Raw genomic sequence first — 231,087 nt, 5'->3', positions numbered from 1 at the left:
AAACAAAAGATTTTGATGCACGTCATTCATATTAAGGCCTAGCCTATATTCCACCCTATACCCGCTACAATTGAGAATCACTTTAAACATGCAGACGCAAGACAATTTGATGTGTTCCACTTCATATTTAATAAAACAATACAAAATATGATTCGTTAACAACGGTCTCCTGGTGTTCTTCTAAAATGAGGGCGAGCCACAAATCCGTGAGTACAGTTTACAAACGGAACGGACTGCGAAAGCGTGGGCACGGTTTATGAATTTGTGGGTACAGATTGCAAAAATTGAAGGCACGGTTTACAAATCTGAGAGCGCGGATTAGAAACTCGTGGGTACGGTTTATTAACCCGTGAGCACGATTTGTTAAACCGAGGGAAGTTTGAGAATTCGTGAGTAGGCTACGGTTAATAAACTGAGCGGACGGATTGCCGTCGCCACGGATTTTTTTTTTTTTTTTCAATGATCAGAAAAACAAAACTGAAAAAGACAAAAATATCCAATGTCCGTAAGGACACACAAGGGTTAAAATTGTTAATCTTAAGTCTGTTTGTTTTTTAAAGAAAAAAAAAAAAGTAACATTGTTTTCTTAAGTTCTCCAGATGCAGAATTTGTCTGGCCTCTGTTTGAAGAATACACGGTAAACAAAAACTGTTTTTGAATTTCTGACACTTGATGAATTGTTTGCTGACGCTGCACAATGTAGTAAAAACTGCATATGAAGATATGATTTTTCTTCAGAGCAAAAACAAAAGAAAAATGCATTAATTAAATGTAATTATTTAAATAAAACAATGCTGTTTTGTACAAACTATATGTTATAATTTATGTTATGTTCCAGTTAAGATCCACTGTTCCATAGTATGGATATTTTGTTGTAATGATGCAATATAATGCAGCATTTTCGACAGAAAATAGGTAATAAAACTGATAAAAGAAATTGTACTCGTTTATGTATACTCAATGCCCAATTTCACCACAAATTAAGTAAATTTTTCTTGTGAAGATTGATACATTCATACATTTGAAACTCCTAAAAGTTGAATGAATCATTATTTATTCTTCACTATTGTTCTATAAAGAAGAATCACTCTTCTTTATGTCCTTTCCATTAAGTTTAACAGCAATAATATAACTGATGCTATTGTAATTGATATAAATTGCCAGTGAAATTCCATTACTGTAATTCCAATGTAGTGTAAATATTGTATATAGCGTAGTATGTTTTCTCAATTTTCTTTAAAACTACTGTAGTTTAGACAAAATTGATCTTTCAATGTCTAAGAAGTATGGGGTAGATCAGATGCAGAAGAAATGTACAGAAATCTTTGAATTTCTAAATCAGCACGTATTTTTTCTATGTAAGTGAGACCCAGGAAACAGAAATGACTTCGCAATTCTAACCATACAATGTGTTATATATTTGTTTCTGAATAGCAAGAAAGGGAAGAAAGATCAAGGTTACAAAGCCAACATTGTACCATAGAGAGTTAAAATTACACTGAACATGAATTGTTTTTTATATTAGCTCTTATATTAGTTCAAAGCTGAGAATAAAAATAACTCTTGAAATTGTGCTGCGTCTGCTCTGTAATGCATGAGTGAAACTAAAATATGTCATCTTATGATGAAGTAGATTGTTGTGTTCATGAAAGCAGAACAAGCTTTTGTTGCCCTTGGAAAAGACTGCCCATATTGCCGACTTAAATTAAGATCTGTTTTTATAGGTCTAAGATTCTGTTTTTATGAATTTGAACAATGAAGTAAAGGACCAGTTCTATTTCGAGGTAACAAATCTATTCTTTGTCTAGAGGGATCATCAGATGTGTTTTAATAATCACAAATGGGCATACATATGTCTCTAAAACAATAAACCCAATCTGAATATGCTGGTAGTCACTATTAAGAATGCAAACATGACAAAAAGCTCTCTAAAATGAGTTGGCACAGTCCACATATAAAGTATTTCCAATTTCTTCCAAACACTAAAGTAGTAACAGTAGCAGCACACATTTGTGTCTGGACAAGGTTGTGAATGTAAAATAATGTCCTTTGAACTTCTCAGTTAGGTGGCAAGTAGTACATGAGATCTTCAAGGTTCTTGACATAATCACAGATCATAGAGGGCCTCCAGAACAGTGGCGATAGACCAGGCCTGTGTTTCACAACTGAATGGGCAGTACTGTCCGTTTTCATTGGTCAGCTCAGGTAAACCCTTCCAAGGTGATCTAGAACAAAGACAACATATAGATATGAGCTGCTGTATACTGTGCAAATGACTCAAATACTTAATTATTTAACTCAATCTCCTGTAGATTCCAACAATTCCACAAGAAATACAACCATTTTTGTTTGTGTGTGAGATCTGCAATACCTTTCTAAATGGGTATAAAGTCTAGACAGAACATTCTTCACCAGGTACACACTTTCGATGTACTTCTCTTGGCCCATTTTCTTAGCGAAATAAAGTTTGGCTCGTAAGAAGTATCCGACTGGCCACAGCCATTCCTGAAAACGAATGATTAAATGTGCATGGTTAAACAAAACAAAACAAAAGAAATCTCTCACATCTGAGATAATTCAAAAATATACTTACAGGTCCTTGGTGATAATTGAATCCTTTCGCACAGTTGTAGTTGTCATTATCCAGGGCGTTGTCATAAACGCCACAGTACACCAGATCGCTGTTAGACAAATACAGAAATGCTAACATCAAAGATATCTACATGCAAATGACTTCACTGATGCACATACACTAGTTCTGGAAAAAAAACATGGTAACACTTTCTATGAAGACCAATGAATTATAGCCCCATTTATACTTATTTATAAGTAAGTATTGCTATTCTTTAAATATATTTATAAAGACTCATTAAGACTTATACGGCATTATAAGAACAGTTATACATTTATATTATTTTTTATAATTACTTATAAGTCATGCATTTGCTTTCTCAATGTGCATACTCATAATCCATTATACACTGATTTATAAATGATCAAATATCAAATAGATCCAGAGACACTTGTTTGCTGTACCTATTAGTTATCTATTATGTCTTTAATGGCTAATGTTTGCATTATGGTCATGAATGGTAAATTTGATTTGTTGAAATCTATATCTCCTCAGCTATATACATGGTATTGCTTATAGCAATTTGGAATTATACTTAAAAAAATATTGTTGCAGTGTTTTGCTAATACGTAACTTTAAAAAAAAAAAAAAGTCAACTGTTTGTATTAATGATTTCTGTTGAACATTTTCATTATTTTATTACAGGAATTATTGCTAATTAACTACATTTACAAATAAACAACTTAAATGTATAATGAGAACATCTTCATGATTTCTTAACATTTGCTTTAGGAAAATTGCATCCTATGTTTTCATTTTACTTAAAGCCATCAACGATGCATTTACAGAGGTTAGTAACTGTATTATCACTCACAATAAGTATTTATAAGAACACAACACGGCTATTAATAATGATATATTCACTTATTTGATAGAAATAAATCTGAATGACTAAAAAAAGTAATTGTAACTATAATATAATAACATTATAGCAATCCAGGCTGCATCTTTATAAATACATTCATGGAACCATAGGACTGACTAATTCATACTTATTAATTAGTGTATAATGGATTATGAAATGGATTATTGAAAAAGCAAATGCTTGACATAAGTAATTATAAAAATAATATAAATGTAACTATAACTGTTCTTATTATGCACTATAGGTCTTAATGAGTCTTTATAAATATATTTATAACATAGTAATACTTACTTATAAATAAGTATAAATGGAGCTATACTTCAGTCTAAGCATGGTCTTCAAAGAAAGTGTTACCAAAAACACTTATCAAAGAATGTCCAGTCAGCACGCCAGAAGAGCACACTCTTAACACAAGTAGCTGCTTAGGCAATAGGCAGACAGCAGGTGTTGTTTTCTACTTACTCTGGGTCCAGTGTTTTCATTCCCAGAGGACCGAGCAGCTTCTTTTCTACCATCTCTAAAGCCTTCCAGGCTCTTTGCACTGTAAACAACTCTGGTGCCTGGTGAAACAAAGTGGTGTATATAAGAGAACAGCCTCTAAAACACTTGAAAAGATTTTTACCAGCACTAAGACTCACCACAACCATGGCGATGGTGAAATTAGGCCTGAGCTGGTAGTCACACCAGGCGCTAGAGGACCCATAACTGTCTTTGTAAATGCATTTCTTGTGGACCAGGTCGGGATGTTGCTCATTTGGGTCCGCAGGGTCATCTGACACGTAGAATAACCTTTCAAAATTCTCTTGGATCAGTTGATTCCACTCCTTATATGACATTGACTGTTCTGCACCTGGATGAACCACATTGTAATGGTCATGATCGATCGTTAAAATATATGAAAAGTGATTTTCATGCTGTCAGCTGAATAGGCTGTAAATATATGTTAGTCCATAACAGTGAATTGTGATACAATTGAAGGTGTGGCTTTTCAACAGTGCAGGATAGGAAAGTGTCACTTTATTTTGAAATATAAATAATAAATAAAAATGAATAATAAAAATAAATAAATAAAATAAATAAATAAATAAATAAATAAATAAATAAATAAATAAAAATAATATTGAATTACTGGCAACTTATTGTGCAATAAATTAAAATGAAAATTATAAATAAATAAATAAATATATATATATATATATATATATATATATATATATACATACTTACTTACAAATAAAATATTATTATAAAATATTTTATTTTATTTTATTATTTTATTATTTTAAAATGTTATTACTGGCACTTTATTTTGTAATAAAATTATAAATACTGACATTTTCATTGAGAATGAGAATGTGTTATAAAGAACGTACCATCTCTGTGTATTGTGACAGAGGAGTATGGATAATTTCCACTCGCATTCATCATCATCAGCCAACGCACCGCTGACTTACTAAGACCTACAATCTCCACCGCAGAGCCATCCCTGAACATAAACACAATGCCATCATTCACTTGACATATGGAGGACTGGTTTATCCAGGCTCAAAACCACTCAGTCTCAGTGTTTCACATTAAAAGCATTATTGTGTACTAGATATAATGGAGCTTTATTATACAGTAGAGGTTTAGCATGACAGGTATGTTAGCAGGTAATTATAGTACCTGGGTGTGGCTGGAACACCTCTATTATGGGCTTTGTCGCTCTCTCCCATTTTATCCATCCACGTCCCACAGTTGAAGCGATTTCCACCGTAAACAAAGCCTGTCTCGGGATTTACTTTGGCCTCAACGTTAAAGCCTATGAAGCAAGGCAATTGCAAAAGCAAGGTATGGTTAGAGACAAACATGGAAAAACAGAGTCCTCTGTACATTCATAGACAATGACTCACCTTCATCTCGCATGTTACGGTCGATCTGTGGACCCGCGTTTCTCTCTCTGAACACTATTCCCTGTAAATGACGCTGCATAGCCTCTTGAATGACCACATATAGTGGCTGGTCGTGATCCTGATTCAAGTCATGAACAAAAATATTAACAGCATTCAGTCAATCTGAAACCATGGATTTTACATTTTTGAAGAATATTCTGGCTACACTTTTCATTCTGAGAACTGGGGTTGTTAAACTACAAAAAGACAAAAAAGCACCATAAAAGTATGGTATCATAAAAATGAAATGTTTATTAATTCCAGAGGCTAATAATTTAAATATTAAATGGAAGTTAAAGGGATAGTTCACCCAAAAATGAAAATTCTGTCATCATTTACTCATCCTCAAGTTGTTCCAGACCTGTATGCATTCATATTTTGAAGAATATGGGTAACTTAATCAGTTGATGGGCCCCATTGACTTCCATTATATGGAAAGAAAATACTATGGAAGTCAATGGGGTCCATCAGCTGTTTGGTTACTGACACTCTTCAAAATATCTTCTTTTGTGTTCAGCAGGATAATGAAATTCATACAGGTTTGGAACAACTTGAGGGTGAGCAATATTGGAGCAATATCTAAAACTTACAATATCTAAAGTGTGAACCTATTATAAAGTGTATGATGTTACACTTATAAGCAAAATGTCACATTTTTATAATTTTATTTAAAAAAGGCCTTGAAAGTTGCTTACCAATGCTAATGTACAGTAATAGGTAATGCTAATGTAATAGGTAATTGTGAAACAAAATAATAAAAATGAAAGGCTTTTTTATTTTATTTCAGTGGCTAATATTTTGGATGTTAAATGGAAGTGCAGTAGATTAAGTAGCAAAATATTAAAAAACTCCCCTTATTGAGGCATACAGGCCAGGGCATAGGGGCTTACGAACTGGATAGTTCTAGGAACTAACAAGCAGGGTGGTTCCCAAGAACTAATGGTTCCCATGGGAACATTTTGAAAGGGCATTTAAGGAGAAGTCTTTTCATAGTTCCTAGAACTATCAGCAGAAGTACCCGGATTTTGCCATGTTCGCACCGCAGGAACTAGGAACGATTTTAGTCCTAGGAACTTCTTTTGGAGAAACTAATTTAGCTCCTACTTCAGAGTAGGGTCTGATGGTGCGTTCAAGTCATCTCGTATAGATCGTTTTTACGAGTTGAACGCACATGAAAGCCACCACAGTGTCGTAAATACCAGTGTGAAGCTCGGAATTTTCTTTAAGTCCCGATCTTTACGAGTTGTGGGCGTGTCACTGAGAAACATGGCGGAATACACAATACTTAAAGGTATTTAGCTGTGATATTGTCAGGCTTTTCGAGTTACAGCGAAGTAAGCTAATTCCCTGCACAGAATATTATGGCATTATAATATAACAATGTAATATGTAACGATAAAGTTTACAGTGGCTTCATAAATTAATTAAAAACATAAAAAACCAAAGGACACCTGATGCACATTTCTTTGTTCTTTATTATCTAGAACTAGAGTAGAACCTTGCTGTATTTTTGTGTAATTAATTAAGAGAAAGTACACCGCCATCTTACTCCGACGAAAATGACTTGAACGCACCTGTCGTCGTAAATACAACTTCCCACCTCGTAAGTATGTACTTCCCAGGAGGACTTGAACGCACCATAAACCAACACCAGTGGAACTGTCACAGGAACTACCAGTGACGTAAGTGTACGCTGATTGGCCGAACGCACGCGAAACACCAGCACCTGCCATTTTTTAAAAAGCTGTGTAAACACAGATTATAACCTATATATTTACTCCAGAAACTAACTCTATGAACATGGGAACAGTGAAAGATTGGCCTCTTAACCTTTACGCTAAGGAGAAAATCCAACGTAATTTTGAGGGGACCAAGCCAAACATAATTATGTATTTCTGCTCAGCTAGCAACTGGCTATCAACCACATGAATGGCATATACTAATACCTTTTTCATATACTGTCTTTCTATGAATAACATTTCTATCTAATAACATATTAGACAGGACTGTTAGACAGATCGTAAACTAAACATAGAGAATGCGAGCACTGATGTCTCAGGTTCTGGCGTTCTCAGCGCCGTCAAAATAAAGGTCCTCCACTCCGTCAAATTAAAATTCACAACAACAAGCGTGGCTTACATCACTTCATAGTTCCTACTGGCAGTGCGAATGCAACCAGGCAAATTACCAGGAACCATTTCTAGGTGAACCATCCTGGTTGCTAGTATCCGGTGCAAAAGCCCCTTTAGTCAGGTTACTGCTTGCCATATTGAATTTAATGTGGATGAAAACGAGGCTCTGAATGATAAACTTAGTCTTTACAATGCCACAGATTCTATAAAGGTTCTAGATCACGTAACTTTCACAACTTAACTTTTTACTGAGTTTTACTGAATTTTTTTTTCAGCTGAACAATTGGTATGTTGTTAAACAGTTCACTGTAATTCTATACCTTACATCTAGTGTTCATTCCTGTCAAAAATTAAATATGGCACTACCCTGACTAAGGTCTATTGTACTGTATCGAGTATCATAACGTTAGCCTCATAGCATAATTGCCCAAGTCATTTTTTTTTAAATAGCACGTAGGCAATTATGCTATGAGGCTAACGATAAGCAGTCAGAGATTGTTTCCTTTCTTCTTACCACTGTCCCCAGGGGCTGTGCCTCAGAATCATCAGTGGGATACATACGTGACACAGGGCATGTTATAATATCTGTGCCGTTGGGCACAATGCTACAGTAGTCCTGGATACACTGAAGCCACCACCACACTGCATCACGGCAGTTATAACGGGCTGCGACACCCTGACCCAGCAGATTAGGGATCAGACCGTGGCGCATCGTGCCAGCAAAGGCTAAGATTATATTTCTGTCGAAAGCACACCAGATTAGAAGATGATTTCGGCAGGATTGTTTAGTTTGCATTCTAAAATGAGATGCTCACCTGGCCTCCAGGTACCGCCCTGTCAAAAGCATGAGACCGCGCAGAGCTATGAATGTGTCTCGCCCCCAGCAGCGGAAGATTCCAGTGGAGAAATGCGGCAGACCTGCACAGATGAAAGTTACTGGAACCACAGGCATCTTCAACTTTATCAGGCCAGGAGACGAAGTATGAACCCCTGTGACATGCTGTATAAAATTGACTTGCATTTTAAACCAGGCAAAAAATAATAGGTATATTGTGCCATAATGATGTATTTACACACATTTTTGTACTCATTATAGTAATGTACTGTAAAATGTATTTATTTATGTTTTTGTTTTATTGTAATCTCATTTCTATTTATATTAATCAAAAATTATTTTATTTATTTTAATCTAGCTTAGGGATGTTAACCGATGACCGTTTGACCGATGGTTGACCGTATCAACGTTGACCGGTCAAAGTTGTCGGTAGTCGGTAAAAAAAAAAAAAAAAAGTGATCTCTAAATTAGGCTATTATAGACAGTGGACTTTACTCTACTACAGTTAGCCATCTCATTCCAAGATGTTTTTGTGTGAAGTGAACAAATCCCTCACACTCAATTTTTCATAACTCACCTGTTTGTATTTAATAAACCAATAAAAACATTTGGCGCGAGGTCACAGCGTTTGGGTTCGCGCGCTCACAGGGTTTGCGAAAAGTAAAGGCTACAGGCTAAAACACTCGAGGTTAGAGCCAGGGCAGACGACAGGATGAAGCGTGTAAAGAAGTGTGTGGGACCATTTCACCAAAAAGAATGACACAGATGTAAGTTGCAACTTGTGTGATACAGTGCTTAAATACAGTAGTAACACATCAACTATGATCACCTTAAAACGCGACACCCGCAAGCCTCTTCGGGTGAGAAAGGTAGCCAAAGCGGGAGGCAGAGCGGCAGAGAGATGCGACAGAGTTGCGAAATTGCAGGCACGATATTGTACAATATTGGGAAAATATTAGATATTGGGAAAAAATTAGCCTACATTTCGATAGTTTTTTCCCAACGATATATATTGCGAGTCATGATCAATCCAGGCTAAAGTCAATAATTACCATTCCATGATATTAATAATTTCACTAATAAGCAAGCTTCATTACAAGTGACAAAAAGGTCACTTAATATTTTATTACAAAATTAGAACATATTTCTGTCAGAATTCGGTGAACGTCATTGGCAACTGCTATCAGATCTGATGGGAGGATTAAGAGTATATCCAGGGGTGAAACTAAACATAAAATTTTGCTTTATGCTGATGATCTCCTTTTGCAGATATCAGACCCAATTGAGAGTATGCCCCATCTTCTTTACTGGCTACAAAAGTTTAGTAACATATCGGGGTATAAAGTTAATATGTCAAAATCTTTATTGTTTCCATTAAATAATCTGGCAAAACAGATCACTTATGAAAATTTGCCTTTTAAAATTGAAAATGAAAAATTTACTTATTTGGGAATAGAAATAGCTGGCTCAATTAAGGCTATTTTCCAGTATAATTACAGGTCTCTTTTAGATCGTACCAAAAATGATCTGGATAGGTGGTCAAAAACTCCACTATCCCTGGCAGGACGGATAAATGCGGTGAAGATGACTGTAATGCCAAGGTTTCTTTATTTATTTCAAATGATTCCCATTTTTCTCCCCAAATCTTATTTTGCTCAGCTAGACCGCTGTATCTCTTTGTTCATATGGAACAAAAAACCTGCACGTATAAAGAAAGCAAGCCTGGAGAGAGCTAAATCTGATGGGGGTTTGGGTTTACCTAATTTCTTGTTTTATTATTGGGCAGCCAATATTGTTAAGCTGACATACTGGATAACCATGTTCGCAGATAAGGAGGGTCCAGTCTGGACTGATATGGAACTGAGATCTACACTCCCAGTTTCTCCGATTTCGATCTTAACTGCCCCTCTCCCACTAAATATTAAATTAACGGAGCTGAACTCAAACTTGGTGGTTCAGAATTCGATTAAGATCTGGGGTCAATTCAGGAAACATTTTAATTTGACAAATGCATGTAGCTTTTCTCCAATAATGTTTAATCATCTCTTTGTACCATCTCAAATAGACCATTCATTTGCAGCTTGGCACAGAAGTGGCTTGGCCTTCTTTCGAGATCTCTTCACTGAGGATGGCTTTGTTTCATTTAAATCTTTATGTGACAACCATAATTTACCTAAGTCTCACTACTTTAGATACCTTCAGGTTCGGAGTTTTGCCTCTAAATTTTTCTCAGGGTACCCATCTCCACCTTCTAAAGACCTACTGTATTTAGTTCTCAATGTGAGTCAACCAACTAAAAGAGCAATATCAAAGATTTATACATTAATTCTTGATGGCTGCCCTCATACATGGGACAAAATCAGGGCAGCGTGGGAAGGAGAGTTCGGAGAAATGATACCGGAAGACATATGGAAAAATACCATACAGCGTATACACACATCTTCTCTCTGTATTAGACATGGCTTGATTCAATTTAAGGTTGTCCACAGGTTGCATTACTCAAATGACAGACTGTCTAAATTATACCCCAATGTTGCACCAAATTGTCCTAGATGTCATTATTCTCCTGTTTCTTTGGGGCACATGTTTTGGTCTTGTCCATCTTTGTATGATTTTTGGTCATCAATTTTTCAATCACTATCAGCTATATCTGGTGAAACACTGCAGCCTGACCCTATGATAGCTATCTTCGGTGTAGCACGTGATGAGCTAAAGCTCTCCCACCTCCATAAAAATGCAATAGCCTATGCTTCATTGCATGCCCGCCGTCTGATACTGTTGAACTGGAAGGTGAAAAACCCTCCTTCCTATGTCCATTGGATTAGAGAGGTGATGTTGGGATTAGCTCTGGAAAAGATTAGATATACAGTGCACGGCTCGGAGGGTAAATATGACAGAACCTGGTCACAGTTCATAATGCATATCAAGAGTTTGCCTTTTGCTTGACTCATCATTTTTCTTATTTGTTGGTAATTTAGTTTCTTGCTCTGTTTTCTGTCTCTAGTCTCCTCAATGCCCGTATTCTGAATGTTACGTTTTTTTTATTTATTTTTTTTTTATTTTTTTTTTTTATTGTTATTTATTTTTTGTATGCTTGTTTTCCTTTCTGTGGGGATACCACCTGGATGGGGATGGGGAATGGGGGATGGGGGGGTGGAGTTCACACAACTTTTGTAATAAATGCTGAACTTATGTCAATGTTTTGTTGAAAATCATAAATAAAGTTGTAAAAAAAAAAAAAAAAAAAAGAATTCGGTGAACGTTCTACGCAGTCCAACGTGGCGGCGCTCTTAACAGATGTTTGTTTGTTCATTCCTCAAAATAAGTACAAAAAAATCTCTCTCTCTCTCTCTCTCTCTCTCTCTCTCTCTCTCTCTCTCTCTCTCTCTCTCTCTCTCTCTCTCTCTCTCTCTCTCTCTCTCTCTCTCTCTCTCTCTCTCTCTCTCTCTCTCTCTCTCTCTCTCTCTCTCTCTCTCTCTCTCTCTCTCTCTGTTTTCGGTGCTGGTGCAGTGACGCGTTCATGTAAACGGCACCTAAAAGCTGTCACAAAGAACCAGCAAAAGTAATGATTATGAATATGTAAAATATTGCGATGAGACATTTTAATTATCTATTAATAAACAAGTGTTTTCTGTGTCGGCTGCAAAGATGAAATCTGACTCGCGATCTTCGCAGTAGTGAACGCGCCGGAGAGAAATACACATTTCACGGATTAAATCGTTTTATTTTGTTTTGAATGGTTCTGTTTAAAAGTAGAGATTTCTGTAGATAATAGATATATTTCTGTTTTTTTTAGGTGTGTGAGACGAGTAAGCTACCTTATACGTTGAGTTTCGGTTTATGGATGATAGCTTAATGTTAGCTCCAGTTCAGGCGCTGGCGCCTCCGTGTCGTGATATCTATCTGCTATATTTACTTTTTATTATTAAATCGAGAAAATTGGATAATGAAACGCTGATTAAAATTAAGATACAATTAATACAAAACGAAATTCGTTTTAAAGAAAGGCTTTGTGCTTTCTGTTTGAGGTCTCTGTGAAAGTTTTAAAGCAGTCTTTTAGTGCCGCTTTGAGCGGTCGCGTCCGTAATGGAGAACTGTCACGTAAAATTGTTTTTTCCTCATAAATGCGAACACGAAAAATAAAAGACAAAAGACTTTTTAAAAAAGACAACCATCCACAACTTTATAACACTCCAGTCAACATCCTCCTTTTTGTAGACGAAATAGTCCCAAATAGCTGATTTTGACTTTCTTTTTAGTACGAAATATCATTCTCTTAATACACCATGGGTGCTGCTACTACCCTTCACATCGCATTATTCCGGCGATGTGACTATTGCTCATGCGCACAGCCCTATATTTTAAACTAACTTCAACCGGCTAATGAGGCTCGGTGGTCGGTCAAGAAAATTTTTAGTTTTCGCCATCCCTAATTATAATACTATATACTACAATAATATAATAGTCCTTCTCACACAATTTAAGCACAATAAAAAAATTTGGAAGTGTATGAATTTGTACACTCATACAATCTATATTTAATTATGTAAATATGTTACTATTTGCATGATATTATACAGTAGGCCCGGCATCTCAATTTTAGACAATATTCAATGGGAGTTTCTTGGCCTGAAAAAGGCCTTGTTTTAGGAAATTTAAAGCAGGAATTAATCTAAATATCCCAGGCAATCTAATTATTTATAGTCGATGAAAATGTGTATGAATCCAACCTGCAGCAAGAGAAACGCAACACTGCTCCTCTTGTTTGGTTACATTGTTGAGTCGGACCGGGACATCCTCCAGTTCGGGGGAGAGGGGGGGCAGGGCAGGGACATGACCTACCCCACACATCTGAACCGAGCCCAGTGCCAGCTGCTTCACCAGGGTCGACCCGTTCTGAACAAAGCTGTCAGTTCAATAGAACCCATTACACACTTCATTACACACATTACTCACAAAATATTAAACTTATACAGAGAACAAATCAAACCTGGACATTTGGTTGAAGATTTCATCTACAGCCGTGGCATACGCCCCAACAATAATGGCATCAAAATAAGACGGCACTAAGTAGCGTGGAATATGCTTGAGGTATGTGAATACAGCATTGAACCACTTTCCGACCTAGGATAAATCAGAAATATTTAGACAGAAATATGCCACATCAAAGTGTGAAAAACATTTCTACAATTTTACATTGTAGAAGTTGCACACCAAACTTTATTACTTTTTACTATTTATTACTTTATTACTAAAAAACATATTTCCTTTCCTACCTCCCGCAGAGCTCCGCCTTTATTCATCAGGCGAGTGCTCACGTAATTGATCATCCAATCACCTTGCCTGAGATTGTCACAAAACGGATGTCCGAGGTCATTTTTGGGACGAATCTCAGACAACACTGACACAAAACCTGCGAGTATTGAAAGCATGATGTTTATTCAGAGTCACATGACTACAGTGACCGATCATGTTATTTGGGTTTTGTGGTACCTTGTAGGCCTCCGTACTTCAGCGGCATCCAGGATGGTATACTGTAGCAGCCACCACCATCTTCCCGTTCCTCCGCATCACAGCGGAATAATAACACGTTCAGCTCGGCCAGAGTCAGTTTGGATATTAAACTGCCACATAATTTAAAACAACAGTGAAAGAATTGAGTTGAAAGAAACTGAACTGATTTATATCATATGAACTGTTAAACAGCACAGTTAATATTTCGCTTTCTAAGCAAATGAATTAATGAGAATTGAGTTTGTAAAAGGTAAACATAAATATGACTTACAATTCTAGAGCTACTTTCAGGATGCCAGGAACATTGCTGTCAGTCAGACTGCCGGATTTATACAGCCGGTTGAACTGTGAGAGTTGAGTTCGCAAGTAGCCGACCATTTTCTGAGAGTTTGGATCAAGACTCACCCTGTGAAATCAGTTACATGTTGAAATGAATTCATTAATATTCATTTAAAGGAACAGTTCACCTAAAAATGATTCACGCTCATGTGGATTTAAACAATCAAATGCTGTTGTTAATTTTTTCCTTTTTCCTTTTTCTTTAAAAGCACTATAAAATTGGTCTATATGATTTGTGGTCTATAATCCAAATGCTTTTTGGAGATGGTGTGGAGAAGTTTCACTTAAAAAAAAAAAAAAGTATGTGTGTTCCATGGAAAAAAATGACAGCATTTCTCCTTTTATGCAGCCCATGGTCACCATGATTATATTATCATGACATTATATTTGTGTGGGTTTGTTTGTGGTTAACACCTTCAGATTATGTGGCTATTTTCATTTTCATCTGAAGAAGGGATGCAAATTATTTATATGAAGATTGTTTAAAAAAAAGAAATTGTTTGGGTGTGTTTCAGATACACACAAATTATTATAATTATTATTAAAAAAAAAAAAAAAAAAATATATATATATATATATATATATATATATATATTCTTTCAGTTTAAGCAACAAATGATATAATAAGTGACATAATTATAGTGAAACACCTTAAATAAGACTATTAATAGGATTTATTTAATTTGGTGTGTGTTTGATTACCTGAATGCAATTACACTACCGGGAGTGAGCTTTTCAAACAAAATCTCCTCAACAAACTCACTGCGGCCCTTTGTGGTAGCATCTCCCTGTTTTACAATTTCACTGTCCTTTAACTGAAAACAAAAACACGTGTTATATGCAAGCCTACATCAGTAGGGACAAGCTCTGCACACATACTCTACACTAAGAAGCTATAAAAAGAGCATACAGTACTAAAAGCCAACAAATACCCAAAATTCCCACAGAACAGGATAATTGTCTGTTAGTCTTTTCTCTGCCTGATGACAGCATACAGACACTTCATGACACAGCACAGCTGAACCCAGCACTATTGTCATGTTACCTGGACGTGTTCACGGATCACAACAGTGTAGTTCGGCAAGCCGTTTATGTACGTCTCATCTTTCGCATATGACTCAGCGTTTCTCTCTATTGTACGTGCCTCTAAAATCACCTCCTCAATTTTACCTGCGTAACATGATGACAGATTAGACAGAACATGTCTAACTGGTTTATAAGGATGACTGATTCACAGTTAGTTGCACTTCAGTGACATTTGAAGAGAAAATGAATTGTCAAACTACTTGATGTGCTCGACATAAAATTAGATGACTTTGATTTCAACAGTGTAATCTGAAAGCAAAGAGCGCTTAGCACTATGAGTGTTCGCGTCTGTACCTGGGATGTACATGGGGGCCAGATGCTCTTTGTATTGGTGTGTTTCAGGGTTTTTAAACGCTGTTCGAGACACAGTCACAACAGACTGATGTGTGCTGGGGCAATGCCTGGTCACAGCCACGGTGTCTTCATCCAGCTGATCTACATAAACCTGTGATGTGCATGATGAACAAAAACAAAGAAACAGACAGCAATGTGCACATAAGACTGAGAGGTGTAGGTTACAGGTATAAATATGACAACAAGTCCCACCACCCTAGTGACTACTTTACTCCTCAAATAACATTTTAATACATAAATAATTAATTTATAGGGGTTCGAAAAAAGTATTTGGACAGCTAAATATGTCTGAATGTCTTTGGATTAGAGTAAAACTTAGTGGTATTTAAAGCAATATTTTCAAGTAGGGCTGAACGATATTCTGTTTTAACATCGACATCGCGATGTGCGAATGAGCGATAGTCACATCGCCGGAACATGCGATGTGAAGGGTAGTAGCACCCATGGTGTATTAAGAAAACGGTAGCACCAGGGTAGCACACAGTAAACACGAGTTTGTTGTATGGCTTTTTGCTGGGGTGACTTGCATGTTCCGCGTGTTTGCACAGTGATTGGTTCGCTGTGCCGCAGCTCACCGCGCTCACAGCCAACATTCACTGGCATCCTATAGCTAAAAATGGGCGACGAAGAGGATCCGCCGCAAAAAACAAACAAAAAAAAGATTTCGTACCAAAAAGAAAGTCAAAATCAGCTATTTGGGACTATTTCGTCTACAAAAAGGAGGATGTTGACCAAAAAGAGGTACTTTGCTGGAGTGTTATAAAGTTGTGGATGGTTGTCTTTTTTAAAAAGTATTTTATTTTTCGTGTTCGCATTTATGAGAAAAAAACTATGTTACGTGACAGTTCTCCATTACGGACGCGACTGTTATGAAAGCGACACTAAAAGACTGCTTTAAAACTTTCACAGAGACCTCAAACAGAAAGCACAAAGCCTTTCTTTAAAGCGAATTTCGTTTTGTATTAATTGTATCTTAATTTTAATCAGTGTTTCATTATCCAGTTTCCTGGATTTAATAAATAAAAAGTAAATATAGCAGACATAATCAGGACACGGAGGCGCCAGCGCCTGAATCCATGAACCGAAACTCAGCGTATAAGGTAGCCTACTCGCCTCACACACCTAAAAAAAATATATAAATATATCTATTATCTACAGAAATCTCTACTTTTAAACAGAACCATTCAAAACAAAATAAAACTATGTAATCTGTATGAAAAGTGCATTTCTCTCCTACGCGATCACTACTGCGAAGATGAAGATTGTCAACTTCATATTTACAGAAAACACTTGTTTATTAATAAACAATTAAAATGTCTCATTGTAATATTTTACATATTCATAATCATTACTTTTGCTGGTTCTTTGTGACAGCTTTTAAGTGCTGTTTACATGAACGCGTCACTGCATCAGCACCGAAAACATAGAGACACAGAGAGAGAGAGAGAGAGAGAGAGAGAGAGAATAATAAATATTTTTTTCGAATTCTGACAGAAATATGTTCTAATTTTGGAATAAAATATTAAGTGGCCTTTTTTGTCACTTGTAATGAAGCTTGCTTACTGAAATTATTAATATCATGGAATGGTATAGGCTAATTATTGACTTTAGCCTGGATTGATGGCACGCAATATATATCGTTGGGAAAAAAATATCGCAATGTAATTTTTTTTCCAATATCGTGCAGCCCTATTTTCAAGCAAATAATAAAATAAAAAGGTTTTTACATGATCAAAACAATATTTGGATAATTTTGGATACTTTATAACAAATGTTAAACAGCAAAAGGGGCTCAGAAAAGTGAAGTTTGTTCTGAGAAAATGTCTGAAAACCAACTCTTTAAGTGTTTTGGTAAAACCTGAGCTTCACGTTTCTGCTTTTAAAATGAACTTCCAATGTACAGTAAGTTCTTCTCTTTATAAACAAGTTTGGTATGAGGTATGAACTGTTGTAACAGATTCCTTAATTTCAGTTTAATCCAGAGGATTAAGGTGTCTGCTACAGTAAGTAACAAATCAGTGAAATCAGTAGTTCATAAAAACTTTGCAATAAGTATCAAAGTCTCCTCTTGCTGTTAATGATTGTGACTCCTAATAAATTTATTTGACGTCTGATATGAGTAAACATTAACCTGGGTGAAGCCCTTCTCTGCCAGTTCTTGGTGGAGTTTGTTGAGGGCCAGCTTTCCTGCCATTATACCAGTCTGGAGGTTCACCTCCCCAACAGAAGAGTGCAGTGCATCAGGATTCCATTTAGGGTACAGACGCTCCTCCTTTACTACTGAAATCTGAGGAAAAAAAGCGGATTGATACTACACCAACACCATTATGTAGGCAAAAAGCATATGTACATATATATTTGCAGTGTTGGTAAAGAGTGTTATGTAATCAGATTACTTTTTTCAAGTAACTTCAACTTAAATTGACATTAAAATGACATTCAAACAAGTAAGCAAAGTTACTTTGTTTTCCCATTTATTGACTGACAGGTTGTGTATTTGCAGTGTTGCATTCAGAATTAGAGTTTCTTCCATTTAGATGAATGTAAATGCTAACAGATAGCTTTCTCCAGGTATATTAGAAACCCCATGGAAATATTTTGACGTGGAAGGGAGATAAAAAATAATATCAGAAAAGGCTTTTGTTTAGGTATGAATACCGACCCAGATACAAAGGACTCTTTGTTAGTGAGAAGTAAAGAAATAATTCATTATGGGAGTTTTATAATCAAGGTGCTGACAGAACAAATGATCCTTGTTACATAATTGGCATGGACATAAACAATATTTTTTAATCTGCTTTGTTATATAAAAATACATAAAAACTTGGCGGAGAAAGAGTAAGTTATGTAACTTTTTTATGTGACAAAACAAAATCTCAATATACAGCTACCGTTGTTTTTAACAGTCTGTTATGTTCACCAAGGTTGAACTGATTTGATAAAAAAATACAGTAAAAACAGTAATATAGTGAAATATTATTACAATTTAACATAACTGTTTTCTATTTGAATATGCTTTAAAATTTAATTTATTCCTGTGATTGCAAAGCTGAATTTTCAGCATTACTCCAGTCTTTAGTGTCACATGATCCTTCATAAATCATTCTAATATGCTGATTTGCAGCACAAGAAGCATTTCTTATTATTATCAATGTTAAGCTTCCTTGAATAAGTTTTAGATCAGAGATCAGTGAGTTGAAAGCCTTTCTGCAACCAGTTACCTTAGGAGGTGCCTTTATACTAAAATACTGTCCATTTAGTCATTGATTGATTGGACGGCAAGACCTTTAGGTTTAAGTTTAGGACACAGCCAAAGTCACTGAACACATTTTTACCTGGTGAGGTACGAGCTCATCGTATCCTCTAGTGCTGCCTGAGGCGCAGCAGGCCATAGAGACGATAGCAGAGCTGGGTAAAGCATCATACGCCGAACGAACCTACAAGACAAGAATAAGAAAAACAGATCTTTCATATTAAAAATGTATATTAAACGGTATTAAAATAAACCTCATGATACATAAAATACATTTTATGTGTTGCTGACCTGAATGGGACATTCGTTGTCATGTGTAACATCCAGAAACATGGCATGAGCGATCGACGGCACTAAAGGCCTGAGGTTTGGCTGTACAAATGACCCTACAGGCTCCCCTCCAAAACGATACACCAGTCGACCCTCCTCATGGCTGTCCCCGGCACTCATGGCCTCTGATGATGAGCGAACAAATCTTATCAGTAAATGGGACATTTGATAAAAAGGTCAAACTTTACACAACAGGGTTCATGTTGCGGTTTAATTTGGATGTTTTTTCAACTATTGCCACTTTTCATACTCTCAAGAGTTTATTTGATTTGTGTACTAACTATATACAGAATATATACAGTACTGTACATACATCACAGAGGAAATCTGTAATTTTTTTTATGGAAGTCATTAACATTACCGTCACAGCTTCATTGTTTCGTCATTGGACAAAAAAACCTGTAAAATATAATAAATTTATAAATATATAAATTATTTTTTACACAAATATATTGGAATGGTTTTCATTTCACTTTTTGCTGAGATAATAATTTTATTTTATTATAGTGCTGTCAGTCGATTCAAAAATGAACTCGATTAATCACAATTTTTTTCTGTCATTAATCACGATTAATCGCAATTTAAAACACTTACATTTGTATAGGTTTATATTTAGTTTACATATTTTATAATGTAAGAATTTCACAGTTAATCTCCAAATTAATATAGAGACTGAATGAAGGTCAGTATCACTGATACTAATACAGCTACTGATGTCTCGATGAAAATGATTTTTTCCCTCAATTTTAAACATTAATTATAGCCATTCAACATTACAGTGTAATTGAAAGCTATACATTTTTTAACATTTATTAGGCTTCAAAAAAATATAACAACTTTTAATTCAAGTGAACTTCAAACAATCCTCACATAAACCCATAATAAATGTCATATTTACCTCTGCCCTTCCTTCATGACTAACAGAAATTGAATAAAGTTATCAAACAGTCTGTATTGCATTAGATTAAATATAGACTAATCCTTATTAAAGCTATAAAAGTGCATTAGTCAAGAGCAGTGAGTCATTTTCTTTGCTACTTTGTTCTTTGATTAATATTACTGACAGAAAGCTTTATTGACTGCTGTCCCTTTAAAACCAGCCGCTGCTGCATGACACATCACACCCGCCTCATTCTCTCACAACTCTTTACATTTATTTAAGACTTTATTTAACTAATTTAAGACTGCTCTGTTATGAAGATACTCGACAAAATGGACATTTTAGCATAGTTGTGTGTGTTATTGTATTGTTCGTTCAAGCGCGAAAGAGAACGTATTTTGGCGCGCTGTCTGTGCGCACGATACTGGCGCGCGTCTTTCTGTGCGTGGTGTGCGTGTGTCACATAGACAGAACATTCACAGGCAGCGCGTTCTTGTTGCGCTTGAATGGTTTAAAAGCATTTGCATTAATAAGAGCGTGATCATATAATGTAACGCTAGCAAAAGGATGACGGAAAAATCGGATGCTGCGTTAAATATTTTAACGCGTTAAACTGGACAAAAATGTATCGCATGCGTTAACGCTGACAGACCTGACCTGTCCATTTTAAATTTTAAAATGGGACAAAAGTAAAACAATACAATGTAAACATAAATGGCTTTTTAAAAGTATAAAAAATAAATGAAAAAAATAATGTGGCCTTCATCAAAGAAATTAATACGTAAAAATGAACCCCTGTGACATAAAAGTGCCAGTAGTTCAAGAACCAGTCCATATCCATCTATTATCTAAAATCTAAGGATATTCTGTGTGAAATACAACTCAAACTCTATCAACAGCAGCTGTGGTGTTTTAGCTCATTTTGAGGATGATTTACATCTGCTGTAAATTTGTATTTCACATGGCATTCACATTTATTTCTGAGTGTCACTGCAACTGCATTTCCCAATCTCTTTGAGTCTTACCTCGGATAATGGAGGTAATGCCAAGCCTAGTCATAAAGACATTGTCCAGCTCTTCGCTGCCAGTAAAGAGCTCAGCCACCACATACAGATCAGGCCTGTGATGACGAGCGAAAGCTAACATATACTGCAGCCCATCCAGCACACAGTAGCAGGGTTAGAAAAGAGGATGGATGGATGAATGGATAGAATGGATAGATGAATGGATATGGGTGTAGGTAAACTAAGCAAGACAGACAATGTGTGACGTGCATGACAATGAGTGGGAACATGCTCAGGTTACATGGTAAAGCATAAAGGATATAATGCAGGTATATTAGTAATGAAGTATGGCATTAATATAGTATTATTTGTGTGCACATGAAATGCATCAGGTCAAATTAGGTTATGGAGAGAAAAAGTATGTTATTAACGGTAAGGTATTAATGTTTTGAGAAAGCAAAAAGGAGGGGGAAAAAAACACAAAGAGCAAATTGAGCATCAAACGTGTATTTTGCAGTCTGCAGTACCTCTGACGAGACTGGTTATCCCCAGCCGATTTACAAACAAATTGTCAAGCTGTTCACTTCCTGTAAAGAGTTCAGCTATCACATAAAGATTGGGCCTGACCACTCTGGCTGCAGCTAACATGGCCTATAGACACAACATACAAGATGCCACATTTAATAGTACACGTGAAAAACCTGCAGTACAAACTCAGAAGGAATGAAACAACATATTTCCAAAATTAGAATGAAAGAAAAGTGATAACATTCTTCAGATATAATCTATGAATCTACAGTGACACTGCAAAACGTTCTGAGTTCCTGTCAGTAGCATATGGTGTCATTTGTATAAATATATCATGAAATATGCCTGCAGATCAAAAATAAAGTGGAAATCTGAGCACGTACCTCAGCCACATGAAGGGGTGTGGAGTGGCAGTTATCCAGACGCACACCGGAGAAATGTTTGGCTGTGATCTCTGTGTACTTCTTCATGTGAGCCCATAAGTATGGACAGTCTTCTGGCTTATCGCCATAGCGAAGTTTAACGCTGTCACCCCAGCAAACAAGCTCTCTTCTGAGGTAAACATTAGACCCTAACAGACAGATAAATCAACCATTAAAAACTGGCTGAAAATTTTTTTAATGGCTTTGCTGGCCCAACCAGCAACAAACCAGTGTGGAGCAGCATGCAGGTATTTTCATTACCGTTCAGAAGAAACCAACATACACACATATTTTGACTCACCTGCCTCTGCAAAGTTTCTGAGCGGGTCATCACCCATGACCCATCCATTATGGGCGAGCAGATGACAAGCCTCATTTGGATTCAGCATCAGCTGGTTTTCCTGCTCCATTGGCATGTCCTCAAATGGGTAGGTAAAATATCTGAATCATTAAAACAACAAAACAAGGATGAAAACTGTAAATCTGCCGTTCTCATCAGCGTATTACACAATAAAATGCTAAGCTTACAAGATATCATGCGGCTTCTGAGGGGAAAAAAATGTGTTATTTGGATATATTTGTGGCATTAAAAAGTTTTGTTTGAGGCCCTTGACTAGAATACATAAGCATTTTCACGGCACTCAGAATATTTTGTTGTATGCATATCTGGACGTGCAATAGGCTATGTCAAAAGAAAGAACAGAGCATCTGCTTTTAAACAAAAAACCTGTTTTATTCTAGCTTAATGCATTCTTTTTTTATCAACACTTGAATGTGGGTAAGTTTTAATAAAAAAGCAACATTTTGAGAAAAAGCTGAGAAAATCGCGTTTTTGTAAGACTACATCCAGATCGGATTCAGAATGATGATCAAAACATAGATGGAGTAAATCGAGTTCATCAACCCCTTATGCTTGCACAGTCCTATAGCTCGTCCTGGGTCGATATTTTATTCGGTAACGTTTGGCAGTTTGGATATGCTGTTTAATGTTGATGATCACGTTATTTTACATACGCATCTGCTTATCTATGCTATCGGTCATATCTGCTTCTTTTTCGCCTGTTTTGATCAGATTCAGTACTCTTTTAGAAGATGCCTAATAATAGCGCCCACTACTGTTTAACAGTGAAAACACGTAAAGCAAGAAATTTCCGTCAATGGCGGGGAAAGAGTTAATGGGTATAGCTACAGTAAAGTCTTCAGCTAGTCAACTTGAGATCCTTTCCATCTAAGCTGGTTTTATCTCGTAAGCCTATTAGTTAATGTTTTATGAGCAGTGGGATAATCTCTCTTTCCTTTTTATTTATGAGAAATAACCATATTTATCCACACAGTCACGCAGAGCCAAAGCACAACCAAAAAATTATTACGCAAAATGTAGGCAGTTTTGTTTTTAACTGCTAGTGTCAAAAGTAACAGTGGGCCTTTAACGACTGCATAACCCAGAAAAAAAAAAACATGTTTAAAACATTCAGAATTAGCATTTTCATAACCTAATGGGAACATTGGCAAAACGTTGTTTGAACATATTTTTGTTAGCTGTGTTTCTGTCTGTCTGATGATTTCTTCCTAAGTGGGCAGTTCTTGTCCAGAATAAGTTTCAAAGTAGACCAGACTTTCAGACTGCCACCAAATCTAGCTCTGTGAGATTTCTTGATATTTACCTAGTCACCAAAGGGTTTGTCCGAGTGACAGGTCCAAGTAGAGGACCGTGGGTGGCGAGTCTTTCATAACAAACCGTTTCAACTATGCAGTTTATAGCCTGCAGGTGAGAAATGACGTAAATAAATCACACAGACAACAAAGATATAAACAGTAAGATAATCTGTGAATCATACACACACCTAAAGCTAACAGAAACCAACCTTCTCATGATGACTTTGCATTTCTTTATAGCATTCCACATTCAGTTCCTCAAGACTCTTCTTAAACCAATCACAGGACTCTTGAATGGATTTGGGACCGTTACTGTTGTTTTGATAAGTACAGGGAAATAAAGTTTATTTGTTCACAAAGTGCAGTACACTGGCATAATAAGAAAAAAACAGGTCTAATTCTAATGTAAAAATGGATTAAAACATATATATAGGCCTATATATATATATATATATATTAGTATAAGTGACAGATATATATATATTAGGGCTGTCAAACGATTATGTGTGTGTGTGTATAATTATTTTCGATATATAAATACACACACATGCATGTATATATTTAAGAAATATTTGCATGTATATACTGTGTATATATATTTATATTATATATATAATTTATATTATATATAAATATTTTATATATAAATAACACATTTTTCTTAAATATATATGCATGTGTGTGTATTTATATATAGAAAATAATTATACTCCATACACACACATATATTATGTAAACACAAACTTTTATTTTGGATGCGATTAATCGCGATTAATCGTTTGACAGCCCTAATATATATATATATATATATATATATATATATATATATATATATATATATATATATATATATATATATACTGTGATCATATATCATATAAGTGATGTAGGGACTTCCTTGTTGATAATTAAATGACCATTAGAATATTATTGCTTTATTAGGGTGACCAAGTTATGTATAATCACAATAAAATGATCTTGGTTACCCTGACCTTTTCATTTGAGATCATTAAAAATTAACATAGATATTTGATAACAGAAAACACATAGTCTATCCAAAAAAACAATCATTAAACAGAACTTGAACAGGAAGTGGACTCACGTGTGTCTGCCAAACATCTCCAGGGCCAGTTGCATGTCTACGGTGTTGCTGAGGCGTCCATACTGTGAATCCTGGATGACTTTTAATTTCGGCTTTCCCATCAGCTCGGGGCCCTCAGGTTTGTTACCTACAGACGCCAAATACATCCAACTTACCTCCGACCCTACAAAATACAAGTGACAGAGCATCCAAGAACATGCTAGCAGACTTCAAACGCTCACCAGCCTGAAGAACCTTCCTAAACTGCTCCACGGCTTTCTCAACGTTCACCTGCAGAAACTCCCATAGTTTCATCTGGGAGAAAACTTCCGTCCATAGAAGCCCTCGTAGGATCTGAAACATCAAACCAAACACCATCGCTTGTTGGCCTGTCACCACAAACTTTAAAGGATTTTTGGCATATTAAAAAGCTGTGACAGCCTCCAGACTCACAGTAATGCGTTTCTCACTCTCAATAAGAGGTGGAAGGCCACTGTCACTGTATTTCCCATCAGCTATGGCACAGCTGAAGTGCCACAGGGCTCTATCCAGCACCCAGGCTGGCTTCAGATGAGGAGAGTTTACCAGGTTATAGCCACACTCTGGATGGAGTCTGATCCACTTACTGTTGGCAGCTAACCAAGGGAACAATCATAAAATCATAGTTTTATAAATAAATAAAATAAAATCTGTTTTTCTAAGCTATAGACAGAAGATATTTAAACTGCGGCACAGACTTCATCATCACTATGACCTTCGGCTCAATTTACTTCAGTCAGTTGATTTCCTTTCAAAAACCAAACGTATGGAAATACAATCTGCTGTACCTGTTAGTATAAGATTATATTACACATGCTGGGTCAAAAGTGGGAGGGAAATGAAAAGGTGACATGCAAACATAGTTAATTGGTTGGAAAGTAAATGGCGAATAATTGTATGTGAGTTCCTGATAAGGATTGGCATGTTTGCACATAATAAATGGTAAGTAAAATCAATTTCAAAATGCTCATTAAGAGTGATAAACTTCAGTCTGGTGTCTAAAGAGCTGCTCTGATTCCAAATTTACACTATCACAGCCGTTCTGTTTCTAGGCAAAGATGAGAGCTGTGTTCAAAGGTTCAAAGAGCAGGAAACCGTTTCTGTGGCACTTGAAAAAAATGCTCCAACCTATCCGGAATAATTCATCTACGATTTAGTGAATAAGCTCTGTTGTGTGCATAACAATAAAAACAATAATGACCACTAGGATTTATACAACTGTTTTGGGAGATACATCCATTTTCTAGTTCCATCACTAATCAACATGCATGGAAAAAAATAATAAGACAAATCAAATTACTTGTTCGGAAAATTGCTAAATTAGTCACATCATATTGTGTGAATATTGCTTGCTGGGAGAACTGTTTTTTATTTCCCTGCCAAAATTGTTGCTATAATATATTTCAGAGTGTGAGCTGCAGGTTTATGTAGTTTTAACCCATATTTATTGAAAAGTTGATTTGATGTAATTTTGTATCAGACTGTGAGTCTCTGAGGGTTACAGTAATTGAGCTGTTTATAGTCGGTAAATTCCGATGGCTCATAGTTAAAGCATGTTAACCACAGCAAAAGCAAAAGATCGAAAGGAAAAATACTAAAAACTTCTGGCACCCTGTAGAGCTACTTTTACACCCTGCTGGAGCACATTTTACAGACTAACCAAAACAAAGCTAGTTGGCAAGAAACAGTTCTTAGTCTGACACCCAATTAAACTATATGGTGTTCATAAGGGCAGACATGAAAATTTGTTCCTATGACACACATGCAGCAGAGGGCAACATGAAACATTAGAATGTCACAAAGAACGAGGCGGCCAACATTAATCTTCCTACAGTGTGACTGAAAGGTCAAAAATCTTAAACATTTTGCCACGGATGTGACCAGCTTTCATCTACCCTCTGATTGCTGCAATTGATATATAAATAGCCTAACCACTTCTTTCCTAATCTGCTGTGTCGTTCTTCAGAGGTGGCATTGCCATTCCAATGAGATAAATAGCCAAAGATGCAGTATTGGAAGTTTCTCCAATACTCCAAAACATTATTCACTATGTGCTAAAGACACAGCTGAAATTACCTGTGTGGTTGTACACCACATCTGTGATGCAAATCACATTCCACTCTTTCTTAAGTTTCTCCGTCAGGTTGCCCACATCCATCCAGGTGTAGTTCTTTCCAGGTGGGGAGAAATCGGGGTTCAGCTCTAGCTGATCAGCTATGGAGTAGCATGACCGTGATAAGCCTAGTTTCTGCAGAGGCGTGAAGTGGATCATATTGTAACCTGAACATAAAAAAAACATGTACAAAAAGTTGGTGGTTCATCTACTTCAGATGTGGTTTTTGTATCTTAAATGGCTAAACTGTTAGTTGTTAGTCGTGCAAAAGTGCCAGGGTGTTTTTATATGATTACTATGGTGTTTTGGCCGGTTGATATGGCGTTAGCATGGTGTTCAGGGTGTTTGCTATGGTTACTTACTGGAATAAAAAAAGTCTACCCACAGATGGCATGCATTCTAATCTAGGGGTGTAACAATATATTGTGTCACAATACAAAAATGCAACAAGATGTATCGTGGATAGTGACAATCTGTATTGTGTATAGTTCATAGTACTCAGTACTACATTACACTACTATATAATGTTGAATAATGTATAATATTGCAATGGGGGAATATTTGTGGGTCCTGATCATGCCAAATGTCATATGTTACCAGTAAAAAGTGGCCTACATTATTTTAAATATATCTGCAAGCATATTCGTCTAAAATAATTCTGTATTTTCAGCTTCAGAATCATGAATATTTTTTATTCTGGTGTCACCATTGTCCTGTGCATTGGGTTACCAGCACCAAGGCCAAGCCTATTCATTTACACTGCCAGTGTAATACCAAATTTTGCATTTTATTCAACAGTAAATTTTTTTGTTTTTCTTTTCATATGTATTGGAGTATCGCAATAATATCGTATTGTGAGTTCAGTATTGTGATATGTATCGAATCGTGACATAAGGAGGGTATTGTTACACCCCTACTTTTTGATGATTCTGGTAAAGTGCAATAACCCATAGATTGCTGCAATCAGTGGGGAGCAAAAATATCCTTTTTTATACACATTAGTACATATTTTTCTATATGAGGGGGCTTCAGATGGTCTTTTGTTGGGGTCACAAGTACTACAGCAATACCAAACTCATAAATGAGTTTCAACAAACACTGATAAATGATACATACCACTTTCCTTGGCCACTCTTAGTCTGTCTAGCCATTCATCCAGAGGGCCCAGACATTTTGCCAGGTAAGTCTGAATTGTAATGCAATCCAGAGGCAGGATCTTCCTCTCATGGCCGACGCGCAACACTGGATCCACAACAATGTAGCCACCTCCGGTTCGTTCCTCATTCCTGTATACACAATATGGTAACATCTTTCTTTTTCATGGTAACAATTAGAAACTGCCACAATTCCAAGAATTTTCACTCACCCACACCCAAAGTAATACTGATAAGACCCTGCTATCTCCAGGTCCAGTTTGCAGTACTTGTCTGAGTCATCCTCTCTGCCACTGGGGTTCACCCACTCCAGCCGACGGAAGCTGGAGCCAACGAACCTCTTGCCATGTGCTGGGTAGTCGGTGTGAACATGCACACTCTTGCCCTGCAGGGTCGGGCCCAGGCGGAACTGAAGCTCAAAGCCTAAGTGAGATTAAATGTGAGTCACATGAGAAAACATCAGGGTAATATCCAATAACCCCGCAAGTCTTCCTTTAAATAGTGCATTTATCAAAGAAGATCCTTGAATCATAAATTATTGTTCAGAGCAATGAAACAATACATATTAGATACTGTGTAATTTATGTTTTAGAACAAAACATGAAAATCCCTTCAAGTAGACTTCAAGAAGATCTTATTTTCTTCATAAATCTTTGATTTAATTCTCCTTGAAGCCACTGGTTGTTTATTCATATATTGTTTTGGTGTGCAATTTGATAAACTTAGCTGTTGCATTGTATTTTAGACATACAGTTCAGAAAGCTTTCCCGTTCGCCTTAAGCTAAAAGGCAAGTATGTGTTTATCAGTATGTTAAAATTTCATTAGGCTATTTAAAGGGTTAGTTCACCCAAAAATGAAAATTCTGTCAGTAATTACTCACCCTCATGTTGTTCCAACCGCGTAAGACCTTCGTTCATCTTCGGAACACAAATTAAGATATTTTTGATGAAATCTGAGAGCTGGATCACTCCTCCATAGGCTGCTAGGTGACCGAAACTTGCTGGCCCAGAAAAGTTATTAAAGAGATCGTTAATATAGTCCAAGTGACTCCAGTGGCTCAATCTTAAGTATATCAAGAGACGAGAATACTTTTTGTGCGCAAAAACAAACAAAAATAACGACTTTATTCCACTATTCATTTCCTTCTCTCTGAGCCTCGAGTTAGTTTACGTAGTGTTTTTGCGCTGCGCGTCTGTGTTACACGTCACCACGTAGGCTCACAATTGGCCGAAGCTGGTCATGTGTGTGATGCGTGATGACGTGCAACACAGACGTGCAGCGCAAAAACACTACGAGGCCCAGAGAGAAGGAAATGAATAGTGGAATAAAGTCGTTATTTTTGTTTGTTTTTGCGCACAAAAAGTATTCTCGTCGCTTGATATACTTAAGATTAAGCCACTGTAGTCACTTGGACTATATTAACGATCTCTTTAATAACTTTTCTGGGCCAGCAAGTTTCGGTCACCTAGCAGCCTATGGAGGAGTGATCCAGTCTCAGATTTCATCAAAAATATCTTAATTTGTGTTCCGAAGATGAACGAAGGTCTTACGCGGTTGGAACAACATGAGGGTGAGTAATTACTGACAGAATTTTCATTTTTGGGTGAACTAACCCTTTAAAATTATATATTTTTAAATAAATTATATTTGGAATATTTTATCTACAATTTGCAGAATATGTGCCGTTTTGTGTTTAAAAAACAAAGCTGACCACTGATTTATACAACAGTATATAAACAATTAGATTAAAAAGTTTGTCGAGACAAACTTTAAGTTGGCTTGAGAAAGCCGGACCAGATAGTTTGAAGAAGTTTCTTGCCATAAAGTGTGATGAAGTGTTAAAAGCTTGAAGTTTGAAGGTCTTTAGTTTTAATTAGTTTAAGTTTTAGTTTAGTAGTTTTAAAAGTTTGAATGTTTTCAGTTTGAAATAGTTTAAGTTTTAGTTTAGCAGTTTTAAACGTTTGATGATGGGCAAAGAGCCTCCTGTGCCCTTGCTCTTGCCTCCTCCGGCTGAGAAAGTGGAGCATTTTTAAAATTTTGCTGACGTGGGTCCCAGGAAAATATACTTATGCCCATATTAAAAAGACAGAGTTTAATTTATTATTACATATGTAATCCCTTACTCAAATTCGGCCTCTTCTCCGCTTTTGAGAGCTAAATATACTTGTTTTCCCACTGCTGAGTGCACTAGTAAATGTGTTTTTGAAAGCCGTTATCTTAACTTCACCACCTTCTTGAAGAAATGCTGTACCCCTATGCCACTATAATTTATCTATTAATAATAAATCTTGTTTTTTTTCCCTAACAGATCGGAGGTCTTTTCCATCTTTGTAAGTAACACTGTCAAACATTTCAGATTTAAAGATGCAATACATAAATCGGTTCTCTCCATCAGAATCTGTTTTTGAGACATAAATATTACATATTATTTGTGTGGTTAATTATCTGCTTATTACACGGCATAGAAAAATTGGCAAAACATAAAATATTGATTTGAGTTTAAAGTTATTTTGTCTTTTTTCTTCATTTATGTTTTCCAGTAGATTGGACGTCTCGTCTATCTATGCAAGTAACATTGTCAAACATTACACATTTAACTTTTTTTTATTATTGAATGAAATTTTTGCATCTGTATATACATATTTGTGCACACAAAATCCAAACTTCTTAAAACTCTGTAACATATAGATCAGTGGTTCTCATCCACGTTCCTGAAGTCCCACACAGTTTGAATGTCTCAATCAAACACTCCTGATTTATGTCATCAGCTCATTATTGGATGACATAATATATCGTGAAGGACATTATAACAATGTAAACTTTTTGGTAAATGTGATCATACAGGCTTTGTTCGAGCTGTGAACAAATCTATTTTGTCTTTTTTTGTCGTCTACAGTAGATTGGACATCTTGTCCATCTTGGTAAGTTACATTGTTAAACATTTCAGATTTAATACATGGTGGTTTTTGCAATATCTTTATAGGGAAAGTAGGGAATGGTGATTACTAAGATTAAAAAAAAAACGAATTTCCTCCTTTGTCCTGTTTTCAACAATTAACCCTTAAGGCTGGACTACATTACCCAACTTTAAAATATTGTTACGTCCTGAGTTATGTTTATTTGTGTGTACTATTTCTTTGGTTGATTTGGTTCTCTCTCTTTATGAATAGGCTCCGCCCCTGCGCACCTGCAGCCTGTTCATTGATGTTCTGGGCTGGATATATAAGATGGGAGTGGAGAGAGAAGGGCGGAGGTTGAAAACTACGATTTGTTTCCACAGTGGCGTGATCGCTTTGATCACTGTTTCAGCTCTGTAAAGAGCTTGGCGTGCACTGAGGGAGAAGGGCTTGAGAGGAGTGACGAGAGAGCCCTGTGTGCATCATGTTTCCGCCAGCCGCTGATAAGCTGTGTTTAAATGTTGTTCGTATCAGTGTTGTGTTGGTCTATGTTTGTTTATTTCTGTCAACATTATCGGTTGCCTGCTGATACACTTTAATAGCACTTTAATAGTGGGGTTCGTAACAATATAAACATATTATAGAAACACTAGACAGCGCTTACTTAAACACAATTCAAGATTAATATGACGGCAATGTAGTACAGTTTTTATTTACATTTAATGATTCAATTATTATTGTACTAGGCATGTTTGTTTGTGTTAAGAATGTAACTAACTTGTTTTTTTCTTCTTGTGTGTGTGTGTGTGTGTGTGTGTGTGTGTGTGTGTGTGTGTGTGTGTGTGTGTGTGTGTGTGTGTGTGTGTGTTAACCAACTCAATAACCCAATAGCCAAACCCAAACTTTGAACCCAATATCCAAACCCAATTACCAAACACAAACTTTGAACCCAATAACCAAACCCAATTACCAAACACAAACTTTGAACCCAATAACCAGACCCAAACTTTGAACCCAATAACCAAACCCAAAAAACAAAACAAATTGATTTGCAGTGCCAGAAAGCCAGAAAGATGGACCTGCTACAGCTCCAATCTGCCTGGCTGCCTTCTTGATCATCACTGATCTGAGGACTACATTGAAAAATCAACAACATTAACACACACAGTCATTTGTTTGATAACAAACTGTTTGGCTTTAGATTACATAGGGCCCTATCTTGCACCCAGCGCAATTGACTTTGTCCAACGACGCATGTATCAATCCTATTTTGCATCCGCGCACAGCGGACTTTTCCCTCCACAGACGCACATCGGTAAATTAGGAAATTAACTTGCGCTCCCGGGGGTGGTGCAGCAAAAAGAGGCGGCGTATTCTGGCACAAACGTTCCCTGGTGCTATTTTGCAGGTTTAGAAAACAATTCCGCCACTGACCAGGAAAAACCTAGTCTAAAATCAGTGGCGCGTTGCGCATGTTATTCATATGCTATTTTAAGGGCGCATGCTTGGCCATAATCAATGTAGCGTGTGCACAACGCACATACACTTTTCTTATCTCATTTACACACAGACGCAGCAGTTCTCATTATTAGAAAACCATACATTATTACAAGGAACAATATTAACACATGAGGGAAATCATTGTTGTGTCCATGAAGATGTGAAAAAATAGGCATAAATCTAACTTACACATTTACCCAAATTTGTATACGCCTGTATAACCAAAGCTAATTTGGGTGGGTTTCTCCCATCCCCAATGTAACTTCTCTGTCTTTTACGACCCTGACGAGAACGTCGGTCTCCTCGGCTGTGAACCGCTGCTGCCTGGCAAATCCGCCGTTATAATAGCAATCCGCCATGGAACAAGCGCGCCTGCTCTTAAAGGGAATGTGAGATGACGCTCTGATTGGTTTATTTACGCCCAAACCACATCTATGAATAATGAAGCTACTTCAGACCAACCCATTTTAAATTTGCGTCGGGCGCAAGAGTCATTTATCCCGCCGGTATAATAGCAACAGCGCCCAAGATCCACCCACAAAGTTACACGCATTTCGCGCTTGATACTTGCGTTTCAGATCGTTAAAATAGGGCCCATAGTGTCTTATTTATCAGATATTTACCTTTTGTAAAATTGACTGCTTAATTGGCTCTTAACATTAAGTCCTTTTCCTGTTCAGTAAGTTCGGTCTTGTAACATTGATCTATGTTGTATAATTGATTTCACAAGTGACATTATATTTTGGGTGACATCTTATACACCAGTCAAATCTTTTTTGATGATATCTGTGTTTAGCATTTTAGTACTATCTCTCGGTTTTTGTAGTCTTGTATCGCATATTTAACTTGAGCAAAATCATCTGTTTTAGCATTGCATTAGTTCAGTTTCTGTATTCGTCTATATCACATACTGTAGGACTATTTAACTTTACTGTTTTTTCATTACAACTTTTTTAAAAATTATATTTATAGTCTAATTTAATATTAGTTCTGTTTCAATTAAATATTTTGTGTTAAATCTAGAATTTAGTTGACTTTATATCCTTCCACTGAAGTATCTGTTAAAACTAATAGCTTAAATAAATGCTGGGATTGTTTCTTGTTTGACTGTGATAGTTGATGTCCAACTGATATTGTTTTCATTAACAAGAAGAACTAACAATGGTTGAGTAAGTGTTTTTATCTGGTGTTTCACAAACGGTTACCATTTGCTTTCATAACCCAGTTGTTTAACGATATTAAAACAAACTTCAGTTGCTACAACATCCTTAAACATCCCCAGAGATTTGGATTTTTACGAGACACACCAGTTATCGGCGAGTTTCATAACCTTGTTGAGAACACACTGCGAAGTCTACGGGCTGACGTAAGTGACGCGCTGCTTCTGTGTGGAAACTCGTGTGTCGCTGTGTTCAGAGATCGCTCAGGGAGGTTTGGCTATTTTGATTTGCATAGCAGAACACCTGCTGTAATGTACTGCTGTAATGTTGACATTTTTCCAGTTGGAAGACATGGTAGAGAGACTTCTTATAATGTTTAAAGGGTGTTTCTTACTGACTGATCAGGAACAATTTAATCTACTGCCTGTGTCATTCATAAACATTACACCTGAAATGTGTCAAAGCAATGAAGTGTCCCATGAGTGTCTTGCTCTTAATAATTTAAAGCCATTTCATCCACCCATCTCTTCTGATAACACTATTCTCAACAATGACCAGAGTAGGCCTACTGTAGCTTCTCAAGAGTGTGTTCAAGCCAGAGATCCAATTCAATACAATAATGTAGCAGCATCAAGTGATCATCTTTTTGATGAACAGAACCACACAGATGATCAAGATAAAATGGTTACAACTAACACCACTGATCATTTAGAAACAGGTACAAATGTCCCTTTCAGTGGAATTTCTCATGACACATTCTCGCATGGTCAATTTATCCAAACGGCTCAAAATCTGCAGGGTGCACCTACTGGCTTAAAGCAAGTGAAAAAACTGAACAAGTCTCAAAGACAAAGGGCTTTCTGTAAAAAAGGCACACAAAAACAAGATGACAACAAAAGCAAACAGATAAAAAGTTATAGGCATCACTATTGTTCTCTTGCATACTTGCATGGCTCGAGGGAGCCAACTTACTGATATTGTACTTAAACTTATTATTATTATGCAAGAGAACATTAGTGATGCCTTGCCTTTGGTAAGCACCACTTATAATAATAATGATAATCTTAAGTACAGTATCAGTAGTTGGCTTTTCCAAGCCAACTTAATAAAAGATACAATAAAAATTGTCTAATCTTTAATCTTACATTTTTATTTTAGGGTGATATTGCGACTTTTTTTTTTTATCACTAAACAGCATGCTTGTAAAATCTAATTAAGAAAAAAAAACAGTTCACATAATTCTTTGGAAGATTGCTAAATTTGATCTGAAAAGGCCTGTTTTAATCCATATTTATTGAAAATGGTGATATCATTTAATTGTTTTAAAAAGACTTGCTGTAGAACCTTTATGTTGTAGAACAAAACATGAAAATCAAATAGACTAAGATTTTATTTTTCTCATAAAAAGATATTTATTCAAGCTATTTTACAAACCCCCAGAGGGAACCCATGGCTCAAAAATGATAATGCTATAAAGATTTTCAGGTTTATGGTTGCATAATAGTATTGCTTCATAGTATGTGCAGTATGTAGTAAGCAGTTTGATTCTATTAGTAGTATTCTATTCTGTAATCAGCGACAATCTAACAGTTGCATAGTAAACTATATTTACATTATCTACACTGCAAAGCATATGAGCACCACAGCAAACAGGATAGAACACCAGCACATTCCTCCGCTATATATAGCGGACAGATTTTTGAATGTGATATTCGGTGCTCATGCACCACGAGTAAAGCATAAATCTATCCAAAGCTCCTTGGGTTCCAAAGTCTTGAGTTGCAGAGAGAAATAAAGTAAGACAAATAAAAGGGATAGAATAATGTATGCATCAACAACAGCATTAAAAATGATAAATGATACAAAAAATCTATAAAAGAATAAAATAAACATAATGATAGCACAACTGATGATGACAACTGATCAATTAAAATATTTGCATTTGCAATGCACAGTTTTTGAGAAGAAGACCTACCTTGCTCCAAGCGAAATAGAGTGCGCTCCAGTCTCTCCATGTCATTCAGGAGAAGCACTCGGATCTGTTGGCCACGGAACATGTTGGCGGTGCTTTTTTAGGATGCCCTTTAAACACAGGAGAGGTAACCTCTGAATTTGCAAGAGTGTGGGCTATCATACGATAACAACGATCAACATGTGAACAATCTGTTGCAATCGATATAGGCAAGTGGGGGATTTGTAAATGCTTGCCAGTTTCTCAACAATGTTTGAAGAAAAAAAATCTGACCTAGTGACCTAACCTGAAACAACAGCATATGGACACAATGATGACATAGATAGATAGATAGATAGATAGATAGATAGATAGATAGATAGATAGATAGATAGATAGATAGAAATAGTCAGATGATAGATAGACAAAAAGTCAGATGATAGATAGATAGATAGATAGATAGATAGATAGATAGATAGATAGATAAAGCAAATATATACTGTACTTTTTTAAAATGTTGCATAAATACAGACATGCATAGTTTAAAATAAATAAAAGATTAAAGAATTAGGCCCTATTTGTTGATCACTTTATATTGCACAAATTTGGAAAACTTTAAAAGATACATTTTAAGCGCTGTTACATTTCATAAACATTAAATCCAGCTTATAATGTATTTACATGTAAGATACGCTGAAAGAAATATTAAAACAACCAAAAAAATATATACTTATCTTGACAAGAGGCCTTTTATTTTTCCCATTTGATAGTAGCATGCATTTCATGCAATAAGTAAATATTAAAATGAGGAGCCATAATTGAAATGAACTAATAAAAGTTTAATTACCAGCAACATCCGACAGACTCCTCACTGGAGTGTCACCCGGTGTTAGTCAAGCAGACCTTATGCATCTAATAAGGTCATGCATCTGAGGTGACATGACCTTTCAGTGACCCTAAATATAGCCAGCACCTTTAGTTACATCTCACTGCTTACATCAGGCAAAGCCTGTGCAGTACATGCGTTGTCCATGCAGCACATAGGTGTGATAAAATTTGATGAACTATTGTAATTCCTCCAGTAACAATTATAGTGAATTATTTATTATCATTTATTATTATAGTGTATTTCAGTAATATCACACAAGCACGAGCTGACAATAGCCTAAATATTAATTCGACTTGGATTACCTGAGCCTGAGGCGGCAGGCCCAAAGCCTCAGGTAACGTTAATCACGGCCATGCTGATATTCAGTATTACAGACGTTGAACTCTTGTTCGTGTGATTTTGCCAAATTCAAATTACTACTACTTGGCTTGCGTTCATGAAAAAAACAGATGCTACGACCTTTAAAAGGTCCTCGCTTGGGAATGGGAACACATCTATCGTTTGTCATTCATTTTTAAGCCTCACCCACATGTCTTTGAGATAATTTTTGAGCACGGCATTCAACCAATCAAACGATTCCTAGCAAAAGACCGCCCATACCTCAGCGCGTGCGCGTGCACATCAACCTCATACACAGTTGTGTGTTTTTTTACGTGACGTGATAGTATGATGGTAATTTGTTTTAAATTAATGGAGGTAAGCATATGCACTTATTTTATCGTTCCGTCAGCAGTTTATTGTACTTGTCTGTCTGCTTGGCTGCTTATTTTCTTCATACACATGCGCAGACGTCTTGTCAACTAGGAAGTAGCTGTTGTTACAGTGTAAAGGTGAATGTGGCTGCTATTTTGTGTATATTTTACCCTAGTTTTTATGGAAGAGGTCGAATTTCCCCACTTTGCTTTCACTAACGCGTTTATTCTTATCTGTCTGTATCAGTAGATGTCATTAGCCTAACGGAAGAGACAGAAACCTAACCTTAACCTGGCCAATATCATTTTCACACTTGTATTACACACACACACACACACATATTTACAGATATTACAGACCAGTGTCCAGTGTTGAAACGCTGCAGTCTTTTAGCGCTGTTCTGTAATCAGTTACAGTCACAGTCCTCCTTATCTTTTTTTCCAGGTTTCTCAGCAAAAACTGATTAGACAACAGGCATTTAAAAAAAAAAAAAACTTTTGTAATGCGCAGCTGACTATATTTATTTGTATCATTGAATCATGGACTAGAAGTTAAAGGGATAATTCTCCCAAAAATGCAAATTCTGTCATATTTTCTCACCCTCAAGTTGTTTCAAACCTGTATGAATTTCTTTCTTCTGCTGAACACAAAAGAAGATATTTTGAAGAATATGGGTAACCAAACAGTTGATGGACCCCATTGACTTCCATAATTTTATTTTTATTTTTTTAAATACCATGGAAGTCAACTGGGCCCATCAACTGATTGGTTTCCGACATTCTTCAAAATGTTGTCTTTTGTGCTCGGCAGAAGAAAGAAATTTGGTCACACTTTAGATTAGGGTCCGATTCTCACTATTAACTTTTGTGTCAATAAACTCCTAATTGTTGCTAGCTAATAGTTAGTAAGGTATACTAGTTGTTAAGTTTAGGTATTGGGTAGGATTAAGGGATGTAGAATAATTCATTAATATGTGCTTTATAAGTACTAATAAACAGCCAATATCCTAGTAATATGCATGCTAATAAGCAACTAGTTAATAGTGAGAATTGGACCCTAAACTAAAGTGTAAAGTTTGGGTTTCACAGTAATTATCCATTTATTTCAGGTTCTCACAAAGATGAGGATTGTATTGCTGCTGCTCCCATTATGTTTAGAGACAGTCATTTGCTACAGTAATGGAAAGGTTGAAATGGCTTGTAGGGACATGACACCCCAGCATGGCCATGATCCCAGAACCAAAGATCCACCATTCATCATCACAGCAGACAAATCCCAATTCAGCCCTGAAGATGAAATCAAAGGTATTAATACTGTCTTGGTGTACTTGTCAAATGTTACAATTTTTCAAATCTTGCTCTGACATAAAAGTACAATATAATCTGTTTTTCATATTCACAGTGACATTATCAATGGCGTCTTCAGGGACCAAACGGTACTTCAAAGGATTCCTCATAGAAGCAAGGAATGCTGGGAATCTCAGAGAAATAGTCGGATCATTCAAGTTAATAAATTCTGACATTTCTCAGCTTCTTCAGTGTGACAATAAAGTGGTCAGTGACATTTATTGAGAACAAAATATTTACAAAAATATTTTCTTACTATCTATAAAAAGATTAAATACTTAAGAAATGATGGTACTTTGTTTCTCTCAAATGAATATAATTCATTTAATTTACTGTATTTTCAATATTCACAGAACTCTGCTGTGAGTCATACCAGCGAATCTCATAAGACAGAGGTCCAGGTGATCTGGGTAGCACCACTTGACTCTCCTTCCAGCGTGCAGTTTATGTAAGTATTCAAATGCTGTTTTTATCCACCTTCTAGTTACGAAACTTAAAGTTGGCATGAAACAGAAGTTGTGATGGTCTTTTCTTCCCTATTGTGATGTTTATCCAAGTGAAACACCTTCTCGGAACAAGAAAAAATGTAGGGTGGGACTTTTTGTCCATCGGGAATTGATTGGATGGTTGTGGTTTGCTATTGGTCGATCTCGTGTGAGTGACAGGTTGTCCTGCCCTCACGCCAGTAAACACGTCATCAGAGAAGAGATGTCGCTGCAAGAGGGAGGGGAAGTTATTTTGATGAAATATTACGAGGGGACACATGAATTGAAAAAAATAATGTATAATAATTTATAGATACTGCAATATTGCATAAAAAATAAGAATCGTCAATCTGGATTTCATGGTGACTTTAATGTGGGTTGTTTTTTCTTTCTTTTTTCTTTCAGGTTAACAGTTGCCCAAGGCTTTAAGGAATATTGGGTGAAGATTGCAGGTCCAGTGGTGTCCCAAAGTGGTGTCGTTCCTCCACCACAAACTACATTTGGAGGTTCCACTGGTGCCAAAACCACAGCGTCCTCAACACTGTCACGTTCAGTGAGTCAAAACACTGCTTAAGTTACTGGAGTGATAGTTTACACACTGTCATGAGTTTGTGATCATTTCAGGCTCAGCATCGTTGGAATATGTAAATAATACTAATGAATAATAATAATATTCTCTTCTCCTCTTCAGTTCACCTCTGAGGGCTGTGGAATCAGGAAGTCCTGTCTGAGAGATCCACAGGGCTGTGACCCACAAAACGACACAGCGTGTCACTTCCTGTCCTTTAGGACAGAGGGCAATGGCGTGATGTTTGAGCTCAGTGGACCTGCAGATGGTTATGTGTCCTTTGCCTTATCACTGGACAAATGGATGGTAATATAGATAGACACTTTGAATAATTTCATATTTTACATCCTATTGTACAACATGTATTACTTTGACCTTTTGTAGTATGACACACTCTATGATTTCTGATAAATAGTCTGAAAGTGTGAAAACATGGTTATAATCATTAACTAAAACTAAAATGTATAAAAAACACATTTCCATAGTATTTTATTTTATTTAAAAATAATTATTTTCTTTATTTTCTTCTTTTTTAGTTTAATTTTAAGCACTAAAATAATTTTAATAAAATATATATAGGCATATTTTTCAAGAAAAACAAATGACAAAAATTGCTAAAACTTAAACTAAATATAGTATAATAGTATATCATGGATATAATAGTGATGTAATAGTATATCATTGATACTAAAATAAAATATTATTATCATTATGCCTTTGAATGACTAGCATGTCTTAGCATAAATAATAACAAATGTGTTGTGAATTTCAGGGGAACGATGATGTCTATCTGTGTATCAAAGACACAGACAGAGTTGACATCAAGGCTGCATTTGTTTCAGGACGGACTCACCCAGAAATCTCCTCAGAGGTATACTTGCATTGATTGAACAGTGGAAATATCTAACAAACAACACACCCTGGTTTAAGTGAGATATAATCTATGACGGGCCATTGATTTATTAGAAAAACAATGCACAGCCAAGGTGGAGTTCAACGGCCTGGTTTCAATTATTCAGCATATATTACTGTTTCCACACCTCAAAATATTGTTCAAATGTTTTATTTTTAAAGACATTTGTCTGTTTTTTGCCCTTGAAACGCTTATCGCATATCATCCCAAGCCACTGTTTCTAATTCTATTAGTCATCTTTGAGCTGGAAATGGAGGCTTGACTAATGCAGTTATGTTTGATTGAAACAGCTTCTGAAACAAGAAAAAATGAGGGTGTCCATCGAGAAAAAATTATTCTCCATCGAGAATTGATTGGATGGTTGTGGTTTGCTATTGCTGCAAATAAAATAAAAAAAAATAGAAATATGCATGGATAAATCATTTATAATAATACTGAAATATTCCATAAAATAATTGAGAATTGTCAATTTTGATTTCATGGTGACTTTAAGCTTGACAGCGCTGCTTACCTTTTACCTTTGCACATTTTTGTTCCATGGAAGAAGGAAAGAATGGATTTGAATATGACATGGAGGTGAATAAATGATAACAGGAATTAGATTTTTGTTTTTAAATTATTACCTCAAAAACATACTAAAATATTTAAAGTCAACCCCCCCCCCCCCAGTATTTTATTAATATGAATTTACTCTCTAGTCTATGTGCTCATATTCATTCCTAGAACATTCTGAAAGACACAGCTTGGAGACTATCAGACGGAGTGATTCAGTGTAGCTTCCGCAGAGACATTTATCTCCAACCTGACAATGTGAACCGGTTCATCCTGGACCAGATGTACTACCTCTTCATGGCACATGGTCGAGCTGAAAACGGTGAGACATTGTCTTTTTCTTTCTTTGATTATTTTCTGTGGCCAGTAGTGTCAAAGACTCTGTTTTCTCTTTCTCTAGGGCTAACTCATCGACATGACCGCCAACCTCTGATTTCGACCTATCAGACAGTCATAACGGGACCTCCTGAGGATCTAACTGGTTCTCGATCGCCCTTGCTCATCAAATATCATGGTGATGTTAAATAACAAAACTCTGCATACTGAATGTGATTTATACAAAGCATTTGAATGCTTTTCAATGGGCAGATTGTTTGTTTGAATCGTTATAAGAATTGTTAATTGAAATAAAGCTGAAATAAAATAAAACATTAATATTAGAAGAAAATATTTAACTTTAAAAAAAACGTAAATGATCTCAGATTAAATTTCTATCTCCGATCAATTTCTATCTAATTTCTCACACCGATAAATGAAAATTCTATCTCCGTCTGATAGAAAATTATTGGCAACTAATGGAAATAATAAATAAAAATTCTAAAATTACTAAAAAATTAAAATAAATTAAAGCTATGTAATATAAAAAACACAAAAACTAATAGAAGTGACAAAAGCACATAACTAAATTACAAAAAACATATATATATATAACGGTAATACAAAACATTACTAAGTACTGTAGTAGAAAATAATGCTAAAATAACATTGTCTTGGGGCAATAAACATCAACCTAGCAAACACCCAAAATACCATAGTAATTGTGTAGTAACATCCTTGTGGCAACATTTACAAACATCTGGTTTCTGCTGACTGTTCTAAAACTCAGTATCTGTTTGTATCTGTAGGGGCTTTCATGCTGATCGCCTGGATGTCAACAGTAAGTGCTGGTGTCATCATGGCACGATACTTCAAACCCGATTGGCCTGAAAGGAATATTTTGGGGCAGAAGGTCTGGTTTCAGGTAGGAACTTGTTTGCTAAAATGTAGATTTCTGAACATTTTCAAATGTGAATCATCTTCAAGGCTTTCTGTTTCCACAGTTACACCGAATGCTTATGACCCTCACAGTTCTGCTCACCACGGTCGGCTTTGTTTTGCCTTTTATGTACAGAGGAGGCTGGAGCAAGGTAACACACACACAGACACAAACGTCTGCCTATGAGTAAGACTCATGATTTAACAGCGTGTCATATTTTCGCCCCCTTTATCACACACCTCTGACTGTTCAACAGCGCTGTCAATGTGTCAGACCCACATGCTGTCTGCTCAGAATAAAAAAGAGCCAATAAATGTCCCGTGTTCATCAGCTGTGACCCATCTTTTTGGCTCGTTTATGAAAACCATAGCCGCTTTTCTTCAGTGATTTATCAAGCACAGTGTTGATCAAGTGTCTTAATAATTCTGCAAGTGCTGGCTTATTTGAGCCCCAAGCTGACACGTGTACCCATCCGTAAGGCTGGGCATGAGGGACACATTTGTGACTCACCAGGGGCATCTGTGACATCCCTCTTGCCAATTATCTGTCACAGCTTCTGTCATTTCCTGTGTATGACCAGCTGAGGGCGCCCTGTTCCAATTGTCAAACCTGCCCCCACACAAAATAATACCCATCAAACTTGTACAAAGCTGTTCCCTGTCATTACTAATTTCTTTATGAAGTTTGTTGACAAAATTAGCTTCATGAATACAGTTCTAATCTGTAATATATTGTCCACAGAGGGCTGGCATACACCCCTATTTGGGCTGTGTTGTCATGGCACTCGCTGTCATCCAACCTGTCATGGCGCTTTTCAGACCAGCACCAGATGCCTCCAGGTAAATCCTGGAAACAGGTGCACTGCATAATACAGCCAGAAAAGAAATGCCCAGTATGAACTATTAGCATACACTGCAGTTTGTACTGTGCACTGCATACTATTTTTTTTTAAAGTAGAGTTGGCTAAAAAAAAAAAAAAAAAATTGTACATTGCATGCGGGATAAAGAGTCTCTCACAATCTGGTCTGATTGTGTGCTGCACATATACTGGCAAATGTAGTGGGTCATCTGGGTTTTCTATTCATACACAGTATATACTGTATGTTGTGCAAGTAATAGTGTGAGAATTAAGGTAGTATACCATTCTGAACATACACTGTTTTCATACGGGTTTATTACATTTTAGAATCCTGTTAAACACCCAGTATACACTACCATTCCAAAGCTTGGGGTTAGTAAGAGGCTTAATTCATAATTTTATTCAGCACATTAAGGACATTTTAAATCTAAAGTGAGAGTAAAGACATTTATAATGTTACAAAAGAATTATATTTCAAATAAACGTCATTATTAAGCAGCAGAACTGTTTTCAACATTCAAAATTAGAAATGTGTTTTGAGTACCAAATCAGCAGATTAAAATGATTTCTGAAAGATCATGTGACTGAAGACTGGAGCTGCTAAAAAATCAGCTTTGCCACATTACATTTTATAATATCTTAAAAAAGAAAATAGTTATTTTAAATTGAAATAATATTTCAAAATATTTATATTTTCATTAAATAAATGCAGCCTTGGTGAGTAGAAGAAAACATTCTTATAGTGTAGGTTGCTTGTGAATTACAGTTTTAATATTAATTGTGAAATGAAATGGTCTTGTTTGAAATGTCTGTGTTTTTTCTGTAAAACCTGCTCTCAGGAGATACATCTTCAACTGGATGCATTTTGGAACAGGAACAATAGTTCAAATCATAGCTGGTAAGACACAATGCTGTCAAATAGTCTCGGATGGGTAATTGTGTGGCTCAGATCTGTAGTAACAACAATATTGACAGCAGAAAGCGGCTTTGTAAGCTCAGTAAAATTGCGCAGTGAACAGTTTTGTCAGAATAAAATTGTCTAGATAACTGACTGCATGTCATATAGTGTATAATATGTTGTATTGTAGATTTATAGAGGCTAGTCATATTATGATGCATAATATTAGTTCAGAGTGCCTGAAACACTAGCAGTATGTGTTAAGCGAGCTGTGTGTGTTTCCTGATTTAGTTGTCACCATCTTCCTCGGGATTCATCAGCAAGCTCTGTTCCTGCCGGCTCCATGGTCCACAGTGGTCCTGGCGTTCATTGTGATCTGGTTTGTGCTGGCAGATTTGATTCTGGAAGTCCATCGAAGGGGGATTTTACCAATAGGTCAGTGAACCGCCTCCAACCATGTGGGTTTTGTACCTGGATTCCTCAATTTACTGTTTATGAATAGTGTTTCTTAGCGTCTCGCCTGGAAATCAATTTTGCCGTATGAATCCATTAAATTGTAAAAGTTTTATTACACTGCATTAGTAATTGACATATTGGGTTGAATGCTAATCAGCTTCAGTTTTTGCATATGTGTCCCTTTCAGGTAAATATTTTAAAAACGTCAAAATCTACACAGAACATATTAATTCTGATGACAAAGAGGAGATTATGTTTGTTCCTGATGAGAATGAGACTTCTGGCATGGTGAGTTGAGTTTGTATTTATTTCCTCATGACAAACATGTGCATTACATTAACATTACACCCATTGCATTTTTTTTTTTTTCTAGGAATCTTGTTTTAAAAACATAGTTTTGGCTGTTTATCTCTGTGGAAATCTGGGATTTCTGACTGTTCTCCTTTGGACCATCAGTTCAGTATGACACTCTCAGCAGTCATTTCCACATTTAGTCTCTGGGACTTTCACCAGTTGTGCCTATGTTAAAACAAGCCAAAGAAATATGGAGAGTAGGCTACCTGTCAATTTACAGTGATTATTTCAAATGATTTTTTTTAACTTCACTGCTGAGGTACAAATCAATTTAGTTGTATAACTTCCTAGAAGTTTTTGTAATTTATTTTTATTATAAATGTTATGGTATATATATAAAATTATTTGTTGTAAAGAACAAATTATGCTTTTATTTAAATGTCTCCTGATTATCTGCTTTTTTTATCGAATCTGAAGAACGTATTCCCTTTGTGTGTTATTTGGTGAAAGCATTATTGATCATGTTTACTGATCAAGTAAATATGCAATTATGTTTTTGAACACTGTGTTCTGGATGAGGATTTCTGAAAGTGAATTGTGGATTTAAAGACTGTTACTTTTGCCTGAGATGTAAACATTCACAACCGCATTAAAGACTAATGTGTTCATTCTGTACAAAGACTGAATGTAGTTTTAATGAAGGTTTTTGCACAAAAGACAATCTGTGACAGATCTATTGCCTTTTTAAATAAAGCTTTTTTAAATTAAACTGTGTTACTTTATCTTCTAGAATTTGTGCATATATTTTGTATTAATACATCTCTTTGCATTGTAATTTCAGCCGTTTAAGAATATGTGCTGCTGGCTCTCTCTTTAAAATCATCTTTTGGTGAGTTATTTCATATAGATTGAAAATCATGCCATTTATTTGTGTGTTTGTGTGTGTGTGTGATTATCACATTTTTGTGTGAGGAAATGTGTTTTCTCCTGTGAAGTGTTAATTCAAAAACATCTTGTGCGTTTGCTCGTCAGAGTTAACTGTTTAGTATAAAAAGACAATTGATTTTAATTGACATTTATTTTTTAATTCTTGTTTTGAACATGTGATTGTTCAAATGGTACGCAAAGCAAGTATTTTCTTGAGATTGACATGGTAAGCAAGGTTAGCAAGCAATACTCTTTTAAAAGCATGGCGGTTTGACAAATATGCACATTTTCTGTGGACAACAAAGCAACAGGTAATTTTTAGATAGTAGATGATTTTCTGAATAGATTTAAGCTTTTCATACTGAGTGTAACTGAAGTATTGAAATGTTATCTGGATGCAGATTAGTATCTTCAAAAAATGTCCTCTATTCCTAGCAATCAAATTCATATTCATTCTTTAAAAAAAAGAAATCTCTCAATGATTTCCTTTTGACAAAAGATACCAAATTGATGTTTTCTGCGATATTTAACAAAATGCATCCATTTTGTGTATATTTTGACTTAAATTTGATCCTAAAACCCTTTAATACTGTTTCATATTTTCATATCATTTAGGGATATACAAACATTTCCATACAAGAAAATACGAATATACAGTACATATTCTCCTCAACTTCATAGACAAAACACTAAAAAATATGGTTTATAAGTCTCTCTAGATACCTCATCAAAGAGGAATCACAAATATGCGTGAAACAGTACATTCAAATAACATTTAGGCATCTTGGCTTATGCAGATTTGTTTCAGGATCAACAACAAAGTCACACAAGCAGCAGTAGCAAGTGTATATGCTGTCACAATAAACAAACAAGTTTGAGCATTGAAAATTCTCTTACGTAAAACAGCTGCAAATTGACGATCAGTGTCCATCTTGGTTTTATTTTACTCATTGTTCGCAAACTCCCCTGCCTCCCAGCGCAAAGCCATGGCACTTTTACGTCGGCCTCCAGCATAGGTTTCAAGAAACTATTGAGAGGACAATAAAAGTGATTTTCATTTACATTCATACATATATACATATATATACATACATATACTTACTCGATGATCACAAGCCAAAGCTGAACGATCCATTCTGCATGTTTTCATTGGAGATGAAGGGGATGATTTACATTTAATTGGCACATCATCTGAAATTATATTGAAAACCAATAATGAACAGATCTTTTCTGACAACTTTTTCTGACATGCATGTGTTTTGCAGTCTCAGTGATATAGTCATTACCATGATCAATGGAATAAAAACTTCTGTCTGTATTTTTCTGTTGGCATGCAGTACCTGTAAACGATGAGCTGTCCAAACGATTTGGAGACATCAGGAAGTGATCCTTTGAGTAAACACTGGCCCTTTGACGCTTCAGTTCCTCTTCTCGCTGCTTCACCATCTTAATCTCCTCATCAACGAGAGATATCGTACTCCTGGACCGCAGCTTAAAAAACGGGTTGTTGAGAAACATCTTCTCCTGGGTTTCCTCAGAAGCAGAATTCAAGTTGAACTCAGATGCACTTCGAATGATGAGGTTTGATGTCTCCAGAATGATGAGATTAGGGGTATCTTCAGGTCTCCAGTCAGCAGATTTGGAGGACACCATCTTTCCATGTCGTGGACTTGGAGGGAAAGGCTCTGGCTCGAGGACGATAACGCTGTTGGTGGCCAAGTCTAGTTTCTGTGAGCTTTTGGATGGTGAGGATGTAATGGTGAAAGAAGGCATCATGCTGATGAGAGATTTGGATATACTACTATCGTCATCCTGGTCATCAAACATCTTCCTTTTCTCATCGACTTCTTGGCATAGTTTTCCAGGGTTCAAGCTGGCAGATCTCACCCTCATCTGTACGCAGTCACTGGAGTACGATTTTGACATTCCCCTCTCACGCCTCAGGTTGTCCTCACGCTCCATGGTCAGGCGAATCTCTTTCTCAATTGGAGTCTCTGGGTCTTCAAACTGCGATCTATAACTAGAGTCGTCCAGACCTGAATCCTCAGAGCAAGGGCTAAACTGGGTGTGCGCATAGTCCTCTGCAAGCGACAAGCTCTCAAGGTCCCTCTTGGGCCGGTCGATGTTGCGGACAGGCGTATACATGAAACTGTGACTACCTTGGCAGGTGCCAGATCGAGTTGTTGGTGTGCTTGGATGGTGTGTCAAGTTTTTCGTTTGCTCTTCGATCTCTAGCCACTGTTGGCGAGCAACTTTGAAATCCACATGTTCAGTACTGACGTTCTCGCTTTTCATTTCCTGAATCACACAATAATCTTTCGGCACCTTTTTGCCGGAGTCGGATTTGACGGAATCGAATGAATTGCTCTTGTGGGTTGCAGAGCCTCGTCCAAGATCCTCATCATCTTCGGAAATCTTGGACAAGCCGTGGAAAAGTGTGGATGAATTGTAAGATATATCTTGCGGTTGCTGATCTGGGTCATTCCCTGGTTGTTCTAGCACTTCTTCTTCCACAGGAACCTCCTGCTCTTCAGTTTCCTTTGAAACTTCCTCAGTATTCAGAACTTCTGTTTTTTGAATAAAGAGTTCTTGTGCGCTCAGCTCAAGGCTGTCAAGGTAGGAATCATCATCTTCCTTATTGATGGAGGAAGAGAAGAAGCACCTCCATTTATCATCGGTTTCGCTGTCTGACGACGCTGCAGCTATTTCGACACGAAGACACTCGTCTATTTCGTCTGGGTCGTGACAGGACTCTGTGGAGACGTCTGACAGAACTTCTTCTCGGATGTAGTGCTCAAGGATGGTTTCTTCTGGCTCCTCACATCCAAAACTTTCTAAGATGGCTTCATGTGAGTCTATACCCAATGGGTCTAACATATCTGCATCGTCAACATCATCTGTTTGAGGTGCGATGTTCTCCAACGGTTCCTGTCTCAGCGAATCTTGCCTCTTATGTGTGACGTCATTTTCATACATGCTCTCAGCACTTGATGGAGTGTCGGATATCGAAGAGGTAATTGACTCATTGCGATAAAGTTCTTCTTGAGTGTCCTCCAAGACAAGCGCCTCTTTTGGACTGCAAACGTCTTCCAGATCATCAGCCTTGGTCTCCGTAGGAGGTAAGCCTGCTAAAATGTCGGCCACAACTTTTGTACTAATGGACTCTAAAACATCAGCATCATGACAAACTTGTTCATCTATGATTCCTGCGTCCTTGCTCTCAGGTAACTCAGTCTCCAGGACTTCCATTTCACAGTCAATTATGTTTGCTGTGCCGGAGTTTTCACTTGTCTCCATGGTTACAGGCTCAGACAGGGACTTCAGCTCTGTATGCTCTGGATTCTCAGGATGAGAAGAACCTGCAATCTCTTCCAGTCTGTCCACCTCTTCAAGCTCACTCGTAGCTCCCTGCAAGAGAAAAATACGACAAATAAATTCAAAAGCAGCAAGAGGAATCTCATTTCCCTAATCACCAAGACATTCACAGCATATCAAAGCTAAATTTGCACCCACTCATGTTTAGTACCGATCTTATGTAATACTAAATTTGTACGTTTTTCAGGGCTGATTCTTATATAGGAAACTTCCCGAGCTTGAGCTGACGTAGCTAAAAGTAATATTCCTGGCAGGAGGTTGAAAAACTTGCTTCACTTAACAACTTTTACAAATAAAGTAAAACCACTAAAATACATCAGGAATGGTGGTATATGAATGTATTCTATACTGAGTAATTGAATTCCGGTTCTTTAATGGTTCCATTAACGATTTATTTGAATTTGAGGGAAAAATCCAATTCTGTTGTTAACGGAATAGTTCACCCAAAAATGAAATTTCTGTCATCTTTTACTCCCCCTCAAGTTGTTCGAATCCTGTATGAGTTTCTTTATTCTGTTGAACACAAAAGAAGATATTTTGAAGAATGTTGGTAACCAGACAGTTGACGGTAGCCATTGACTTACGTAGTATTTATTTTTTTCCTACAATGGAAGTCAATGGGGCCCATCAACTATTTGGTTACCAGCATTCTTCAAATGATCTTCTTTTGTGTTCAACAGAAGAAATAAACTCATACAGGAACAACTTGAGGGTGAAGGGTGAACTATATCAACCTTCATTTTTGGGTGAACTAGCCCTTTAATAAATTGTAAATAAGGAAAAAAAAGAGGTGTCAGATTGAATTATTCTTTTATTTTATAAAATACCACTGAAAAATAATGTGTATCTTTAACTACACATTGTCTTAAACATAATGTTGTTCTTAGACATGATTAAATTAATGACTTGCTGTTCAGTAAATGAATGAGAATAATTGTGAAACTGCTTCAACTGATTTATAAGTTTTTCTCATGGTTTTTCTGTATCTTAACCCTTAAGAACTGCTAATAAGAGTAATTTGCTGAGTGATTTGACTTCACTGACCGCGTTGTATACGTATTGATTCACCAAAATGTTCCGGCTCATATGAATCATTAGCTCGGGACTTCACATATCGTGCTGTATGTGATTCACTAAAAAGACTCATTCGTTTTGCACTGAAATGTCGGACACTTCCGAGTATTCTGAATTGGCAAAACATACGCTATAACCGTTAATGGAACCGAACGTTATCAATATCATTCCGTCCTGGTCTTAAAGGGATATTTCACCTCAAAATAAAAATTCTATCATTTTACTCACCTCAAGTTATTCCAAACCTGTATGAAATGAATTTCATTATTCTGACGAATACAAAGGTAGATATTTTGCCGAATGTAAACGACTTGAGGGTGAGTAAATGATGACAGAATTGTCATTTTTGGGTCAACTATCTCTTCAATAGGACCTTCTGAAAGAGAACAGATGCGAATCTAGTGTGAGAAAGCTTAGCGGCCTATTTAATGTAAAGAACGACTGGTAAGAAATAGTATTCAGAGTGAATAACCTCAGATAGTTTACTGCAGCCGCTTTTTCAGGTAAGAATTGAGATCAAATAATGACAGATTTTTATTTCTTTTTTTAGGCTGAGATGAAAAATTGCGACAGAAGCACTGCTTAACGTCCAGCAACGCCTGATTATGAAAGGCACCATGTTGTTGTTGTAATTGCACAGCACTTAAAAAACCAGGTTAGTCACAAGCATTAGTTTCACTCTGCACAGAAATTCTTACCTTTTGAACTGACTCTCCCAAATTGCACCTTGTTACATCTGTTTAACACATTTTATAGTGTGAACGTTATTTTTAAAATGTTTGAAATTCACCCGGGCTTCCTTATGTAAAATATGCAACATTTATTCCCTATAGGCTATTAGATTATTCCAGGGTTTAAGAAGAAAGTGAAATCACTTGTTTAATTACAGTGAATTATTTCACAAAAATGGGTTATAGTAGGCAGAAATAAGTAGACTCATTATATAAGACTGCAGAACTGGCTCTTATTCATGTCCTGTATTTAATCAGCAGCATAGGCTCTGGATCAGACAGGAAAAGAAAGAAATCTTCTGAAAGATTACACCCTCATAGACTGCCACTGCACTGACCACAGGGTTTCTTATATTGTATACTGAGAGAGCATTTTATATGAGAATTAACAATCAATCACACATTGCATGTCCTTATTTGTCTTGTCTTGTCTTGTTGATGCGCCACTGCAGAGCGTTTGATCACGGCAGCGTGGTTTGTTTACATGGATTTTTCTGATCTCATTCGTACCAAGTGCCAAAGTGATGTGTGATCTAACGCTCAAACACTTTCTGACAGACTAAATCAGCTGCCATGGGGATTAGAAAAGGGATTTTTTCTCTCTCACAACATCAAAACCACAATTACACACTTGAATGTTGAACATAACACAATATCAGTACAATATGGGGGTTGTGTTGAAATCAAAATCTATAAATTGACAGCACCATTCATAGATTATATAAGTTCACTTTGGCTTGAAATACTTTAGTCGTCTAGCTGTTCCTTGATGTCTGTTTGGTACAATTACCAGCACTGCACGAAAGTCTCCCACAATCATTCAAAACTCAAGCGGCATGCTAATGCGACCACTAAAAACAGTCAAAATTATGTGAAATTACCATCCACTTCAGCGCCTGCCCATTTCACCCCAATCAAGCTACACAAAAGGCACAAAGCCTCATGAAAATGACAAGCGGTAAAGTGTTGACTACCATAGCAACACCCCCCTACCCAGCTCCTCCTCTAGCAGCTCAGCTTGTGAGAAAACTTCAACGCTCTCGCACCCTCTCCGTCTCAGCATTTGTGTCATGACAATCTGTAATCCATAAATTATTCAGTGACAATAACATTTGCATTGAAGGCAGACGGAGGTACCAGCGTGTCCCAATACCTACCGTGAGCTTTAGAAACAGGAGCCAGAAGGAGATCATCCTCACTTTGCCAAGAAAATCTTCCTGGTGAAACCTGCATGCACTCAGGGCTTGAGTAAATAGTTTGTGGATGCATGGATAGGAAGTGAACTTGCTCTGATATGGGAGTTATTGGCAGAAATGCCATTGCGAGTTGGTCTGATGTTACTGATGTTGGCATGAGTGGTCACCTCAGGGCATCTCAACTCTGATTTGCCGCTCCAGTGTTTTTGCATTAACAGCTGCAGTTTTGGCTGACTGATCAATGGCTTGTCAATGAGGTCGATGGGTTTCCTTAAATTAAAGTTATGTCATAGGGGATTGTGGCATAGTTTGTGCAGAGATTTCACTAATAAATATAATCAAGGTATATATTTTGTAGGTAACTGGTAACAAGGTAACTGTTTCGGTATCTATAGGCTGTGTGCAGCATTGTGTGAGCAAAGGCCATTAAAGAAGAACATTTCATGCTCAAGGTTGTTCTATTCAGAATGAAATAATAACCTGTGTGGAGCATCACAGTAACAGGTGCTGGGGGGCCAGAGCGTAGGTGGCCATTCAGATGCATGTGACTGAGCACTGAGCCTTTGGAAATGGGAAGGCGATGTTCTCGGGTGATAAAAATCACTATGCGGCATGAGAGCATTGCAGAATAAGACACAAACGTCTCGAAGGGAGAATTTTGTAGAGATTCATCAGTTTGAATGAAATTATTTAGAGAAGCTGCTTGTACAAATAGTTTTTAATACAACAAGAGAATAAATATATATTAAAAAATATACAAATATAAATATACAAAAATGAAGTTCAGATATTACTTCAGACCTTTACCAAATAGTAACAATATATATACACACACACATGTATATATGTATGTATGTATATATAATATGTAAATACACACCGGTCAAAAGTTTGGAGACATTTTGAAAGAAGTCTCTTATGCTCATCAAGCCTGCATTTACTTGATCAAAAATACAGAAAAAAACAGTAATATTGTGAAATATTATTACAATTTAAAATAATGATTTTCTATTTTAATATACTTTAAAATATAATTTATTTATGTGATGCAAAGCTGATGCAATGTCACATGATCATTCTAATATGCAGATTTATTATCGATGTTGAAAACAGTTGTGCTGCTTAATGTTTTTATAACCTGTGATACTTTTTTTCAGGATTCTTTGATGAATAAAAAGTTTAAAAATAACTTTTTATTCTATTTCTATTTAAAATAGAAATCTTGTATAACAATATTACATTACCATTCAAAAGTTTGGGATCAGTCATTTTGTTTTCTTTCATTTTTTGAAAGAAATTAATACTTTTATTCAGCAAGAATGTGTTAAATTGATAAAATGTGAGTTATGATTTATATTGTTAGAAAAGATTGTTTTATATATACAGTATATATATATATATATATATATATATATATATATATATATATATATATATATATATATATATATATATATATTAATACTAAAGAAATTAATAAAAGAAATTAATACTTTTATTCAGCAAGAATGTTAAAAAGTGTTACTTAAGATTTATATTGTTTGAAAAGATTGTTATATATATATATATATATATATATACACACACATTTAGACTTCAAAAATGATTATATGATAATATATTTAGAAAATATATGAACGCAAACTATATCTGTTATCATTTAAATATTTTTTAGAAATACAATTATATGATTTTATATACATGTTGTATATACATTTTTATATTTATTTACTTGGTCAAGGTGTTTATTATTATTATTATTATTATTAATACAATATAATCAAGAGAATAATCCATTATAATATGTGAAATTTGGTGATTATGCATTCTTGAATTTTCAAGTATTATAACTGGTTTCAATCAATTAAAAGAACATACCTGATTTGAAATTCTAAACCAAGCCATTATGAAAACTGTATATTATGAGTACATACAGGCTGCATAGAAAGTGTTACCCATATTTTTGCTGACATATTAATAGCAGTTCATGTGTCAGCTCTCTGCTCTTCTCTGCATTAATGGGAGGGTGAAATGGACCAGGAGACATTCTCATCTGTAATCAGTTCCAAAGAGGATCCATCTCTGTCTCACATTCACCCTAGGCACACACACACACACACACGCCTCCACTCACCCACGCAGACTCTTTAATTCACTCTAAAACACACTCACACACCCACACACACATTCAGCTGAGAAGCCCAGTGCTGATGCTGTCTGACAACATCTCAGATCTCGTATTCCACGTTTTCTGAAGTGCTCGAGGTTTGTACAAGCAGCCTGGGATTAATTAAACTTTCACAGCTTCTGTTCTTCATGTTGTTCCATCTTCACGCTTCAGGTTTAAATTAGAGAGGACGTTGATGAATTTTGAAGCCCAAAATAATGAGTTTTATTGATATGACTGACATTTTTAATTCATAATGCTTTAAAGATGCACATCATGGATGTCATTAAAGCCAGATTACAAAAATGTAACAATATACATATTATCAAGTATCAATGCAATCTCACTTCTCACATTTATGATGCAACAATATTAAGTTTGACATAAAATACAGTAAATGTTTCAGTCGGAAAAGCAGACAGAAACCTATCACCCCATGCAAGCGCACACACTCTCACACTCTTGTTTGCAGCAAATCAAGTCTCTTTAGACCACGTTAGCACAAACCCAATGAGTTCAGCATCTGTTTGTCAGAGCATCTCAACAATATCACATTCTTTACAGCACCACTGAAAAATGCATAACAGCAATCCAGCACAAACTACATGTAAAACCAACAGCATGACACCTAAACAAGTTCATTCACCCCATATATTTTCATTAAGTAGAAGTCTGACCATTTATAAAGTTCTCTGTGTCCTACCTTGTTGTGATATGAGCAGACGGAGGACAGGGAACGTGCTCAGCGATTCTGTCTTGGCTGAAGCTCTGCTTCTCTGTAACCACAGAGACTGTGACTTACTCTGAATGTGCCAGAAACAGCCAATAGCTGAGCAGCCTCAGCCGTTCCGACACGCGCACTCAGTTTCACAAGGAATTTCTTAAAAGCTTTCTGTCAATCAAGCATATTCTCAAGGTTTCATGTAATTGGTTTCTCATCTTTAGAGAATATGACGTAATATGGTTCATTACAATCCTCTCAAAAACCTGCCCTTTGCTCTGATGCAGTGATAAAGTTTAAGATCAAGTGACTTAGTTTAATGTGTTTAAACACTTGTCACTTCTTTTCATTTTGATGTGTGTCATGTAAACATACATTAGACTGGCAAAAATAATATTCTTAATCAGTATTTTTGTCTTGTTTATTGTAAAAAATATCAAAGCAGGATAAATTTACAAATTCACTAAATGCGTAACATTAAAACTTGTTTTGAGAGAATATATCGAATTTAATTCGGGGTTTTTTTTAACCCACACTAGTTCTTTTTCTTGTTCTACAACTCAATAATTCATTTTGTTAGATTGATGTTTTTTTGCCAGAAAGTGCCTTAATATATTTAGCAATTGTGGTAAATAAAAAAATTAAAGTAAATGTATAATATTTTAAGATTTTTTTTTTTTTTTTTTTTTTTGCTGGAAAATATGACAGCAATGCTGATTATGAAAATAACATTTGGAGTGTGAATGTTGGCAAGATAGGCTAAAACTCAGTTTGTTTAATGTAATATTATTTATAATACATCAATTAAGTCACCTTACATAAAACTTTGCCCGTGCAAAGGGAGGTTTTGGGAGGGGACAGAAACAATGGTAACACTTTACAATAAGGTTTCATAACATTAGTTATAAATAACATTAGCATTTTCAGCATTTATTAATCTTAGTTAATGTCCATTTCAACATTTACTAATACATGATTGAAATCTAAAGTTGTATTTGTTAAAATTAGTTAATGCACGGTGAACAAACAATAACTGATGTATTTTTTATTAACTAACATTAACAAATATTAATAAATACGGTAACAAATGAATTGCTCACTGTTAGTTCATGTTAGTTAATACATTAACTAATGTTAACAAATGAGACCTTATTGTAAAGTGTTACCAAAAAAATCACTTTGATAAAAAAAAAAAATAAAAAAAAAACTTTACCAAAAAGCTAAATAAATTACATAACAGTCAACTGAAAAACATTATGTACAACATGATGGCACTCAAATATGATTCATGTCATAAGCAGGTTTTTTTTTTTTTTTTTTTTTTTTTTTCAGATCAGTCTCTCAGTCCTTTCCATCCTCATCAGCAAGTACAAGCTGCCGACATTGTAATCTTGCTTTGAAGAGCTTACATGTATTTCTCAGCTGAGACATTTCATTGGCAGTGCTGTGGAGAAGACAGTAAGAATATTAATATTAATATTATTCTGCATGCAGTTGCTTAGATAGATTAGTTAGTTTCAACCCCAATCAAAATCCAGTTCAATCCAATCAATCAATGAAATCAATGGATTTGTCTGCGATCTGTCAATAGAGAGGATGATGGGATTGCAGTTAGCACATTTACCCTGCACTGGCGCGCCAAAATGAGGGGATGACAAAACAGAGAAAACAATGAATATGCCGAACATCGCAGGTTTTAGCATTCATTTTGCACCTTACGTAACGCAAGCCAAGGATTATTACATAACTGTCTTTTTGGCTGATGTTATGAAAGACCTTTTGAACAGACACAATGTCTTAAAAGCAACCAAGGGCAAAGTGCTCAATTATAGCTGATGGACGGGAACGGTGCATTACTCTGGAGGAGAGAAAAAAATACTATGCTAATTCACACATTAGCTGTCGGAAACGGCTGAACCTATAATGAAACAAAATAAAGAAATGAATAGCATGTCCTAAAGATATCTAAAAGCCATTATGTTTTATCAGCCATTGCACACATTCACCATGGTAACCACAGTCTCCGCCACAGAAATTGTTACTACGATAAAGGAATATGGGATTTCCTTTCTGATTCCTTCTGTAATTTTATTGTATTTTAATTATTTTTGACAGTGTCAGTGATGTCTTAAAAGTACCAGATTTTTGAACTAGCTCATATGTTTGCTTGTGTTTTTTTTTTGTCATTAACTGTTTACCGTGGTACATATTTTGTAAGGAAAGTTTTGCCACTAAAGTTTGATTAGCAATCTTGTTATATTACTCCAAAATGTCCCAAAAAAAGTATGACAACAGCAAGTTAATGTCAAAGCAGAATTGATTTTATTATTCATATAAAAACAAGACAGTTGTTATAAGACAAACAATAAGTTTAATTTCATGCACGCCATGCATTTGTGTTATTTAATATTATTATTAGTAGTAGTATATAATATTATTACTACATGTGTGGATGCTCCAAACACATTGCAGCATATTTCAGTTGATTATAAACATTCAAGTCTATTATTTTTAGTAGTCTTGCTGCCGGATATTTCTTTGCATTCTTAAAGTTACAGTAAGGTTCGACATCAGTTAAAACATTACGTATCATGAACTAAACTAAACTGTTTTAAAGAAATTATTAATCTAGGTTAATGTGAATGTATACATATTTTATTGATAGCTTCTGTTTATTCTTTAAACATTTACTAACGTTAATTTATATTTATATACTTAAAATGTGGAAAGTAACATTAACCAAGATTAATAAATGCTATAAAAGTGGATGTTCATGATAACTGATGCATTAAAAGGAATAGTTCACTCAAAACTGAATATTCTGTCATCCTTTTACTCAACCTTATGTCGTTCTAAACCTGTATGACTTTCTTTCTTCTGTCGAACACAATAGAAGATATTTAAAAGAACAAAACAACATTGGAGTCCACTGACTTCCATTGTCAAGACATTTTCTAAAATATCTTCAAGTAAACAAAGGCCCGTTCACACCAAGGACGATAACTATAATAATAACTATGAGAATAGAGTCCAATCACTTTTTAGAAAGATTTTTTTTCCCAGCTGATAAACAAAGACATTAACAGCCAATCAAAATCCTTTCTGCTTTAAAGAGCTTGAGCAATTAAAGTGGCAGCTATGAAATAAGTGCACAACAATATTGTGCGTTGCTGTGGATGCTATTATTATCGTTATTGGTGTGAACGGGCCTTAAATGATGACAGAATTTTCATTGTTGGGTGAACTCTCCCTTATATGAAACCTCATTGTAAAGTACATTTACATATCAAACACATGTAAGGAACTAAGAAATGTTATTGGAAACCAAAGTGTCTCCTCAATCTTCGAATGGTACCTGTGGCTATCGGGTCTTCAGTTTCATTTCCAAACGTGTGTCTTCCAGAGCCGGAGGTTCTGATGGCAGCAGGCCTGATCTCAGAGCGGTACACTACACTGTTGGGTTTGAAGATCTTGCTGTGGTAGCCCAGAGGGTGGTACGACAAAGGAGCTTCATCATCATCATCATCATCACCAATAACTACCAGTTCAGCCTGGATTCCTTCATCTTCCTCATCGGATTCAGCATTCTGATAACCCATGAAGATCATGGTAACAGGCTCACCAGATTCCACCTCGGGTGGGAGTAAGCTCACAAAGTTGAGACTAGAGTCTTCCTTCGGATTCAGAGGGGAATACCGTCCGAATCCCAGCCCGGAGTCTGCCGTTGGAGTTATCCGAAGCTGTTCCTCACACTCCTGTATGGGAGAAGATCCCGGGCTGATCCTGGTTATGTCGCTGTATTCATTGTTAGCATATGGTCCATTTTGAGCTGGTTGGTTGGTTTCCAAATACTGGTTGGTTTTAGTGGTTGGAATGTAAAGAGCTTCTTGTTTGGTAAACTTCTCAGCCTGAAAAGGACTCTGGTTCTTGTTGGGCATCTGAAGGCCAAGAAGACTGATGTAACCTCTTTCTGTCTTCTGAGGGGTTGTAGGTCGACTGAATGGGCTTGAAAACACAGGTTCATGGTATTCCACATCTGATGGGACTTTCTTCTCCGAGGCTTTCATCAGAAGTTCCTCTACTTCAAGAGGGCTCATCTCGTTCATGTCATTCTGGGAGTCCTGGCCATCAGGTGGCAAGGCGTAGACAGATTTCCGCCCATCTTCAAAGAGTTTGATGCCTTGCTGTTGGAGATCCAGAGGTGCGATGGAGGTCGTGGAGAGGATGTGACTCTCACCGGTGCGGAGATCTTTTTCCACACTGATCTTCATGGTGTATGTAGCTGAAAGGAAAGAAAAGCGTTAAACACAAACCACTGCGAATCAAATCATGAGATTCAAAAAAACAAACAAGAATTGAACCATCATTTAAATAAATGTATATAAAAAAAAATATTAGCAAAAAACAAAGACTTAAATATATCTAAAACACAAAAGATTTAAAATACATTACCATTCAAAAGTTTGTGATCGGTAAGATTTTTTATGTTTTTGTAAGATTTTTTAAAATGTTTTTGAAAGAAGTCTCTCATGTTCACCAAGGCTGCATTTATTTGAAAAAAAAATATAGTAAAAACAGTAATATTGTGATGACAATTTAAAATAATATAATATAGAATATTTTATAATGTAATATTTTAAAATAAAATTGAATCCTGTGATGGCAAAGCTGAATTTTCAGCATCATTACTCCAGTCTTCAGTGTCACATGATCTTTCTGATTATCGTAAATGTTGAAAACAGTTGTGCTGATTAACATTTTTGTGAAAACCGTGATAAATTGTTTCAGGATTCTTTGATGAATGCATCCTTACTGACACCAAACCTTTGAACGGTAGTGTATTTGGTGGAAGAAGTATTCTATTTATTATAATTAATATGCTTGAAAATACCCCTTACCTGTGGTAAAAACACAGTAACACATGGCCTCTTGAGGCTTATTGCTTTAATAAAAAAAATCGTGATCTTGCAATCTGTATCTATATACAATATCCTGTTCAGTGTTCAGATGGTGATAACTTGATTTTATAATTCTATGTCATGCCCATAATTACAGTCATGGAAACCATCTTTTTCATGTTTGAAAATGAAAAATGAAAGACAGCATTTACCTTGAATTGCTATAATTACAGAAGTGGACAGTTTGATGACATGTTTGCACTGTCTAAACAAAATATTCAGGAAATCCTGAATTATATCAGCAAATAGTTGCCTTGCGTTGTACCTTTTTTCTCCTGCTCTTCATCAGTTTTGTGTTTCCCTGGTGTGACCCTTCTCCTCCTAGTTGTGGGAGTATAGCTCTTCGGGACATCAGGTATAGCAGTGTAGATGTATTGGACTGGCTCTGTAGGAAGCAACATAAATGTCTGTTGAGGAAGTGTCAAGGGAAAACTGCATTACAAATAGCAATATAGGAAAAAGAAGAAATTTATTTACCTGGGAGGATATTTGCGTTTACTTCCTGTGGGGAAATACAGTAGTTTGCGCAGTACCAAAACCAGATTTGATTGAAGATATAAAACAAAACCAAGTTTCACACAAATCACATGAGGTCACATATCACGCAAACAGATCCTTTTCTCACAGCACCAACTGGCATCAAACAATTTTATCTTGACGTCAATTTGAAACCGAGGGGAATCTTCACAGCATGTTGCATTGTAGTGATTTCCCTAGTTCCCAACTCAAAAGCGGATCCAATTTAGCGGCTCGGTGTTGTAATAAGCGGTAAGGAGTCTCCAGGCCTTTTAAAGTGATTATACAAGCAATACCTTTATGATGTCCTCTGGAGTTTTCTCCACCTCCTTCAGTTGTTTCAGAAGAATCTCCTCTTTTGCAGAAATCTCCAGCTCTTGAGTCTCCAGAGCCGCAATCTCCAGCTCTATTCTGCAAAGACGCAGGGAATGTTGCTACGTTTCTTTCACTAAAAGCCAGTAATCAGGTCAAAAACACAGCTAAAAATGGGTGAGTCAGCCTTTAGTCATTTCAGTCCCAAGTTATGGAACTCTCTTCTTGACAAACTACAAGCAATCGACTCACTATGCAAGTCTCTCAAAACACATTTGATCACTAGGGTCTTTCTTTGATTTATTTTATTGTTGTCTGTTGTTTTAAAATCTTATCTCTATTATGTGTGTGTATGTCTTTCTTTTCTGTGAATGCACACATGTATTTATGATCTGTAAAGCACTTTAAAAGGTGCTATATAAATAAAGGTGCTTTACTTATATAATTTAGCTTATTTTTCAATTAAGTTATATGTAGATGAAATAATGCAACATAATATTTTTACTTAAATGCGAGGTTCACCCAAAAATGAAAATTGTGTCATGATTTCATCACCTTCATATCGATCCAAATCGGACTTTATTTATTCTGTAGAACACAAAAGAAGATACTTTGAAAATGTTTTAAATGGTTTTGTCCACACAATGAAACTCAAAGAGGTCCAAAACACTGAATACAACCTACTTTCATAGTATGGACAAAAAAAAAAAACTAAAAAAAACATTGTTCTTCTTTTGTGTTTCACAGAAAAAATAAAAGTCATATAAATAAAGTCATAAAAGTTTTGTTCTACATGAGGATGAGGAAATGATGACAGAATTAATTTTTTGGGGTAAACTATGCCTTTAATTTTTGTAGTACAAACCACTTCAATTTGTATATATATATATATATATATATATATATATATATATATATATATATATATATATATGTGTGTGTGTGTGTGTGTGTGTGTGTGTGTGTGTGTGTGTTATATTTATATATTGCATAGGGATTGTACAAAAGCATTTCAGAATAACACTAAAAAAGATGCATTGTACATAAATATAATATAATAGAATAAAAAAGATTTAAACAAAACAAGTAGCTCCGTTTTCTTTTGAACGAGAGCTTCACCATTATTGCACATCATCCATATATGTAATCTAATTCAGTAGTTTATTTTATTTTTTATTTTATTTCATATATATATATATATATATATATATATATATAGTAACAAATGTATAAAAAATTGTTTTAGCCCTTTTTGAAGTAACCTGATTTCATGAAAATCACTCTATATAATGGCACCTCCTTGTGTAATGTTTCGGTATTGTTCAACCTTTAACATTCCCTAGGCCTATGGCATGTGCAGAGAGCTGATGATATCAAAAAATGAGTTTTTAGTTTCAGAATCCTCATTTATGTTTTGAGCGGGGCCATGAACCTATACGCCAAGATAACTTACATGACATGACCAGCCACCTCTGTCCTGTGATTGTGGAGATTTTCATCTGATTGCTTTTTTTGCTCTTAATCCAACTGGTTTAAACTGCAGCCATCATATTGAAGAGTCTATTTGAGAACGCTCTTTGGAGATTTGAGTCCTTTAAATCAACCTTAACAACTTCTTGAAAGCAAACTTCCATTCCATCTAAATAAAGCTCCACATGGAGAAACCAGGCAGAGAGTGTTTCACGGATATACTGTATTGCAGCTTATGGTAACTTAAAGGAGAACTCCGGTCATTTTTAACATTGAGCTCATTTTTTTGTAAATTTGGAGTGCTGTCAGTACAGAGAACAACGTCAAAAATCGGTGTTGCCTACACCGTGTTATCCTCTTTAAAATTTGCACCCTGTTGACTTCAATGGGGCAAGTTTTAAACCTGCTTTTAGCCTCTTAACATCCTTGATGTGTCATTACAAGTGCACAGCTAATGTGAGTGATTCCTTCAGAGTGAACACGGTGAATCTGACTGCAGTAGATGTGAAAGATATGAATAAAAATGATGTTTATTCAGCCAGCGCACATACCTGTATTTACATCCTGTTTTCGGCTGAAGTCCACAGTAGTCAATTGTCGAGTTCACGCGCATAGGTTTAGTTACCTATGATCACACGCGTGAACTCGACAATCGACTACTGTGGACTTCGACCGAAAACAGGATGTAAATACAGGTATGTGCGCTGGCTGAATAAACATCATTTTTATTCATATCTTTCACATCTACTGCAGTCAGATTCACCGTGTTCACTCTGAAGGAATCACTCAACATGGCTGGGCACTTGTAATGACACATCAAGGATGTTAAGAGGCTAAAAGCAGGTTTAAAACTTGCCCCATTTAAGTCAATAACAGAGGATAACACGGTGTAGGCAACACCGATTTTTGTCATTGTTCTCTGTACTGACAGCACTCCAAATTTACAAAAAAATTAGCAAAAACAATTATCAATGTTAAAAATGACCGGAGTTCTCCTTTAAGAGCGGTTCATTTTCTATCTCTGAAAAAGATTTTTCCTCAGTTATTTTGTCCTTTTGTTGTGTTAGTCATGCGCCAGGTATGACCTCCTGCATAATGATTGTTGTTTTTTTTCCAGACAAAGCTTGTCGTAAGTCAGCAGGCTCTCACTGCCAAGACGGGTTGTGTAAGTAGACAGTTTATGTAATACTGTGAGTGAGGTCTATCTGTCTGAACCTTGGCTAACACTGAAAGCCCATCACAGTGGTTAAACAGGAATAATCCAATTGCTTAGTTCTCACAATCAGGAAGTTGAGAACCTTGCAAACCATTAGTGATAGAGTACAAACTTTTTTTCACTTTTTATTTGTAGAGAGTACCTGTCGATATTGCTCTGCAGGAGTTTAGTCTTTTGATGAAAATCTTCAGTCTGGGCCTTCACAGATTCTTGCTCCTCTTCGCTCAGGGTGCTCAATCCATCCATCAGCCATTGTTCTCGTAGAGTTTTTTTCTGTTTGTGCAAAGAAAGCAACACAGCATGTTGTATCAAGATAATTGACTTTTTTTCTTTACATTACAGTGTTGTAAATTAATATAATAAAATCACAAAATGCAAACACAATCTGTTGCAAATTATAATATAATGATCATTAGACTATTTGAATTCTTACTGGAATATGTTTTAATAATAATAAATTCTGTATTCTTAAATATTTAATATATATATATTTAATTACATAACACATACCTTTAGATATTGTAGCTTTAATTTCTCTTCTTCAGTGTTCCTTCGTTTCTTTTCTATCTCCTCTCGAATTTTTCTTTTGTCCTAATGAGAAAACAGAGTCATACTATGTAAAGTAAAATAAGATCCTAAACCTTTTTAAGTTTCACCTTGACCCCATACTCTTTTGTTGTTTCACGTCTTGCTATTAACACAAGCATGCATAGGGAGAGAACTAATATAGTCTTTTTGAGAGGGAGGCTTTGCAGCATTATTTTTAACTCTCTAATAAACTATGACTTCATATATAAAATGAACAGCTCAAAGGCTGTGTGTGGACAGAAATAACACATGGACAGATATCTCCATATATGCTCTGAATGTTCTTTGATGGAGTTCACATACTGACAGAAACTGATATACATGGATTAATCTCTCTGATTTGTTGTCTGGCCATTAACTCTTTCGCCGCCATTGACGGAATTTTCTAGCTTTTCTAGTTATACGGTAGGGGGCGCTATAACACATCTTCTTAAAGAGTTCTGAATCTCCAGATCAAAACACATGCAAAAAAGAAGCACAAAACACGTGATAAAAGCATTGCTTTGTAGTCTTAAAAAAAAGAATGAGATTTTCTCAGTTTTAAGTTCAAAATGTTGCTTTTTTAAATGAAACTTACTCGCATTCAAGTGTTCAAAAAGCTCGAATAAAACGTAATGTTTGTTTGTTTAAAAGTAGAGACTCTGTTCTTTATTTTGATATATTGCATGTTCAGATATTCATACAAAAATTCTGGGGGCCATCAAAATTGAGAAAATTATCAAAAATGCTGCCGGTGGCTGGCAAGTTGGGAAAAAAAATCCTGGCAGGGAAAAAGTTAATGGTTGTGTGGTTCATATCATCAAGGCCACAAAAAGTATTAAGACTATAATGCTGGGATTAAGTGCTTTTATTTAAATGACACACTAAAAACTCTCACCTTATCAAGGTTACCAGACACAACGGAGAAAAATTAATCTGTTATATACATGTTTCAAACACCCTGAAAGTTTTTGTGATTACCAACTTGACACCAAAGCCAAATAACAATACATAATGTGATAATATTTCCCTTGCCAATATAAAACCTCGATTCTCTGTTCCACAAAACCAAAAAGAACAGCCTGATACTCACTGTTATAGCCTGCAGTCTCTCTCGCAGCAGGGTTTCCTCCTCCATTATGCTCCTGACACAGAAAGAGAGAGAGAGCGAGAGAGAGAGAGAGAGAGAGAGAGAGAGAGAGAGAGAGAGATAAACAACCTATTCTCACTAACAACCCTCCGTCAATGTCTGTCTAGAAGACTAAGAACAGGTTGGTAACAAGCTTTGATTGGCACATGTGGGTTGGCATGAGAGAAGTTTGGGTAGGGGGAGACTTGATGGTGGGCGTCAAACCTGGAGGAAAGGAAGGAAGAGTTGTTGGGGGCTCTTTCACCCACTATCTCTCTGCCTGAAGGATGAATGAGCAGATAAAAGATGAAAGATGTACAAAAGGGTGTGTGTGTGTGTGTGTGTGTGTGTCGGTTGTTGCTATCCATGATGTGCTACCTAAGCATAACTTCCATAGCTAGCATGTCACTCTTTGACACTTCATGCGTCAGATATCTCCACGTGGAGTGCTTTGCCCATGGGACAGAGTAACATAATGTCTCATGTCAATAAATAATAGATAAATAGCCTGACATTACAACCTGGGGTCATTTAGCTTCCACTTAACAGAAGAGGTTGCGTTAAGTGCGACTTCTGATGACGTAGTATGTAAAAATATATATTAAAGGTAGACTGTGTAATTGCTGCACCAAATAATAATAAAAAATAGTGCCATCAAAAGAAATTGCAAAAGAAATTTTACATTTCCTGAAGAAAATGGTACTTGTGTGTGCAGATGTAGCCGCTATGATGCTAAAGTGTTGTAGGTGGTTGCCAGGGAGTTGCTACGACATTGCTATGATGTCTTGGAGTCTTTTAGAACATGGATATTCTTGTATTTGCTAGATGATTAAAAGAGCCCTCCTAAAATAGCATTACTTTTTATTATTCTAATAATAATATTATTATTTAAATTAGCAAACACAACTATGGTTTCCGAACAGGTTTCCCTATTGCCAAATCTTTCTCTGCACAATAAAATGTAAAAGGACAAAGTAATTTCAGCTTTATATAATCTCTGGTGCATGATATCAATTTATCAAGTTTATTTATCAAGAGATGGAGCTGAGCACATTGAGACAAACCATTTCTGTAAATATCTGCTTTGTATTTGTTCAGTCCAGTATTGATGTCATGTATCTTGAATTTCATTCAAGGCCATTTCTCAGATGTTTGGACTTGCAAAGCAAAAGTTGTTGGGTTAAGAATAGCCCACTGAAGACAGACCTCATCCCCTTTGTACAGAAATAAACACATGGTCAGCAAGATATACACTCTGTTGTCACAGGTGGACTGCAAGGTTAAATGGCATTCAGATAACGACATGTGGTTATGAAACACACGTGAATGACCGAACCCTCTGAGGCCCTGTGATCTGCTCAGAAACACAGGTGTGATATAAAATGTCACCCCCAAAAGTTTTTTTTTTCCTATGTTAACATATTTCCTATTGATACAGGACGTTTTGGTGAGGAATATTGAAATATTTATTACTAGGCGAGTAATTTCCATTTTGCATTTTTTTCAAAATACAATTTAAGTAATCAAAGCTAATTTATAGGAAGAAGTACTATAATAACAATAACAATAAAAAAAATCTATAGTAGATACTGGATATTTTTTATTTTTCTAAAATTGAAAAGTTGATGGTCAACTTTTAGGAGTACATTAGCATATATGGCTGGCTTCAAAGCTAACACATGTGGGCTAAAAGTCACACTTTTAGATTTCATGGGGCCAAATCCTTCACAAACTTGAAAAAACGCTATATTTCCTGGTTGTGCCCCTCTCTCCCTGGTTGAAATGTGACCTATGCTCCATCTGACAGGTGAAGAGTTCAAACAGTAGAAAGCCCATTGCGACATGGACGGAGTGTGCTAAGCGTTGTCACATGTGGCCTTTGGTTTAAAATGTCAGGCTTGTCTCTTTCTTAAAAACAAACAGTCCTGAAAATGTGTGTTGTCTCAGATGAGGATCCATCTGACATCAATGTGACTAACATCCTGCACTAAGTGTATGATTGCACCCATCCTCTCTGCCTGGTGACTGTCCACATTACTGACACCCTTGACGCTATCTAACAAATAGATCTACAACAAAGCAAACAAGCACTATTTTGTTTTTAAATCGAAATGCAGTTAGTGACCTTAACACATGAAGTCAGTTTCCCTGTAGATTCTCAAATGAACCGAGAACTCACAAACAAAACTGACATTTCCCCTGATGACCCATCATGCCTTTAAATGTCTCACCGCTTAACAAGATGCCTCACTAATTTAAGATGCAGATTAAGTAGTATGGCAGAGAGAGATGCATTTACAGATATTAGTGCATCAGGTTTTGTTAGAATGTGCAATCAGAGACGTCCCTGTCCTCACATACCCTTTCAGAACTTAGAAAAGAAATTAGCATTAGAATGAATTGGTATACTTAGAACCAAATAAATATTTTGGATTAAAGCTTAGCCAAACAGACAGTCAATTAATGCACTTAATAAAAGAGATTATTTTTTTAAACAAACATTAAATAAAGTATATACAGCAACTGCTTTCTGCTTTTTAACAAATACTCTACATGGTATTTTGGACATAGTACCATGGTAAATAGTGTGTTTTTCTGGACAAGGACAAGAATTACGCTACTAATTAAAAGTTAGGACACACCAACTAATTTAACTTTATTATTAGGCTAAGTAATCAAAGCTCTAAATAACAAATTGAAGAATGGGAAGTAAAATAAATTTCATGAATATTTTAAATTAGTCTAAAATTGAAAAGTTGATTGCCGACGTTCAGGAGTACACAATCATGGCATCAAAGCTAACAGATTCAGTATATGGCTAAAAGTCACAATTTTTTAAATAAAATAAAAGGCATACTGTCTTCTTTTTTACTCTCTTTGTCTAGGCAGGTGGTGCTGGGGAGGAGGAGGGCTAAAATAAAAATTTGCATAGCAGGCAGACTTAAGGCCTGTTCACACCGGGACGAATTTCGCGCGCGATATTCGCCGACGTTTAACGCCTCGTGACTAAACAAAGGGCGCCAATGTGAGTGTGCACACCGGCGCGAAAAACGGCATTTTTTAAAAAACGCCTCGGGTTCGTTTTTTTGGTTTGACGCACACGTCAAAAACTATCCGACCAATGAGATTGACTCTTTTGTTCACGTGTCTGGAGCTTCTGAAGTTACAGTAAAACACAACTTGGGGGCGCTCAAACACAAAACGGTCTTGCCGAGCACACATACGTAACGGCGAAGAAGATATACACCAAGTAACGTCTACACTGCCGGGAAGAAATAAGACGAGGAAGATGCAAGGCAAGATGAATGTAGAGCTGCTGGTCTCGTTGGTGTCGGAACATAAAGAACTATATGACAAACGCGACAGCGACTACAAAAATCTTGATAAAAGAGAACTGTTATGGAGTGGTTTCTGTTTTACATTAAGCACCATCTAATGTCAGGGAATGAATTTGCATGTTCACTCGGCTCATCGTCAGCGAAAATCGCTTGGGTGTGAACACAAAAAACGCGTTGAAAAACGCTGGCGAATAACGCGCGCCGATATTCGTCCCGGTGTGTAGGGCCCTTTAATGTATTCATTTTGGATGCATCGTGGTTATAAATGCTAGTAGGAATGAATACGTGAAATCGATTGGCTGTGGAAGTTACGTTGAAACAACCAATCAGAATGTAAATAGAGTTTCAAGGCTGAACTATTCATTATTAAGATCAATGTAAGATCCATTATAAGCTGGGTTTCCATCCAAACATAAAAGGAATCTTTTCAAAGTTAGCAAAAAAACAAAATTCAAACAAATGTGAATAGGTGCGTTTCCATCAAGTTGTTTGAGTGGATGACAAATAAAACACCATCAGCGGAAACAGCCGATTAGTCACGAGGGTTTAATGTTCGCTACGTCAAAATGTATTCGGTAAATGCATTTTCATCTCCCATGATTCGCATTAACTCTTTTTCGCACAAGTCAAAAACCACATCAAGTGAGCATAAAAACTTTTTTGCAAATTTTTTTTTCAGAAGTTTGGGGTTTCCATCACTTGTTTCTGATGCGATACTTCAAAATGAGCATAAAAACAGGGTGATGGAAACATACTGTCAAATAAGAGCTACAGCTCGCTTAATTGACATGATGAAAGCCTTAGTTTCATTCATGGTAAAATAATGAGCTCACAGTCAGGTTAGTTGTAGTATTGTAGTTATACAGGGCGGGTCAGGAAACTGATGTTCACCTGTGTTTAATCTGACCTCTTTCTCTGTCCTCGCTCTAAAAATACCTCACCCGCCAAGCACAATAACAGCATGAAATACTTTCTGGTTTATAATGACTCTTTTCCCCCTGGATTTTAAAGCTACAACATTGCTTTTGCACTTCTTCAATTTTGTAAATGCAGTGTTTGAAAGATGCTCACACAATAGAGCTAATTTATGCAACAAATCAGAATAAATTATGCCCCAGCTAAAAATGATCCTGAGAGAGAGGGAGGATATTATACACAGACTCACATACACCCACACAAGCTGCTGCATATAAATGTCTCCCAGTTTAATGTTCCGAAGCACTTCAGATCCACAGAACTGGAATTCTTATTCCTGCATCCAGAATTCCGATGCATTATCATTCCTCTTTGCATCAGTCAGCTCAGATTACAGCTGCCTGGCAGGGTTCAGTGAGGGAATTAAGACACCCAGTGTGGCGACAAACAGGAGAAGGTCATGCTAGTTAGTTCTGCCCACGCTGGTTCTCACTGCCAGGCTTGAGACGGGCGCTGCAGCAGAAAATAGTGTTCGTCTCACGGCTGGACTGACAGTGCTGGATAGTCAGGCAAACGCTGACCCACGACCTCTCTTGAGTTCTGAGATCCATCAGCTGTTAAGACATACACCCCTCTCCTCCTCCAAACCATGCCAACTGCTCTCTTTCTTCCTCTCATCTTCTATTTCCATCTCTCTGATTGCATGACTCACAAGCAGGTACCTAAAAAATACTGTGGTGGCAGCATGGTACAGTGATAGTATCAGATAGCAACACTTATGCGTTGATGATATGATATATATGGAGTTCCCACCTTTTAATTTTCTATGATTTTTTCAGTTGTTCATAATGATAGGATTAGGATTTTTAACAAGTTGATTGTACTATTATTTCTACAATTTCTAGCCAATGAAATATTTTCGAGCTGAGCATAACTGAAATTATTATTATTATTTTTTTTACTATTTTATTGCGTAGATATAAACGTTTTTATGGCTTTTCTGTTTTTGTTTTTCAGATATTAATTTATTTCTAGGAAGATATTGTTATTTTTGTAATAGTACCATTGAGTATCATCAATAGATTTATTAATATTTTGAATCAGATTTTATTTTTTTATATTAAATGTGTCTATATAGTTTTATTACTTTTTTATTTTACTTTTAGTTATTTTAGTACATCAAGTTACACATAATGGAAATAAGAAATTATGCCTTGGCAATTATAGCTGAAATAAAATAAGTTTAATGTTTATTTTATTTAAATAAAATGTATATTTATAGTTTTAGTTAAATTAAATTAATTAGGCTAATTAAGATATTACAAAATATATTCACTGTGATATACAATATAAATTGTATAAATAAATTGTATGTATAAATTAATGGATATGATTTTATTAACATTTTCAAATCATGAAAACTAATATCTTAAAAAGTCATAGAAATGTCTATAGTGGATATAATTTTATTACGTATATTACATTTATAATTTTAGAAGAAAAATATATTCACTAATCACTACAGAAATTTCTTTGACTTAATATTTTAAATTTAATGACTTGATTTTTAAAACTTGATAATATAACGGGTTTTGCCATGGGATCTCTGTATATACCATGAATCTGAATGAATTGAATTCATGGCAATAATTAGATGTAAATCCTTTATTTTCACTGTACTGTTTTGTGCATGTCCAAAAAAACATAGTAAATTCAAGGTACTCTTCAAGGTATTACCATAAAATATATATTCTGATATACACCACAGTACCATTTAAATAACAGAGTAAATGAATATAGTAAACAGGCAGTACCATGGTACAGTACAAAGTACCCTGGTAATACCATCTGATACCATAGTGTCGCACCTCAACTTCAAAATCTGTAACGCAATAACTAGAAAATGTCCTAATCCTACTGCGATCACAGCAAACAGCCTCTCAGACACAGTCACAGCTCAGAGATCAAAGATTCAGTCTAGAGACAGACACCTGTAATCTCCAGTCTCTAATCTAATCTCTAATGGTTTAAAAGTCAAATTATTTGGGGTCTGCAGCCTTTAGTGTGTGGAAAACTAATTCCTTACACCACCAATTTCCCTTATCACTGCTGTTCTTATTTCAAAACTTGTAACAGTATTATATTATCTATATTATAAAAAAGTATTACACAGATCTCTGGAATACTTCATTCTGACTGGTCAATTGCAACATTCTGCTGTCAAATATTTCAGTATAATAACCCTTAAACATTAAAATTGATCATTACTGGCAACTGATTTCCTCTCACAAACTCAACAATCAACTCCTGGCAACATCCTGGCAAAAGTAGTAGACTATTAAAAAAGTGTTGTGAATTAGATTTATTCAAATAGATAGTTGCATTACCATTCACTAATCTGTATTGTTTCAAACTTAATTTTAATACATAATTTTAAGATATTAATTTTCATGTTTTTTTTTTTTTTTTTTAAATGTAAAATCTATGACTTGTCTATGAAAAAACAGACTACTTTCATCTCTCTAGTATCACACTGTGGTCTCTTTCCTCTAATACAATATTGTAATTTCAACTCAAACATGATTTATTCTAAATATTTTTAACAAAAACTGGTCAGTAGCCCTATAATGAAGATGATAGTGTACAATCAACCAGTCATTATCACAAAATAAACCGCAAGTCTATGTGCCTTCATGATGGGGTCCTGATCACCCTGTCAGAATTTATTTTGCAATAACAACCAGCTGACTGAACATTATAATTACTTAAACACTTTTAGTAACCAATCAGACAGTGCTGTGAATCAAGTGAACTACACAGGTTTTATAACTAACCTTCATCATGAAATACCGACAGACTAAATCATATGTGTATGGACGTGGTGTGCTAGAATATTCGCATGCAGTCTGATTCATATATGTGGGTGTAAGAGAGAAGCAAAGCCTCTCTCTCCCCCCTTGTGGTTTTCCATGTGTGTGTACCGTTCGCAGGTACGAGACTATACAAGACTTCCTGTCACTCTGTGGTGAGTTGAGAGAGAAGAGGGTGTCCCCGGCTAGGGTGATGCCAACACAATGACGCCATAAGCCTCCTGATGCTTTGACACACAACAGCAAACTGGCAGTCTAAAAGTCAGACCCCATTAAATCAGTTCACAAAGGCTTTACGGACCTACCGGCGTCCAGCCAGGACAGCGGGCAAAAAAAGGCAAGCTTAGGGGAATTAAAAGCTTACGAATCAATGGACCCCCCAGCTCTTTTTCACACTGAACACAACAAAAACATACAGAGCAAGTACCTGAACACAACTGAGCTAACCAGTTAACCAAGCATAAGTACTAACAGATTGTTAAGTGACAGGCAGCAAATAACATTTAGAAGGAAAATAGCAAGCTGAATCAGACTATATTTAGACACAATCACAAACAAAAGGAAGAGAGCAATGCTCACCAGTTATCTTCTGCTGATGGTTTTAGTTGGGAAGCGCTGACCGGAATTCAGTCTGTTCCTTCCAGCATGGTTGCATGAGTGTGTAATGAGTGTGTGTGTGAGTGTGTGTGTTCAAGTGCAGGTACTGTAGGCTGAGGGTTGATCCTGTGTTACCATTCACTGGCAGGCTGCCCCCTCTCGCTGTCTCTCTCTCTCTTTAACTCTCTGATTCCCTCGCTTTCTGTCATGCTATCACTCGCTCTCTCTCTATCTCCCTCCCTCTTCTTCATCCTCTCTCTCTCTCTCTCCGCTCTCGAGCTGTCAGAGCCGGGCTGCTCTACCATGTGTTAGCCCACGTACAACTGCAACACACTGTGCCTACACACACACACACAGAGAGAGAGAGATCAGCTGTTGTTTCTATTACATGAACATGCTGACACACAATTTGTTAAATTACTCCTCTCCAAAATTAGTTTTTAAAAGAACAGCTCAAAGGTTTTGCAAACACTCTAGTTTTATCTAGGGCTTTATCGAGTGTGTATTGTGTGTGTTGTGGTGAACTACCCCCGCTAAGATGGTAATATTTCATCTGTTTATCTCCATTTCCCTCTCAGTTTCATGTCACAGTGGTGATATTCAAAAAACAGAGTTTCCCCTCACGGCAGATGTTCAAACTAGGCAGATTTTGTGAACAAGGCCTTTAAAAAGCATTGTAATAACATATTTTGAACAGTTTAGGTATTAAACATTTGCGCATCCTGGACATTTCACACTAAAAATATCACCCTAGCAACCACCAGAACAACATAGCATCTACATGAACATTTTTCAAAGCACTTAAGCAACCACATACTGTAGCAACACACTAGTAACCACTTAAATCATCTTAATAATAACCAGGACTGCCAACTTTTGAGTTCAGCTTTGAGTGAGATTTTGGGGGTTCGCCATTTGATTCATAAGCTTGCAATTTGATTTTGAAAAAAATCCATTCACTCCTTTGTTTTATCCTTAAAAAGCCTAAACACTCTCAATTATCAAGCCATTTGGATTTTCTTGCTCCGCCCATGACTACTGACGGAGTGTCCCATATTAGCATATTTCCGCCCTCAGCCATTTGTATACTGTCTGCCAAGGCAGCACTTTATTTTTTCTTGTCTCGACACCCCCCACAGAAGAGAGGGGTGGGGTGAGCAGTTGCTCATTATCATTTAAAGGAACACGCTGACTTTTTGGGACTTTAGCTTATTCACCGTATCCCCCAGAGTTAGATAACGTTAAGTCCATACATACCCTTCTCATCTCTGTGCATGCCGTAACTCTGTCTGACACACCCACCGCTAGCCTAGCTTAGCACAAATACTGGAGGTAAATGGCTCCAGCTAGCATACTGCTCCCAATAAGTGACAAAATAACGCCAGCATTTTCCTATTTTCCTATTTACATGTTGTGATTTGTATAGTCACAGTATGTACACATAACAAGGTCACATGAGACACAGCCATTTTCTAACCATATACATACTGGGAACTATATTCTCAGAAGGCGAAGCACTGCTACTTCTGTGGAGTGATTTACTCCAACTCTGAGCGAACTTCAGGTGCCGTGAGCAAATCACTCCACCCAAGTAGCAGTGCTTCGCCTTCTGAGAATATAATTCCCAGTATGTATACGGTTAGAAGATGGCTGTGTTTCATGTGACCTGGTTATTTGTACATGCTGTGACGATACAATTTTAACCAAAGTATGTTACAAACTTTACATGAAGACCCTAAAGAATCATACCAGCATGTGGAAAATAGGCATACGATGACCCCTTTAAGCATTTGTATCAGTAATGGGGGCCTTTTGCCCCATTCTGGTGAGCCTTTTATTGTGCACCGTTTGTCCATGTTAACAAACAACTTCAAAAAACTTGTAATACATTTTTTGTTTGTCTTGATGTAAGTAATCAACTCAACAATTTTCATGGTGATATCTAAAGGTTAACATTTTTACCCAATTCACGTAAGGAAAAGAATGAATAGGCTATATTTGGGTCTTTTTCGAAACTTTCCCCTAATGGGATTCTTCAGGACTTTTTTTTTCCTTACTCAGGACATTTTGAGGATACAAAATCAGTTGAGTTTGCTTCTGTTGCAATTTGTTCAACCTTTTTTTCATAAAATGACAGGACTAATATCCAGGGACCAAAATGTCATAGATCTCCCTAGCAACCACTTAGAATATCCTAGCAACTGCATTGTAATGTACAATAGTTGTGGGTGGTTGCCATAGAGTATCTATGAGGTTGCTAAGGTTATTCATTTAGCAGATGCTTGTACCCAACACAACTACAAATGATGAAATACAACAAAGCAAGAAACAATTCTAGTTGTGTTCTTGTTTTAAGTGTTTGCCAAGGTGAAATGTGATATTCTTTTCCCAAGATATCGCCATTCTAGGAGTGTTGTGTATTTGCTTCAGGTAGCCTACTTAAATCCCCATCACAAAATCTAGCACCCTAGCAACTACCAGAACAACATACTAACTAGCTGGGCCTGGGCGATATATCGCATGACATTGTTAGGCGCATCTCGTCAGTAAAGCCGGTTCCTTGATTAGTAGTAAATCGCCATCACCTGCTTTCAGATGCAGCGGCATTCACTAAAGAGCCGTAATTAACTGACAAGCTGAGCCATATCGCATTAATTATCGCAGGCGATACGTCCGCGATATTAATGCGATATGGCTCAGCTTGTCAGTTAACTACGGCTCTTTGTAGTGAATGCCGCTCCATCTGAAAGCAGGTGATGGCGATTTACTACTAATCAAGGAACCTGCTTTACTGACGAGATGCGCCTAACAATGTCATGCGATATATCGCCCAGCCTAACAACATTGAAACATTTTAAAAACACTCAGCAATCACATAGCAAGATAGTAGTTTGTGGTTGCCAGGATGTTGCTATTGTGTTCAGCACATTGCTCATCAGTTGCTAGGATGTTCTGAGTGGTTTTTAGGGTGACCCAGGATATTCTGGTCCCTAGATACAGTTTGTCTCTCTCCGTAAAATCCACTTTTTTTTCTAGTTTAATATCGCTGTTCTAGAAGTGTTGCCTATTTTCTCCAGGTAGACTAATCAAATCCCCATCACAAAATCAAGCACCATAGCAACCACCAGAACAACATAGTAACAAAATAGAAGCATTCTAAAAACACTCAGAACACTGCATAGCAACATGGATGGATGCCAGGGCGTTGCTATGTGGTGGTGTTCTGAATGTTTCAGCACATTGCTAAATAGTTGCTATGATGTTCTAAGTGAGTGCTGATACATGTATATGATATCCCGGTTCCTAGATACCACTTTGCTCCCTCCTTTAATGTAAGTCCAGTTTTTCTAGTTTAATATCACTGTTCTGGAAGTGTTGCCTTTTTGCTCCAAGACTACACAAATCCCCATGACCATTCTTATTGTAATTAACTTGATGAGCTCCGAGCTCATTATTTCTATATTGCTCTGTCCCCCAGCAGGAATCACATTCTCATTATTGCCCAGATTAATCAAATTGCACACTGTATGTGTGTTCAATCATGCCACACTTGTGAAATTAAACTAAATAATGCTTCGGATGATCGGATGTAATTCCTAATGTATATAGCTAGGCAAATGTGTGCTAGATTTTGAGATCTGCTGTGTCGTGTGGCACGTGCTTTCACTCTACATTCACGAATCAGCAGCCTGGAGCTTGTACAAAAGTGTCCATGGCAACGGGCTGATCCCATGCCAAGTTATTTGGTCCTAGCACACTAAAGATAGACCCACGCAGCACACGCGGGAAAGACTGCACTGCATGAGATTTCCAAACCATCAGCACCTGTACCTCATACTGTAAAAAAAACACAAACAAGACGCTTACGCTGAAGGAAACAGGAGACAGGCTGCTACTTATAACATAAAATACCATGGTATGACAATATCTGATTGTATAACCATGATACTTTGATAAGTAGCATGATTACCACAGTCATATACCATTGTATTTAAAATGGTACTCTTACTTGATGTTAGCCATGCTTACAAAATAGTACAGTGGATGTACCATGGTAAAGTGATGGTATCAGATGGTATATGGTACTCTTAAATAAACCATGGTACTATGTAATATGGTATTTATTTACATATTTCCAAGAATATTCATAATAAACCATGGTAGTCCCACAGTACTAGTACCATGCACTTTTTGTGAGGGACTAAAATATTACTATATTATTTATATACCAGAAATTACCAGGTTCTAAAAGCCATGGTACTATCATGATACCATGAACAAAAAGAACATGGAAATGCTATGGTACTTGCTGTAAGTGATATTTCAAGCACTGTACAATTGTAATAATTATATACCATGGCATTTAAATATGGTCTCTAAAGTACCTCAAATACTACCAAAGAAACAAGATATTACCATGGGGCCATGTTTAAAAACCATAATACTATGGTAAATACAGATGTTGTGTTGTGTTTTCATGTTTTGGGACTTTCCATATAGAGATAATGATTTTTACACTGTACAAACTGAATAGCCTATCCTTGTACACTAACTCTACCCCTAAACCTACCCATCACTGAAAACTTAGGATGATTTATAAGCTGTTATCCTCATGGGGACCAAAAAATGTCCCCACAAGGACAAGTATTTCAGATTTTGTCCCCATAATGTAGGGTTTACCAGGACACACACACACACACACACACACACACTAAGGGGACAGCTTGCAGAGTGAACAGAAATGTGGGACATTGCTGCTGGCTACGCATCGTACAACACCATCGCAGCCTGCCACATTCCCGCTGGCTCTCTAATGAACGGAAACCCAGGGCGAATCTGTCACCAGAACGCTGTCCTGTAAAATATGGAGCCAAGCTGCCTACACACAGTCTGTCATATAAGAGAGGAATTAATCCATGTAAAAGAAAACTGTACATCCATTTGAACATCTGAGAAATGCAGACCTTTTATGAATCTGTCAGTTCCAGATGCAGTTGTGATGTTAAGGATTCAATTCTGCTGAACCCCCGAATGACAGCTTGACATCTTTGAAGCACCGGTCAATGTTTGTTTGTTGGAGATAGTGATAGTCTCTCTTTCACAACCCTGCAGGAGAGCAATAGAGAGGAGGGGGGGGGGGGGGGGGGGGGGGGGGGGGGGGAGGAAGAGAGATCATAAACTCTTTTGTGAATGACATAACAACAGGATGCTATAGACAGAAAGATAGATAGACAGATAGATAGACAGACAGATAGATAGACAGATAGATAGATAGACAGATAGATAGATAGACAGATAGACAGACAGATAGATAGATAGATAGATAGATAGATAGATAGATAGATAGATAGATAGATAGATAGATAGATAGATAGATAGATAGATAGATAGATAGATAGATGCAGCGAGTGGTAAAACTGAAGTGTCTTCCTCTGATCCATTAGAGCGTCTTTCCCTCATCAGCAACACAAAGAGTCTGTCAGAGCGCTGGAGTGACTCTGATCTCCCACAAACACCCACAATGCTCTCCTGATCTCACTGAACTGTCAGTCACAAAGGGAACACAATTCAATGGTACTTTTGCTTGATTATAGAAGTGTAGTTATTTATGTTCACACTAACTGTTAAAAATTTTCAGTCTGTAAGATTTTTGGAAGAAGTCTTATATTCTTACTCACCAAGGCTGCATTTATTTGATCAAAAATACAGTAAAAGCAGTAACATTGTGAAACATTATTATAATTCTTTCATTTAAATAAATGTTTTCTATTTGAATATCTGAAATCTGATTAATTCCTGTGATGCAAAGCTGAATTTTCAGCATCATTACTCCGGTCTTCGGTGTCACATGATCCTTCAGAAATCATTCTAATATGCTGATTTTCTGCTAAACATTTTTTTTTATTATTATTATTATCAATATTGAAAATGGAAACTGCTACTTTTTCAGGATTATTTGATAAAAAGAAAATTAAAAAGAAAAGGATTTATTTGAAATACAAATATTTTGTAACAATAAATGTATTTACTGTCACTTTTGATCAATAATGCATCATTACTACTGAATAAAATATTAATAATTTCTTTCAGAAAAAGTAATACACATACCTTAGATTTCACTGTGCAACAGCACTTCTTTCGGCCTGCAGGGAGATCTGTCTGCTTTAGTGTGTTCATAACTTCAATATTATGATATTGTAGAGCAAGAACTCTTGAATCCGTGTGTGTGGATGTGAAAAAGAGTTTGAATGAGAAGACAGAGTTAACCTTTACTGTGAGCTTTGCGTGAATAAACGACAAAACAGCTGCTGATGATGATGAGAACTTAACCTTGCTGTAGATTTCAATACACGCCATATCCTATAAATCCACTTATCTGTGCCTTATTTTAAATGCTTTTGGCTGGAAGTCACCTGATATGTAACAGACTCATTAAGTACCTTTGTGTATAGAGCAGTTTCCCCATGTTTCCAGTGCACAAATTGTGTAAAACTTCCTGAAAAAGACACAGGAACATATGAATCGCATTAGGAGTCACAATGGCACATACATATGCCACATGTTCTTTATAGAGTTAGTATGTTTTATGATCATGAAATCCTACAACGACCCAGCTGTCAGCTGTAGCCCAATTCTCCATTCTGGTTCTGTTTTTGTTGCCATGGCAGCCAGAAAGCCCATAGTGAGAGGAGGAGCAGAACATGAACCTTTCATTTCTATGTTCTAACAAAAATAACTAGAGTTTGTTTTACTGAGCAAAATGTGAGTCATGAATGGTGCCACAATAATGCTGTGGATGGTTGCAAGGTGAGATTCGATTCCAAAAATAATTGATTCATCGATTTCGAGGCATTGGAGTTCGATGGAATCGCCTAAACTGAAGGGCCTGACATGTCCGAGCATAACTGTCCATTACCTCAATTACCAAACTGTTACACATCCCAGAAGAACAGTAGTGGAATTTGATCCAGGGACTTGAATCTTTGACTGTTTACCTAAAGACTTCCACAGTTAAAGTGATAGTTCACGCAAAAAGGAAAATTCTGTGATCATTTACTCACCCTCAAATTGTTCCAAACTTGTATGGATTTCTTTCTTCTGCTGAACACAAGAGAAGATATTTTGAAGAATGTTTGTACCCAAACAGTTGTGGGGCAACATTGACATTGACTTCCATAGTTTTGTTGTTGTTGTTGTTTCATACTATGGAAGTCAATGGTACCCCTACACCATTTGGTTACAAACATTCTTCAAAATATCTTCGTGTTTAGCAAAACAAAGAAACTTATACCGGCCTAGAACAACCTGAGGGTAAGTAAATGATGATAGAAATTAAATTTTTGAGTGAACTATCCCTTTAAGCCAGCAGGTGGCGACGAGTGAACGTCTTAAAAAAGTTGATTTCCTCAAAAGAATCGTTCAAAAACTCCAAGCTGTTCACAACCACAAGCTTATTTTAACAAGTTTTATCCATTATAATTATTCACGAATTTGAATCAATCTAAATCAACTCAATGTATCTATCTGAAAACCCTCAATGCTCACAATCTTGCCCTCCCAGTGCAACGGTCGGTGACAATTCTGTGAAATAACCTTTCTGTCGATATCTACAAAGTAGGCTATACGTTTTTAAGAGGTGTATGTTGCCTAATATGAATTGCATTAAAAAATTATGTTAATATTGCTTATATAGTAGGCTAGGCCTAGATATCCACGCAGAAACTATAATTTACTTAAACCATTTCATAGCATGCTTAAATATGTTCCAACCCGTATCTCGTCGTAAATAACCAAAACAATCTCCCACCTGTGCTGGATTTACTGACTTGGCTTTACTGGTGCCAGATCTGGTGTGTGGTGGGATTTGGAGCTAAAGGCCTGAATGTAATGGCTGGAATCAATGGTTTATAGAGGGAAGTGAATCTCTGGCAAGGGTGCTAGCATTCTCCAGCCTGATATGAGGGTAGCATTCCTCCTGTGTGAAATCACTTTGCACTGAATCAATAGGCTATGTATTTTTACTGTAATCATCTCTGATATGTTTGATCAAGAGCCATGTTTCTGTTATGGAAAGTTTATTGAAAGGTTCTCTATCAATCAATAACTTATGTGCACATCAAGGTCTAAGTCTTTGATTAGTCAGTGAAGGAGGCTGAAGATGCTTTATACACTCATGTTACATACACATCCATCTCATTAATGAAATCCAAAATTATTATTATTAATTTTGCAAGATTATAGTGTTGGTGCACCAAATAAAAACATTTAAAATATCAACTCCCCATAAGGCTAAATGGTTAATCTTACTTTAAGTGTGAGGCATTTCACTATGAGAAATTTACAAACTGTTTTAGAAATACATTTTAAAGGGATATTTTACCCAAAAATGAAAATTGCCATTCGCTCGCCCTCATGTGAGGGTGCTTTCAGAACTTTCTTCTGTGGAACACAAAAAAATAATTTGAAAAAAGTCTGTTTTTGTCCATTCAATGGAAGTCACTGGTCACCAAACCAGTTTGGTTATCAACATTTAACAGATTTAGAACAGGTTTTTTTAGTGGATCATCCCCTTAATTTCACTGGTTAAAAGCAGTTTAACTAGCCAATCAATTGCTAATCTGTCAAATAACTAACTCTACACATACAAAAACACTCAAAGAGACATTCCCACTAAAGGAACATAAGTGCTTAGCTCAAGTGCAAAATGGAAGTAATTCATGGCCTGTAAGAATCAAACCAACAACTTTTCCAGCCCAGGGGTGCATTTCCCAAAATGAACGTTAGTCAAATTTGTTTGCAATTTCCATTGAGCTCTGTTGGTAACGACAGAAATTGTGACCATAGTTGGCTTTGGGAAATGCACCCCTGATCTTAAAATCTAATAGATCCCCTTCAAGCTGTCTGAATCTTTGTATAAAACTCTTTTGTTGACAATGTTGGCTAATGTTAAGTTCTAAAGAGTTTTAAAGTAGTAACAAAATTATTTATAGGTTTCTGTATACATTCTTTAACCAATTCGGTTCCCAAATCTTTTTAGATTCTGTTTAATAAAATAAAGCTTAATGAAGAAATCTGAAGAGAAGAAATAAAATGGATGAGAATGGCACCCAGTATATTTGATAAAAATACACTGAACTTAAGCAAGGCAGTGGACAGGGCTTCATTTTTAAAAGATACTTCTGTGAAGAACTGGCCTGCAGTATTATAAATTCAGTTCTCTTTAGAAAAGACTAAACAAACCACCTAAAAAAACTTACATTTTGCTCATTTAACAGAGGAAGGTAGCATCATACATTTTGAACCAGCTCCATATGCAGATGTGTGTTGTTTTATGGTGCGTAATTTTAAACACCTTTAACCTTATTTTAATTATTCTCAGGTAAGGTAAAGTAAGTCAAATCTGTCCTAAATAATAAGCATTTGAATTTCCATACTTACAATATTTAGATCACAGAAGACTTCTCCGTGGTCAGTTCAGCTCAATCTTTTGTAAAACAGAGACTTATGGCAGGCGAGCTTCTTAATTTCAATTATTTATATTTTTTATTAAATACAGATTAACTAGTTTACATCAAATGTATTAATATATAAAATAAAAATAAAAGTAAATCAAAACCAAATAATTTACAAGCTTCTAACTTCATGAGGCACAATGGCAAGGCATCTATGGAGAGGCCATCCTTGGTGAATCAGCCTCTGACTGGACATGTCATTCCAGCTCTTTTTAAAGTCCATCAACTTTTTGACATCTTCAGAAATCTCCTCCTGGAAACTCCCTAAAACTTTTTCATTGGTAATACCCTAGGACCTGGTTATTTAAAGCCTTTGCCTCTCCGTCCTCCTTCTTCTGGACCTTCTCTTCATCGCTACATCCTCTGTGTCTCGTCCGCAACACATAGACCAGAGATGGGCAACTTCGGTCCTGGAGGGCCACTGTCCTGCAGAGTTTATCTCCAACCCTACTCAAACACACCTGAACAAGCTAATCAGCTTGTTAGGATAATTAGAAAGCTACAGGCAGGTGAGTTTTATCAGGGTTGGAGCTAAACCCTGCAGGACAGTGGCCCTCCAGGACTGAAGTTGCCCATCCCTGACATAGACGGTAATGCTTTGTCACAGTGTTGTGTTATGTTCCCTGGTGTCCACTAGAGGTCCCCTTCCCCCACGGTGTCATTCTCATTAGGAACTGCATTTCCCACAATCCTTGTCTGCACTCATCACTGTTCATTGTACCCAGCTGTTCCCCATCATGATTGTTAGTTCTGTGTGTATTTATACCCTGTCTGTTTTAGTGTTTGTTACGGAGTCCTTGTTTCGTCACACCACTTTGAGGTCTGTTTTCCGCTCTGTCTTGCCTGGATTGCTTTATGGATTTTGACCCCTGCCTGGACTGTTTATGAATTACGGATTTCCCTATTAAATTACATACTGCACTATTGGATCTTCCTGTGTTTCCTTGAGTGTGGATCGTGACATGCTTGCATTTTTCTTCTTTCTTTGGCAAAGCTCTTTCTAATACATTTTCAATTTCTCTCTACTCTGCCATATGCTTAATAAATGCTTACAACATTCAGTGTGGTATGTTTTTCTTTATAAACCATTTTCTCAAATAATTTTACAACAATTTCAGTGTTTTTCTTTATAAACCATTTTCTCAATAAATGACAATGATTATTATTACAAGTGTTTTACAGTATATAACACTTTCTTAATAAATTGTTTAACAACAACTTATGGTACCTTTCATTATAAAACCACTTTTTAATACAGTTACAATTGTGGTTTACTATGACCCATAAGTACTTCATATACCAAAAGGCATAATTGGAATAGAATAATTGCATATTTCACAACAGTGTGCTGTAAAGAATGTAATCTTTAGCCAAGGTCTGAAGAATGATGCGATTACTCATCTTTATCAGGCTTGTAGATGGACAGGGTTCTGGCTGAGGGGTCGGTGGCCTTGATCCAGCGGGGCATCCAGTAATGTGGCGTCCAGTCGCTGCGGCCGGGGTACTTCTTCTCAAAGACCTGCCTTATGTAGAAGCCTTCTTTGGTTTTAGGGGGGTTGAAAGGGAACAGCTTATCAGCCTTCTCCAACTGAGAGTCGTTCACCTGAAGGAGAAAAGATAGATTAAAGGATACACACCGTGTACTGTGCACATCCATGACATCATAGTCTGTGTGTTCATGTGTAGTACCTCAGACTCGATGTGCTCCTGCAGGCTTGCATACCAGGATTTCTTCAAGGATGTCATACCATCACTGAAGGCCTCTTTCCTTCTCCGGAGAATCTTATCTGGGATAAGATTCATCCCTTTAAACGATTCCCTCAGGAGATGCTTCTCCACACCATTCTGCTCCAATCAAACAAGTTATTCAGTCAGATTACAAAAAACACTAATATAATATTTGAAAAGCAAAAGCAATACCAATAAATTAAGCATCACTAACATTATTGCTCATATTTGGGGTTTTGGTTTTTGCATTACACTTCAGACCAGGCACCGTAACTGATGTGGGAACAGACACATTTTAGACTGACATGAGGAAGGATAAATCACTGAATTGTGAGGTGTCAGGACTCACCTTCGGTGCTCTCATCTCTGCAGGCAGAGAGAGGTAGTATGCGGTGAATCTGTGGTCCAGGAAAGGCACTCTCAGCTCCAGTCTAGTGGAAAAGGTTTGACGTCACAAACAGTGGAAATCACCAAGTTACAGTGGGAAGGGAAGAGAAGGAAGGGGTATTTTGTCTTACCCGTGTGCAGCCGTGGTTCTGTACATTTACATTTACATTTACATTTATTCATTTAGCAGACGCTTTTATCCAAAGCGACTTACAAATGAGAACAATAGAAGCAGTTAAACTAGCAGTAGGACAACAAAATGCAAGTGCTATGACCCTTCTCAGTTTAAATAAACGCTTTTTTTTTTTTTTTTTTTTTTTTTTTTTTTTTTAGTAGAACAGAATAGAGTAGTAGAGAGAAAGTGTTAGTATTACTGGATCAAGTGCTGTCGAAAAAGAAGTGTCTTCAGCCGTTTCTTAAAAGTGGCTATGGACTCAGCCGCTCTGGTTGAGTTCGGCAGATCATTCCACCAGCAGGGAACAGTCATGGTAAAGGTCCGAGAAAGAGATTTTGTGCCTCTTTGAGATGGCACCACAAGACGCCGTTCACTTGCAGAGCGCAAGTTCCTGGAAGGCACATAAGTCTGAAGTAAAGAGTTAAAGTAAAAGGGAGCAGAACCAGTGGTTGTTCTGTAGGCAAACGTCAGTGACTTGAATTTGATGCGAGCGGCAACTGGCAACCAGTGCAGTTTTGTGAGGAGAGGAGTGACATGTGCCCTTTTCGGCTCGTTAAAGACCACTCTAGCTGCGGCGTTCTGGATCAGTTGCAGAGGTTTGACTGTGCAAGCTGGAAGACCAGCCAGGAGAGCGTTGCAATAGTCAAGTCTGGATAAAACAAGCGCTTGGACAAGGAGTTGAGTAGCATGTTCTGATAGGAAGGGTCTGATCCTCCTAATGTTGTACAAGGCAAATCTACATGACCGGGCAGTTCTTGCAATGTGGTCTGTGAAGTTCAATTGATCATCAATTACCACACCAAGGTTCCTGGCTGATCTAGATGGAGTTATGGATGACGAGTCTAGCTGAATGGTGAAGTTGTGGTGAAGTGTTGGGTTGGCCGGGACCACGAGTAGCTCTGTCTTCGCAAGGTTTAGTTGAAGGTGGTGGTCCTTCATCCAGCCAGAAATGTCTGTCAGGCAGGCTGAGATACGATCAGCTACCGTCGGATCGTCGGGCTGGAATGAGAGGTAGAGTTGTGTGTCATCAGCGTAGCAGTGATAGGAAAAACCATGTTTCTGAATCACAGATCCTAGTGATGTCATGTAGATGGAGAAGAGAAGTGGTCCAAGCACTGAGCCCTGAGGCACTCCAGTAGCTAGATGTTGTGTCTTAGACACCTCACCCCTCCACGAAACCCTAAAGGACCTACCTGAGAGGTATGACTTGAACCATTGGAGTGCGGTTCCCGAGATGCCCTTCGTCTTTAGGATTGACAGGAGGATCTGGTGGTTAACTGTGTCAAAGGCAGCAGACAGATCCAGCAGGATGAGAACTGAGGATTTGGAGGCTGCTCTTGCCAGTCTCAGAGCTTCAATTACTGAGAGCAGGGCCGTCTCAGTTGAGTGTCCGCTTTTGAAACCAGATTGATTGTTGTCCAAGAGGTTGTTCTGTGTAAGGAAGGAAGAGATCTGGTTGAAAACAACTCGCTCAAGTGTTTTCGCGACGAATGGAAGGAGAGATACTGGTCTGTAATTCTCCAGATGTGCTGGATTTAGAGTGGGTTTCTTAAGCAGTGGGGTTACACGAGCCTGCTTAAATGCTGTGGGAAAGGTACCAGTGTGAAGAGAGGTGTTTATGATGTGTGTGAGTGTGGGTACAACTGAGGATGAAATGGCTTGAAGTAGGTTAGTGGGAATAGGATCAAGCGGACAGGTGGTAGGGCGATTGGAAAGGAGGAGATTGGAGACTTCTGTCTCTGAGAGTAGAGAGAAGGAGGGTAGAGAGTGCGTGTTAGCTGGAAAAGTGTGTGTGTCAATTTGTGGATTGCTAAATTGGCCGCTGATGGAGGTTGTTTTATTTATAAAGAATGTAGCAAAATCGTCAGCATTTAGTGTTGATGAAGGAGGAGGAGGAGGAGGGTTGAGAAGAGAGGAGAAGGTTTTGAAAAGCATGCGAGAGTCTGAAGAATTGTTAATTTTGTTGTGATAGTAAGTCATTTTAGCAGTAGAGATATTATCAGAGAAGGAAGAGAGGAGGGACTGATAAAGACCAAGATCAGTAGGATCTTTTGATTTGCGCCACTTCCTCTCTGCACCCCTAAGTTTCGAACGATGTTCCCGGAGAACATCAGATAACCAGGGGGCAGAGGGTGTGGCGCGGGCTGGCCTGGAGGAAAGGGGGCAGAAGGTGTCCAAGCAGGATGTTAAAGTGGAGAAAAGATTATCAGTTGCACTGTTAGTATCTAGTGTTGAAAGCTGATCAGGTGGAGGAAGTGTGGATGAGACCAGAGAGGATAGACGAGAGGGTGAGAGTGAGCGTAGGTTTCGCCGAAAAGTGACCTGTGGAGGAGTGTGTGTTGTGTTCCGTGGCAGGTTGATGTTGAGAGTGAGGAGGAAGTGATCTGAGGTGTGCAGTGGAGTGACCAGTGTATGGTCAGTGGAGCAGTAGCGTGTGTAGATAAGGTCCAATATATTACCTGATCTGTGAGTAGTCGCAGTAGATACTCGCTTGAGGTCAAATGAGGCAAGCATAGTGTGGAAATCAGCAGCCTGAGGTTTTTCTAGGTGGATGTTGAAGTCTCCAAGAACAACGAGAGGAGTACCATCCTCAGGGAAGGACGAGAGTAGCACATCAAGCTCTTCCAAGAAACTGCCGAGCTGCCCTGGGGGACGATATACAACTACAAAATGGATATTAATAGGGCTAGTGATAGTAATTGAATGTGATTCAAAAGAGCTGTTGTCACACAGAGTTAGTAAATGATCAAATTTCCAATCTTTTGAGATGAGCAGACCAGTACCACCACCCCTTCCAGTCAGGCGAGGGGTGTGTGAGAAAGTGAATTTAGTGGAGAGGGCAGCTGGTGTGGCAGTGTCCTCTGGTCTGATCCAGGTCTCAGTCAGGGCCAGTAGACTGAGACCCAAATGACTAGAAATAGATGTAATGAAATCAGCTTTGTTTACAGCGGACTGGCAATTCCAGAGACCAATAGGAAAAGAGAATATAGTACTAGAAGACACCGGAAAAGTACGCAGGTTGTTAGGATTGGACTGCCTCTGACGTGTGACATTTGATTTACGTGTGTTAGTAATAGTAGGGATTTGAAAACACATAGTGTAAGGTCACAAACAAATAGATCAGATGAAAAAGTTGTGTAGACGAGAAAGTAAAGGAATAAATAGGGAAAATTAATACTCAAGTGCCTTGTTGGTGTCCTTGCTCGGTGGAGTCGCACAGGTAGAGTCGTTGGTCTTTACACTCTTCGGTCTTAACACGATGAGGGCTTCACACGAGGGCTGCCGCGACCGCTGCCGCGGTGCACTAACCAATTTTATACACACCTAATACCTCTTTATTGAATACAGCAGGTCCCGCCCTCCTGTTTAGTCAAGCGAAACTAACCAGTCACGACGCACAAACAAAGTCACACGTGCGTTTTTACCATAGTAAAAACACGGTAAAACACACTTCCTAGCAACACAGCCGCGCTAAAATCTACTGGGAAAAGTAAACACTCACAGACTGCTGATCTCTCCTGTTGTTCGACTGCTTCTTCTGATAAGTACTAGCAGTTTCTTAGAATACTGCTAGTACTTCTGTCCGCTCTCAGCACATCAAACAGATAAAGCTCTTTCAGCAGACGTACACTCTCCTCAGCGCCCGCTTTAGGGGACGGCGCCTAATTCAAAGTCACAAATTCAGCAGAATCCAAGTCTGAAGATACAGCTAACAATGCATGACAAGACACTAATGTCCCCCATGACCACAGTGAAGTCCCTCTTAACATGTCTGAATGTCATTGAATTACATTATAAAACTACACAAATGTTATTACACCTTTTCTCAGAACCAGTTTTATTTGAGCATTTTTAAGCGTAGCTTTTTTTATACATTTGGAGTTGACAGTAAAAACCTAGAACATAAATGACATGTACCTTATGAAAGTAGATATATCCTTGTGTCAGCTCATCAGAACCATCACCTGAGAAAATCACAACGCTGTCTGTCTTCTCACGGATGTACTTTGATATCAGGTACATCCCTGCATAGAAAAAACAAAAACAAATCACTGAATACAAATCTTTTTCTGAAAAGCACTGTTGCCACCTAGTGGCTATATGCTGAGTTAGGAAATTCATATTGCTGAAGCAAATTATGCAAAAATATAAAAATATTTTTGGTCATACAGATAATACATTATTCAAAAAAATAATGCATCATTTGAAATTGTAATTGTGCACTTGCAATAACAATAAAATGTCAAACTTTTGTAAAATAAAGAAAACAAACAGGATGCTCTTTCTGCCATTTCGGTCTCAGCTTGTCGAAATAAACCGAAACTCAGTGTATACTTGCCTCACAGACATGAGAAATGCATCTATAGAAAGCTTGAAATGTCTACTTTTAAATGAATCAATTCAAATGGAAAGCAAATATTCTCAGATTATGTGATCCATATGAAAAATGCATATAGACAACCACTACTGAGATGAGTCAGCATCATTGACTTAAATCTCTACATCCGAAAACACAATTTTATCAATAAATTATTAAAATGTTCAGACAGTCTCCTTGCTGTTTTTTATAACACATTCATAATCAGTGTGCTACAGCAAGCATGAGCATGTGTGCACAATTGCTGATACACTATTTTATATATAGGCAATTAAAGGATCATTATTGATTTATACCATATAAATCATCATTACGGTTTAATTCATGTAACTTTTGGCACTCTAGCGGAAAATAAACAAAACGGCATCTTGTGGAAGAACATAGTCAGAGCGACTTCTCTCCGTTTATGTCTATGATGAGTCACGCAGATACTGGGCTACAATAGTCCAAATATAAACATTTGTTATTCAGGATAAGACAAAAACATGGTTTGGAAAATGGATTCATGATGTACTCACTAAATATATACATTTTGTACATTTTTGAACACAAATGTTACATATTGCAGCTTTAAACATGCGATCAGTCAACTAATTAAACAAACTACTAGTCGACTATATATATAATTACTCGCGAGTAGCCCTAGTTCCTTCTACTCCTATAATTAGTCTGAGCTCCTGTACTCACCAACAGAGGCACGCACAGTGGTGATGTCAAAACTCTCCAAGTGAAAGATGACTTCATCCAACGCGCGAATACCCTCCTCAGGCGTGAACTTCACCTCATGGTGTTCGCTGCCAATGTAGGCTGCCACCTGCCACACAACACCAGTTAAAACCAACTTGATCTGCTACTAAATACTCAAAACCACATATGGCATGTGATTCAACTGATTTTTAAACTGGAAGAACAAAACGATCCAAAAAACGATGATCCTCTTTTGCCTCTATAATAAAAATTAGACCATTGATGTGCAAGCGGTTCATATCTGTTACTGGAAGCATCTCAAAAATGTGTTTTAGACTCTCATGGCCCTTTAAACCACAGAACTTTTATTTTGGTGGTTTTATCCAAACATAAACCAGTACTGTATATGCACACATATTTCATCGTGTCTTCTTCAAATGAAATGTCCAAATAAGCTCACTGATACAGCGGTACATCTAATGATGAACAATGACACAGTGAATTATAACACAAAAGACAATGACGTTGACCAAAAATTTGAAGAATGGTCAAAAAAAATTATGCCTTTAAAATGACGTTGAGACTGTAGTGCACATAAATGTATTAGACATTTTAAATGTTCTTCCTCATTTTTCATTTAGACCAATAGCTCTAGAAAGTTATAATGCTGATTTGTTGATATTTCTAAAACCCTATTTTAAAGTCCCCATGAAATCAAAATTGACCCTATTTACTTTGTTAGCGCATATTGCTAGTCTTGTGGTGAACAATTAATCCGTGCAAGTAAATATAATTTTTTTTTTTTTTTACCATGGTAATCTTTAATCAAAATGTGAAAAGTTACTTCCGGTCTGGAATGGCGTCTTTTTCTGATGACGTAGGTTTGACGGCTTGGTTTGAAAACGCTTAACCACTCCCCTCAAACCGTTAGTCTGCTATGAGCGAGCGATTGAGAGGAGGAGCGCTAAGTAAAACCCTGCCCTCTGTTCAATATTCCGTTTCACTTGGAAGTACGTCATCACACTGGAGAAAAGTCGTTTGCAACTTCCGGTTCACGGGGACTTTAATTTGTTAATAATAGTTGATAGTAGTCTCTAATGATACAATACAAACCCTATGAGTTTGTTGTCATAGGGTTATATTTTTAAAATACATAATGATGCCCCCTACTCTTTTTTTTCTCTGCTCATTAATATTCATTTGTTTGTATAATGAGCATCTTGTAGATCTGTGTATTATTGGTTGTTTTTTCCCCTCTTCTCACCCGCTACACTCCCACTTTTCCACAGCTTTACAAACCATTTCTTGAGCTTTTTTTCAAATCTGAGGTGTGAACCATCAGTAATAAAACAGGGGGGTTTGAGTCCACGTTAAAGTACAGGCAGAAAGCCATTGCAAAGTTTAAAAAGGTAAAAGTAAAAGGTTAATGCTTTTACTTTTGCTCTTAAAATGCATCAGATTGAAAAATGTACACAATTTTCTTCAGAAACTAAATTTTTCCCTGTAGAATCCAAGAATTGTATTAAACCTTCGATATTTCTAAGGTATTTTATCGAGGTTAGAAATTCCACAATCATGACAACACTAGCATATAATGCTTTTAAGTCAACACAAAATGCATAGAAATGCACTATCCAAAGAGAGTGCAGCACATGTTCAGGCTATAGAAGCATAAAGTGCATATGATATGCTGAATGTACAGTGTCACTTACCTTGCGGGCAGCAAGAAGATCTGGGCTGTCATCTGCACCAATGGCAAAAGTTTGAATGGGATACTGAAGCTCTTCTTTGGCCAGTTTCACGAGTGTCGCGGCAACCAGACTGGAATCGAGACCACCTGGAAATAAAACCATCATGGATAGGGTGAATGTAATAAAAAAGTCAGAGTAACAAACCCACTTAAAGCAAATAACAGAAAGAGCAGCACAGGCACCTGAGAGGAGGCAGCCGATTCTTCTTTGACCCATCAAGCGTTTCTTTACAGCATTTTCAAACAGGATCCTAATGTTGCTCTTGACCGTCTCCAATTCAAAGCCTGATGACAAGGGAGAGATTCAGTTCTCTATAGTTTTGATTGATGGTACAGTAAATGGTGGTGTAAGCAGATGTATATTACAGGGAGGTTCTAGAAGTAACTCTTACATTCATCTGTTCCATAGATATTTAACTCTATTAAACTGGTTGTGTTGGCGGCGACACAAACCAAGCTGTATTCACGTTACCGTAACTCTTCAACTGTTAGCACCATCAAAATCATTCAAATTGCTCCTGACAGTAGACAACATGCGCTTTTAGGCAACATATGGCTCATTACAGTCATTTCCATCAGCAAATTACAGCAGCTTTCTGGGAAAGCGAGAAGAAAGGATTTGAACGGAGAGACAGGTTAGGGAGTTTTGGATTGCAGAAGAAAATAAAAGAAAAACAAAAACATGGCAAAGGAGGAGTATAAAGAACAAGAGGCGATTGGGATGATTTTTGATGATACTTGGAAAGAGGGTCACACAAAAACTCAGTTTCAGTGTCACACAAAGCTATCAAATGGCTTCAGAACATGTGAAATAGAAATGCACAAATAATCTGGACTACTTTTACGTCACTATATGACATCTACCTGTGCCAAGGCCCTGAAGGTTGTTATAGGAGGCATGTTTAGGTTCCTCTGTGCAGCAGTGGAAGCGCTCCATCTGAACAGACTTGACTTTTCCATTCGGCTTCAAGTAAAACTCCTCAAAGTGTCCTGGGGGGAAGGGGGTGATCTCTGCAGGGGTGGACATGGAGTGTGTGATCTCTGTCAAACCTGTTTGGATTAAATCACAGTGAACCATGAATATTTTATTTTGGCAGAAAACCTCAGCTTCTCTTTTGGATTAGAAGCACTTCTCATCACAAGTTTGGGAAGATGGTTGCCACATGTTGTGTTCCTAAATGTAACCCAAACTCAGAGCAGATGTAGAGATGTGTTTGAGTGGAGCAGCATTTACTGTGAACCAAGCCACTCTGAAACACTGAAAACACCAGATGATGAGCTCGAGGTACGTAAAAGAACAGTGCCGTGCTTCACCCTGAAACGTGCAGCACAAACATTAGGGCTGCTCTCGACTAAAGGTTTTTCTGATCGACCTGTAGTCGTTCATTTTAAGCAATTAGAAAAATAAACTTTCCTCCATTTCTTGGGATCAAATAGACGGAGGAGCCTTTGCTTGCTGATATTCTGGTCTATAACTCCTCCTAAAACTTCCCGCTCCCCTGTATCCTGCTCTTCTATTGGCTGTAGGTCATCGCCAATGTAATTTCCAGTCAGAACACATTCACACAGCAGGATTTTGAATTACAAACAGGTCCAAATATTTAGCACGCCAAATATCTCACAGGCGTCAGCGATGCGTCTGTGATTCTCTCAGATCACCTCTTTGATAATGCACACTGCGTGATTGTCACTCGCATGAACGAATAACAATTTCCCTCCGATTTCAGGCATTTGTTGGCGATTTCGCAAAATATGTCAGCGAGTGAAAATCGGGAATAAAATCGTGTAGTGTGAACTCGGCATTAGTGGGATTTTATTTTTGTTTTTAATTATTCGTGCAGCCCTACCAGAGAAAGTCCTTTACATTATTCATTATACCTTTGGCCTCAGAACTGACTGCTAGAAAGCCATCGTCGGTGAGCAGTCTGAACAGTGGTCTCACACCGTACGTGTCCCTCCCCAAGAAAACCTTTTTGTTAGCAGTGTCCAACAGGATGAATGCGAACACTCCATCTAGTAGAGATGCCATCTCCTTGATTCCAAAGCGATCGTACAGGTGCAGAAGGATCTCTCCATCCACTTTGGTCTGATAATCAAACTTAAAGTGCTCCTTCAGCTATAATGAAAAAGACAGATCATTAGATGCATGTTAAACCATGAAGGAATTGGGGAGATGATGTGAGGTGGAGAGTCATACTGGCACAATAAATGTGGCAGATGCCACGGTTGCATACTAGGGTTGTACCGATATACTAGTATGGCGGTGTGAACGTGTACGATTATATCTTGCACATCAAAGGTATTTGAAAAAAAACTGCTTTCCACTTGACTGCTCACTCTCTAACTCTCGACTTGCTCCACCCACACATATCCAGCAGAGAAATTGTTAGAGACAGAGGCTGTTATCGCTAACCTCTATCCCCCACTGAAAAAAATAGGGGAACACTTTAGATATCGAAGACATAAATGCATTGTTGTCCTTGAAGATAGATAGCCAATTTGCAAAAAAAAAAAAAAAAAAAAAAGACGCAACGTGGCTGTAAAAGGAGGAAACAATCGAACATGATCACCCATATTCGAGAATACAATCTCTCCATACAAATAAAGTCATGTTGAAGTAAAAATATTATTACAGTCAGAAATATATCACTTTTGTATATTATGTATGTACTTCTCATAATAATAATAATTTATTTAAATGTTATTTAAGGTATTTGTCCATGTTTTCATTTATTATTATAACGAAACTCAGTATGGGTCATCGGCACGGTGCCCTGAAGGAGTCTGAGAAGTTTCGGATATTTACATGATCATAACTTTGGTTGTTGATGACTTATTTTCATGAGCATCCTCTCTTTAGATCCCTGAATCCTTGCTGAGTCCAGCGATACCAAACATGATGGGCTTTGCTTTTTTAACGCATGTAATTTAGTGTTAAAACAACTTTTGCGAATAAATTTGAAACCCTTAGTACGATTGAGACGAAACCACTGTAAGAAATTTGGAAACATAGCAAGTTGAAAATTGTGCTTATAAGTGTGAAAAAAAAATGCAATCAAAGTTCGATGGGGGTCATTTTTCATGTGCTCATATATATATAAATGTCTTTAACTCCAAAACGAATTGAGATATTTTCACCAAATTTGAGACACCTATGTATGGGCACAATCTGAGGAAAAACTGATAGGATTGCACCTCTTGGTGGCGCTATAACTGAACAAAACATGAAATTGCCACTAACTACTAGCCTGGGAAAACCCAGACAACTTCTGGCAAATTTAGATTTGCTCTGCAAGTAGTCTGGCAAAGAGCTCATTCAAGTCCATTTCTAATCCGTCGAAATCGCAGCACCAATCAGAAACGTTGGGGCGGGCTTTACACAATGACGATCGCTCTGATTGGTTTTAGGTCTATCCAATTGCGCCCAGAGGCATTTGAGTGACGTCCATTGGTGAAGCGCACCAACTTTTAAATGCATTATTATATTCAAATTGCAAACACATGAGGACAGTCTCCATGAAAGACCCACTGGCAGATGAACGTGCTACTACATTTCTCTCCATAACGGTAGGAAATTAAATTAGATTTAATAGAGGATTTTAACTGTGACAAGATGATTGACAGGGCAGTTTAAGTGACAGGATGCACGCGACAGATCCGTCCGATAAAGATGACGAAGTAGTATGTCCCAAAGCTTGCCTACTTTTTTGCTACACATTTAAAAGTAAATACCTTTTCTTCACAAAAAGAGTACATACTTTTATGGCGTAGTGTAACTTAGGCGAATTGGGACGCAGCATATGGCTTTACACAATGAAGATCGCTCTGATTGGTTTTAGGTCTATCCAATTGCGCTCAGAGGCATTTGAGCGACATCCTTTGGTGACGCCCCTTTGGAAATGAGTTATTAATGAAGCTTTGCCAGACCATAACTCAGTTACTACTGAGAATGGTCTGGTTTTAACCAGGCTAACTAACTAAAATAAAGTATATAAAATGCTATATTTTACTGATGGTCTGATGCTAACTTCTTGTTTGCTTCTTGCTTGGCCCTGATAATTGCTGCTTGCAGCTTTATTTATTATTATTATAGAAAATGTATATGTTATTATTATTATTATTATATTGTTTAATACTGTATACCGTAAAACTCTTACTTATCATACCGTGAAAATCCTACAACGCTATTGCACACACACACACACACACGCACGTGCGTGCACACACACAGACGGTTGTGTCTCAGACTAGCCAGTGTCCGCAGAATAATAGGGGCACTTCATCTTATAACTTTACAATGCTTCGATTAAAAAAAAAAAAAGAAAGAAATGAGGAAAAATCTATTTTGTTTCTAGTCCTTAGGGTTCTAAAGTTATGATTCAAAACTCAAATTGCCTTATAGCGCCACCTACTGTAGAACAGGTGTGCCTGAGTAGCGGTACACAAATTTGGGTTCATCCTGCCAATTTGGGGGTCTCTATGATTTATTCTCTATGAAACCCTACACTTTTATTGCAGAAAAAGTAGGAGGGGGAGAAGGAGGAAGAGGAAGAAGACAGAGAAAATCAGTACAAAGTAAAAAATAACTTTTGTTAGTGGAGAAAAGTTTTTAATGACAATCATAATATATATTATATAATATATATAATAATATCATTTGAAATTGTGCTTTTTTTGTGAAATAAAGTGAAAGTGAAATAGGCCAAGAATGTTACTTACCGTGATGTGGTTGTAGATCTCACCGTTGTAACACAACCAGAGGTAGGGAAACTTCTTGACACGCAGAGGCTGCATGCCATACAGCTGGTCCACAATAGCAAGGCGGTGAAACCCAAAGCAGCAGTTGGGGAATCCATTGACATTCTCGAAGCGGAAAGCATCTGGACCACGATGGGCGATCTTCATGGCATTGGTGCACTGAGCCGAGAGGCACTCATCACTACCAAACAAGGCCCATATACCACACATTCTGATGGGAAAAAATTGCATTAAAACTAGAAGGAAGTCAAATTAGTAATGCTATCTGAACATTTTAACACAAGAATTCAAAACTGTTGAATACACAAACACACAAAATTACCATTGAATTTGTCAAAGTGACACTTGCACTCTGATGTAAACAACCCCAACACAAAAGTGGACAAGACAGACTGAATTAAAATGCAAATTCAGAAGGTGGCACTTATGGAAGAGCAGTAATACAGTGGTTTCAACAGAAACACAAAGGACAAAGAAGGTTGCACTATTTTCTGTTTCTGACAGCGCTTATGACAGAAAAGAAGGGAATTACAATCTTCCTTTTAGTTTGCATTTAGTTTTACGTTTTCTGTCATATTTGATACATCAGGCTTTTATGGCTCATATAGTATGATACAGTGAGAATATGAGGCTCACTTACAATTTTATCCAGAGCTTTATTCTCCTGAGAAGTTTTGTGATTTTTTTTCTCCCTTTTTTTATTGTCATAACATTGTTTGGAGCACAAGAACAAATGAGAAAAAAAGCATTTGGAAATAATATTTTATTTATATGTTATACTATGTCCACTGTAGTGATCAGGACTCAGTTGTTCCAAAAATAAAATGACATGAAAAGACATTTATAGGCAAAACCATTGGATTTTTTTCCATTCACCAATCAATTAGTAGGTTTCAGTATTTTCTTTAACCAAACATTGTATGAAGATGATTCTTAACTATGTTATTAAAGATACAACAGAATGATTTGATATTTTACTTTACGCAATATATGTGTAAAACGGCCTTAAATGGGTACGCAATGTATCTAATTTGCATAATAATGTCTTCTTGGAGCAACATGCAACGAAAAAAGAAGTGTAATAACGGGAGTAGTAAATCGTTTTCATTAGAATATCTAATATGTCATAAAAATATTGATATATAATATCTTTCCCTATTAACTTGACTGATTTACATGTTGTAAGTCCTGATGTCCACAGTGGACATTTGAAATAGATGTCCTGTTTCGTAACAATTTCCTGAGATATTGATTAAAATTTGTGCAAAATTAGATCATTCATTCAGTGCCAGTCATATTTTAAAGGAGACGGAGTGGTCATGTTGAAACCTCCAAACATTTGGCATCTCTGAAAAACTTGAAACTGTGACACATACGGTTTCAGAGAAATTCACTGAAACATAATGTCCACTATAGACAAAATGCTATGACTGGGTCTCGGGAGGATATTACAGTGTTAAGAAGTGTTTGCAACTAATACTATAACAATAATACCTCTTCATTCGCCTTCTAATAACTCTCATAGTGTGGTGGAAGTATGAAAAGAAGTCGGAATTGCGTGATTTAATCTCGCAATACAGGCTTTTTTTCTGACAATTGCATCGTTTTCTCAGCCTCGCAATTCTGATATTATTTCTCGCAATTGAGTTTAGAACTGGCAATTGTGATAAAACTTGCAGTTGTGGAAACAATACGTCTGAATTGTGATATATATAGGCTATTCTCAATTATCATTCATTTATTTAGGCCTATTTAATTTATAATTCCGTGGCAGAAAAAAAATCTTTTACAGGTATGACAGGAAAAGCTGTGGTTTAACATTACAAAAATGTACCAAGCTGGAGAATGGCAACATGTTATAATCACATTTTAGCATAAACCGTGTAATCAATTCTTAATAAAACAATCAGTTAGATAAAACGTGTAGCTACCTGTAAATATGGTTGATTTGTTGTATCTCGGAAGTCTGTGAGAAGAACCAGCTCTCCTTCAGTGCAGTCCTGCTGATGAAATAAAACACTTGTTGCTGCATTTCAGCATAGGTATTGACCTCAGTAAGTCAGTGCCGCCCAAGAACCAGGCGCTGCTGATTGGTCGATTTTGCAACGTTGCCATAACGTAATGACTGAATAGTTTTGGTTCCTGGCAGCATTTAGACTTGCTTCAATTGCTTGCGATTGTTTTGATTTTGTTGTTGTTGTTTTTTTGAGGATATTAAAATGTGCGCAGACACCGGTGATCACTGCGAGATGCATGCCGGTGTGGTGACAAATCGAGGCCCCCCTTGAACAGGTGTCTGTTAGGACCCCATTGGCTCAAATTACTTTTAATAGGTATAGTCCAGTTGGGTAGTGCACATATTAAATAATACCATTACCAAGGTGATAAAAGCACCAAATTTTACATGAAGCTTCTTTAGGACCTCCTAAATGATTTCAGTCTAGGAGCCCAGCTGAAATTTTTTATTTTTTTTTCTCTCAAGTAAAACTTTCAGGTTAATGGCCTTTTAAGACCACTGAATAAGCTTCCTTTTGTTAATTTGTGCTCAGACCAGTAGATCTTCCAAATTATAAGTGTAAAACAGAGTGCCAAGACACCTTATACCTAAAAAAAAAAACTCAAAAAGCCCTGAATTATTAAAAAATTATTTTTAAGCAAAAATGCTTAAATGTTAAGATATCTTGGTTTTCTCTTTTATTTTTCAATTCAACTAGGTCATTCATATAGCTATCTACTGAGTTCATAGTTTGGTCATTAGTTTTATGTGGCTGCATCACATCACATTAAATCCTATTTGTGTGTGACAGTACATAGCTAGATGTACTTTCAGTTATTTTGGTTGCTTATTGTAGATGTGTTGCAGGTCAGAATTCAGCCGTTCTTTTATGCTTCTTAATGTCCAACTAAGGAATACACTTGGTGACCTCTTAGAGTGCTCCGGTTGGACGACAGCACTCACTGAAGTAGAAGTAGCATCTTCTGGAAAGGCTGACTCATTTCTGAAAGCAGCACACCTAACTCGCACCAAGTCAAGCCAAGTCATTTATATAGCGCTTTTAACAATGTAGATTGTTTCAAAGCGGCTTTACAGTTAGAGTAACCAGGCATGGTGCGAGTCATGGAGACCAAGTCACTCTACTGTCACTTCACAATCTACAGCAGGAAGCTTTTAGGCTTATTGCTGGCCCCAAAGATGAAGATACCTTTGTCACTTGGAGAAATGACATGCTGAAGAATGGTGAAGATGGTGGCAGAGAGGATTGCAGCTTTAAATATTCTAACCCTAAATTACTTTCATAGTTATCAAGCACATCAAACAGTGCACACGTCTACCCTTATTAAAGTAGAAACACTAAAGCAAAAATGACAGGTTGCATGCCAATAAAAGGCCTCTGGGCCTTTGTCTGAAGACCTTTCCTCCTGATGGATGGGGGACGCAGAGTTGGCAGGACCTTCAAAGCTGTCTCCCCTTTAGCAGCTAAACAATTTTACCATAATACATAAAGTTACATTAACATTTAAATAGTATGCTGTATATAACAATACATATTTCTAAAGTAGCATTCTAAAGAGCTTTTAGAGATGCATTATGTAATATGATAATCAAAAAAGATTATTTGGCCTCAAAAATCTACTTTCTTTGTATATTTATGTAGTTATAGCTTATTTATATATTATTTTATTTACTGACATTAATTAAAACACATCAGAATATATTGAAGAAAAGTTTTATTAACACCATGACCAGATATTTCAAATCAATAACTTATGCGCGCATCAAGGTCTAGAAAGTAACTGAAAAGTCTTTGATTAGTCAGTGAAGGAGGCTGAAGATGCTTTATACACTCATGTTACATACACATCCATCTCATTAATGAAATCCAAAATTATTATTAATTTTGACAGATTATAGTGTTGGTGCAAAAAAAAAACATTTAAAAAATGAACTCCCCATAAGGCTAAATGGTTAATCTTACTGTTGGAGCCAAATGTAATTTAATTATTCCACCACTAGATGGCGGTGTGGTTCAGTGGTGTGGGTAAAGCCGCACTTGTTCCATCACATGGTATTTAAGCTACTTTGGGTTGAATCACAGACACAGGTGGCGGGAATATATGGTTCTTACCATAGAACCGATGCATTGTAAACTCTGAGCCAGCAGACATAGCATTAAATGGACAAACACTGTTCAAACGGATATCGCTGTGTGCATTGTTTTTATTATGCGTGAAGAACATCTTACCACCTTTCTTGGGCTTATAGGAAAGCCACTACAAAAAGTAAGAACCCTCTCGGACTAAGAAGATACCGTTTGAAATTGAGTTTCTTGTGCATTGGAATGGACGGAGGAATTCTGTGAATGGAAAAAAGGTTGACTTGCGCACATGGCAGAGTGAGTGACTACTACTGGAGTGTGGATCGCTTACTTGATGGGTTGCAGAGTCTTATCGTCTTGAACTGAACAGAGTATGTATGTTTTAAGCTGGCACATGTGGAGAAATCTCAGAAGCTCTACGAAACGCCGGTGAGTGAACTTCTTTGATCGATATTTATCACATTATGAGATACTGATTCAGGAAGAAGTTTGAATCGCGGCTTGAGCTTGACTGTTTACGTTCTTCTACAATCAACAATACTCTCAGCTTGTTGTATGTTGTGTTGGAGTGGATTTTGCTTTGTTCAGTATCATTATCATCGCTTTATGGCTCATTGAACGTGCTTTAAAAGGAAACGCTTACGAGTGCAAATGCAATGAGTATCATTAGAGAAATGAATGATGATGAAATCACGAGTGAAACGGATGATGCCGATGTTGTTGAAATTAATTCAGTGCATGGTCATGCTGTTACTGAGAGAAACAGTGCTGTTGGAACAGAGAAAAGAGTCAGGAAAATGACTGATAAAGGTGTTTCATTGTCTATTGAGAATTTACAAAAGCAATGTAAATCAAAGTTTACTCAAACAAATCAACTTAAACAAAGGATCAATGATCTTATTTCTGGAAAAGTGACCAAAGAAACTGTTTCTGTTGTGCAAAAATATTTCCAGAATTATGAAACACTGTGTAAAGATGCTGTTGAAACTCATAATTCATTGCTGAAAATGCCAATGCTTAAAACTGAGTGGGAACAGCAACAAAAGTGGCTTGCTGGCAAATTGAAAGAAAATAATGAGTTTATCACTGATGTCAAACAATGGTTATCCGATGCTGGAGTTTTATATGAGGATGGAATGTCTTTAATAGACACAAATGTAGATCCTGATGACAGTGTATCTAATGCTTCAAAGCAAGGATCTCGCTTTAAAACCCATTCCTCGTCAGGTTCTTCAAAGGCTTCAAGCACTGCATCTGCTCGTCTCAAAGCTAAAGCTGAAAAGGCAGCCCTTTTGCAATCTGTTGCTGCTTTGAAAAAAATGCATGTTCTTGAGGCCAAAGAGGAAGATCTCCAAAGACAAAAGGAGAAAGTGCGGAGAGAAAAGGAACAATTAGAAATGGAAACACAATTAGCAATTGCCACTGCAAAATTGTCTGTACTGCAAATGAGTGAAGGAAGTGTTGAACGAATGAGTAAAGAAGAGGATCCAATGAATGCGTATTACGCGAAACATGTAAAATCATGCTCCTCAAGTAAATGCTCTAACTCAAAGACGTCTTTACAGCCAAGAAATGGAAATACTCAACAAGACAATTTGGTTGTACGTCCAAAGGAGAAATCAATCATGCAAACTCAAGCACCAGCCTCAATGAATTGTAAATCTTCATCTTCATCTGCAAAGCAGCAAAATTTAAGTTCCTACAGGCCTAAAGATAACATTCAGACGCCACATTTGTTGCCTCCACAAGTTACTACTCCGGTTTCTACTCAAAATTCTACCTTGTACGATGTTGTACAACAGCAAACTAACATTGCCGCTCAATTGGTGCAACAGCAAGCTTTGGTTTCTCTTCCACCTCGAAGGATATTGGAGTTTGATGGAGATCCATTGCAGTATGGCTCCTTTGTTAAAGCTTTTGAACAAGCCATTGAAAAGAAAACTGGGGACAAGCAAGAATGCCTTTACTATCTAGAACAATATACAAGAGGACGGCCAAGAGAGTTAGTCCGTAGTTGTTACAATATGAGAGCTGATCAAGGATACGATCGAGCAAAGAATCTGCTTAAAGAACATTTTGGCAGTGAAATTAAAGTAACAGCAGCATATATGGAGAAGGTTATGCGCTGGCCTGTAATAAAGGGTGAAGATGTTGATGCTTTGGAGTCTTTTTCCATTTTTCTGCGAAGTTGTTGTAACGTAATGGAAGACTTGCAGCAAATGGAGGAAATTAATGTTCCATCTAACCTTCGACTCATTTTGATGAAACTGCCTTACAAATTCCGAGAAAAGTGGAGGGCTGTTGCTTGTGAGTTACAGGAGCGTCACGGCAACAGGGCCATGTTTTCTGATTTGGTGAGGTTTATTGAGCATCAGGTAAAGATTCTTTCCCATCCATTATTTGGAGATCTACAGAGTGGACAGGCATCCTTTTCATCTCATGCTAAAGCTCAGTCTAAATCTACTAGTAAAGGTCTTGCAACTGTTGCAGCTGTACATACTGTTTCACAGCTGTATCCATCTGAAGTACAACATACCTACACTAGTTCTGCTCAACAAAAGAACATCAATAAATTGTGTATTATCTGTAAAGGCTGCCATTCATTGGATAGGTGTTCTCGTCTAAAGAACATGACACACAGAGAAAAACTGAGCGTTTTAAAAGAAAATCGATCCTGTTTTGGTTGCTTGAAGATTGGACATGTAAGTAAAGATTGCAGAAACCCATTAATTTGTGATGTCTGCAGTCAAAGGCATCCCACCTTGCTTCACATAGAAACCAAAAGTGAACCATCACCATTACCAGTAACAAATGCTCTGGCTGCTTTGCAGGCGTGTGGTCAAACTGGGGCCAGGAACAGGGAGTGTGTTCTGTCTATCATCCCAGTACAAGTCAAGGTGAATTCAGGCAGTAAGATCATCAACACCTATGCGTTTTTGGATCCAGGAAGTTCAGCCAGTTTCTGTACAGAACATCTTATGAGAAAACTGAATCTTACAGGAACAAAAAGCTCCATACTGCTCCGTACTTTAGGCCAAGAAAAATCCGTAGACACGTTCATGGTCCGTGGTCTTCAAATTTCAAGCTTGGATGGACCGACCTTTGTGGATTTACCAGAACTGTATAGTCAACCATCAATGCCCGTGAGCAAAAATAACATCCTCACTTTAGATGACTTAAAGGATTATCCATATCTGGAGAGTATCAGAATTCCCAGTATTAATGCAGAAGTTGAGTTGTTGATTGGTCTCAATGCATCAAATCTTATGGAACCGTGGGAAATCATTAACAGCCAAGGTGGGGGACCCTATGCTGTCAAGACCCTATTGGGGTGGGTCGTGAATGGGCCACTAAGAGGTGGTAGTAGTGACAAAGGAGAGACTGGCTGTCCTGTAGTCACTGCTAATCGGATCTCTGTTGCCAGGCTGGAGGATCTGTTGATTGCTCAATACAATCATGATTTTAACGAGAAGCTGTCAGATAATGATGTTACCATGTCAAAAAATGACCAACAGTTTATGGAAATAATGGAATCCACAATCAAGTTTGAGGAGGGTAATTATTGTATTGACTTACCTTTAAAGTCTCCTGATGTCATCATGCCAAACAACCGTAGTGTTGTAGAACAGCGCGTTCTGGGTCTACAAAGGAAGTTTCAAAAAAATCGAGAGTATCAGCAGGAGTATACATCTTTTCTGTCTGACGTCATTGACAAGGGATATGCAGAGGTAGTACCACCTGACCAGTTGAAACGAGAAGATGGTAAGGTTTGGTACATACCACACCACGGAGTATATCATCCGAAAAAGAAAACGCTAAGAGTAGTGTTCGATTGTGGTGCAGTATTTAAAGGAATTTCGCTAAATACTCAGTTGCTGCAAGGTCCCTATCTCACCAACTCTTTGCTAGGAGTTCTTACAAGATTCAGACGAGAGCCTGTTGCTCTGACAGCTGATATACAATCCATGTTTCATCAGGTAAAGGTTTCCCAGAAACATGTGGACTTTCTGCGTTTTTTGTGGTATCCCGGTGGTGACATTACAGGGAACATTATGGAATATCGGATGAAAGTTCATCTTTTTGGGGCAGTGTCCTCGCCCAGCTGTGCTAATTATGCATTGAGGAGGATTGCACATGACCATCAAGCTCACTTTGATTCTTGTGTTCTAAACACAATTCTTCATAACTTTTATATGGATGACTGCTTAACATCTTTGCCTACAGAAGCTGAAGCACTCCATTTGGCTCAGAATCTCATTGCTGCTTGTGCAAGAGGAGGATTTCCGTTGTTAAAATGGTTGAGTAATAGTCGTGTTGTTATGTCAAGCATTTCAGAAGAACAGAGATCAAAGGCAATTAAAGAGCTTGACTTGGATAAAGATGATCTTCCAATGGAAAGAGTACTCGGTTTGCATTGGTGCACCGAAAAGGATACATTTACCTTCAGGTTATCCATAAAGGAGTATCCTCACACAAGACGTGGCATGTTGTCAGTGGTTAGTTCCATTTATGACCCCTTGGGGTTTCTTTCCCCATTTACTCTGCCTGTAAAACAGGTACTTCAAGAAATGTGCAAGTGTAATGTTGGCTGGGATGATAAGATTCCACAGGCCTTCTCTCAGCGATGGACAAGATGGCTGGCTAACCTGCACTGTATAGCAGCACTGAAAGTAAACCGGTGTGTAAAGCCCAAGGACTTTGGTCCAGCCAAACATGCTCAGCTTCACCACTTCTCGGATGCCAGCGAGAATGGCTATGGGACGGTGTCATACTTGAGGTTGGTGAATAGTGAAAAAAGGACTGTAGTGGCATTTATCTTAGGAAAATCAAGAGTTGCTCCACTAAAACAGATGACAATCCCGAGGTTGGAACTTACGGCTGCTGTTCTCGCTGTACGAGTGGATAGAATGCTAAAAAGGGAGTTGCAGATTAATTTGGATTCATCTGCATTCTGGACAGACAGCATGACTGTACTGAGATATATCCAAAATGAAACTAAGCGGTTCCACACCTTTGTAGCAAATAGAGTGGCTGCCATAAGAGACTCAACAGATGTTGTGCAATGGAGGCACATAAAGTCAAGTCTGAATCCGGCGGATGAGGCATCTAGGGGTCTTGGTGCTGAAGAGTTTTTAGCATGTGAGAGATGGCTTAAGGGACCTGATTTTCTTTTAAAGGAAGAAGAAGAATGGCCCAAGTCCAACATGAAGTCATTGTCAATACCTACAGATGACCGGGAAGTTAAGGTAGATTACACTGTACATGCCTTTGCCTGTCAGGTTTCAAAGTCTCCTACCAGTCAGTTCTTCAGCTATTTTTCTGATTTTGCAAAGCTTAAAATCTCTGTAGCATGGATGCTCAAGATCAAGGAAATGCTTGTGCAGCTTGTGAAACAGAGGAAGGCTTTACAAGCATCTATTTGTACAAAGGACGTTCCAAACACTGAGGCAAAAAGGTCTCATGCAACAAGAAAGACAGAAATGGATAAAACCACGAAGAAGCTTTACCGTGGGAGATATCGTTGCTATCATGGATCCTTTAGCTCCTCGTGGCTCCTGGTTGATGGGAAGAGTAATTAAAACCTATCCTGATAAAAATGGATTCGTTCGATCAGTCCAACTGAAGACAAAAACAGGACATTTGGAGAGGCCTGTGTCCAAAATCTGTCTACTACTAGAAGCTGAGCACTGAAGCAGAATCGGAATACAAAGACACATACAAAGACATTTATGGCTCCTTATGTATATGTTGTTTAATTGTGAATTTACATTATTACAATTATGGGGCCGGTGTGTTGGAGCCAAATGTAATTTAATTATTCCACCACTAGATGGCGGTGTGGTTCAGTGGTGTGGGTAAAGCCGCACTTGTTCCATCACATGGTATTTAAGCTACTTTGGGTTGAATCACAGACACAGGTGGCGGGAATATATGGTTCTTACCATAGAACCGATGCATTGTAAACTCTGAGCCAGCAGACATAGCATTAAATGGACAAACACTGTTCAAACGGATATCGCTGTGTGCATTGTTTTTATTATGCGTGAAGAACATCTTACCACCTTTCTTGGGCTTATAGGAAAGCCACTACACTTACTTTAACCAGTGTGAGGCATTTCACTTTGAGAAATGTACAAACGGTTTTAGAAATACATTTTAAAGGGATATTTTACCCAAAAATGAAAATTGCCATTCGCTCGCCCTCATGTGAGGGTGCTTTCAGAACTTTCTTCTGTGGAACACAAAAAATAATTTGAAAAAAGTCTGTTTTTGTCCATTCAATGGAAGTCACTGGTCACCAAACCAGTTTGGTTATCAACATTTAACAGATTTAGAACAGGTTTTTTAGTGGATCATCCCTTTAATTTCACTGGTTAAAAGCAGTTTAACTAGCCAATCAATTGCTAATCTGTCAAATAACTAACTCTACACATACAAAAACACTCAAAGGGACAGTCCCACTGAAGGAACATAAGTGCTTAGCTCAAGTGCAAAATGGAAGTAGTTCATGGCCTGTAAGAATCAAACCAACAACTTTTCCAGCCCAGGGGTGCATTTCCCAAAATTATTGTTAGTCAACTTTCTTTGCAAGTTCCATTGAGCTCTATTGGTAACGACAGAAATTGTGACCATAGTTGGCTTTTGGAAATGCACCCCTGATCTTAAAATCTAAAGGATCCCCTTCAAGCTTTCTGAAACTTTATATAAAACTATTTTGTTGACAATGTTGGCTAATGTTAAGTTCTGAGTTTTAAAGCAGTAACAAAAATAGTATTTATAGGTTTCTGTATATATTTTTGTAGTGGAGTCCTTTAACCAATCTAAAAAGATTCTGTTTAATAAAATAAAGCTTAATGAAGAAATCTGAAGAGAAAAAATAAAATGGATGAGAATGGCACTAAGTATATTGTATATAAATACACTGAACTTAAGCAAGGCAGTGGACAGGGCTTCATTTTTAAAAGATATACTTCTGTGAAGAACTGGCCTGCAGTATTAAAAATTTAGTTCTCTTTAGAAAAGACTAATAAAAATAAAAAGTTAAATTTTCCTCATTTAATAGAGGAAGGTAGCATCATACATTTTGAACCAGCTCCAAAAGCAGATGTGTGTGCTGTAAAGAATGTAATCTTTAGCCAAGGTCTGAAGAATGATGCGATTACTTACTCGTCTTTATCAGGCTTGTAGATGGACAGGGTTCTGGCTGAGGGGTCGGTGGCCTTGATCCAGCGGGGCATCCAGTAATGTGGCGTCCATTTGCCTCGGCCGGGGTACTTCTTCTCAAAGACCTGCCTTATGTAGAAGCCTTCTTTGGTTTTAGGGGGGTTGAAAGGGAACAGCTTATCAGCCTTCTCCAACTGAGAGTCGTTCACCTGAAGGAGAAAAGATAGATTAAAGGATACACACCGTGTACTGTGCACATCCATGACATCATAGTCTGTGTGTACATGTGTAGTACCTCAGACTCGATGTGCTCCTGCAGGCTTGCATACCAGGATTTCTTCAAGGATGTCATACCATCACTGAAGGCCTCTTTCCTTCTCCAGAGAATCTCATCTGGGATAAGATTCATCCCTTTAAATGATTCCCTCAGGAGATGCTTCTCCACACCATTCTGCTCCAATCAAACAAGTTATTCAGTCAGATTACAAAAAACACTAATATGATATTTGAAAAACAAAAGCAATATCAATAAATTAAGCATCACTATCATTATTGCTCATATTTGGGGTTTTGGTTTTTGCATTACACTTCAGACCAGGGAACAGACACATTTTAGACTGACATGAGGAAGGATAAATCACTGAATTGTGAGGTGTCAGGACTCACCTTCGGTGCTCTCATCTCTGCAGGCAGAGAGAGGTAGTATGCGGTGAATCTGTGGTCCAGGAAAGGCACTCTCAGCTCCAGTCTAGTGGAAAAGGTTTGACGTCACAAACAGTGGAAATCACCAAGTTACAGTGGGAAGGGAAGAGAAGGAAGGGGTATTTTGTCTTACCCGTGTGCAGCCGTGGTTCTGTCCGCTCTCAGCACATCAAACAGATAAAGCTCTTTCAGCAGACGTACACTCTCCTCAGCGCCCGCTTCAGGGGTCGGCGCCTAATTCAAAGTCACAAATTCAGCAGAATCCAAGTCTGAAGATACAGCTAACAATGCATGACAAGACACTAATGTCTCACATGACCACAGTGAAGTCCCTCTTAACATGTCTGAATGTTATTGAATTACATTATAAAACTACACAAATGTTATTACACCTTTTCTCAGTTTTATTTGAGCATTTTTAAGCGTAGCTTTTTTTATACATTTGGAATTGACAGTAAATGTAAACTTAGAACATAAATGACATGTACCTTATGAAAGTAGATATATCCTTGTGTCAGCTCATCAGAACCATCACCTGAGAAAATCACAACGCTGTCTGTCTTCTCACGGATGTACTTTGATATCAGGTACATCCCTGCATAGAAAAAACAAAAACAAATCACTGAATACAAATCTTTTTCTGAAAAGCACTGTTGCCACCTAGTGGCTGTATGCTGAGTTAGGAAATTCATATTGCTGAAGCAAATGACGCTATATATATATATAATATATTTATTTTTTTGTCATACAGATAATAATACATTATTCAAAATACATCATTTGAAATTGTATTTGTGTGCACTCGCAATAACAATAAAATGTCAAACTTTTGTAAAATAAAGAAAACAAACAGGATGCTCTTTCTGCCATCTCGGTCTCAGCTTGTCGAAATAAATCGAAACTCAGGCCTCGTTTACACGGCAGGTCTTGATGCCCAAGATTTGTTACCTTTATCCAAATTTTTTGACCATCCGTTTACACGTTCTTTCAACTGTGACCCATATCCGGTTCATGCGTTTACACTTGCCATACTATCTGAAACAGATGGACGAACGCGAAATATGCTTGATGCTAGCTCTGCGATTTAAGCAAAGTTCGCCAAACATCACCATGATTTTGAGGCGGAGGAGGACGAAAAGTGAGTAGCCCTAGTTCCTTCTACTCCTATATATAGTCTGAGCTCCTGTACTCACCAACAGAGGCACGCACAGTGGTGATGTCAAAACTCTCCAAGTGAAAGATGACTTCATCCAACGCGCGAATACCCTCCTCAGGCGTGAACTTCACCTCATGGTGTTCGCTGCCAATGTAGGCTGCCACCTGCCACACAATACCAGTTAAAACCAACATGATCTGCTACTAAATACTCATGGCACTTACCACGAATTGTGAAAAACACAAGGCCTGAAGCTTTAAAAAAACAACTCAATATCCATATTTTTTAACAAATTGTCTGTCAATATAGGTGCTTTAACCTTCATCAACCTCAGAAAGTCATACTAAATTTATGAGCAGTTAAATTTCTTATGAGATTTCTATGGGATCGAAACAAAACCCCATTTTTAAGATTGGGACGAGGTAACATTTGATGACATTTGACACTTTTAAAATTAGCTACTTTTCACGGCACGATAATTTCATGATAGATAATGGTTTATTAGACATATTTTGTATGGGATCTCTAATAGTGTTGTCAAAATGTAGATTTCTCTATGCATATTATACTGAAATATTTTAAACAGTTTCAATACTCTCAATTTTTCACAGCATTAGTATCAGTTCAGCTTTCTTGCTCTTTCTTCTCTCCGACAGTGATACACACACACCATATTTTGAAAAAAGCTTTTTTTATTTGATGTTTGCATAGTCTTTCATTGGTAACAATTTACCACTATAGTGTTAATGTTTGTGGTTACCAGATGTCAAGAGCCTAAATCCCCCAACAGAGCTTTTCTCTTTAAAAATGTCCATATATAATGCCCATAAACATCCCAGAGCACTTGCTGTGTGAACCGCTCCATTGTTTTGATCCATAATTTGAATAGGCTAGCTCCATTGCTTTAAAAACATAGCGTGCCGTGCACTGTATTCATAGAAAGCACCAAGCACATTTAGGATATCTAGGTGTAAAGTGCATATGATATGCTGAATGTACAGTGTCACTTACCTTGCGGGCAGCAAGAAGATCTGGGCTGTCATCTGCACCAATGGCAAAAGTCTGAATGGGATACTGAAGCTCTTCTTCTTTGGCCAGTTTCAAGAGTGTCGCGGCAACCAGACTGGAATCGAGACCACCTGGAAATTAAAATATCATGGATAGGGTGAATGTAATAAAAAAGTCAAAGTACAAACCCACTTAAAGCAAATAACAGAAAGAGCAGCACAGGCACCTGAGAGGAGGCAGCCGATTCTTCTGTGAGCCATCAAGCGTTTCTTTACAGCATTTTCAAACAGGATCCTAATGTTGCTCTTGACCGTCTCCAATTCAAAGCCTGATGACAAGGGAGAGATTCAGTTCTCTATAGTTTTGATTGATGGTACAGTAAATGGTGGTGTAAGCAGATGTATATTACAGGGAGGTTCTAGAAGTAACTCTTACATTAATCTGTTCCATAGATATTTAACTCTATTAAACTGGTTGTGTTGGCGGCGACACAAACCAAGCTGTATTCACGTTACCGTAACTCTTCAACTGTTAGCACCATCAAAATCATTCAAATTGCTCCTGACAGTAGACAACATGCGCTTTTAGGCAACATATGGCTCATTACAGTCATTTCCATCAGCAAATTACAGCAGCTTTCTGGGAAAGCGAGAAGGAAGGATTTGAACGGAGAGACAGGTTAGGGAGTTTTGGATTGCAGAAGAAAATAAAGTAAACAAACAAAAACATGGCAAAGGAGGAGTATACAGAACAAGAGGCGATTGGGATGATTTTTGATGATACTTGGAAAGAGGGTAAGCGAGACTTTCTCATGTGGTGTGTGCATGTGTCAGTGTGTGTATGTATGAGAGCATATGTATATGCGTGCATGTGTATGTCTGCGTGTATTAGATTCTATTAGAAAGTGATAGTATTAGATAGTAGATAGTATTAGAAAGTGTTAGATTCTTTCGATCATGATTTCCCTTTTTATTCTAAATAAAAATCTGAAAATGTATTCCTGTTTTTTTTTGTCCATTTCAATTCTGTTTACAAACTCGGCACACACATTAATTATCAACTAATTTATTGAACGTCATTTATTTTCTGAAAAAAACAACAACAACAACGTGCACTTGAAGATAGCACATTCTGTTTGAATTTTACTATTAAAAAAATATATGTGAAAACGACCTTTTTTAGCTTCAGGTTCTAAAGGGTTTTGAGTGAATGACCTTTGTGTGAATGAAATTCAGTGTGTATGAAAGCGGTAGGGACGTCTGATTTGAGAAAGTGTTTTTAATTGGATTTTTTCAAATGAATCTACTGATCCAGTTAGTTGTCTAACATGTGAATAACTCAGTTTCAGTGTCACACAAAGCTATCAAATGGCTTCAGAACATGTGAAATAGAAATGCACAAGTAATCTGGACTACTTTATATCACTATATGACATCTACCTGTGCCAAGGCCCTGAAGGTTGTTATAGGAGGCATGTTTAGGTTCCTCTGTGCAGCAGTGGAAGCGCTCCATCTGAACAGACTTGACTTTTCCATTCGGCTTCAAGTGAAACTCCTCAAAGTGTCCTGGGAGGAAGGGGGTGATCTCTGCAGGGGTGGACATGGAGTGTGTGATCTCTGTCAAACCTGTTTGGATAAAATAACAGTGAAATTGTGATGTTGTTAAAATTAAATTCTGGAATAAAGGTGTGCTCAAGGTACTGCATCAGGAGATAGGGCTGCACGATTTTAAATGAAAATGTGATTAAATAAATAAAATAAATAAATAAATAATAATAATAATAATAAGTAAACCATGAATATTTTATTATATATTCCCCGAATATTTCCTTCTCTTTTGGATTATAAACACTTATCGCAAGTTTGGGAAGATGGTTGTCACATGTTGTGTTCCCAAATGCAACCCAAACAGAGATGTGTTTGAGTGGAGCAGCATTTACTGTGAACCAAGCCACTCTGAGTCTGCAATTCACTCAGATTACGTCTTTGATAATGCACACTGCGTGTTTGTCACTCGCATGAACGAGTAACAATTTGCCTCCGATTTCAGGTATTGGTTGGCGATTTCACAAAATCTGTCATCGAGTGAAAATCGGGGAAAAAATCATGCACTGGAACTCGGCATTAGTGGGATTTCACTTAGTTTCAATTATTCGTGCAGCCCTACCAGAGAAGGTCCTTTACATTATTCATTATACCTTTGGCCTCAGAACTGACTGCTAGAAAGCCATCGTCAGTGAGCAGTCTGAACAGTGGTCTCAAACCGTACGTGTCCCTCCCCAAGAAAACCTTTTTGTTAGCAGTGTCCAACAGGATGAATGCGAACACTCCATCTAGCAGAGATGCCATCTCCTTGATTCCAAAGCGATCGTACAGGTGCAGAAGGATCTCTCCATCCACTTTGGTCTGATAATCAAACTTAAAGTACTCCTTCAGCTATAAGGGAAAAGACAGATCATTAGATGCATGTTAAACCATGAAGGAATTGGGGAGATGATGTGAGGTGGAGAGTCATACTGGCACAATAAATGTGGCAGATGCCACGGTTGCATACTAGGGTTGTACCGATATACTAGTATGGCGGTGTGAACGTGTACGATTATATCTTGCAAATCAAAGGTATTTGAAAAAAAACTGCTTTCCACTTGTACATCAAAATAACAATCATTTATTTAAATGTTATTTAAGGTATTTGTCCATGTTTTCATTTAGTATTATAACGAAACTCAGTATGGGTCATCGGCATGATGCCCAGAAGGAGTCTGAGAAGTTTCGGATATTTACATACTTATAACTTTTGTTGTGGTTGATTTATTTTCATGAGCATACCCAGTCCAGCGATACCAAACATGATGGGTTTTGCTTTGTGTTTTTTAAACGCTTGTAATTTAGCGTTAAAACAACATTTGCGCATATATTTGAAACCCTTAGTCCGATTGAGACGAAACCACGGTAGGAAATTTGGAAACATAGAAAGTTGACAATTGTGCTTGTAAGTGTAAAAAAATAAATGCAATCAAAGTTCGATGTGGGTTATTTTTCATGTGCTCATACATATAAATGTCTTTAACTCCAAAACGAGTTGAGATATTTTCACCAAATTTGACACACCTATGTATGGGCACAATCTGAGGAACAATTTCACCTCTTGGTGGCGCTATAAATGAACAAAACATGAAATTGCCACTAACTACAATAAAGTATATATAAAATGCTATATTTTACTGATGGTCTGATGCTAGCTTCTTGCTTGCTTCTAGCTTGGCCCCGATAATTGCTGCTTGCAGCTATATTTATTATTAGTATAGACAATTTATATGTTATTATTATTACTATATATTGTTTAATACTATATACTGTGAAACTTTCTGAAACTTTTATAACTTTTATAACTATTTAATTATACCGTGAAAATCTTACAACACTATTGCACACACACAGACGGTTGTGTCTCAGACTAGCCAGGGTCCGCAGCATAATAGGGGCACTTCTTCTTATAACTTTACAATGCTTCGATAAAAAAATAAAAAAGAAAAAAAAAAAAGAAAGGAGGAAAAAACTATTTTGTTTCTAGTCCTTAGGGTTCTAAAGTTATGATTCAAAACACAAATTGCCTTATAGCGCCACCTACTGTAGAACAGGTGTGTCTGTGTGCCTGAGTAGCGGTACACAAATTTGGGTTCATCCTGCCAATTTGGGGGTCTCTTTGATTTATTTTCTCTGAAACCCATACACTTTTAGGGCAGAAAAAGGAGGAGGGGGAGAAGGAGGAAGAGGAAGAAGAAAGTAAACACCAGTACAAAAATAACTTTAGTTAGTGGAAGAAAAGTTTTTAATGACAATCATAATATATATTATAAAATATATATAAAATATCATTTGAAATTGTGTTTTTTTTGTGAAATAAAGTGAAATAGGCCAATTACCGTGATGTGGTTGTAGATCTCACCGTTGTAACACAACCAGAGGTAGGGAAACTTCTTGACACGCAGAGGCTGCATGCCATACAGCTGGTCCACAATAGCAAGGCGGTGAAACCCAAAGCAGCAGTTGGTGAATACACTGACATTCTCGAAGCGGAAAGCATCTGGACCACGATGCGCGATCTTCATGGCATTGGTGCACTGAGCCGAGAGGCACTCATCACTACCAAACAAGGCCCATATACCACACATTCTGATGGGAAAAAATTGCATTAAAACTAGAAGGAAGTCAAATTAGTAATGCTATCTGAACATTTTAACACAAGAATTCAAAACTGTTGAATACACAAACACACAAAATTACCATTGAAACGGTACACAAAAATTTGTCAAAAAGACATTCGCACTCTGATGTAAACAACCCCAACACAAAAGTGGACAAGACAGACTGAATTAAAATGCAAATTCAGAAGGTGGCACTTATGGAAGAGCAGTAATACAGTGGTTTCAACAGAAACACAAAGGACAAAGAAGGTTGCACTATTTTCTGTTTCTGACAGCGCTTATGACAGAAAAGAAAGGAATTCCAATTTTTTTTTAGTTTGCATTTAGTTTTACGTTTTCTGTCATATTTGATACATCAGGCTTTTATGGCTCATATAGTATGATACAGTGAGAATATGAGGCTCACTTACAATTTTATCCAGAGCTTTATTCTCCTGAGAAGTTTTGTGAAATTAGTTTTTTATTATTATTGTCATTACTTTGTATATATAATAATATTTTATTTATGTTATGCTATGTCCACTGTAGTAAATCATCAGGACTCGGTTGTTAAAAAAATTAAATGACATGAAAAGACATTTATAGGCAAAAACAATGGATTTTTTTTTCATTGACCAATCAATTTGTGGGTTTCAGGATTGTCTTTAACCAAACATTGTATAAAGATGATTCTTAACTATGTTGTGAAAGATACAACAGAATGTTTTGATATTTCACTTTATGCAATATATGTGTAAAATGGCCTTAAATGGGAAGTCCCATTCTATGCACTGTATCTAATTTGCATATTAATGTGTTCTTGGGGCCATCTCCATTGACTTTGCATTGCGAGAGGCTGCCTCGGTGCCTCCTTGTCATTTATGACTTATAACAAAAAACAAAACAATGTCTAAAAGCTGCTATGTGACAAGATGTACAGCAAACAAGCTAAATAACCCAGAAATAAATTTTTGCTATGATTGTCTCTATCCCTCCATGATTGGGCGATCTCTCAAATGGGCAGGACCTTGCAACAAACTGCTAAATTGACACGATTGTGATAAGACACGCGATTGAACATAATCGTAAAAGCTCAAAAAAGTGTTTGCATTTTCCAAAATTAAATTCAGTCCCTGATTATTGTTCTTTTTTTTTTTTTTACTGTTGAACTGACATTGTGTATTTTTTGTGGTATCAGCACGTAGAGGTTTGGTATTGTAACATCTAAAGTAACTGCAAATTTACACCTCACAATTCGGACTTTTTTTCACAGAATTGCATGATAAACTCACAATTCCATGTTATAAAGTCAGAATTGTGAGATTTAAAAAGAAAAAGAAAAAAGTTTATTCCATGGCAGAAACAAGCTTCCATACATCTTTTATAGGTTTGACAGGAAAGGCTGCTGTGGTTAAACATGTCAAAATGTACAAAGCTGGAGAATACCAACTGAGCTAGTAAAACCTGTCCTGTTATGGTTGAACTGTATGCAAACAGTAAAACTGTTTTGTAGTTTATATCAACATAATCATCTCACTAGTATGCTATGCACCAGTTGGTTGAATGTGCAAAGATGCCATGACTATTCAGTGTAATGTGCACTGATATAGATCAGTGGTAGTGTGTGGCATTGAAAAGATTCTGGTCTTTATGGACTATTTTTCGAAGTGGGTGGAGGTTAGTGCAGTACGAGAAGCGACTGCCCAAGTTACTGCCAGCAAGTTGCTTAGCGAGGTGTTCGCACGACATGGGGTGCCTAATTACCTGATCTCGAACAGAGGGTCACCATATGTGAGTGAACTCTTCAGGCATGTTCTCACCACCCTGGGGTCAGAACACAGACTTACAACTGCGTATAACCCCCAGACAAATGCAACGGAGAGGGTGAATCGGACGCTGAAGACTGCCATACGTGCTTACGTCGGTAACAAGCACACAGCTTGGGATCATCACCTGCCCCAAATTTGTTTTGCTTTGAGGACTGCACCACACGAAAGCACTGGCCAAAGCCCATCCATGTTACTGTATGGACGAGAATTGAATACCCCTCTTGACTTTATCACTCAGCCGAACAGTGATGGTGGGGATGAACCTGGTATCCCATACCCGGAAAGCTTGGAGTCATCGATCAGAGAAGCACATGATCTTGCTAAGTCCATTTTGGATGAAAAAAGAAAAAGAAGTCCATGACAAAAGAAAGAAGTACTACGACAAGAGACGTCGGCCTGTGTCTTACTCTGTAGATGAGTTGGTCAGAGTAAAGACGCATCCCCGTTCGGATGCGCTGGGAAACTTCACGGCTAAACTAGCGTCTCTATATGTGGGCCCTTACCGAATTGCACAAAAACTGTCAGAAGTGAACTACAGACTCATAGACGTGAGAACAGGGGCGGACGCAGGTGTATTTCATGTCGTAAATCTGCTTCCTTTTCATACCTGGGAACCGCTTGTTGAATCAGAGACTGAGCCCACAGGGGTTTCTGTTGTAGAAACATCAACTGACAGTTCTTTGCTTGATGAAGGGCTGAGTAAACAAGTGGTGGTGCTACCGTCATGTATGCCAGTGTGTACCTTAATAATACATACTCCTGTATGGTTCTGTTATTTTGACAACTTTTCATGTACGAGGTTGTTTAACCCTTAAACAGGCAAGAGTAGAAAATGATAAGCAACAAATAATTTCATGTCATTGTTTATATCATCTGGACTTAAGTAAATCATATCCAAAAGAATTTTTGAAAAATGTTATGTATTTTGGATTTTATGAGTTGTGACTCCCAGATCACATTGCCTGTTTAGGGTATAAAAAAAGGACCAAATCTATACTGTAACTGCCATTGCATGTTTAAAACATTATATTATATCCTATACTTCAACTCATATAATGTTGAAATATTATATATCATTGGAAAGCTTACAAACTCAAGATTTAGCCTGTGAAAACCGTTTTGAAATCGGACCTTGCGTTACCATAAAAATGGTAAAAAAAATTGGTAAAATGGTAAAAAATGTTGGATTTAGGTCAGGCTGACTAATTGATCACAGATAACTTGAAGCAAATCATGTGACCAGCATACTCAAGACAGACAGGCTGTAACAGTTTAATCTGTAAATTTTATAATTTACAAAATAAACAAAAAAAAAAAAAAAAAAAAAAAAAAAAAAAAACTCAGAATACAAAGATTGTTACAAAAATGAATACAAAGTTAATCCCTTTTTTATACCCAAAAGTGGCATTGTGACTCAGGTGTAACATATATTTCAAAACGTGCTAAATAACAACATGAACAACATTTTTATAAATTTTCTTTTTCAGCACCAGCAAAAAGACAATGTTCATAATTAATGTTAGCAGTGTTAGTATTATTTTTTCAAAAGAAAAGTAAGTTTAATGACAATGTTCATAATTAATGTTAGCAGTGTTAGTATTATTTTTTCAAAAGAAAAGTAAGTTTAATATATATTTACCTATCTCAAAATCTGAATGTCCTGCACCACTGGCAGCCATGTTGGATTTAGGTCAGGCTGACTAATTAATCACAAAAATTTTTAAACAAATCATGTGACCAGCATACTCAAGACAGACCAGGCTGTGATAAATGATAAAAGGATTTAATGAAAAAAAATCATTCTTACACCCCAAAAAAGACGACAAAACTATGTTACACCCAGATCACATTGCCAGTTTTAGGGTTAAAGTGATGCTGTACTCAGTTGTGCACGGCTGAGGGCAGCTTTTACCTTCCTAGGGGGGGATCTGTAACGGCCACTAGTGTTAAGTAGTGTTCATGACATGAATGTTGATGTGCCCAGAGAATGTCTAGCTCTGATGTGCCTTTAAGATGACTTCATACGTCAGCGTACGTACGTTATTGTATGCGTGCGGTTTTTATGTGAGCGCGCACGCACAGTGAGATTGAGATTGCTCGCGCAAAGATGAAGATGACCGCTCTACTGTTGACCGTTATTATAATGTGTTTACTTCCACTTTGATTTGTAGCGTGTTTTAGAGTGTTATCTTTTCCCTTCTAACATTCGCTCTTCGACATGTATGTGAAGAGTATGTTTAACTGAGAGGAAACATCTATAAAAGTCTCGCGGAACTAAGTTACCAGTTCGTTTGCACTGTCTTGTATTCTTCATCTTGGCCAGACTTCAAACTCTCTGACAGACGTTACAACATGTGACGTCATACCCTTTCTCTCAATGAATGAAGCTAACTTTACTGAAGCTAAAGTCTGTCATTTTTTCTATAGTCTTACGTTATAATCGTAACGTTACGCCGTTATGCCTGAGTGTTTTGTACCAGACTGCACACAGACTGTTGGTGACGACGTACATAGTGCGAGACGAGAGATGTAACGTTAACGTTAGTTCATTGAGCGATTTTCACATAAAAATAAATGTTACTCTTTTGTTTTATGACAAACTGCGACTTTCTTGACTTTCATAATTATCTTTTAAATTGACAAACATCATATGTGTAATTCAGGGCACAGATCAGACGAGTTGTCTCTCGCCATTGACTACCATAGATATTTCTTCCGAAATAAGGTCCCATGAACCGGAAGCGGAGGGGAGGCACTTAGGCTCTCCATAAATCAATCAGTTACTACTACCTGTAAAAGATGCTTGATTTGGTGTATCTCAGAAATCTGTGAGAAGAACCAGCTCTTCTTCAGTGCAGTCCGGCTGATAAAACATCTGCTGCTGCATTTCTGCCGATGATTTCTGGTTATACATCATCCAGCCGAAGAGAACACACCTCAAGCCTTTTGTGTTCCTCTGCATCGGACTAAACCATTTTTATGTAGGGGAGAAAGAGGAGATGTTTGAAAAACGTAAAATAAATTGCATGTGTTTGTGGTTTTCTTTAAACTCTCAGGCATAAAAGCTGACACTGTAATATACAGGTGATACATACGATTATGGGAATATATAGCAATGCTGGGAAGAACCCCGGAAGTAAAGATAAACAACAATGCCTTGAACTACCAACCTGAAGCTGCTGCCGCGATTTACACTATTGGCTGTTAATATCCAATATAGGATATGTATATAGTTCATTCCTGATTCTTTTTTTACTTTCTGAATTATATATATAAAATTTATTTTATTTATAAATGAATTTCACTGTATATAGTCTAAAGTATGAAAGAAATGTATGTACAGTTTTAGAATTGACACAACATCATTAAACACAACAATACGCCATCGCATTCACGACTCTCCTGTGATTAAAGGCGACACTTCCGGTTTTCTTCCCACCGGAGCCTCGCTTTCGATTTCAAAATAACGGCAGAGGGCCCTCCTAGGCACCCTATTAGCGACGGTCCTGCAGTCACGTGACCAAGACCGTCACATTCAACCAATCGAGCAAGCGAACGACAAATATCTAACTTAATGCAGAAATGCAGCATGTGCGTTTCATCAGCCGGGCCGATCCATTCCTCATTGAAGAAGAACGGGTCTTTCTCACACCTCATCCGAAATACACCAAATCAAGCATCTTTTAAAGGTAGTGCACGTTGTATCTGATTGATTTATTACGATTTTATCTCACTATATGTGTTTTTAAAATGTTAAAAACGGATTATATGGGAGCTGGAATGCAGATTGCTTCAAATGTTAGCCTAAACCACAGCAGTTTTTCAGATTTCCTGTCGTATACAAGAGATGTTGAGCATATGGGATGAACGAACAGCTTAAACATAAATTAACCATAATTAACCATCTGTCAAATGATTATATTAGATTTCTTCCTATTAATAATGATATGCTGATATACATTACTACACAGTTTTCCCTGTTCAAGCCAGCCACGAGGACACGTTTTAGATGACGATATTAAAGTCATCATGAAATCAAACTTGACAATTCTTCTTTTTTTTTATGGAATATTGTAGTATTTAATATAAATAATGTATCGATGCACTTAAGTAGTTTTTCTTAAATCCATGTGCCCTCGTAATCTTTAATAAAGTAACGTTAACTTCCCCTACCCCTGACTCGTCACCAGGTGTGTTCGACATCGATGTCACCTATCAGGGTGGATGCTCGTGCTGCATAACCTAAGACCCAGGAAATAAATGTGTTTTTGAATTTAGACATTTTTAATGTCATTACATTGTTTAGAGCATAAGAAACAAAAAACAACAACAAAAAAAAAACCTGATAAATATTTTATTCATGTTAAGCTATGTACTCTTTAGAAGGCACCAGGACTCAGTTTCGTCATTTGAAAAGGTCTAACATTAAAAAGATTTATTAACATTCCATTTCATCTTGTGCTACCATATTTCATATTGACCTCGCTTGTGAAAATGTCAAACTTGACACAAGTTCAGATGCAACTTCGCTGACTGGAGTTTCTTAGTGTCTTAGTGTTTCAAAAAACATAATCTTTAACACTGTTTTTTTCTTCAAAGTCCAAATCAATGATTGTGGCACAAGTGAAAATCAACAAGTCTCTTCTTTTTCAGTGTAGCCCACACTTTCCACAACTCGAGCTTGACCTGTTTAGTCATCATTTTTGAAGCATCACTGCTTGTCAGTGTAGTGAGGCCAATAGTCAGTGGCATCTTTCCTGACATCTGGTTGTAGTATTATGGATGGAATGGATCACATGTTTCAAACTGGCATAGAATAATGTACCAAAATGCCTGACACTCAAAAGCCTACTATACTGCCTGACACTGCCAGTAATGAACAATAGTGCAGCTATGTAGAAAAAATGTATCCCCTAAAAGGACTGTCATTTAAGCATAACACAGATATTTTTTGTTTGTTTTTTGGTATTTAAGTTATTGAATTTACAAAATGTGCTTTTAAAATGACCAGAAACTTTAGAAAACACATCTGCTGTTCAATTTTATTTAATTGAATTTCCTAGTTAAAAATGAACTTACAAAGGAGCCTAAAACAGCATGTGACCTAACGTGCTCATGTCTCTTTCACGTCCTTGTTGCCAAATGTCAAGCACTTGAGACAAATTTTAATTTTATTGACTGAAGGATATTATATAATTCTAAAATGCAATTTGTTTCGGTTGAATATTGTTGTATTTTCTCTGCGTCGTTTATAAATGACGAAACACCATAGAGGGTTAATTTATTTTTGTTTCTGCAGTGTTGCTCCTAAACATAACATTTTAAACTACCACTGAACTGAAATTCATTGACAGACTTGCATTACTGGTGTTACTGCTGTCTCCAGGTACTCCGCTGTCAGTCATGTGAAGTGGTGCTCACTTTAGAACCAAATGGCATACATTTTGTAACTTGCAAACAGTTACATTAATTAATATGAATATTAGTCTAAATACTAGTAAATAAAAATGAAACCTTTACAGACATTAACCCTCCAATCACCCTCAGATTTACCCCACTTTTTTTCCCCACTGGGGTCAATTGGACCCCAGCAGTTTAAACTTCTAGAACATGATTTTATTTATTTTTATTTTTACAAAGTGTTATGTGTCAGGGATTTTATGTTTCCTTGTTGACTATGTAAATAGCTCTGTGAATAAATTTAGGTCAGGGCCCTAAAGCAGAGGTAAGTGTTTGGAAGATTATAATATTTCAAGTTATAATGACCTCAATCTCATTAAAAAAAAAAAAAAAGTTTCATTCACTAATAATTTTGTGGATTATTTCATATTTGTACACACAAGAGAAATTCTCATGAAAAATCTCCACCTAATTCACATGTGCGTACGCAAACATATTTTAATACAATTATGGTCATGTTAAGATGTAATATAACTTAACAGATAAATGAGCCTGGTGTAAAATCGACCTCTAAGAACATTGATGCTACAAAATGTGTACAGGACATTAAAAACATATCATCATGTTAATTTTATGTTTATCTAGTAGATTTGTCATTAACCCTAATACTCAGTGGCATACATTTTGTAACTTTTTTTTTTTTACATGAACTGGGCTGTTCTTAAGGTATGCAAAACGTCACATTCATGGTCTTTGGGGGTCAAAATGGGCTCTAAAATTATATACTAAACTATAAATTAAAACACAAGTTAGGTTATAGTGGCATTCATTATAAACCACGTACAAGCAAGACAAAATGAATTTATTTAAAGAGAAACTCGCAATTTGACTCGCATACCTCGCATACTCCATATTCACTATGTAACTATGTATGTGAAACTATTGTTCATTATGTAAGCAAGGCTTTATACTATTCCAATATCCACACGAAATATCATCCTTCGCATGCGCAAAAATGTGTTTGCTTGGGCACTGGGCATATTGACCGGCACAGATTGTACAGAGGACCATTTAAATTGAGCGGTGTAACTTTAGGCTATGTTTGGTTGCCTGCATTTTAGTTTGCAGATGAATGGCTGAAAATAATGTTAACACAATGATACCTTATTGTAAATTGTTACCAAAACCTTTAAGGGTAATGAAACCCTGCTCTTTCAGCTCAAGTCTACCTCACAATATTTTTTGAAAAATGCAGCTTAAATGGGCATGTTTGGCTGTGAGAAGAAGGGAGGGAAGTGGGTGTGATTTGGCAAGACAGGAGAGGAAGAGCAACTGTCAACTGTCAGTCGCCCATGCCGACTCGCACTAAAAACAGGTAAAACCAGCAGCCATATCACCCTGTAGGCTGTAGCCCAAGACTGGTTGCCCACTGAAGCTAAGCAGGGCTGAGCCTGGTTAGTACCTGGATGGGAGACCTCCTGAGAAAAACCAGGTTGCTGCTGGAAGAGGTGTTAGTGAGGCCATCAGGGGGTGCTCACCCTGTTGTCTGTGTGGGTCCTAATGCCCCAGTGTAGTGACGGGGACACTATACTGTCAAAAGAGCACCGTCCTTCGGATGAGACGTTAAACCGAGGTCCTGACTCTCTGTGGTCATTAAAAATCCCAGGATGTCCTTCGAAAAAAGAGTAGGGGTGTAACCCCGGCATCCTGGCCAAATTTGCCCCTTGGCCCCTGTCCATCATGGCCTCCTAATCATCCCCATATACTGATTGGCTTCATCACTGTCTCCTCTCCACCAGTAAGCTGGTGTGTGGTGGGCGTTCTGGCGCAATATGGCTGCCGTCGCATCATCCAAGTGGATGCTGCACATTGGTGGTGGTTGAGGAGATTCCCCCATCTATGTAAAGCGCTTTTGAGGTCTCAGAAAAAGCGCTATATAAATGTAACGAATTATAAAACGTGTGGAAAGCAAGATTTTTAAAAGATTGCAAAGTTAGTCAAATGAAATGCACTGACAAATGTCTGTTTGTCCTTTTTAAAGTAGCTGAATGCTCTGCTTTATATATTAGATTAACGACCTTTGACCCATACAATCACACCGATGTGATTAGAACATTGAGTGCAGCATCAGGTGATCTAAATTCAAATGAGCTTTTGTGCTTTGGTTGACGTTGAGCCAGAGATGGGTGAGCTCAGCACTTGTCATATCACAGCTATATTTTCTCACAGTTTGACATGTCTGTCATTGGAAAGCACACATGTGGTGTCATCAATAATTAAAGCTGCAGTCTGCAGTTTTTCCTCTTTGTCGCCATCTCTGTTCGATATCTGCATTGCAGTTATTCGTGGAATTATCAACTTTACGTGGGTTGTGCCTCGGCACCGTGCGGATGAATCCAATGTTTTGAGAGTGTGAGAGTGCGGCTGTCAGTCACCGCTTCGGTATGGATACTGCCATTCGCAATCACAGATTCTACTTTTTGGAAGTATGACAAAATAAGAATTTTCACCGAAAAATGTAATCTGAACAAGTAACATCCACTTTTGTTCTGACCAACTAAGGGGAAAAAAAGCATTGCAGTAAATCGCGCCGATTAAATCTAACGATTGCTTAGTTATCATATCACGTCAAACCGTGCAAATTATACTTTGTTCTCAAATTGTTAATGTTAACAACATCAGAATTGCGTGACTACATTTAATCCACCAGTACCACTGGAATTTAAAAAATGATCACAAGCTTACCGTTTTGAATTAAGCTAAGGCAAGCAGATAGTTTTGAACACTGGCTGGTTATGTACTTGCTCAAAAAATATTTAAAAAAAATGTTTAACCCAAAAAAAATGACAAATGACACTGGGCCCCATTTACCAATCTAACGTAGAAGCAAATACAGATCCAAGCACAGAAATCGTCTTGCGACAGGGTTCAACATGATGGGATTGGCAGCATACAAATGTTTCATCAATCACATATGACTGATTGTACATTGATAAATGTGGCAGCTGAAAACAAGTGTCATTAAATATCACACCCCAAATTTTAGAAGCCTCGCTCTATAGTTTACGACAAGAGAGAAATGTAACCCGGCTAAGAAGTAATATCACGAAAAAGAAATTGCTCTTATTCCAAAAACACCCCTCAGCCTCATTTTTGCAAACAGTTGCAAATTGGTAAATGGGGCCCTGTGTCAAACTGGAGCTTTAAGAGACAGTGTCTTCTCATAGGATAAAAAAAAACCCTCATGAATAATTGAGACACCGACGCGTCATTGAAGTATTATAGTGTAAGACACGATGTAGATTTTAAACCCGGAAGATGAAACTAGTGGAAAAAAACTCAAAATGAACCAGTTTTCTCCTACAATTATATCTAACAGATGCAAACATTGTCTTCAATGATGTTCAACACACACCTTTTTTAAAATCTCAGAAAATTTAGTTTCATGACCTTCTTATTTATAAGCATTTTTTTCTTTTATATTAATGATTTGAGCATTTGTGAAATAATTTTATAAAACTATATTACCAGAACAGTATATTTATTCTATGTAGTGATTTGTCATTCTAACTGCTAGAGACACAAAGAGGAATAGGCTTAAAGGAATTCGTATCCAATGACTCTATCTAGTGGACAACTTTAGTGTTACATCCTTTATCCGTCAGCTGAAATATCTGGTTGTCTTAAAAAAATAAATAAAAAATAAACTTGCTGTTACTAAATAAAGTTGTCTGGCTTGATGAGAACAATATATGTACTGAGTTTGGTGACTGTAGGAAAAACTAAACCCCTACCTTTAGAGCGCCACCTCCACACCCATTTCTGAGCTTTTGCCAGTGTCTATCATTGATGCTGATCTGTGTCGAGTTTCATTAAATTGTAAGCAAGTTAAAGGGTAACTCTCGCCAAATTGCAACCTAGGCTATTTTTGTTAGTAATCTACCCGAGTCAAACATTCGTGTAAATGCATAATTAGAATGGAAACGGCACTTGTAAGATTGACCGTATTTTCGTTTTCGGTCAAAATGCTTTTTGAATGGGAGTGCTAGGGGCACTACAATGATAGCACCAAAATCGCTGAATACTTTTGCTTCCTTCTAATTTTAATGACATATTTATGCATTGTTTTTTCCAGCATCAGAATGTGTGGTATATGGGCCTTGTTTGGTAGTGATGAGTGCCTCTCGGCTCAGTGCACCAATGCCATGAAGATCGCGCATCGTGGTCCAGATGCTTTCCGCTTCGAGAATGTCAATGGATTCACCAACTGCTGCTTTGGGTTTCACCGCCTTGCTATTGTGGACCAGCTGTATGGCATGCAGCCTCTGCGTGTCAAGAAGTTTCCCTACCTCTGGTTGTGTTACAACGGTGAGATCTACAACCACATCACGGTAAGTAGTTGAACGTTGTTCACACAAAAATATAATTTTATCAGAGTGATAATTTCATGTTTGTGTGTGTGTGTGTGTGTGTGTGTGTGTGTGTGTGTGTGTATATATATATACACAGCTGGCAGCTTATGCAAAGATTGCTATTCCACAGCCAGAAACAGCACAAGGTCTGCGTGGCATCACGATCTTTTCACAATCTTGTGTACAACTACTTTAGATTCACTCGCTTCTCATCGACTGAACACCAGTGGACAATGTTGTTGTCTTGGTACAGAGGTAGTCATATTAAAATGATTGTGCCCCGTGACGTCACATGCCACCTTGGATTCAAAGTATTTTTACAGCTTGATTATATTATGCTTTTTTATTGATGACAAGGATGTTTTAAGTTATGGAAGGATGTATTAATGATACAAAGACCTCTTATATGCCAAAAGATCAAGGAAAATTAGATTTCTCATGTCATGACCTCTTCAAGGCCTTTGTGTGATTGAGTCATGTGATCGTAGTTGGAATGATCGTAGATGGTTTAACTTAACATCTAATGATCTGTCTTTTCCCTTATAGCTGAAGGAGCAATTTGAGTTTGAGTATCAGACCAAAGTGGATGGAGAGATCCTTCTGCACCTGTACGATCGCTTTGGAATCAAGGAGATGGCATCTCTGCTAGATGGAGTGTTCGCATTCATCCTGTTGGACACTGCTAACAGAAAGGTTTTCTTGGGGAGGGACACGTACGGTGTGAGACCACTGTTCAGACTGCTCACCGACGATGGCTTTCTAGCAGTCAGTTCTGAGGCCAAAGGTATAATGAATAAAACCAAGTCATAGTTGTCCTCTCCTGGTTAATTTAACTAAAACCGTAATCCCGATACAGATAAGTCAAATCGCAAAACTGTTTTAGATTAATAAATGAATGCATGATTCAGAGTGAAGCACGGCACTGTTCTTTTACACACCTGCAGCTCATAATCTGGCGTCTGAATACTTTCTCAATTCACTGTATCTTTGAAAAGGCCTCAAGGTTCCATATTTGGCGACTGTTTGTGATAGAAGTGAAATTTGAACAGAAATGTATTTTGTTGGCGAGAACACGTAGATGGCTGTTTTTGGTACATCGCCTAAACAAAATCTCATAGGAACTTCAATTTGTGATATCAACTTTAAATCAAAGCCATATGTCTAACCAAGTTGAGTTCCAAATTTGAAGGAATTTTAGAGTTAAAATTATTTTGTAAAATATATATTTTATATAAAATGTTTTGTACAGTACAGTTTGATTTACAGTCAATTTGAAGTTCCATAACTTTTTCATACTTTAATGTTTTGAAGTGCTTTCAGGGTCTTATTCCAAAGCATTCTTCAATTACAACAGTTAGTGCATTTTCATGTCTATTCTCAAAAAGGGGGGGGTGACGGTTAAGGGTTGGTCTCCCTGCCATTTTCTGCCAAAATAAATGCTGAATGGTTTAAAGTCTGAAAATAAAGAAATTAAGACAGCCATAAATATTAGCGTTGTAATTTCAGCTACTGAAAAAAAAAATCTTAAATAGTATTTTTATTTTATTTTACGATTACATTTGTAATATTTTTATTTTAATAATCTTAGTCATCAATCTGATATAAAATCAAAAAATGTTAGGCCAAATTGTGCAGCTCTACAAAGAAGCACGGCAAACCAGGATTTTTTTCTTTTTTGGATGTAATTACATTATCATTTAGTTTTATTCATATCTGCTGGTGCAATACTTTGAGCACACATTTATTGCAGAATGATTACAGCATCCCATTTTCACTGTGATTTAATCCAAACAGGTTTGACAGAGATCACACACTCCATGTCCACCCCTGCAGAGATCACCGCCTTCCTCCCAGGACACTTTGAGGAGTTTCACTTGAATCCCAATGGAAAAGTCAAGTCTATTCAGATGGAGCGCTTCCACTGCTGCACAGAGGAACCTAAACATGCCTCCTATAACAACCTTCAGGGCCTTGGCACAGGTAGATGTCTTATAGTGATATAAATGTACAAGCAATTTTTATATTCTTTGTGTTTCAGGGTAGGCACACACAACAGTGTTATCACCTTGTTTTTCTTTGCATTTAAATGTCTATGGAAAAGATGAATGGGAAAAATATTTCTGGAACTTTCCAATCATTGTAGTATACAGTGGTGCTTGAAAGTTTATGAACCTTTTAGAATTCTCTATATTTTTGCATTAATATGACCCAAAACATCATCAGATTCACAAAAGTCCTAAAAGTACACCGTATTACTAGCCTGGCAAGCCAGACCTACATCAAGATGTTAGGTCTGGCAACTCACCATAGACACGGATCAATCCGAGGAGCGGGATAAACGGCTGTCTTTCAAATTCCCTCTGCACGCAATAGGACAGCGCTGCAACCAACCAGAGCGTTTTCCCAACAGTGGAGCTAACATTAGTTGATTCAACTTTTGCCATATCTGGCCGGCAAAACTACGAACACACCTTCCTTTTTTTAAGAATGACTTAAGTGCCGTTCTTTGCTCTTTTCTCAAAGAAAAACTTAACTCCAAGTCCTCTAGAGTCGCGGACAAAGCCGATTCGAAAGACTGTTCGCCAGAAGCAGCAGCTCTTCTTTGTTTTCAAGTAGCAGGGAACCGTCGCAACTCTGTCATCATTATGTTAAGCCCGCCCCACCTACTCTATACGCGATGTGATTGGCCTGACCCAATTTAGGTTTTTGCAGCTCGAAAGTCAATGAAGAGTTGCTAGACTACCCTGTAAAATAATATATACTCTGTATATACTCAGTATTTGTTTTGACCCCCTTGTGCAGCAATAACGGGACACTCACTGACAGCTGAATGTCATCCCATTGGCTGAAACCATCTCAGAACAGGTGGAGCCTAATTTCACTTTTAAATTAACTTCTAATCCTAGAACTTCACATACTTTTGCTACTCAGAGATATGTCATTTTTGATAATTTTCCTGAATAAATAAATTACCAAGTATATTATTTTGTCTCGTTTGTTTGATTGGGTTCTCTTTGTCTACATTTAGGACTTGTGTGAATATCTGATGTTTTGGATCATATTTATTCAAAAATATAGAAAATTCTAAAAGGTTCACAAACTTTCAAGCAGCACTGTACGTCGTCTTTCAATCAATGACAACTAAAAAGAAATACTTTTTTCTCCCTTGTCATCAGGCTTTGAATTGGAGACGGTCAAGAGCAACATTAGGATCCTGTTTGAAAATGCTGTAAAGAAACGCTTGATGGCTCACAGAAGAATCGGCTGCCTCCTCTCAGGTGCCTGTGCTGCTCTTTCTGTTATTTGCTTTAAGTGGGTTTGTTACTCTGACTTTTTTATTACATTCACCCTATCCATGATGGTTTTATTTCCAGGTGGTCTCGATTCCAGTCTGGTTGCCGCGACACTCGTGAAACTGGCCAAAGAAGAAGAGCTTCAGTATCCCATTCAGACTTTTGCCATTGGTGCAGATGACAGCCCAGATCTTCTTGCTGCCCGCAAGGTAAGTGACACTGTACATTCAGCATGTCATATCATATGCACTTTATGCTTCTATAGCCTGAACATGTGTTGCACTCTCTTTGGATAGTGCATTTCTCTGCACTTTGTGTTGACTTAAAAGCATTAGATGCTAGTGTTGTCATGATTGTGGAATTTCTAACCACAATAAAATACCTTAGAAATATCGAAGGTTTAATACCATTCTTGGATACTACAGGGAAAAATTTAGTTTCTGAAGAAAACTGTGTACATTTTTCAATCTGGTGCACTTTATGAGCAAAAGTAAAAGCAGTAAAGGCACACTATGCAAGATTTGTACTTTAATATAACAGCTTCGAAATAATTTCGATGGTAAACTCGTAGGGTGAATCATCAGTTATCATAGAAACTTAAAGTAAAATAAAAGTAAATGTAAAAAACTTAAAAGTAAAACCACCAAAATAAAAGCTCCATGGTTTAAAGGGCCATGAAAGTCTAACACACATTTTTGAGATGCTTCCAGTAACAGATATGAACCGGTTGCACATCAATGATCTCGTTTTTATTATAGAGGCAAAAGAGGATCATCGTTTTTTGGATCGTTTTGTTCTTCCAGTTTAAAAATCAGTTGAATCACATGCCATATGTGGTTTTGAGTATTTACGTTGGTACACGTTGGTTTTAACTGGTGTTGTGTGGCAGGTGGCAGCCTACATTGGCAGCGAACACCATGAGGTGAAGTTCACGCCTGAGGAGGGTATCCGCGCGTTGGATGAAGTCATCTTTCACTTGGAGAGTTTTGACATCACCACTGTGCGTGCCTCTGTTGGTGAGTACAGGAGCTCAGACTATAGGAGTAGAAGGAACTAGGGCTACTCACGAGTAATTATATATATATATATATATAATATAGTCGACTAGTAGTTCGTTTAATTAGTTGACTGATCGCATGTTTAAAGCTGCAATATGTAATATTTGTGTTCAAAAATGTACAAAATGTATATATTTAGTGAGTACATCATGAATCCATTTTCCAAACCGTGTTTTTGTCTTATCCTGAATAACAAATGTTTATATTTGGACTATTGTAGCCCAGTATCTGCATGACTCATCATTGACATTAGGGCTTTGACTTTTGCCCAAAAATCATATTCGAAGTTCGTTTGTTTATTAATATTAATATTTGAATATTTATTAATAATATTTTGACCATTAAATGCCTTCAGTAAGACCTTTATTTGTATCAAACTTAAGTTGTATATGTTCTGTCCACCAGAGGGCAGTGTATCAGTCAATGTCAATAGGCAGGCAATGATGTTTTCAGAAGAAAAACACACTGTCACAACTGTTTTTTATTGTTTTTTATTTATGGGGGGGGGGGGATTCCCTGTTTCTTTGGTAACCCAAAGTAGCACCACACGTTGCTTTTCAAATTGTCTGGAGTGTAGATTTCGAACTCTCGTCAGGCATGGTTGTTGTAGGCGTTGGCACGGCCATTGTTTTGGTATACAAAATAGGTGCTAACCAGGATGCTAACGTCACCTACAGGAGCCCAGATGACCAAAAATAGTCTTGCTAATGAGCTCGCTATTCAAAACTTAACCAGGCGTGAAAAAGCCTCAGAATCTGAATTGAAAACAATGTTTACAAGCAAACACAATTACAAAAATAATGTTCTGAGTCAAAGTCCTAATAGACATAAACGGAGAGAAGTCATTCTGACTATGTTCTTCCACAAGATGCAGTTTTGTTTATTTTCCGCTAGAGTGCCAGAAGTTACATGAATTAAAACGTAATGATGATTTATATGGTATAAATCAATAATGATCCTTTAATTGCCTATATATAATAGTGTAATCAGCAATTGTGCACACACACTTGTGCTTGCTGTAGCACACCGATTAAGAATGTGTTATAAAAAACAGCAAGGAGACTGTTTGAACATTTTAATAATTTATTGATAAAATTGTGTTTTCGGATGTAGAGATTTAAGTCAACGATGCTGACTCATCTCAGTAGTGGTTGTCTATATGCATTTTTCATATGGATCACATAATCTGAGAATATTTGCTTTCCATTTGAATTGATTCATTTAAAAGTAGACATTTCAAGCTTTCTATAGATGCATTTCTCATGTCTGTGAGGCAAGTATACACTGAGTTTCGGTTTATTTCGACAAGCCGAGACCGAGATGGCAGAAAGAGCATCCTGTTTTTCAATTATTTTACAAAAGTTTGACATTTTATTGTTATTGCGAGTGCACACAAATACAATTTCAAATGATCTATTACTCTTTTGAATAATGTATTATCTCTATGACCAAAATCTTTTTTTTTTTTTTTTTTTTGCAGGAATGTACCTGATATCAAAGTACATCCGTGAGAAGACAGACAGCGTTGTGATTTTCTCAGGTGAAGGTTCTGATGAGCTGACACAAGGATATATCTACTTTCATAAGGTACATGTCATTTATGTTCTAAGTTTACATTTACTGTCAATTCCAAATGTATAAAAAAAGCTGCACTTAAAAATGCTCTAATAAAACTGGTTCTGAGAAAAGGTGTAGCAACATTTGTGTAGTTTTATAATGTAATTCAATAACATTCAGACATTTTAAGAGGGACTTCACTATATGAGACATAAGTGTCTTGTCATGCATTGTTAGCTGTATCTTCAGACTAGGGCTGTCACTTTACGTTCGAAAATCGATTGCACAATCGATCGGACCAACCAACGCAAGTTTCGAAAAATGTCTTTGTCTTTTCGATGTCTTTTCTCGGAGCACGTCCAGCTCGTCACGACAGCGAACGCGCGTCACACAGCAACTGCAGGCTCTGACAAACACACATAACAGCAAATTATCCTTCTGCATAATGTGTCTCTTTTTACAACAAAACTGTGAATTCTGCCGGTATTCAGACAGTCTCATGCATACAGATACAGATTCGGGCTACGGTCAACAATCGCCTACGTAGGCAACATTTGTTTGACTTTTCTAACCGTAAACACAGGCATGTTGAAGACTGCAGTAATGTTTTTCATTGATGTTATGGCAGTCCACTCTGCTTATTGCTTTTCGAGAATGTTGCACTGCTGTTTGTCATTGTGCACGAAACTTCACGCCAATAAATCAACAGGAATATTGCTGACTTGTGCGCGTCTCAAGCGCCCTCTTTATGTTCATCCTAATGCCTGTTAGTTGTCCGTGGATTTGCCCATATTTGGCGTTTAAAATGGAAACGTCTTTAGACATGGAAAATCGATTTTACAATCGATTCAGTGAACACTTATGTCTCAAAAATCGAACAGGATTTTTTCACAAAAGTGACAGCCCTACTTCAGACTTGGATTCTGCTGAATTTGTGACTTTGAATTAGGCGCCGACCCCTGAAGCGGGCGCTGAGGAGAGTGTACGTCTGCTGAAAGAGCTTTATCTGTTTGATGTGCTGAGAGCGGACAGAACCACGGCTGCACACGGGTAAGACAAAATACCCCTTCCTTCTCTTCCCTTCCCACTGTAACTTGGTGATTTCCACTGTTTGTGACGTCAAACCTTTTCCACTAGACTGGAGCTGAGAGTGCCTTTCCTGGACCACAGATTCACCGCATACTACCTCTCTCTGCCTGCAGAGATGAGAGCACCGAAGGTGAGTCCTGACGCCTCACAATTCAGTGATTTATCCTTCCTCATGTCAGTCTAAAATGTGTCTGTTCCCACATCAGTTACGGTGCCTGGTCTGAAGTGTAATACAAAAACCAAAACCCCAAATATGAGCAATAATGATAGTGATGCTTAATTTATTGGTATTGCTTTTTCTTTTCAAATATCATATTAGTGTTTTTTGTAATCCGACTGAATAACTTGTTTGATTGGAGCAGAATGATGTGGAGAAGCATCTCCTGAGGGAATCATTTAAAGGGATGAATCTTATCCCAGATGAGATTCTCTGGAGAAGGAAAGAGGCCTTCAGTGATGGTATGACATCCTTGAAGAAATCCTGGTATGCAAGCCTGCAGGAGCACATCGAGTCTGAGGTACTACACATGTACACACAGACTATGATGTCATGGATGTGCACAGTACACGGTGTGTATCCTTTAATCTATCTTTTCTCCTTCAGGTGAACGACTCTCAGTTGGAGAAGGCTGAAGATCTGTTCCCTGTCATCAAAACCAACACCCCCAAAGCCAACACCCCCAAAGCCAACACCCCCAAAGCCAACACCCCCAAAGCCAACACCCCCAAAACCAAAGAAGGCTTCTACATAAGGCAGGTCTTTGAGAAGAAGTACCCCGGCCGCAGCGACTGGACGCCACATTACTGGATGCCCCGCTGGATCAAGGCCACCGACCCCTCAGCCAGAACCCTGTCCATCTACAAGCCTGATAAAGACGAGAAATCGCATCATTCTTCAGACCTTGGCTAAAGATTACATTCTTTACAGCACACACATCTGCCTATGGAGCTGGTTCAAAATGTACGATGCTACCTTCCTCTGTTAAATGAGCAAAAAATTATTTTTCTTTTTTCTTTTTTTTTCTTTAGGTGGTTTGTTTAGTCTTTTCTAAAGAGAACTGAATTTGTATTACTGCAGGCCAGTTCTTCACAGAAATGAAGCCTTGTCCACTAGTCAAGCCTTCAAGCTGCCTTGCTGAAATTCTGTGCATTTATATACAATATACTGAGTGTATATTGTGTATCATTTTATTTTTTCTCTTCAGATTTCTTCATCAAACTTTATTTTATTAAACAGAATCTAAAAAGATTTGGGAACCGAAGCGAGGAATAGCTTGTTGGTTAAAGGACTCCACTATAAAAATTTGTATAGAAACCTGTAAATTCTATTTTTGTTACTGCTTTAAAACTCAGAACTTAACATTAGCCAACATTGTCAACAAAAATTTTATACAAAGATTCAGAAAGCTTGAAGGGGATCTATTAGATTTTAAGATCAGGGGTGCATTTCCCAAAGCCAACTATGGTCACAATTTCTGTCGTTACCAATAGAGCTCAATGGAACTTACAAACAAAGTTGACTACTGATGCTTTTGGGAAATGCACCCCTGGGCTGGAAAAGTTGATGGTTTGTTTAGGGCTGTGCAGCGATTAATTGCATCCAGAATAAAAAAAATTGTTTACATAATGTGTGTGCACTGTGTATAATTTTGTACATATAAATACACACATGCATGTATATATTTAAGATATATTTGCATGTGTATATACTGTATATTTATATATAGCCTTATATATAAATATGTTAAAAAAATTATTCTTAATTATATACATGCGTGTGTATTTATAACATGTATACATACACAAAATAATTATACACAGTACACATGTAAACACTTATTTTGGATGGGATTAATCGTTGCACAGCCGTATTACAGGCTATGAACTACTTCCATTTTGCACTTGAGGTAAGCACTTACTCATGTTCCTTCAGTGGGACTGAGTGTATTTGTATGTGCAGGGTTAGTTATTTGACAGATTAGCAATTGGTTGGCTAGTTAAACTGCTTTTAACAAGCGACATTATAGGGATGGTCCACAAAAAACAAAAAAAAAGCTATATTTACTAACCCTTACGTTGTTCGAAACCTGAATGCATTTCTATTGCAAAACACAAAGATGAAATGTATGATTGTTGACAGTCAAACTGTTTTGGTGACCATTGAATGGAGATATATGCGTTCCTAAGAGCAGCATGGCTGTTAGTGTGAGTCTCTCAAAGTGACGTACTGGCACTGGTTTAAGTAAGATTGACCATTTAGCCTTAGGGGGAGTTGGTGTTGCTCTTTTTAAAATTTGATTTAATGTTTGTTTTATTTGGTGCACTAACAACCCTGTAATTAGAGAATGAATTTGGGATTATATTAATGAAATGGATGTGTATGTTGCGTAAAACATTTTCCACCTCCTGCACTGAATAATCAAAGATGTTTCAGTTACATTGAGACCCTGATGCGTGCTGTTATCGGTTTGAAAGATCTGGTCATGGTATTGATAAAGCTTTACCTCAGTGTATCTTGACGTGTGTTTTGACTTATTTCAGTATGGTGTGAAACGGTACTTCGATGATTGAGTATTCCTCTGTTCGCCTGTAGGTGGAGAGAGTGCACCCATTGTAAATACACATTTAGACTAATGATGCAAAAAGTAATTTAAAAAAGTATTTTTAATATCACGCTACAATCACAATATTAAATGAGCAAAAATCTTGTTCATAGCAGCGACAGGACATGCACAGTTCACAAGGACGAGATCACACCTGAACTGGTAGGCTTTGAAGTCTGAAATATATTTGAAATAATCAAACCAGCAAATAGCCTAGCTGCTTTTTGGTGAAATTCGCCATTTTTTAATCAGTCATTTTTGTAAATCATGTAGATCCAAAGAGTTTGGAGGGGCATTAAGCACTAGAAGAGAAATAAGCGTGCAATAAATTGATCCAATTAATGCCTCCTTGCTGAATAAAAGCATTAATTTCTTTCACACACACACACACACACACACAAAAAAATCTTTGGGGGAAATTTATTTTTTACAAAGGAAGTTTATTCTATTAAGTGCCACTTACTTGATGCATTACTTGACAAAATGACTGCCACTGTCTTGTGAAACCTGCAATGTCAAATGAGCTGTAATCCTCATGGGGACCAACATTGTCCCCCACAAGGATTTCAGATACTGTCACGTTCCCGCTGGCTCTCAAATGAACGGAAACCCAGGGTGGACCAGAACGCTGTCCTGTAAAATATGGAGCCAAGCTGCCTACACACAGTCATACAAGAGAGAATATCAAACCATGTAAAAGAAAACTGTACATCCATTTGAACATCTGAGAAATGCAGACCTTTATGAATCTGTCAGTTCCAGATGCAGTTGTGATGTTAAGGATTCAATTCGGCTGAACCCCCGAATGACAGCTTGACATCTTTGAAGCACCGGTCAATGTTTGTTCGTTGGAGAAAGATAGTCTCTCTTTCACAACCCTGCAGGAGAGCAATGGAGAGGAGAGGGGGGAAAGAGGAAGAGAGATAAGCTCTTTTGTGAATGGCATAACAACAGGGTGCTAGATAGATAGATAGATAGATAGATAGATAGATAGATAGATAGATAGATAGACAGACATATTAGGTTTGTGCAATTTTACGATTAGGCTGCAGCTGGCTTTATTTAAATAAATTTACTACTACATTCTACATTTGTATTCCCCTTTCACGCATTTATGTTTCTGGTTTTCACTTATATTTTTACTGTTGATCAGCTTTGTTTGTTTTTTTTTAAAAAAAGCTTCTAGCTGAAACTATTTACAATTTAATTAAAACATTTCATATCAGTGCATGCTTAAAAACATGTATTGCATGTACATGTAAATACATGTATCTCATCAGTAAATAACCAAAACAATATCCCACCTGTGCTGGATTTACTCTGTGTGGTGGGATTTGGAGCGAAAAACCTGTAATGGCTGGATCAATGGTTTGTAGAGGGAAGGGAAAGGGGTTCTAAAGCATTCTCCAGTCTGATATGAGGGTATAGCATTCCTCCTGTGTGACTGTGAAATCATGTGGCCAGCAATCAGATCTTCTCCATTCTTATATTAATAATATCCAAATAACTTTACATCTATCGATGTTGTAATAGTGTAGTTTTCAACGGTTTTAAATTTTCACATACATTTGCAATGTCATGAATTATATCCTTTTAAGAAAAATTATAAAAATTAATAGAAAAGGTAAGGTTATAGTTCTCAGAGCAATAAACTAATCGTTAATTATCAGACAGCAACATTTATTAATAAATCAATAATTAAAAATATTTTTATTAAATTCATATTCATAAATTCAAATCTTCTTGGAAAGCTGATATTTTGCTCTGTTTCTGTAGTGAGACCCAGCCACCAGCAGATGACAGGAAAACTCAACCAGTCTTCAGTATCCATCAGATTGTGAGGAGCAGAACTAAAATGCCAATGCAGAGAATAGAAGTTTGAATGTTGTACAATTTTAATGTATTCCCTGAAATACCTGCACATATTTTAAACGCATTCTTTTGCTTTGAATTTTGCTATTTGTTTGAATCAATCTCTCACACCTCTAATTTCCCACTTTTACTTATCTTTCCGATTTCTGTTCCTTCCCATGGGAGACCCAGCACCTGTTCAACCATGCAGCAGCAGTAGGACCTGATGTCCCATCTAAACTGGTTAGGAGTCTCCTGGCTGTCCCCTAACCAGACACACAGCAAGAGTAAAAATAGACTGCATAATAAAGAAGGTAAGAGGAAAAAAGAAAAAGTGCAAAAGTAAAAATAGCTTGTTCAATAAGCTTAATTAAATTAAGAAAAACTTTTCCATGCAATTAGTTTAGGTTGCCACAGCAAAAATAAAACATGTTAATTTAAACAAATGATGCATTGTTAAACCAACTTAATAAATGTAATATACTAACTAACAACAATTCGTGACCTTTATTTAAATAGCGCTTTACACAATACAGATTATTTCAAAGCAGCTTTATAGTGATAACAGGAAAATTATGAAATGATGCTCCTCTGGCTAGCAGACAAACAACAGCGCATGTTAATATGCTATAGACAATTTTGTTTGTTACTGTATACAACGTATATAATGAGCAAGTAGAAGAGACTGGTCTCAGCACTGGCAATTTGCACAGTTTTTGCTCTTTGAGTGAAGCAACAAACTGTTTTCACGTAACCGCTCACAGCCTAAAGATCACAAAGGTAAACACAAAACTCCAATGTAAATGAACTTTAAGCACTAACAAAGTCTTTTTCTTTACTGAAAAACATCAAATAACAGTTCATTTCAAAATGTACTCTCCTAATGCAGTCACATGCAAAGCATGCTGGGAACTACAGATCCATTGTCCAGTTAGTTGTCATCAAAAATGATTCATGTATTTCAAATACAAAGTACTTATGTTGACTTCAATTTGACAGATTTAAGTTGATTTAACATAATCATATTAATCTGTGACAAAAGTTAAATGATTAAGTTGCTTTAGCACATTTTAACAGTAATTTGAACAAGCAGATTTTTTTTTTTTTTTTTTGATTTTTTTTTGAGTGTATGAGGCCAGCCCAAGAAGTCAAGGTTTAGTCATTTAATCCTGTGATGGCCAAGCTGAATTTTCAGCATTATTACTCCAGTCTTTAGTGTCACATGATCCTTCAGAAATCATTTTAATATGCTGAATTGCTCATTATTATCAATGTTGAAAGCAGTTGTGCTGTTTAATGTTTTTGTGGAAACCATGATACATGTTTTTCAGGATTCTTTGATGAATAGAACAACATTTATTTGGAATATAAATATTTTTTACATTTTAGTTGCTTTACTGTCACTTTTGATCAATTGAATGCATACTTGTTGAAAAAAAGTATTAATTTCTTTAAAAAAAAAATCTTACTGACCCCAAACCTTTTAATTGTAGTAGGCCTGTTTTTTTTTTGTTTTTTTTTAAGTTTTAAAATTGATATATCTGCCTTCAACAGCTCAGGATAGTCTCTTGTGAAGGTTGTGGTGCCATATATATATATTTTTTTTTTTTTTTTCTTTTTTTTTTGTTGTTGTTGTTATTTTTATGAAACAAAACACTTGCAGTTTTAATGCTGTAATAATAAATGTTTGTAGTTAATAACCTGTGACAGAAAGATTGTTCAAGCTAGTGTGCTACTTTAAATCAGAATCCACTTTCATCCTCATAAACTGGATTGAAATGTATGTCTGGCCTCGCTTGCTAAATGTCAGCACAGTCCGTGAGAGAACACCATTGTGGCAATTAGCTTCACGGCTCACCGCGCTGCTAATCGTGCGACGCCGCGTGTGAAAAAGCGCCATATGTCATTTATCAGAAATGAGGCCAACTCTTTATGATGTGTCTGTGTGTATACAGTATATGTGAGTATTCAGGTGTAAAGGTGAGTCTAGGGCTTAACAGTTTCCTAGATCTAAACAGCAAGTGTGACAAAAATAAATGTAACTGATGCTGACAATCTTGGGGGAAAAAAAACATCCTTCTTTTGTGCTAGTGTGAGGATTCAACCTCCTTTAATATGCAGAGTCCCAGGTGAGCCATCCATTCCCAGATTAATTTTTTATTGTTCAGATGTTACTCTTTTATTTCTCATACAGTTGTTACATGGGCGTCTAAGAATACACAGTTTGTGACTTAATTGAGATCAAGGCTGTGTCCGAAATCACCCTCTATGCCCTTAAATAGGGCACTAATTGAGGGGACAGCCATTTGTAGTGGTGTCCGAAACCATAGTGGACTTTATCTAGTATGCTCATTCAATCCCACAATGCACTGCAATAACGAGTGTACAACCGATTTTTGCTCAACGGCTAGAGAATACCCATAATGCACTGTGACGGTCGTGCCGAATGAATTATCGCGACCTACCAGAAGATGGCGCTCGCAGCTGAATCATCCATCCATTCATCCATCCATTTTCCAAACTGTTGGTCCAATGTGGCTACAGCATAATATCATACAGGTATAAATTAATTTGTACTTGATTATTACATTTTTTCATTAAGGAGCTGCCGGTTTTCGAGTTTGCAACTTTCAAATGACTCTTAAACAGCAAGCACAGACCATGCGAAAGCGGCAGCCCTTCCGACACACTCATGGTCTGAAATCACTCACTCGTTTTCTTTCACTCCTTCAAGTGGACTATATTAGTGGACTAAAGTAGGGAATATTGAATAAGGGCATAGGGGGAGATTTCGAACACAGCCCAAGTGTGCCGCACACGTCCTAAAAAGTAAAGCCAAAATATTTTGATCGCTCCCTGGAGGCTGGCTGCAATATAGGTCATAAACCCCGCACTCTCTATATTTTGCCACTATTTTGGCTTTATTTTTCTACAGTGGAAGTGGAGACATGTCGTACATCAATTTTTTTTTTTTTTTTTTTTTTTTTTACAGTCTATGTTTGAGATCGGTTCTAAAACTCTAAAGGAGACACATGTGATATTACTGGAGTCTTTCTCTGGTTTGTACAGCACAGTTTTAGGCCCACACCACAACTATAGCGATAATAGTACAGAACTGAAATCACTTTCAGAACATTTTTTCTGAGTTTATTGAGCCTGAGACAGACGACATAACTGCAGTTCGCGCTTATAATATACATATTGTTAATGTGCGTTTTGGACGCTAACATAGTTCTGTCAGGACAACTCTCGGAGTGTTTGGCATGGTAATGGATATGACAATGTTGATATGTTTGGTCTTGGTCTTGCTACACTGCTGTAGCTACAGTAAATGCTGACCAAGTATTTGAAGGTTGAGCATGCAAGCTCATTGGCTACTGATACAGCAGGAACCAATCAGCTGTGCCCTATTGAGAATGATGTGATTGCAGAGGATTGAGTTAAGAACCTATCAGCCTGCGCCATCTAAAGTTTCATGACAGAACTTTGTATGTATCATTCTCGGTGTGAATGCCGGGCCTTTAGATAACTAAACTGATAACTTGACTGTGGTCACATGAAAGATCAAGTTCTCTTCAGAACCCCTAGAGTAAACATCGAAACATTCCTCCAAGTCCATATCTCAGCTCTTCAGATATCAGTTTGTGTTTCAGACAGTCACAGAACACCCACAGAGATGTGGGTGAACAAATGCATCTGTTTCTAAAGATTTGATTGTAGGCCGCTAACAAACAGCTTTACCTCCCATGAGAATCACACCTAAAACCTTCGGTTTCTGCTCTGAAAGCAAATCTATCCATAGATGAGCAGAAGGATAGACGGGTCTTGTGGAGTTTTTTTAAATAAAGCAACAACAAAAAAACACATATATTTGCATAATTATACTTAATTGCATAATTAATTAAATTCAAAGTCAGTTCAAGGTTGCATGAAAGCAGCAACAATGCAGACTTGGTACAACAAAATCCATCCATAATCAACCAAATACAAATGCAGGTCAGGATTTACTAATGTTTCTGACATTTAAGCTTTTGTTAGAACAGAAAGAACACAAAAGAATCTGATCGATTTGAATATTTAACATTCTAATTTTTTATATCCTTCCACAAGCTGCTTTCATGCTGTTTTATGTATGTCTTCCAGGATCCTGGAATAATGAAGGCTCTTCTGGAAGTTCGCTGTCATGACAACAATAATGACCCACCGAGTTACTGTTTGATTCAATGTCAGTGAAGGTTAAACTGGTAAAATATCACTCACAGAAAAAAATCACATTTCATATCTCACCACACATGACCCAGTTTGTGATCTGCAGTGATTATGTATTGTATAAAACAACAGTACATCTGAACAAGGTCCTAAAACTTATTTTAAATGACAATGGTGTATTTTTGAGAAACATTTTATTATTGTTTAATGTAGATCAGAATAGACTCACTTTGCAGTATTTTCTTCCACAATGCTTACTAGTTCCAGCTATCAATTATTTCAAATCAAATTCTTTGATTATTTTAAATCAAAATGTGAATGTACCTCTTTAATCTCATTAAATATTTTGAAAATGGGTTGTGCCAATGCTATTTTATGTTGACTTTAACTCTGAAATCACTTAAGTTACACACATCATTTAGGCTCTTGAATTTTCCACATTTACCTGACTCATTTCCAATGGCTTATACATTACAAAACTGAACGATGTCCCTGTCGCCGCCTCCTCTGCATCAAGCCAGTGAGTATTTTATTAATAAAATTCCAGCTTGCCTGGAGCATCAGGGCCGTTAATGAAAAATTCAGGGGTGTTTAGGGTGACATGATCCTCATCACAAATCTCATGAATCTGCCAGCAGCCCTTGGTTAAAGTTTGAAAAAACATCATTTCAACTTAAATTACATTAAACTGACTTGAAAAATGAGTTGAATCTTGTATAACTTATACAAAAAAGGAGAAAATTGCTTATTTTGAAACTTATTTTGATGAGTTAAAGTAATGTAAAACATGTCATAAATTATTGATCATATGGTTTTTACAGTGCACACTTGACAGAACTGAGAGAATCAGAATTAATATTCAGTGATCAAATACATCTGGACACAAATATGCACAAAGTACATCATTTTTTAAAAATATAAAAAAAATATATATTTTGTTTACAGTAATTTAATTTATAATGTAAGAACTACATCTGATCAAAATGTACAGACACAAAGTGTATTATTAAAATAATAAATGTAAAATATTAAATTAAACATTGTACTGTATACAATATCTTAATTTAATGTCAGAATTTGATCAATGATCAATTATATCTGATAAAAATACAGACATAAAAAGTATTATTAAAATAATCATTTAAAATGAAATGATTGTAATGTACTTTTATAATGATTTTAATATTATACTTTATTATCTAAAAGTCAGTTTTTCTAAATCACAAAATGTTTATATATGCAGCAAATATTGGGAACATCTTTAAAGCTGGAATCAATTGTGTACTGATCCATACAGTAAATGGCTACAGGTCATGCATTTCTTGCTCTTACAATCAGGGTTTTTTTTTTTTTTTTTTTTTTTTTCTCCTGTGTCACTGTTGTCCATATCCTATACAACATGACTTGAAGTTTTGACCTTTCACTGCTCATATGCTGTGAGTTAAATATGAAATCAGTGATATATAAATAAACTGTGGTGCTGACAAATGGTTGTTCCATTAAGGTCACTGCTGCACTTAAAGGGCATTCATTAGCATTTCAATTTCTAATGGCATTGGAAGGTTGCAGCTTTCGTACAAGGACATCAAGTTGCCATTGCCTTTCACAATTGACCTAACAAGAGTAATTCACCAATATATGAAAACTCTTTCATTATTTAGCACCATCATGTCATTCATGAGAAATTTTGAAGAATATTGATCTCTGAAGCAAATGCTGTTGTGTACAAACAGATAATTTCATGGTTACAAATCTTCTCGATGTTCTGCACCTGCCGACCAGTTGCCATTGAGATGAATGTGAGTGCTAATGGCTAACAGCTAGCTTTCTGCAGGTATTTTAGACCTTCAATCATGTCCCCTACTAAATGATACCTTAATTTAGGCTAAATCTGCAACTCTGTTACTCATTCTGATATTTGCCTTATATTTATTTATATTTCTATATAAATAATATTATATTTCATCTATAAGTAATATTTTATAATATATATTAAACATTTGATATTTATTTATAAATAATACTTTATATAATATTATAGTTGTGTATGCACAGATAACCAACTATAATGTTTTTAATTGCTTCAAAATTGTGTGAGCTTTGATTTGTGAAAAAAGTGCACATGTAAGCAAAGGTGTTAAATATCCATGATAGCACTTTAGCTATCTCTATTTATGAATTTCATGCCCTCTGATTTTATATGAGTTCTTTCAAGCACTGTTAGGTCAGCTAAAGTTTTGCCATCACCTGAACAATCATTCTTATTTCCATCTACTGTATCAGTTATGCATATTTTATCCCACTGTTTTTGTATAGTTTGAATGTCAACCGTCTCACGTTAATCATCAATTGATGTCTAATACATTATTCAACAATACATATCCAAAACAAAATTCCTCATCTTTCAGACACAAGGAATGCCAAATAATTCAAATAGTTGCTTGCATTCAGAAGCTGTAATTTCATTGGGAACCCACAGCGTTAGCATTAGCATGTTAGCTTTACAGATTTCAAGATCTTGTTGGCAGCCTAATAGGTTTTTGGTTAGCACTCCCATGCTAACTGAACACAAGTAGTATAGACTAGTATTTTAGCCAAGGATATTGGCTGCTTTTGAAGAAGCTTGTCTATATTGAAGTAAGTTAGCATGAAAATAAACGTGTTATGGATTTTTTTTACTTATCATATCACTAACTAGCCCGGTGTTTTGGAATTTATATGAAATAACCTATTAGGGGAATGAGGGTATTTAATGCCTTTTTATTACAACTATAGCAGTTGTAGCTATGTTTTGTTAGTTTGTTTTACAGCTACATTGACCGAACCACAATAATGAAAGGCTATCTAGTTTTTCTGGTTACTAGCTATACTACCTGTACACTTAAATTATGATTGCTACAAAAAACTAGGGTCCTTTTTCACATGGAGACTGAAGTAAAACATGTTCACACTAGGGAATCTTTTAAGCTAAAAGAAAGTGTCTGTAAGTATATTACATATCAGCGATTCTGTTTGTTGTGATGTTGAACTGAGAACTGAAAACCACAAGTAGCCTACTACTTCACTAATGTTTGGGCTAGACCAGGGGTGTCCAAACTCAGTCCTGGAGAGCCACTGTCTTGCAGAGTTTAGCTCTAGCCTGCCTCAACACCCCGCTGGAAGTTTCTAGAATGCCTAGTAAGACCTTGATTATCTGGTTCAGGTGAGTTTAATTGGGGTTGGAGCTAAACTCTGCAGGACAGTGGCCGTCCAGGAGCAGGATTGGACATCCCTGGTCTAGAATGTGTCAGAATGTGTTTCTGTGTGACAGAGCAGCCGTTGTTGTTTATATAGTTTTATTTTCCTTTGGTTTACTTCAAGGGTTCATAAGAGACGAGTTGTATCTGGCAGCGCTCACATTCAATTTAGGTCAATTCACTGACCTACTTTTTTACTGTACGATGATAATTACACATGGCAGTCTCAACGAGACCAGCGTTTCCACATCACTAAGGCAGCTTTGTGTGTGTTTGTGTGGCGTGGAACGTTCTTGATCCAGTGTGAAATTAATATTTCTTTTAAAACATCCTCATTAAATGCTAGCCATGGATAAAGCGTTGCATGCCAGCTTTGGTTTGCTTAATGCAATCGACGTAGCATGGTGTAGGAGAAAGGATGAGAGTTATCTGACCACGCTAATTTTCTGACAGAGTGTATTTTCGAGGATGGACAAAAGACCAAAGGCAGCAATTTAAAGTTGTTATGCCTTAATTTTGCGTTTGAAAATGTAACTTTTTTTTCTCCAAAGACAATACATACATATTCGTGTATGTCTGTTGACTGTTCTTCACTAACTGATCATTATTAATGTTTATGACAGTAGTGACGAAGAAACAAAGTATTAGGCACTTTCCAAGAATAAGGTACAAATTGATGTCCCATTAAATAATTTTAGACTTTGTCCTGTCCTACTTAAGTAGTCTTGATGTTTTTGACTGTATCCAGCAATTAAGTGTCATAAACAATGTTGGCATAAAACACAAATTGGGTTTTAAATTATATTCAGACATAAAATTAAAAAATAATGGCATACCTCAAATAAAATAAATAGAACTCCTCATGTAATATTTAAATGAAGGTTAATCTTTTTGTTCACTTTTTTTCTTACCCTATTTGTGGAAAGTGCCATTGCAAATGTGGAGCCAATTCATGATTGAAGAGACTCAGCAGTTTTAAATGGCAAATGTTTATTCAAACACTGATACAGCACAGTTTTTATTCATCTACCATGTTACTGGAGGGAAACAGAACCATGTTACGTTAGAAACAAACTGTGTATTTTCTGTCAGGCCGCTGCAACATTAACACGTAACATGTAACAGGTTCGACTTGATTCATTCCTATCCAAACTGAATCTCACGTCACTGTGTCGATGATAGTTACACAGAGTGCTACAGAGTACAATGTTTCTCGGAAAACACACACACTGCTACCAGCATGCTTAATGCATTTCTAAAATCATTAGTGCACATTAACAGGTATCCAAACAATCTCTTGACAAATTAAATATAACATACAGTGTATTCTGGTGTGATTTAAAATAACTTTTATCTATAAAGATTGTCAACAAGTAGTTTATATTCAGTATAAATAATCACACTTGCAGCTGCTACACATATGCATCATTTACAAAAAGGAAACCAAAAAATAAATGTGAAATATCAAACTACCATGCATTGGCTACAGCTGTGCTGAAAGAGTTTTGTGGTTTATAAGAATACAGACTTCTATAGAAATGTTTCAAAACAGAATCTCTTTAAAATACCATTTGGCACATTAATTTACAGTTTATAAAAAGTTACACAGTCAATTAACATGGAATTAAATGTCTCTGCTGTAGTTTTTAACAGCTAAGATGACACTAAATTTAATGAGCTCATTTGCTCATTGCAAATCACTTTGTGAACAGTAAAGCCATTTTTTTTTCTTAGTGGGCTACTCAAGTGTATAAAACATTTAATATGACTGTTTGGCCTAAAAAGCTGGAACTCACAGTGGTATAACCACAGTTAAGTAATCATTGTGGAATATTGTCTTGCTACTAATGCAGCTAACCTTAAAATAACTGACATACAATCAGAATGATCTTTTTGAAAAAAAAAGTACAGTTAATTCTGTTATGCAAATATACATTTGAGAAAAGAGTGTAAGATAGACATTAGTTGGAAGAAATGAATCTCATTAGTATTCCTTGGTATTTGTATGTAAAGTGTAGTTCTTTTTTATCAGTTCAGTTTTATGCTTTGACACGGTTACATACACTATCCTTGCATGGACACTATCCTTCGTGTCTATTGAAATATACACGAACGTACTTTTTACGTACAAATTCCTACAGATACATAGAGTATGTAAAGTATTTGTATTGCAAGTAGTAAACGTGAAGCGCATGTCATTTTATGACTATCATTTGCTACAGAGAATATTCTAAGCACTTATGGTCATTAGAAAGTTCAAATGACAGTTTTCAGAGGAGTGCACTGCACAGATTGGAAAACAGTATTTTTTTTTCTATTTCAAGATATGTTTTTTCTAATTTGTCAATTTTTTTTACATAATGTTCTTAGAATTGGGCAGCACCAAGTTTAAAAGTTATTTACAGAATACAAAAATAAGAGTTTCAGCTAGCATAGTTATCATTGTATGAATAAGTGAATGATGTATATGAAAGTATGACTATATGAAAAATCTTTTAAGATATCTGTGATGTTAAATACTTGAATACAGTGTTGCAGTTCAAACTTGGCACAGTCACAGTTTCATCTTCACAGTGTGTCATAAAAGGTAAGACCATTTCCATGTGATATACTGTCATATGTTTACAATGTTATTACCACAAAAGTAAACAGAATTACGACCAAAACCTGGATGTTGTGCTTTTCTTTCTTTCTGTTATGTATATATTTATAAGTATATATAGTCAGTGAATCATCTCATGCATAACTGTGTAAAACATAGCAAATGTGTCTACGTAAAAACACCCGACCTCTTCTGGTTTCTTCATTTGTTTGTTTTGTCAAAATAATGACTGACTACTCTTTAAAAACAGGGGTGGTGGATGTTCCCTTGTAAAAAATGTTCCTGGTATTATCTGGACTGTTTCCTCTTTCAGGGATGAGGATCCTGGTTTTTCTACGCAAGCTGGAGTCGTGGCTCTCAGAACCAGATTCATTCATTTCCATGGGAGTGACCCGGATGGTGGAAATGGTCTGGATGGGATGGTGGTTACTGCCTGCTGTAGATACAATAGGGACAGTTGGGACAGTTGGCACAGCGACGACTTTAGGAGCATTAGAGCCATTCTTCTTTCTGTCCGTAGAGCTCTTTTTGTCTGTAGAACTGTTCCCATCTCTCACGGATTCAGAGCTCTCCGAGTCCCGATTCAAGTCGTTAAGCTCAAATGACTGTCTTAAGCTGCTTTGGGACTTCCACGTCCAGGAGCCACTTCCATCCGTGGAGTGCGCATGCACCAGGGGTCGACCGTTCTCCGGATGGGCTTCCACCCGAATGATGGCTCCAGTGCTGCCTTGACCTCCAGACTCCTCGGTTAGGCTCTTGTAGCGCTGGAGCGGTGCTGTGGAGCTGGTGTGGCTGCTGCTGTCAGAACTGGGAGAGCTTCCCTGCAGGAGACCTTGCTGCTTGGACATCGCAATGACTTGCATGATGCGCGGCTGGCCATTAGAGTTAGTCCTAACCACCGGTACCTCACCACCCTTCTCCACAGTCCTCTCTATGCTTTTCAGCCATTTGTCACGGGAGTTGTTTGGCAAGCCGCCCATGTTCTCCTGTGTCTCCTCTGGGATGTGGACCAACTGCGAGGAACCAGGTCGAGACTGGATGGATATCCGAGCACCGCCAGCAATTCCGCTTGGGTTGCTTGGAAGTGTTGTACTTCCAGTGGCCATTTTTAGATATGGGGTTCCAGGTCCATGATGTTCACCGTTGATCCCCACAGCATAGGGTTCAGAATTGCAGCGGACATCCATGCTGTTTGGAGGAGACTGTCCTGGTCCACCTTCCATGGCATACAGGGAATGTTTATGGTTCTCATTCTTACTCTTCCATTGCAACAGCAGCTGCTTGGATCGACTCGAATCTACCGAGGACGTGTGTATGGTGGCGTTCCGGAAGGCAGACTCGTCCATGGCGGGCGTATGCACTCTGGGCAAGGTGTTGAAGGTCACCATGTTCTCTTTGTGTGGAGGGCTGCGAGTATTGATGACCTCCACATCTCTGCTAGTTTTTTTCAGGCTGCTTGGAGGTCCTGCCTGGTGGTGTTGGGCATTGCGGTGCAGGATACCCTCGGAGCATGAAGATGAGAGGCCGTCACTGCCACCGCAGCTCTTGGCAGGGAGGTGGTGACCTTGATGGCACAGGTCAGCCATAGTTCGATGAGAATCCCGAATGTGATACTGACTTGTCCTTTTCTCCTTGCTCGGTTGAAAGTTCCCTACAGCAAACAAACCCTGGACAGACAAAACACAATATTTCATTGGAATTTTACAACATACTTAAAAATAAGGGTTTGCCAAGTGGGACATATTCCTGGATCAACATCCTTTTTAGTCCTGGAACAACTTTGCTGTTAACTGGTCTGATTTTATGGTTAGGCTCAGGCTGGAGTTTGGAGAATTGAACAAATCTGATTCCTACTCATTTCAGGGGAAAGAAAGAGCTACAATATAGAGCTTGGCTTATGATTGTTTGATGGGAATGTTGTTCCAAAACCAACACAGATCTTATCCAGGAACAAGTCCTAGTTGGCTAAATCATGGTTTTTATGTTTTAATGTTGTGCACATGCAAGTAAATAGATCACCAAGACCTTTTATCAGATGACGATGCTTTAAAATGCTATGAGATATATAATAAAATGCCTATATTCATCTCACTAGGTAAACAGCGATGCCCCCTCCAAGCAGGAAGCCCAGGTAAACGTCAATGGCGTGGTTCTTGTGCTGAATAATACGGGTTAGGCCACATATGATGGCACTGATAATAAAGGAGAAGACCAGAAGAGGCTTCAGCAGTTTGGATGAGTCCGTCAACGTGCTGTTGAAGTACATCTGCACAAGAAAGAGATGATCACAATGACGGATTTGCTGTGATGTTTCCAAGCTGAAGCAGAATCAGGTAGTGAGCCAGAACCATACGCTTTTCATTGAAATGTTTAAAGACACTTTGATAATTATAATAATCTTCAAACACTTAAGAAAAAAATGTAATAACCACAGGGAACATGAATCAGCTGATTTGAGTGTATCATAGAGCACATTATCGCTACACCAATGAAGCACATTTTAATCATTTGAGTATTTTGTGACTGGGAAGACCCTAGAGTTGTGAGTTGGTTGGTACAAATACCCAGAAAAACGAGTCAGCATCCATTGACTCAAGATTAATAGACTGACTGTACTTAAAGGGATAGTTCACCCAAAAATACAAATTCTGTCATCATTTACTCAACCTCAAGTTGTTCAGAAGCTTTGTTTTTGGGTGAACTACCCATTTAAGATGACAATGTGTAAGTTCATTCAAACAGCTTAAACTGTGCTCTTGTCAAGGAAATTCATAAGGGTTTAAGTGAAACTGCTCAATATAAATAACAGGTGATTCTTTGTTTTATGTAATGAATCGAATAAGACCCTGGACCACAAAACCAGTCACAAGTCGCAAGAATATATTTGTGTCAATAGCCAACAAAACATTGTATGGATCAAAATGATCGATTTTTGTTATATGCCAAGTAAATATCATGATCCATGAAGATATTTTGTACATTTTCTACCTTAAATATATCAAAAATGTATTTCTGTGAGTGTATGCAACAAAATCGGGAACAGAAATGGACAACTTTAAAGGCGATTTTCTCAATATTTAGATGTTTTGCACTCTCAGATTCCAGATTTTCAAATAGTTGCATCTCCACCAAATATTGTCCTATCCTAACAAACCAGACATCAATTGAAAGCTTATTTATTCAGATTTCATATGATGTATAAATCTCAATGTAACAAAATTTACCCATAAGACTGGTTTTGTTGTCCAGGGTCACAAATGACCTTGAGCTTGAGAGAGCTATATGGATTATTTTCAAAACCACACTTTGAAATCATCATGTTTTTCTCTGTTTTTGATGTTAAAACTTAAAAAGAGATAATGAATAATTGAATAACACACTGAATGACCTGCCTGAACACCAGTAAAGGTGTTTGCATGCAGAGCAATGGGCAAAAAACCTTTAAGACCTTCAACTGACAAGTACACTATTTACATGGCCAAACACATTTTAAGCTCTTCATGCAAATTTGGGGTAAGATTGTGCATGTAAAAACATTCTTTGACATCTAAATTAGCCAATTTATTTTTAATCCAAATGTAAATGCCTTTATTGGCATTCTGTCAACATAATGTGCACATGGTTCATGTTGGTTTGTTTTTTTGTTTTTTGAAAAATGAGAATGAGATTTTTGCTATTTAACAGCATTTTGTTGAACATGTAAAGATGCAAATTGTTGTATTCCTACCCTCGAATGGACAATTACATGCAAACACATAAAAACACACGACTCAAGGGGGTCAACACTCCATTTTGCTACTTAGACAAGGTCCAGTAAACTGCATGTAGGCATCTGGATGTTGCAGCACAAATGACAGTAGAGAGCTGTAGTCCTTTTATCCACACATCAGGTTCAGTTTTTCACAGAAGGTGACATGAGTGCAGCTTTTTTATCTGTTAGTCTAGCAGCACGGTGAATTGAAAGTGCCTGAATACTTCTAAATGAATGACTTTTACTCACCGAGACATACACGGCAGCAAAGGATGCCAGTGTTGCATGCTGTGACGGGAAGGATTTTCTAAAATAAATGAAAGCAATTCCGATCAGTTCTGGCATCAAAAGAGTTTGAAACAAGAATACAGCAGACACATTTGAAACATTTCTACACATTGCGTTAGAGGTGGTTTTTAGTGTATTGCTATGCAGTTGCTCGGGCGTTTGATTGATTTTAAGTGCATCCTCTTCCCCAAAGTAAATCTATATTTTGTTTTTTCAAGAGGTGAAAATCTAACAACAGTTCTCTTCTCATTATGTAATTGGTGTTCTATACCAATACTGCTACTGATGTCTCTATGAAATAGATTTTTTCCCCTTAATTTTAGCCATTATAGCCATTCAGCATTACAGTGTAATTATAAATAAATAAATATCGGGGCTCAATTTTTTCTATTGTCAGACCGGTTCAGATTTTTACTTGCCCTGTCAAAATGCACAAAAAGTTATTGTTTTTGTTGGTTTTTGACCCATGTAACCTTGTAAACAGTGCTTTAAGATTATCAGGTAGGTCTAACAGGTAGGATACATAGAGAAATTGAATAAAGTTATCAAACACTTCACAGTCTTCACTGCATAAATTATAAATGAAATATCTATTAATCCTTATTAAAACTACAAAAGTTATTCAGTCAAGTGCAGTGAGTGATTTTCTCTTTTTCTTTTGTTCTTTGATTATCTTTAATGACAGACAGCAGCAGGTTTATTAGGCTGCGGTCACTTTAAAACCTGACGCACATCACGTGGATCTGACATGCATCCCATTTTCTCACAACTCTTTACGTTCATTTAAGACTTTAACTCATTTGAGACTGTGCTTGCGAGGATACTCGACAAAAAGGGCATTTTGGCATAATTTTGTGTTTTTGTCCATTCAAGCGTTGTCTGAAGCGGCTTTCTGTGTGTGTTTAGTTGATTTAATTTTTTTATATATCACGATAAAACAGCAGTCGCTGACCCTTGTGCTGTACAAAAATTGGAAAAGTAATATAAAAACTCCAATCAAAACAATAAAATACAGAGAAACAAGCTCAGAAAGACTCGTTAGCCTCATAGCATAATTGCCTAAGTCATATTTCAATGTCTTTGGAAAACAAGAAGAAACAAAAAATGACTTAGGCAATTATGCTATGAGGCTAATGTAAGCCTTCTCTAAAAGGTAGGTTTTAAGTTTTGCTTTAAACAAAGATTCTGTAGCGATTACCCTAATAGATAATGGTAGGCTATTCCACAATTTGAGGCCTACTTTAGCCAGTAGTCTTAGCTGGAAAAAGCACAAATTTACTACTGCATTTACCTGCTTATCAAATGACAGGGCAGAGTCAAAGACAACACCCAAGTTTTTAACCGATGGCTTTACATAAGCCAACAATTAATTTAAGCTGCCAGACACAGCTAATGGTCCAAAAACAACTGCCTCAGTCTTCTCTCGTTGAGATTTTAAAAATCATTGGACATCCATGCCTTAATGTCTGACAAACAAACAGTTAAAGCAGGTAGACCAGCATTGTTATTATGGGCACATATATTTGAGTGTCGTCTGCATAACAATGGAATAATACTCTGTGTTTTCTAAAAAATGAGCACAAAGGGAGCATATATAAAGAAAACAAAATGGGTGCAAGAATAGATCCTTGGGGAACCCCGCAGGACAAACGTGATTTGGAGGATAAACATCCATCTACAGTATATAGACAGAAAAAGTTCTATTGTTCAAATAAGATTTGAACCAGTTCAATACATGACCTTTAATACCCACACAATGTTCAAGATGAGAAATAAGAATATCATGATTGACCATATCAAAGGCTGCACTCAAAGTAATACTCAGAGTAAATATAATTTGACACTCTTAAGAGCAGATTCTGTACTGTGATGTTTCCGAAAACCAGACTGAAAAGATTCAAAGACTCCATTTGACTCTAAAAAATGTTTTAATAATTGGACAGAAACTACCTTCTCAAGGATTTTTTAGATAAAAGGTAAATTGGAAATTGGCCTAAAATTCAAGAGAACTGTCGCATCAAGGTTTGATTTTTTTTCAACAGGTTTGACAAAAGCATGCTTTAAATAATCTGGAACAAATCCTATAGAAAGACTCTTATTTATTATTGATAGGATACAAGGCCCATTGACATCAAAAACCTGAATAAGTAGGCGCGCTGGAATAATGTAAGTTACAGATGTGTTTAGTTTTAACTTCGTAACCAGTTCATGAAGAGCCCAAAGAGATAGAGATAGTTTCAAAGGCATTAAAAGATGAAGGAGGAGGATCATAGTTTATGGGGACAATAATGTGTAATGTCACGTATCTTGACCTTAAAAAGTGTTCACAAGCAGTGGCTGGGTCATCAAAGTGCAGATCAATAGAATGATTTATAACTTAAGTTAATTGTTGAAATAGAATCTTGGGTCTTTGATAATTTCTAGCTAAGTCAGAGAAATACTTTGATTTAGCCTCCTTCACAGCTCTTTGATAGTTTGTTAATGATGTACGTAATATCTCTAAAGACACATGCAACTTATCTTTTTTTTTTCACTTCTATTCTGCGCACCGACATACTCATCTCAGAGCCCGTGTATCATTATTTAGCCATGGTTCAGCCAAAATGGAGTCTAAAATGTCAGTACAGGTAGAGTTAAATAAAATAAGTTACTGTTCAGCATCTTAGTTATTTGAGGGACAGTCAAGAGAGACCAGCTTACAAGCCTCATCAAAATGAGAAGCAAAATCCTCACTAAAAGTAGAGATAATGCAATCAAATATTAGACTTCTTGTCTTTAACAACCTGGTCTGAAATAGAACAGGTGAACATCACAAGTTTATGATCCAAAAAACTTAAATCCCCAATTATTTTGCACACTGTGTGTGTGTCACACAGACAGGAGATTCACAGACAGCGTTTAAAATCATTTGCTTGAATAAGAGCGTGATCATATAATGTAACTCTTGCAAAAGCATGAAGGGGGGAAAAAAAACTTCTTTTTACAGCACTAAAAGACAGATAGATTCTGTCTGTGCGATTAGTAATTACTAATGTGAATGTTATAGAGACACTGTTTATGCCCATGGCTATTGGCTCTTTGGGAGACTCCCATGGTGCACTGAATCTGTTGAATCTAATGGTGTGTCTGCATCTTCTCTGACTGTTTAGAGGATAAATAAACATTCACAGTAGCACAGTTCACATAAGCAGGAAACAACAAGCTGATTTGACTGCATATACTATATATCTTTGACAAAAAAAAAGTCTGGGGGAAAGGATGCAATTAACTTCCATATTATTTATACTTTCAAAACCTGACACATCAGATTATATTTGCAGGTCTACAACACATTCAAGTCGGATAAAGGGTTCCGGAATTGACACAACAGCGAATCTAATTCAGACAGAGGGGGAGTTATAAATGGGGTAAACAATATCTTTGTATTTGTCAGCATACATATGCTCAGAAATTCATAAGCCACTTTAGTACTTCATTATTTAGCGAATCTACACAAGTGGAGAGATGGTCACCACCAGCCTCATCCATTCCTTTGAAAACCAACCTTATTAAAAAGTACATCAAAAGCTGTTCTGTTCATCTCCAGCCCCTATTCATAGGCTGCAGTGACGCTTGGCTTTGATCTGTTTGGGCTCTTGTGCCTGTATCGTTCGTATGAATTCCTGAGTGTCAAGAATCCACACTTGACTAGTACTTGAAGATTTTTTATCAACTTCAACGTCTGTATCAGCGGGTGTTAAGATAATCTGTTTCACATGACTGTGGCACTGTTAATCCAACAGAGATCTATCTCCGTTTGCCAAGAATCAGAGCTGTACCTGCCGGCGTTGATGACAGCAGCGTCAGATCCTGAGCAGATGTCCTCCAGGATGAAGAAACTTTCTTCACAGGAGGTATTGAGGTAAGTGTAGTTGGGCTTGCAGACAGTCAGGAAGTAAGGGGCGGGGTAACCCGTCGACAACTGGATGATGTCGGTAATCAAAGCAGTGGCACATAAGCCAAACACGTGAACGCCTGAAAAGAAAAAGAACTTTAATGCACCGATATCTGATTATTACTGATATTTATTGTTAACTTTAAGTTGATAACAAGTATATTGGATAATTGTATTTATTACACAGCTCTGGGGAATCCTTGATTCTGATTTGGTCAATCGTGCCATCCAGCGGCATGTTATTCCCAGATATCAACAGCTGAAAACAGATAACGCAGGCTCATCCGGGTTACTAAAGTCAGTAGCGCTATATACTTGCTAGGAACTGTTTTTTTTTTTTTGTGGAAGTTTTGCATTTGGTGAGCTAATAAAATATTAAAACTCAGTCAAATCAATATTTTGTGTACAGTTATTTCACAGACTCGCTCTCTCTTGTTTCATAGAAACGCAGCTGCTGCCATTTTGTGTCTATTGTTTTGTACACTGTTGGATTATTAGATAAAAACAGGTGTGATTTTAAAACAGTTTAATCTGAAATCAATATCTCTTATCTCCATAATTATTTATGTGGTGAATGCTGTGTAATAAGTGGTATGACTGGATACCGTATCTCTTAAATGTCCGTCTAGTTTGAACTTGCCGCGCTGGCAACTGCTCTCTCCGCGGAAGCTTTGAGTTTAAAGACCTAATAAAATATTTCAACTCAGATCAATATTTCGTGTCTAATTATTTACTTATGTGGCAAGTAGCAGTGTAATACGCGGGATAATGTACATCTGGCCGGTTGTTATCTCAGAATAAACCCCCTTCAGGCTGATGCAAGACTGAGAAAACAACCGGCTGGATGTACATTTATCCCTTACATATCAATCTGTTTTGTGTGGAGCCTTCACGTTTATCAACTAGAAATAATGTGGGATTCCATGATCATTTGGCTATAATAAATCAGCTTATTCTACTGATAACGATAACATTAAAAAGTCTCATCAGTCGATACCGATATGTCCACTGATATTTTTTCATTTTATTGCAAGGAATATTTAGATGCATGTTCTGAGAGATACATTTTTTTTTTTCGTGTGCATTTAATGCGTAACAGGTAGCCGAGTGAACATTGTTCAGAATTTCTTCTTTTGAGCTCAGCAGAAGATTTTTTTTTTTAAATTCATTCCACAGAATTCAAGCCACAAAAATGTATCATTCCATGTGGTCCTTTAACAGAATAAAGACTAATCAGGATTGAAAGAATATTATCTGCTAGAAATGTGACCTACCCACAAACCTGACACCTCGCCGGACGAAAGAGTTAAAGTTGCAGCCGGCCGCATTGATATCGGCTTCAGCTCCACCTCCGCACTGCGTTCGCGACAGACAGCAGAACAGAATCCCCTCTCCGATCATGATCTGTGGACATGCAACACACCAAGACAGAGGTGGGAGTGGATCAAATGTTCAGAACGGTGGATATCTCTCCTCTCAGATTGCATTCAACGTTCTCATACTAACTCTTCAGGGGGTTCTTTTCACCATGACACCAAATCCAGAAGCTCTGAAGTGAAGCCTCTAAACAGAACAGCCATAATGTCCTTGTCTACTTGTAAATGCACAGTTTTGATGAGCCATAATGCAATCAGCTCTCTCATGGGTTGAGAGAGCGGCCGTTTTTGATCATTGCACACTTATGTATTAATGCCCATCTTAAGCAGGGCTGTCACTGTGCATCAAAGGCACATCCATCCGTAATCTGCTCCAGATCTGTCCCCGTCGTTTCACCTCCCTGCCTTCTGAAAATCACCCACCCACTGACTTCTGCACAAACATTAGTGCTGTAAAGTGCTGAAGTGAACTATATACAGTAGTATATATTTATACAATATAATACATTTTTAAAGAATGTATTGTTATATATAATTGATTTTATAAAAAAAAAAAAAAATCTTTAGCTCAATATAGGCTGTACATACTCAACAGCTAGCAATCTTCTATTCTATATTGCGTATGCCGCCAGTTGAGGAGTTTAAATCCCAGTGGGATTGATATCGGCTGTGCTCTACGCTCCAGCCTAGTGGGGGAGGTGCTAAGTATACGATCTAAACATTGGCTTGTCCATGTGCCACACCGTGACCTGAATCGGATCCCAGGAAGCATGCAGATCCCACCGTCCCATCCCATCTGACCAACTCGGCTCTCAGACACTGATATTGTGTCATGACACCTGGAGAAACAACAGGACATCTCAATGCCTGCAGTCACTTCCTGCCTGATGCTAAATCAGGCCTATGTAGGTAAACAGATTTTAGACCCAGAATGCGCTAAGGAAAGGATGGAGTGGGTCATGACTGTCATTATTGGACAGCTAAAATGACTTTTTAGACACACTTTGCTATGCATTTTTATGCAGCAGAACTTGTTGAGATAAGATGAAAATGTGATCGGAGCTCTCTGCTTGCTACTCAAACTAAATTATTTAATTACCTAAAATAGCTAGCATGGTGGCCACATGCTGCAGAGAAAAGTACATCGGGTGTCTTTGTAATGTTAGTCATTTTAGTCGTTCAGGCAGTGCTTTCTGTTTCTCTTTCCTGTACAGTAGGAATGAAAAATCACGTTTTTTGCAACAGTTTTTGTCCTGAAAAACATCCATTCATTTTACATGTCTTCTCTGTACTTTCAAAAGAGAACAAAGTCTCAAACCGTGCTCATATTTGCTAAAGAATGTCAGAGGTTTCAGTATGAGCATTTTTCATTTAAGTCTCCCAAGGCCAGATTTTTCATCCGCATTAATATTATAGCTCTATACTGTTGTTGAATGTCAACTAATGTGTGCATTTTTATTTCTCCTAAGGAAGTCTAAAAGTAAAATCTGAGACAATACAATTACCTTCTGGGCATATTTAGATGTTATTTTACTGGAGATTTTTGTATAATGTTTGATTGCTTTTGATTCATGTTAATATGATATATTCAATCTAATCATGTTTTTGCCTGAAGATAAAAAATCATCTTATGAAATGTAAAAAAAATTTGATGACGTGCTTGATAAATGTTTGACCTTAATATAAAAAAATGCCTGCGGTATATTTAGAAAATTTACCAAGTGTGAAGATGATCTCAGTCTATGTTTGATTCTTTAATTTGCCACTAACTAGAGTAACTATCAGAGAGTTGAGAACCACAACCAACTCATTAGCGCCAAGTGCCCATTAGCGTTTGTGAAACTAACCATCCTGCACTTCCGAAACAACAGCAATCTGCCCCAAAAACTCAACATGAATTTGAGTGTGAAATAATCCGATTTTCAGTACGAGTGAACAACCAAACTACCAAAAAATCCACAGTAAAGCCGGCTGCGAAACTGCACTCATCTCCTCTAATACTAGCAGTTAACCTAAGGACTCCTTGCTAGCTAGAAGAAGAGAACAGCAAATTCACTGTGTCATCAGGGCATTCTCAGAGGGCTGGCAGACGTTCTGGCAGTGTACTGATGTACTGAAGGTGTCATAGAGTTGAGGAGAGAAAGATGCTATCTGACAGCTCATTGCTCACGGAGTAGCGTGAGGAAAATCTCATTGTGTATTTGAGCTATATTCGTGCACAAGCTTTCTTTTCTGTACTGTGTCAGATAAGGCTCTGAAGGGGAGGCCAGTTGGTGTGTGTCAGCTGTGATAATAGACCACAGGCAAACTATAAATTCACTCAAGTAGGACATGCTCCTGCATCCACATCCTAGTTGGTCCTGGAACAACTTTCCTGTCATTGAGCTTTCAGTTTAGTTTGGAAAAGATATTAAAAGTTTTTGACGCATTTAGCAGCAAGTCAAATACATATTTATGAGCATAGCTGTATTTTCCGCTTTTAGCTTAGTTGTCTGCCAGGCTGTGACATAATCTGAAATCCTGATCAGTGATTCTGCAAAATGCAGTTTATTCCAGAGATGGCAAAGCTGAATTTTCAGCACCATTACGCCAGTCTTCAGTGTCACATGATTCTTCAGAAATCAACTGTCATGGTTTGGCTGTGCAGCATAACCCAAGAAAGATCAAAGGAACAGGAGTGAACTAATGAATGAAGTAGAACTAATGTCTGCTACAGACTGTACAATTTTAGCAATCCTATAAGATAATTACAAATCACACTATACGACATGGATCTGATAAACTTGGGTACGACATGTATGTAGACTGTACAATGATGACACCTATTGAATCGTATGCTATGATGCAAGTTAGTATAAAATTTGGTAAACAAATAGAGCCGGCAAACTCACTTTGGCAATTGTGGTTTTATGTGCGCTGAAAAAAAGGAAGAGGAAGCGAAAGAGGAGAATATGGTCAATGCTAGGGAAAAAAAGTCAATTTGTCATGCCAATTTTGCAAATGGAGCTTGAGGTAAGATTTTTTAAGTTTTAGTGTTGTGTCGCGTTGATCAATACGCCATTTCATGTTCCATTTTTATTGGCTAGTCAGTAGACGTAGGTCGTAACAGCGAACACTGAGATGATCATGCTAAACTTCTGACACTAATATGCTGAATTGCTGCTCAAGAAACATTTATTCTTATTATTAATATATTTAATACAAATAAAATGAATAGAAAAGTGCCTACAGTAACAAAACATTTGTCCACTGAATACAACTTTCTTGTGTGCTTATGTTATTCTGACAGTCTCTGTCTAAGTGAGCGTTTCTTGGCTAGAATAAGATGCAGAGTAGACTAGACTCTATGCTGATAGCCGATAGCTCTGGCACTGCGAGATTGTTTGAATATAATTTTGTTCCAGTCATGTCCTGCTTGGCTGAAACACAAAGTGCATGAATACACACAAATCAAGACACATTTTTACCTCTATGCATGTCCTATCTCTCTGACATCATCCAATGTACAGTATCCAGAAGAATGAGTGCATCTTGCAGTACATGTATGTGTGTGTATGTAGCACTACAGGGTTAGACTGACCGTAATAGCAGGAGCTGCGAAAGCGAGGCTGAGGAGCATGAGGAATGGAATAACCTCATGCGTGGGTTCGATATAAGGCAGACTCAGACTGCGGTCGTGGCAGCTGAAACCCCAGCGGACCGGTTTGAAAATGTCCGTCCACTCCAAGAAATACACACTGACCACAGATGAGACCAGGAGAGGAAGCTGTTAGAGATGAGAAAACATCACATAGCTCTTCAACAAACATTTTCAAGTTATTACATTACACCACATAACGTGTCCCTATGGAAATGTACATACTGTCTGCCTGTCATTATTGCAAAATAAACCCAGAGGGCAGTACTTACAAAATAAATAATATCCTAGGTATATGAACGCCATTTAATGAGTTCAGGCCAGTAATAAAACAGACCAATGGTGACAGATTCACAGAATTGCAGTAAAACTATAATGGAGTCACACTAACATTAAAGAGAAAGCTCTTTTAAATTAGGAACTTGTATAGTTACACATGGTGAAAATATGATTTGATTGGTACTGGGGGTGAATTGGTATGGCTTACACTCAGATTTTTTGTTCCACAGCTAGCCATATTTTAACCATGTTCATACTTTTTAAAATAAATTGAATTGTTTTCACAATGATAATGAAGCTAAACTATGCCATGTTTGAGTGCATATAAGTGCATAAATATTACCTGTTTCATTTATGTAGTGTATGACTGCTAAATATGCATCAAATTAAGTTTGTTGGTTTGTTTATGTTAAATCTTAATGCAATGATATGCCATTCAAATACATAAATCTTAAAGGGGATCAATTATGCCCGCTTTCAAAGTGTTGATTTTGTTTTTGGACTCTACTAGAACAGGTTTTCATGCTTGAATGTTCAACAATACATTTTTCACATATTTTACATTGTTGCAGCACCTCTCTTCCCAGTCTGTCAGTAACGCTGTGCATGTTTAGTTTCTGTCTCTATGAAGCCCCTCCTTCCGAAATGCGCAATGTGCTCTGATGGGAGAAGGCTCAGTAAGAACAATTATCTGGTATGTAAAACTTAAAATCTACTGTAATTTAAGAAGTAGGCTTTTGATGGGTGCCATATCATGTGTCATGATTCTCTTTGACGTTCGTGTTTATGGTCTCTGGACTGTAAATCTTCTACGGTTTGTCCCAAGTGCCAGTGCTTTGGTAGAAAATATGGGTCACCTCTGCAGAATCAGCACAGAACGGCAGCTGCTTGCTGTAACCATCTGCAAATCAAATGCCCGCAAACTGACCTCGAGCACTCTACTGTAAAGAAATTTAATGAAGGGCTTTTAATAACTGGCATACCATGGTAAATACGACAAAACAATCTGACACAAAATACACTGGCCGATTTTGCAAACATACTTGCTCATATGTGGAATAATTAAGGTGATTACAGATACAGTATATACAGTATAAGCGAAAAAATAGATCAAATAAAATCCTGTTATGGAAGAATAATGGGTTGTGAATGCATTTGATGTTGGTTTTAAAATGATCCCAAATGAAAAGAACAGGTGACACTGAGGTCTTAATAATTGATTGCTGTAATTGGGGAGGATAGTGTTTCTTAGAGGCTGTTCTCAGATCCATGTGGGACAGGCACCATCACAGCAGGTACAGATGGTGTCCGCTTGGTGAAGGACCGGTTACGATAAGAGTATTGCTGAGGAAATGTGCTTGGGTCAGGGAGGTTTCTGTGACCTGAGGAAACTTCAATGAGATCTTGACAAGCACACAATCCAGCTGTTTCTGCTTAAAACCTTCAAATATGATAATCCTGATCTTCTAGACCTTGGTATTTACAAAGACTTTTGCAAACCTCACAGAAAAACAGCAAATGGAGGAATGAATAAATGAATGAAAATGTCAGATTCAGCACAACCCTGCATAATGTATGAGTGCACGCTTAGATCTTCCTCTTAAGTACTAGATCACGTGTTTTGTGTATGCATATGCGGTGTGAAAGCTGCACCGCCTCAATTCTTTATGTCACACTGACCTACATATATTCCACTAACCACTTCATGATGTATGGAGAGCAGAGAAGCACCTCCTGGGGCGAACATCTAAGAAGAAGAGCTGACAGAAGCACAGCATCCCAGTGCTGACATCACTCTATGCTAGTTACTCGTACATATCAAACTATATGATATTTTACAAGGAAAATATCTACCGAAATGAACAATGCTCAATAAAAAGCCTGGGTGCGAAAGCAAAGAGCTTATAAAAATCCAAAAATCAGTGTCCTTAATTTGTTTCTACAACCCCCATTGATATTTTAATTTAATGCGAATAATAATAAAGCTAGTGAGATTAATTTTTGTTTGCACGCTGTGCTTATTAAATGCAATCAAAAGGAAATACTAGGGCTCGACAATAAGGACTGCCCGATGGCCCGAGACCACCGTAAACATTGCTCGGGATGGTTGACGCAACTGTCAGCTTGAACGTGTTTTTAATCTTTGACAATTTAAATATTAAAATGCAAGAAGACGCGGAAGAGGACTCAATTCAATAGTGTGAGGAGTTTTGTGTGCCCACCCATCCGAAACGCCCGCCTAAAAGCCGCTTCTCAGACAGTGTGTGAATGCTGAATTGAGCTCTCTTTCACGTCTTCTTGCACTTGAACGGGCATTTTCGCACAGAATTACGTAAAATAACGCAAGTATCCTAGTAAACATAGTATGTTGTATCTTAAGTGAATATAAAAAGTTGAGAAAAAAATGCATGTGTAACAGTATATTGGATCCGTGCAGCTCTTAAAGTGACAGCAGCCTAATAAACCTGTCATTGTTTTAATGTTAATCAAGCAACAAAGGACAAAGAAAAAAACAATGAAGACAATAACTAGGCCTTTTTTATTTATTTATTAGCCTACTTTTTGTGGTGGGGCCAGTGAAAATTTTGGCAGGGCTAGTAAACATTTGAACCACTGGCCCAATCGGGCCAGTAGAATAAATCCTTAGCATTAAGTTTGATGTTTCAACTGTGACTTTCAAAAAGCCAGAAACAGTCAAAGATTCAAACAGCTATGAAGAAAAATAAACTTTTAAAATAAATGACTCAATATTATATTGAATTTAAAAATTATTTAAAATTGTATATCAAATATATATTTAATTTAATGTATTATTATTTAATTTGTTACTTTATGTCAACACCAGCAACAAAAAATATATAATTTTCGTGGTGAATAAAGCTCGATTGTTTCTCCTACAGCAATGACATTCAATGGATAAAAATTTTTTTTTCTTCTTCTTTTGGATAATTACAATATGAACTCAAAAATTTGTTTTATTTCTCCAAAGAAATTTAGCAGAAACATCTGACACGAAGTTGATACTTTGAAACCTGAATGGGAAGTCCATTCATGATCTATGAAAGAGCATCATGGGCAAAAAAATCTCCTTAGGTTTAATTTATCACTACTGCTAGTCATACATATACATTTTACATTTTTTTGATTCAGACTGTAACATATAGGCTAAATTTTTATCCTTATGGAATTGTCATCTTATTCTGATATCCTAAGTTGTCACCTGTCAAATCAAACGTGCAAATGTAAACAGATAGTCACTTACCTCCACGAAATAAAAGCATGGCAGCAGTGTCACGCTCTCTTTTATCATCTTCTCTTTCAGTCTTTCTCTCGCAGACATCGTTTTTATCTCCTTTAAAAACGCAAATAACCTGTTGTGTCCTAAGCGTCCACCTTCATTCAACAAAACAAGCCGTCTAGATCAGCTGCTGCTGCTCCATGGAGATGCATGATGTGGGTGCAAACAGAAACAAACGACACACACAGTCCACTACACCCTTCACCAATTGCACACGCTATTTGTATAGGAATGGAATATGACTGAAATTGAAAATACAGACAGAGAGGAAAATATTGCCGGCAAGATGACATCAGATTTTTCGGATGAGGGGCTTTCGTCTTGACGCGCATGCGCACAAGCTGTAGGCTACATTCCTCCAGTCATTCGCATTATTATTAATAATGTCACGAATATAGAGGGTTATGGCAAGCAGTTTTAACATTTAATCCTTAAAACCTTCTAGTATCTATTTTCATGCTACTAGCTACTTATTTTTCAGATACTAGTATATATTCAATTAAGTACTAGTGCTTATTCTTTAGGTAGCCTACTAGTGCCTATTCTTTAAATATTTGGCTACTTTTTTTAAATATACTAGTAGTTATTCATTAGATACTAGTTCTTATTTTTTAGAGACTGGTAGGCTACTCATTAATTAGATTCTAGTGCCTATTAAATTGGTACTAGTACTTATTCACTAGATACTAATTCTTATTCATTAGATACTACTTATTTCGATAGTGACTATTATCTATTATTTTAGTAACACATTAAAACATTTTGCCATACCATACTTCTATGGGGATCTGTCATTCAGATATCAACTATTACTAGTAAGATTTGTTTAACTCTATACTGTGGTCGTTCTGACTAGTCATAACATAAGACAAGTAAAAAAACTAGTTGTGACTAGTAAGATAAGAAATGTAGTTACAATTAAAAAAAATATTAGTGTCTAATAAATAAGTACTAGTACCTAACAAATAACTACTAGTATCTATTAAATAGGTACTATCGAATGAAAAGTAACTGTATACAATAAATAAGTACTAGCATCTAATGAATACTTATTAGTAATATTTAAAAAGATAGTCAATATTGGAATAATTACTACTAGTCATAAATTATTAGATGATATCAAAACTGAATAGCTACTCGTATCTGTTAATTTGTAGATATCTTCAACCTCATAAGGAACTAGTGAGAAAATATCTTCTTTAACAGATCATTATATATACATGAATATTCTCTCAACCATCCAATCAGAGTACATATGGTAATGCAGGCTAATAAGGCTATAGAAGATTGATTTTTCGTAAGTAACTGGCTTTGTTGGTTTATCTAGCTAATTGGTTAGCATGAACACAAGGAAAGATATATGTTTAATATGACAAAATTGTTTTGAATGTACAGTAGGCTATAATAAAGACTTAACTGCCAATAAAAAAATCAAACAACAGTTAAGTAGATCCAAAAACCAGTTCATACCTATTTTTTTACAGTCTATGGTTCATACCCACCAGCCAAACAACCACAATTCCCAGAGATTGGGATTTTTGGTGAGCATTCATAATTCCTTACAATCAAAAATTCGGAATATTAATCTGAGGATGAGAGTCATGTCAAAATATGAGTAGGCCTATATATGCACTATATTACATATGCCTATTCATTATTTTATTTTTACTCCAATACCATTAAAAAGGTAGGCTATTATTGTTATTATAAAAACGGCCTACTGCAATTCAGTCCGTTTCCTGTGTCATCTCTCTTTGATATGTTGTTGGTTCATTAATATTCAACATATTATTTGCATATTGATTATTTAAATAGTACTAGTATATATTAAGGTAAGGATATGTTTGATCTAAACTGTTACTAGTAACTAAAAAATAAGCGCAAGTTCTACTTTTTCTTAACAAGTTGGGTATAATTAAATACTAGTCACTATTGGAATAAGTAGTAGGCTATCTATAGGCCTACTAGTAGCCTATTTTTAAAAAGGTACTAGTAGGCCTAAAGAATAAGAACTAGTATAACGAATAGGCACTATACCTAAAAAAGCACTAATGAATAAGTAGGCTACTATACTTGATGGAATATATAGGCTACTATAGTATCTAAAAAATAAGTAGGCTACTAGTAGCATGAAAATGGATAGGCTACTAGTAGGTTTTAAGGATTAAATGTCAAAACGGCTTGCCATAGACGGTAACCGTTGAAGGTGTTCTTGTAGAATACGGGATGAATTATGAGTATTTTTTTATTATTATTAAATGCCACAAGGTTGTACATATGCACACTGCAAATCAACAAATCGTTTTGTGACTGGGATTCAGATGTGTTTATTAATAATAATAATAATAATAATAATAATAATAATAATCGAAATGCGTTTTTTTATTGAACATTTAAAACCAAATACACAGTAACACATCAAAACAGAATTTAACATATTATAAACAGTAGACAATAATACAACATAATAACATAATATAATTATAAAAAGTAGACAAAGAACCAGTAAAATAATAAACAAACATACAGTATTTCGAGAGAAAAAAATGGCTACTACTTTAAACTGACGTCACTAATGGAGGTAATGCGTGCATAATAATGGAACCCCGATCACGATGATGGATGTCTATTTTGCCACAAAAACGAAACGTTCTAATTCCAGTGACATTAATCTTACAACAACGTTATGTCACGTAAAGAAACAAAACTCTACAGGTGTGCATGTCCTGCTAACAGAGATGAGGTGAAGTGGACTGAAGCAGTGGATCATTCTCCTGAAGCGCGCAAGAAACTGAAGAAGCGTGTGCGCAGAACAGTAACAGCAGCAGACTGAGGTAATTATCACCCATTTAATAGCCTAGATACGAGTTGTACTTTCGAAAGTTTAGTAAAACAAACAAATGTGAGCGGCGAGCAGCAGAGAATACTAAACATTTCCCTCCTACAGCTCCAGGTGAGAGTCCTGATGCCATTATAAAGTCAAACAGGCAAAGGTAGGACACTGTATTTTCATACAGAATTATTATGGATTTTCCTTTGCTATTTTGACTTAAAGTTGTTAAAGAAGTTTATGTTTGTCTTTTGTGCTGTGTACAATCAGTACGGATTTTAATTGTTTATTCTATAATATAACACTATTAATTGTGCATACTATGCACAGCTGGATACACAATATGCAGCGAGAACAACCAGAGGATGGTGCATGGAATACAGGGGCCCCAAAAAGTACTAAGACACTTAAGCCACGCTTAAAAGTGTCTGAATTCAATTGCATTAGATCAGTGGCGTAGGATTGATTTTGAAATTGGTGGGGACGGGGACATATATTTTAAGTTTTGATCGAAATTATTGCTAGGGATATATCAGTGTCACTGGATATTGGTAGGGACACGTCCCTAGCGTCCCTACTAAATTCTACGCCCCTGCATTAGATAACAAAATATAAATAAGCTGCACCTTCAAACAAATTATGCAAAAGTTTTTATTACAACTAACTTCACATTCCCTGTGTTCCCTGTTGGTGTGAAGGTTATTTTTTAGTTCTTCTCAAGTTCACACTGGAGCCCTGGCAGAGAAACAACAGGTTTAGTTTTTCACATTAACTATGCACATTTTCTTCTAATGTTTCACAACCAAGAAGTGTCCAAATATTTGAGTTTTCATTTTTAAGAACAGTGATGTTTTATCATTTGAAACCTACAGCAGCAAACCTTTTGTTTGTGAAATGTTTGCTTAAAAACTGTGCTTGTGCTATATTTCTTTCAAATAAATGCCACTTGGTTTGATATATTGTCATATAGCCTAATGCAAAGACATTCAAAATTTTTATTTGTGTCTCATTTGTCCAAATACGTCTTATAGCCACCCTCCTTATAATCACATTGATATTGTCTATAAGTTAAATGAGGTTACCGATGAGCCAAAACATTATACCCAGTCACAGGTGAAGTCGAATATCGTTGATCATCTCCTAACAAGGCCACATATTAAGGTCTGGGTAGATTAGATGCTAAGCAAACAATCAGTTCTCATAAAAGTTGTTGGATGCAGGAGAAATGGGCAGGAATAAAGATCTGAGCGACTTTGACAATGGCCAAATTATGGCAAGACGACTGGGTCAGAGTATCTCTGAAACAGCCAGGCCTGTGGGTTGAGAATTTACCAACAGTGGTCCGAGGAGGTACAATGACGCCCATGGCTCATCGATGCACAAGCACAACGGAAGCTGTCATGTCTGGTCCGAGTCAACAGAAGGTCTACTGTGGCACAAGTCTCTTTTTTAGTGTTGGTTATGGGAGGAATGTGTCACAACACACAGTTCACCGCACTCTGTCTGACACGAAAGTGTCTACAATGGGTACGCAAGCTTTGAACTGGAACTTGGAGCAGTGGAAGAAGGTCACCTGGTCCGATGAGTCAAGTTTTCTCTTACCTAATGTGGACGGCCGTGTACATATGCCCCATTTACCTGGGGAAGTGATGGCACCAGGATACATTGTGTGTTTAGGAATGGTTTGAGGAACATGATGAAGAGTTGAGGGGGGATTTCTGGTTGACTAGACCAAATTTCTGCATTTAAGAATTCATGCTTATCCAAGACAAATTAGACTGAATGTAATGCTTTAAGCAGCTGGACATGAACTACAAGATGTAATTTGTAAAGCACCTATATTTGATTTCAAAGAAGAATATAATATTTAACAAATTAAAAAGACAAAATATTAGATTCAGAAATGCTTATGGTATTTGAAAGCATGTAATGCCAACAAATTCTGTATGCATGTCACTTCAATGGTTCTCTTACTTATTTTATTTTATATTGCACTTTCCACCAGCTCAAGGATGCTTTTTAAACATCAATCTCTTGAAATGGTGACCTTGGTGGATACAGCTTGCAAAATAAAAAGAGCTTTTATAAACTTTCAGAAAGCATAAATTTAAGTTTGTGAACTCTTATGTTTTTTTTTTTCAAATTTGTTTAAAGATGTTAGAAAAATTATGTGATATACTTTGAGAAAACACTTCTGAACAAAACAAGTGCAACCATCAAAAGAGGATCACTAGTGCCACCCAGTGGTTTCTACTGCTTATATTTCCCCCATTGAACTCGCTTATCTTTCTTTCAGACATCCAAGTTAACAGAAAAAAATGACTGATTTAAGAATTCGCAAGGAATTCTACAAATATCTCACTGTTGAGGTAAGAAACACTTATACACAACCTGCATAATAATGACAAAGTAACTTTGTGATCTTGAAGCCTATACACAGCATAAACAATTGAAGAGCAACAGCTGGCCCATTGTGAACTCACTTTTCTTACACGTGAATTCAATTCTTCAGAGACATTTTGGCTAATAAAACATATTTGGCTATTAACTCTTTTTGAGGGGAAGCATTATCAGGGAATGTTCTCAAAACTGGCTAACATTCTGGCAAGGTTCTCTCAAAGTTATGAACAAACATTCTTTAATCAACCTTGCGGCAACAGTATAAAAGTAACCCAACTCCTCTTTCCCTCCATACATTCAGCACTGTTGATCCAGGAACATGTTGCACTTGGTCAAATCAGGTTGTACACCATGAAAAAATATGCAAAAATTGTGCCTTAAGTGTACAAATGCTTGTCATTGGGACAATTTCCTGAAAGATATACAAATATGGTGAACTCATATTACTTATGAATGGGAGAAACATTGCAATAAGCCCCGCCTTTTCAATAAAAGAGCCAATCGCTGATCGGTAAAGTCATGGTGTATCTCCGGTTACTATAGAAACAGTATGCATGCTTAGGACTGCACATGTGCATTGGGTGGTCTAGCCTGAAAACCAAGTTATTTTAATGCTATTCACCTTATTTTGCAATGCAGAAGTAAGCTATTTTCTGTGATTGTGTGGGCACTTCTGATTCATTTGCCGCTAAATGTAAATAACAGGAAGAATGACAAAATGCTGTAAATGCTCAAATAATTTATGATTACAATAATACATTTAAATAATATAAGTACAGTCTGCAATATCAAGCACCATAACAGACAGTTTTTGCACAGCTAAAATAAATAGAGCGGATGAGACCGGAAGCCTTGACGCCGTGCATTAAGAATAAGGTGAATTTGAGCATATGAAACAACATTTATGGGACAGCTCATGTCAGATTTTGTTGCTGATTTGAAGTATGTTATTTAATTGTGAGTTTGTCAATCAGTTTTTGAGATTTCAGGATTCCCCCATTTAAATGGATATGACAAGGTCTGGGATGCCCAAAATAACTGTCTGGAGGTTTCGCAAACATGGCCGCCGAGTGAACAGGCTTTCCTTTAAAGAGAAGGGGGAACATTTTAGTACTTTAAAGGAGAACTCCGGTCAATTTTAACATTGAGCTAATTTTTTTGTAAATTTGGAGTGCTGTCAGTACAGAGAACAACGACAAAAATCGGTGTTGCCTACACCGTGTTATCCTCTTTTTAAAATTTGCACCCTGTTGACTTCAATGGGGCAAGTTTTAAACCTGCTTCTAGCCTCTTAACATCCTTGATGTGTCATTACAAGTGCCCAGCCATGTTGAGTGATTCCTTCAGAGTGAACGCGGGTGAATCTGACTGCAGTAGATGTGAAAGATATGAATAAAAATGATGTTAATTCAGCCAGCGCACATACCTGTATTTACATCCTGTTTTCGGTCGAAGTCCACAGTAATCGATTGTCGAGTTCACGCGCGTGATCATAGGTACTAAACCTATGCGTGTGAACTCGACAATCGACTACTGTGGACTTCGACCGAAAACAGGATGTAAATACAGGTATGTGCGCTGGCTGAATAAACATAATTTTTATTAATATCTTTCACATCTACTGCAGTCAGATTCACCGTGATCACTCTGAAGGAATCACTCACATGGCTGTGCACTTGTAATGACACATCAAGGATGTTAAGAGGCTAAAAGCAGGTTTAAAACTTGCCCCATTGAAGTCAACAGGGTGCAAATTTTAAAAAGAGGATAACACGGTGTAGGCAACACCGATTTTTGTCGTTGTTCTCTGTACTGACAGCACTCCAAATTTACAAAAAAATGAGTTCTCCTTTAAGGTTGCATAGTAGCTTAAAGGGATAGTTCACCCAAAAATAAGAAGATTATGGGTAACCAGACAGTTGATGGGCCACATTGACTTCCATTTTTTTTTTTTTTTTATCATCATCTGTTTGGTTACCGACATTCTTCAAAACATCTTCTTTTGTGTTCAGCTGAAGAAAGAAACTCCTACAGGTTTGGAATAACTTGAGGGTGAGTAAATGATGACAGAATTTTCATTTTTGGGGGAACTATCACTTTAAGTTTGATTGACAAGCTAATGGTACAATTTTTGCACATTTTGTCTGACAGTAAATCACAGATGCACTTCAGCAAGTCTCTGGATTGAGCTGAGGAAGAGAGTTGCCCACACGTTAGCTCTCAGCTGCAGAGGTGGGTGTTATATACTGTAGTGCCTCCACTGAGGTATACATCAATGCATTAACACCCAGAGATACAGCATCTTCCCTCACACCTAAAGGCACAGAAACTCTTCTTAGCACAGTAATTCACTGATGTATTGCCAAAAATACTATATATTCGGCCATCATGCGGCAAAATTCAGGGAAATCAAGTGGCTCTCTAGGTTTAATACATTTATGTAAGTCACATATTCCCCTGCAGATACCCATAAAGATTGTTATTCAGGGAAACGGATGCATTTTATAGTTACTTAATGTATATTGGATAATGTATTATGCTTTCAGATCTCACTGCACCTGCCAGCTTGTACATGTATAAGAATCTGCCCTTCTGAATTTTCATAATATTAAACATATCATAAATATAAGGGAAATTCAGAAATGGTTTGAGGCAGCCTGAAGCATCTCTGGTGTAGAGTGAGAGTCCATCCATGTTAAAGCGCCACTGATGTAAAAATAAAATAAATAAAAAGAAAGAAAGAAACATGTTCAGTCTAGCCTGACTCACAGCAGTCAATCAAGCCTCACTTTACCCTTAATGCAAACACAAACCAGCAGCAGACTTCTCATGAAAGACTGATTTACTCTTAGTGTCTAAATGTATTTCTCGCTCTATATTTATAGCAAACCATTGCAAATGGCATAGTTTAAACTGTGGCCTGAAGATGGAGAGAAATTTGGTGGATAGTGGGAGATGAAAAAAAAGCAATACGACATTAAAAGACATTATACACTACCGTTGAGAAGTTTGCGGTCAGTTAATACAATAAATACTTGTATTCATAAAGGATGCATTAAAATGACCTCAATTGACAGGAAAGACATTTATAATAATATAAAAGTTGTATAAAATGCTGTTCTTATTAACTTTTTATTCATCAATTAATCCTGAAAAAATGTTACACAAGTAGCACAACTGTTTTCATCATTGACAATAAGAAGAAAAGTTTCTTGAGCATCAAATCAGCATATTAAAATGATTTCTGAAGGATCCTGTGACACTGAAGACTGGAGTAATGATGATGAAAATTCAGCTTTTTCCATCGCAGGAATAAATTGCATTTTAAAATAGAATACAGGTATTTCAAATTGTAATAATATTTCACAATATTACTGTTATGTACTGTATTTTTTATTTAAAAAATGATTGATTTAAAAAAAAAAATCTTACCAACCCCAAACTTTTGGAGTGTAGGCTAGTCTATATTTGATGTGATGTTATTTATATTTATACCAAAGTATATAAATAATTAAAAAAGACTTTCCTTTTATTTACTTAATATGGCCACAGTTTAAATTGTGTAAAAGAGCTTTTTTGTTAGAAATCATTAGAATCTGTCCTTGTAACCGCTTGTTTTAAGCTTGTTTGCAGATGAATTCTTACAGCCAAATCTATATTAATCTCAACAGACCCTGATCAATTTTTAATTACGTTTGGGGAGGCAGAGTTTTGCAAAGACACTTTTTGCTCACTAAGCTTGTCACTGACTTCTTGAGAACTATCATGCGTGGAGTGCTGCAAAACAAAAAAGTTAATTCCCTCCACGAAGCGGCAGTGTTTACTGCTGTCCGGAGGGATCACAGTTATGAGGGACTGTGCTGAATTAGCTTTTGTTGTTAGCCTGTAATGAAATGCTTGGTCATCGCTCCCCGTGGGGCTTCCTCATTAATCTGAAGGGCTGAGACTGGCACAGGGCCTCAGGAATGAAACGGCTGTTTGCTGTGCCACGGCAATCAGCGACGCGTCTGTCTGCAAATATTTGCAAGTGGTCCGAAATGCCTTGTTGAGATCTGTCCGGTGATGAGGTTCACAGAGGGCTCCGGTTTGAAATATCGATCCTAAGAAGGAAGCGTGCTTGACAGCATTTCTGTTTTGGGTGGCACTTTCTTCAAGAAGAATGCAGATTTTCTGCATAATTGTGTTTTTGCAATGTAGGAACAGATTCTAAATGAATTGAGAGGTTATTCATTCCAGTGTTGAGGAAACTGTAGCAGAGCTACTAGTTATTCATAAGTTAAAGGAGTTAATAACAGCTACTCTTATATATACACATATTATATTAAATTATGTTATATTATATTATATTATATTATATTATATTATATTATATTATATTATATTATATTATATAGGCTATTGTTGTATTATAAATATGTATATGTGCGTTTTATTATGTATTATATTATATTTTTTAATTTCCTGAAGAAAATGTCCAAAACTAGGGTGTTTTGGATGGTTGCTAAGGTGTTCTAGAAATTTCTTAAAATAAATAATTATATTATAACATATTATATTTAAAAATAGTTTTTAGGGTGTTCTGGGAAGTTGGTAGATGGTAATTATTATATTATATTATTATGAGAATCTGTGTATGTCTAAAACTGTGTTTTTTAGTTGTCATGTGGTTGCTAGGTGGCTTGAGAAATTATTTTTAAATAAATGTTTGAATAATTATGTTATAGTACATTATCATTATTATTAATATTATTATATATATATATATATATATATATATATATATATATATATATATATATATATATATATATATATATATATATATATATATATATATATATATATATATATATAATAATTTTGGTTCATGTATTAAATAATTGTTACATAATGTGTACATAATATGTTGCTTTAACATGGATTTGTTTTTCATATATCAGTTCTTTTTGTCTTTCCGTCTAAGCTTTGTTGTAGTTGGTGGCAAAGTTGTTGTTCTTCTTCTAGTGGCCACTAGGTGGCACTTCGTTTCTGCAGAATTGTGGTACCTTTGAGACAAGAGCAGGCTTTCATATTTCATTTCTCAAGTAAAGGAAAGTCAACTAAACAGTCCTTTTATAATGCCTAGCGTGGACAGACTATAATTCTGCTTTATCGAGTGATCCTCAATAGTATACACTAATGATACACTACTGGCATTCAAAACATTGCTCTTGTAAGAGATCATCATACTGGACATTTTATTTGTAGCAACCATACATTCTACTTCTCACTTTCAGGTTTAAACATGCAGCGTAACGTACAGTCAGCTATTCATTATTTCAAAATAAATTTTTCCTGATCTAGTGTATGGGTTTAATTTGCAATAATAAGTGTCTGGCTGTACTTTATCCCTTATGTAATTGTCTTAACTGTGACACTTGCATCAAAATGTGAGATTCTTGAAATGGTTTAATTAAAGACTAGATGGAAGATAAAGATAGGCTTATGTGCAATATTGGTCTTCCTAGGACATACTTCTGAATCTCCGAACCGTAGATTAAACGAATGTTTGAAGGTGGAAACACTGATCAAAGTTTGCCAAACTTCACCACACAGCCTAATTACTTGTTTGCTTTGATTTTGTTCAAAATGAACAAACATGACATATGAGAAATTATTCGAACATAATGTTTGATGTGGCATTTCTTTAAAAACTAAAAGTCTGATTCCATAAAATGCTGAAAAATAGCAGTTTCTGGAGGTGTACTACATATGTTGTCATATTAGCAGATTCCCAGGAGACATTAAAGTCTTTTCTCCCCTATTGTGACGTATATCCGAGTGAAACGGCTTCTTGAACAAGAACAAACTTAGGGTGGAACTTGATTTTGTCCATTGGGAATTGATTGGATGGTTGTGGTTTGCTATTGGTCGATATCATGTGAGTGACAGGTTGTCCCGCCCTCACGCCAGTAAACATGTCGTCAGAGAATAGAAGTGATTATTTTTATTAAAGATGAGGGCCCATGAATTAAAAAAAAAATGTTTGTGCACAGATAAATCATTTATAATAAATACTCCAATATTCCTAAAAGCAAAAAGAATTGCCGATTCAGTTTTCATGGTAACAAATGTTCTATTAATTCAAAGGCCACATTAAATTTCCTCTCTATAAAATATCTCTGTGTCATATTCAAAAGGGTTGTGGCCTCATAAAACCTTACTTAATAAAAGAGGAGGCAAATTTCTCCCAGGATGTTCTCCCTTTCAGGTAATGAGACTTGTCTGTGTTATTCTCTGTGACATTCATAAAAGCAAGTTAATGCTTTAAAGTTAATAACTGCTGCAGATATATATATATATATACTGTTATACTGTGTGTGTGTGTATATATATATATATATATATATATATATATATATATATATATATATATATATATATATGAGAGAGAGAGGCACATTAGAAAAACCCTGCATCCGAGTCCTCTCTTCCTTATTTCCTGAATGATCTGCATTAATATTGAGTTTAATGCTTCATTACACCCACACCTTTATATGGGAAAAGTGGATGATTAAAGTGCTCCGTGAAGCATCTGTCTTAAAGCCACAGAGTCATTTAAAAGAATCATGAGCTGTATGAATAAGTGATGGAACAGCCGCTAACCAAGCAACGGCAAACTATTAGAGGGAGAGAAAGGGTTTTTATTCTTTATACTCACCTAAATCATTCTATAGGTATTATATGGCTTTGATGCTGAGCTTAGTTATGTCCTTCTGGAGGCTCAAAAAAACAGACCTTCTCATATCTACACTTATGCTCACTGTTATGAACAGAAGACTCATCCAGCAGGACATGCAAGACAACAGGTCAGATTTTTAACAAGCTAGAAGACTTTTACTTGTTTTTCAACCTAGACTCTTAAAAACTTGTCTATAAACAAGGGTGTTGTGGGTGGTAGGTAGCCTATCACTTTTGTCTCTGTGGTATTCTGGTTCCTGGAAAGTGTTTTTTTTTTTCTTTTCTTTTTTTACTGAATAAAATATGACCATGTCCAGAACTAGGGGGGTGGTTGCCAGGACGTTGCTATGTGGTTTCTTGGTGATTTCTAAGGTGTTCTTCATTTCTTTGGTATTCTGGGTCCTATATAGATATGGCTTTGTTCGCTTCTAAAATGCAAATATAGGAGTACGTCCAAAAGTAGGGTGTTGTGAGTGGTTGCTATGGGGTTTCCAGGGTATTGCTATATGGTTGCTAAGGTGTTTTAGGTGGTTGCTAGGTGGAGTAAGAACCAATTCCCATCATCTCTTTGGTGTTTTTGGTCCCTAGATATGGCGTGGGTAACTTTAATGCAAATAGGGTTGTTTCTGGCCATTTTATTATTTTGACAATTAAATTAAATACATTTCATATTTAAATTAATTTTATATTTTATACATACATGCATACCTAAAATGTATTATTAATTAAAATCATAGTGACCTTGAGGTGTATTGATGTGTTTGCTCTACTTTACAATGATTATTTTATTATTCAAAATCAATCAGTCTTCTCCGCTTGATGTTCAGACATCTAAATGCAACTAATTGACCTCCTTTCTTTGTCTGTGTGGAGTGTCATTGTGTTTTGTCCCCTAACTGGGACCATTTGACGTTTGATGTTTCAGGGAGACTATTCTAATTGATGTTAATCAAACATTCAGTCTTGTAATTGAACCATTTCATTTTGTTGATGTATGGTGGCCCTCAAACACCAACTAACTGCTCTTGCTGGCTGTTTACAAGAAGCCCTTTATAGAAGAATCCAATAGTATATGAGCTTTAATTCCAGAAAACAATCTCATCTAAAGCCACTCTCATATTGAAGATGACACTGCAGCCCACAGATTTCTGTTTTTTAAAGAGAAATTCCCTCATAATTTTCTCACCCACTTGACTTTCTTTCTTTTGTAGACCACCAGGACTCTGAAAGGTGGCCTGCGGCAGCGGAGGAGATTATGAGACTTAAATTTCATCATTTTCCTTACTGAAAGACTTCCTAAGACTTATATTATAGTACATAAATCATATAGAGGGAAACAGTGCCCCCGCCCCCTTTTTCAGTGGCGCTGGTTCCGGAAGTGTTTTTTTTTTTTTTTTTTTCATAAATTTTTCCCATAGGGATTTAAAAAAAGTCTATGTTAAAGAGTTATAAGCCATGAACCAAGCCAATCAGCTATTGAGGTGAATCACAACACTACAAACTTTGATTTGAAGCTAAAAAGTTTTACAAAATCGGACACAAAGACAAAGGTACAAGATTGTATGCTTAACGATTTTAGTGAGGAAAAGAACTACTGTCTCATGAAGCATTGCGAACAGCATAATCGAATTTAAAATGATGGAGAAATATAAAAATACTCTTTTACGAACATTGATTGTATGCATAAAAACAATATAAGTTTATTGTAAAATATGCATATATATATATATACACAAACATTGTAGTATTTTGAGAACAGGGAGATCATCTCGCACATCGCGGGAGTGGGCGGAGCTAAAGTGCTATTTTGGAACATGTTGGTTTTTTTGACTCTCTGATTGGTGTAATTTTTTGTACAACATCATGGGTAATGCTGTTTTTCCACCAGGAATTTCACTTTTAAACATGATTATTTTAAAAATAAGCTGAAATAATGCAGGCTGGCGGGTTCAGCAGAAGCAAATACCATCGATTAGCAACCTTGTATCTCACAGTAGGTCTGTCTTTAAAGGTTTTTAAGTTGTCATTCAAAATCAGTTTCCTTATGGAGAAAATTTATGTTTTTACATCCGGAACCCAACATGCTGCACGCTGTCGAATCATATTGACACTTGGTCACCATTCACTTTCATTGTAATTAGCAGCACGGACATTATGCTAAACAACTACTTGTGTGTTCCACAAAAGAAAGTACGTTTTTGGACAGCTTGAGGGTGAACAACAGAATAGTAACATAGGCCCCTTGTATTCTGCAGTGGAAATGAAACAGAGTCATGGTGATACGCTTGCATGTATTGCACAGATGTTGTATTGTATTGCTCCTCTCAATTGAGTGCCATTTATTTCGATAAATTTCTCAGCCTGACACAAATATTTTGAAAAAAGCAAAGACAATCCCTTCTGATCTTCTTATATGCTGAAGACAGTCCATGAATTTCTCATGAAGCTTAAAAAAATAAAGTGCACAAGTTGCTTTGAAGTTGCTTTCCGTCATTAGTCTTTTAGGAGCTGTTTATAAAAGCAATGATAAAATGTGCAGTGTCTGCTTTTAATGGATTTATGAATATCACTGTAATTTGTTTCATTACTTTGTAATACTGTCTTCTTTATATGCCAGTCTGTAGTGATATCTTTATTAGGACTCTGATTTATTGGTCTGTGGGTTTGGAAACAATCTAGGTCAGTTGATTCCTTTGGGTGTTTCTGAACTGTACAAATCAAGAATAAGCTTTTCATGTTCAGTGATACATCATCCCCAAGATCATCAATCATTTCTGATCTCAAGTGCTAAAGAAAATCTTTGGAAACAAACAACACATTATTAATGTAGAGTAGTAAATTACTAATATATGATCAAACATGGCAAAATTAAAAATAAAGGTTCTTTATATAGTTCCATGAAGAGCCTTTATCATCAATGGAACCTTCTATTACACAAAAGATTCTTTATAGTAGAAAATGTTCTTTGGATTATTAAAATGTTCTTCACACTAAGAAAAAAGAGAGAGGTTATTTTAAGAACTGTTCAGTGAAAGGTTCTTTAGTGAACCAAAAATGGTTCTTCTATAGAATCACTTTTTTTTTTAACCTACCATCTGATGATCTCTCCTCTCCCTTCATGGAAACCACAGCTACATTTATCAGCCCAGCTGCCATGTTTCTTCTCAGTGGAAACACATCCTAACTGTCACAGTAATGTAAATAACAGCCCAATTATCATGATTAGTTTTCCTAGAGTTTTCAACAGATGTACAGCTCTACCACATCACACAGTCAAACATATGCTAGCGCTGTAATTGATTCTCTGCAAGGTTAATGTGGAAATCTGAGGGGTTTCCAGCAGGGCAGATGATTCCTCACAATGTCTCACTAGAGTTTTATTAATGTTTTTGGCAAAGGGAAAAATAATCCATGTGAGACTTTATCACAGCTGTTTTAATAAGGTGTATTATTAAAAAAAGAAATTTAATAATAACTGAAAAAGGTGAAATTGTTTCAGATCAACTTAAAGAAAATCCTAAATAGTTCTGCAGCTTGTGTGATCTTTGATTTTATGTTATTCTATATGCTGTTATTCAACAATAAAACAGTCTAACCTACTTTGGAAAGAAAAACATTTGCAACCAAATCTTAGTAGTTAGTAGATTTTCTGGGTCTAAAATGAAATGTAAAGCTTATATATATATATATATAGCCTACATACATACATACATACATGCAGTTTTGTGGGTAACACATTACAAGTAACGCAAGTTATGTAATTAAGATTACTTTTTTCAAGTAAAGTAACGCATTTCTTTTAGATTTACAACAAATCTGAGTTACTTTTTCAAAAACGTAATGCAAGTTAATTTGTTTACACATTTATGGACTGACACCTCTCTCGTCCCCATGTAAATCAGGAGTAAGGTTGGACTACTTTCAGCTTGAGGCTTATTCTTTTAACCTTTGGTGTGAAAGGGCCTTTACAGTTGCCAACAATATGTTAAAAACCAAACAAGCAAGTCCAGCCCAGATGAGAAAAAGTAAAGAAAAAGTACCTCAATGCATTACTTTCCATAAAAAGTAATTAAGTAATGCAATTAGTTACTTTTTCAAGGAGTAGCGCAATATGTAATACATTAATTTTAAAAGTAACTTCCCCAACACACACACACGCGCGCGCGCAATTCAAGTTTGATTAGAGTTTGTTTTAAACATTAGCGTTTTGTGTTAGTGTGTGCGTTATTTTATGATTGGTCAAATTTTTCGTCAAGGTTTAAAGGAGCAGAGGTGACATTTAGTGACTGACGGAATAGCGCCTCTCTTTAAGACCCTTTGAGCGGATGATGATGATGATGATGAGGCGCGGGCACGGCGCCTGACGTGTCTCTTCATCATCAGCTGCTTTGAGTGAGGAGCGCGCGGTGGCACTTTATCGCGCTCTCCTCTTTCTCGCTCTCTCATTCCGGCTCGAGCGCAGTGCCATGCGAGCGAGTGCGTCTTCGTGTGCCAACCTCGCGTGCGCTCGGAGCGTCAGAACCCGGCGAGATGCGGGAACTATAACGGGAGCTCAGATGTTTGGAGGTTCTCCACTGGATTGTTGGTAAATGTTCCTGCCCCACTCTCTGACGACCATGCTTTATTTCCAGCTGGTGATCATGGCGGGCACGGTCATGCTGGCATATTACTTCGAGTACACAGACACGTTCAACGTGCACGTGCAGGGATTCTTCTGCTACGAGACCGCGTACACGAAACCCTACCTCGGACCCGAGGACACGAGCGCCATCCCGCCCGCCCTGCTGTACGCGTTGGTCACTGGAGTCCCCACATTACTGGTGAGTCACTGAAGACAGTTCTTATGCCAGTCAATACATTGATAAGTGCTATTGATGAATCATTTGATATTGATTATCATTGATAAGTGCTCTATCAATGAATGAGTTATAGCATAAAAGCTGGCTTGGGATTGCTAAATGACAACTGTGGTGGATTGATTTGTGTTATTGATTGATAAGTGATCAGTTGACGTTGATTATCATTTATTAGTGTTTTTATGTGCATTTGCATTTATTGATATTGAATGAATGAATGCATCAAGGCTGATTAGATTGTTTAGTGATTTCATATGGACTTTCTTGATAAGTTGATGATCGATTGTAAGCACATCAGTCTAGAACTGATTTATTGGTGATAATACTTGGTATTGATTTTCCTATGAGGTTATGATTTGTTAGTGATTTTCATATTTGGTTTTCTTTAAGGCATTTTAAGTGATTTGTAGTTATTAATAAATTAATCATTTCATGAAAGCCTATCAGACTATAAATTCATGTGATCACTTATACTGATTGTCTTTATTATTTATTGATATTGATTTAAGGAATTTGATATTGTTTGTCAATTGTGTGTGTGTGTTTTTTTTTTTTTTTTTTTTTTTTGCATTTATTGATTATTAAATTAATAATTTCATGAAGGGAGATCAAACTCTTTTTACTTGATTAGTAAATACCTGCACGGAATATGATTAGAGATTGATTTGTGCATTGATATTAAGTGCGATGATAAAAAGGTTTAATAAAAACACTTTCGTAATATGTGCATCAGTAGCGTGATTCTGGCAATTCTGGGTTACAGAAATAATGCACACCATGAGTCTTTAAGATAATCATTTTATGTGAGTCATAACTGCCTTTCCAGCTCTTCTGATTTTTGTTTATTCGTAATTTAAAGGATAATTTTTAAGCATTGCACAAAACAGTCATTTTCATGCAGAACTGTATAATTAAGCAGCAGATCCAAATATGTTTACTGCATGTGTTCCATCTTGGTAAGTCGGCATAATGAGATTTCATTATCTATGCACGCATAAATTAATCCTGCATATCATAACCCCCTCCCTCTCTCCTCATATCAAAACCTTTGATGTTAGAGATCACACCAGGCACTGCCCCAGTACTGAATGCCATCATTAGCTTGTCTATTCACTCACAACTGCGTCAATGTTAAATAACACTTGTTTTTTGAAAACTGCAGGTTTTTTCATGAGGAAAAAAGCAAACTGTGAGTATAGACATCTCACTGTCTGTAATTTAATGTTCACCAGCCCACATAATTTCATCACTGGCAGTGACTCAATCTGAAGTGCTGCCACGCTGGACCTTTGCTTCTCTGTCAGCTCATAGCGTGGTTCTTTATTCACCTAATGTGTTTAACAGATGAATGGCAGCAGATACAAGGATGTGTTCTCATTTGGTTCATTTTTATTACATGTTATTGGACCCCATGATTTTTTATTTTGTTCTATTTCTCAAGTTTTTTTCTTTGTTTCTGCTAAATATACAATATTTGTTATTTGCTTGCATGACCTGTCTCCTTAGGGTATGTTTACATGACAACGATGTACTAAAAATTGAAATGTTTTTCCTTTGCGTTTTTGAGAAGTTATCCCCTTTCACACGGATCCACGAAAATGAATAAAACTCTGTTTATTCATGCCAGGCCAGTAGTTGGCGCTGTCACTTTGTAAAGAAACACTAAGCGCCTATAGATTGAACACGTAATATGCAGGATGTCACCAGTTTCACAAATTCGCATTTTTCTAGTTCAAAAACTTGCACTTTGAAACACATTTTCAAAAGCTTTCATTTTGTCGTGTAAATGAGCGGGCAAAACGTATAAAAAACTTTCTGTTTTTAGTTGAAAACAGTGTTGCGTAAAGTCTCTGTCCCTTAGTCTCAGCCTCAGGTGGTGCGCCATAGACTGACCAGAAACTGCTTAAGTACCATCTATATGCATAACTGAACACAAACATTGCAAACACTTTCTCCAAATGGCATGCTCCAATTCGATTGGCTGTTTTAAGATGGTATTTCTTTTAAATAATTTGGGTGTGCACATTTACAGACTGCTATTTTTCTGCGTTTCAAGACATTGCATCTTTAAAAGATATTCAAAACGATATTTAATATAAAGTAAATTATATCACTGAGTGATGGAAATGTCGTTGTTGATATTATGTATTTATTTATTTGATTATTATTTTATATTTTTGCCCCTATGACAGTTGGATTATTTAGATCATTGCATTTTACATTTTGAGTCATGTTTTATTTACTCATCAAGGTTGTTGTTGTTGATAATTATTATTATTTTGATTTATTTATTGCAAATTTAGCACTTGGCGAGTATTAAATTCTTAGCCTTATCAGCAGATCTGTATTTTCTGCTTTGCTTAGAGTTACCCAACTCTAAACATCACACAAAAAAATCGTTGATATGTCACTTTATATTTCAGTCATGGTTCTTCCTGCGTCCTGTCTAAGTGGATGGTTTTTAGCTATGAGCTGTAATGTGGACTATACTTTATGCTAATAATCAGATACAGCATGAGACTAGATTGGTTTCAATAGTTTAAATGCAGAAAAAGGTGAGGGGTAACAAGAGGGAAGGAAAGAAGAAAATCTAAACTAAAGACTACTTATTTTTAGTGATTCCTTTCTGGAGACTGTAATAGATGCATTTTTCATTCACAGTGCTGACAGGTTATAAGTGTCGCTATATGGCAGCTAGGTTGTTATATTTTTCCCAAACACCTTTTTGAGCAGAGTGGTGTAGACAGATATTGGCTCAATGTTGTTCTAGACAGAAAAAATTACAATCCAGCTGCTACGTCGTAACACTGTGACCCCAGCCAAAGCTGTCGTAAAGAGAGATGAACTCTATCTCCGCAGTGAAACCACCACACTGATTTGTAGTCTGAAAGGCTTGCGGTAAAGATATGAGTTTCAGACAGAGATATTGCTGATATTGACAAAAATGACATTGATGCGTTAAGGTGTGGGTTATGGGGGAAAAGTCTTACAAAAGCAATATGATTAAAAAAATCCCTCAACATAATAAGTTCGCTGCCGGATTTGGATGCGATTTTGCGAGATCACCCGTAGACAGTCAGACGTTTGGATAAGTCAGACTAGTATGCCCATCACATCTTTATTTAAAACGGATTACAACATATGTAATACAGATAACTTCTGATAAGGAATGGAATTTGAAGATCACTGCCAGTGCCAAATGTGCAAAACCATAACAAAGCCCATTCTTCGTCAGAGATTATAATAGACAAAGTTTGAGTGTAATCGGTTTACCCAAACATTTTCATGATGATTTTTGCAGATTCACTTGATAGTGAAAGGTCAGACCAGTAGTCGTGGCAAGATTAAGATGCAATGTGTCTGTCATTTTAACTCATGATTTGCAAGTGCACTTGTAAACATGTCTTATAACGCATACTCTCATGCACACTCATTCAGATGTCCCCTAAGATCATGTGCCCTTGAGCAAATCACTTAACCCAGATTGCTCCAGGGGCCTGTCCCTGTAATAAAGATGTGCTGCAAGTCACTTAGGAGAAGGCAATTACATGACTAATAACTAACAAGCTAATATAAGCATGCTCATATTTCACTTGACTCACTTTTAGAAATAAAGGTTCCAATTAGGTTTTTACAGCTTGATGAAATGATTGATGTGGTAAAGAGAATATCTACATTTCAAAATCGAAGAACATTTATTTAGTTGAGTGTAGCATGTGTTGTTTTTGATCTCTCTAACTTTGAAGCTGTTGCATTGGTGCTTATTTTCTATAATGCATGAAAACTCTGAAGAGCATAGATACTGATGAATGGCAGCTGTCTGCTTCTGATATGCAGTCAGATGTCATAGATCATCATATTCTTTGGATGATGTTGAGGCTTTCCATTTATGTTCGTCCCCAGAACTACTACTTTTATGTCTTAGTATACACTTGTATGTCAAAGTTGAGTTGTGACTGCCATCAGGGACAATTCAACAACCAGTTTCTAGTATTGACAACACAATTTTATGGCAAATCCACCATTATGCTTTCTAAAACATATTTAACTACATCCATTTAGCAGCTGTGGGGTGTTATATAAATGTGTATGGATTCAGGTGCCATTTATGTTATCGTTAGATTGTCAAAATACAGTAAATTACTTCATAACTCATATAAGCATGCTTAACTGCTGTTTTCTTCTTGACCATTCCCAGTTAGAGCTGTCATAGCATTCATTGATTATATTTTGTCTGGCACAGAGGGGTTATCTATAAGTAAAGTACTTAAGATTACAAAAATGAGCAAGTATGGTTCAAAATCTATTAGTATTATGCAGTGCTCGAATAATGTGTGTGGAGTCTCTGTCGGTACTGACCAAAATCAAAGGCCCTTTAAGGCAAGTCACTTCACTTGGCAGCCATCTTGGTAATGAAGATGTATTGTTGTTTTAACTAATGACACTTTGTTGTAGAATTTAATAGATGGGTACAAAAAGTATTCTTTTACCGCCCTAATATATTTATAATTTTTGACTTACAGGTTGCCAAATTTGTTTTGAAATCTTGTTTAGGAGAAACATGAAGGTATAGAAGCCCATTTCCGAAATTGAAGGTTGTATGAAGATTGTATGTTGGCTTGTTTGTACTGGTTAGTGTTTGTTAGTATTGTTGTGTTTTTTTTTTCTCTTTCTAGGAAGATTTCACAAAAAAAAAATCTTAATCCCCAGTTTTCAGAGATTATTCCAAACATACTCCATTGTTGAGGTTTGGCTGTGTTTAAATATCCTATCTTTTTGTCTCTGTGGTCTTTATATAATTATAATCTTTATGACACTTGCCTTGTTACATCCCAGTAATGTTTCTGAATTCAGTGGTTTAAGGGTTTTTGATATAAAAGGGTGATTTTAAAAATGTAATCAGGAAAATCAAGAGGTTGTGGAGTTTTCTTATTTTTCACAGCATTATACTTCTTATTCAATACACCTCTAGATTTCTCTCCGTTCTATAGAACAGATTGAAAAGATGCTCTGACAACAGAAAGTGAGCCATGATGAGTATGAAATAGCTGTTCATTAACACAGTCCAAACAAATATCTCTCCATTGTCAACAGCGATCATCTGGGCCCCACAAACCAGCGAGAAACTAACAGATGTTCATGTCTGGCTGAGTGATCAGGACTTCATGCTTGAATTGCTCTGTGTTTAGTGAGTTTTAGCCCATTAGGTTGGAAACGGTCGAGTTTACATGTCCACTTTTGGGCATTAGCGTTGGGCTACACATCATGATTGTGTTGTGTCGTTTATTGGAGCGCCGTTATGCAGAAACATGTGAATAAGTTATTTTACAGTTTTAAATCAAGTTTGTGTAAAAATGACTTTAGGAAATGAGCTCAGCTGTATCCTTAGTTTCTTCCTCTTCTTGAGATCTTCTTGAGATCTACAGATAGCACTTAAGGTTTGCAAGCATATTGGTATGGTAAAAGAGAGGTATTTCCGCTCAGTAACTTCAAAGACTGTAACCTCATGCTTAGAGCTTACCGCTAAAGATTTAACCTCTTTATTCTAATGTAGATTAGTTCTTTGTGTTTACACCACTGTGTGCTCGAGTTCATCTGTACTGTAATTATTTTTGAATTGTTTGGTGTGTTTACCTGTTTCAGATTATTAACATGTTTTAATCAGTGAAAAAAAAAAAATTGTAAACATGCAATCCAGACCTTAAGGGGTTTGTTTACCCCAAAATTCTGTCACTATTTACTCACTCCCATGTCGTTCCAAACCCGTAAGACTTTGGTTAATCTTCGGAACACAAATGAAGATCTTTTTGATGAAATCTGAGAGATTTCTGTCCCTCCATTGACAGCCTACGCAACTGACACTTTGACGCTTCAAAAGAGATTGTAAAACTAATCCATATGAATTGAGAGATTTAGTCCAGATTTCCTGAAGAGATGTGATCACTTTATATGATGAACAGATTGAATTTAGGCTTTTATTCACATTCATCAGCCCACACATCAGATGTGGTAAACGGAAGCTCAAACATGTTCGCTTTACATTCGAGAACGTTCATTCTCGTGTTACGCAGCACGTTTCAGCTTCGGCAAGAACCAATGAGGTCTGTTCTTGTGCATCAAGCATACGATTGAGCTTCTGTTTATGTTCGCTGATCAATATTTATATGTGAATAAAAGCCTACATTTAATCTGTTCATCATATAAAGCCATCAAGTCTATTCAGAAGATTTTGACTGAACCACTCAATTCGTATGGATTCGTTTTACGATCTGAATTTTTTGAAGCGTCAAAGTGGCAGTTGCGTGGACTGTCAGTGGAGAAACCGAAATCTCTCATATTTCATTAAAAATATCTTCATTTGTGTTTCGAAGATGGACAAAAGTCTTACGTGCTTGGAACGACAAGAGGGTGGGTAATTGATGAAAATTTTTTTTCATTTTGGGTGAACTAACCCTATAACAGCTGACTGTATAAACTCTGTTTAAACCTCATTTAGTTAACCTACTTTTATACCTCCTGCCGTTATTCAGTCAGTCATACTGTGTTGTAGTTAATAGGAGTCACTGTCATAGACTTACACAAGCAAGAAACACAAGCATCCTGACCAGCTTGGCATTGCAACAGGCTCAACCAATGGTATGAGGTCAGGGGCGGGGCTATCTATTTGTTTGCCCAATGGACGACAGGGGGCATGTTTAAGGAAGTTCAAAGGTACAGCACGCACATCCAAAACAATAAAACTGGGTGCTGGGCAGACAAATAGTTGCAGAGGTAAAATATTGAGTCCGCACACCAGAAAATGCTCCTTGCAATTTTAATGGTTGCTCACCACATGTGACGTTTCGGGCCCAAGCCCTTCATCAGACATGTTTAAGGAAACCTGTTCTAAACCTGTCTTTATTTTTTCTGTTCTGTTTGGTGACACCAGAGGTACGAAAACAGCATACTTCAACTAGAAATAATATCAACATTCAGTGCACATTATTCCAATGTCTTTGTAATCTATCATTGTGATCGAATAAATTGCTTTCCTTTTCAGCTGACATCACCAAGCCCTCTTATTTTTCAGACCTAACTATCTGTCATATGGAGAATTTTTTTTTTCACAACCCAGTAAATTCCCAAAGGATAAAATCAAGTAATTTTTCAAGTAATCAAAATCATTTTTCACATAGAAATTGCCATGTCAGGGTCTACGGTTGTTGCATTAAATATATAGAAGTATATGTTGGATGCTCATAACCTAGATTCTGCTGTGTATGTGTGTGTGTAAAGCCTTGAGCGGTTGTGCTACTGTTTTGAAGTAAGGAGGGCTGCAAAGGGGCCACCGAGCTCTTACGCTTCTCTAGCCAAATTTTATTGCGGTGGTTTATGCGGTTTGAGAATACAAGATTAAGTTCCTCTGCTTTTGGAAGTAGAAGATCCTCCTTGCATATATAAGCCCCAAAAGCAAACCCTCAAGGAGCTGGACAAGCTCTTAAATCACTCTGACAGATCAGGAGGAAGAGCCTCAAGCTCCTCATTGAGTCCGAATCCTGGTCTCTTTATCTCAGTCAAACTCGGATCCCTGTGCTCATGAACAGAAGAGAAAGCAATTTCTCATTAGTTAACTTTTATTGCAGATCAAGTTCTCTTTAAACACCTAAAATCTTTATGGATCCTAAAATCCATTTTTAAAGATGACATGAAAACTAATTTTCACAATTTAATTAGCACAAAATTAAGCTTGTAACAGATTTTAATGATATAATGTGATGTTTTTCTAAATGCAACATGATTTTCAACAAGAAAATAATGTTGCAGGACTTGAAGCTATCCATTGGGAATTGATTGGATTGTGCAAGGTGTCTTATGCGACATGAGGTTGAAGGGGAGGGGCGAAAAATGAGAGGGCTTGGTGACATCAGCGGAAAAGTAAAGTCATTTCAGAGGCAGAACAAGTTACTACATTTTGATGGAAAATCGCAAAAATTCGGATGAATCATTCTCAATAAGACCAGGAACATGCAGTCTATTAATAAAGTAAAATTCAGTTTCAAATATATGTTGCTTTTACCAAGTTTTCATAGTTCTTCATCAAAATATTAATATTAAGAGTTAATCTCTTCTAATGGTGTAACAAGGGTCACATAGTCAATGGAGAACATTTATTAATAATATCAATCCAACTGACCATACACTAAAAAAAATTTGCTGCATTAAATGTTTAAGTACAATCAACTTGGATGTTTAAGTCATTTCAACTTAAATTACATTAAACTGCCATTAAAAAAATAAATTGAAACTTGTATAATGTATAATAAAAGTAAAAAATTGCTTAACTTAATTTGGTGAGTTAAAGCAATGTAAAAACATATGTTGTCATAACTTTTTGATCATATATTTTTTTTACAGTGTATGATTCAATCCTGTAGATGAAGTACACTGCATGAAAAGGCCTCTAGTCACAGCAAGGCTTCTGTCTACAACAATATTGCAACACATCATCTACTAATGAATGCAAATAAGGGCAGAACAAACTCTTATTTGGATTTATGGGATAGAAATAATGCCTGTTCTCATAATGATCATCAGCACAATAAAACACAACACATTTATTATTATTATTATGAGTAATTTGCAGAGGCAGAACCAGCAGGCTTTAACAATGCAGCCAGAGAATCAATTTCTTGTTTCTGTCTTGTCGTTTTTAAACATTTTTTTCTCTCAGTCGTTTGTTCTGTTTCCTACCATTTCCATTGGCAACTGAAAATTAGTTTTTAGGTTGTAGCTTTCCACACACTAGTACAGTAGCTTCTTGAGTTCTGTACTCCATTCCAGACCTGATGAAATAAAAGGTTTTTTTTTTTATTGTGGGCTAATTTACTTGGGTCAAAACCATCTAACAATGCCTTAGCAACCACCCAGCCCTCCAAAGCAACATGGCTTAATAGTGCACGTTTTGCACTAATAAGCACCACTCACATTTTCTTCAGAACATGTAAAAACAGCTATATAGCTAAATTTATTAGACATTTTTTAACGTTTTCTGATGTTCTGCTCTGTTTCAGATCACCGTGACAGAAACTGTGTTGTTCTTGATAGAGTATACATCAAAGGATCTTGACAGTCGAGAGAAGACCATCGTGAATGGGGACTGCTGTTACCTCAACCCATTAGTGCGGAGGACTTTCCGTTTCCTTGGTATGTCACTGCTATTCCACTTTATTTTATGGATCTTTTTATGGAACGTTGTGCTTTCATCCCTGGCATTCAATTTACAGTTAAACCATTGGAATTACTTGGAAGTAGTTTTTCCCTCTTAGCAGAGAGAGGTTGTTCCAACCAACGTTAAGTGCACTAGTGCCAAAAACCCTTGTATTTTATGATAGAACCTGTGAAGGAAGGTGTGTGAAGGACTTTATTACCCTTAAAGCAGTGCTTAATTTAAGCCGGATCCTGTTCCGAAAAATGTCAGATGTGGGATTTTTGCTTTCCGGCATTTGTTTTTAAACGATCCAGCATTAACATGTACATTACATGGCGACAGTGTGTGCGTGTGAGAGACAGAGCGGGTTTATGCAGATGTATTTGGAGGGTATGTTTTGCTATTGGCCCTCAGCACATATATTTTTGACCAATTAGCTTCCTTAAGTTCAAAATCTCTATCATTGGTTGGTGCTTACTGCTTATTGTTTTGCATAAAGTTTGGAGAGAGTGTATATAAATTATTCTAATAAAAATAAGTTAATATCGCCAAAATGTCAAAAAGACAGTCAAGCATATTCATTTTCCATATTCACGAGTAAAGCTGATGGTGTTTTAAAAGAGATCCGAAGATGTAACTGCTAATACTAATCAGGATAGTGGGAGACATGAGCAACGGGTCAGTCAGTATCAGAAATCGATGTACGACGTCAAAGGAGAGAGAATATCACTTATCAATTGAACAATATTTGGTCTCAACGTAGCCATACAGTATATATGTTCTTAGGGCTGTGCAGAAACCTAATAATGATGCTCTTTTATTTTGTGCATTCAGTGTGGATAAGCTACAACAGGTAAACATGTCAGCAGTGTGGAAGCATTTCACCATGACCAAAAAGGATGCTAAAGAAGCAATATGTAAAACTTGTTTGGCTGAAAACAAGGCTGCTCGTGGCTGAAGAACTTTACTACATTGGTTTAATTTATCACCTCTTTATATTTATCATGACACCATGAATAACAAACTGAGTTCAGTTACCCAATTACACAAATTTAATTAGCGAAATTAGTTTAAATGAAAACTTTAAAGTGCCCCTATTATGCTTTTTCAGTTATTAATTTCATGTACTGTGTAATATAGCTGTTTGCAAATGTAAAAGGTCTACATGTTGAGAAAACATCTAGAAATCCACTTTCACCCGCTTCCAAAGGATGTGGACTCGGGCAGTTATTGATACGGTAAAACTGATGCCATTGTTACTGTTTGTATTACTCTATCAAGTGCTGAGAAACCCTCTGGAGCTGAAATTCAGATATGGTAATGGGCGTTTCGTTTCCGACATGTGCTAGACCAATCACGTCCGTCCGACCAATCAGAGCAGAGAAGGCTCTCAGAAATAAGGGCTTTAAAGAGACCTGATCCTTGATCTAACCATTCCAGACACTGTGAGAAAAGATGTGATCCTGCAGTTTATATAATGAGAATGTGTTTTTTGACCTTGGATGCATGTAAGCCTATTGTAGGAGACCTCCAAAACAAAATTGGGACCTTTAATAGCATAATAGGGGCACATTTTGGTTTCAGTGTTTCTGTAAAAAAAAAAAAAAATAATTTCGGTGCATTACTACTGGAAACACAGTCTGTACATCTATATGATCTACAGGTGTTTTTTTTTTTTTTGCTGTTTATGTAACCTCACGTGCCCTACAGCATCATGATGGTAAAGCCTCTTCAACCACATCACATGTACTTAATGCAGTTTAACAAATTAAGACCAGACTTAATCTGTGATCTCTCTCTCTCTCTCTCTCTCTCTCTCTCTCTCTTGCTCACTCTTTCATTCTCTGTTTCATTTTGTCCCCTTTTCAATCATTTTCTCCCTCTAATGCTTCAGTGTTTTTGTGAGATAAAGAAACAGCAATGTCATGGATTATTAGCCTGATCCCCACTTCCATCTCCTATTAATTTCTGCATTAAATGGTTCCTATTCACTGCAGACGCTCTCATTTTCCGGCAGAATATACAGTACTTTAGTCATAGTTTCACAGTTTCCAGGGCCTAGTCATCCAAGCTGCTTGTTGGGCATCTGACGGCATTAGCGTTCTTAAAGACAAATCAGATCAGCAGAATTCTTCCTAAGCCTCCTACAGTGCTGAGAAGGTCACATTTACTTTACTGACAGCATCTGTCAATGTTCAGCAGAAGTCAATGTGGCCCGGAGGAAATCGGATGTATCTGTCATGATTTAATCTACATGGTGACATTTTTATCTTTGAAGAGATATAATAGTTTATTTCAAGCTCAAAATCATCAGGTCTTTTCTTCTTAAAAAATAAAAATTATGTCTGTCTGATCATTTACTCACCCTCATGTTGTTCCAATCCAAACTTGTTTTATTACTTTTTCTGAAAAAAAAAGAAAGAAAATGATCATAAATGTAGGAACAAACTGAAATTTAAGTCGTCGTTCGCTCAAAATCCACTGCATTTCTTAAATCTCATTCATGTTTGATGTTTGTGACCCTTTAAATTCATACAGGTTTAAGCAATATGGTTTGAGACGTTGTGGTCAGACATTTGTGATCAGTAAGATTTTTTTTGTTTGAAAGAAATTAATGCTTTTATTTCACATGGATGCATTAAATTGATCGAAAGTGACAGCAAAGACATTCATAATGTTAAAAAAGATTTATTTTTCAAACTTTGTATTCATCAAAGAATCATGAAATCTATCATGGCAGCAAAACTGTTTTAGGTCATCAACATGGATAATAACAATAAAGTTCTTAAGCAGCAAATCCGCATATTTGAATAATTTCTCAAGGATCATGTGACACTGAAGACTGGAGTAATAAATTTGTAATGTAAATTTCAAAACATTAAAATATAAAACAGTTATTTGAAATTGTTTTTACTATATTTTTTATCAAGTAAATGCAATGCATAAGAAACTTCTTTTTAAAAAAAATGAAGCAATCTTACCAACACAAAACTTTTGAACCATGTATATAGGCCTATGTAAATATATTCACAATATAGCACAGTTCCTTATTGCTTATACAAAATGGTTCTATGTAATAAAAGTATAAAGGACAAATAATCTATTATTTTACTAGGCAAATTCTTTATGGTTGTTGGGTACGAGTATCTGTTTTACAGGTTTATTTTTTTGAGTTTTCCCTTGTAAACGTGTGCTCTATCTTTTGAGTTTGATACTCAAAAGAAAAAGCACCTAGAAGATGTCATGTGTGTTTCCAGGCAGTGGAGGCTGCATGAAATGAAAATATTTTGTTTCTTCCTTTTTGTTTGAGGTTTGACGGTGCATCTCAACAGAAAAGCGTCCAATGAGACCAGTTGCTTCGTGACCTGGAGTCACTGGCTTGTGTTATTTGCATAATGACTCACGCTGCGATGTTCTTTGGGAGAGATTAAATTTAGAAAATGGCTGTGGGTCATGGTGCACTCTGAGTTAGTTCAGACAGGCTTTCTCAGTAATATATCTCAATCTCTCTGCTTGAGAAGAACTCTTGGTTCACTTCGACTCTTGATATAAAAAAGATCATGAATGAAATCAGAAAACACTTCAAAGCCGTTTGTGTTTGTGCCAATAAAACGCCTGTTCCTCCTCCAAGTTATATCAATGAGATGCTATAACAATTTAAAACCAAGCTGAATTTATCATTATGAAGGTAACAGAGTAAAACAATGTCTTTTTATTTAAAACATCCATAATTGGGTGAAATCTCTTGTTTTAATTTCAGCTCATTTAATTAGAATTCATGTTTTGTTTATTTTTTTTAGCCATAGGCTAAAAAAAGTGTCATCTCTACATACTAAATGGTATATATATAAAATGGTATGTATGGATAATAATAGGAAGATCACCCCTACATTTATTATAGGCATTAGTAATTAAATTGTAACCTAATTTTGGCACACATGTATTGTTTTATGATGGAATGGACCCTGATACATAAAACATATGGAGCTTCTAAAAGTAAACACTTTTATGTACACTTAAGAGTTTATGAATTGCTAAATTGATTTTCTTGTATTTTGTTGAAAAATAAGATTGTTGCTAGGTTGACTGTTTTGTGCATTGTAATTGAGTTTTTTTTTTTAATCTTGAATCAATATTTCATGTCCATGTATTTATTTATTTGCTGGATAATGCACAGTCATTTTAGAAAAATAAACTTAATGCCATTTATGTAGTAGTGTAGACCACGTAAATTTGGAGCAAAAAATAAACACTCTTGGACAGAAGTTTGAATCAGTTGAATCCATTCTGAATTAATTCACTGAATCAGAGCGGATATCAATGAATGTTCCAAGATTCACAGACAGCAGTATGTTCACGCAGTTGTTGAAATGTCCATGTGAAAGGAAGTGTGAATAAGCCATTTTTAGCCCCAGTTCGTTTGCAGACAGAACGCAGTTTAGAGACTGTCAGCGTCAAAGTTATATTGCCAACATAACAGAAAACAGGATTGATGTGATGCCAGCCAGTGACCTTATAAGATGACATTTTTATGTGAACCTCAGCTGGCATTATCACCTCTCTTAGTAAAATAAGACCATATTTTCTCTCCAAATCGTCTGCCAAACTTGTTTTTGCTATGTGTCACTTAAAACTCCACAAGGCGTTCCTGTGAGCGACTGTATTTATGCATGGAAACATGCTAAATGGTGCTTTGTTAATGTTGTCTGAAAATGACTTATTGTTGATACAAGTCTTTCAATGGCCATAATAATAGCCTTGTCAAACCTGTCATTCTGTCGAGCTGAAAAGATGTTCTAAACAAGAAGAACATGACATTTAGGAGTGAAGGAGAAAAAATGAAGCTCGTTCAGAAACAATGCTTACTTCCTTTTCTTCGGAAAATATCTACAATTGTAAAAGACCTCAGAAAAGAAGGGTATAAAGGATTCATTTGTGATGTGTCCATCATGAGTTCGGGTTTCTCAAGCTCAGTGGTCCTCATTTTGCTTCAGGATCATTAAGGGGTGAACAACAAAAATGTTGCCTATATTCAATGTATTCAATTTTCTTTTACCTTGCATAGTTTTGTTTAGATTTTTGACAGTTAGAGCATGTCATTGTTGGGCTAGGTAAACATAATATTCATGATTAATTTTCAACAATCTCCAATCCATATTGATTCGTAAAATCTCATGACCGACCTGTAAACCCTTTGCCAGTGATACCTGAAGTCAGGAACTTTGCAGAACTAATTGAATTTGATCAGATAAAGCAGAACGATGGCAAGAAAATGCATCTTTCTATCGATTTGTCTTCGCAGGCTGCATGCAATATCATACAGCATAACTAGTGTAGTCTGATTCACAAAGCAAAAACTATTTTGTGCTGATTCTTTTTAGTGAATCCACACACACACACACACACACACACAAACACACCACTCAGATTCAGTGAGTTCAAACTCTTATTTTCCTTACTTTTTGCCATTTTTAGTGAATATAAGTATATATTGAAACATTTTTAATTCAATGAAGTAAATCACATCAGAGAAGCATTGTGAGCGTTTGAGCTATCTTCATTGAGGCATTATAGTTTGATTTACAGAGCACCGAAGAGAAGACTCTGTTCAGTTAAGAAGATAGGTTATTATCTCATCAACTCAAAACATTATCTTCTCTAATGCCTCCGCACAGCTCATCCGCGAGATGTGTGCCAGTGGAGATTATCTAGTCTTAGGCATATTCGTCTCCTTAATGTGCGCTAGTAGGAAATTTTGATTCGGGTACACCCTGTGCTAACCGAGCCTACATAAACAGGCCATGCACAACCGCTGAATAATTGAACCAATTTCCAGGTCATGTTTGTCAAATACATATTTTAAGCCCCATCTTGATGGATTCTCTTTAAGGGATTTTATACTTTTAAAGTCAAATCAAGGCAGTGAATTTTTATATCAAATGTAGGAAGTTGTATTGGTTTCTCAGTGGCTGATGGTCACAGTAGGTCCTCAAATCTTGCTAAAAAATATTTTTTCTTGTTTTTGTAGTAATTGGTATCTGTTTTTCGTCTCCATAGGTGTATACTTGTTTGGCCTTTTCACCACAGACATCTTCGTGAATGCCGGTCAGGTGGTAACAGGGAACCTGGCCCCTCATTTCTTGACAGTATGTAAGCCCAACTTCACAGCTCTGGGTTGCCAGCAAGCTCTACGCTATATCAGTCATCAGGAAGCCTGCACCGGCAACGAGGATGACATCCTGCGTGCCCGCAAGACCTTCCCTTCCAAAGAGGCGGCGCTCAGCGTGTACGCCGCGCTCTATATGGCTGTGAGTATCTCTTAAATCCAATCTAGGCTCACTGGAATAACTTGCCTGTGGTGAGTTAAAACATTACAACTTGCAAGTGAAATGTTCAGTAAGTGATTCACACATGAACGTGAATCTTACAACGTTTTATTTTTGTGGTTGTTGTTTGTATTGTGGCAGATCAGAAATGAATTGTCCAATGAATGGCGCTAAAAGGTTAATGCTCTATCGCGTTTGAAAATAACATACCACCTACACTAAACCCGACCTAAACCTAACCGACAGTGTTAAATGGTTTGTTCACCCAAAAATGTAAATTCTGTCATTAATTACTCACCCTCATGCAGTTCCAAACCCGTAAGACTTTCTTTCACCTTCTGGACACAATCTTTTTAATGAAATCTGAGAGCTTTCTGTCCCTTCATTGACAGCCTACGCAACTACTGTACCACTTTCAAGCCCCAGAAAGGTAGTAAAGACATTAGTCATCATTAGGAAGTAATCCATGTGACTCCAGTGGTTTAACTTCAATTTTATGAAGCGACACAAGTTTGAGCAAAAAAACCCAAACACACTTTACCACTTTATTTACAAAATATTAATCTCGAGAGCACCACTACGTACTATGCGTGTTGTGTTGATGAGAGAGCAGACATTGTTGCGCGAGTTGTATTAAGATTTTGTAAATAAAGTGGTAAATTATGTTTTTGGTGCAAACAAAGCACTCACGTCGCTTCATAAAATTTAATTCATGATGTCTTAACTACTTTCTGGGGCTTGAAAGTGGGAGGACAGATTTCATCAAAAAGATCTTCATTTGTGTACCGAAGATGAACGAAAGTCTTACGGGTTTGGAACGACATGAGGGTGAGTAATTAGTGACAGAATTTTTGGGTGAATATTTTTTTAAAGAAATGATGCAGATGGTTTGTTGAATGCTCTTATTGGCATGCCAGTTTTTTGCATTGATGGTTATAACATGCTGTGCTTTAGCTGTTACACTGTTTCCATGGTAAACCTTTCTTGGAAAAGTTGTCTTCAAATGTATCTTTTATTCTTTATTTAGTTTTGATATTTTTAGCAGTGATGGTTAAATTAACATGCTGTGCTTTAGCTGTAAGACTGTTTCCATGGTATATCTTTTTTGGAAAAGTTGTCTTTAAATGTATCCCTTTTTAGAACTTCTATACACATGCTGATTAACTTTTTTGCGTTGTTTTTTGAGTGTCCTACTCCAAACTCCAAACAAAGTCAATTTTAAATAGTCCAACTTTTCCTCCATAAAAACATCATATTCGTTTATAACATGTAACACGGACCCTGTAACGTCATCTGCAAGTCCTCTTAGAAAGTCCAAGTGTGGGTATCTGCATGCCGGAGTAATGGGCATGAAAGATCTTTTCAATTGGTTTCGAAAGCTGCCTGTTAGGGTGTGGGGTTGGTTTCTGTTGTAGCGTTATGTATTTTGGCATACCCCTACCTTTCGGCATGCCCGTTACTCCGACCTGCAGCTATCCCTGTCTTAGAAAGTCATTAGCTTTGAAGTTCTTCAAGAAGGATGTTCAAAATCAAAGCACATCCATCTGCAGCTCTACACACTCACCTTCATTAATGAATGTGATGTAAAGTGACAACCGTCAATCTGCTTTTGCCTTTAAGCTCTTTTTTAAATACAGCGGTCATGTGAAGGTGATTTGGCCTCTTCTTACAGCAAGCACCACTTGTTCATTGTATTGCATTCGGTGGGTTTGAATTTTTAATGGCCAGTGCGAATCATTGATATGTATATCTCTGCATTTTATAGTGAACGTCATGAAGCAGGCTTATCTTGAGTGCATCCAGGAGAGATGGCACACGCAGGACTGCGTTTGAAATGCAGATGCAAATGAACAGCTTCATTTGGATTCTGTGCATAGCCTGATCGAGCACAGATATGGCAGAAAGCACTATAGCGTGCCGTGAACACAGTCATTTGTGGCAATGTGGGTTTTTTTTTATGTAACAGGCAACAGATGAAAGTGGTAACTCTTTTTCCATGAACGCTGTGGTCGCCCTGTCTGTCAGAAATCTGTCTGCAGGAAGATTTGCCATTGAGAAAGGAAATGAGAGTTGGATTGGTGTGAAAAGATTTAATGTCAATTTATAGGTTTTGTCTGGACTTTTCTTGTATGGGATCAATTGGTTTTGAATGAGGCTTTGTTTATACTGAACATAATCTGGTTTATTTTAATGGTTTTGCGCTTTGTGTATAAAAAAAGTCTTTTTTTTAATATATGATCTTAATTTAAAAAGAGTTTTGTGGTTGGGATTTGTAAAAACCATTGTATACCAACTGAGGAAACAAACTACTTGGTCTACACTAGTCTGATCTGACCATTCAGACTGAAACACATTCAGATCAGATTTGAAATCCGTTTAGGGTTGAAATCAGGTTTCAGTTTTGTGTTGTTGTTTTTTGTGTGCTATTTTTGCTATTCAGACCATGAGCAACAAAATGGATGGATTTTAATCCAATTTTAGTTTTGGACCCGAATTGGAATTGAAATCAGGTTTCAGTTTTGTGTTGGTTTTTTTTGTGTGCTATTTTTGCTATTCAGACCATGAGCAACAAAATGGATGGATTTTAATCCAATTTTAGTTTTGGACCCGAATTGGATTTTTAAAAAATACTTAAAAACTTAACATTAGTTGTTGCCTCAAAATTAAGTATAATCAAATTGGAAATAATTTCAACTTAAATTATATTAAACTGAAAAATCTAGTTGAATCTCGTGTAACTTATTAAAATAAAGCAAGTTGTATTTATTTTTTAGGAGTTAAAATAATTATAAAATAATTTAAAACATATCAAAATCAGATTTTTGCCTTTTGTCTGTGCAGATGCCCACCTAAACTGAATCTCGCAAATCATTTTAGAAATGGGCTGCGAATCTAGCTCTAACCATCCCCATAAATTAGATAACATATGAGCTTTACTTATTCATTCCCATTTTAATCACCGCTTTTATGGCCTCCCTTAATTTTTCAATTCATGGTCTAATTAGCCACAATGACCCGGTTAGGATACCAGACGTCCTGTACAGACGAGCGGACTATGAAGGACAGAATCCAAAAATCAAGTAATGAGCATCTGGCACGGTTTAGCCTTCCTTTTCATCAGTGATGCTGCTGCAGATGTGCACCAGGCCCACAAGGAAATCTCAGTCCGTAGGGAGTGGGAATATCTCATCCCAGCTGTTAGTCAAGTCGAGCCCTGATGACTAGAACTCCGAGAGAATCACGGCGTCCTGGGAGGTTCGATTATTAATGTAGACACAAGAGGAGTCTGATTAGTGTCTGTAGGATATGCTGTACTGTGTCAGAGAACTTTGAATTTTTGACATCCTGCAGGGTGTCTTTGAACGAACGTGCTTCTCCATTCAAATGAGCAGATCAATCACATTTTGTATGTAGGGCAGCAAGTGGAGAGCTGTTGTTTTAGCTTGTACTGTATGTTCTGCAGAACCAAGAGTTAGCTAAATTCTTCCTCTTTAACATTGTGATTAATTAGAGACTAACAAGTTGATAATCTAGATAATACTCCACAGTAAATATGCGACTGCTACTGATTTTAAGGTTGATCTGATGTGTTTTGCATTGATAAAATAGTCACAATTGTAGATTTCCATACTTTGGTCATGTGTGCAGGTATTTAACAGCTGTTTTAAAGGAGAAGTACTTTACTCCAAAAACTATTAAGGCAAACCGAGAGAGTTTGATAAAGTCATTGAACATTAAACTCTTTTAATGTGACGTTCTCAGTTCTTAACATAATAGCTGTCACAGATACAATAAAAATGTCTTTTTTATGTCTTCAGATGATGTAAATGAAAGTTTATCACAGCTGATGGCCAGTCGACCCGACAGAAAGGACACAGTATCTCTCGGGGAAGAAGTTCACGGCTGTGCAACAGTGTGTAAAATTGATATTTTGACAACTTACTTTAAAGCAGCTTTCAGGCAATCCAGAGGCTCTGCCCTTGACCTGAGAGATGACGTTTTGTTGCATTCACAAAGACTACATGGTTTTTGACAGTAGCCCTGAAGGCAGATGACTGAGGACTCAAACGGCTTCTGAATCGCACATGCAAAATGTAGGACACGTGAAAAGTCAACATGCAACAGTGCTCGCAACCCATTTTACTAGTTAAAAAAAAAAAGTAGTTGTGATACAAAAAAAATTTCTTAGAAATTAATGCTTTTATTCAGCAAGGACGTATTAAATCCATCAAAAGTGACATTTTTTTGTACCAATTGAAAACTGTTTCAAAAATAAATGCAGTTCTTTTGAACTTTCTGTTTATTAAAGGTACCTGAAAAAACATTGATTTCCACAAAAACGTTAAGCAGTTTTTAACATTGATAACGTTTCTTGAGCAGCAAATCAGCACATAGGAAGATTTCTGAAGGATCATGTGACTGAAGACTGGAGTAATGATGCTTAAAAAAAATTGCTTTGAAAATATATAAATAAAAATCAAACATTTTGAATGCTAAAAGTGAATTTAGACATCACAACATTATAATGTACACTATGAAAAATGTATATTTATTTTGAGATTACATTTTATATTGTAAATAAATAATATTATAGTAATATTAATATTACTTAGTGTTTTTAAAGATTGACTTAAAGTGAGTGTTAGATGATGTCAAAAGACTTTACTGCTTAAATAACACACAACAACTGAGCTTCATATTTCTGTTTTTAAAACCTTGCCACATAGACGTCCATTGGAAGTGCATTACAGTATTTAGTCATACATATTGAGATTTGAGGACACCGAAATATGCCTGCTCACCTCAACTCCTCAGATGGAATAAAATGAGGTCACAATGTGAACATGACCTTTGAATACTAGAAAGAGACACTGAAAGAGCGAGACTTTGAGAGAGACGGCGCTGTATGTCTCAGACTCGCACAAGGTAACAATTACTGTCTTTGTGTGGTGTTTCCTCACGAGTGATGGCTGATTATCTATGACCTTCAGCGCTAAAACACATGCATACTCCAGAATGAGTCGGCAGGACTGTCCCTCATTTATTCACATTTTCTCTTTCACTTTGCTATGACATGACTTTCAAAGTCACAAAAATGTTTTGCCTCTGGATAGATAGGCTTGTTTTGGTCACTCTCTCTTTGCCTGGCTGATCTAAATGTGCGTTGGATAGCTGTTCACCGCCTCATGAGCCTTCTTTAGAAAACATACACACACTCATACACACACAGTGACATGCCACACAGACAAGGACTCAACCATTAATACACACCCTTATATTGAGGAAAATCTGACATGAGATATTTTGGTTTTGTGTGCGTGCATGTGTGTGTGTGTGTGTGTGTGTGTGTACTGTACATGGTGAACATTTGGGTGTTCACGCTTTACAAGAACCAATTCAAACCTTGTTCAGTAACCATAAAGTGAGCAGTTTTTTAATACTATTTCCACTTTACTTTTCATAGGCCATATTCTCACAGTTTTTGACAAATTTGATATGAATTAATATACATTTTGTGATTGTAATAATATTATTACAGTGTAAAAATAGAGTATTTTAGAAAAAAATTCAAAAACGTTTCGGTAACCACAGAAGTCAGATAAGTTAGTCAGAGCACATATTTTCACCTAGTCGCAAACAGAAGTCACATTTGCCTGAGGAAGTAACCATAACAACAGTTTCTGTCACTATGTAAGGCTCTCTTTGTCCTATATGGCAATTTATATTTGTGTTTGTGGTTGCTCTATATGTCTCAAATATGATTTGTGTCTCCATATACCGACATAGCTCCGTTTGGTAGAAGGAAGGATGACGCATGTGGTCTGACACCTGCTTCTCAAATCACTGAGGTCATTTGGTTGGATTGCTGTGCATTTTGGAATACATTTATTTACATTTGATATTTTTATGATTGGTTAACTATCCAACCAGTAAAAAACACAAAGTGACCATGTGCACAGTAACTGCCCTACTAATCGAGGGGCAGAGCTACAAAAAACGATTTGGGTTGCATGAGATGAAGCACAAATGATTGCATATCAAAATCATATGTTATTTTAATAGTATGTGTTACTTTGTTTTTCTCTGATTTCAGATGTACATTACATTTACAGTGAAAGCCAAAGGAACTCGTCTGGCTAAACCAGTCATGTCTTTGGGCCTGATGTGCCTGGCCTTTCTAACGGGTATTAACAGGGTGGCGGAGTATCGAAACCACTGGTCTGACGTCATCGCCGGGTTTATCATCGGTGTGGCCATCGCCACCTTTCTAGTAAGTTTTCCATCAGGTGTTTCATTTTCCTGGTGCGTATTTCTGTCAGGCTCTTTGCAAACATATAATGTAATAGTCGCCCTCATGTCATTCCAGACCTTTATGATTTTCTTTCTTCTGTGGAACACACAAATTTGCAGAATGTCCCGGCTGAACTTTTCTTTACAATGAGGGTTAATGGGTACGGGGACTGAAAAGCTCCTAAGTATGTATGTAGTCCATTAGGCTTGTGCACTATATTTAGGGTTCCATGGAAAACCTGGAATAATTTCAATGTGATTTTCAGGCCTGGAAGTCAAGAAAATATGTAAAATTTTACATTTGCACATTTTTGCACATTTCTATTTTTAGATATCTCTAGTGCTTATGTAAAATAGTTTAAATGTACATTTCAATATTAACTTAAAATTCCCTTATTTGTATCTGATTGGACACACTGGACAACAATCTTGAATAGTAATGATCAGGCCTATACATTATTATTTATATAGTATACATAGTTATTATGGAAGCTTGTTGCCACAACGGAATAAAATAATTCACAACTTTTTATCTCGCAATTCCGCTCCCCTTAGTTACTGTTGCTACGTCCGACAAACAAATGGTCAAACACGACCAGCGCGACAGATTGCCATGACGGAAAGAGGTATACCCGTGCGTGTCAGTGACCTTCTTTGGAGCAATACCTCCGCGATATCCTCCAGTTTGAGGCAAAAAGGGTTACAGTATGCAGTGGAGGGATATATTATAATATAAAAATACGCAATGAAGGAGACACGACTACTATCTACGTCTCTATCGAGGCTAATGCTTAACGTTACCGGTGTTCATACACATCATTTGTGATTATGACAAAGAACAAGGAAACAAGTGTTTAAAAGCATTGTAAGACACTTACTGTTGTGTTTTTGTGTGAAAGAAAAAAACTGTCTCTGAAAATAAATGTGCTGTCAGCAATAATTTCTTATGTGTGTTTTTTCGCATAACACGACTAAAATTTTAAATGCTGCAAAACACATGGGAGTTATATTCCCGATGCTGTAACGTTAGTTTATTTGATCAGTCACAGTAACGTTATATCATTAATCAAGCTTAATTTGACTTTTCAACTACAATTAGGCAGGTGAACTGAAAGCTTTTACAATCTTTTAGCTATAACTTAGGCCTATATCATTGACAAAAGTATGTGGTGCATTTTATTCCAAAAATGATTTTCTTTCTCAAATTCATGCTTCAAGTTGACAAAGCACAATAAACGAAATCACACAATAACTGTTTAACCAGACATAGCCTTAATTTGCATCTAAATAACTTTCATTGATTGTCTTTCATAATGCACTTACCATAATATTTATTAGGGGGACAACAGATCACAAAAATCGCGGTTGAGACCATAATATTTATTAGTGGGGCAACGGATCATAAAACTCGCGGTTCAGACAATATTATGTTTTTTGAGTTACAGATAGGAGTTTTTCAGATCAGAAAAACAAAACAAAAAAAACTTTAAGTAACGTTAACTTAGCCATCGATACCACAGCCAGCAGACGTATTTATGCTTCGTAATGTTTGACACATTTAACTGGGATTGGGGCCGTCCACACTGTTTTATCCATTGTAGGCACCGCTCACGTTGTGTTTTCGGCTTTGGGAATGGAAAGAACACAACTCCTCCAGACAATCTCTCGGGGTATGTAGTGTCCGATTTACAAACGCCATGGGCGCACGCTTCACCATCTTGCTAATGTTTGTCGGACCTGCTCACATAGTAACGGTTGCTATGATGTGTGATTGGACAATGGCCGTTTTGGGTGGAGGGGCCGGCGAAAGGTCAATTGCGAGAAAAAAGTCGCAATAACTTTTATTTTTTATTCTTTGGTGGAAACAAGCTTCCATCATTTATTCATAATTTTTTTCATTTTAGTTAGCAATTTTGTTATGTGCTTTTGTCCTTTTTCAATATTTCTATTAAGCTTCTTTTAGTTTTATTAATTGTAGTACTTCTACCTAAACTGATTTAAATATTTAAATAGTCGTAATAATAGTTTTAATATTTATCATTTACTTTATTTCATCTTTATTTCAATTAACGAAAATGTTTTAATAGTTTGTTATAGTTAACAGCAACACTGAGTTGTGTGTATGTGTGTGTGTGTGTGTATATATAGCTAACATATTGTGAACAAAGTAATCTGCTAGAAATTGCATTTTATGAATACAGTATATATTTTTTAATTTAGTAATCATAATTAAATACAAAAGCCATAGAAACTCACTGTTCAATGTGTGGGAATCCTTCTCATGTAAGACTTGTAAAGCCATTCAGTAGTTTAATAACTAGCAAACTATGAGGGTGAGTAATTGATGACTGAATTTTCATTTTTTGGTAAACTAACAAAAGTGACAAGCATGGAGTTGAGTGGCAGAAGTCCAGAGCAAATTACATATAGCTCATTTAGCAAGGATAACAGGATAGAGAAAGGATAATGTTGGCTGGTGGGAAGCTAAGTAGAAGAACCGCTCACATACTGACATTATAGAGGGCCAGCTAAGCTTCTGCCAACATGCAGCCCTGTTGCAGACCCTCTGCTCTAGGCCTCTTTTTGCTTTGAAGCCAATTGTGTTGTGTAGAGTTGCCAAATGTAGGAAGATGGATTTCACCCTCGTTCCACCACCTACATCTGGGCACATCATGATACAGGTTTCCTCTCAGGGCACGGTAGCTTAGAGCAAATGCTAACGCGTTTGTGTCCTCTTGAGTCCAACCCCTTAAAGATTCCATGGGTTTTAGAGCACTACAATCTAGCACAATGACTTTTTTTTTTGTTGCTAAACTGGTTTGTGGTGGGCGTTCTGGCTCAATATGGCTGCCGTTGCATCATCCAGGTGGATGCTGCACATTGGTGGTGGTTGAGGAGATTCCCCCTTCTATGTAAAGCGCTTTGAGTGCAGAGAAAAGCACTTTATAAATGTAACGAATTAAACTGCAAGTGCATATTTTGTTTCTCTAAAGACTTGGATGATGTTATTTGGTCTAGAAAAAAATGCCATATTTTGGGATAAAAAGGTAGCCTGAAAGGAAGTCCATGAAATTTAACTTCACATGTGGAAAATTCAGCATGTAATGTACCAAATCCCAAGCTCTCTCAACCATCCTGAGCGTGCTGAAACATCTGGAAGGACCAATTCTTGGCACATGCAAGTAGAATAACACCGGAATGGGATTGTTTTTCATGCTAGCTGCTGATTAGGTTGGCTTGCCACAGTGAATTGATTGAAGTTCCAGACAAAAGTAAGAAAAAATGGATGTCTTGAGACAACAAATGTGTTTACTCTGCCGTTCAAAAGTGTGGGGTCAGTCATTTTAATACTTTTATTCAGCAAGGATGCATAACTGATCAAAAGTGACAGTAAAGGCATTTATAATGTTACAAAATAGTTATATTTTATAAATAAATAATATTCTTTTGAATGTTCTATTCATTAAAGAACCCTGAAAAAAATATTAAGCAGCACAACCATTTTTAACATTGATACTGATAGTAATAATAAATGTTTCCTGAGCTCCAAATCAGCATATTAGAATGATTTCTGAATGATCATGTGACACTGAAGACTGGAGTAATGGAATTGTTAATTTCACAATATTGCTATTTATATGGGATTTTTGATTTCTTGGTAAGCATGAGAGACTAAAAAACATTTAAAAATCTTACCGACCGGTAGTGCACACAATTTTCATGCTCAGAACAAGTTGCTTTTCAGATTTTGCAAGATGTTCACTAGTCTTGTAATACTTGGGTCTAGAGATTTAAATAAACTCGTAACTCTGAGTATGAGCAATAGTAGTAGTGATGTTTGTCTTAGCAAGCTCTGCTAATGAGAGAGTCCACTGCTTGTGATTAATATTTAAGCATTCTAATGTGTTTTCTTTATGACAGCCTCTAGCCCAATGTGCAGATAAGGCCTGATTTAAGGTAATGTCCTGAAAGAATAGATGAAAGCATCTCTCTGATCCCAAGCCCAGAAGCTATGAGCCACAAAGTCTGTTTAGTGTCTGACAAACCACACAGCCACAAAGGAACTTTTTAGAGAGCTATGATATACCATTATCAAAGCTTCGGTGTCATTTCATGTGAAGATTTTGTCACAAAAACTCTCTGTCGAAAGATTTCCCTCTTTAACGATCAGAGAGTGAATTAAATAGTTGAAAAACATTTCATAACCCTTGTCTAACTTCATTTCAGTCTCTGTCAAGATAAAGAAAAGTATTCCTGAGTGGTCTCACAGAGATTTCTCTTGTAATGAACTGTCAAAATGAGCTCTTTAATGATTATTTGATTGACTTCAGCTATTAATATGTCTGGGAATAGGCAGTGTTGGTGCTGAACAAACACTGCTGCAAGGCCACTATGGATCCTCTCCGGCGACTAAGATCATGATTTATGAAAACATTTAGCTGCCGTTTTGTTGGGAGGAAATGCACAAAGAATCATGTGATTAGCTGACACGCTCCAATTATTGAAATTGCTTGTGCTAAGCTTTCTCGTCACGTTAGGAGCCCACTCTACAAGATATCAGCCTCATTTGTACCATGATGGGTTAGTGATTCAAACACGCTCTGTTTAGCTGGAGATCCTGAAGCTGCATATGTGACAGCAGAATATACACTACCAACAGAATATGTGACCTACTTTGGCCCTTGGCTGCTGTGTTGGAGCTTTTTATTAATATCATCAACAGCTTTTGCACAGAAGTCGGAAAAGCAGATGCTCAGCAACATACACATTTAGATTGAAGAAATATATACAGCAAGCTGTGCAAGCAAAACACACAGTGAGGGTTTATGTAAAGCTTCACTATAAAGCTCTTATGTGTCTGTCTATCTATCTATCTATCTATCTATCTATCTATCTATCTATCTATCTATCTATCTATCTATCTATCTATCTATCTATCTATCTATCTATCTATCTATCTATCTATCTATCTATCTATCTATCTATCTATCTATCTATCTAATTATATGAGTGGGAAGAGAAGTTGCTATGTTCCTCTTTACGGGTCCAGGACTCTCACATGACTGCCAACAAAATTACTATTATTTCTTTCTTCTCTCTTCTCACTGTGACACTAGATTGTCCCTGACTGTGCGCTACACAGTGGCTTTGTATTAAGTGTGTGTGCTTTTATGCTGTTTGCTCCATTGAAAATGCAGCTGTATTGTGTTGACGCTGTATTCCATAGCTTCATCACAATCAACAATGGCACGAATCCTTACATTCACCCCTGGTTTCACCTAATTCACATTTTGCTTGTTACAAAAATATTTTAGAATTCCATCTTTCTTTCATTGTACACTGGCACTCATGCAGGTTTTCCTTTCAAAGTTACATATTTTAGACTGTCATATTTATTTATTAAGTCAACTTAAAATCTCAGTCAATTTAGTTGCATTTTTTATGTTTTCAGGTGGTGTGTGTGGTCCATAACTTCAAAGGCAAACATCTGCTGAATGATGATCCCCCACAGGACAACCTAAGTGACAATCCAGTCATCAGCTCGCCCAGGGTTGAGAGTCCGTTGGAGAAGTACATCGCCTCACAGGTAATGACAAAAGCACAGCTGAAATCTGTGGATGCTGTCAAATGAACTGACACATGGTACATGGCCTGTGTGCAGAGTGTTGAATCAGCTCTCAAGGGTCCCAATTGTGTCAGTTTGAGCACTCGTATCAACAAGATGTGTATCCATGCGCTCCTGTCCCTCAGGTGACAGAACTGAGAATGGATGATGAGGAGTCCCACACTCTGAAAGACCGTCTCCTGAGTTTCTTTAGCTGGATCACAGGCAAAAGCAGCCGCTTCAGACACCTACAGAACACAAGGCAATAAACGTATGCGCACCTGTGTGAGGAGCTCAGGCTGCCAAACCTCTGGAGTACAATGACACGTCATTAAATCCCAGTTAAAACCCAATCATGTTCATTTCAAATAAACAGAACAATTACCTGTGCCTAATTACAGTGTACCCAGAGCGTTGGCATCTCCGGCTGCATGTTTTCAAGTCCTTTGCAGTTCAGTCTTTGGGGTTGCATCTGATCTTGTTCTTAACTTAAATGTATATGTATTAGTGGGGAGAACAAGTATTTGATACAATGCCGATTTTGCAGTCTGTAATTTTTATCATAGGTACTCTTCAACTGTGAGTGAATCTAAAACAAAAATCCAGAAAATTACATTGTATGATTTTTAAGTAAGTAATTTGCATTTTATTGCATGACATAAAGTATTTGATACATCAGAAAAGCAGAACTTAATATTTGGTACAGAAACCTTTGTTTGCAATTACAGAGATCATATGTTTCCTGTAGTTCTTGACTAGGTTTGCACACACCAGCAGGGATTTTGGCCCACTCCTCCATACAGACCTTCTCCAGATCCTTCAGGTTTCGGGGCTGTCGCTGGGCAATTCGGACTTTGAGCTCCCTTCAGGTCTGGAGACTGGCTAGGCCACTCCAGGACCTTGAGATGCTTCTTACGGAGCCACTCCTTAGTTGCCCTGGCTGTGTGTTTCGGGTCTTTGTCATGCTGGAAGACCCAGCCACGACCGATCTTCAATGCTCTTACTGAGGGAAGGAGGTTGTTGGCCAAGATCTCGCGATACATGGACCCATCCATCCTCCCCTCAATACGGTGCAGTCGTCCTGTCCCCTTTGCAGAAAAGCATCCCCAAAGAATGATGTTTCCACCTCCATGCTTCACGGTTGGGATGGTATTCTTGGGGTTGTACTCATCCTTCTTCTTCCTCCAAACACGGCGAGTGGAGTTAAGACCAAAAAGCTCTATTTTTGTTTCATCAGACCAGGATTTTAATCCATGACGGCGTAGTGTGTTACTAATGATTTTCTTTGAGACTGTGGTCCCAGCTCTCTTCAGGTCATTGACCAGGTCCTGCCGTGTAGTTCAGGGCTGATCCCTCACCTTCCTCATGATCATTGATGCCCCACGAGGTGAGATCTTGCATGGTGCCCCAGACCGAGGGAGATTGACCGTCATCTTGAATTTCTTCCATTTTCTAATAATTGCGCCAACAGTTGTTACCTTCTCACCAAGCTGTTTGCCTATTGTCCTGTAGCCCATCCCAGCCTTGTGCAGGTCTACAATTTTATCCCTGATGTCCTTACACAGCTCTCTGGTCTTGGCCATTGTGGAGAGGTTGGAGTCTGTTTGATTGAGTGTGTGTACAGGTGTCTTTTATACAGGTAACAAGTTCAAACAGGTGCAGTTAATACAGGTAATGAGTGGAGAACAGGAGGGCTTCTTGAAGTAAAACTAACATGAGAGCCGGAATTCTTACTGGTTGGTAGGTGATCAAATACTTATGTCATGCAATAAAATGCAAATTAATTATTTAAAAATCATACAATGTGATTTTCTGGATTTATGTTTTAGATTCCGTCTCTCACAGTTGAAGTGTACCTATGATAAAAACATTCTACATGCTTTGTAAGTAGGAAAACCTGCAAAATCGTCAGTGTATCAAATACTTGTTCTCCCCACTGTATATGTTTATGTAGGATTAAAGGGATACTTCAGGATTTAGCATTAAGCTTTGTATTTGTAGAAAACCTGTAGTATTTTCGAATTACCATGCTTTCCACCCTCATATACCCCTGAGACAAGAGATTTATGTATTATTTGTCTGGAAAAAATCCTCCGATGACGCAAAAATCGTCATTTTGCGTCATCGGAGGGTTTTCTGGCCAGAGGCTAAAGATTACAGCCAGTAGATGGCGTAGTTCCGCATGTTTTCAGCCCGCCCATAGAGGGTTGGATCTCACTCACAGAATGTACACAGTGTCAGCCGTCTTTCTTTGGAAGCTAAGCTAGCAGGCTCTTGTTCTGTGGAGAAAGCTGAATAGTAGGAGAAAGCTGAGTAAGTAGGGGTTACCATCCTCCTTTTCCCGGACTTGTCCGGCGGGCGAGATCGTTCAAAATGTACGGGATTCAGCTTTTGCGTTCTGCGGTCGCCATTCATTGTTTACATGCACACCTTTTGTTTCAATCTAACTGAATTCATTCCGATTGGTGAATCTGAATGCAGTGTTTACATGAACACTAAACAAGTGATCGGTTGATGTGCGTTTTACCATTGCTAAGAAAATTCCCGCTCCTCCGTGAGAGATGCGAGACCCGGCGCTTCTCAGTAATGACGCCACCGGCCTCGCGCCGTTCTCCCGCGGCCGTCAGCCTCGTCCTGCTCACCACAGTAAACATGATGAATGAATGGCGACTGTAGAACGCAAAAGCCGAATCCCGGACATTTTGGGCGATCTCTAAATCCCTGGCAAACTCATCACGTAGGCTAGCCTTGTTGTTTGTTTTCAACTGCGCTCCCTTACCGGTAGGCGTGGCCTCCTAAGGCAGCGAAGCAAGTGCATTCTGGGAGTTGTTGTCTTTTATCCACATAAGCCAAAAATACATTTTCTGGCTTTTCTCAGTCTAGAAAGCTCCAAATTCAAAAATTTCTTCACATTTCTTCTACTTAAATGACCTATTTTAAATACACATTCATCTTCCCAGAGGTGAAGTATCCCTTTAAGGGATGTAGAATATGGTCATGCAGAATAAGGCATTAATTTGTGCTTAAAAAGTACTAATAAACAGCCAATATGCTAGTAATTTGCAAACTAATAAGCAACTAGTTAATAGTGAGTCTCTTTGCACGTCCTTTTTCTGTTTCCCAGTTAAATTAAGCTTCTTTTCTTCAGCCCTTGAAGTTATTGTATGAACACCCATGAACCGAATGTGTGTTCAATGTGTTTGGTTCTGAAATGTATGAAAAACACATTTATTAGCTGAAAGATATAATTTTAATATATAATTTTGTTAAAGGATAAGGGCCTTCATTGAGGTTCTTTGTTTGTACACTGGGAAAATTCAATTGATACTCACTGCGAGACTTACATTTTTTTGCAATATACCTGAGAGTCATGTCATTTGAAGCTTTTTCTACTCTAATAAGGATTCCACGCACACACAGTTGCTTCCAGTTCGGTTTCTTTCATAGATGGTGCTCCAAGAATACCTTTAAAAACCTGATCTGAAACCTGGTGTTGGTGTTTGAGTTGAGTGACCTAAAAACTCTTAGCAATTCCGCACCTCAAATAGAAATCGAAACTACTAAGCCTTCAGAGACTTTAAAAACCTCAATTCCTGAGTCTGCATTTAGCACCCTAGCAGCCGTTATCCCCCATGGCAGAGAGTCAGACTTCGTGTTCAGCTTTTAATTAAGCCACAGGCCACCACTGAGATCCGAAAGACTGTAATTAAACTGCAACTATGGCCCTTTAAACGTTTCTTTATGCATCTTGCACGTAAGCAAATGAGAGAATAATGTAATCCCAGATTGCTGTTTTGATTTCTCTTGGCAGAATATAAGGGATTAAATGTTGTTCTTGTTTGCTTATTCAGCTGCAACGAACCATTTGGGAACAATGTCGGTTCACAGATGGTTTATTGAAATGCAGAGAATGAATGTGTAGGATATTGAGGGCACTTTCGGCCAATAAAAATGCTAATCTTCTGTTTCTTCTTTAGTCAGTGGTGCCAATTGAAAATAATTATTAGTGATATCAGTCGATCCATGTAGATAAGGTTTGGATGCAATAATGCCCTGTGAGGTTTCTGGAATGGATGGAAAACAGACAATTTCACTTTGCTTTCTGCTGAAATATCCCCCAGACAGATTGCTGTCAGAAACCATAATGCTGTTGAAAGTGGGAGGACAAGGCGAGGAAAATCCACATCTCTGTTTTGTCTCTTCAAATCACAGAGACTTCGGGATCACGGCAAATATGACTGGAAGCTAGAAATAATTTGCTTGGGAAAATCCACCCCGCATTCTCTGGCGAGGTCACAGTGTATATATCAGCGATATGACCCGCGGAGCGCTTTTCTGTGATCGTTCTTCATGTTTCCTGAATCTCTGATGAGAATAGAGGGAAACAGAACATTGCGTTTCAGAATAGAGTTTAAACTGGAGTCATACGCCCCATCAGTTCTGACTGAAACGATCTGTCTTCTGGTTCTCAGGACTCATTTTCTTTCAGATTGGGCCCACAAACTGGTAGCATAAGGTTAAACAGAACCATTAGTGTTTGCTGTTACCAGGTCCTTGTGGTCAAGGAGGATGTTCCTCATGCAGGAACTTCAGCTGTATGTAAAACCAATAAAAGAATACAGAGATATTTTGGCCCAAGCAAAGCTATATATATATATATATATATATATATATATATATATATATATATATATATATATATATATATATATATATATATATATATATTTACAACCTACACACGGGTGCTCATATCAGACATTTTTTACTTGGTTTGACTACATTTGGTTTGGACCTAAGCTTGGTTTGTTTTGTTTGTGTGAAACCTGATTACTTAATTTTGATGGTCAACAAGGAACAGTACACGGGTCTGCTTGCAAACCAGGTTTATATTTTTTAGTATAATGCGATTAATGTATCAACATAATTTGCCTTCAGTAAAATTTTCTGTACGTGTTACAACCAAAGAAAAATACACTACCATTCAAAAGTTTGGGGTCAGTAAAATTTTTGGTAACACTTTATTTTGATGGTCCACTTGATGGAATTTCTACTAACTATAAGGAACTTTGCAACTACATGTTAGCTAGCAGTCATTAGAGTAGGCTATTAGTAGACTGTCTGCTTATATCTGGGAACACTTTATTTTAATGGTCTCTCAACAGACATTTTACTGTTGACAGTAACTTTGCAACTATGTCAACTTATTCAAACCTGAACCCTAACCCTAACCTAACAGTCTACTAATACTCTAATGAGAGTTAGTTGACATGAAGTTGCAAAGTTACTTGTAGTTAGTAGAATGTCTAAAGTGGGCCAAGTGTAAAGTGTGTGTTTTTTTTATTCTTTGAAAGAAATTTATATTTTTAATCAGCAAGAATGAATTAAATAGATAAAAAGTGACAGTAAACATGTATATAATGTTACAAAAGATTTCTATTTCAAATAGTTGCTGTTCTTTTGAACGTTATGTTCATCAAAGAATTGTGAAAAAATCCACAAAAATATTGAACAGCACAACTGTTTTCAATATTGATAATATTGAGCAGCAAATGAGCATATTCGAAGTTTTGAGTAATGATTCTGGAAATACAGCTTTTTATTTTTGATCAGATAAATGCAGCCTTAGTGAGCATAAGAAACGTCTTTCAAAAACATTTCAATATTTTACAGACCCCAAACATTTGAACAGCAGTGCACTTTTTTTTAAAGTAACGTGAACACTTTCTATTTTTCTTCTCTTTCAATATTTTTTTCTTGTTTTCCAGTAAAAATGTCTGAACATCCTTACGAAGTGAAATTGCTTCTCCAAAGTTTTTAGAACTTATACAGTTAGTTTATTAATAGCATTTATTAATATACATAAACAGTTTTATTTTAGTTTATTATTTTTTTTACCCCATTGACAAATATTCATTTATTTTTGTAAACATAAATGTAACAATTCTTATTGGAAAACAAGACAGATGTTTTTTTGCAGTGTACTTAGGTGCTACTAAGTGTAAATGTCTTATCTCCTCAAACCTTGTGTGGAAACGATTTGCATCTAAAAGAGTCTGTCCTCTTGCAAAGCAGATTTGATGCGTTTGATGTCCTCAAGTTTTTGCTGACGTCCCTCCTTCTGTCTAACTGTGTCAACAGAATCACATCGCCTTCGCTGAGATCACGTGACCTTGAGTCGGCGGTGTGGCAGACACACTGGACATCCACGCTGTTTACCGTCCAGTCCCGATAGTCACGGCTCAACGCTAACGCAGTGGTCATATTCTCTATGGTGTCGTTTTGGATCGCTCTGCCCTTGCTTTGTGTGTGTGGAAATCTTGGTCCTGTCTACTAATAAGTATTACCATCACGCAACTAATGACTGAAGCTTCACACTTCACATTTCCCAGACTGGCTCCGTTGGCTTTATTGCAGACCAATCTCTAGAGCTCAGAATATCAGAATATTGCTCACGTATATGGAGAGCGTGTGTGTCTGTGTTTATGGGATTTCTGGCAGGTTGATGCGAATACCTACCTGTGGAATTAAAAATGGACTTGTATTTGTGGATATGTGTGTTTTCTTCGTCTGCTTATATTCCAGAAAGTGTTTATTCCTATATGAATTTGTTTCTTTTTAGAGCTTGCATTGGATGAGTGAAAACATATGGAAGCCTGTTTCTGCCTCAGAGTAAAAAAAGGTAATTGTGACTTTATTTCTTGGAATTGTGACGCTATATTTCACAATGTGACTTTTGGTAACACTCTATTTTGACTGACTCTGTGTAATTTTGAACTACATGTCAACTAACTTTCATTAGAGTAATAGTAGACTGTCTGCTTACTATCTGAAAACACTTTATTTTGATGGTCCCTCAACAGACATTCTACTGACTATATAAGTAACCCTAAAGCCTGGTTTATACTGGCCATATACTGGCACGAGTGCGAAGGTGCACACGACAAATCATTAATTATCTCATAATTGTGATTTTAATATCTCACAGTTGTGACTATTTCTCCTAATTGCAACAATATATCTCACAATTGTAATTATTTCTACTAATTGCGACTTTATATCTCACAACTTTTTTTTCAAATTGTCACAATTGCAACTTTTACTAATAAATTAGATTTTATGTCTTACAATATGAATTTATTTCTCTTAATTGCAACTTAATATCTCACAATTTCGACTTTATTTCTTAGAATTTGGACTTTTTTCACCAAAAATGACAAAATCTCACAATTGCAACTTTATTTGTTATATTTGTGATTTTATATCTCACAATTGCGACTTTATTTCACGTAATTGCGACTTTTCTCAAATTGTGACTTTATCTCACAACTACAGCTTTATATCTCATAATTGGGATTTTAATATCTGACTATTTCTTTTAATTCCAACATTATATTTCACAATTGTGACTATTCCTCGTAATTGCGACTTTATATCTCACAATTTTTTCTCAAATTGTGACTACTGTACATCACAATTGCAACTTTTACTCATAATTGTGATTTTATATATCACAATATGAGTTTATTTCTCTTAATTGCAACTTAACTAATTGCGTCTTTATTTCTCTTAATTGTGATTTTTTTATCTCACAGTGTGACTTTATTCTTGATAATTACCTATTTTATTTTTTACTCTGAGGCAGAATTTTGCTTCCATACATGCGTAAATACACTGTGTCCACAAAAATAAGGCAGAAAATAAGCTAAAAATACCAGTTGAAAGCTCACATTAAAAGAATACCAAAGCTCAGATAAACTCAAGTACTCACCTACTGTACTAGCAGCAAAAAAAGCAGTTCCAGATCCATTGGTTAGAGACAAGTATATTATCAACTTTACCCAGTGGCTAATGGACATTCACAGTGAAGCTGTGTGCAAACCGTAATCACCCAGCTGTGAAAGACAGATCATCTGCTAAGACAATCATCAGCCATCTCACTAGAATAATGAGTCGGTCCATTTAACCAGTGCTTGACATAATGATACTCGCATAGGCATTTGTTTCACACTGTTTTAATGGCCAGCAAAATGTAAATGTTAAGGAAATAATGATTCAGAAAGCCACCTTTTCTCCTGTGATCTTTAAAACCAAACCATGATACCTCATGTGTAAAGTTGTGGATAGAAATTAGTCACTTGCGTTATTTTATTTTGAAAAGATGCAGTTCTTCGCTAACTTCAGATCTCTGGCCCTGTGTTTCAGTCATGTGTTGGTGCCGTTTAAAGGAATATTCTGGGTTATCTTTAGATTAATGTCTACATCTAGCATCAGTTTAATGCTGTTAATGACCACTAATTCAAGTTGTCCTTCAGTTTGTAAAAACGTGTTTAGAGTAATACACTTAAAATGGAGGCCTAGTAAGAATGTGGGCTGAAGCAGAAATGTTTAGCTCATTATTGGTTACGCCTACAAATATTTTCTGTAAAAATGTGCTGTTTGAGCTGTAAAGTTGTCTTAGGACCTTTTTGAGGTGGGATGTACTTTTTTTAGGTTGAGGAACTAGTTGTGTTTCTGAAGTAAGTACTGTGGGTGTAGTTTGCAGGACACTTGCTCCTCAATTTACACTGTAAGTATATTACTGTAAATAGTTTACAGTAATATACTTACAGTGTAAATTGAGGAACAAGAGTCCTGCAAACTACACCTTTACTTTTTGAAATTATTCTGTGGTAATCGACACTACCGTTCATAAGTTTGGGGTCAGATTTTTATTTTATTATAAAAAAACTTTTATTCAGCAAGGATGAATTAAATTGTTTAAAAGTGACAGTAAAAACATTTATAATGTTACAAAAGATTTCTGTTACAAATAAATGCTTTCAATTCATAAAAATTCCTGATTTTTTTTTATCACGGTTTCCACAAAACCATTAAGCGGCACAACTGTTTTCAACATCAGTAATAATAATTTCTTGAGGAGCAAATCAGCATATTAGAATTATCTCTGAATGATCTTGTGACACTAAAGACTGGAGTAATGATGCTGAAAATTCATCTTTGCATCACAGGAATAAATTATATCTAATCAAATATGAAATAATAACAGTTAATATAAATGTATTAAAAAAAAGTAATAATATTTCACAATATCACTATTTTACTGTATTTTTGAACAAATAAATGTAGCCTTGGTGTGCATGAAATACATAAAACAAACGTACAAACCCCAAACTTTTCAACGGCGGTATATGTTATCCACAGGTCCGGATTATGGTCTCACAAGCCCATAAAGTAACCCAGAAGATTCCTTTGGTTCTTGATTAAATATATGGTTCCCCTTGTCCTGCTGATGTGACCGATCCTTAAAAGAGCAATAATGTGTTTCTCCTTATCTCATTAGAAAATTCCTATTTGGCTTCCCCTCAAATGGTATGTATTTTTTATTTTTATTATTATATATATACATATATAAGTGTGATAAATGGTATATTATTCCTAAAGCACTAAGCACAGAAGTCTGGGATAGCTGCACTTAAAAATGCATAAATTGTAAATGAAAGCGATCAGCGCTTGCAGCAGTATTAAAATGAAACATGGTGTGTACAGTGTAAATGCACATGACTGTAATTTTTGTCAGAGATTATCGATGTTTATTTTCTTATGTTTGTGCTGTACATGTATGTGTGGCTGGGGGTTTGTGGGTGTACGATGGCATACTGTAAGTACATATTGTACTGTATTTATCATTGACATTCTTTGATCTTAGCTGTAGTATCACACTGGTTTACTGTATACAAATGGATGTTTTTGTATTTATTTTATGTTCTATATGTTTTATAGCTTGTGCAGACGTTTTGGTTGTTAAAAGATGTTCTTTCAACCTCAAAAGCTTTTTTTTAACTTCTGATTCCTATATTTTCTTCTCCCATCCCACCTCCAAAATCATTCCTAAATGGTTTATTTGGATACTCTAGAATGGATTTACCACAAAATCAATGTGAATCCATGAATTCATGACCTTTTACACTGTAGAGACGATGAAAATTAAAGTTTGACTAAAAAAATATATTCTAAAGCCTGTGGTGTTTTTCTCTGGCCAGCACTTCACTGATGTGTACGGACTATATAAAGCAAAGGACGTCTTATATTAAACACTCAGAAGCGTTTAAAGAGCCCTGTGGGATCGCTGGCCCCTGACCTCTGAAAAATTGCCTGGTTTGCTCTGGAGAACCTGTAAAATATGAGAGAAAGTGACGTGGTGTGGATGTGGAGGGGATTCGGTGTTCTTCGGCCATCCTGACTGATACCGAATGTCCTGAGGAGCAACAAACAGACAAACAAGCAATCAGAAAAGATGGAGCGTTTTCACCAGCCCACATTTATTACTGTCACTCAACAGGGTTAAAGGGAACGTCTCTTTCTCTCTCCTCCCTCCCCACATCACAAGGACTGATTCTTTTCCAAAGGGAAACACATTCTCCTGCACTGAGATTCCCTCCTTTTTTATATCTCCAGTCTGACTGCTCTCCTGAAACCATTGGCGAACTGCCGTGAAACACGCCACATGGGCTTAGGAAAGTCTTTTTATCTTTTGAGAGCTTATTTTAAAGGTAAATCTAATGCGAAAAATGTTTTAGCATTATAATAAAGCAGGGCATGAAAATCACACTAATAAAGGTTCATTTGGCATGACTGGGGAATTTACTTGCTCTGTCACTTTATGGTTCAGTAGTTCTTATTTAAAGTTCATCGGGTTGTTTAAACTCAACATGAAATCAAAATTGCTTTCTTGATATGTGGTCCTGGTCTATTTGTACTTGTTTTGTTAGTGCAAGTTATTCTAAAGAAAGAAGAAAATGCTTAAAAGGCATGGAATATAATAAACAATTTCCAAATAGCTATTTAGTCTATACTGTTTAAGGTAATGTAATTGTATTTCATAATTAAATTCTATAATGGAGGCATTGAGTTTTCATTGTCAGGCCGATGCATTGCAATGCACTGATGCTTTTTTAACCATATTACTAAAGTTTAGCATGCCCTCCAAAAACCAATACTACAACACAAGCGCTTCATTTTTAGAGTCTATATTGCTCCTGTAATACTTTGCAACTAACAATAGCTACAAGTCCATGTCCCAACATTCATCTGGAATCAAATAGAGGCTGATTGCGTAACAAAATCATTCGTTTCTGTTTACCACGAAACGGGTCGATATCTTTCAAACAATCAATCCGCACGGCAGGTTTCCCAGTGTGAACAAGCAGCCTTATTGTGTCACATTGTTTCGGTTTTCATTGATTTCGCACAATTGGAAAATTTGGCCTTTGTGCTTTAAAGACGAGGCGTTCGAGTCAGGACATTGATCAACTGACGTGACTGAGAAAGAAGTGGACAGAAAACAAATTCGGGAATCTCAAAAGCAACAAAATGGCCTTTTAGACCAAAAAAAATCTTTTGTTTTAGAACTACTAATGGAAGCTTGTTTCTGTCACGGAATAAAAAATAACATATCTCACAATTCTGATTTTTTTAAACAATTTTTGAGTTTATACCTTGCAATTGCAAGTTATAAACTCGTATAAACTGCCTTTTTTCCTCAGACTTATGAGTTTATGCTGCGTTCATGGCATGTCATAATTGCGAAATAACAACGTGACGTTCTCTAAGCTGTTCTTTTTTGATGGCAAATCTATCAATGACAAAATGAATTTGCAGTGGTCAGGTGGTACAGAGGTCACATGATACAATTGGGAGCTCTCAGAAAATTCCCAGTTTACGTAACGTAAACATCGCAATCTTATAATTACAACATGGCATGAACGCACCTTTACATCTCACAATTCTTACTTTTCTTCTCAGAGTTACCAGGTAACATCTAGCAATTCTGACTTTTCTCCTCAGAATTGTGAGAAAAAGTCTGAATTGTGAGATATAAACTCAGAATTGGTGAGGAAAATGTTTTTATTCCATGGTGGAAACAAGCTTCCATATCAATCTTACCCCAATTGCATCAGAAAACCTCCACTGTCCTTCCTGTTTCCTGTCTGTGTTCTGTGCGGCGTCTCCCACTGGACTGTGTCTCAATCGTGGTTGGAAAGGACTACAGAGACATTCATATTGATTTTGTAGTGCTGACAGACTGTAGATATTGTACAGGTCTTTGTGATTCGGCAACGGTTCGAGCTTCCGTTCCCCATGGCTGCCCTGTATCTGAGTCCCTCTGTAACCTCTCACTTGTGCCACTCTCCGGATCACCACCCTGTGTCTGGCTGCGGTTGGCAGGCCATTGGCGGGCAGTGATGACCCGAGGTGTGCCACCTTAGCCAGGCGCCTATGTGTCCATTCCAGTTTTTGTCTAGATGCCTCTTTCCGAAATGCTTCAGGACTCCTTGTTTCATGGTTTGCCGCGACAAATCCGTCGCACCGCCAGGCTTTGGTTTCCACCGTCATTTGCTCATGAGACGTTTCCGGAATCCACTCTATCATTGGCAGGATCCTGCTTACCTCTACGATATGTACTTGCATTGAGTTCTCACTGGCAATATTTTGTCTCTGGGTCTTTGAATCACTAGATACACTGGGATTTATGGGTACACAGCTTGGGTCTGGTGCACTTGATCTCTCACTGGTAATGTTCACATTCTGGTTGGCAGATTTAGCGGGGACACGAGTGATTTGTGATGCTTTCCATCTTGAGTTTGCTCCATCCGATGCATCATTTGCTCCAGATACACACGACCTGGGCTGAGCAAATAAATGAGGGGACAAAATGAAGTTCTTCTCATCCAAGTCACTGCATTTGTGCCTAACCTTCTGTTTAGTCTCCCGGTATAGATGAAATGCATTTTTATCTGTAAAAAAAAAAAAAAAAAAGTGGGGCGAAAAATTAGTGTTATAAACCGAGTTTGGGGTTGATAAGATCTTTAAATGTTTTGGAAAGAAGTCTCTAATGCTCACCAAGGCTACATTTATTTAATGAAAAAATGCAGTAAAAACAGTAATAATGTGAAATATTACAAAAATTTAAGTGAACTTTCTATTTGGATAATGTTCATGTGATGCAAAGCTGAATTTCCAGCATCATTACTCCAGTCTTCAGTGTCACATGATCCTTCAGAAATCATTCTAATATGCTCATTAAGAAACATTTATTATTATTATCATCAATGTTTAAATCAGTTGTGCTGCTTAATATTTTGTGGAAACCATGATAAAATAACAGCCATTATTTGAAACAGCCATTAATCTTACTCATCCCAAACTGGGATGGTGTGCAATCTGTTTTGTGTGTGTGTGTGTGTTTTGGAACAATGTATTCAATGTTGCATCAATTGAACAAAACCTCAGTTTGCCATATGTCGTCTTTTAATGCATTTTAAATTGTCACCTATTACCATATTATATATCCAAAGATTTGATTGTATCTGACATCATGATTACAACTTCTCAACTCGTGAATACGAACTTCCCAGATGGATTTGAATGCACTATTTCTGTTCTTGTGCTGCCACAGGAAATGATGGGAAATGTAGTTTGGTCACAAAATTCTGTCTTATTTTACCCAAATAAGTAGTGTTTTCTGGAAAGCTTTATTATTATTCTTCATTGCTACTTCAATTGTTGTATATACGTGCAAATTAACACACTACCACTTTTTGAACTAATGTAGCAAACGCTCCTACAAAAGGATAACTAGAAAGGCTATTTCGATGATCTATTACCAACTGCAACACGCCTGCCGGTAATTTTTAAGTAATCCTATAAACCCTGATTAGCTGGTTTAAGGCCGAATCTAAACTGCATATTAATTCCATACCTGCCATGAGAAAATGTAATGTTCTGTCTGCTTTGAGAACAAGAACGCGTCCTCACAGGGCATTTGGGTAAATATAACCATTATAGTTTAACATGGTTATGTCTATAACATAAGTGTTAAACACTCCCACTGTCTTGGGTGTTTGGATGTCCACGGGGCTGCATTACAAATGCTGTGAAGTCTGAGCCCTGTTAGGTCGATGATTAATCACAGGTCCGGTTTTTAAATGTCAGGTCTGAGCCCAGCGTGGCCCGGCTCTGATCGATGTCCCACTCTACGGCCATCTTTCAGAAAGCTGCTCCGATGCAGTGGGACTCAGCATGACTCACCATTTGCTTCAGAGAAGGTGAGTGGTGAAGGGTTTAAATTCAAATGTGTTCAACATCTAACTTCTGGCGAGCAGGGAGAGATATACTGAGGTCCATAATCTTAGACCACTAACTAAAATGTAATCTTAACCACATACCTACCCCTAACCCAAAAATGGTTCTTCTGTGGCATTCACTACAAAAACCTCAGTTTGAAAGCAAGAAATAAGGCAGAATCTTACATATTCTGTCTTTGTTTCATGCCATAGCTTTTTTTAATAAAAAGAAATCAAATTTTTACTATGATCGTAGACTTGAATGTGTAATGAGACTGGAGTAAACAACATCTGGCTGATATTTTTTCCTGTGAGACCTCCACATAATATGCAATATGAATGTTTTTCACTACATTTTTAGAAGATGCCAAATTCTGGAGTTTGGAAAAATATCAAAGATATGCACTATTCAAAGCTTTGATTTTCCTTGTCAGCTAGAATGTTTTCACACACAAATCATGATTTATTAATAAGTCAAGTTAATTTGCTCAAAAACAATTATTTGAACTAAAACCACTCATTAAAAAAATCACCCACTCAACCTTAGTCATTTGAGCCGATTTATTTATTTGGAGAAATAATATAATTTGAATAAATTGTCTACAAGTAAGTAAAACAAAATAATTCATTATTTCTGAGTAACAATTAACAAAAAAATGACAGAAAAATTGCATCCTGCACACAGCTTGCAACTGATAAGCTCCAAAACACAATCATGAATTGAATTGAGTTTGTATGGAAAGCCCTTTGGCATGGGTGTATTTTATGCAGATTACTAGTTGCAGACACACCCGGCCTCATTTAAAATAACCTGGATTCACCAACAATGATGAACGATGACAGTAAGAGGTTAATGTGCATACGCACCTGTTGCATTGGAACTTTTCTGCATGCTTAAATAAGCAATATGTGCAAAAGTATCAGTAAATAAGGCCCAATGCTACCATTAAAGTGGCATACTTTATCTTTGAAAGAAAAAAGTTCAACACTAAAAGCTTATTTTTTCTCTCAAGAGTTCATTGCAGTGAGTTGAGCTGGTAATGGTATCAGTTACCATAATTGTATTATTTGAGCACATATGACTCAATACCAGAGTGGTATTGTGAGTGAAGTGTCATTTGTGCATCTACAGTAATAGTCAGTGGCGGTCCTGACTCATACGGTTCCCTTGTTGACATTCGCCATGAGGCTGCTTGAAGTTGCTTAGAAAAAAATGAAATGCTGTGTAATTTAAAATAATAGGGAGGTGGAAAAGAGAGCAGATTTAATTCTGTGATACTGGTCCTAAAGTCACCATGAAATCAAAATGTACAATTCTTGTTTTTGATGGAACATTGCAGTATTTATTATAAATGATTTCACGTTTCACGTTTTTATTTACGTGCCCTTATAATCTTTAATCAAAAAAACTTCCCCTTCCTCTTGCAGCGACATCTCTTCTCTGATGACGTGTTTACTGGGACGAGGGCGGGACAACCTGTCACTCACATGACATCGACCAATAGCAAATCACAGCCATCCAATCAATTCCCAATTGGACAAAATTAAGTCCCGCCTACTTCTTGTTCGAAACGGAAGAAGGAAGAAAAGACCAACGCAACTTCCGCAGTCTAAAACCAGAAAATCAGAACATTTAGGATAGATCTTTCTTTCAGCAAGGAAAGTGAACTGTGTCTGATAGCAGTTCTATTGTTTTGTTATAGGGGAGAGCGGGGCACAACCTAACGCTTTTTGACTTTCTCAGTTTGTGTAAATCTACTTATGGTTCAGAGTATTTATTTTTTCCCACATTAATTTCCCACATGTCTACTACAATTATGTGTTTTTGTTTTATTAATACAGTATATACTTTTTTCTTGATATACCCCGAAAGAATGGAAGTCAAATGTGACAACATGCCCCATAGGTGGGGTACATTGTAACATGTGTGGGGCACATTGTAACATAACATATGGCTGCTTAAAATGTTATCTGATCTAATAAAAAAAATATACAAAACAAACTAAAATATTTTCTAAATAAAATACAATTAAAAAACCTTTTCATATAAAATAATGGCAATTTTTAATAATTAAATATAAACTCATTTTTGAGTTTTGACTACGAACACATGAAAACACAGCTATACAACATAGTTCAAAACAAATAAATAATTAGTAATTTCTGAACATTGACACTCAGTCTTTATTCACCTTTTTCTCACGTTTTCTCAATAAAATTAATAAAAGTATAGAATATAATAGCATATTTCTAATAGGGGCACATTGTAACGCAGTGTTACAACATGCCCCCGCCTGCACAACTGGGATTTAAACCCTGCTAGTGTCTTCTGCTAGTTAGCGAAACATTAAAGAACTATCTCAACTGTTAAATAACATCTAGGAGATTAAAATAATATCAGATTTGTCTTATTTTAAATAAACACAAAAAATAGAGATGAAAAATTAACTTAAGTAAGAAATTTACTTTTGCTATGGTTTAATAAATGTGTATGGATATCTTCCAAAAATAAAATAATTTTGGCGGATTTTTTTTTTTCTATATAGTGTTGATATGGCAACTAGTAAATAAACAAAGTTTCGTCATCCAAGCATGTGCGGAAGTTTTTAAAACAAGCGTGTTACAACTAACCCCGCGTTAGGTTGTGCCCCGCGCTCCCCTACATAAAACATTGGAATCCTGCAGTATTCTCTTTTTAATTGTGAATGTGATTACATCTTTAATGTTACCAGATGTAGTTACATTCATTTTGTATCTGATTGTAAAATCTCATGCCTGCTTAGCAAGTGATTTCTCACCTTCCAGTCAAAACAATCGTAAAAAGTTCAAACAAACATGAACGACCAGTCAAAACAGAAAAAAAAAAACATTTGCAAATGAAGCATCTGGGCTCATGACTGTATGTGTAGAGAAATCTCTACACGCTGAGTGATTGGCAGGAAGTCGCTCTTTTCAGTCTCGATACACACTGCGAGGTGATTTTGAGGCATGCTGGGTAGAAAGCTAGACTCTGTGGCAGACAAATGTTTGCGCCACATATAATGGATGCCTGCAGATTCCTACAGAGAATTCCCCATAGCAGCAGGTGAAAGCAACAGTGTAATTAGACACAGGTTCACAGGGCTGCAAACATTCAGATAAAAAAAACGGCTACATCGCCTATTATCTCCTCTCCTGCTGCTTGAACTAAACCATGTTTAAGGAAACTCTGTGGGACTGTCCATTTCAGAGTGTATTGATTTTTCTTTGGCAGCATTTTACTCCTACCAACCAGATTCATTATGATGCAAGCCATTACTTAGTAGGTCCCCTGACTGAGGGGGCATTTACATTAAAACTGAAAACTTTTTATGCGTTTTGGCCACTCAATTACACAACAACGGCGTTTTGGGGGCCAGAAAACGCAAACTTTTGAAAACGGGTTTCAAAGTGCGAGTTTTTGAAAACGATACCGTTATAGTCTCTGTGTAAACGACAAAAAGGCATAATTGTGAAAACAGTTTGTGACGCCATGCACATGTATTATGTGTTGAGTTGTGTTTCTTTACAAAGTGACATCGCCAACTACTGGCCTGGCATGCATAATACAGTGTTTTAAGTCATTTTCGCAGAGGCGTGTGAACAGGGGTTGTTGCGAAAAACGTGAAGGAAAAAACGTTTCTGTTTTTAGTACGTGTGTAAACGTACCCTGAATATGAATGGGTTTGATTGCTTACCGTTGATTCCGCTGTCCGTATCGGAACATTCCCAAGCACAGCACAGATTCCTCTTCTCACCTGTGCTGTGGAAACATTGTGGATTAAATGCATAAAAGACCTGAATTTTCCAAATACACTTTTTAAAAGTGTTTTTATGTTCTTTGAAAATCAAAAGATTTTTCTAAAAATCACATTCGACCAATTGACATTTGGAGGAGATGTGGAGATTTGGTGGTGGAGATTTGGAGGAGAGAATGTTATGACAGACACAACATGCAGGATTATTTATAATTACATATAATTAAAATTTCTATTTAATTATTAAATAATATTTTTGCATAATTTAAATATAATTCAAATTTCATATATATATATATATATATATATATATATATATATATATATATATATATATATATATATATACACACACACATATATATCAGTGTGTATATATATATATATACTGTATATACACACACATTTATAATTGTTGTTGTATGATAATATCAAATTAATCTAACACCGACCCATCACAGAAATACTATTCACATTCGTTTATATCTCATTAATGTCTGCTTTTATTGGAGACAAAGTTATTACTTGACAAAAGCTACTAAACGCTACCTTTTAGCAATTAAATGTGATTTCAAAGATTTGCTAACCGAACCATAGTGGAGTCAAAAATGAAACTTGATTTCCACAGAAAGGACTGACGGGACACTTTTTATGAGACAACAGCTAGTGTGTTGTATTCATCATAATAGCTGGTGTTGAATTGCTTCTGATGTGATGGAAACAGGCAAAACAATAGAAGCTCTTTACTATAGCAAACGGCGTCAGTTCCTGCTAGTAAGTAGTCAAAAGAATCAAGCGTACAATGCTAACAGATTCGCTGTGAATGAACCTGCAGCTCATCAAATCTCTCATCTTATAGAGAATGACTCAATAGCCCAGGACCAATGAGTCATGGAAGTCCATAACTATTCCCGGCCATTGTTTTCCATTACCGACACCTCATATCAGCCCGATGCACAACACAAGCCACCTCTAACACCTCTAAAGCACACTTTTTGGGAAAGCGTAATGCACAAGCGAGATAAAGTAGAGTAATTTTCTCCGTTACAGCCCTGCTCAGTGCAGCATACAAAACTGAAATGGCTTGTTTTGATGGTGTGGAAACTCTTAATCCCTCTAGTAGATTGTATTGTACAGCGGTACTGAGAGAGCCAACACATGCTTCCAACCCATAAAAGACTAAAAGAGGTCTGCATTAGATAAAGTTTACATTAAGAAATACATTCACATTGCGAGATTAAGTCAAAACTGGAAGATATAAAGTCGCAATTATTATTATTAAGTGGAAATAGGCTTCCATAACAGAGATAAAGGAAAACGAAACTTTAAGATTTAGCCGTTTACATCTAATGAAGTCTGTTTCCACTTCAGAGTAAAAAATAAAACTGGTAATTGTGGAAAAAAGTTCAAAAAATAAATAAAAAATTGTCAAAGAATTCTGTGATATAGTCAACATTTTGATAGATAGATAGATAGATAGATAGATAGATAGATAGATAGATAGATAGATAGATTATATAATTAAGAGGTTTAAAATGCTGGAAAATTGATAGTCAAATCAAACTAATAACTGTACCTTTTTTTCTTCTGTTTATTTTCCTTGAGCTGCATATTGGCACTTATTTGCCTCGTGGTCTCTTCTGAATGCTTTGACATGCTCTTGTTCACACCCAATGCCATAATTACACACAAGAGACGCAACAGTAACCAGGAACTTGGACACACTTCAGTAACTGGTCAAGCTGACAGAGAAACACAAACGAGATGTTTATTTAAAGTCATTTTTACTTGTTATTAGTATGGTTGAATTGGATCATCGAAGGTCAGCAGCAAAGACATTGGTAAATAAAGTGAGAGTATATTTGTGTAATTTAACATTTAATTATTGTAGATTTGCATAATATTCTGAGTTTGCGTTTCACTTTTTATTCATTATCGACACCGAATCTGTTTTTGTGAATGACTAAATGCCTGCTCACATTTAATGGAGATTACAATAACCACCATGTTCACACAACACCTCTGCACTCACTCATGATTTCTGTCAACATGGAGACAGAAGAGGTGTCAGTCAATAAATGGGAAAACAAAGTAGCTGCTAACTTGTTTGAAAAAAGTAACTCAGATATGTTGATACTTTACTAGTCACTTGAAAAAGTAATCTGATTACATAACTCACAGTACTTGTATGCATGTTTTTGTTTCACTAAAAATAACCGGTTCAAAAGAATCATTTGTTCACAAATCAGGCTTACCAAACTTAAACTATTACACTGTAAAAACATATATAAAAATAAGTACAATCAACTTGGATGTTTAAGTCATTTCAACTTAAATTACATTAAACTGACTTAAAATGAGTTGAATCTTGTATAACACAGAAAAAGTTTAAAATTGCTTGTATGTAACATCTGAGGCACATGAGAACTTTTTAGCTTTGAAATGGCAATATTTGAAATCTTTCTCTGGCAGTTTCTCTTTGGTCGTGCTGAATTAAGTCTTGTGCTGGATCGAGGATGCTGAAAGGAACAGAGAAGCATGGTGAATGTGGGCTTCCCTGAGGCTGTCTGATCCATCTGGCCACTCAGGCATTCATGTAGGCTACTTCCCTTCTCCAAGTCTCCATGAGGAAAGCCCAGAGCAGGCCTGCTTTCTGCCAGCCAGGCTCAGATGCTCGAGTCAGAGAACAGCTGCTGCTGATGGCAGGAAAAAGCAAAGCGCCGCAGCAATAACTTCATTTGCTTTTACATTCGCAGTACACTTACTTTCAAACCAAATTGCAAATTAATATTGCTATGGAGACACTAACATATTAGACTCTGCCAAAGACAATATAGTGATTAACTCAGCGGGCACATCAGTTTAGAGCAATTTTGGTAAGAGTGTTTGACTATTCTTGGATTGGGAAAAGTCTGGGCTTGGTTTTCCTCCTCCCATTCCAGGCTTCTGGAGTATTTATGTCCACATGGAGAGACTTCAGTGGTCCAAGGAGAGGGATCTGATGAAGGAACTGGCTTTACATCAAAGACTGGACTTCAAAAATAGAAGTTATTTATCTCTCAGAATGGTCTTTCACAGGTGCTAATTACTTTTTTTTTTTTTTTTTTTAATTTTATTTACAATTTTTTACATGTTATACAAATTAAAGAATACCAGAAAAACAAACAATACAACAAGAAAAAAAAAAGAAAAAAAAAAGAGATAAATAAATAAATAAGGGGGTTAGATAAACAAAACCAAGGAGACTTACTCATAGATGTATCATTACAGTGAGAACAATAATTATACACTATTCAGACTTGAGGAAATTCACGAAGGGCTGCCATACAGTTTGAAAATGGCGATGAGATTTGGACTCCAGGGAACGTATCCTCTCTAGTTGTATGACGTGAAACAATTCGCTTATCCAAGCTTTAAATGATGGAGAGTCTGAAGATTTCCAGTTTACAAGTATTATTTTTTTTGCAAGAGTCATGCCCAACAATAAAGGTTGTTGCTGAGATTTTGGAAGAGTATTCAATGTCTCAGAGGATCCAAGAATTGCGAGACCATGGTCTGGTTTAACCTCCTTTTGAAAAACTTTTGAAAAAAAATCAAATATAGCAGTCCAAAAATTAAACAGTTTGTGACAAAACCAAAACATGTGAGACAATGAGCCCTCCTCTGTTTTACATCTGTCGCACACTGGAGAAATGGAATTGTAGATTCTACTCAATCTCGTTTTAGAATAATGCAATCTATGGATTACTTTAAACTGAATCAATCTGTGTCTTACATTTATTGAGCAATCATGGATCCTACTAAGGCTGTCATTCCAGGTATCATCCGATACTTCCTCATCAAAATCCCTACTCCAGGCTTCTTTGATATGCTTGGTGTTCACAGGTAGTTGGAAAGAATTAACATATCGTGAAACCAGATGCCTAGAGCTTGGATTAAACAAAAAAGTTCGCTCAAATGTACTAATCTCTGGTTTGTCAATAAATTGTGGAATAATTGTTTGAACATAATGTCTTACTTGTAAATATCGAAAGAAGTCAGACCTTGGAAGATTAAATACAGATTGCAATTGGTTAAAAGAAGCAAATTTACCATCTATATAAAGATCACCAATAGACATCAGACCTTTTCTTTTCCATTCAACAAAACCACTATCTAGCTGAGAGGGTTTAAACATATGATTGTTAGCGATGGGTGTAAAAACGGAGACGTCAGGTAATTTAAGATGTTTCCTTATCTGGTTTAAAATACGAATTGAATTTTTAATTATTAAATTGGTACCAATTAGTTTTGATGAGGGAGAAACTTTTGAAAAAAGTAAGGTGCTAATTACTTTTAAGTAAAGCCAAGCAAAAGTAGTGCTGTGCTGGCCAAATTCAACAGGTCAGCAGCTTCAATTAGTTGCGCTGTATGCTTTTGATTCATTAAAACAAATCTGTTCACATGATTCAGTTGTTTATGAATCATACTACATTGGTAGCGGTGTATGCTTTGATTTACTAAAAAGAACCTGTTCAAAAAAGTCATTTCTTTGTGAATTGTAGCCTATACTACATTGGTTGCTCTATACATTTTAAAAAGAACCAGTCTACACTGATAAAAATGATTTTGTGGTAAAGTAAATACTACAGAAAAA

At 36.8% G+C, this 231,087-nt stretch overlaps 9 protein-coding genes and 1 long non-coding RNA gene across 27 annotated transcripts; 4 read left to right on the top strand and 6 right to left on the bottom strand.

Annotated features, from left to right (window-relative positions):
- Positions 1-1,811: 1,811 nt before the first annotated feature.
- aglb (amylo-alpha-1, 6-glucosidase, 4-alpha-glucanotransferase b) lies at positions 1,812-36,928 on the bottom strand. Of its 3 annotated transcripts, none has more exons than XM_079863353.1 (34): positions 36,849-36,928; positions 35,682-35,788; positions 28,361-28,571; positions 28,111-28,280; positions 26,958-27,161; positions 25,296-25,477; positions 25,085-25,196; positions 24,864-24,990; positions 23,971-24,073; positions 23,770-23,867; positions 22,407-22,546; positions 22,067-22,254; positions 21,683-21,806; positions 19,233-19,396; positions 19,024-19,125; positions 17,820-17,975; positions 15,629-15,779; positions 15,294-15,418; positions 14,951-15,063; positions 14,181-14,315; positions 13,889-14,019; positions 13,672-13,808; positions 13,386-13,519; positions 13,126-13,301; positions 8,376-8,478; positions 8,075-8,300; positions 5,390-5,507; positions 5,163-5,298; positions 4,871-4,983; positions 4,136-4,347; positions 3,960-4,057; positions 2,594-2,681; positions 2,372-2,505; positions 1,812-2,225 (listed from the first exon to the last, which is right to left on the bottom strand). In XM_079863353.1, the coding sequence occupies exons 2-34, from the start codon at positions 35,761-35,763 to the stop codon at positions 2,108-2,110; spliced, it is 4,611 nt and encodes a 1,536-aa protein (XP_079719479.1). In that variant the 5' UTR covers positions 35,764-35,788; positions 36,849-36,928; the 3' UTR covers positions 1,812-2,107. The 3 variants fall into 3 exon arrangements, with proteins under 3 accessions (XP_079719479.1, XP_079719478.1, XP_079719480.1); XM_079863352.1 differs by lacking the exon at positions 36,849-36,928 and adding an exon at positions 36,505-36,603; XM_079863354.1 differs by lacking the exons at positions 21,683-21,806; positions 36,849-36,928 and adding exons at positions 21,177-21,300; positions 36,505-36,603.
- A 77-nt stretch (positions 36,929-37,005) lies between these two features.
- frrs1b (ferric-chelate reductase 1b) lies at positions 37,006-45,626 on the top strand. Of its 2 annotated transcripts, none has more exons than XM_079863367.1 (16): positions 37,006-37,242; positions 38,348-38,543; positions 38,641-38,792; positions 38,939-39,033; positions 39,476-39,623; positions 39,762-39,944; positions 40,411-40,509; positions 41,275-41,425; positions 41,504-41,617; positions 42,228-42,343; positions 42,423-42,509; positions 43,100-43,197; positions 44,057-44,115; positions 44,407-44,550; positions 44,759-44,859; positions 44,945-45,626. In XM_079863367.1, the coding sequence occupies exons 1-16, from the start codon at positions 37,213-37,215 to the stop codon at positions 45,035-45,037; spliced, it is 1,866 nt and encodes a 621-aa protein (XP_079719493.1). In that variant the 5' UTR covers positions 37,006-37,212; the 3' UTR covers positions 45,038-45,626. The 2 variants fall into 2 exon arrangements, with proteins under 2 accessions (XP_079719493.1, XP_079719494.1); XM_079863368.1 differs by lacking the exon at positions 37,006-37,242 and adding an exon at positions 37,282-37,376.
- A 311-nt stretch (positions 45,627-45,937) lies between these two features.
- On the bottom strand, positions 45,938-191,631 carry palmdb (palmdelphin b). Of its 2 annotated transcripts, XM_079863363.1 has the most exons (9): positions 191,620-191,631; positions 72,927-73,210; positions 65,189-65,240; positions 64,039-64,119; positions 63,671-63,801; positions 60,827-60,941; positions 47,133-49,200; positions 46,895-46,983; positions 45,938-46,819 (listed from the first exon to the last, which is right to left on the bottom strand). In XM_079863363.1, the coding sequence occupies exons 3-9, from the start codon at positions 65,231-65,233 to the stop codon at positions 46,736-46,738; spliced, it is 2,613 nt and encodes an 870-aa protein (XP_079719489.1). In that variant the 5' UTR covers positions 65,234-65,240; positions 72,927-73,210; positions 191,620-191,631; the 3' UTR covers positions 45,938-46,735. The 2 variants fall into 2 exon arrangements, with proteins under 2 accessions (XP_079719489.1, XP_079719490.1); XM_079863364.1 differs by lacking the exons at positions 60,827-60,941; positions 63,671-63,801; positions 64,039-64,119; ... (1 more) ...; positions 72,927-73,210; positions 191,620-191,631 and adding an exon at positions 55,039-56,463.
- On the bottom strand, positions 56,507-60,812 carry LOC307153754 (palmdelphin-like). 2 transcript variants are annotated; one of them, XM_079863386.1, is made up of 3 exons: positions 60,492-60,812; positions 60,280-60,399; positions 56,507-59,338 (listed from the first exon to the last, which is right to left on the bottom strand). In XM_079863386.1, the coding sequence occupies exon 3, from the start codon at positions 59,325-59,327 to the stop codon at positions 58,371-58,373; it is 957 nt and encodes a 318-aa protein (XP_079719512.1). In that variant the 5' UTR covers positions 59,328-59,338; positions 60,280-60,399; positions 60,492-60,812; the 3' UTR covers positions 56,507-58,370. The 2 variants fall into 2 exon arrangements, with proteins under 2 accessions (XP_079719512.1, XP_079719511.1); XM_079863385.1 differs by having other exon boundaries at positions 60,280-60,812.
- LOC307153743 (asparagine synthetase [glutamine-hydrolyzing]-like) lies at positions 83,469-119,429 on the bottom strand. 8 transcript variants are annotated; one of them, XM_079863355.1, is made up of 25 exons: positions 119,252-119,429; positions 114,372-114,621; positions 112,644-112,881; positions 111,886-112,071; positions 110,673-110,774; positions 110,450-110,577; positions 109,476-109,602; positions 108,771-108,877; positions 108,416-108,516; positions 108,247-108,328; positions 107,876-108,031; positions 107,584-107,789; positions 98,251-98,319; positions 96,281-96,530; positions 93,440-93,677; positions 92,426-92,611; positions 91,745-91,846; positions 91,524-91,648; positions 89,812-89,938; positions 88,665-88,771; positions 88,330-88,408; positions 84,703-84,724; positions 84,534-84,615; positions 84,146-84,301; positions 83,469-84,059 (listed from the first exon to the last, which is right to left on the bottom strand). In XM_079863355.1, the coding sequence occupies exons 2-25, from the start codon at positions 114,618-114,620 to the stop codon at positions 83,850-83,852; spliced, it is 3,435 nt and encodes a 1,144-aa protein (XP_079719481.1). In that variant the 5' UTR covers position 114,621; positions 119,252-119,429; the 3' UTR covers positions 83,469-83,849. The 8 variants fall into 8 exon arrangements, 4 of the variants coding, with proteins under 4 accessions (XP_079719481.1, XP_079719482.1, XP_079719484.1 ...); XR_013820196.1 differs by lacking the exon at positions 84,703-84,724 and having other exon boundaries at positions 83,994-84,059; positions 88,315-88,408; positions 98,251-98,322; XR_013820197.1 differs by lacking the exon at positions 84,703-84,724 and having other exon boundaries at positions 83,994-84,059; positions 88,249-88,408.
- On the top strand, positions 84,722-152,944 carry LOC307153757. Its single transcript, XR_013820203.1, has 3 exons — positions 84,722-87,216; positions 96,121-96,253; positions 152,840-152,944. It is a non-coding gene; the product is annotated as an uncharacterized lncRNA (long non-coding RNA).
- On the bottom strand, positions 84,903-87,842 carry LOC307153748 (uncharacterized protein; the record flags this gene model as incomplete). Its single annotated transcript, XM_079863366.1, has 2 exons — positions 84,903-85,745; positions 85,940-87,842. 2 exons carry the CDS (start codon positions 87,840-87,842, stop codon positions 85,723-85,725), a joined length of 1,926 nt encoding a protein of 641 aa, XP_079719492.1. The 3' UTR covers positions 84,903-85,722.
- On the top strand, positions 120,040-135,782 carry asns (asparagine synthetase). The gene is made up of 12 exons (XM_079863369.1): positions 120,040-120,150; positions 125,997-126,252; positions 126,820-127,057; positions 128,068-128,253; positions 129,450-129,551; positions 129,648-129,775; positions 130,456-130,582; positions 132,105-132,211; positions 133,131-133,231; positions 133,319-133,400; positions 133,633-133,788; positions 133,875-135,782. The coding sequence occupies exons 2-12, from the start codon at positions 126,004-126,006 to the stop codon at positions 134,178-134,180; spliced, it is 1,782 nt and encodes a 593-aa protein (XP_079719495.1). The 5' UTR covers positions 120,040-120,150; positions 125,997-126,003; the 3' UTR covers positions 134,181-135,782.
- On the bottom strand, positions 146,140-164,672 carry plppr4b (phospholipid phosphatase related 4b). Its single transcript, XM_079863365.1, has 7 exons — positions 164,299-164,672; positions 160,701-160,886; positions 157,019-157,148; positions 155,629-155,824; positions 151,772-151,829; positions 149,864-150,037; positions 146,140-149,438 (listed from the first exon to the last, which is right to left on the bottom strand). The coding sequence occupies exons 1-7, from the start codon at positions 164,374-164,376 to the stop codon at positions 148,005-148,007; spliced, it is 2,256 nt and encodes a 751-aa protein (XP_079719491.1). The 5' UTR covers positions 164,377-164,672; the 3' UTR covers positions 146,140-148,004.
- plppr5b (phospholipid phosphatase related 5b) lies at positions 167,290-217,911 on the top strand. Of its 6 annotated transcripts, none has more exons than XM_079863391.1 (8): positions 167,290-167,327; positions 169,461-169,533; positions 180,916-181,104; positions 190,191-190,323; positions 196,385-196,635; positions 202,748-202,924; positions 208,397-208,531; positions 214,691-217,911. In XM_079863391.1, the coding sequence occupies exons 2-8, from the start codon at positions 169,483-169,485 to the stop codon at positions 214,718-214,720; spliced, it is 966 nt and encodes a 321-aa protein (XP_079719517.1). In that variant the 5' UTR covers positions 167,290-167,327; positions 169,461-169,482; the 3' UTR covers positions 214,721-217,911. The 6 variants fall into 6 exon arrangements, with proteins under 6 accessions (XP_079719517.1, XP_079719513.1, XP_079719516.1 ...); XM_079863387.1 differs by lacking the exon at positions 214,691-217,911 and adding an exon at positions 208,696-208,848; XM_079863390.1 differs by lacking the exons at positions 169,461-169,533; positions 214,691-217,911 and adding an exon at positions 208,696-208,846 and having other exon boundaries at positions 167,311-167,327.
- The last annotated feature ends 13,176 nt before the right edge of the window (positions 217,912-231,087 follow it).

The sequence above is a fragment of the Squalius cephalus genome, assembly GCF_949319135.1.
Source record: "Squalius cephalus genome assembly, chromosome: 25".
NCBI lineage: Eukaryota > Metazoa > Chordata > Actinopteri > Cypriniformes > Leuciscidae > Squalius > Squalius cephalus.
Note: the sequence above shows the minus strand (reverse complement) of the source record. Positions and strands in the feature narration are given on the sequence as shown.

What these genes read in the sequence shown, in the direction of transcription:
- aglb (XM_079863353.1), bottom strand. Translation starts at nt 35,763, where the DNA reads ATGTTCCGTGGCCAACAGATCCGAGTGCTTCTCCTGAATGACATGGAG. An exon ending in CAGAAACTTTGCAGAGGCAG is followed by an intron (nt 22,255 to 22,406) that starts GTGAGTCAAAAT and finishes TCTGTCTGTTAG; the next exon opens with GGTCTAATGTTTACCTCAGA. An exon ending in ATGAGCTCGTACCTCACCAG is followed by an intron (nt 17,976 to 19,023) that starts GTAAAAATGTGT and finishes TTTTTTCCTCAG; the next exon opens with ATTTCAGTAGTAAAGGAGGA.
- frrs1b (XM_079863367.1), top strand. Translation starts at nt 37,213, where the DNA reads ATGATGGTAATTTGTTTTAAATTAATGGAG. An exon ending in ACATGGTCGAGCTGAAAACG is followed by an intron (nt 41,426 to 41,503) that starts GTGAGACATTGT and finishes CTCTTTCTCTAG; the next exon opens with GGCTAACTCATCGACATGAC. An exon ending in CCAGCACCAGATGCCTCCAG is followed by an intron (nt 43,198 to 44,056) that starts GTAAATCCTGGA and finishes ACCTGCTCTCAG; the next exon opens with GAGATACATCTTCAACTGGA.
- LOC307153754 (XM_079863385.1), bottom strand. Translation starts at nt 60,415, where the DNA reads ATGTTGCTTCCTACAGAGCCAGTCCAATACATCTACACTGCTATACCT. An exon ending in TGAAGAGCAGGAGAAAAAAG is followed by an intron (nt 59,339 to 60,279) that starts GTACAACGCAAG and finishes CTTTCCTTTCAG; the next exon opens with CTACATACACCATGAAGATC.
- palmdb (XM_079863363.1), bottom strand. Translation starts at nt 65,233, where the DNA reads ATGGAGGAGGAAACCCTGCTGCGAGAGAGACTGCAGGCTATAACA. An exon ending in CTGCAGAGCAATATCGACAG is followed by an intron (nt 60,942 to 63,670) that starts GTACTCTCTACA and finishes GCGTCTTTGCAG; the next exon opens with AATAGAGCTGGAGATTGCGG. An exon ending in CTTTGGCTTGTGATCATCGA is followed by an intron (nt 46,820 to 46,894) that starts GTAAGTATATGT and finishes TCCTCTCAATAG; the next exon opens with TTTCTTGAAACCTATGCTGG.
- LOC307153743 (XM_079863355.1), bottom strand. Translation starts at nt 114,620, where the DNA reads ATGTGTGGTATATGGGCCTTGTTTGGTAGTGATGAGTGCCTCTCGGCT. An exon ending in CACTGTGCGTGCCTCTGTTG is followed by an intron (nt 108,878 to 109,475) that starts GTGAGTACAGGA and finishes TTTTCTATGCAG; the next exon opens with GGATGTACCTGATATCAAAG. An exon ending in AGAACCACGGCTGCACACGG is followed by an intron (nt 84,616 to 84,702) that starts GTAAGACAAAAT and finishes CTTTTCCACTAG; the next exon opens with ACTGGAGCTGAGAGTGCCTT.
- asns (XM_079863369.1), top strand. Translation starts at nt 126,004, where the DNA reads ATGTGTGGTATATGGGCCTTGTTTGGTAGTGATGAGTGCCTCTCGGCT. An exon ending in AGTCAGTTCTGAGGCCAAAG is followed by an intron (nt 127,058 to 128,067) that starts GTATAATGAATA and finishes TAATCCAAACAG; the next exon opens with GTTTGACAGAGATCACACAC. An exon ending in AGGAGCACATCGAGTCTGAG is followed by an intron (nt 133,789 to 133,874) that starts GTACTACACATG and finishes TTTCTCCTTCAG; the next exon opens with GTGAACGACTCTCAGTTGGA.
- plppr4b (XM_079863365.1), bottom strand. Translation starts at nt 164,376, where the DNA reads ATGTCTGCGAGAGAAAGACTGAAAGAGAAGATGATAAAAGAGAGCGTG. An exon ending in GCGAGGTGTCAGGTTTGTGG is followed by an intron (nt 155,825 to 157,018) that starts GTAGGTCACATT and finishes TTTTCTTTTCAG; the next exon opens with GCGTTCACGTGTTTGGCTTA. An exon ending in GCTGTCATCAACGCCGGCAG is followed by an intron (nt 151,830 to 155,628) that starts GTACAGCTCTGA and finishes CATTTATTTTAG; the next exon opens with AAAATCCTTCCCGTCACAGC.
- plppr5b (XM_079863387.1), top strand. Translation starts at nt 169,483, where the DNA reads ATGACTGATTTAAGAATTCGCAAGGAATTCTACAAATATCTCACTGTT. An exon ending in GAGGACTTTCCGTTTCCTTG is followed by an intron (nt 190,324 to 196,384) that starts GTATGTCACTGC and finishes TCGTCTCCATAG; the next exon opens with GTGTATACTTGTTTGGCCTT. An exon ending in ACGCCGCGCTCTATATGGCT is followed by an intron (nt 196,636 to 202,747) that starts GTGAGTATCTCT and finishes CTCTGATTTCAG; the next exon opens with ATGTACATTACATTTACAGT.